Source organism: Asterias rubens, chromosome 11, assembly GCF_902459465.1.
Source record: "Asterias rubens chromosome 11, eAstRub1.3, whole genome shotgun sequence".
In the NCBI taxonomy this organism is placed as follows: Eukaryota; Metazoa; Echinodermata; class Asteroidea; order Forcipulatida; family Asteriidae; genus Asterias; species Asterias rubens.
The window spans coordinates 4,266,823-4,555,180 of NC_047072.1; the positions used below are offsets into that span (position 1 = coordinate 4,266,823).

Here is a 288,358-nt window from a genome sequence, read left to right on the forward strand (position 1 = left end):
AACCATTTGCACTTGTTACTTGTACTTGATTGTGCACTTCTGCGGTGATCAGCCTTGGGCCTATCTCAATCTTAATGCAAAAACACTGTTAACAATAATTTCAATGAGACGGATGGGGCTCTGTAATCACATCAAAAGACGGAAAATGTGACAAAGCTATGCACGATGTGCTTTTACTTAGGTAAACTCCATTAACAACCGAAGAAATAACAGCAATACTGTTTCCTGTTTGGGAGTGAGGTTCCGTTTCCAGCATTTCTTATAATTATTACTGAGGTTCCGATATACGGATGTATGAGGTTTCTCTGATACGACGTTTCTAGAATTAATTTCTTTAATTTATATTAAAGGCACTGGGCATTGTTTGGTCATCACTCAAACTTATTTTTAGCATGATAAACTTACTTGGTACCAAGCAATGTGGAGCTGTTGATAGTATAAAACATTGTGCGAAACAGCTCCCTCCGAAGTAACGAAGTTTTTGAGAAAGAAGTAGTTCCTCACTCCAACAGTAATGTTTGTTATATGTAGGGAGAAACCAAGTGAGATTACTAGTATTCATATAATTATTGTGTTCTTGTTGGGGGTTCTGTGGATTCCATGGTTTCCGCTTTTAGAACTCTTATTTCGGGGTTTGGTTTGCTAAACATTTTCTGGGTTTGAACTGCATTGTGTAGTTCTGGATTTTGTTTCTAGTTAAGAAAATGTCTGATGTTTCGTTCTTTTATGTTTCTGAGGATTCCGAGAGGTGTCTAATTAGGTTTGAAGAATCCCCAGTTTCTGCCAATCCGAAATTTGTATATTTCGATTGAGTCTTGACTTTTATGAGTTTCTCTTTTCTTTGGTTCGTGAATGTTTGCAAGGTTTATTGTATTCATTTTTCCCCTAAATTTCTGGGTTTGAGGGTTCGATGTTTATCTAAAATATATGAATCTGTAATAAGGTTTCTGTGTGTGTATCTGTGGCTATAGTAAGAGGTTTCCGAGTTTGTGCTTTCACTGCTTGCCGAAACTCCTGGGGTTTTCGTAACAGTTTTTATTTATTAGACGGGTTCTTATGTGGCTCTCGAGCTAATAGTTCAAAAGTTATCTTAATTTTAGGTGGTTATAGTTACAGCGATCGTTACGACAAGGTCACTCGTTGTCCAAGGAGTTTGTTGTATTGATGGTTTGTGAATTTTTTTTTTTATAAAAAAATGATTACATTTATTACCCTCGTACGGCATCAAATTCATTATTTACGTTTCGGTGAAATTTGCTCTTTGTTTAAAGATGTTCTTCGGTACCAGTTTTATGTGGGCTCCGCTGGGATCATTTGGGACCTTGTGTTGTGTTTTTGTGTGTGTCCAGGAGTTTATTTGGTGTCTACCAGGGGTAGAGTTATAGTATGGCTAGTCCTAAGCTAGAGTGAGCAACTCGTCCTAACTTGAGATAAGACTAGTCTTAACTCTTTGTAAAAACCCACCCCAGGTCCCTCTTACTTTTATGTTGCTTTATGGGTGTTTATTGAAGGTTTTGTATTTGTTTTAATGTTTACTGTTGTGTTATTTCAATACATTATAAGTGCAATCTCCTTTTTATAATGATATAATTATGTTTATCGTTGGTACGGGTCTGGTTGTACACATCTCAAGATTTATATTATCACAAAACCATTACTTCGAAGTGAAATGATTCTCAAAATGCTTTATACTATCGAAAACTGTGCTTCTACACCAAAGGTTTTTATTTCTAATCATTTTCAGAGTAATTACAAAACTTATACTTTCCCTTTAAGACTGCTAGTTCAGTTGGAGACAAATATAGCCTAGTTTAGTTTGAAACAGTTTAGTCGAGTTATACCACACACCGACAGCACCAGACATCATGTAAATCGAGCATTAAGACATTACCGCCTGACTAAGATGAATCGTTACCTATGAAGAGCTATGGTTCTCCCTCCCTACCACGTTAGGAAAATATGCAGATTTCTTAGGCAAGAATATTATTGTACCATTGTCCTTAATTAGTTGTACTTAGACTGAGGTACCGCGCCGACGCGGCTAGCACCAAGGACCCGTAACAGTGACTGGCTCAGCGGCCCGTAGCTCTCCCATGCACATGCGCAACAAGTAGGCGCTCGTTTTCAATAAAACCAGTCGTCGCCCGGTAAAACGCTGCAAAACTGGTCTTTGTTGACTCCACTGGCTCACAGCTGTTTCTCGATCAATTTTTCTCATCGGTCTCTTTCCCACTTTTTTGTTGTTGAAGTGAAAAATATTTTCCATCTGTGTGTAGATAAGCCTTGCTTTTTTTTTGTACGGGATGAATTGCGTTCGTGATTGCGAACTGTTTGCCATTAGTGTCTCGTCAGTTGCTTGGATGGTGCACCCATGATCAACACCCAAGCTCCTAGTGTCGTTGTCACCACCCATCTCTAAGGAATGTTCCCGGCCGTAGACTCGCCCCATGTTCCCCCACTGGTCGGACGATCTGGGTCCGCTAAAAGCTCGGACATTGAGACCAGTGTATGGACATCGACTGAGATCCCAGCGGATGTTAGCTTGGGTCCGTTTGATGGAGGGTTTCGCCTGGGTGTCAACATGAAAGACAGTAGGGACAGCCCGTATATGCTGGAGGTGAGTTCAACACATAAATCAAATCTAGTTATTTTATAAACGAACTTAAAGAAAGGCACCGAATAAAGAAAGACAACAACAATACAATAGCCATTTTGCAGAGGGTTACACGTGTAATTAAACAACATGAACAAGTGACAACCAGTAATATAAAAACAAAATATCAATTTTAGATATTTCAAAAGAGGTTTTGGTACAGCACAGGAACGAGAAAGAATAATTTATAACTAGCTACATGAATTTAATCTTTAAGAGACAGTGTAAAAACTCAATGCTTAGATCATTATTTGAAGCCTAAGAAATTAACTTGCACTGTCTTTAAACTTTGTGTTGGTTACTACAATATAGAAACGCATCACTGTCTCAGCCTAACTCCGAGATGACGTCTGATTACGTAGTCCCGTGAGTTTTCATTAAGCAAAGCCAAGTTTACACTGAAGACAAACCAATTTATTTTGTTCAAACGTCCGTCAAAATGACGGTGTGTTCTGGGTTGCCTCATTTCGTAAATGATTTTTAAAACAATAACAGGACACCTAAATATTTGTTATTATATATCATTATAAAATAATATCAATCATCGATGTGATTTATATACATTTGAAACAAAAATTTGCGAATGCTTCGCGGCGACTCACTCTTCAGTATTAAGGAAGGAGTTCTTCATCACGCGATTGTCTTTTAACTGATTGTCCTTTTTTCCAGTGTCGTAATTGGAAATCACAATCTTGTGGGCCTATACGCCGAGAATGAGCTGAGCCTCCAGTGAGATAGGCTGGGGTTCGTTTTGAGAAGGTAGTCAAACTCTTACTGCATCAATTCAGGGGGGTTGATACTTAGAGGGATAAAGCTAACTATTTATGTCAGTCTTGAGGTAACGCCAATTTAGTTGTGATTTTTGACAAGCGCCTGACAAGCGTCTGATTAGATCACAGTGAAGCTTTGGAAAAAGTTTAATTCTGGTTTCCTCCCAGAAATTGGACTTCAAGTTATTTATACGATTATCTCTCTCAATGCAAAAGAGTGGAGAAATCACTTTTTGAAGAGCCATAATATGAGGGACAACTCTTTTTTCGAGTGGTCTTCTGAGATTGAAGTTTGCATCTGATTTGAGTGGTTTTTCACTCTGTCCTGGAGTGAAACCCCTCTAAAAGAGTGAAATAACCCCCACTTGGTTTAAAGAGCCATATGAGGGACAACTCGAAATGTAAAGAATTTAGTTTTTGACTCTTTTACATCTAGAGAGATAGGCTTTAAGTTATAGTGAAATAAGTAGGCCTATACGAACCGAATGAGGTTTTCAAGTCCAATTGGTATATAGTTGGTTGTAATGTGTTCCAATGGCTGATGTGGCATCTGATTTATTTTATGGTGCCACGGTTTACTCCTAAAACAAATTAATAGCAAGGACTTGTCGCAAACAACTTGTATTTTAAGCATTTGTGTATTTTTGTCCATTTTGGAAAAAGAGCTGTTGACTATACTCTAATTAAAATAAGCCTCATTTTAAAAGGAACACGTTGCCTCGAATCGGACGAGTTGGTCTATAAACAGCGTTTGAAACCGTTTGTTATGAAATTCATATGGTTAGAAAGATGTTTAAAAGTAGAATATAATGATCCACACAGGCATCGCTCAAAATGCACGGTTTTCTTTGACGTCGCGAACTAACATGGTCGGCCATTTTTGGGGGCAAAATTTGACCCCATAAACGGCCGACCGTGTTAGTCGACGAGGTAAAAGGAAAACCGTGCAGTTTCGAAGCATGATTGTGTGGATCATTGTACTATACTTTTACAACATCTTTCTACCCTCCAAGACAACGTGTTCCTTTTAAGGCCCTGGACACTTTTGGTTATTACTTGAAATTATTGTTAGCATAACAAGTTACTTGGTAATGAGCAGTGGACAGCTTTTGGTTGTACGTTGTAAGAAACGGCTCCCTCTGAAGTAACGTAGTTTTTTGGAATATAGATAATTTCTCAATCCAATTTTAAATTATTTGAGACCTGAAACCCTTTTTGAGGCATTTCAAAGCACAAACATTTTGTAGAACAAGGATGTTTTTCCTTCGTTGTTCTCTGGCAACTTCGACGACCAATATTGAGTTCAAATTTTCACAGATTTGTAATTATATGCATATGCTGGGATACATCAAGTGAGACTACTGGTCTTTGACAATTACTAAAGGGGTCCAGTGCCTTTAATTAAGAAGTAATGATCCGTGAAATTATGTCCCTTTTAACACAACATGCACATTTTCCAACTTCCATTCTGAATAAATACATTGCCGAATAAAATATAAAACATGTTTAATTTTGATTTGAAAGAAATTTATATGTCCCGCTCCCATGATCTTTTAGATGCAATAAATTTAATGGCCACCCCTCCCCCTTTCTCCCACGCTGCCTTGAAGAGTAATTGGATTGACTTATCACAATAAAACAACTTGAATTATTATGATTGGGTGTAAGAGGAGGTACCCTTAACTTTGTGGGCACACATTGTTTTGGATAACAACCCTTGTTGTCTGCCCAACGCGTTGCCCCCACATTGTCATCAAATCACAAATAGCTTTTGTTGACCAAACCGTGGGACTGAGAAAGTGGTACATTTCTCGTTTTTTGTTTTTGTTTGTACAACCCGTATCTCTGAACAGCCATAGGCCCTTTTTCGCATCATTTTTATTTAATTATCGTTTTTAAACCAAATTTGTTTTATACCGTCCCCTTTTTGTTAAAAAATTCAAAATTAATGTTTATTTTTTTTAATGGCGATAATGTTCACGAAAATGAATCACTTCCCGGGCTCTACAATGGCTAACGGTGGCAGCAGACTTATAAAAGTAAATGTCCATTGTTTGGCGTGGTTCTGAGCATAAACACATTTGAAGAACAATGGATTTATACCCAGTCGGCTTCAATCTTTACCCCCCCCTACCACCAAGAGTCCCGTTATGCCCGTATTATTAACACACCTTCTTACCATCCACGGGCTACTTTTAGGTTAAGCCCAATGTTTTGGAACCAAGTCCTTTTGGGGCGGGGGCGACGCGGGCGGGGGTGGCACAGTCGATGAACCCGGTGTTTGGATTCAATACCACCGTTCAACCTGGGGCCAATTTCATAGAGCTGTTAGTGTTAAGCAGAAAATACTGATTGACAAATTTCTTTGCTAAGCAAAAGATTAGTGGGGCATCTGTAGTGATGAAGTATCTATTAGTTACAATGCGTTCTTTGCCTTCCCAGGATTATTTCACTCAAGTCCAGCTAAGTGCAGTGTAGTTCCCAGATAAATCAACACGAGCAGTCAATTTTGTTTATCAAAAAAAAAAACCGAATGTGGCCTGATTAGTTACCGACCCTCACATGTGTTGAAAAGGCATCACCATCATCATGATTCCAACTTCCCAAAACAGACCAATGACACAACAATGACATAGTATACTAACGACAAAACACAAAGCCACGACGGCGAATCTTTGTAGGGTGATGGTTGATTAGAGTGTACTTTTCAGAGGTATTTTAAGACATTGCCTTTTTACAAGTAGAATGTAGTTTATCATCCATACCGGACGTCTCTTGAAGACAACCTAGATAAAGTGATCGAAAAGTCAAGATGCGTTCATTAGTCAATACACGGACACCAGTTCAATGTCAAACGTTGACCTAAACAGAGACATGACCCAAGAAGTCCTCCAACCTTTAACTTTACTCCATCTCAAATCTGTTAGTAAAAACTCGTCAACTCATTTCACTTATTGGACAATAATTCCCTCACATTATTTGATCACCAATTCGGTAGTAATTCCTTTCAGTACCAATGCGTAGCCTTGGGCACAGTCGTTATAAAAACAAAGCATGTCCTTGAGCAAGTAATGAACGTCTGCATGTATTGCTTTAACAACATGCAAGCTATAGTCACTTACCCGAATAACTTACCATTAATTTAACAGCAAATTAAACGCGTATTATACAAGCATAAGTCAACTTGTAGATTGTTTGGGCAATGCCAGTCTCTTCCTTTGTGAATAAAGCTCTTAATTCGCAAATTAGGAAGTATGGTTGTTAATTAAGCAAATGTGAACATACATCGCACCGCGAACGAGAGGTTGTCAAACATGGACCGTTTGAGTCCCGGATAGGCTATACCCATGAATTGATGCAAAAGGGTTACGGCACCAAAACCCCATCAGTTTTTTTAAGGAATCCCCTTTTTTAATCGATAGAAGGATAAAGCACAACGACACTGGCAGTTTTTATATACACAAAAATAATAAATTGCGGCCTGGGCCCGGTTTTGCAAAAATTAAATTTTTGTTCTCGAGTGGGGTGTTTGTCCGGAACCGTGTTTTTTGTATACTATTCCATTCCCAATTCACATTCGGTTTCCGTGTGGACCTATTTCAACTCGTCACTGACCACTGCTAGAGCGTCTAATTAAACAGCTGCATTATATCCAAACCAAAGTTGCTGGTAACAAACCCCTGGTACTTTCCATGGCTTCAAAAACATTCTTATTGCGAAGAAAAAGAATTCGCGGGCAATCAATTACAACCAAGTTTTATGATGCGTGAAGTCCGCTTGTCACTGAAGATGCATGGCATGAGGGAATTCAAGTCGTGCAGGCGGGAACGTGGATCCAGTGATCCACCTCATCAACGAGTCAGTGAAAAGTTGTCAGCTATTAATTAATTGATATAGTTTCAAGGATTTTTAACGGCAGTGAAATCAATCACTATATTAGTATTGTGCCGTCAGTGACTGGTGATTCTCGCTCTAGCTGAGTGTACGTGGAGATGGAAAGCAATAGATAAAACGCCAAAGCACTAACACATTCACATCAACTTCAGAACCATAATACTTGTAATAAGTTGGACACCTTGCGGTCTCAGCTGATTATAAAGTGAGTCAAGTCTGACAGGGTCAATGTATGGCAACCTACTTGATCAAAGTGGATCAACTTGGACACCTTGTGGTCTCACCCGATTATATGGTGGGTAAAGTTTGACGCCGTGCAGTCTCAGCCGAGTTTAAAGTGAGTCAAGTCTGATAGGGTCGATATTTGGCACTATACTTGATCAAGATGGGTCAAATTAGACGCATTGGGTCTCAGCAAAGTATAACGTAAGTCAAGTCAAACAGGAACGATGCATGGTACCCTACCTGACCAAGGTGAACCAAAGTCGACGCCGTGCGGTCTCAGCCGAGTATAAAGTGAGTCAATACTGATAGGGTCCATGTAAGGCACCCTACTTTAACAAGGTGTGACGAGTTAAAGTCAAGTTAAACAGGGTCAAAGTTGGGCACCCTTCTTGATCAAAGTGGGTCAAATTGGACACTTTGGGGTCTCAGCCGATTATAAAGTGGGTCAAGTCTAACAGGGTCGACGTTAGGCACCCTACTTTACCAAGGTGGGTCAACTACATTGCAGTTTTGGCCGATTATAGTGAGTTAAGTCTGACATCTTGCTGGATCCGATGTGAGTCAAGTCAAGATACGTGTGCTGATCGGAGTAAATATTTCATGGTAACATGAAATTATTGATGTTAATGTTTAATACTGCTCCAAATCATTGTTTTTCAACTCTTTAGGTCAAGTTTTCTGAAGGCCGGTTAGTCAGTGGCCCTGACTCCCATCCTACCCGTTGGATGCGGTTTGTAGCCGCGGCACACGACGACCACGAGCAGAATCTGTCTGCCGTTCGTTCTCCGGAGGGGCGAGTGATGTTCCGTACAACTCGAAGCATCTTGCGTGGAGAGGAGCTCCTAGTGTGGTACTCCAGTGGCTTTGCTGAATACCTGGGGATGCCTACCACTATCAATCGATATAGAGGTATGTAACTTGAGCAGTATACAACATTAACAAATGGTGGACCATAGCCTAAAATACACTTTCTCGGAAACAAACGACGTTATTGGTCATAATTTGTTGGCAACTCTTGTTCTTTCTATCCATATGAGCCAATAATGTTTATTTTATGTTCATTTTATTTGGAATTGCCAATTGATATAATACATAATAGTTAGACTCGCAAAAAGGTTTTCCCTATAAGAGTTTATTGCAGTTTGATTCTTGTTTCTTAATTTGGTTGAAAAATGTTGGTGTGCATTTAATTGTTTTTACAGTACATTCTGCTTTCTTTTTTATTGTTGCTGTATAATTTTTACAATTTTTTACTCTTTATTGTAAAGTGCGTTGAGGCGTCTGAATATTCTAATAACAATAGCTTAAGACAAAGCCACTCATTTCACATAATGTACAGACCGGTTGCATAGTCGTCAAGTTCCCTGTGTGCAATCAATGCTGAATATTGATATCTTCAAACTAAAAAGAGGACCAGACTTTTATTTCTTCCAGCGCCATTTCGGTTAACCTTCGGTTAGACAGTTAAGTGGTGTTAATAACCACACCAAGTGTTGTGTACATATCAATGTGTTGTTTAACCAAAGACATATTTTCACACGTTACCATGTGGAATGACATTACTTACCGGTCCAGGAAATGCAGTCAGCTGGTGAGTCCAAATGTTTCAATAATTATTCACACGAGAATATCGATGCTTTCAAAAACTGTAATGAGTCATTAGTGTTCACGCAGACACAATGTATGACATAGTAAACGCTTGGCCAAAGTAGCAAAACGTAAAATAATTTTCACAAGGATGCTGAGCGTAAAATACTGATGACGTATCACTATTAACAATAAACCAGACCTGGTCATGTCCAATTTTAAGTACACAACTTTCAGCTTGAGTTGTTGGACAATTAGTATGTTTGGTTGTAGTTTTAGGGTAAAAGAACATCGGGTGTTGAAAATTTATTGAAGTTTCCCCTCTTTTTTCATATTGTTACATTGCTGATAAATAACCGGCGCTTACATGAAGGCGTATGAAATAGTGAGTGAGATGTCTCGGCTTTCTGCCTGCCTTCAGTCTTACTGTGTCGGCCTTCTCCGTCTAGCATGGAGCTTGCTTTTCCATCTAGCTAGGCCTTGAGCTGGCTTACCCCTCTAGCTAGGCCTTGAGCTTGCTTACCCCTCTAGCTAGGCCTTGAGCTTGCTTACCCCTATAGCTAGGCCTTGAGCTGGCTTACCCCTCTAGCTAGGCCTCGAGCTTGCTTACCCCTCTAGCTAGGCCTTGAGCTTGCTTACCCCTCTAGCTAGGCCTTGAGCTTGCTTACCTCTCTAGGCTAGGCCTTGAGCTTGCTTACCTCTCTAGGCTAGGCCTTGAGCTTGCTTACCTCTCTAGGCTAGGCCTTGAGCTTGCCTCACATTGTCCTAGCTAGGCCTGGAGTTCGTCTACGCATTGTGATAGCTAAGCCTGTGGCTTGCTTTACCATCTAACTAGGCATGGAGCTTCCTTACCCTCTAGCTAACCTGGAGCTTGCTTACCCCTCTAGTATGCCTGGTGCTTGCCTCACATTGTGCTAGCTAGGCTTGGAGCTTGCTTAACCCTCTAGTATGCCTGATGCTTGCCTCACATTGTGCTAGCTATGCCTGGAGCTTGCTTAACCCTCTAGTATGCCTGGTGCTTGCCTCACATTGTGCTAGCTAGGCCTGGAGCTTGCCTCACATTGTGATATGCCTGGAGCTTGCCACTAATCGACAACAGTTTGTTACTGTATTTGTCTGGATTTGGGTAAACTGTGGGTCAAATGTAGCGAGTTCGCGGCCTCCATCCCCACACCAACCAGAAGGTTAGCCTACCGAGTCAGCTCAATCGGTCTGTAGATATTAGCTCAGGTCGACGAGTGTGAAATGACACCATAGTGTCTTCAATAATATGTCACTCAATTACAGAGAGTCTCTTTACACGGTGCTACTTTTTTCAATCTTCAGTATTGCCAATAATGAGTATAGTTTAACAATCGTTTTGTTTCCACCTCGGAGTCTCATTTGTAAGATAACTAGTTCGACCACTGTACGCGTTTTGTCGTCTCGAGTGCGACGTAAGAGCTCTTTTGGCTGAGTTCTTATTCTGTCATTCTCTTTAGTGGTGTAGCTATTTTCCAGTGGTTTGCTTGTCGGCGGGTTTGTTAACTAGTGCCCTTATTAGGAGCACACGTTCCAGGCGGTATGAATGGGGTGCAATGGTATTGTCCAACCCTCCATGCACTAACAATACACAGGAGGTCATTCAGAGAACCCCCCTGAAAAAGAATCAATGAATTCCTTTTCGGAACTTACGACCAAGGAATTACAGTATTAGTGGGGATTTAGACGGCTTGGTTGAGCTAAGAGGAAGAAACCAACCTGTCCACTGAACGCCCTGGAGCAATATTAGCCCTATACTGTCACGGTATTACAACAAGAAAAAAGAAAGTATGTACAGCTCGGTTCAATTAACCCACGGTAGCACCTATAGGATCGTCAGCCACTAATCGGATTTGCCTATTCATCTATGTATAAACTGAAGCCGTACCAAAGAAAAAAATGCTCGTATTTAATCATCAAAAGTTTGTCTATCTTGGAGATAAGCTAAAAAGAGGGACTTTTGTTAGGATGGAGGTACCTGTATACACGAGGTGATTGTCCCTGTGGTGAAGTGTTGTACTTGCAGTCAGGTATCAGCTTGGTAACATTTGGGCTCTTGAATTCAAGCGCGAATGTAAGACGTAATTGACGGTACCTGACCGGGTTATCCAGGTTTGATCTGGCGGTAAATTGGAAGCTCTCGCCATCATCATCATCATCACGGTATGTTACTGTAGATGTTTAGCCCACATTTGAACACAATGACGTTGCAAAATGATTTTTTTTTGAAAAAGATTAATTCTTCTTGGAAAACTTTCCATGTCCTGCCACCACCTTTTTTTTTACGAAAAGGTATGTGTCGTTTAGGTGAATTATAATACTATTTTATTTCATTGCGAATGAAACAGTGGTGGCAGGATACGGAAGCTTTTTTCTGTTCTTGACACAATGATAAAATATGTTTATAGTATTTTACTAAATCTGCTCTTTGTGTTTGCTTGACAACATTGTTTGTAAATAATGGATGATTAACGACATTTATACGCAGTTATTGTCAACAAATTCAACTTGACCTTTTTCATTTGAGCTTGACTTAAAAAAAAGCAGTGAAATTGGGTTGGATGTTTGCGATTTGAAAGTTGCAATGTCATAAAACATGTTTCAGCAAATGTAAAAACCATCCACACTATGTGACCCCTCAAACTTGAAGAACATACCTGTGTAAAAATAAGGCTCAATCGGTCATTCACGAGATCACTAGAAAATATTGGAACCCTTTCATGTGCTCATAGTCACAGAACATTGAGTTTAGTCCCTTTAAGTTACTTAAATTCAGTGTTGAGTTTCTCTCAAAACTATTAAGCATTGCAGGCAACAATATTTCAATGAGAGTTTTCCCACAATATTCATTTGTATTCCAGTGTGTGCAAACTGTTATCGTTTTGATAGTTGTTTAGCCTTCGAGAAAGACCCTGCTAAGGTCGAAACGTCAGGCGATGTTGTTACAGTTTATATACGTAATTTGGGTTGGTAAGCAGCTTGCAACAGCTAATTTTATTTGTTTTTTAAATTTTATTAGGGGAGGGGGAATTAGTGAAGATGGGTTCGGGATATGAATAACGTTTTAGACGTTGGCAATCTAAATAAACACTGTTCTTTTGGGTATTTGTATTTTCTCGGTTTGACAATGGAAAACGAAAAAAGGGAATCTTGAGGATTTCAGAGGACTTTTTGTGGATTGTTAGCCATTTTGCTGCTTTTCGCCAACTTTCAATCCGCGTTTTGTTTTAACGCGCTGTTAAACACGTTGTCACACGTTTGGTAATTACTCAAAACAAATATTAACTCAAAAACTGACTTGATAACAAGCAATGGAGAGCTGCCAATAGTATAAAACATTGTTGGAAACGACTCCCTCTGAAGTAACATAGTTTTTGAGAAAGAGATAATTTCTCACTAAAATATTAAAAGACTTCTAGCTAGAAGTCTGTCATTCCTATGTGAAAGCACACGAATTCGTCCAAAAAGGGTGCCCCCCCCATCATTTTCTCGCAACTTCGATGACCAATTGAGCCCAAATTTTCACAGGCTTGTTATTTTATGCTTATGATGGGATACACCAATTGAGAAAACTGGTCTTTGACAATTACCAAACGTGTACAGCGCCTTTAAGCAATAATTGTTTAAAAAAAAAAACAATTGGACGACTTATGACGTGGTTGCGCATGTCTGTTCGTTTCATGAAGATCACCTTATAGTTCCGACTGATTCAGACGGGGTGAATAACATATGATTGCAACAGTAATAGTCTACAGTTCCTTAGGCCACTGCCACGGCACAAAACATCGTCAGTTTCAATCTAATTCGTTTGGACATTAAATAATTTTTGCCCGTTTTGAAGTGAAAGGGTTTTCTGAAGGGAAACGACAAACCCGATTGACTCCAGTGCTGGTGGCGATAAGCAAAATGCAAGCCGATCAAGAATGGCGTGGAAGCTTTAAAGGCACTGGACACTTTCGGTAATTGCCAAAGACTAGTTTTCTCACTTGGTGTAAACACACTATGCAAAAAATAACAAATCTGTGGAAATTTTGACTCAATTGGTTATCGTATTTGCAAGAAAATAATGATACAAAAACACACCTTGTTCAGCATTCAGCTGAAGTCATTTATTATTTGAGTGAGGTTACTTCTTCCTCACAAATTGTTACTTCAGAGGGAGCCGTTTCTCACAAAGATTTATATATTACCAACAGCTCTTCATTGCTCGTTACCAAGTATTTTTTTATAACAATTGTTTTTAGTAGTTACCAATAGTGTCCAGTGCCTTTAAACCATTAATCCACCACGTGAGTTCAACTTACCTCTCGACCCTCGGTTCTGGCTCAGTCTGAACATTGCATTGTCAGTAACAATAAAATACCAAAATGATATTTTTGTGTGAACGTTTCCATCAAAATGACTCAAAATACGACGGTGTGATAATGATCCAGTTGTATTTTTTCGGTTTATCAAAATTATAAAGTAATCATGCACATGTTTAATATAATATTGTAAGATAGTCCTAACAATTTCTCCAGAATTGCTGACTTGATTATTAGTGCTTAATTAACGTTTAATCATTCATCACAAGTATTGAAACTTCTATTTAATGATTTTGTTTAAAGAACAGTTCAAATCCAAGACAAGGACCAGCTTCCTAATCCCCGTTAGAAGTTAGACCTCATACCTCCTTTAGTAAATGGTTTGCATTCAATAGGTGGCGATCGAAGTTGGGATAATACGAACACCAGGTGTGAGGGTTCTCTTGCCCATGTGATTAAGCGGGTAACAGTGGAGTAGAGCCCTGCTATAAATCCCCCGTATCGATCGCCATGCTGCGTTGCGTATACAGCTAGTGTTCGATTGTCCCACATTGGGTGTTCTTTAGCTTCGGCGAAATAGAAGGATTTAGATAAACTGATTCTGCCGCTAAAGAGTTTACGCATTTTACTGTGAGATCTATAGCTTGGGAATTACGTGGTTTCCATAGTGAGTTATAACCAAATTGTGGTATGAATACAGTTTGACCGCAAGGCCGTTACGATAAGTCTCTTAATCACAATGGCTTATTAGCGTTCTGGAATCCAACTGGGTTGCCATACAAATAGTGTTTGCAAACATTGAGTTTAAAATGTATCCTGCTACCACTGCTAGTCAGTGCTTAGCGAGTTAAAGTAAGGCTTTACTTAACTGATGGATAACGTCAAATTTCTCTGTGATGTTTTGCCGATTTTGGTGCAACCGCTGGCAAAATAAACGGGAACTCGTGAGACAAAACAACTTATACCAATACAAATTTATGTGGTTGACATGCGAGACTTAATCATAATTTAGAACAACATTCTTGATCGAACTATATTATTAACTAAACTACTTAAGTTCGTTAGATTAACTTTGAATAAAATAAAAATTGAAAACTTTGACCATGTATTTTAAATTGAAAATGCATACATTCTGGCATCGTGAAAGAATCTATGCCGCCGGATCCCATGTTTCGTTCATGTCCCTTTATAAACCTTTGCAGAAGAATGTATTAAATCAGCACGCCACACCATATCTACAATCAGTAATTATAACAATTGGTTCTTCAACTTCTGTCATAAATTTGCTATCAAACTCCAGAAAGAATGAATCTGCTTTGTTTTTATCTGTTCCGGGCACTCCCATTCGAATATCTTAAAGCGATCTGATGACACGTTTTGTAATAACCTAAAACACTCTTGTAAGGGAATTGTCATCAAATACTTTACTTGCCCGATATGTAACTGTAATTACTTTGTCACTAGACACCAGTGAGTGTAAATCTTTTGTGTTTTTATCTGGTCTTGGGCCAACCCTTATATACTCTCAGACATTATCTTAAAGCTTCTTACACAATTTGGTAACAAACTGAAATACTTTGGAGGAATTATCATCAAAAACTTGACTTGCCGGACATTAAAAAAAACATTTTTTAGAAGCTGTTGACCTGACACGATGTTACGGAAGACGATAGATGAGGAGTTCTTTGTATGCGCACACCAGCTTGAATTATGAGTGGGCTATTTTTCATAACTTCAAACGCATTTTTCCCGAACGTGCCTCCTTAAGTAATTTGTTTTGGAATAAAACATTCCTGTCCGTGGAAGATCAGATAACTTGATGTTAGTGTCTAATGATCATTCAAGAAAAGTCTCAGTCCTCTCTCGAAGTATCTCATAATGTCTTCAAGTTGTCTGTGGGTAAGTCGTGTTTATGGAAGATACAGTATGAAGATTGAACCTAACACACTATGATTTTTTAACCACAATAGTATTTTGTCTAAGTTGATATAGGCAAGAATGAGTATAGGCGTATCACCACATGCAGTCGTGCGAAATCGAATCCTAAATTGCATGATATGCAATAAAAGTAAAGACCCTCAGGCCAGCGATCTAACAACCAACTTGTAGGCCTTTTGTATAAACAACAGATGTATGGATAGACAGTGATGTAAATTAGCATTATGAATGCCTTATATGCATTATTAGTGCTGGATCTGTGTGGTATAACACGCAGGTATTTTGTGTAGACTAGCCAACAAGCGCGCCACACACCACCTGTGGAGTTCACACACAGTTGCAAGTAGCACAGGCCGCTTACTTTGTCTTTACAACGTCCGTCACTGGACCTGAAAATTGCACTTATCAAATTGAACTGGTATTGTGGCTTATATTTGATTGTTCTATATCTGGGTGGTGTGTATACTTTCTGGATGTGGCATTGGCTATTGTTGAGTCAAATTACTGAATGGATGCGTGCGACCTGAAGCCAGAGTAAGGGGTATAGGGAAGGGAACAATGTCAGAAATTCAAACGTGTGAGGACACTTTCTTATAAGTTCATTTACAACTTGCCATTATTTTAGGAATATATCTACATTTTCCCCGGGCGTGCACTGGGTTTTGGTGACCGGCAATTTTAATATTCTTGCAAAATTGATATGTGAATTCTCAGCACTGTTCTTACTGTTCCCAATGACTTTCATAGGGGCCTACATAGTTAAAGTTCAACACTGCTTATTAGTTGTGCTTTGATAAGTTGTGTCACAATATTTGTTAGTAACTGGCCGGTCCGGTTACTTCATGAGGGTCTGCGTTTTAGATTATGTTTTAATTTTGTGTACGGTCGTTTGCTACCCTCTTTACTTTGTTCTTTTTTTGTATCTATGCATTGTCTTTTTGTAGGGAGCATTTGATAAGTTTTGATGTAGGAAAAGTTCAGTATAATCCACAATCATGGCTTACGCTTGTTGTTATAAAGATACCAATGCACAGCAGATAGCAAGTAATTCTTTGCAGATTTTGTTTTCAAAAACACTTCTTTGTCATGAATACAGCGGTTGATTACGGACATTGAGATAATTGCTGCAGTAAGTGGTCTTAAAAATGCTGTTTCAAATGGACGCTTATAAAGCATATGGAATTCAATATTGTACAATATTGCATTTTTGCCTATTACTGATACGTCCCCCCTAATGATCTAAAAATAAAAAATACAACAAAGAAGCACAGCGTCTCCTCATTAGCAAATCAATTGTCACAATTAAATCCTAGAAAACTTAATAACTTTGAAGAGCTGTAGATCTCGCTAGAGGCAAGGTAAACGATTTGACGTCAGTTCCCGCGCCAATCCATAAAGACTTGTTGAATAATATTGCATAGGATCATTTTGATTCACTATGCATAAAGTTCTCTCCAAACTCGTCCAATTTGCCCGCAAAGCAAAATCATTCAGTTTGCCTGAGATCGATGGGCAATACAAAGAGACACCTGAGAGAAAAACAAGTCTCTGCTTCAGGCTCAGATTGAGATCTCGAAAAATCGTTGAAGAATGCAACAAATTTGAAGCAAAACGAGTGGTTGAACCAGTGGATCGAATTGGATCAATAGCCATACCAGGCAGGCATTACATGTAATGTATTCTACGGCTAGACTGCCACCATGTTATAATGACATTGTGCCGTGGCTGTCCGCGCCACACGGACCACTTCTAGCGTGAAAAACCTGGCCGCACCGGCCGTTGATTCTCATGATTTGCCCGTACGTGTTTGCCACATCGACCGTTAGATCTGGTCAGGGTGCAAGGGTTATCTGACGGAGGTTAATCGATCGAAGCGAACTTCACGCAAGATATAAAGGCAATTTACTTTTGTGCCTCAAACTCTGGGTATGGGGATAAGAGAGAAGACATTATTGTATACGACGGCTAGAACAGGAAACTGTCTTATTAAAAAAGGTAATGTATTGTTGCTTATTAAAAAGTATTTAGTATAATTAAATATTGGGTAATTAGGTAATTAGGCTACTCCACAAATAATTAATGACCGTAAAAACTATAGGTTTGGGAGTTTTTAGTGTTTTAAAGCATTGTTAGAAAGCAGTGAAGTTTTAGAGAAGGGGTAAAAAAAAGAATCTTGGACATAAAGCCTTTCTCATCAGAAGTTCTGAAAGCACAGTGCAACAAGCTTTTTTTCAGCTCATTTTTTTAAGTGGCTTCTTATCTCATATCGCTCGTGTTCGTAGTGACTCTCGGGCGCTTTAACATTCGGTATGTGGGACTACACTATTTTTTTGCAACTTCGATGACCTACAGAGTTCAAACTTTTACATTTGTTATGCTATGTTGGGATACACAAAAGCGCGAACACTGGTCTTAGACAATTATTACCAAAAGTCTACCGGCCTTTAAACTGAATTCAACGAAATTGTTTGCATGCTGTGATGGCGAAAACGTATTGTGATAACCACATTTCTATAAAAAAGTGACACTTTTTCCAGTGTGTCAGCCTAATCAAAAATCAATTATAATCAACTGTATAACACTCCAAAGTAATTTGCATCATAAGAGATTTAATGTGTAAAGGTTGCAGAATGTGTGTTTCTATGTGAAAGCGGATTATGGGCCAGATGTTGGGTTATCGAATCGATAGTCGATAACACATCGACAATGTTCACATTGAATCCGTACAAACCGTGAATTGGTTAAATCAACGAAGTATAAATACAGTTTAAAGTTTCATAGTGTAAAATATTGTTAACGTCAGCATAATTTGTTATTCTGTAATTTTTTATTAACTGCACTGCTATGAGTTTGTTCAACAAAGCAAATTTCCATATTAGCCTATTATGGACAACAGGCGATTTGAATTGATTTGAACTGAATTTGGCAGATTATTACAGACATCTTTTAGAAATTACCCTTTAGACTATTTGCAGCTCACCCTTCGATTATCACTCAAACTAAAATACCTCAAAGAGAGAGTTTGTTCATCGACAACTTTAAGCAATGGTAGATGGAACTCAACTCAATAAAGTTAAACCTTTTCTTAAAATAAAATAAAAATGTTTCAGTTTTGAAACATTGTCAAGCGGTATACAACTGTGTCGAACTGTTTCTAGTTATACACTCGACAAACCTTGCATGATTTTGCGACAACGGGACCATTTTATTTGATGCATTTTTTCAGAGTATGGTTGTAAAAAGTTGAAAAAGATAAATATTAATATTCCTGTTTATTTCCATGTACTCTTGCTAAGCAGGAACAGTCAATTTCCATATATTGCTTAGCAGCAACAGTTGTTTCTGCAACAGTTGTTTCAAAGGAATTAGCTGTAAACCACAAACATTTGATCCTTGCAACCCGCAAAGTTTATATAACAAATAAAAATAAATTTACAGTTTTTCAAGCCCAATCAGCGTTAGAAAAGAGCTTTATGCAGAAACATGTTTTGCCAATTTATAAAATAATGAAGGAGAACAAAGGATTGAAATTAATGTAGACTTCCATAATGCAAAAAACTGACTCTTGGTTGGTCTTCTGGCCATGATGGCAGACATCTGCCAAACACCGGCTGGCGAATTACACTTGCGGCTATTTGTGTGTTTGTTTAGCACAAGGGGGTCTCTAATGCAGAGATCTGTATTCACGTTGTATGTCATTTAAACTATTATCAATATAATGTGTGGAGTATGTGGACCAGACCAGAACCAAACATGCAAATCACAATTTTATATAAAATCGATTGCAACTATTGCATATTAAATAGTCATTATTGGATTTTGAAAAGGCTGAAATGCGTCCAGTGCTTTGGATAATAGTATTTTGGTTTGAAATTGTGTTTATTTATTGGTAATGATAATAAAAACTGCTTATCAGTCAAGCCAAAAACGGATTTGGAAATATCATGCTTCTTTCTGCATGGTAACCCCAGCTATTGTCGTTAGGGCACGAGGATTGTGACAAAAGATTACGACAGTGCATGGTTCAATCCAACAGATTTACAATTCCTTCTAGAAAGAGAGATAAGAAACTGTCCTCAGTCTTAGATTTTGGGACAAAGAAGTCAAGCTATTAGGAGTTTGTGCCAAGCTTTGGATCAAGCAATGGTTAGGCCTATCGTTTGCAGCTGTACCCAGTAATCGGTGGATTAATCCGATTCGAACGGACTGGTGTAATACGGGTACAAACTTTGAGCCTCTTTTGACAAGACTCTGAATTCGTTAACAGAGCAGCCTTGGGTGTCACATCATTTGAATCTAGAAATCCCATCAGAAAGTAAGAATTGAAATCAAAAACCAGCGCTTTAATCCGCTTTCTTCGTCGCAAAACCAGTGACAATATAACCCGTTGGGTATCAGGCTAAATGTGGCATTGGAGGGGTTTTATCTGGAGGCGGTGAGTGCTCATTATCTACAGGACACGAAGATGAAGAAAAGAAGACATTCACAGAGTGACACAAAAGGAATTAGGATGAAATGTTGGCCGACATGATGATTGAGGCTTTGTCGGTACAAGAGACTGGCGTACAATAGCCACACCATCTTACCTGACAATGCAAGCCTTGCTTGCCTCTTCAATCTAACAGACGGAGACTTTAAGATGCCTGGATTGGCCGCTGGATCAAACCTACACAGAAAGAAAACGGTTTAAGCAGACATTCTTTCTTGTCCATAGAGTCAATATTTTGCCTGATACGTTACAGAGGAGTGTCACAACTTGTGTATTTGGATACAAGTATGCCTATTGTCTATGTAAGGGCCTTCTTGAAGGGTCGTCTTGAAGCAAGGATCATTAACATGTTGTACTGATATAGTCCTAAAAACAAACAATGTGTGTGAATGATTCCAAGACTCAGCATATACACACATAAAGATACATAGCCTGATTATGTCAAGACTCGCATTAATTGGTGCTGTTTATCACCGGCCTTATGTTCTTTCTCTAAAATATATATATATATTTGGCAGTCTGATGGCCTGTCTGTGTGAATTATTTTTATCTCGGCCTTAAAGGGATTTTCACTGCCACAATACACACCCTTCCATCCCCCACCTAGGAACAAAACGAAATTTAAACGACAAAACCGTTTATGTTGCCAATAATAACCCATTCCAAATCTCAACTTCATGTAATTGATTGTGGGGTGCCCTGGGCCCTTCCCTTATTTTTGTTTACCGGAGGTTTGGAGCGAAGTCGAACAATGGCAAAGGGCCAAACTTTAAAAAGTGTAACATGTGACTAATTTGTTCTTTGTGTGTATTTGATTTGCAGGTAAGGACGGCTACAGATGCCCAAGGTGTCCCAAGACGTTTAGGTATCCCAACACTCTAAAATCCCATCTTCGCTTCAGATGTACAATCACAGCTCGTGGTGAGACGAGCGCCCTCACATGTCGACCGACTGTCAGTAAGACGGATCGCAACATTTGCTCCGGCAGTGCATTTCACCGAATCGCTTCAACTTCATCTGGGGACAGTAAATCAATTGCCGCTTCTCCACAGATTACCTGCGCAAACGGGCATCACCATAACCAGCACGGGGTACCAGGGGATGGTAACTGTGATATGATGGATATTTATAGTTTAGCCCGGAGTGCTCTAACCGGGGCCGGAACCGGACGCATAAGTCAATCCGTTAGTATTATTGGTGACGGTACCGGATCAGCGTTCCGGCCGCATAACTCTAGACTGCGCTCGGTGGAGGTAGATAATTCACCTCGGAAGGAGAAAGAAGGGTTCCGTGTTGTCCGCAGTAAAGACTCTATAAACATTGGTGGGAATTCATTACTTCCCTCTGCGTCCCCGTCTACGTCATCCGCTTCTAGGGTTGGTCAAGACGAACGTAAAGTTCCATTCACTGTGGAGAAAATGTTCGGTTTGCCACGCCCAGCTAGTCCACAGCTTGCCCACCACAACTCTGTCATTGGCGAGTCACTTCTCCAACAGCGACAAAAAGCACTGGAACGAAACTGTCTTCCTGCAGGGTACCAGCCATGTCCCGTCTCAGCGCATCACCATCACCATGCTGAGACACCAGTTGCTATTGGTTCCCTCCACCGACCCCTTGATCCGTATGCTGGTTTCCCGTACAGATTCTACCATCATCAACACACCCAACCTGGTTTACATCCTGGGCTATCCCGCTATGGAACTGTTGTCCCAGTCCATACGAATGGTGACCTGTATGGTTCCAGTGGACCCTGTTTCTCTTACAAATTCCCGTTCCCTGCTGGTCTCCTACGTTACCCGGATGCAACTGCACCCCTGGTCGCCTCGGCAGCAAGTGACGTCATGGATTTGAATAAATATGCTAATTTAGAACGCAGTTTGACCGGTCAGGGAATGACAGGCTTCCACGACCCTCAACTTTTCACCAATCATCACCAAGCTCCCAACGGTAAGGCCAAGAGGGGCCACTTGTGTATTTACTGCGGTAAGCTGTACTCGCGCAAGTATGGTCTCAAGATTCATCTACGGACACATACTGGCTACAAACCTCTGAAATGTAAGGTTTGCCTTCGTCCATTTGGTGATCCTAGCAATCTCAACAAACACATTCGTCTCCATGCTGAGGGTGATACTCCGTACCGGTGTCAATACTGCGGCAAGGTGCTGGTAAGACGCCGTGATCTCGACCGGCACATCCGATCACGTCACCCCAATGAAAGCGAGAAACGAGAGCAAGAAGCAGCCAGCTCCGGCCTCGTGGTGGTATCGCCGCCAATAGCCAAGGAGATAGACGGGGTGAAGACGCCGGAATACGGCGAGGAGAATGTCGTGTCATCGCCGGACGACGTGGATGAAGACGATGACGATGAAGGAGATGGTGATGATGAAGATGAAGATGAACTTGACGATGACATGCAATCTGAACTGGTAGTGTGACATCAAACAGACTCACTCAGTAGTTACACTTCATCCCATTGTAGTTAGTGCAAAGTCAAGTTTTGAGACGCAATACAATTCACACAGATGAATTTGCTTATTGGGGAAATTTGAGACGCTGGTGGCAGCAGACATTTCAAGTAAAGTCCCATTGTTGATCTACACACGTCACCAATTTTCAAAAACCTAAGTATACTGCCACCAAACATCACCGGTACCAATGTGCTCAACGGTGTGTTGCAAAGTATGTCTGTTTCTGGAAAAATTGAATCGACCTTAACAGACACGACACTGTCTTTTTAAAGTATATGTCCCGCGGTACACTTTGTGTGTAGGCTACCCAGTCAAGACAGTTTGAGCAATTTTGTTGCACGCTATAACCGTGTGCTCACATAGTGGCAATACGTCTTGTACGTGTCGTTGGCTCTTATCCATTGCCCATTTTCATAGAGCTGCTTAAAGGCACTTGACCCTTTTGGTATTTAACTCAAAATATTGTTAGCATAAAAACTTACTTGGTTACGAGCACTCTGGAGAGCTGTTGATAGTATAAAACGAGAAACGGCTCCATCTGAAGTAACGGAGTTTTTGAGAAAGAAGTAAATTTCTAATTTCTCACTAAAAGACCTCAGATGTCAAATCCAATGCGTCTGAAAGCATACAATTTGTGTGACAAAGGTGTTTTTTCTTCCACTTTTTTCTCGCAAGTTCGAAGACCATTTTAGTCAAAATTTTCACATGTTTGTTATTTGACGCATGCTTGTTGAGATACACCAAGTGAGAAGACCGATCTTTGACAACCAACAAAATATTGCTCAATAATTTCATGCTTAGCTGAAATGAGCTGGGTACCAGTCACAACTTGTACATGTGAAATAGTACAGGTAGCCTAATTCTGTAAAGCTCAATTCTTTAATGCTTAGCTACTTGTTGTGCTTTATCAGCTCGATGAAATTGGGCCCCCAGATCTCGTTATATCTTGACGCTTGCTCTGCCTCAACCTCTCGTATCATTTGTATGAGTTATATTGGAACACATTATAAGAAATTGTTTTGCATTCATTTCTGCAATGCTTGAAGTTATCCTACAAACCCGCCCAATATACACACAATAAACTCAAAAAGGAGTTCGAGTATAAAGACACTAGACACTATTGGTAATTGTCAAAGACTAGCCTTTACAGTTGTTGTATCTCAACATTATGCATAAAATAACAAACCTGTAAAAAATTGATCTTAATCGGTCTTCGAAGTTGCGAGATAATAATGAAAGAAAACTACTTCTTTCTCGAAAACTATGGCACTTCAGAGGGAGCCGTTTCTAACAGTGTTTTATACCATCAACCTCTACCTATTACTCGTCACCAAGAAAGGTTTTATGCTAATAATTATTTTGAGTAATTACCAATAGTGTCCACTGCCCTTTAAACGGGATCAGACGTAAAAGATAATTAGTTATAAGCATAATTGTTTCTTGGTTTAGTTTTATTTGAGGTTTAAAGTAGCCAAACCCACCAACCAGCGCAGTTGATAAAAATTCCATTGAACATACTGCGGGTAGGGGGCCTAATTGTATTGAGACCATCCGATGCATGATGAGGCAAGACCATGTGAAAGAAACGAGCCAATGGCTACCCGTAACTTTTCAACTTCTCCATTTCTCCCGTGTGGTAGACACCATTGCTGACAGCACTATATGGGTTAATTACCATCGTAATCAATCTTAATTGACTGAAACACATTTGTAATAGTGTTAGTACACCACCACTCTGAGAATCGGCCCAGACTAGGTCAATCTAAACTAGGTCATCAACCTGACCCTGACAGGCAGGGCGTTTAGGTCTAACCCCAGATAGAGGACCACAGTGCACACATCTTCATAAAGCCAGTAAGCACAAAAACTTGCTAAGCTCAGAAAAGAATTGCTTAATGTAAAAAGGTAATTAGCCAAAATTAATTTAAGTTGAATGGTGCCCCACTTAATGTTTGCTTAGCAAAGATATTTTGTTTGAAACTTGGTACAGCTAACCTAATCCGGTTCAGAATCATGAAGTTTCTGCTGACGCCCTCTATGTTTATATAAATCCAATCCATCCTGCCCTTCTTCTCATTCAAACCAGTGTTACGAAACCGAGGCTGAAAAGACAATGATCGGATGTCTTGATTGTAATTACAGCCACAGTGTGTTTGGTCGACTTTGTAAATAATCTTCGAGGCCAAACAAAACAAGTTGTTATGTACAGGCACCCTTTAATGAAATTTTGCGCAGTGGATAACAAATGTTTCTGAGCAAACCTTATTTTAATCAACAATCATTCTTAAAGAGAGTGGACACTATTGGTAATTACTCAAAATAATTGTTAGCATGAAACCTTACTTGCAAACGAGTAATGGGGAGAGGCTGATAGTATAAAACATTGTGAGAAACGGCTCCCTCTGAAGTAACATAGTTTTCGAGAAAGAAGTAATTTTCCACGAATTTGATTTCGAGACCTCAGATTTAGAATTTGAGGTCTCGAAATCAAGCATCTGAAAGCACACAACTTCGTTTGACAAGGGTGTTCTTTTCTTTCATTATTTTCTCGCAACTTCGACGACCAACTGAGTTCAAATTTTCACTGGTTTGTTATTTTGTGCATATTATGTGGAGATACACCAAGTGAGAACACTGGTCTTTGACAGTTACCAGTAGTGTCAAGTGTCTTTAAGGATCGTAATAAAACATGGAAACATTAACTTATTGTAAGTAATTATAACTTTAAAAAAATGTGCAATAACGAATTGTTTATAATAATTTTCACGACAGTGTAATTACCTTATCGGTATAAAGAATTATAATAAGTCTTCTAATTATTTATACATAATCGTCGTCCAAAATACTTTGTTTATTATTCTTCGTGCATGAATATAGCTTTTCTTTATAAGTTGCTGTTATAAATTATTGGCTTTATATTATACAGTGCACTAAGAAACTCGTCAAAGTCAAACACAAAACAGTCGAGATTTACACAAACTCTCTGGAGGGGCGTTGTGTTGGAGTTCATTCAACAATAAGTTGTACAAGGTCCACCAAGAACGGTGCTTTTGTTGTTAGCTGTTATCATTTAGTGCGACCCTATTTCCATGGCTCTGTTTTGTTTAATACTTTGGTAATTGGATACTATAAGTTTGGTTAACATCGATCCCCAATGATTTCATTGGACTAGCTGTAATTCAACCAGCAATAATTATAGTTTTTCTGTATAGTAAACTTTGTATTCTACCTGTTTTACTTAAATTTATAATTAAAAGGCTCACCGAATAAAACAAAGGGAATTACAGTTTTGGTTGTTCATTTATATTTTTGTTCTGTCGTTCAAACTAGTTGTCTTTTCTACACCTAACCTAATAGCAACAAGGCCGTCTAAAGTTATCAACTGTTTCAGTCAATTAACTTCAGTCATTTACACAAAGTTTAATACAAACACTGCAAACCACATTAAGATGCCAAGTTGTTCAGTGGGTAGCATCAATACTCCTCAAAATTGCGCTCTCTCAGCAACCTTGAAAAGTGTAAACTTTGCAAACAATCGTCTTCTCTGAGCGTTGTGTAGACTTGTCCAAGGCTCTTTACGCAAGCACCGGCCCGCTCTGACTTCACGAAATGCATAGATACTATACCGCGCGGCACATAACAGTACTTGATACCTCGGGGTCGAAGCATGGCTTTCGAGGTATCAACGAGGTTACAAAACGAGGCCGGATCGAATGACCCTACAACTTTGAGAAGACAATGACCACAGGGGACCCCCATATTGGATTATTTTGACCCCCCAATTCACCAATCTAAAAACAAACAACCAAACATGTCATTGACACCTTTGATTTGCAGAAAAGGGTCGTTTACATGTTATCATTGATGAGACTCCATGCATGAGTTTCTCTATATCCGGTGTAGTGTGGTGCACACATTAGTCAGAAAAGAATATCAAAAAAGAATACATGTACATGTATCAGCATTTTTAGCAGGCGCCCGTTTCCTAAGGGTTACATATCGCATACAGAAGATGCGAAAAAAAAACTCAAGATGTTCCAATGTTAGTCAAATAAAACAGTCAAATTAATCTCAACATGTAATTGTTTCTCAAAACAAATGAATACTTTATTTATTTACAATCACAATACATTGTACATACATTCTAGTATGTGTCAAAGATGGAATACACCTTTGTTCTTTCTGATATTTACAACCAAAAATATATAACAGTTTATTTGCAAAATTCATGCACAGGTGTAGTATCATGTGAACTGACCGTAAACAACTGCATCATAGGAAGGTTACATTCTGCATGGAAATGCTATCCCATGTATTTGGGATAATCTTAGCAAAATTTTTATGTTCAAGGCATTTGGTCAATGGAAAAAGTAATCTGTGTATCTTGAAGAAGGGTGTAGAGCCTATAGGCCCAGTCACACAGGCCCCGATAACGAGAACGAAAACGGTAACGATAAAAATGCACGCCCTCGATTGGTTGAATGAGCGTGGGCGTATTCTGCGTGGAGCAATTCAACCCATCGCGATCGTTCTCGTTATCGGGGCCTTTGTGACCGGGCCTTAACGCCCTTCTTCCACACATGGCAAAGGTTATGATATAACTTAAACCCATTGTAAGTTTGCTTCAAGAAACATTTGCTCAATATGAGGCAAGTTACTCACACTTTTTGTACTTGTCACAAACCTTGCAAACATTTTGCACTAGTTGGATGTGGGTATTATCATTCACCAGATTGCCAAAGACCTGACCGTTTAAATGGAAACCTTTTAAATGCAAATGCTTCTGGGGTCAATCTCACAAAGAGTTAGGACTAGTCCTAGGAGATATTAGAAAACGTATGGCTAGTCGAGATAAGACTAGTCTTAACTCTTTGTGAAATCCACCCCTGGTGATTCTCTCTTTGTACAACCTTCATATGATCAACATTAAATGAGCGTAATGGAGTTCGCCTTTCAATGATGAAACCTTTCTTGGGAAGTGGGATTCAGACCCTCAGTCTGTTCTTAACACATTCAATTAGATTGTTACCAATGATGTGTACCATCTAAAATTTTAAAACTGAGTGAATTGCTTGTATTTTGTACATACCGGTAAACTTGCTACAACCCAACATTGTTATGAGTGGACGGAATACTCAACTGATTCTATACAGAAATAATATACATATTTTTTTTTAATTTAAAGCCATTGGACCCTTTCGGTAAACAGTGTTGCCCAAGGCCCACACTTTGTGTACCACAACTTCTATATCAAATAACAAACCTGTGAAAATTTAGGCTCAATCGGTCATCGGAGTCAGGAGAAAATAACGGAAAATCACACCCTTGTTTCCGCGCGTTTCGCCGTGTCATGACATGTGTTTAAAATAAATCCGTAATTCTCGTTAACGAGAATTGATACTGTTTTAATGTTTTCTCAAAAAGTAAAGCATTTCATGGAATAATATTTCAAGAGAAGTCTTTCACCATTACCTTCTGTAAACCCTGTAAGTTATTTGTAAATCTGTGAACTATTTTTTTTTTTTCTGAACCGAAAGGGTCCAATGGCTTTAACAGAGTAAGTTGGAATTCTGGAAGCTGCTAGAGCATTTGGGTTTGAATACAATACATCAAATAAAATCATTTGGAAGTTAAACAATTTATATATATTTTAATACCAAAATAAATATATTTCAATAGGAAGAACTTCTATACTTTTTTCATTTTTTTCAGAATCAATGATACATTTTTCACATCAACTAAAATTGGAAATCTTGCAGAGAATTGAGTGGACACTATTAATGGGTTAACATCAACTTGACTCAAATACTCCTAAATAATGCTTGAATGTATGCACACTTTACAAAACACCATATCCAGTGAGAATGTGAAATTTGAACTGGTAATATAAGAACAAGTTTTGAAGGCAGATTTAAGGCACTGGACACTAATGGTAACTACTCAAAATAATTGTTATCATACTGACTTGGTAACGAGCAATGGAGAGCTGCTGATAGTATAAAACATTGTGAGAAACGGCTCCCTATGAAGTAACATAGTTTTTGAGAAAGCGATGTTTTTTCTTTCATTATTCTCTTGCAACTTTGATGACCATATGAGTTCAAATTTTCCCAGATTTGTTATACACAAAGTGAGAGTACTGGTCTTCGACATTTACCAAATGTGTCCAGTGCCTTTAAAGACAATCATGTCATCAAATGCAAAGTTGAGAGATGAAATTTAAGGAAAGTGAAATGGCATGAAAACTATAAGGCATATTAACATTACCAAATATTACCGCAGCATCTTGCATAAGAAAACTATTCCCAGCTCAACATTTGCCAGGAAATGTTCTACTAAGCAGAATACAGTTACCAGCTAAAACATTGAGTGTCTGGTTCCCTGCTTATTTCTACTTAGCAAAAGGAATGATGCAACGCTGTTTGGATGGTAACATTAATGTGTCTCATTGTTAACCAGTCCTTAGTGTTAATAAGTGAAACCTTTCATGCGGAGTGTATTTATTTATTCATCACCATCTTCTTCAGGGTCTTCATCAGCAGTTGCTCCATCTGCTGGAGCTGTTTCAGGTCGACTCTCCTCTCCGTCACCAACATCTTCCTGTGCAGCCTGCAAAAACAAGAAAACATATAAACTCATTAACTCACTGTTTGAATGTGTAGGGCATTGAATTTGTACCATAAACTGCCACCATACATGGACCTTCCAGGGCCCAATTTCAAAGAGCTGCTAAGCACAAAAATTTGCTTAGCAGGATATTTCTTCATTACCAACCACTTGTTTTTCAGGAAAAGCAAACAGCAGCTGAATACCAATAACAAGCAATATGAAACACATGGAAATTTGGTTGGTTAAATCCTGTTTTTATCAGGGAAGAAATTTTTGTGCTAAGCAGCTCTATGATATTGATGGATCAACCTACCTCTGGTCCCCCTTCAGTAGGTACAGCGCCCTCTGTTGGTGCCACAGCACCTTCCTCTTTAAGCTGTTCATTAAGTAACACTTGTGCAGCAGCAGCAATCCTCTCTGCATCACGCTGGGATTCTTCCAACTTAAAGTACTCCGCTGCACGAGCTTTGACGACATCACGGATAATTGCTGTCAAATTGAATCAAGAACAAATATTAAGTACTGTCAAAGATCCCAAAAAGGTGGACACCCGAAATCCAAGCTTACACTTATAATAACATGCTTTCAGCTGTTCTAAAAATATTGTTTCACTCCGAGAGATACTTTTAAATCAAAATTTTTGAGTCAAATCCGAAAAACTCCCAACTGAAAAAGACTGTACCGCCTGGCCCCAAATGTGGACTGGTAAGAAAAATAAACACAATTCTCCTGAAGACGAGCAGAGTATACTGTTGATAAGGTCAAGACCAAACTGGCCTATTTCAGAGCCAACACTCCCTTAAAAGAGAATTATTACATGGTTGTACCCGCAAGTTTACTACATCTATAGTTTAATCTTATTTTATGGAAGGCTTGAGACTTACCATCCAGCATAGTCCTTCCGAGTACTGACTTTCCGATAACTTTCTCTACCTCTTCCATAATCCAGGGTAAGAAACCATTCTCTACATCTCTCTCTACTGGATCATAGAAGTAGCCATTATCGCTCAATGTACCAAACACTGATGGGATGAGATCAGCAAGGTAACTCTGGGCAAACGCTCTGGCACCAATCTTCTCTGTTGTCTCTTTCTCTTTCTTTAGTACCTCACGCTGTTGTTTCATTCGTCTTTCCTGTTTCCATGGATAAAATGATCACAACATTAGATTTAACATGCAAAAGAAATGACATAAAAGACTATACCTTCCAGGCTACAATCCCGGCCATATCTCGTTGGCCCCCCTCCCTTGCCCCTTTAACTGTTGGTTCTCATTGTTGCACGAGTCGTCTTCTGTGATCCAGTCAACATTGAGTGGGGGGACGGGGGAGAGAATGTTTAAAGTCGGGGGAAGTGGACAGGGGGTGGCCCAAGCAGTTTGGCCGGGATTGTAGCACTGAGTGCCTATGGAATGTTGTGGTAATGGCTAGTTGGGCAGGAGAGTGTACTAATAGTAATAGGATTAATAATCCCAATATTCAGTGTAGGCATTCTAAATGTTAAGCGTTTCAACACTGATGATTAAAATAAATACAACATGACTTTTACTATTGATAATGATAGTTACAGCCCAACCTAAGTGTGTAGCATTAAAAATTACTGAACGGTGCAATTTTAACTTCACAACACAGTGTGTCCAAAAAACCTTTACAGGCATCTTTGGAGAAACATAAATACATTTGTTGATCTTTGCAATGTTTACCTTTTCCTCTCGGTGCCGTCTCTCTTGCTCCTCAAGCCTCTGTGTTTCAACCAACTCAGCATTCCTAAGCTCTTCAAACGCTCTCTGTTGAGCATTGAGATTGGCTAGTTCTTCTTCTTCCATAACCTCAAGAAGAGCTTGTTCTACTGTCTTGCCAACTAGAACCTCTAAGATTGGCTTCACTTCAATGTCAAAGTCAAATAGCTGCAGGGAAAATTACAAGATTAATTAATTTGCAGAACTTGAGACCTTGCAAATACGGCACCATAAAGGAGAAGTTTGGGGTAGCTGTATGTAATGTTGTCAATGATGCAGCTTAAAGGGGCTGTTTTGTCGTGATCAATGGAGAGCGAGCGCGCATGTAGTGACTGGGTGAGAGTTTATAAATGTACAGCCACTGGCATGCTTTGATCATGACGACACAGTCCCTTTAATTGTTTTAAACACTATGCTTTGACTGTCTTAACTAAAATGAGCTTGCTAGTCACCATGACAACACATAATACAAGTTAAGTGCTCACTAAAATTGTTTCAAAACAATTTTAAACTTAAATTTGAATGCTGATATTACAAAGAATGTGTTGAACTACAAAAGGTATACAAAACCATACTCTATACAACTAATGGTATATTTGGAAACTTCATTCTTGAAACTATGATAACAAATTGACATGCACTGGCAAGCTGTTAGTTGATAAAACACTTCTGTTATTGAAATTCCAAGCTTACAAAAAAAAAGAATCAAAGTAGCATACTTACATCTCCTTCATAAATTTGTGTAGCTACATCCATTCCTGTTTTAGCTGGAACAAAGAGTGGGGTTGGTGGTCTGTCCAAGAAGGCATCGGTTTGACATTCAATATCTGCCTCCTCGACCCTGTCACTAAGCTCTTCCAAGTAAAGCTCTGTCTGAACATCAATGTGTTTCCGACCCTCCACTGGGTCTGGGGACCTTGGGCGCAGTTGGTCTTTGGCTCGTTTGGCTGCAATCTTACGCCTTCTGACCTCTTGCTGTCTTTGGATTTCAATAGGATCTGGTTGAGCTGTCTATGTAAGAAGCAATGGAAAAAAATATACTCAGGAATGATGGTTGCTATAAATTCCAATTGCAACCATGCAATGATTATATGTAGTGGTTGAAGTTTGCTATGTATGGAGAAAAAGTATCCTGGGCATTTGGTTAAAAACCAAAGTTAATACTCTCTATCTCGATGCAAATTTAACATCGTTTTTATAGAAAAGAAAGTAACCAAACATTCTTATTTCTGTGTCAGCTTTCTTTTCTTTGAATATATTTAGATTAGAGTTGCGCCGACTTTATAGTAAAAAAGGCTACTTTTTCCATGGTACTTTATAGTGGTAGACTGGTACTTACTGCTGGGAGTGTATGTTGTGCGTATGTGTTGCCGCGCACAATGCGCCTGTCATACATGATATTGCCATATGGAACTGCTCCAGTTCTGAAAAAAAGAACAAAGAAAAACATTCAATCTTCTTACCAAAAACTGTGGAAAACAAAAAAAGAGAAAAAACTGTATTTGTTATTAAGCCCGGTTTATACTTCTAGTTCCTGCGTATGCGAATTTTGCTGTCACTGCTGTTTTCGCAGTGCAAGTTTCACAGTGAATGTTTTGCAGGAGTTGAACACATTTCATTCAAGTTTTCAACTGACGCAAATTTTTGATGTCAACATTTGTAATTGTATAGCATTTGCAGGAAGTATGAACCAACAAATCTTAGCAATAAATCTTATCATACACATGACATGTCTCCACCATTCATGTCAACATTATTGAGACTCATGCATTTTAATTTAAACAAATAGGACTAAAATTTAAAACGAGCAAATCAATCTTCTGGCTCTTTTAGTTTTGAGTTTGGTTGGCATCAGGGCATAAAGTGGGTTTATCGTGAATAGCAAAATATCAAGAGAGGTGCTGATGAACCCACACAAAGGTATAGGCGTTGCGTGTGCAAGTCGTAGAAACTGCATAGAAACCGCCCCATATTCCTTCCCACGATGCCTTGTGTTTCTGAATCGCGATAAACCTTATGGTTAGGGAACCAACACAAATGACCGACTTCTAGTTTTCTTCATTTCTGATTTCAACACCTGTATTCTGTAAAGTAAGTCAGTCAGTGTAAATGTAATATACTAGAATAATAATAGTAATAGTATATTTTTTTGTATAGGCTAATAATAGTAAAAACGAGCGGTACCCAAAACGAGTATACTAATAAAAAATAAGTTAATAATTTGTTATATTTAATATTAGGCCATAGGCGTAAGGCGGTATTAATTAATATTATTTTTTTGTTAAATTAAACAAGAAATGGTTATTATAATATTAAAAATTAATAGAGGCTATATAGCAGTATGCATAATCAATCATGAACATATCATTATCAGAAATAAATCCATAAATAAACGCAATTATAAACTAAAAGGTGTTTTTTCAAATGGTCAAACCAAAAAAATAATTTAAACTTACTGTTGTTGTTGCTGCACTTGCAATGGATCCCTGTATTTCTTGCGCTGTGGAACTGCTCTCGGCTGACTGGCGAACGTGTACGTTCCGCTCTTTTGTGGTAAAACTGTTGCCATTTTGGCCAAGTTTGTATTAAGTAGTGTTAATAAAAATAGTAAGCGAATAAACTTTCGGAAACAGATTAAATGTCAATTCCTTGTCGACGAGTTATTGCAGGTTTTGTGTTTATTTGTTGCTGAACTGCTGAGTGTATCTTGCACTTTCGTGAACGCAAAAATGATTACACATGCGCTGAGGACCTTTTCACACCTTTAAGATTAACATAACAAGAAGCTCAATATTACTACGCCTCCTACATTTTCATAGATTTTGTGGGATTGCAAAAGTTTTATTTCTTCAAATTGATAACACAGTTTTGAAAACATACTAATAATGTTCTAGTTGTTGGATATTCTTTAGATAAAGCTTTCAAATTGTTATTTTGGTGGCATATTTTGGGCTAAATTACTGCGTAGGGATACATAAAGGGCTGACATGCGCTGTAAATAATGGCGCCATGACAACAAGACCGTCAGTAACATTGAATGGCACGTTCTTGTCGTTGATGGCAGCATCATGAATTCCCTGAATGTGACCTCGCCGGAATTCAGAGCAGTTACCGAAACGTGACACACACAAAAATAAGTGTGGTCAAAAGAAGTCGGTCGCGGCGGCGGTACGGTCGTTGATGAATTGAATGTTATTTAAATTTGTTGGAAATGTACCGTCTTTTATTCATAATGATTAATGGTTGTAAGGCGGCGTGAGTTGTAAGTTTTGTTGCCCAGGTCAGCTCTCTCCACGCCCGCCCCAAGGATAGAAGTCAAGCCGGTGACCGTCAAAAATATCACGTACTTCTTAACTTGCAACTTCGCTTGCAATTTGCATTTCCATTTTTTTTTCTTTCACAAATATCAGTGTCATTCCCCCCTCGTGAGTTGTGTGTTCTGAAGCAATTATGGCTTCTGTTTTTATGAAAACTTTCCCATCTGCTTTCCGTTCCTTGGTGTCATCTTCTGTTACCTCGAGACTCCAACTGTTAAACAACACTTACAGAACGTTTGAAGAACGGTTGGGCTCGCCGTCACTTTCGCCATGTTCACCCGTGTCCACAGGGATGCTTTCACGGTACAGCTCTTCTTGCAACACCTGCAGCAGTTTGAAATGGCATTGTTTATCTTCTTCTAATGACAACAGGTTACCAGTCGGCATCAAAGGCAAACATACATTCGCCCACATTGGACCATGTAGGTCGTTTTCACTTGGTGTTCCTGCTTCTAAAAAGAGAGAATTGTAAGTTTTTACAGTTGGGAATGGAACATGCTTTATTTATATAATTTTAATATTAAAAAAAAGAATGATTGAAATTGATCAAACCTAAATCAAAACAAATGTTTGTTGATTTAATATTTATCTATTTTAATTATTTTGTTACAACCGATTTTAATAAGTATAAATATCTGCGCAGGTAGGCACGGTCTCATAATTAGTCGGGTTCCATTAACTACTTATCATGAACGGTACGGAATTTAAGAAATCAGACTGATTATGAGACTGTGCGCAATTTGAAAACATGCAAGTTGTCAAGATCGTTGAGAAAGTTCACACTCAAAATTCATTTGATTTTTACTCAAAACCTGTAATACATATTTGAACAATTCCAAGTGTAGGGCTATCTGCAACTTCTGAAGCATTAGAATTAGATCGGTAAGTTTCATGATGCAGATCATTGCAGATGGTTTTTCAAAAAAGCAAAAGGCTTCGATACCAGACGTGCTGGGGCCAAGGATACGGAGTGCACTAAACCGATTTATGGGGGCTTGTACCTGCCCACCCAGATATCTTTTTATACTTCAACAAATGATTGAATGTTGATCATTGATTCACTTGTGCTTGGTAATCCTAAAAAATACTAATAATATAACAGATTAGCTGTAATTCCAACAATTGGTACATTGAGAGGATCAAGGTTTGTAATTTCATGCAAGTTTAATTAACCAAGTCTCCTTTTTAATCTTCCCTGTGTGTCTTCTCTGTACATCATGGCCAGAAGTAAATAAGGGGGAAAAGGAGGCCGGAATCTGTTATTTTTCTCTCTCTCCCCCCCAAACAAAAACCCCCCACAAAAAACAAGCTGCAGTGCCCCAGACACTAGGTCTAGCCTAAATCCAATGCCCTGCCCTAGATTGTACCACTGGTCTGAAAGTAACTTCATTCTTTATTAATCCTGTCATTCGATTTGAATTTGTTCTATTTCTAGAGTGACTATTCACTTTATCAATAGGGATGGAGAGAAGTTGACAGTAAAGACAAGCACTGGACAAAACCTACTGGATGTTGTCATTGATAATGACTTGGACATAGACGGCTATGGTAAAACCCGACTCATATCCCCAATCAAAGACCTTATATTTATTATCAAAAATAGCAAACACGTACTACCCTAATGTTATTTTGGTTTTACCCATATACAACGATGTGTGTAATTACTGTATACTCAGCACTTTCCTGAGTGCTGTAAAAATCACTAGGCATACTCGGGTGGGATTCAATTCCACGACCTGCCTTAAGCTACTGGGCAATTTCTGTGGTCTAGTTTATATGACACTGCTCTAGAATTGCAACGGTGTGGGTTCAAACCCTACCCAAGATATGACTAATTTTATTAAACAGAGTTTGGGAAAGTTAAGTATACACATGTACAGTGCTAACACACATCAGTGTATAATGGTTAAAAACTGAATTAATGTTTTGTATCCAAGATGCAAAGTTCAATCTAAAGGTACGGCCATATATAAAGACTTGGTTCCTGTGAGGGCAATGCAGACTCTTCTGAATAAGGGGCACCCCAATCACTCGACATAACTTTGTACTAGGGCAATTATAGGATAGGGGTGTAGGTTGTTTCTAAGTTACAAATTCAAAACCAAAAACTTGTGTGAAGTGTACGGATCAGTGAACACTGAACAAGTCAGGGATGAGAAATTATTTAAATAATTTTTCTGAGTTCAGACTTTGTGTTCCTGTCTGCTGAAAAAACCCCAGTTTTCTTCAGCTATAATAACCCTACTCTTTGATACTTCTCTATTGCACTATGGATGATATTCCCAAAAGTTCCTTGAATTCTATAACTCCAAGGGTGAATATTTCGAAATGTAATGATTTCAATATAAAAAGCTTCTTAAATTTGGATTCAATTTTGAGACCTTTTTGTCTGCAATGACTCAAAACCTGAAAAGCTTTTTGGATATAGGAAGGAAAAGTTAACTGCTGCTGGTTAAAGGCAGTGGACACTATTGGTAATTTTCAGAAGACTAGCCTTCACAGTTAGTGTATCTCAACATATGCATAAAATAACAAACCTGTGAAAATTTGAGCTCAATCGGTCATCAAAGTTGCGAGATAATTATGAAAGAAAAATAACCCTATGTAACACGAAGTTGTGTGCGTTTAGATGGTTGATTTCGAGACCTCGAGTTCCAAACCTGAGGTCTCGAAATCAAATTCGTTGAAAATTACTTCTTTCTCAAAAACTTTGGCACTTCAGAGGGAGCTGTTTCTCACAATGTTTTATACCACCAACCTCTCCCCATTACTCGTCACCAAGAAAGGTTTTATGCCAATAATTATTTTGAGTAATTGCCAATAGTGTCCACTGGCTTTAATGGGTAAATTATTACAATTTGTATGCCTTCAGTAAACACAATGCCGGATGCCTTGATTTTGAAAGGGCAAGGACACGTACAAATTATCTCCTAGAAAGAGCAAGGGCACCAAGGCATTTTCTCCTTGGTAAAGGGCACGCTATGAGAAAGTTGAAGTTTTGTTTCTGGAGCATTTAAAGGGCACCAAGGCAATGACCACCATGGGGCATGGAGGCAAGCATCTTTGTTGCCTCTATGAAGCACGAGGGGAAGTATACAGGGTTGCACATCAGTGTAAGGGTTAAAACAAAATCATTTTCTTTTTCCTGGTGCAATTACCACAACATATAAAAGTTGTAAATTAATTGTTATTGAATAATTTTAACCATTTCGATTTATTATTGGTGTTACAGGTGCTTGTGAAGGAACTCTTTCCTGCTCCACTTGTCACCTATTCTTCTCAGAGGAACTCTTCAAGAATTTACCAAAACCCTCTGATGAAGAGCTGGATATGCTTGATTTAGCATACGGACAAACAGACACGTATGTCATACTTAACATTTCCATCTGTGTTATCTGTGTTTTTTTAAATACTTATCATACAGCACATTATGCAATAGTGTTTAACTCTTCTGACCATTCAATCATCTACTTAACTTTGAATGATAAATGTACTGTGAAGCCAGCACTATGTGGTGAATGTGTTTACACAGTACACAGTCAAACCTCCTACTGGCTGTCCGCTGACCATTTAAAAGCATACCACATAACTTTGAGTTGTAGATGCACTGTGAAGCCTGCACTATCATGTGGTGAATGTGTCTACACAGTACACAGTCAACCCTCCTACTGTCTGACCATTCATTATCATCCACAAAGCTTTAAATGAAAGACGCACCATCTCAGCCTGCGATATGATATAATGTGGTGAATGTATCTACACAGTTGTCAATCAACCATCCCACTGTCTGACCATTCAATAGTATCTACATAATAAACTATGTCAGAGATCCGTGTGTTCGTGGGTAGCTTTTAATGATATGAAAGTGTAACTCTGGTTGTGAAGCCAATGACTCTCAGACAAGTGAACTTAGTCAACAAAAAACATAGCCAAGAACCCCATGTAAAAAAAAAAAAAGTTTTAGATGTAGGAGGACAACCCCTGAGAAATATTTGAGGGAAAACCATGCAGTCAGGTAGGGAGTTGTGGGATTTGAACATGGGTCCTAGAGGTGGAAGGCGACGAAAGATACTAAGACGCCAATGTGACAGCTCATAACAGTATTTATTTGGTATTAGTATAAAAACGCTGTTGGTTTGTTTGTTTACTTACAGGTCTCGCCTTGGATGCCAAGTTGTCCTTACAAAAGACATGGATGGCATGACGTTTGTTGTCCCTGATGGGGTATCTGATGCCAGAGACGTATAATCATTGAATTGTAATCATCTAGTGTTGTCAAAATTAGACTTGTGGACAAGTCCTTTATGGTCTGCCGTTGTGAGATAGTTGATTCATGGTGGTTTGGGTAATGAATCATGTTTCCGCGATGGAATACTGCTCTTGCAAGATCACTGCTCTGGCACAAAGCCGGCTCTTGACTACTACTCTCCCATGTAATGAGACTGAACAGCGACAGAGGCTGAGTCTTGCAGCCAGCAGTCTCGCGAGAACATTGCCAGTGTCACGGGAATTGCGGAGAGAGTCGAAACACTACAAACAGGACAGACATTTTTTTAACGACTTGTCCACAAGTCTACCCCAAAATAGGCTTCACACACTGTGCATTTGAATATCTTATTTTGCTGAAACTATTCCACATGCAGGGTTTGAATTTGACACTGGATAACTGGCCCAAGGCCAGTAGTTTTACTGTCTGGCCAGTCAACTTTTGACTGCACAAGTCCAGCAGTTTTGTGATTTTTTAGATAATAAAAAATTAATATTATTGAGGAAAAAAAATAACTCACTGTGTCACGTATTGAACACAAAATAAAATGTTCAATATTGACTTATTATAATAAAGGCCAAAATGAATGTTAAAATATAATAAGGTACAGATGTTTAATTGCTAGAAAATATAATAACTTTCAATTCTACTGAGTTATGACAGATGAAGTCAAATCAATCTTAAAAGTTTGTTCAAATAAAAACAATCAACTGAGGAATTTTGTTCCCTTACTTTGATTCTGGTCTTGTAAATGGAATTGAGGTTCATTAAATGTTTTGAGCCACAAGCCCTGTGGTCTTGTGGATTTCCCTCCAAAAATTCAAGCCCTGACTGGTACACAGAAACCTAGTCTTTTATTATTTGGGCGAGAAATCACCTCTTTTAGTTACTCAAAAACTATGTTACTTCAGAGGGAGCTGTTTCTCACATTGTTTTATACATCACCAGCTCTTCATTGCTCCTGCCCAAGTATGTTTTTATGCTAACAGTTATTTTGAGTAGTATTGCCAATAGTGTCAAGTGCCTTTAAGGCGGGACTCTTGGAAGATCAATGAACACTGCGATCTAAAACTAGCACTAACACCAATGTATACATGTAATCCACTCACCCTAGTAGAAAGTATTTTTGTATTCTCATTGTACAGAAACAGAGAACATCTTAACATATATTAAATTGAAACAAAATAATGAGCTTAGTTTTCAATTTGAGGGGTGTTAGAGATGTTTATTGAGTAAAATAATTTGACTTGTAGTTTGGTTTAGCATTTACTGTAGTCAGAGAAAGTAAATAGAACAAATTCATTATTAAGTGTTGATGGGTAAAGTATAAATAAAGGCCAAAATTAATGAGAAAATATAATCGGGTACAGATATTTTAATTGCTAGAGAATAAAATTAACTTTTAACAGCAATGTTTCTATATGAATTTGACTCTGCTTTCCTTTATGCACATAGAAATAATAACTTTATGCAACCGTCTTTATGTGTGCCCTGTGCGAAACCATGGGGGGGCAGGTAAACCCCGGGTGAAAATTCGGTTCCGAAAAAGGGGGGAGAGAGAAGAAAGAATTTAAGTTCGTTTAAAAAAAACCAATAGACAACAGAACGCTGATTGCCTTCAAACGAAAATGTTCACCCAGATGTTGAACAGATCGTACCTATTGGTTTGAGGATTTAAATTGTTGAAGATTTCTAATCAATGGGTAATCTTCAGACGAAATAACTTTTGTAAGATGTTTTCAGCACCATTAGAGGAAGAAATAGTTTGCACCGTCTCTTTAAAAGTAAATTTTAAAAACTGATATCACCGTGCAGATTATTTTTCTATTGGTTTGCCATTTTCAGTGCATATTTAATGCTTAAAATGACTTCAAAATCTAACCGGATAACAATATTATGTGAGTGACTCAAATCGCATGTCTAGTTGAAATAAAAACAATTCAACAAATCGATGGACTAAAGAAAAGGCAAACAATTGTATTTATACAACTTGACAAACCGGATAGAGGGCGCTATCCAACTCAAATAGACCTTTTCGCAAATACCATTGCGCAAGCGTAGACTGTTGAATGAGGTGCATTGTGGGATAGATATGGATCAAATTTGGATACCAGCTAGACCACAATGCACATAATTCCAAGCTTTACGCGCGCGCCCCAGTATTTTGCGAAAAGGTCTATGGAGGCCGCCCGCCCCCAACTTTCTTCTGCACATCCATGGGAATTGCCATCCTCAAACCATAACAAATTCGGATTTGTATCGATTTAGGAAAAACAAATTCCCTTTTGAAAAGCACTTCGATGGTGGTAATTTTGTAGTGCAGAAAGAAAACAAAAATATATGGTCGAGAGCTGCCTCGCGCTACCTACGACTGTTGCATGTGTAACATCGCACTGTGACTGTTGCATGAAAGGCAGACAAATAGGCAGCGCCTAACGACTTGTCATCAAGTCTATCGTGCACCCAGCAATAAAATAATCTTTGTCTTTTTCGAATTGTGATATTACCAATCAAAGTCTGCCCTCTGCAGTAAGGACTGAGGGTATTATGATAGATTTTAGTAAAAAAATCTTAGTGCTCGCTCCATGATTGGAACCTGGAGATGGGGGTAAGCAAATTGCTTTTAGGGTACCCACGATTGGTCGCCCTTGATTGACAGCCCATGGCATCAGCTCAAAAAACGCTGGCTCCAAAACTGTGACGTCACCGTTACGCCCGTTTCGTGTGGACGGCCATTTTTGAATCTCCACACAGTAGTTTCGTCGAAGTTTCCAGTAAAGAGACCGGTAAGTGTAGATTTCAACGGAATTCAAGCTTTTAAATTTAGTGTTTAAGGGAGCACAATTTTATTTATTAGAAAATGTGTGTTTGTTGAGGTGACACTTTTGGAAAGGTGTATTTGAAGTCATTTGAAGTGGTTGATTTCCACGGACGAAGTTGGGGCTACGGAGCGTGCACTGTGTCCTTGTTACACCGCCATGTCAGTGGCATGACACACCGCTAGAACACGCTACTTCAACGAGGGTGGACCCGTCCATAGGGCGTTCTCGTTTATTGGACGCCCGCAGTGTCAATAGTACTGATAGTTAACTAGATTAGTCACTCATTGTTGGTTATTCTGAGTGAACATTCTCCGGAAGACTTTACAGTTGAGGGATTTAAAATTATGTGTGTCATCAAAATACAAAAGAAAGGGAAATAGCCTACTGTAGTACTGTTTGTGTACTGTTCACACATCCAGAGCTGAGATGTCACAAATTTGTTAAGCAAAGTAAAGTTAGGAAGATCATAAAGTTGTCTATGCTGTTGAGTGTGATTAACCTTTTGATTGTGGTCACTGTAAAATAATTCTTTTGTAAAACTAGTCTGGATTCATACCCATCATTTATTAGCCTATTATAAAAAAGTAATATTATTAATGAAAGGTCGGTCGAAGGAGGAAGGTGGGTACTTGATTCTTGTATTTGTAAATGTGAAATTTGGAAAGACAGAAAATTGTCTCTTTCAATTCATTCTCGGGACGGTTTTGACATGTCTTGAGTTGTCTACTTAAAATGCCTCTTTTTTTGTGGTTGCACTAATTGTTTTAACAATGCCAGTGTACGTGTCATCAGCATTTTTAAGTTTGTTGTAATATTTTTTTTCTTTCAATTATTAATTTTGTTTAATGTTTGGTTCACAGGAGCAAAATATATCTGACGCAAAGGCTTTCTACGGGAGAATTGTGACGATTTCAGGAGAGATAACCTGCCAAGCTGCTACAGGCAGAAATTCATTCTCATTTATTGGGACAACAACAAAACACACAAGATGCCTAAAACAGTAAGTAAACAAGAATAGTCAGTCCCGAGTCCTTTTATATCAAATTGACAAAGTGAAGGATTAAAAAGGACTAGGGTCTGTAAGCCACGTTGTATGTGTACAAGTGAGAAGAGGAAACAACAGAATTGAGGCTACAGCACAGGCTAGCAAAACTGCTGAGCCAAACGGTTGTAATACATGTCGTTCTATCAACACAAAGCATGTAGAACAAAGTTGAAGAAGGAAGGTGCAGTATGCAAAAATAATATGTACATACTGTACAGTAAATGTCCGTGTTACATTAATGTGAGTGTAGATTTTTAAACATGACAGCTCAATCTTTACGCGAGACATTTATTTTTAACTTGTAGTACAAATTATATTTCCCTTCAGTGTGATATCACTTTTCTATGGCTATAATATTTAAAAAATATTTATCGAGTGCACGTGTCATAGTTTGGTATATTTTTATGAAGAAACAATCAGTTATTCGTATGGTTGTTCACTTTTTATACTACAAAAAAACTGAGCAGATTTAAACATTTTCATCCATGATATTGAATTTTCTACGATTATTTGCCCATATTGTGTCGTTTGTACATGTACCAATGGTGCAAGTTTCCACTTAACCTGCATTCTATCATGAGGTCTTGATAGTGATACACATGTAGGCTACCCATACGCCTACATAGTATCAAAGATGATATTTGATGTGGATCAAACACCAGACTCCCCAGAGTGTAGCGACACATGTTCAATGTATAGGGAGACACTCTTCTTGAAGTGTAGACAGGCACAAAAGTGTGGGTGTAGTTTCTGCACCTGACATTTTTGTGTTTCTTTAGAAAGAATCACACACACGTATGCAAAAATAACTTGCATTCGTTTTTGGACTTGCAGTTTTTCTATAGTTGTATGGCGAATGCAACTCATGCTGGTTGTCTTCATATCAATACAGGGTTTGCCATCCAAGATTTACAACACACACAAAATATTAAATAATTTGTTAAAAGAGGAATTGTGTTGATGAATAATGGCAGTGTATTTCCTGTGGATATATGAGAGACGTGCCCATTTACAGGCGTGCAACTTTTGAGCCGATCAGCTGTCCCAATGAAATTTGAAAAACACATTACAAAGTTTTGCTGGGGCTGGCACTTTCCTCTTTAATTGAAAACAAAAACTGCAGTCGGGTGCCGACAATTTAGGAGGGGTGGGAGGCTTGTAAAAATTTCAAAAACCAATTAGTTCATTATTAAACATCTTTTTTAAACATAGGCCTAATAAATGCAATAAGTGGCAGTGTTTATAATGATAAAAGGTTATGTGGAGCAGGCTGTTTTGTTTGGATAGATGAACAGCTTGTTTTTATATCCGACAATAAATAGGAGTGAGTTGCTTTCTTAAGAAGGCCTTGATGTTATTTCCAATTCACAATGTACTGCATTGCTTCTCCAGCTCATTCAAAAGGGGCTTACTACTTACAGTAACTTGTTTGAGACTTGGTTTCAAGGTTTATGAAGTCTGAGGAATTAATTATTTTAATTAAATGTGTCCATTTGAACTAAAATAGCATAAATAGTGCATGCAGTTGGTTTTTGATGGCAAATGCTGTATTCCCTCGGAATTGAAAAGCTCAGAATGCTGAAAAAATTGTTGGTCAAATCACTCTCATTGACTTTATGCATAATGTATACATTATTGTATGCAATGTGCTTTAAATAAGTAAAGCAATGTGTGGTGAAGAGGTTTTCAACTAGTGGTTTAATCCCAACGAGGGCTGGTTCTTGATAATTTTACCAAGACGAAGTTGAGGTAAATTATCAAGAACCAGGCCTCGACGTATTTAAACCACTAAATGAAAACTGATTCAACACACTTTGATTCCCATTCATAAATTCCTTTTCGGTAAAAAAACATCAACACTTTTGGGTCAAAAAGTCAAATAAATGCAAAAATTATAATTGTACAATGATTTCTTTCAACACAACACCCCTCCAGCTATGAAATGGTAAGGCCCTCGGGTAAACAACTCCTTATAAGGGAATGCTGTGCGCGTGATGTGGCACAACTGTTTCAGCTGTTGCTTTCGACCAATAGGAATGAAAAAACTGTCTTATAAGCACAGGTGCAAGCTCGCATGTTACGCCCATGTTTCAACACTTTTTACTGGTCATAAACAAAGGTTTATACTAAGCTTGGGCGATATCATGATATTATCGAATATCGCGATATTAATTTGGAAACGATTTCGATATTGGATGGATTTGGTTTTAATCGATATATCGCGATATATCGCGATAATCGCGATATATCGCAATATCGATTAAATATCGCGATGTATTTGCTAGCTGAGACATCTTGCACCCCATAGGTTTGGAGTAAAACCAGAAGAATAGGTCATTAGAACACCTCTCTTAAGATATGACTGTCTCTTCTACAACTTTCACTTGGAGTTTGAAGACTGATGATGTCAAATTTCATTAATCGCGATTATATCGAATATCGCGATATATTGGCGGCGATATATCGTGAATAAAATAAATCGATATCGCCCAAGCTTAGTTTATACACACCCGCGTGACGCGCTCTCCACCAATAGGAATAGCAAAACTGTCTGAAGTATTTATGAATAACAATTTGTTGTCCTGTCAGTTTTTTTGCCTGTGGAGCTGGTGCCTGTAAAGTACAGAAGAAACTCACTAATATGTAAACCAACAAAATGCAGATTTACCCTGTAGAAATTTATTCCAACAACATATAACAACATATTACATTATATAGTTTGCACAAAGTTCAACTATTTTATGGTTCACATTACTTCCTGAACTGAACAATACATTCATACCTTTGCGTGTATTATGAGTATTGTCCTGTTGATATGTACTGAGGGCAGATTGGGTGGTTCAAATTATTTCTTTGCGTTTTGGGGATAAAGAAATTTTGGTTTGCATGAAGACTGACAAAATATAGTATCAGTACCAGGTTATAGCACCAAGCTTTTTGTAGTAGCTTGCATGAAAGCAAAACAGATTAATATCTCACTTGAATTGACAATGTGATTATAAGAACTGCTCAACGAAAGTGGAATGAAATGTAGAAATATTGTATAAAACCAACAGAACAAACATGGTTCAATGAGGTGGCACATTGACCAAACTTTTACCTAGTTGCGAACAAGATTGTGTCTCTGCACATTGTTTGCTGTCTGAATCTGATAAACGGAATTTACCATTTACTATAAAAGGTAATCATCTATAAATAATACAATCGTTATCAATCGCCTTCAAATGGATTAATATTTTTATGCTAAACTCCAAGGTATGCCAACCTTCTTCATACCTGTGTTACGAAGGAGGGCTTTCCACACAGAGCTAACTGTAATGTACATTGTACATGTGCTCCAAGGGAGTACGTACATAGTACCTTAGAGCAAGGACATGATTATGTGCTTTGAATGTTGTATTCTGTACAAATGATTGTCACACCCATATAGTATCTTTGATCTTTGAACCCTGTAGCTAACCTTTATCTGCCTCAGCCACAGGTAAGCCCTCACCCCTACTAAACATGTATGTTTATGGCCCATGTGGTGAGGTAAACGGCACATGTAGTTATGTCACCCTAATAAACATTGACCTGTGGAACTGAACAGTGTGCAGTGTTTTAGTGCCCATAGCATTGTACAAAAGCACTAAACAGAATGTCTACAGTGGACAAGTTGGTCAGAAGTTACAAAGATCCTATTATATTTACCTTTCCTTAATGTATACCAAATCCCTATATTATCATGGAAATTGACAAGGCCTAGATCAGGTCTATGGCCTTTCTGGAAATTGTGTCTAACAATGTATGCCTACATGTTACAACTTGTTGATTTGTCAGTCCAATCCGATTAGAAAGTTTTCTTCTTTAAAAAGGTGAACTTGGCGTTACAAAACAAAAAGGTAGTCAGTTGATGTACGTATGTAGAGTGAGAGGGGATTGATTGAATATGATTATGTTCTTGGTATAATGTCATATGAGATGCAGACCATGGGCAAATGCCTACTGTATGTCTGGTTCAGACATTCCATACGTGTGTATGGGATGACCAATACATCTTGCAGCAAACTGAGCATTCTATATATGTAATGTGTATCTAGTCCAATATATTTTGTCTTTGTACAATTCTATGACACTTTGGCAATTGGAAATTTTACAAAAATGCACTTGCCTAAAATATTAAACCAACCTGAACAGTTTTATGACAGCTGTGGTTTGGTTAATGATGAACTTTTTTTGAGATGCTTGAAGTCATCAAGTTTGATAATGTTCATTAAGTCTAGCTTGAGATACATGTGCGGCTGTTGACCCAATTCACCTGACATCATCATCAGAATAATCTTGTATGCGCCATCTTGGTGGGGCGAGGTCACTGTGCCTTGTTCAGTGAAGTGCACATTTTAGGCGACGCGGCATTTACACGTAAACCCATTGACCACCAAAATGGTAAGCGTGGCACAGTTGCCGCGAGTGACCTGCATGCAAGGGGTCAATGATTGGAATAATGTTGCAATTATGTCCATATAATATTAATCAAAGAGTATGACTCTGAATAAGGAAACAATTATTTTATTAAAAATGTACCATACATTAGAAACTAAATGCACTATAGTTCATCTGTAAATGACACCTCGGTGCACATATCAAAGAACAAAAGCTTATTTAAACATTGTGTTTACATAAGGTTTTGTACTATTGTAGACACACCCATCTGATGATTGGATCAAATGGCTTCCACTGACCTTCTGCTATACAAATTGGATGCATATTAGATACCACTCAACCCTACCGGATGGTTTTATACAGCATGGATTACTGGATAAGGTTTTCAAAATTTAAGCAATTTATAAATCGTAGTGCAGTCATCTGGGTATTTTCCATGTCTTAATTATTCCATGTACAAATACTCCTGAACATTATCTCCAGCATCTTGTTTGGTTTCTGTACATTACACCCTGTACATTTACACAGAAACCAAACGGAGACTGAAGTAGGACAACTATGGTTGTTCCCCTTTTTGTTTGTTCTAAATCAATCATAAGAACACGAGTTACACTCGAGGAAATGTGACTATGGTCATTGAAAGCAACAGTTTTGTTTTAAAAGCGTTAGTACTTCACATGCTCATACTGTTCACATTTTCTTGTTTGCAACATAAAAAAATAGTTTAAAGATACCTTTTAATAAAAATATGTCACATTATTAAAAATGCAGCCCTTGACTTTCTTAATCTGAATGAAATGATTTTACGCCAAACCAAGCAAATGTGCATATTATTTAATTTTCTACTGTTTGTTTGTTTTCCCCAGACTAATGTTCGGGTGACGACGATGGATGCTGAGCTGGAGTTTGCCATCCAGTACAACACAACCGGCAAACAACTCTTCGATCAGGTAATGGACCCTTCCCATGAAATATGCTAATTACATTCACGCATGCGTACATACCCTATTGGTTGGCAAACGCCATAGAGTTGTGCACTAATCAGACGCGCAATCGTGTCTGCGTCAAGCACCCATTAGCCTTGTGAAAAAAAGCATGATATTCCCTCATTTTGCCTCAAGTGTGCTATGTGTAATTTACATATTTCATGGGAAGGGTCTATTGTACACATTCAACATCAGGCCTATATCATTCAAATGCTATTTTAGAGACTACACATAGCCCATTCTAAACACCAATTAAATAGTGCACATAAATGAACTTAACAAATATTAACAGAAACAAAGAAATTAGCAAATGGGGGATGCCCTGTTGATGAAAATTCTAAAACAAAATGTCAACAGAAGCCTGTGCCTTTGTTTGTAATTTTTTTCATAACGTTTAATCTATCCTTCCCAAGGGGGAATAATAATAATAATTTGTGCCTTGTTCCAGCTGCTGCAATGAACACAGGGAAGTGTGAAATATAATAGCAAATTGTCCTTGCAGACATCACAGTTTCAGAGTTGGCTCATGACACTAGTGTTATCATGCTAGTATTGTTCACTGTTAGACGTTATGAAGGACAGCTTCTTAATAATCCATTTCTGAATTATATGAATGACAGCTTCTTAATAATCCATTTCATTTCATGTTTGTTTAACCACTATCACACTTTAAAAAACCCATACAAATAGAAAAATTAATGTGCCGCATATTAAATGGAAGGTATACATTTAGTTATCACTCTTAAAATTAATGTCAATAACACTTTACCTGGTAAAAGGTACAACAGCTGTTGACAAAGCATTTTGAGAATCATATAACTTCAAAACAGTGTGATAAATGGGAAAATGTTTAGTTTAATCCCCAGAGTATGAATCTGAGATACGTGTCTGTTGGTCAGATACGTTTTTTTCAGATTGTGTATTCCAACTACAGATTATTCTTCCTGTGTGAACAAAACCACTCTGAGTTAAAGGAACACATTGGCTTGGATCGGTCGAGTTGGTCTTTGAAAGCGTTTGTAACCATTTGTTATAAAATGCATGATAAGAAAGATATTTTAAAGTCACCTGCCGTCGATTTCACAAAACTCTTCCTAACTTAAGACTAATCTTAGGACTTAGGAAGGGTCCCAAGCCTGCACTGTAGCATGCGGACTTTAAGATTAATCCTAAGTAAAGACGAGTTACTCGTCCTAACTCGAGATAAGACGAGTCCTAACTCTTTGTGAAATCGACCCCTGGAAGTGGTATTTTGTCAAAATAAAGCTTTTGTCACTATTTTATTTGTTTGTTTTGATAAGTGGAACGTGAATAAACAGTTAACTATGGTTCTAAAAAAAATAGTTATTATCTTATTTACAAATTTAAGAGTAGGCCCCGACCCGAGAGGGCGCTGTTCGTGACTTCAATCAAGGCGCGATATTTGAAGAGAAAATGATACACAGCGCTGAAAAAGACATCGGACCGGACCACTAGGCACTATTGCTCTTGTGAGTCTGACCAGCCGTGCAGACTGACCCCTTCTTTAGTTGTTTTTCTTTAGTTGTTTTGCTGCATCCAGCAGCAATACACTTGGTCGGCATTGCCGGAAAATGCAAGAAAAAAACTTGTTTTCAAAACGAACAAACTCACGACTTGGACTTGCATGTACTTTGCACGTGTGTTTACTCTTCCAATCAAGGGGTAGGCGGAGTCAACCCCCAAACAACTTTATCTATTTTTTAAACATATAAATCGTTACAAACAATTACTATAAAAAATTGTTTTAATGTTAGGCCGAGTAAAAAAAACACCCATGTTTCACGCCCGGGTTTTTAAAAAAAAGGAGGAATAGGAGTTTTTTTTTTTTTTTTTTTCAAGATGGCCGCCATTCTTTGTTAAAATGTCAAGTATCCATTGTTTTTTCTACTGCTGAAATACACAAAACCAGCTGCACAAAACATAAATGAAACAATTTAGACGAGGCATTCAGACAAGACATTCAGATTGTTTTGCTGAGATCATTTAAAATAACCCTATTTAAAAATAAAAAAAAATAAAATGTGCATAAAAAAAAAAGGCAAATGTAGGGGTGTGGATAATTGTTTCCTACTTTAAAACATCTTTCTAACCATGCATTTTATAACAAACAATTACAAACGCTTTTCAAAGACCAATTCGACCGATCCAAGGCAACGTGTTCCTTTAATTGGCGATAACTCTAAGACACTACCACCTTTTAACACTTAATTTTCACGGGTTAGTTTTATTGTATATGCCTGTGTTCCATGCCAAGATTAAAATAATCCAATGGTTAAAAAAACAGGTAATTTCCTTTAAAGATGGCAAGAAAAGGCAATTACTGTGGGTGTGCCTTGCTTTTGCTGTGGTGTTATTTTTAGTGTAGTCTCAATGAGTGACAATACATGTTAGCCGTTTTCAGGGAAAAACATTGTATCCTTTCCTTGGTGTTGCTTACTGGGCACATCTGCTGTGTACACATCACACACTTTCAATGTATGATTATGAGAGGAAACAAAAGGAAGGAAATGGTCTAGATCACTTGGCCTCATTTAACCCTCCGTTTGCAACTCAATCAATAGCCCCACTTGTACACTGGAACCATGTGTAGAAAGTATGTACAGCATGCACCTTTTCCTATTGTAAGGTTTGTTGAAGGCTGGCCAGAGGACATTGGAAAAGTTGGTCATTGCCAAATGGGTGCTTTTCAATGTACACCATAATTTGTGTAGAATGTGTGTGGGTGTTTGAATGTAGTATATGGCTGAGTGACTTTCACTGGAACAATGTCAAGTATCTTGTGTACAAAACATGTTACCTAGTGGCAGTAGAAGTACGTATATTGACAGATTGTGTAAATCTTAAGTCAGTAATGTTAGTTTGATTGTTCACTTGATTACGCGAACAATACATGTTTGATGAAAGAGTCAAACTGACCTGATTTTTTAGATTTACAACTGCCAAGCTGTTGGACTTTAGGCTTCCTGTTTAGCACGGTAGGCAGTTCAGTAAACAATTAACCATGTACTAAAATATCTTAATATTTCAATAAGAAAATATGCTCATAAATTTCGCGTTGATTTTTTTGCATGGCACATGCATGCAGAGCTGCCAACTCTTCCGGATTTTGCGGAAGACTCCCGTATTTGACGGCAATCTTCCGTCATCCCGCAAGCAGTCAAAATCTCCCGGATCCCCAACCTGTTAATGAAAAAATAATAAAATTGACGAATTTCCTAGCCCTCCGCTGTGGCCCGTGTGTGTATAACGTTTGCGCGCGTGCATATTTAATTGCATAGATGCGCAGAAAAAGTTGTTCTAACCGTAGTTTCGTCTTCTGCGCATCCATACATGTGCATGCACTGATCAACCTCGCCACCATGGGTAGCGCGCTATATCGATACCTCTCGTTACTAACCCCTGGAATAGATGATTGCACTTACAGTGGCGTATACTCATGTGGGATCGTTATGACGCACTGCCCACGATCGAGCAAATGACGCTGCTACATCGTACACCACTGGGAACGTGGTTGGGAATTTAAAGCAAAATGGCGCCGCCCAGCAGAGCAACTGGTAAGTCGGTGAAGAAAATTAAATACGCTCAAAAATACAAAGAAGACTACCACAAAGAATGGCCTTGTATAAAGAAATCATCAAAGGATGAAAACCATGCCTTTTGCACTACGTGCAATTCAGAGGTATCTGTGAAATACGGCGGACGAAACGACATATTGAGACACATGGATTCCGACAAACATTGCAGTAGTGCAACAGCACGATCCAACACGCTAGGCATTGCAGATTTTTTTAGAAAATCGGGCTCTGATGACAGCAGTATAATAAAGGCGGAAACTTTATTCACAGGGTTTATAATTGAACATAATAAATTAAACGTTGCATCTTCTGACCATGCTGGTCCTCTTTTTAGACGAATGTTACCCGACAGTGCTTCAAAACTAGAAACATGTGCAAAACATTTAAAACATAAACAGCAATATTCTTTAGTAATATTTCAAATGTATATGTCTGTACATGAATATTGGTTTTTATGTCCGCAAAAATCGTCGTGACCCGTGCTGAGATTGAGTCTTTCTGACTTAAAAATAAAATCTTCCTGATTTTCAAAAACCAATGTTGGCAGCTCTGATGCATGATCTACTTGTTTATAAATGGCTTTTGTGAGTCACATGTAGAGACATGGGGGTCTTTCACCACCTTGAATCATGCAGTAGTGTCATATGGTAATCAGCATGGAACAGCTGGCTGCTTTAGTCTTATCCTACTCAGGCATGCTGGCCCAACAAGCACTATTGCTATGTTGTTGTCATAGTAACAGACTAGGTGTCTGTTTGAGTTGGCACAGCAATAATAAACAGCAGTGGCCTTTTAAGGTTACAGGTACAACTTTTAAAGGGGCTCTACAAGAGTAGTTTCGTTGTTGGTTTTGTTGAAGGTAGTAAGCCTGTACCGGCTACATGGTTAAAGACACTGGAAACTATTTGTAATTGTCAAAGACTACATGTAGTCACCTCACCATTTGCATAAAATAACCTCACCATTTGCATAAAATAACAATCCTGTGAAAATTCGAGCTCAATTGGTCGTCGAAGTTCTGAGATAATAATGAAAGGAGAAACGCCCTTGTCACAGGAAGTTATGTGCATTCAGATGCTTGATTTCGTGACCTCAAATTCTAAATCTGAGGTCTCGAGACCAAATTCGTGGAAAATTACTCGTTTCTCGAAAACTCTGTCACTTCAGAGGGAGCCGTTTCTCACAATGTTTGATACTATCAATCTCTTCCCATTACTCGAGAGTCCCCCATTTTTTTCAAATATTGGAATTTTTTGTCATGAAACACGTTAAACCCAGAAGTTACAGACCTGATAAGGCTGTCGGCCTAGTGGCCTTCGCATGCGGGTTAGTGGTACGAGCGCGGATGACGTGTGCACAGTAGTTGTACGGTGTGCGTTGAGCGATGTGACGGTGATGGTTGGGTCGTGCGGTGTGAATACACACAGCAAGCACAGTGTATACAGTTGGGTTTACAGCTGCGTCTTTTAGTAATGAATAATGCGACTGCCTTGAGCAAGGCTAATAAGTTTACCGATAGTCCATTTTCAATGTAGAGAAGGTCAGTTACTTAAAACTTTCTACAACACAGAAATGTAGAGAGTGATGCAATTGGAGGTGTTGGGTTTGATTTGTAACGATAGCTTTAACAGCTAAACACCCTGAAAAAAGGACATCAGTAGTCATACATGTATTGTATGCACCAGCACTTTTATGTTTTGTTATGTTGAAACTTGCCTTTATATTATGCTCATAAATGTTGGCATAACATTAATTTAATTTGTTTGTTTCAGTCATTTTACTGTCAACAAAGATGTGAGCACTTCCTAGGTATTTGATACTGTTAATCAGTTTGTAGACTCAATATTTAAGCCTTTTTTCCAATTCTCAAACAGCTTGTCTCTTGGTGAAGACAAATTGTTTGACATTTTGGAACAAAGTGGTTTCGTACACATTGTGTATAACTAAAAAGAAATCTTGGCTAAGTTTGTCCAGGGCTGCAAAATTTTCACTGAGTGTTTATAGTACACACATGTATGCCCCAAACTGCCAAAGACCAACATGATTGCATGCGAATTAAAACCAAAACCTTTGTTTTAATTTGTTGAATACGACAAGAAGTTTTGATTTAGGTCAAATTTACATCCCCTTTCTTTTAGGCTGAGTTTACACTCTGTAAGATAAATCCAAAGATTTAACTGTTTTTATTTTGGTTTTCTTTTTGTTTAATGCTGCAGGTTGTGAAGACAATAGGCCTTCGGGAAATTTGGTATTTTGGTCTAAGATTTACAGACACTGATAACTACTCCACATGGCTTAAATTAAACAAAAAGGTAAGTGTAGTTTCCTTAAAATGACAAATGATGTACCTTTAATTAATGTTGATTGGGCCACTGGTGAGCATCAAACCATCTCAATTTGCAATTTTGCGATCCAGGGTCAAACAGAAATGAAAGGTTGTTATTAAGTACTTCGTAACAATTATTTGAAATGAAGAGTGAACAGTATAAATTCTTAGCAATAATATCCGTTAAATTGTATTCACTTCCTTTCACTGAGTTCAAAAATCATACAAATGATTGCATTTACAGTGTACTGTATAATCATTGAGCAGCCAGCTGTACTTGACATACACTGAACAGTGGTTGTGAAATCAACAAGGAAGTGGTTGTCGACTTCAACTGGCAATGATGGGCCTTTCTTCGCCAGGGTTGTTCATGATTTTATGATTTTTCAAAGATCCATCTTACCTTAATTATTTCCTATGCAAAATTGCTGGATAAAATTGTTCCCTGCAATGTACATAAGAGCCTCACACAACTGGTCTCAGATGTGTTTTTACATTTATGTAAGACTCATTTACATAATGTCAAAGTGGTTCTGGGAAGATCCCTTTTGTAATCCTGTCTTAAGATCAAAGTCCACATTAATGTTACACCCATTAATCATGTTGCATTCTTGGTGTAGATGTATGTGGCATTATATTGTTTGTGATAGCGTGTATTATATTTGCACATCTAACCATTGATAGTGATACGGGTACAGACTAGTGTATTACATAACGGCTGCCCTGGGCATGGGAGTTTCTTGGGTATCATTTTTGAAATTGTATTTTTAATATGATTATTCGATTACGTTGTGAGTGTGAGGCCACCTCAACATATGAATTGAAAGAAGAAGAAAAAAATAGCTAGGAATATTTTTTTTAAATAAAAACCAGTTATAACTCTGCTCAGTGCCTAAGTACCATTTTCCCTCGAACTACTAGTTTCTATAATGTATGATGTTTTATATTAGACAGTTGTAATTTGGGGGTTAAATTACACATACAAATGCCAGCTTTGGAGCTGTAAGGAGGGAAAACTTTTGGCTGCAGCAAATGCGCACACTTGTGATGTATTAACTTAGCGATAACATTAGACTTTGCACATAGTGAAGTATAGTACTGCATTATTTAGAAATTGGTTGATACTTGCGCATTTAAATCAGACAGTTGTGATCCTATCATATATGATTGGTCTGTGGAAAACAAATTCTGAAAGTTGTACAATACGTGGTTAGACTGCTGGGACTTGAAATCAAAAGGTTGTAGGTTCAAATCTTACCAAGCTAACCGCTGATTTCACAAACACTAGAATCAGTATAAATCTTTTCCCTTCTGAGTCTCAGTTTCTTGATTTGTGCGATTTATAATCCTAGATGTTAAACCAATGTTATAAAGTTAGGTGTGAGTTTGAGTTCCCTTGAGTGACCAGGGTTGAAAGAGCGATCATCCAAACAAGCAACATGACTTGAAACACTCAACCCATGTAGCAGTACATGTACCTGGTACCTGGTACATGTAGTTGTGGTGGATTTGTAGGGTGTGTTTCTGTTTTAAACTAGGCCTAATTGTTTAGTAAACCTTGACATATTTCATCAGTGCTGTAGATTGATAGGAATTCCAAAGCTTGCCAATTAAACACAAGCCATCTCCATGGTATAAGCAGGGGGGCTCTTTTTACCCATGAGCTACTAAAAAGAGCATTGGGCGAAATCCTAGCAGTGACCCTCAAACTGGACCAAGCAAACAACCATGGTAGGATACCACAAGTGTTAAGTCAACTGCTAGGCTTGTTATATACTGAGACCACACCTTGCTATCATTGCACTATACACTGGAATCTGGTGAACATACTCAGCTTTCAAGTGTAGACTACAACTGGAAATACAAAGTCCACCTCTTATCCATTATACACCCACTTTGTTAATAACAAAATGTTTTGTTGGGTTCAACCAATAGTTGTATCACAAATTATGGATGACTAAATTTTTCCAAGTTGTCAAAAAAGTTATCAAGCGGGATTGTGTTTAACACTTCAGTCCCAGTATAGATGGGTTTAATTAATTCATTGCAACTCACACATTTTCTAACATTGTCTCAAAACTAATGTGCCTAATTTACAAGAACTATGAAAGAGCTATCCTGTTAAACTACAAGTACATAATATGTAGTAGAAGATAGTTTGTATCAATAATGTGTCAGTGTCTTTGAATTGAAAATAAATCGTAACTCAAGTCAAGTTTTCTTGCGAAAGTATCAACAAGTGTGCATTTTAGAACTGGTTCCTATTGAAAAGTATTGCAATTTGTGATTTGCAATACTTTCAAATATGAATCGGTTCTAAAATGCAAACTTTATGATACTTTTGCAAGAAAACTTGATTTGAATTTTGATTTGTGATTCCAAATCGCACTTCTAAACATTGTGAAATAGCCTTAGAACTTTAGAACAACCGCCCAATCTTTTCCTAATATAAAAGGGTCACCAGTTATTCAAATAGTTTTTAGGATTGACTTATGGATTGGTTTACAAAGTTTACTTATTTATGAACCGTTTATTCATGGCAACCAGTCTCACACCCACTGTGTTGGTTCTGTTAGCCATCTCAGCCCCCTTTGAGTCCATGTTGTTTAGAAACTAAATACCACAGGAACAATAAGGTAATTCCTTGTATGCATTATAAAGAGTATTGTACTGTATGGCGTATGGTTGCAGCATTACAATAGCATGTGGCATTCAGTGAGTCACACTGGTTGGTTCTGATTAGGGCCTTAGCTATGTATGGTCTCTTAACAAAAGATGGCTGCTCAGTGACCTCAAAATTATGAAAGGGTGTTGGTTGTTGACCTTATATGGGCATACCACTGTTCACTGGTACAATGGATGGCAAATGGAGAGGTTGTCTGTAGTCAATGATTTCTCTGGTCAAGTTTTGATAACACTTGTTTTATTATTATGATTTGATTTATTCTCTAGTTTTCTATAAACACACTACACAACATTATGTGAAGCAGGAGAAGGTTACCAGCCAAAATACCATGCCACATGCACATTTTGTGACTGGTTTCCTGTTATTTTTGCTAAGCAGAACATGTTTTAGCAATAGTTTCTGCTTTTAAAAGCAGAATTGGGCTCGATCTTGCAGATTCAGTCCTTATTTCACATACAGGGGATTACAGTGTGCATTGTGGAGGTCAGATGCATTACAGCATGAATGTTGTGTTGTACAATGTACTGTAGTCCCTATTGGAATGCTTTATTTGATTATATGGTGGAGGTAACAAATACTCCATGGTTATAATTGAGTGGTAAGTATGCATGAATAGATCCATCAGAGAGCATTCCATCCAAATCAAAGGTATTTCTATTACTTAGTGGTTGAACAAAGCCTTTCCATACAAAGGGAAAGTAATACATCAATATTGACAAATACATGTAGCTGAGACAGTTTCCTTGTTCGGCAGTGCATCTACTTTGTGCTAACAGCTTCTCTAATCTCATAGAAATAAATCATAGAGTGTATGATTGTCTAAAGGAATAGTTTGTGTATGAAAGTTGATCTTGCTCCTGACAAGTGTTCCAACACTTTAGATATGATCATAAGGATCATGAAAATATAAAACACTCATTAGTAATAAGTTGTCACATGTATAAATTTATTGACATGTTTGTCTAGCGTGTTAGTTTTCCACTCTTTCTTCTTCTATTAAGACTATCGTTAAAATGTTTCCTTTTTTTTGTTAAAAAGAAGAAGGAAAAAAGGGAGGCTGCCTGTAAAAAGGAAGCGGTAGACGCTAAACATGTTTTTTTTTCTTGCCCTAATTGTTAGCCTGCATGGTTTTGCAGTGAGAAATTACTTCATTTAAAGGAAACGTGAACATCTTTTCACCTCCATTTCGTTTGGAAAATAAGTCAATTTAGTTTGATTTTATAGGCTAATGTATGCATTACATGGATCTAGAACGTGCCCGAAAATGCAGTTATTACCTGCCAAAACTGTTCAGAGGGAGTAATCTGATCTTAACAAATGAACTTTCAGACATGAGAGTACAGTTTACAGTTACCCAAGGTAAATACTGTCAAAGATCAAACAGACTGCTTTGTCATGGGCTGATGGAGAATTTATTACAGCAATAAAGAGGTGTATTAACATAACAGTGTAAAGTACACCTCTAGCAGTTGGCTCAGCCCCTTATAATATTTTGAAGTGCAGTTTATGGTGAATTCAGCACCATTATCCTATTGCTTTTTGATAAAGATGTGCCATGTTATCAGATAAGTCTAATACTTTGCATATCAACTGGTGTATTCCAGGCAATTAAGTTTAACACAGTACGTATACATATATTTTTGGTTTTTATTTCCCATACACCGCTGTGTGTTCTCAGTACTTTCCCAAGTCCTGTGAAAAAATATCACAGGCATATTACTCGAGTGGGATTCAAACCCACAACCCTTGCAATTCTAGAGCAGTGGCAGTAAACATTTATTAACATAAAAGTTTCAAGGTGTCTCGTTATGTAAAGTAGCCTGGATGCGATTTCAAACTTGTAAAGCCTTACATACACTGGACTGTTCTTGGCCTTGGTGCCCCGTCAAAAATATCCTAGTAAAATTAACATTTTACAAAGGAAGTACCCTAAGTAATAAAATGGCCTTACCCTCTCACAGATGAAATGCCATGCCTGCATGTTCACTGTATTTCACTTGGGCACTAAACTCAAGAGTTGAATTGAGTTCTCTACCATGGGTACAACTGTTCCTGTGAGTGCCATTATGTAATACTCTTTGTCCATCGAGTACAATAAATGTTCATCACGCTGTCACCATCTTGGTCATGTTCGTTTCCCTGTTTCCAATAACAGTATGAACGCTTTGCGCATGGCACCAGACTATTATTTTGTCCAGCAATGTTTACTGCAAGAAATAGAACAAACACAGACAAAAAAAATTCTCAGTTCAAGTCAGGGTACGTTAGTACAAGTTGGGGAAAAAACCTTTATTTTGTGCATGCGAATTGGCTTCCTTTATGAGTACAAGTTGAACTTGGTTTGAGTAGGACTACAACTCTGGTACACTCAGAACAAAACATCAGAACAGGGGTTTGTATCCTGGCCAGTCAGGGACGTACATGTACCTATCCTTGAGCAAAACACTTAACTATAATGGCTCCTGATTACCCAGGAGTAAATGTTAGCTGTTACCCAGTATTGGGGTTAGCTTAGTTGTTGGTTCTGCATATTGCTAAGGAGTTGAGATGGCTTGAGGAATGGCGAACATGGGGGTGGGGATGGGAAGGGGGTGATAGACTAGAGCTGAGAGTGCCTACCCAGGACTGGCTGACATTTACATGCTATGTGTTCTGTATGGATGCCATGATATTTACCTGATTTTGTTCTCATTTGTTTCCCCTCAGGTTGCATCTCAGGATGTCATGAAGCAGGAGCCACTCCAGTTCCAATTTAGAGCCAAATTTTTCCCTGAAGATGTTGGAGAAGAGCTCATCCAAGAAGTAACAAGGGTAAGGAAGAATGTGGCTTGAATAATGGCTACTGAACACAAGAACATTACCAGTAAAAGAGCAATGCCGCAGGACACTGGGGATGTAGTGCAATGTGCATGTCATGACACATGCCCATTTCTTTGCTAAAATGGGTATTTGAATGTCTGATCACAGTGTGTGCTAAGAGACACTTCAGCCAAGGTTGAGACAGCCAAGGGTTCCATATTGTTAAATTTGTGTGGAAGGAAGAGTAGTTTTTTCCAAACATTTCTAGTCTGAGTTTACAAGGGAGTCGGTCACTGCATTCACAAACTATTAGCAGTCAGGTCTAGGTACATTTTCTGTAAAAGCAGTCCAATGTGGGTTTGTTTTGACGCAATCTTCTTCCAAAAATTGAACCATATTTTACACAGTCATCCCAAACTGCATACAGTTTAAAGGAACACGATGCTTTGGATCGGTCGAGTTGGTCTTTGAAAAGCGTTTGTAACCATTTGATTAGAAAGATATTTTAAAAGTAGAATGTAATGATACACACAAGTATCACTCGAAATTGTGTGGTTTTCCTTTTACCTCGTCAACAAACACGGTTGGCCATTTATAGGTGTCAAGTTTTTGACTCTCATAAATGGCCGACCGTGTTAGTTCGCCAAGTAAAAAGGAAAACAACGCAACTTCAAGGCAAATGTTTGTGGATCATTGTGTTCAATTTTTAAAACATCTTTCTGACCATATGCATTTTATAACAAACGGTTACAAACGCTTTTCAAAGACCAACTCGATCAATCCAAGGCAACGTGTTCCTTTAAGATATGTCACAAAATCAAAGAAGAATGAGAGGGGCCCAGCTGCTCTATGACTGGATGCCTCTTTGGATTGCACTTTCTGAGTATGTCTCTATCACAGAATAGATCAACCACAGGACTATTTAAAATATTCAATATATTGGGATATTTCAAAGTAACACTTCCAGGGGTTACGATCGAGGCATTCTAGGGAAAACAATTGGGAAGCGAGATCAATCACCACTGGGAAAAAGTTGATGTGTTGTGGACTAGATTTGACCACTTTTGATGGATTTACAAACTTTGCATTCCAGCCGTCGATTTCACCAAACTCTTTCTTACTTTGGATATCTTACCGTATCCATAGACGTTAGGACACATTAAACCCAAAGTTAAGATGATTTACTCGCCCTAACACGATATAAGATTAATCCTAGCATTTTGTGAAATCAGCTTCAGTCTTTCCGCAGGGTTTAAAATAGAAATGCTGCGACCATTCCATCGAGCTTTGATAAGTAACTTGGCATGTTTTATTTTCTTCCTATACAGCGTTTGTTCTTCTTGCAAGTGAAGGAAGCCATCTTGAATGATGATATTTATTGCCCACCAGAGACTTCAGTTCTCCTTGCCTCATATGCTGTCCAGGCCAAGTATGGGTCCTATGATGGTAAAAAACACAAGGCTGGTTTCCTGTCCAATGACCGCATTCTCCCATCAAGGTAAAAGCAATTTGTATAGTACATTCTATTAATAATAATTAACCATTATTATATAGCGCATAACATGTAGTGATATAACAAGTCCTTACGCGCTGTAGCACATCCAAATAACATAAAGAAGGGCTCTTAGGCACTCATTTTCGAATAGGTAGGGTCCTTATGACAATGGGGAAAAAGGAACAAGTCTCCACCCTCGCGTTAAAATGATGTAAAAGTCTCCATTTTTGTTATACTCTTTAGAGCGAAATTTAAAACTTGACCTCATTGGACATCACAAAGAAAAGAGTTGGTTCATTCCAAGAGGAGTGTCTGTGCTAATCATAAGCCCACGTTTTATGTCGTTTTGATTGAATATCATCAGAATTCAGGAATGAATTGAAAATTCTCTTTAGAAAAATATACAGACCATTTAGAAATGAGACATCATTGAACGTTTCTGGATTTGTTGACTCTTGTTTACTTAGGGTGATGGATCAACACAAGATGGACAAGGTTCAATGGGAGGAGAGAATTGTCAACTGGTACAAGGAACACAAAACAATGATGAGGTAAGATTGTCAATCAAGAAATTCACTTTGTTCTCTCATTGCAAGGAATCGCATATGTTTCAGTATTCTTTTTGTATACAAAATGAACTTGAGGAAGCCCTTTGATTGTCAAATCGCTTGACTACATGTACCTTGGGTAGTCGTAACCACTCACCAACTTATCACACACAGTGCTCAGGGAACATAGAGGGCCTTGGTTGTGTTACTTAAGGTTTTTCAAATTGATTATTGCCGGGTTTCAAGCTATTGTGATTGCATTCAGACTATGTGAGCAACTTCAGTCCTAAAACAGGAACCGTTTTCCCATTGGACTTTTTTGTAGAATGGCAAAATTTAATCCAGTGGAGACGCACAGTAAACTGACTTCCCTGTCAACTTACCTCGACCTTGAGTAAAACTAACTGGCCGAAAGAGGTTACGGAAGGCAGCTACGGTAACTTACAGAAACAGCTCTCCGCTGTTTACTTACCGCGACCACGCTGTAGCAAGAAACATCGTAGAATATAAAGTTCAGGTGGGAATGCAAGGTAGAATTTCACCACAGCCAGTCACGGTAACTTTGCGCGTGGCCATGGAAGGAAACAAACAAAGTCTAAGCTCTGCATTGTGATGATCTGTTGATTTCTATTTTATATTCAGTGCAGTTAGTGAAGGTTTTTCCCTACCCATCTGAAACTACCTTTGAAATGACCCATCAAGTGATAATGACCCAATTTCTGCTTAATCAATCTTTCAGGGAGGACGCTATGATGGAATACCTTAAGATTGCTCAAGATCTGGAGATGTACGGAGTCAATTACTTTGATATCAAGAACAAGAAAGGCACGGGTGTATTTCTTGGTGTCGATGCCCTTGGCCTTAACATTTATGAGAAGAGTGATAAGTAAGTATTGTAGATGTCCCTGTTCGCATCACTATGACTTTGGAAGTCTTTAAATGCTAGTTTCTTAACTTTGCAGTCTTTCTGACACCAATACTTTTCTGAATGATTGCTACTGATCAGTGATTTCTTAAGATTTTATTTGTTTTACAATCCAAGACTTAAATTGTACCTTTAAAGCAAGAGTATGGCTTTAAAGTGAAGGTATACCATTAATCACTCCAAAAATGAATGACCCAACAAACTTATACGAAGCACTACAGCTGTTGAAAATGTATAACATTTTGAGAAATGATTTCCTTCTAAGGAATGTGGTTTTAGAGAGAGTGATTCAAAAACAGTTCAATCAAAGAAATGTTTCTACTCGAAATAATTCTCAGATTGTGTATTACAATTATGGATTATTCTTCCTGCGCGTACATTACCCCTGCAGAATTTCGGCAATATCTTAAAAACACTGACAACTTTTGAATTTTCAAAGTTAAATGTATCTGTTTATTTATGAAGGATTGAAAGAACCAAACAGTTCTAAAAACCAAAGGTATGCATTGCCTTTTAAGTACTTTACTTTATGAAATAAAAACATGTTGTATTAGCCAATCAGATAATGTACCTGTTTTATTCACTTTTGATTAACAGTGTTTTCACGCAGGATTGTACAGAAAGTGTGACATTGAATCCAATTTAGTGCCACTTGGTCAATAACCTGCTAGATTATATTGATACAGGCTTAAGACAGTGACCAATCTGTCAGTGTGGTTGTGTCACTGAGTCAGCTTGCATACATTCTATGGCATTGTATAGTACTATTGTCTAAAAGAAAGACAATACATCCTCACTGCAGTTGTATTTCCTACATAACACAAAAACTCAACACATTTGAATAATAGAAAACATCCATAATTTCAACTCTTTTCTTTTGTAGGCTCTCACCAAAGGTTGGCTTCCCATGGAGTGAAATCCGTAACATCTCATTCAATGACAAGAAGTTTGTTATTAAACCAATTGACAAGAAAGCACCTGTAAGTATACATTGATAATGCCATTAATCAGTCAGGATTTTAAAGCTTATTTCACAAAGTGTCTTTGTTCTGTAGTTATACAGTTATGACCTTTTAGTTGGGTTTTGATTTGCAGCCTTTATGCTGTTGGGAAGAATGCTTAGTGATGCAGATTGGCTGGCACATTGACTTGATGCTTGTATGAGGACTGGGTATGGATACAGCAAACCCTGAGACCCACTGTCCCTGGTCTTGGCCTTCGTGCCCCTTCAAACATGCCCCATAGACTTGCAGATTTTCCAATGGAAGTGCCCTTTGCAAAATGCAAATGGCCTTGCCACCTCAAAGATGAAATTCCAGGCCAGATTGTATAACAGTTGGCAGACTAAACAATCACTGTGTTATTAATGCAGGATTGTACAGAAAGTGTGACATTGATTCCAATTTGGTGTCACTCAGTCAATAACCTGCTAGATTATATTGATACAGGCTTAAGACAGTGACCAATCTGTCAGTGTGGTTGTGTCACTGAGTCAGCTTGCATACATTCTATGGCATTGTATAGTACTATTGTCCAAGTGTGTACTTATTGTTGCATTAACAAAATAAGCTTTTGGGTGAATTGTGAAGCGAGCTTTAGTATGGTGTGCAGTTTCCTCTGTACCACTTGCTATATGTGAAGGTGACCATGATACTCCTACATTAATAGCTGAAGGATATGTAACGGATATGTATCATGGATTGTCTTTTCCAAGCAGCAACATTTGCACATCAAATTTAAATGTTGATAGGTCATGTATCATGGAAGACAAATTACCAAAGTATTTAGCTATGAAAGCAAATGGTTTGGCAATGAGGATTGGTTAACAAGTAGACCCTGAATAAGATAGATTGATTTAAACAAAGATAACTAACTTCGCTTTACTGAATTCACTCAAGTTTAGCAACCCCTGTTTCTTTGTTTCTCTCTGATAGGACTTTGTCTTCTATGCCCCACGGCTACGCATCAACAAGCGAATCTTGGCGCTATGTATGGGCAACCATGAGCTGTACATGCGCAGACGTAAACCAGACACGATTGAGGTACAGCAAATGAAAGCACAGGCTCGGGAGGATAAACTCAACAAACAGACAGAGCGGTAAGTTCACTCCGAATAACTTACCAAGCAGAAATAATAAAGTCTATATTTGGTGGAAACTGCAAAACGAGAACCAAGTATTTTGGTTGTAACATTTTCTCTGGAATAAGAATGTCAAAGGCCAATACTACCCTTGCATGAAGCTTTTGGGGTTTCCTTTGTGACCAATATACAACCTCTAACCAGGAATCTAATTTATATCTAAGACTGCAGCAGACTGCAGGGCTTGAAGTCAAACAAATTTATCTGAACTAGAATGTATTTTAAAAAGAATTTAACAAGCACTGAGAAAACATTTCAATTGTAAAATGTGTAAGTGGTCTTTGATACTCAACAGAAAGGTATTTGTCAGATTCATAGTCAACAGTTTTTACAGAGAAATTACACAATGAGGTATTTTTATTCTAGTGAAAAACACAAGACCACTGGGACTGAATTCAGGGGCCTTTCAGAGTCAAGTTTGACCCTTGAACAGCACGCCTCATGGTTATTTCTTTTAATACTTAATTTTACAGAGCCCAGCTTCAGAAAGAGGCAGAATTACGCCAGAAAGCCGAGAAGGAGAAGGAAGAATTAGAGAAGAGATTTGAGATGTTTGAGAGACAGCATCAAGAGGCATTAGAAGGTAAAACATCATTTTTGTATCTTCATCTAGCTAAATAATTTAACTGGAAACTGGTTAGCTCGGTTGAGGTATTTAGCATGGACAAGGCCCAACTTCACAGGGCTTCTTAAGCAGACAGTATTTGCTCACTGATTTCCTGCTCAGCAAATTGAAGCTTGAAACCAGTCACAAACATTACATATAACATAGTTTATTGTCACAAATTTATTTATTTGCTTTAAGTTTATGTGCATTATGGATGCTTATTGGTAAGCTAGAATGAAATAGGCAGGATATACACACATGTAAGAACAGTCATGCGCAGCAGACACTTTAAAAGACACTTTATGTGTGTGTAACTCAGAGCTATAACACCATGGGTAGACAGTACACCTCACAGATCCATACCTCACAGATCCATACCTCGATTTGTTTACATTTTATATAAGTATTAAAATTGGGCATAGTAAAATGGCAGAATCTTAGACTTCAAATATAAATCGCAATTTAATCGATACTTTTTGGACGATATGTCGCGGGATTATAAAAGCAATATCGCCCAAGCTTACCAAAGGTATACTTTTTCCGTTTACCTACTTTACTTGATTTAGTGTATAGCCAATCAAAATATCTAGGCAATGTTTTATCCACTTTGTATTGACAGTGTTCTCACTGTGTATTAAATGCAGGATTGTACAGAAAGAGTGACATTGAATCCAATTTGGTGTCACTCAGTCAATAACCTGCGAGATTATATTGATACAGGCTTAAGACAGTGACCAATCTGTCAATGTGGTTGTTTCACTGAGTCAGCCTGCATACATTCTATGGCATTATGCATGTATAGTACTATTGTCTAAAAGAAAGACAATACATTCTCAATGCAGTTGTATAAGCAATAAACATCTGTATGTCCCGGCATGGGCCTCCTGTCACAAGCCTTGCATGGAGGCAATATTCTCTAGAGTGCAGGGGTTATGGGTTTGAGTCCCACTTGAGTCTTACTGTGCTTTTCACCATATTGGTGTATGATTTCAAAATGATATTCCTTATCATTGATGCAGTCATTACATCGTTTAGACATGTTTTCCTTTTTAAAGGCACTGTACACGTTTGGTAATTGTCAAAGACCAGTGTTCTAACTTGGTGTATCCCATTACAGGCATAAAATAACAAGCATACATATGAAAATTTGGGCTCAATTGGTCATCGAAGCTGTGAGAAAAGGATGAAAGAAAAAATACCCTTGCAGGGTTGTATGTATGCTTCGTTTTTGAAAGGGCAAGGCCACTAAGACATTCTCTCTTTGGCAAAGGGCACCCTATGAGGAAATTGTAAATTTCTACTGGAGCATTTCAAGGGCACCAAGGCAATGGCAAGGGGCAACGGAGGCAATCGCCTTCGTTGCCTCCGTGAAGTATCAGGCCGGCCCTTGTGGGATGAATTTGTGTGCTTTCAGATAGGAATAAAAGACTTCTAGGTCTTTTAATATTTTAGTGAGAAATTACTTCTTTAAAAAAAAAATTTGTTACCTCAGAGTGAGTCGTTTCCCACAATGGTTTATACTTTCAACAGCTCTCCAATGCTCGTTACCAAGTCCGTTTTTAAGTTAATATTTGTTTGAGTAATTACCAAACGTGTACCTTCCATTTAAATTAACAAAATTTTACTTGAAGGGATGTTAGCATCAAATTAGTTGGTGAAGTATGAGTGAAACTTGGAGAGAAGGAGGCATGTTTTGTCAGGCATTGATATTAAGCCTGTCCTATCTGAATGTGCTTACTCTGAATGGCTGCAGTTGCAATGAGCTTGACTTTAACCTGTGATTTAATTTGATTTACTCCAGCTGTCCAGAAAGCCAACCTGACTGCTCAAGAGCTGTCTGAGCAGAAAGCCCAAGCAGAGAGAGAAGCTTTTGAGATCGAGCAACGCCGTCTTGAACTTGAGAAACAGAACCTGCAGGAAGAGAAGGAGTTGATCCGTCTACAGCATGAGAAAGAAGAAGAAGCAATGGCTAGACATGAGACGGAAGAACGATTAAGGCAACAGGAAGAGGCACATCGACAAATCCTGGAGGAAAGTGAACGCAAGAAGATGGAAGCTGAGGAGTTAACTCAGAGGGTGAGTTGACTAGTGGTTAAATGAGTCCTGACTTATTTAGATGAGTCTTGGTGGGTATGTGGGTCATGAATGGTTAAGGTAAATAGATGAGTCCCGATTGATATGAGTCTTGCATGGTTTAGAGGAGTAATGAGTTCTGAGTGATATAGATGAGTAGGGAGTCGTGAAAGCTGTAGACGAGTCATAAACAGGGATGTGATTTCTCTGTTTTTAACTTGAATTCCGTTTTCTATATCTATACTCTAGATAAAACCATATGGATAATGGGACACCCCAAACTAGAGATCAATGTATATAAGCAGGTTTTCAGCACTCTGAAGCTTTTGCACTTGCAAGCTTCCACGCTTTGGGCTTGCAAGCTGTCACGCTTTGTGCACATAGTTCATTTTTTTTCCCCCCAATAACTATCACTTCCCTGCATAAGTGATATAGATGTCTGGTTGTGGTTGATTTTTCAGTTGGCCGCCGCTGAGGAGGAGAAACGTTTACAGTCGCTGGCTTATGAGGAAGCTCTGGCATCTGCCCACAAGACCATGCCTAAAGAAGAGGAAGTAGAAGAAGCTGATATGCTGATTGATCATGAGATGCGTTTAGATCAATCTGAGCTGGAACGAGTGACTAATGCTGAGAAGAACAAGAGACTCCAAGAGCAGCTCGATGTAAGTCACCATTTACATATCTCAACATTTTTCCCTTTTCTTTGTTTACCTCAATTCAAGTCAACATTTATTTCATAGTACTCTTATGGAAAGGTTTGCGGTAACACCATGTAATGACAATCTCTAAATGAGTTGGGGTGGTTCTGAAAAGAACCTTTGGTTTCAACTCGACGTTTTGATCAGTATGCTCTGATCGTCTTCTGGCGAAAGCTGCAGAGAAAGCTTCCGGAGAAAGCTTTCTCCAGAAGATGATCAGAGTATACTGATCGAAACGTTGAGTTGAGACCAAAGGTTCTTTTCAGAACCACCCCAACTCATTTAGAGATAGTCATTACATGGTGTTACCGCAAACCTTTCCATATCGTATTTCCACCATGCACAGTTTCAAATCCTTCTCATACTACTCTTCTCAAGATACAACGTATAACAAATATTACAAAGATAAGCAAAATAATGAGCGCAGAGGATGGAGGGAAAATAGTTAATCTATCTTCCGTTTACCAAACTGATCTATGTGCATTTTGTTAATTGCTGTTCCCGTGGGCATTTGAGATCTCAGCTGAGTTCATGTAGCTGAGTTTGATTTCAGTTCAATTTAAAACACATTTGATGATAACAATAACAACAACACTGAGTTCTTATATTGCTTTGTCACACATGATGGGCATTTCAAAGGACTCAGGACGTATGTTTTCCTGTAGGGTATGCAGAGCTACGTTTTGAAGTATGAAACTAGTCCTTTACAGCACCATGTAATGGGTTACAAGATTCTGTGGCGCAATATTACGGTTGCTTTCTATTTCTAGGAAAACTTTGTTTTCTTTATCCACTCCCTTAAACATTTAAAAGTTATCATTTGAAGATCAATCATTTATTTATGTGAAGATTTCTAATGGTGCTTCTTTGTGTGTCCCATTCATAGATGCTGAAGATTGAATTAAAAGAGACTCAGGATTCCAAATTTCAGACAGACAATGATAAACTCCACCAGGAGAACGTCAAAGCAGGAAGAGATAAGTACAAGACCCTTAAGCAGATCCGCCTGGGAAATACCAAGCAGAGAGTAGATGAATTTGAGAACATGTAAATGCTAAACAAACAAACTCAGAAGAAAACCTTGTTGTACATGACACATTGTATTAAGAGATCCTCAGCTTTTCCACCCAGTGCCAATGATTTCAACTACCACTTTGCCATTTTCAATATCATTGGTTTGGATTTATTTGAAACCATCATTGCACTTCTGGTGTGTATTTTGCCAATGTAGGTTGCACTTTGGAAGGGACTAGGAGGCCATTATCACACGGCAGCCATCTTTGATATGGTCTTTTTAGAATCTTGGGCCGTAATCAAATTGGCGTTTACAGCTATAGCTGTTGTTAAGGGTGTTGCTATGGTTGGTGTATACTTGTACGCATGATGACGCAGATATCTAGCAGTAGCCTTAGCTTTACATGTTAGCTGCCCATGTTAGCTTTACATGTTAGCTGCCCATGTTAGCTGCCCATGTTAGCTGCCCATGTTAGCTTTACATGTTAGCTGCCAATTCGGACACGGCATTACATCCATGCTGAGGATAGAAGCAAAACCATCTGGTTCCTGTGCATGAATGAATAAGAATCATGGTGTGTATTTATTGATGCGTACAGACGAACGAGGAACCAGACCAATATGGCTGCAGTGTGGTAATGGTCTATTTGTGTTGTGTGAACAATAAGCACTGTGGTGGAATCTGTTGGCTTGTACACACAATTACAGTTAGACTCAACTTGAATTCTATGCCTGTTATCGGTGCTTATTAATCAACCACCCGTGTGAAGTCCATTGTGAGCCTTGTCTGTTAACAAAAACATGCATGGATTTTTTTAATAGAAAGAATTTAATTACAATGCTTGACTGTTTTTAAAACAATTTGTCATCAGTCAAGGCTTGTCGTGGACTGGTCATGAGGAACTTTGTGTTGTTACTTTTTATTAATTCATTTTAGTTGATTTCATGATAATGTTAACCCAGAAATTATAAATCAAGTCGTTAGTTATTTTGTTGTGTTTATACTGGGTCCCCCACGCAAATTACTTCCAAATATATATTTAAAATATTAAATAAATATCAGAGTTATGATAGAAGGTACTTAGACTGGAAAGTCATTTTGTTTGTTTATGTTTTTAGAGGCATTTTTGTTTTGTTTAAAAAAAACCTGTGTATAAACTTATCTACCACTATTACTGCAGTAGCAACATCTGTGCACATACCGCGCTTTTATTTTATGGCATTTTGTGAAGTATCAGTAGCACCAATTGGGTTGGGATTCAGTGCCCATGTAGGAATTCTTGTTGACTAAGAAATGGGTTAACGTTGTCATTTGTAGATCTGTTTTATGAGTACTCTGAAGCTTGAAGCATATATTATTCTTATCTACATGTAGCTTGGGCAAATTGTATCCAATAAGAAATCTTTGTCCTTTGTAATCCAACAAACCCATCCCAATCCACACCTCCAAGGGCAAACTAATCCTGATCTTGTTGCCAATTCCATTCTTAGTAAATGCCCAAACCACTGCAATCCTGATAACATGACTTTTGCATTACTGAAGCAATTAAAAATGGAGAGAAAAAAAGTGAAAGAGTTTATGGAGGTTTAGTTAGCCGTATCAGTGATAATCAAGCACTTTATTACTCAATATATAGGCCTACAAGATACAATGGAATTGTGGTTCAGTTTGTTGTCGTGTCGTGGGGGAGAAGTTTACGTTGCCTCAAAAAGTTTGTTATAAGCACATGCCAAAAATCTTGATTGCCTTATTACTGTCATTTGTTAGGTTGCTGTACATAATGCGATGTGAAATGACATTTCTGGCAATGAATGCAAAGAAATGTATTGAGATATTTTACATGAATGAAGTGCCTTGACTTGTTAGCTTTATCTCAAAGGCTTCTTAATAACTGCTTTGAAACACATGCATCTTTTGCCAAGCAATGGTTTAATACACATAAAACTGGAGTTGTTGGGCCTCTATGTGGCAGCAGACTAACAGTAAGGTTTTTGAAAATGCACTAGTTCGCAAATGCATTTTACACGCGCCCCGCGTGTTAGCCATAAAATGAGGTGCATGCTGGTCTAGATATACCAAATAGTCATAATCTGGACCAACATGCACCTCATTTTACGACTAGAAGTCCTTACGGGTTTGTGTGCTGCCACCTATCTTCAAAAAAGTCTCCAGCAAAAGTTGAACCTAAGATTGTAGTGAGTTACCTGTCTAATGTTAAAGTGCCACACGTTGTCTATTAGGGTGAGTTTGCTTTTGTGTTTTTACATTTCCTTTTTGAATTGATAAATGTGTAGAAAAAAGTATCACTTTAATAAAATAAAATAAAACTTGTTTTCTTTTTTTATTTGTTATCACGTTTAGCCTATTATTCCCTATATAAAATATTTTCTAAGAAATTTATACCTGTTTGGGCATAATCAAAATAATTATAGGTTTAAATATTCTGTTTTAATTTTGCTTCGAAATATGGATTGGAAAAAGTAAAAAAAAGTGTAGCAATATAGGCAGGCGGTTTGTATATTTTAGAGATCAGAGAGATAAAATCCAAGGGAAATATCAGTAATGGAGTGTTCCTTTCTGTTGTTGAGTTTGGATTCGGGTATTAAAACCAATCAATTAAAGCCGTAAGAGCCAATTATTTATTATTCTTGGATTAAACAATCAAAGTGGGAAATATTCATCCTGCATGGAAATTTGCGAGTGTGTGGCGTAGGTTTGGGATCAAGCATAATTAACAGCAGACGTATGTTTAGAAATACAAGCAAGGAGTTTTTGTTCTTCTAGTTTATGATTCATGTACCCTCATGGCTGTTTCAGTACTCAACAATTTTAAAAAATGCCATCTGCTGCTTTATTGTAACTAGATTATTATAAAAAAAACAAAGAAAGACAAAAAAAAAAGAATCAAGAAAACCGGTGAAATCGATATTTAATATGCAAGCTGTAGTTGTAGACGTAGAGTAGCTGGGAATTTATAGATGGACAAATATTTTGAAGGCTTCTGCAAGCAAGGATAAATTTAAGTTTATTTACATAAATGTATATGTATACTTGCACATAGTGGGATCTTGTATTCCTAAACATTTGATATAAATGTGTGATTGCGATGGAAAACATGAAATTTGATGATTATTTTTGCAGGTCTTTGTTTATATAGAATAATGTTGACATTCCGTTATTTGGGCGAGATTTCAGCTTGTAGTATTAGGTTGAAATTAGGGCCAAGTTCATGGTCCACAAGTTTGCTAAGAGAATGTTTGCGTAGCAGAAGCAGTCCTTTGCTAGACACTGTAATCTGACCCGGGCTTTAGTTTCAGCTTAATCTATCATGTTCTGTAATCTGACCCGGGCTTTAGTTTCAGCTTAATCTATCATGTTCTGTAATCTGACCCGGGCTCTAGTTTCAGCTTCTACCATGTTCTGTCATGTACAATGCTTCCAAACTATATATATTTGCATAGGGTTTGCTCCCAGGCTTTGCTTTCTGCTTCAAACAATATAGACCTTACCCCAAATACTCGGTACGCGCACAATTGACGTGGAATGAGGTGCATGCTGGTCTAGCTAGCTATCAAATCTGATCACTAGCTAGACCAGCATGCACCTCATTCAACAGTTTGCGCTTAAGCAATGGTATTTGCGAAAAGGTCTATGGAGTTGTGTCCTGATTTGATAGGGCTCCCTCTCTAGTTTTATCAGGTTCAACCATGATCTCATTTCTAGAGTGACCCATTCATAACCTGCTTTATAACACATGCATCATATTTTATGAATATTGCAAAGATTGTGTGTTATTAACAACAGTTTGGTGCTCAACTTAAACAAAAGTATGCCCTCATTTAAAAAAATAACTGAATTCTTACAATTTTGTCTATTTCCAATCACATGCATCTATAGGTGTTCCTGTATTACAGAGTTTATAATAAACATTGACAGTTGTGTTCAGTTTTAAATGTATGTATTGGACTGTGGATGCAGTTCATTCACAATGATATGGGATTAAAGTGTCCAGTTATAGGGCATAGACTAAACGAAAAGGTGTCGTATTCCAAAGAAGTGTAATTTACTGAAACATTTCCCATAAAAGACATTTCCCATGCTACATGGGCCCAATTTCATGGCTCTGCTAACTGCTGAAGTCTGCGCTTACGTTTACCATTCTCCATTCTCATGCAAGCACTCAATTTTTGCGCTACATGTAGCTGTGTGAGCGAAAAATGTTTAGTAACTTGTAGTGCGCACAAGCCAAACTCCCTTCTAACTTGTGAAATGCGCTTGATGTATGCACCGAATTCCCTGCTTCTGCAAGCCCCGATTATTTGCTTATGGTAAGCTGAGCCCTAGTCATGTCATCACATTCCACTAGTTACTATTGAGCTCATCGAGTACAAATGTCGCCTTGGAACATTGTAGAAGAAGACACTACCTAGTCCCTTACAATGTCCAGTTGTATTACTGTAATAGACTGAGCCAAATGTGAACAATTTTCCCCAAGTACAAAGAACAGGGGGAGACCTGTTTGCTCAATCGGGGAGACTGTGTACAGGAAGCGACTGACCCAGTTCAATACCTGGTCTTGTACACCTACACAGAGGTTTGTGCTTGGGAAAAACTAGAAAAATATCAAGCTAGTTTTGCTAAAATTATATTTGTTAAAGGCAGTGGACACTATTGGTAATTACTCAAAATAATTATTAGCATAAAACGTATCTTGGTGACGAGTAATGGGGAGAGGTTGATGGTACATGTATAAAACATTGTGAGAAACGGCTCCCTCTGAAGTGCCATAGTTTTCGAGAAAGAAGTAATTTTCCATGAATTTGATTTCGAGACCTCAGATTTAGAACTTGAGGTCTCAAAATCAACCATCTAAACGCACACAACTTCGTGTGACAAGGGTGTTTTCTTCTTTCATTATTATCTCACAACTTTGATGATCGAATGAGCTCAAATTTTCACAGGATAGTTATTTTATGCATATGTTGAGATACACCAACTGTGAAGGATAGTCTTTGACAATTACCAATAGTGTCGACTGCCTTTAACTCAAAAGTTGTGACTACATGTACTCGGACAACTTGATTCTCCCTGGGCACCTGCTGATCTTGGTCAAGTTCCTGTGTTGGTAATATCTATCCCAAAAGCTTATATTCATACAGCAAATAAGGTGTTCAGACCATTTGCTTTCATCACAGCCATTTGCTTTCATAACAGACCATTTGCTTTCATCACAGCCCATATTCATACAACAAATGAGGTAACAGACCATTTGCTTTCATCACAGCCTCAGTTGGGTTCTATTGTCTCTAATTGAAGAAATAAAAGTTGGTTTACACTGTAATGGTATGATTACAGCATACCATGTCTATGTATACGGCAAGAAAAAATTTAAATGCATGGAAACTCAAACTTTTAGTAAAGTTATCATTTATTGAAATTGCAACAAGTATAACCGATAACATAGCAATTAAGTTCATTGAATAAGTACAAGACTAGCTTCTGCAATTAACGCATTGTTCTGCCATGGCTTTAAAAAAATACCATTACAAATATCACTTGTAAAATGTTCAAACTACATTGGGATGGATTCAATACCAATATTGTTACAGTCCATTATTACATTTCAATTAAGCAAACACTAAGATTCAAAATTTTAGAAACGATTTAAATTATAACTTGTTAACCTGGAGGCTGTCAATTTCGCGAATCATTTAATTTATTATTTTTTGACAAAAGGCAAATTAGATTTAAGAGTAATGCCCAGTGACTGGGTATGATATATTGATTATATTGATTACACCAAATGAAATATCCATCATGAATTCTGAGAAATCTTTAAATGATATTTTCTCAAATTTAAAACTGGTTATTAAACAGCTAGCAAATCTGTTTTATTACATAAATAAAGAAAACTTACTGTGTAGATTAAAAATAATTGAGTGTAGAACAAAGACAATACTAGAGCAAAACTTGAACAGTTCACCTCTAGCACGTTAATCCGGAGGTCAGGTTCAACTCCAGATCTAGTCAATGTTTCTTTGTTCAACCATAAACCTGCATTATTATTAATCCAACTACCACCAACTTGTTTAAGACATTTGTTTAAACTGAGGAATAGGCCAGTTACAAATGAGCCTACATGTACTTGGCATAATTGATTATGTAAGCATTTTTCTGTTATGGATTGCGTGGTAATATAAACCCATAAACCAAACGTACATGTAGTTCTCTCTTGTTGGACTAATGCCTCATCCAATGAAGTTCACTCACTCAGTCACTCACTCCGTCGACCCAAGTGGTGATTCAAACGCTCAGTCACTCACTCCGTCGACCCAAGTGGTGATTCAAACGCCCAGTCACTCACTCCGTCGACCCAAGTGGTGATTCAAACGCCCAGTCACTCACTCCGTCGACCCAAGTGGTGATTCAAACGCCCAGTCACTCACTCCGTCGACCCAAGTGGTGATTCAAACGCCCAGTCACTCACTCCGTCGACCCAAGTGGTGATTCAAACGCCACCCATCACTTGTTTAATGCACAATAATATAAACATTGGTTATATTTATTCAAACAAGTAAAAATTTACAAATAATGTTATGGCTCTTAAATTCTGTATATTAGGCAAAAACAATGCTGGAACTTCCTTAAGGCCTTTATCATGACATCTTGTGTTCAGTAAATATTACAGCTTTCATTCATTTTTACAGAGGGAGACCAGACTTTGTTTCCATTTAGCCTCACTTTGGCTGCATTAGATTGAATAGAAAAAAAAAGTAAAATGGCTTCTTGATAAATGATATTTCTATTTCATTACACTTTAAGTAATAAATCACAAAGATATTGCTAAAATATAGTGCCAACATAGAGCCAGATAACTCCATGTATGTGTAAGCGCCTCACAGGCTGCCTTGCTAGCACAGCTCTACAAAACGAACATATTATAGCAAGATTGAGATTGGCTTTGACCTTCTACCATTGACTGCTGCTCAAGTTCAACTCATAGACCAAACTGGTCTGCTCAGTGGTGCCTTATGAGGAGAAGACTGCTTTTAGTAGGATCTTGTCCCGTCTCTTCTATATCGGCACTACCCAGTACATCTACACAGCAGCCATTTGTAATTCCAGTACAGAGGAATTGATCTACACTATCAATGACAATCAGTGAATGATCACAAAGAACTCAAAAGACACCGCAACAATGAAGCTTAAGTGCCTGCTCCTCCTTGTGCTGGTAAGCCAATTGTTCACCTATATTCTTCTCCACCAACAACACTGGGCTGAAGTAGTTAACAATCCTGTTAACAATGGTGCGGCTAAACGTCGCATTGTGCATGCTGGCTTCTGTAAGGCTTGCATCCTCTACTACAATAACTCCACTGCTACCTTCAATGTGACATTAGTAGCGTGTGGGGACATTGAGCGTAACCCTGGTCCAAATACAGAGCAGATTCATCAAAGAGACTATCATTCACAGCAATCTAAAATATCATATACTTCAGCTCACTTTTTGGCTATTAGAACTACCTGCCCAAAACTACCTGTCTCTCAGCACACTTGGTTCACCATTAAAAACCTGCAGATTAACTCAAAACCACCTACGCACAGGGGTATCCGAGCTGGTACTCGCAAGGCCAAACATCGTCTGAATCACGAATCAACTGACTCGGACCACACATCCACTGACTCAACTCCAGTTACTCCTCCTGCCGATCATCCAATAAACGAAACAACTCAGCTTGGTTTAGTAAATTGCCAATCTGCTTGCAACAAGACTGAGCTCATCAAAGACCATATAAATGATTATAAGCTTGATATAATGGCTTTAACGGAAACTTGGTTTCGTTCGGACGAAGATACACACACCCATGACGTCACTCCAAGAGGGTTTCAACTAGTGCACACCCTTAGAATAGGGCGAAGAGGAGGTGGTGTTGCAATTCTCTATAAATCAACACTCTCAGCGTCCGTTGCCATGCCAGCCACTCAGCCTACTTCCTTTGAATCCATTCAAGCAGATTTCATCCACCACGGTAACGCCAAACACTTCCGTATCATTGTTCTATATCGTCCACCACCTTCCAAAAAAGCTAACTTTCCATTCAGCACGTTTATTGATGAGTTTACTGATCTGCTGGACAGCCAGGCACTGTTCCTCGGGAATCTCATCATTCTCGGCGATTTTAACGTGAACTGGGGTGATAACTCCACTGCCCACAGTCGACTCAGTGATCTCCTAATGCAGCACGACATGCAACAACTAGTCAACACCGGAACTCACACGTCTGGTCACGTAATAGATCTTGTGATCACCCGACATCCTCATTCCCTCATACTATCCACCACAACAGCAAACTTCATTTCGGACCACTGCGCTATCCACTGCCAGCTTGACTTGGAGAAACCCAAATACATAAGGCGTCAGGTTACCTATCGCAAAATAAAGACAATAGACCAGGTCAAATTTAAACAGGACATCATCGCATCTTCCCTCTTCAGCAACCCAGTCGACCCCCTCATCGATCAGTACAACAACATTCTCAGAGTACTGCTCGACACCCACGCTCCAACCAAGACCTGTTCCATCATTGTTAAACCTATGGTTCCTTGGTACAACGAGGACATTGCTTCAGCTAAACGCAGGCGTCGACAACTCGAACGACGTTGGCGCTTAACGAGTCTCCAGGTTGACCGTGACATCTACAAAGCTCAGCGAGAACTGGTTAAAGTTAAATTCAAGAACCACAAGGCCAACTACTACTCCGACAAAATACGTGACTGTGGAGGCGACCAAAAAGCCCTTTTCCCAAGTAATCAACAATCTCATGCACAGGCAAACCACTCCTGTTTTCCCATCATTCCCAAACGCCACAGCAATGGTTGACAGCTTCTCTGATTTTTTCAGAGAAAAGATCATCAAAATCAGAGACAACATTTCCCTACACACTGAACCCTATGCTGACCCCCACGTTGAAGATTGTGAGTTCCACCAAGTTCCCCTCACAGCATTTACTATCGCCTCGAATCAAGAAGTCACTAAGATAATCAAGAGCTCCCCCATGAAGACTTGTGCTCTAGATCCAATTCCATCAGCCATGGTGAAAGAACACATCGACGTGTTGGTTAAGCCCATAGCGGCAATAATCAACAGATCTCTTACCTCAGGTCACTTCCCAGATTGCTTGAAGAGGGCTCTCATTACTCCAGTTTTGAAGAAACAGTCTCTCGACAAAAATGATTTAAATAATTATCGTCCAATTTCTAACTTATCATTTGTGTCGAAGGTTGCTGAAAAGGTAGTAGTCGCCAGATTGAATGCCCACCTCACGGAGTATGGCTTGCGTGATGACTTCCAATCCGCTTACACTAGTTTCCATAGTGTAGAAACAGCTTTGTTGAAAGTCCATAATGACATCATGATTGCCATTGACAACAAACGGGCGGTTCTACTGGTGCTACTCGACCTTTCAGCAGCCTTCGACACAATGGACCACAACATCCTTCTGCATAGATTACATTTTCAATTTGGGGTTCAGGAAACTGCCATCAACTGGTTCAAGTCATATTTGCATAATCGTACTCAGTCTGTTCACATTTCAGGGAATCTATCAAAAAACTCTGATCTAATATACGGTGTGCCACAAGGATCTGTTTTGGGACCTCTACTTTTCACCTTGTACATTTCACCCCTTGGCCGCATTGCCCGACACCATGGTCTCCACCCCCATTTCTACGCAGACGACACACAACTTTACGCAACATTTTCTCACAATTCACCCAACGATGATATTCACACACTGCACATCTTTGAAACATGCCTGGACAGTATTAGCAGGTGGATGACAGCCAATTTACTCAAGCTCAACGCTCATAAAACTCAGTTTCTCATCATACGCTCACCACACCTCAGACAGGAAGTCAACATCTCTCACATACGCATTGGTAATGCCCTGGTTGCTGCTTGCTTTGATGCGCGTAACCTTGGTGTTACTTTTGACAGGTTTATGAACCTTGACCGACATATTACATCAGTCTGCCAATCTTCTTACGCGCATCTACGACGCATAGCTGCAATCAGGGCATCACTTTCACTGCATACAGCTGAACAACTCATTCATGCATTTATCTCATCAAGACTGGACTTTTGCAACAGTCTACTTACAGGACTACCTCAGCAATCACTAAACCGTCTTCAAAAAGTCCAAAACGCTTCTGCCCGCTTACTCACCAGAACCAAATCTTCCGATCACATAACACCCATTTTATATAATCTCCACTGGCTTCCTGTTAAACATAGAATACAATTCAAAATCTTGCTTCTCACATTCAAGGCCCTCCATGGGTTAGCACCTTGCTACATTACACATCTTTTACAACAACGTAACATCAGACCAGGCCTTAGATCATCATCATCATCACACATACTCTACGTTCCAAAACTCGTCTGGCAAGTTACGGAGACCGTGCTTTTTCCAGCTGCGCACCGCGTCTCTGGAATTCCTTGCCAGACGAGCTGAGGGAAACACCTGATCTTTCTACTTTCAAACACAACCTCAAGTCTCATCTGTTTAATTTGTCAGCTGACTAGCTTCCGGCGCCTTTGAATGGATCTATTCCAGATACTGCGCGCGTTATAAATTTTATTTTATTATTATTATTATTAAGTAGAGCACTCACTCCCAGAGGTAGAAGGTTCAAATCCTCATTCAAGTAAATTAGTATGTGTTCGCACCAAACATTACATGGCTTATATCACTTTAACATAACTGTCTTTAGATTATGTACAGTCTTTTAAAGTACAACATCGACAAAATAAACAACTTATCCATCAAAAAAGAAAACAATTAGTGAACGCTTTGGTTACATTTCATTCTCTCCTGTGAATAATTTCAAAGAGCTACAAAGCACAAAAATAATAGCTTGAAACAATCTGGCTTATCAAGCAAAAAGGTTAACAGCTAAAATATCATGCCAATGTGTGCTGCTCGTAACTGGTTCCTAGTTTATTTGTCCTTAGCAGAAGCAACGATGTTGCTTAATAGCTCTATGAAATTTGGCACAAGTTAAAACAAAATGTTGGAGAAAAAACAAATTGTCATGACTTATTTTATTTCAGAAAGAAGAAAAAAACGACCCAGACAAACCGATAAATTCCTTGTAGATAACATTACACTTCAATATAGAACTGAGTTAAAACACAAAGTTGCTAGATGTAGACTATAAAAATAACATAGTATACATATATTTCACATGCAAAGATTAAGCAGGGGTGGCCATGAGTTATACTAAATCAGATATTTAAAGTTTTTGTAAGACTTGTGCTGTGCAGGTTGTAACGTTGATCACAACCCTTCACCAAAAGATAAGTGACAGGCAGAAGCTCCGTCTAAATGTGACAACAGTACTTCATTAGGGGATGTTCATGTATAGTTATCTTATTCAGGTACATGTAGAGAATAGCATCAGGAGGTAAGAACTACCGAGCTTGAAATAGTTAACCAATTCGCATGGAAGCACTGTTTCCAATGCCCGAGATATACCTCTACCAACTAGGCACATCATTGTGATTTTCATTAAAAATACAAGTTGGTAAACTGTATGACATAAGTTCAGAATGGCTGACATAACTTAAGAAAAGCCTTTTAAGGCCCGGTCACACAGGCCCTGATTATGAGAATGAAAACGAGAACGATAAAAAAGCATGCCCTCTCAATTGGTTGAATTGCTCCCACACCGATCGAGGGCATGTATTTTGATCATTCTCATTCTCATTTTTGCTCTTGTTAAAGACAGTGGACACTATTGGTAATTACTCAAAATAAATATTAGCATAGAACCCGAACTTGGTAACGAGTAATGGGGAGAGGTTGATGTATAAAACATCGTGAGAAACGGCTCCCTCTGAAGAAACTTAGTGTTCGAGAAAGAAGTAATTTTCCACGAATTTGATTTAGAGACCTCAGATTTAGAACTTGAGGTCTCGAAATCAAGCATCTGAAAGCACACAACTTCGAGTGGCATAGGTTTTTTTTTCTTTCTATGTTAACTCGCAACTTCGATGACCGATTGAGCTCAAATTTTCACAGGTTTGTTATTTTATGCATTTGTTGAGATACAGCAAGCGAGAAGACTGGTCTTAGACAACTACCAATAGTGTCCAGTGTCTTTAATAACGGGCCCGTGTGACACAGCCTTTAGCCATGATTGGCAATTCAGGTATATCTCATTTTTGTGTGAAATCGAGTGTTAACTATGTAGCACATATCTTAATTTGATACTGATTATGCATACAAGAATGAAAGTTTAAAATAAACATCAAAATACAACATTTTATTGTTACTAAAAGGAAGACAACACAAAATACAATCCACCATCAACCAGAACCTTTTATAAGCATAGAGAGCAGTTCCTAAGCTTCAACAAAACTAATATAAATGTACTTGGTGGGTGAAACAATACTCTAAAATGAAGAAGATCAAAAGGAAGAACCGATAGTTGAGATTGTCGAATGCCAGTTTGGTAATCAGTTTCTCTTGGTTGCACGGTAGTTTGACAAAGGCGCTGGTTTGTGATTGTATGAAGCCACACTGGTTTCAAAAGACTAAAATTTGCTGCCTTATAATTTGATGGGGCAGGCTAAATTTGAATAACATTGATTCCAATAAGTTATGTTACTTCATCCAGAGGGAGCGTTTTTCACAATGTTTTATACTATCAACAGCTCCCCATTACTTGTTACCAAGGTTTTATGCTAATATTTATTTTGAGTAATTACCAATAGTGGCAATGGTATTTGGCGACATTTCAACAGCTACCACAGCTAGATCAGCTCTGCCAGTGTTGAAGAATTATAGGCAGACATTCGCGATCTAGCCGTAGCTGTAGCCGAAGTCGCCGTTTGCTGAACGGCTCGAGTATAAATCATCTTAGGTATAGTGCATAGTGCAAAATTTTCAACAACTTTGGTCTCAATGTCATGTCTCTGCTGACTGCAGAATTATGGGCTACTTTAGGAGTGCAATAAAATCAGTACTTTTTATCAGTAATAAACAACAACAAGGGGATCTGACCGAATTGTTTTTAAACAAGAACTGCAAGTCATGCATAGGGTCAAGGTCTACTACTGGCAATTCTTGGGCATTAAAAAAAATCTCAGAAAACCCCCAGCTTCCCAACAAAATAAGATCAAATAAATAAAACAAACATGTGAAAAATATTACACAGATATAAATTTCCATTGTATAAATGAAGTGAGTTGTATAAATTCAAATAATTTGAAGGCTCCTTCTACCCTGAATGGATGTCCATTCCCTCTCCCCCATCCCATTTGGAATCTGACCTTTGAGATTAAAACGTTTTACTGCAGCAAAAAGACAGAGGTGAAAAGATTATACTAGTACATGTATGTAATGAATACTTGATCTTATTATATAAACAAGTTTTTGTGACTACCATGTGCTTGTACTATGAGACACACAACTGGAGCATCTTGGAAGACTAGGGTACCAGTGAGAAACACAGCCTCACTTAAAGGCAGTGGACACTATTGGTAAATACTAAAATTAATTATTAGCATTAAACCTTACTTGGTAATAAGTAATGGGGAGCTGTTGAAAGTAATAAAAAAAAATTGTGAGAAACGGCTCCCCCTGAAGTAACATAGTTTTCGAGAAAGAAGTAACTTTTAAGGAATTTGATTTTGAGTCCTCAGAATTAGTTTTTGAGGTCTCGAAATCAAGCATCTGAAAGCACACAACTTCGTGTGACAAGGGTGTTTTTTCTTTCATTTTATCTTAGCAACTTCGACGACCAGTTGAGCTCAAATTTTTACAGTTTTTTGTGTGTGCATATGTTGAGATACACCAACTGAGAAGACTATAGTCAGTACCAATAGTGTCCAGTGTCTTTAAGAGCAACCATTAAACAAGGCAACTTGCAAGTATGCTTCAGGACCACTGGTGTTGACTTTGGTATGAAAGGCAACAGTACATCACAACAAGTACAAATAAAGTTAGTTTAAACTATTGAACAAAAATCTTAAACATTTAACATACTTTGAATATTGCTCTAATACATGTACATGAATATAACTACATGTACATGTGCGTGTACATGTATCGTTAAACGTAAACTACTTAATTTTAACTGAATATGCGTTAAAAAAAATCCCTCTTAACTGGAAAATGTAATTCTGTTTAAAAATACTTGTTCTGAGTATAACTATTTCATGTAAATGCCTAAGTACAAATTCTATTGATATTTATTTCAAAATTAAATCCCATCTAAAAAAATTGCCGTACAAAGGAGACTTAAATTTACAAAAATTAAAAATATTAAGTACACAAAAAGTACATCGTTTTATTGAAGCATTTGTATAACTGTCAAGTTGAATTTGTAAAATGTATTGCATATGTTCACAATAAAGTTTAACGCCACGGTAAAGTGATTAATAAGCAACATGACAAACAAATTTCTTAATCTTTTTTTATAAAACAGTACAGGATTTTTTTGTATAAGGGGCAAGGCCATAAGTTTTGTTAAAAAAGCACAAAATGTATGTACAATGTCTTTGGGCACATTTCAAAGGCCAAAAGCTGGACAATAAAAAAGTGTTTTCTGACTGGAGACTGGGCAAACTGTTGCACTAGGCCAATTTCAGGCACACCAATAATTGGTTGACACACAAAATGTGTAGAAAAAGGTTACCGGCCATCCTATGGTGAAAATGTTAATAGCTGGTTCCCACATCTCCAGCTTTGAAAGATACCTGTAAAAAATGAAGAACATCTGCACAACAAAGCAGTGCTCAAAAACAATTGTTAACAGTTGTAGGCATTTCTAGTTCTAAAAATGTGGGCTCTGAAAGTCTAAAAAGGCATGCAAATTACTAAGCAATTTGCGCAGCAGAGCAAAGAAATCATACTAACTTATATTAGAATGGTAAGTACAAAAACGTCAGTATCCTACTATTGCTTAAGCATCAATAGCAAAGACTATAGAGCGCCGAAGTCTTGGAGCGTGAAACAAGAATGTTGCATGGGCACCAATTCAGCTCACAATTGTTTTATTATACAATTGATATTGATGGTCATCTGCACTGATCAACTGTTTCATCAAAAGGGTAGCTTGCTAAATTGGCGTCCAGTGAACTTTCCCATTTCAGCCCAAGTCCTCTATCTTGTCATCAAGCAGTCAAAGCATTTTGTCACGTTTTTTTTAGGGCACCAGAGTAAAGATTGGGGTATAAAAGCAATTGTTGCAAATAAGCAATTTGCAAGCTAGATTGGAATAATGTCTGGTACAATGACTTGCTTAGTTACAAGTAACTACTGACATTTGAATTCCTCAGACTTTAGTAATAGTTGGTATGTTAAAATGGTCAGGGGCAAGCTATTTCATTGCAACCTCCAGATGAGCAAACCCTGGTACCATTGTGACATACACATTCATTCAGAATGTAATACGCAAAAGCTTACCCGAATCATGTGACATAGCCTCTGCCACTATCAGAGGAATTCAAAGCAGTAACTTGTGATCCAGCATATAATTGTACCAAACAAAATTAAAATCTAAAATTTAAACGGCTAATTGACTCTGCCTCCTGCATGACGCTCAAAGCTGTGTCAAGATTTACAATCAAACAATTTGTTTAATTTCACTCAATATTTTCATTTAACAACACAAGCTTGTCATCATGGTGCAAACCATCTTGGTTATGTTCCCTGTATGGACACGACACCATAGCAGTGAGTGTCATTACTCAAAACGCAGCCAGACTATCTTCCCTCCCTGCTTTGGATAGGCTGTGTCTGAAACGGCGCCTTCGGCTACAGCTACGGCTAGATCAGCGCGTCTGCCAGTGTTGAAGAATAGGCAGACATGAGAGATCTAGCCGCAACTGTAGCTAAAGTCGTCGTTTCAAAAACAGCCTTACACTGATTTTAAAGGGAGGTGGAATCAAACAAGATAGCTAATTCATGACAATAAGGCTATCTTGGGAACCCCTTTCAAACTACTGTACATTTTTAAGAGCAAATGTTGTGTCAGCCTGAACAGTGAGTTACAAGTGAATATCCGAGTCATCTTTGACTGTTGGAGACTTACGTACATCTTTCTTTATCACCTCCATTTTCTGTTGTGTCACCTCCTTCCGTTGTCTCTTCTGCTGCTTCATCCTCAGCGACACTATTTTCTTTTCCGTTTTCAACAATCATGGGTTCAGTGTTGTCGGGTGAACTTTCCTTGGCCTCAGGGCTTTCTGGGGTTGTGTCTTGGGTTGCATCTTGGGCAGATGGCTCATCTTGATCAACCATCTCTGCTGATTCATTCTTCTCATCACTAGATTCCCAAATCTTCTCTTCTTCAGCTTGAGCCTCTTCAGCAAGCCGAAGAGCCTCCTCTTTAGCCTTTCTGGCTTGCTCCTCCTCCTTCAACCTATCTTCTTCTTTCTGTCTGTCCTCTTCATCTTTCTGTTCTTGTTCTTCTTCATCTTGTCTTCTCTGCTCAGCTTCCTTCTGTCGCTGTTCTTCTTCTTCCTGCCTCAATAGAGCCTCTTGTTTCTCCTTCTTTTTCCTGGCAATCTCCTCTTTCATCAACCTTTCACTCTCTTCATTTTCCTTCACCTTCAGTTGTAAGTTTTCAGCAAAGCTGAGGTGCTCCAGGGCGGATGTCATTCCTTCAAGTCCCTTTTCTACTTCACCAGCTGGCTTGCCAAGACCCGCTGAATCTGCCGCAGAGCCTTGAAACAAAACTCGCAAGGCTGCTGCTTTGTTGATGATTGTCCCAGACGTGGTCTCTATATTTTGTAAAGTACGCAGTAGAGCACTTAGTGACATTCTCTCTTCCGGTGGGATGTCTAGAAGAGGTGCTTCTTCCTTAGCCCCTGGCTCTGGAGATTGTGGTGTTTTGGCACCTGTGGATTTCTGACGTCCAAGAGCTGTACTGACTTTAAGACCTATTCCACGGAAGAAAGCTTTGGCACCACCAGCTTTAGACTCATCTGGTGTTGTAACTGGTGGGGTGGTTAGGGCAAGATCTGAGCGTGCTTTCTTAGCAGGAGTGTCCGAGTCTGTCGTTGTAACACCCTGAAATTAAAATAGAAACACGTTTTAGAGCTCAACAAAAAGACACTGATAAAAGTAACTACTATAAAATAATATCAACACAATTCCTGCTACTCTGTGGAAAGAATTTTATGCTCGAATAAAGGGGTTGTCTAAAGTTGTCATTATCGTTAAAGTTAGAAGTTTGGATTTACAACACAAACTCTCCCAAACCCCTTCCTCTCTGTGTACAAGTTACTTCTGTTTTGTTTCTCTCTTCTTCATTTCATGTCAACAATTTGTCAACAATATCGGTACAACGCTTCTAGCCCTCATCTCTACACTGTAGTATAAAAGCTTACATTTATGGACAAAAAAGCTCAATGTAAATATGAGAATACGGCTCAGGGACGCGCAGCCGTGGCGCTCCTTTTCAAACACAATATAAACCTCTACTCTCACCCCTGGGTGAAGAGAAGCAATTATGCATTATGATTATAGGGAAGCGTCTTGCTGAAGGACAAAACTGTCTCCTAACCAGGATTTGAACCCACACCCCAATGACTAAACCATCAGGACTTAAATTTGATGCTCCAAACCACTTGGCGATGATACCCTAATTTACAACAGGTAAATAGGCTACTTTTGTGACACAACATTCTGGCAAGGACACATCAATACACAAGTCATATGCAAACTTACTTAATGTAGGAATGATTAATAACCCACAGGGTACCATACACATATATCAGTTATTTTCACATTTGATCCATGCAACAGGCTACTATGCATGCAACAGGCTACTATGCATGCAACAGGCTACTATATGCATGCAACCCTATGCATGACTGTTAAGCATGCGACAATCTACTTTCACATACATAACATTATTGTATAACAATTAAATCTTAAAAGGCGCTATTCCATCAAGATCATTGCGCACATGGAAGCAATTACCATGGAAAAAGATGAGTCTTTAGAACTTCACAAAATGCAGATAGAGAAACAGATTCCCTTATGACAGTAGAGAGATTGTTTCAAATCATTGGCCCAGCTACACTGACAGCTTTTTGACCTAGAACTCTGTTTGCTCGGGGAACAATCAAGTGAGTTGTGGACCAAAAAAAAATTGCGGAAGAGTGTAATGTTATCCTAAAGTGGAAATACATATATGAGGTGTAGTTTTGTTCAAGCATTTAAAACAAGAAGAGTAATCTTAAAAAGGATTCGTTCTCTAATTGGTAGCCAATGAAATTCCCCAATACGCAAATTTAGGTAAAAACCCAAAAGTGCATCTGTCATGTGATAGTGATTGGACCAGCAAGAATTCAACTCACGATCATGAATATGTATAAGGTATGAATTTTATTATGAGTGAGAATTCAAATTGAAACTAATCAATGTTTGTTTTAATAACAGATAATTTTTCCTTGGTCTTGACATGGATGGCTCGGTTTCTGTATAGTGTTCAAGCAAATGCACATTTTAAAATTGTGAAAACACAAACAGTACCAATCACCCTGAGAAAAAAAAAACTTTAAAATGCTTTCCTTTTTGAACTAGTAGAAACACAAATTACCTCCCACAATATACCATTAAAAACAAGTCATGGTTTAACACCATTATTTTGACAATTCAACTAATTAATAGCCTGGTCAACAATCCCTTGAGATAGACTTTTTAACAATGGAAATATTTACCAAGTCATATCCAAAGCTCTTTTTGTTTTACAATTTGTTGAACAAAGTCAATTACCTCATACTCGTTAACAGAAGTAAACAAAAAAGTATTAGGATTAGGGTTGGAAGAGAAATCAGATAAATTAAGGGTTGGGTGAGTAGGTACGTTTGTAATTAAATTACAACAAATTGTTATTCTATGTCTCAATGCAAATGCATTTCTTTAGGGACCGTTGCCTCACAAGCTCTTCTTCTAAAATGGATCCCTCTCGCAGTGTCATATACTTATTTTCAACTTCATAAATCTTTACTTTTCTGTACTGTACTCTTTAAAGGCAGTGGACACTATTGGTAATTACTCAAAATAATTATTAGCATAAAACCTTACTTGGTAACGAGTAATGGGGAGAGGTTAATAGCATAAAACATTGTGAGAAACGGCTCCCTCTGAAGTGACTTAGTTTTTGAGAAAGAAGATATTTTCAACAACTTTTCTTTCGAAACCTCAGAATTAGATTTTGAGGTCTCAAAATCAAGCATATGAAAGCACATAACTTCGGTGGACCAAGGGTGTTTTTACTTTCATTATTATCTCGCAACTCTGACGACCAATTGACCTCAAACTTTCACAGGTTTTTTTTTATGCATATGTTGAGATACACCAAGTGAGAAGACTGGTCTTTGACAATTACCAATAGTGTCCAGTGTCTTTATTTAAAAAATAATAACAATAAAGACTAGTAATGCGCACATATCCACCCTGCTGAGTGTTCGAGGCGCAGTAAAACCGAAAAAGGAAACAAAAGAAAACAAACACAACAAAATTAGTCCTTGAAAACCTGTGACATCAGAAGACAAATTTTGAGAAGAGATTTGAATGTTGTGGTACAAAGACAAGATCTACGATTTAGTGGTACAGAGTGATGAGCTGAAGAAAAAGACCTGTCACCCAGGAGTGTTGAGACTTGGATTCAAACTGATTGCTCTTGAGTGATAGGCCGTGTCCGAAACGACGACTTCGGCTACAGCTACGTCTAGATCAGTGCGTCTACCAGTGTTGAAGAATAGGCAGACGCGCGCGATCTAGCCGTAGCTGTAGCCGAAGACGCCGTTTCGGACACGGCCATAATGTCTTTTTTTTTTTTTTGAATCCCGGTCGTGACACTTGTGTCCCTGAGCAAGACACTTTACTATTGCTTCTCTCCACCCAGGGGTAAATGGGTACCTGTGAGGGCAGATATGGTTCTTGTGATTGGTTTAGCCGAGTAGCGCATATATTGCGCACAGGCTGTATACTCCCCAGGGAGCTGAGATGGTTTAAGGAAATGATTTAAGGCCAGGTGACCAGGGGTAATAATGTCGGAAGCGCTTTGAGACACCCTCGGGCGCGAAAAGCGCGTTATAGAAATGGGTTATTTTTATTATAATTATTATGAAGTGGAATAACAACAGATGATGAAAATGAAACTGAAAGTTTGAGATGAGTGTAACAGGATGATATCATGATTGGGGTTTACCTCCATTTCATCACTTGAACATTCGCCATTCTGATAGGAATCATACATGTCCTGAATGCATGCGTGTTGAGGGAAAAATGAACACGGTTAATCAACTTCAATCAAATCCAATGCATTACTCACTAGATTGCTCACAATGTCTAAAATTTCAAAATTTGATCACAACACGAATTAATATATAATGGATGAAGCCGAGCAACTTAATAAAAGCAGACTCAAATTCTAGTGGCTAAGACATCAGGCTGTGGGTTCGAATCCCGGTCATCACACTTGAAAAGTGAACTGTCTAAAATTGCCCAAGCTTTTGAGCACTGTGTAGAATCTACCATTGCAATGTATAGGGTTAAAAACATGCCTTAGATTTCATTCCGATGGGTCATGCTTTTATCAAACCATCCTCATGTATAATTTGAGACTGAACTAGTGAACTAGTTTTGTCTCTGTGTATTTTGTTTATATAGGTATTCAGTTTAATTTGGCATTAGTCATTCACACAGCAAACAAGATTAACAAACAGCATTGTATAACCCCGGTGGGCGGGTTGGCCTGCCCAGAACTCTATGCAAAATACAATGTGCTGCCCAGCAAAGATTTCCCCCAGATTGCACTTCAGCAATGATCTTTGGTGGATTTAGAGCCCACCACTAAAATTGGTTAAGCTACACCAGTGTTAACAATTTAATTGGATATAATCAAATGGAGGAATATGAAATGTTGATTGTACCCAGCTGCAGTTGATCAGTTATGCAATTTTGGGTTTCTTAGCTGTCCCAATGGAAATCAGGAAAAACTGTTTGACGTGAAAGACACTGTCCTCTTTATCTAAAAAAATTCAGGATTATCTCCACATACATGTACAAGTAGTCTAGAAATATTGTACGCACTAGGAACTTGTTAATGACCCATCCTTCGCTACATCTGCAAACTACACAAAAATATTGAAACCTGTGGCACAAATTGTGACTTCTTCCGTTTTCCTTTTTCCTAATATCAGTTTGTAAAAAAAAAATTGCCCGTTCAAAATGCCACAGTAATGGCATTTTGTTGTATGAGTTGGGATGAGTTTACATTGGTTGTAGGATGGAACTGGCATAAAACCAGTGCACTGAAGTGGACCACAAGTCACCACAGATAATAATATCGTAGTCTTATATAGCGCACGTATCTACCAAACAAGGTACTCAAGGCACTGAGTATATACAAACTTTCAGAAAGATAGGTAATGGCAGTGATGAATTCTGGACCCTATTAATTAGCACCTTATAAGGGTTTACAAGGTGCTACGGCGCCTACAGCAGCCACAGCCAGGAACACTGGGGCGAACCCCTTCTCTTTGCGATAAGTGCACTGGGTTCTTTTACATGCCTTACACAACACATGGGACCAACGGCTTTCATCCCATCCAAAGGACGAAGCCATGGTTATGTGTCTTGCTTAAGGACACAAGTGTCACAGCTTGGGATTCGAACCCACACTCTGCTGATCAGAAACACCAAAGTTTGAATTCGGTGCTCTTAACAGCTCGGCTACGACACTTCCACTGAACATCAATGTACATTACAATGGGCTTACTGAAGTGCCCTTGTGATGTCTTTTACACAATGAAACAATGGACCCCACACAGGAATTATTGGGTCAATCTGAAACCTACAAGGTAACTATTATGAAAAGAGAATAACAGAACAATAAAAGGACCCCACAAACCAGACCTCTAAGGTTGTGTGTGTGTGTGTGAGTAGATACACATCACACTCAATAAACCGAGGACCTTTAAAAAAAGAGGACAATAGAGTCCACAGTTTGGGAAAGATCCACAGTTGGAAAACGTGTACAAAACCAATGGGAGCTGTTGCAAAAAAGTATAAACAAAAGAGGGACAATAGGAGGTCCACGGTTGTAGGCGGTTGCTTGGGTGTATGTGTGTACAATATAGCTGTGCGTCTTACCATTCTAGGTCTCTTACTGGGAGCTCTTCTTCCTTTACATTTAGGTCTGGATTTACCCAAGTGTTTCAAAGCTGGCGTCTCAACGGTTACTTCATCCAACTGTAAAACAATCATAAATAGGGTTGTGAATCTACATTTCATTTTCCTTAATGGTAACCTGTTAACCATTTCTATTGATTCAATTCTAAATTGAGAAATGGAAACATGGTGTAGGGTGCCTGTGATCGTCGGTGCTGGCTCTCTAGTTACTGTGTGTCTTTTGAGCCAACCTGTGACAGGTTACAGAGGTCTCTCTCTTTAATTTGACACATGACAAACACCAATGTTTGACCCTACCTTTACAGACGCTGGACACTGGATTTTGAGACCTAAATTTTAAGGCAGTGGACACTATTGGTAATTGTCAAAGACTAGCCTTCACAGTTGGTGTATCTCAACATATATATAAAATAACTAACCTGTGAACATTTGAGCTCAATCGGTCATTGAAGTTGCAAGATAATAATGAAAGAAAAAAACACCCTTGTCACACCAAGTTGTGTGCGTTTAGATGGTTGATTTCGAGACCTCAAGTTCTAAATCTGAGGTCTCGAAATCAAATTCGTGGAAAATTACTTCTTTCTCAAAAACTATGGCACTTCAGAGGGAGCCGTTTATCACAATATTTTATACCATCAACCTCTCCCCATTACTCGTCACCAAGAAAATTTTTATGCAAATAATTACTTTGAGTAATTACCAATAGTGTCCACTGCCTTTAACCATTTAGAAAATTATTAATTTTTTTTAAAGGTTACACGATTTAACATCTCAACCCTAGACACAATCAGGAAATAAATGAGCGACATTATAAATCCATCAGAATACAGCACAATTTTTTCTAAAAACCAATATTAACTTAAACAATAAATGCTAGTTCAGTATTAAGTGAATATTTGTTTCATCCTGCCTTCATTCCGTTAGCAAATCCAACATTTTAAGTCCTCCATAATTCTGTTTTGTTTTGATAGCATTTCCTCTTTCAGTTCAGTCCCTGTTAAGTATTTGTTTGCAGATCAGTTAAATGTTCTTGACTATTTTAATTTAGTTTTGTATGAGGTTTGTCTAGGTTTAATAAATAATAATATCAATAACAGATATAATCAGGTGAGGTTTGTGATAGCACCACGTGTAAATCTCTTTTGAGTAGTGTGGGTTCTGAAAACCAAGTTGATAACTTAAAGGAACGTTACAGAATTGGTAAGAAACAAAAATCGTGAATATCACAGATTTACATAAAACTTACATGATCTAATGATGATGATAGTAGAAAACATCCCTTGAAATATTTCTGTCTGAAATGTCATATTTGATGAGAAATAAATAATCTAACTTCGCGTAATTGGAGTTTATTGCTCAGTGAGCGCTTTATTCATTTTTATTTTGACATCAATGCAATGCAAAATTTGTGATCGGTTTTTCACCATTTTCTCATGACCCAGATGGCCGATCGATCTCAAACTACTACAGGTTTGTCAGTTTATGTATCTGGTGGATTACATAAAGTGCTTCCACTGCCAGCAACTGTTTTGTTAGCAAAAACCAATTCTGTAATGTTCCTTTAACAGTTCCTTCTGTGATTATATTCCCACCATATATAAAGTGTCAAATCAAACTTTTAAAAAAATGATGAGAAAATTATCATGTAGCTGTTACAAGCTGCTTACCAATCGAAAGGACCTATGGTACAGTATATAAGCACAACAAAAGTGAATAGGCCGACATTTCGACCCTAGCAGAGTCTTTCTTAAATCAAAATATGATGTACACTATTTAACATTTGTTTTAACAGAAAAGCCTTTGCAAAAGACTCTTCTTTTTGCTGTTAATTAAGGCTAGTTCAGATTGTTATCACTAGTTTCCTAAATGTCCAGGCATATAATAATAATGTGAACCAGCAAAGTCATGTTAAATGATGTTAAAGTAACTATGCTAGTGTTATTGGGGGGGGGGGGATAAGGGAAAGGGGGGGGGGGCAACTCACATTGATGTTAATGATAGTGATGACATCACCGGATATTGCTTGATTGAGTTGATTAATCCATTTCTCTTGCTCGTTAGTGTCATCACATGAAAGCACCCACTGTAATCAATATCAACAAACAAAATATCCACAATCATCAACTAACAATCAACACATTCTCAGAAATGACTGGGGACTTTTTCAAAATCTCAGCTATGGCTCTGGGATTCGGCACCAGACTCTGGCCTCCAGCTGCGGGCTACGTTTGATATTGAAACACCACGCACCTTGCACACTACTCCAAATATGGTGGCAGAGCCCAAGCCAGAGCCTAAAGCCAAGGTTTTAAAAATGTCCCTGGTCTCCATTTTATGAAGCTGTTTAAAGAAAATAGTTAACAAATTTATCTGTTTAGGAAAGCTACAGCGAACCAGCCATAAGCTATTGTACATTACTCTAAAAGGTTGACTGGGTCAAAACTTCAGTCCGAGATCATTTTATACTCTAGGTTGTACGGTTACAGTTGTGACACATTCATGCATCAACTATGTGTACATTTGTGCATACATGTACAGCACTACTGATGTTTAAACAATTCTAGATCATTGGGAAAACCCATGTGATCATCACACAAACTTGCAATTCCATAAAACAGTGGTCTGTTGGCCATTAGGGTTTGTACAACATTTTTCTTGGGGACTTGCCAGCGTTTTTCACTGTCCATGTACAGCATATAATCTAATGGCTTCCTTAACATTGTTGTTTATAATGGAAAGGAATTTGAAGTCAAGGCCCTCAGTTGTTTCAAGTGGAAATTGGCAAGCTGACCACATTCATTTGTACTGGATCGGATTTAAAGTCTGATTGATTGAACACTCCGAGTATTGCTCCAGTTAATGCTACCTTGTACATAGCTGACGATTGGCAAGACCTACAATGTATCTGATTGGTCCAACTTTCTTGCTGTAGGTAGTCTGCCCTCAGGCCCTTTTTCTAGATTTTGTCATTTACAGAATTTTTAGTTTTTTTAAGTATTGTCTTTGACAAGTTTTGTTATTCATTGTTGTGCTTTGAAATTCAGGTTGTATTTGTCAAGGTTTTAGACCTACACGGTGATGTCGTACAGCTGCAGACCATTCCATGAACTGGGGCAAACCTCCTTCTTAAGAAAAAGTGTACTGGGTTCTTTAACCCTTTAACGAGTAGAGACCATAGCAGCACAAGTACCAAAATGCACATAGCAGCTGCAAGTGGGCGCAAGATTTGACCTACTTTCTTCGCATAAAGAGGTCAAAGTAAAGTTCATGTCCGGATATGAAACTTCACACGAAACAATATTCTATTTTTAAACACAAACCTGTCTGTTTTCATGTCATTTCTGATTATATTTTTACATGATACCAAATTGAAAAATAAAAGGAATGAACAATATTACAGTAATATCCGAGTATTGTGATTATTGTACAGAAATGAATGGTCTTTATAAACGGGTTATAATGGCAAATACACAGCACATGGGACATACTGCTGACAAACCAAGCATTATACGTCTTGCTCAACCATGTCAAGGATACAAATGTTAAGACCACTGAACCAGACTGTTCCACTTCCAGATCTCCATCCCCAAAACATTGGACCGATAGACCTCTGATTATTGTCAAAACCCTGGAATATAATAAAACACATTACCTGTTCGTAAGTGGAATCAGCTGGCACCAGAGCAAATCCTCCTTTCTTTTTTCCCTTCTTATCCACAACGTAAATGCATTCTTTGTATTTAGTTAGATATACTGTGTGACTCTCATCTTCACCACGACCATTATCATCCTGAAACATTTACAAAAGGAAAACAGTATTTACAACATGAAAGTCTGCTCAAGCACAGAAAACTGCTAGAACTTTACTTACACCAGGGTAAAGGTTAGTTAGTAAATAATACCATGCCACAGACACCAACTGTGACTGGTTTCCTGATTATTTCTGTGATTTTATTTAAAAAATAAAGTAATAAACCAAAAGGGAACTGACTTGGCTAATTTTAAATAATTTGTGGTTGAACAAAGAAAAATTGACAAGAGTAGGAGTTGAACTTACAACCATTTGAAAGTGGCATCCCCTATGAAAGGTCACCGTCACCTTAAAAAGGTGATTCTTCTACTGCTGCTTCCCGGGTTGTACAGAAACTTGGATATCGCTAGCCTTTGGTCAAGGCGCATGCGGCACACCAGATAGCACGCACAGCCCCAAAAATGTAACGCACGAAATCACCGCGGGCGAAGCGCCTTTACCAACTCGTTTTGGGGGCCTTATGTTTTTCTTTACATTTGCCAACGATTTTGGTGGGAGAAAATGTAACGAATTTGCATCGAACACTCTAGTGACGTCATGCAAGTAATTGTGGCTTCTTATTGGCCAGCAACTCACCACGCTGATATTATGCATTACATTTTCTCCCACCAAAATCGTTGGCAAATGTAAAGAAAAACATAAGGCCCCAAAACGAGTTTGTAAAGGCGCTTCGCCGCTCGTGGTGATAGTCCGTTTCGTGCGTTACATTTTTGGGGTTGTGCGTGCCATCCGGTGTGCTGCGTGCGCCTTGACTAAAGGCTAGGATATCCCTGCCTAATTACACGGCAGTTACAGGCTGAATGGCTTCTGACTGGCACCCCAAAACAAATACATTGCCACAATAAGGAGACAATCAACATTAGGGCCGAGTTAGAAGAGTGCCATCACGTTAGTCTGGAGGGCACAGGTTCAAGTCCTGCTTGAATCAATTTGTCTTTGTTCAACCCAAAATTATTTACAGTTTACGCAGCTAGTTTCCCCTGTTTAACACGTCAAGAAACGCTTTTTTTATGTTGCATCATTTTGTATATAAGCTTGAAAAGTTCACATTCCAGGGAATGTTAGAAATGAGAGATGCCCTTTAACATGGAAAGAGTACTTTGGCCTTATCATGGCCTTACCATGCATGGAGGAAGGAATTCCATTGCTTTACATTGGGAACTATCCAAACTATCACACTTGAATCTTTGTGCAACACAAGGAAAAGGTTTGTGTAAAAACAAACATTTACAAGCTTCGTTGTTAAAATGAGGAAATGCTCTCAAATTTGTGACTACCGCGAGAATTTTGGCTAATTTCAATAAGAAATGGAGTTAATGTACACAGTACATCAGTGGTTTGCACACCTTCAATTAAACCTTACTCTATTAAAAGACCATGGAGGTATAAGCTACCTAGCCTCCATGATGATTAGACTTGACAGAGAAAGCACACTGCGTAGTTGTTAATGTAAACAGATTATGAGGAAAGGACTTGGTCAAATCTACATGTGTTTACATAATGAATCTCCAAGATAATTTCTGACATTCCTTGGTATTTTAATCAGTACTGGTTTGGCAGACTTTAATGGCAAACTATTGCATGAGTGCATTAGATGATCTTTCATCCTTCCTCTGTGCATTCTTTGTGTGAGGCCAAGCTGTACTGGAAAACTAGGTTTGTATTTTAGGTTCTGAAAGGAACAATGTCCATTCCATCCTTCACAACCAAGCAATGATGAGTGATGACTATAAATATATTTTCATTTTGTTGAATGGTTTAAAAGGTAGCGTCATAGATTGGCTTTCATCAAAGTAATGCTAAAATATAGGCCAAATATCAATAAATAAGGGAATCAATGTGTGGTGAAGAGGTTTTCAACTTGTGGTTAAATCCCAACGAGGCCTGGTTCTTCATAATTTTACCGAGACGAAGTCGAGGTAAATTATCAAAAACCAGGCCTCGGCTGGTTTTAACAACTAGTTGAAAACCGATTCAACACACTTTGATTCTCATTCATAATATACCTTTCGGTCAAAAGACATCAACACAAAAGTAAAATAACTCCTTATAAGGGAATGTTGTGCGTGTCGCGTGATGTGGCACAACTGTCCCGGCTGTTGCTCTCGACCAATAGGAATGAAGAAACTGTCTTATAAGCTCGCGTGTCACGCCCATGTTGTTAACACTTTTTACTGGTCATAAACAAATGTTGATACACACCCACGTGACGCGCTGTCCACCAATAGGAATAGCCAAACTGTCTGAGGTATTTATGAATTACAATAAATGTCACATGCAGCTGATTAGTGTCTACTTGTTGACAGTAAAACACTGTCACAGTATTTTTCTTCAAGAACATTAATGAATCCATCCACATTTAGCAAGGTGACAGCGAGTATTAACCAGCATCCCAGGTCATATCATTTACAAATGTGCACCATGGAAATTTTAATCTCTGAAAGTTGCCTGCAAGCGATCTTTGGAGATTCAAATTATCAAGTCATCATACTTTTATTGATTTCTAGTCAATGGGGGCACTTTAGAGGACCATTACATTTTGGTAATTGTAGCAGTCCAGTAAACATTCAGAGCCGCGGTCTTGTGGATTTTTCTCCCAGATTTGAGCCCAGCTATATATTCACTATCCTGCTCATGATATTACAATTGATAAAAACAAACTGCAAATGGAAAATTGGATTGTGGATTTGTTTAAAAGCCAATTTCAGATCCTTCCTCCATGGTAGGAGGAAGCTGTGGACTATTTTCCTAAAACGTAAACAGACAAGCAAAATGCTACACATCATTACATGTGCCCTGCTGCTCAAATTGATGCACGCTGTGTCTAACTCCATGGTGTTTTGAGATGTAACTCATCCCATAATGAAGACTTACTCCTTTGCTGTTTGACCATAACATTTACTGTAGAAAGTTGTCTGCGTCAGTAGGGATTGGCAAGTGGAACAAAGAGGATGAGCAGGAATATATTTATGGAGAAGATCTGATAATACATCAGGAGAAAGGCCATGAAGAGCTTTAAAAAGTAAGGAGATTTAACAAATGCGCTACGCAATGTTATTGGGAGCCAGTGGAGTTCTTATAGAGGTGTATTTTGAGTACGAGGTGTATTTTGAGTACGAGGTGTATTTTGAGTACGAGGTGTATTTTGAGTACGAGGTGTACGTGAGCGAGCAGCCGTGATTTAAACTTATTGAACTTTAGGAAGATCTCTATCTGAAAGTCCAGTAAGAAGAACACAGTCTATTTGTTTACAGAACACACTCAACAATCTGTGTTAAATCTATAGTGTTGATTGACAGCTTCTTGGTCATCAGAGCCCACAAAGTGAATGGTTTCTATGTACATCATCAACACTACTTTTTACAACCACACCATGGAATTCAAATAGATCAGAAGGGAGTGGTTTATCAATTACCTAAATACAATAGCACATGGAGTGGGTAAACAATGTGTTAGCTTGTATCTGGGAAGAAAGGGTCTGAAATTTCATGAAAATTAAAGGGAGAGTTATACCTGTGATGTGTAATTACTCAGTTATGACCATAAAAAGATGTTGATCTAGATAACACTTTGAGAAACAATTCCCTTCAATATTCTTAGTGTGGATTTATAGAGGATTTCAAAAACATTTCAATCTGAGAAATATTTCTGCATGAACATTTGTTTATAAATGTCTAAGTATTACTCCGTACCATAGGTAATTTTCAAAGCAGTTTGCAACAGCTAATTATATTTTCTTATTCTGACTCTGATAAAAATATGAATGTAGGACTGGACAGGACTGGACAGGCCATTGAATTGAAAATGATCTACTGTTATATTTTTTTATTACATACATTGTAAACCCTAGCAGAGTCTTCCTCTAAGGTTATAAATGAAAACACAACACAAAAGAAAACAAAACACAAACAACTACAAGTGAAAAAGAAACAGCCACATTAGAAGAAATGAAGAGAGATAGAAATGCCAGAAAATGTTCTTTTTTAAAACACCATACATGTTGATGCACAGTTCACCCCTATAGCTCCACGCTTCACCAAGGGTAAGATTGAAATAATTCATTAAATTCACCAGAGGGTGACCTGACAGATCATTGATTGGCTTTGATGAATACTTGACAGCTGTTAAGTTATTGGTGATGAGATGTTATCATTTACGCTCCCTCCCTCTGTGCCATTTAGGTCAGTACTATTTATAGCCAATGTGTTTGAGTTCATACCATGACTTCATTTGCTGTCAGTGTCAGAACCCATAGAGTACAAGGATGTTTTGTGGAACACATGGTATACATGTACAGTGTACATTGTATCGAGAACATTGCACTGGGTAAAGGCCAAGTATACCTTGTATAGGCTAAACTTTGTATTTTTTTACCGTTTCGACTTTTAACCCCACATTCATTTACCTCAGACAGTTTCACTATTCCTATTGGTGGGGGCTGTTTAAACCTTTGAAAATGACCAGTGTTTATAACTTGACAGCTTGAAGCAAGACGTTTCTTGTTACGGGCGATGCAGGTGCTGTCATTGAGTTGGCCGCGCTGTGTTGCAGAACGTGTTGCACCAAGAATATACGCGCTTGTGCATGAACGGAGCCGGAAACTGTCGGAAATAGATGGCAACACACGGACATACATGGATGTAGAAACATACAGAGCTCAAGCATTTAAGTTACAGAGTTTCTTACTTTATTACACCTTTTAACCAAAAAGGTATATGAATGGGAATAAAATGGTAGCTAACCTAGTTCTTTCACGTCCGTTTAAAACCTTGCAGGGTCGAATTGCCGTTTGATAAAGGCCCTCGCCTTCGGCTCGGGCCTTCATCACACGGCAATTCGACCCTGCCGTTTCTAAACAGCCGTGAAAGAACTAGTCGCTACGCTTTACATTGTAATTCCCTTATGTACATGTACAATAAGGGAATCAATGCGGTCTAAAGAGGTTTTCAACTAGTGGTTTAAACCAGCCGAGGCCTGGTTCTTGATAATTTTACCTATTGATTGGTCAAAAAACATCAAAACTTTTTGGTCAAACAAAAGTAAAATAAATGCAAAAATGATAATTGTTCAATGATTTCTTTCAACACAACACCCCTCTAGCTATGAAATGGTAAGGCCCTCTGGTAAACGACTCCTTTTATGGAGATTGCTGTGTATCGTGATGTGTGGCACAACTGGTCCAGCCTTTGCTATTGACCAATAGGAATGAAGAAAATGGCTTATAAGCACAACTGCAAGCTTGCGTGTCACGCCCATGTTTCAACACTTTTTACTGGTGTTGTATCATCAGTTCAAACACCCCACGTGATGCCCTCTCGACCAATCAGAATGGATAAACTGTCTTATGTATTTATGAAAATTACAATCAAACTATATAAGACCAGTGAAAATTTAATTTCAAAAAATGATTCAGATATGGCCGAAGTCTGGAGTTGTTTTGTTTGTGCAGGAAGAATAGTTCGTCAATTGGGAAACACAATCTGAGAAACGTTTCATGCAGTAACACTTTTAAGATTAAAATGTTTTTGTACTGCTATCTCTCATACCACCATCACTATAAAACGCTATGCAATGACGCGGAATATAAGTCAAGTGGTAACGCAGATCACCAAAGACAGTCATGGTCACTTTCTGCGTGGTAACGAGACAAAATCCAATGAGAACAAGGCTTATGATATGCCCAGCACTGAAGTGTATACACGTACACATGTACAGGGCCCACTTTCAACGCTGCTTAAAGTGATGCTGAGCAAATTGTTGTGCTTACTGTAGCAGAAGAATTTGGTACGGTGCAAACGTATTTCACAGGTTAGCAGAACAAAATTGGGCAGCCATTTTGCGCGTTTACCAAGGATTTGCATTGTGACGTCGTTTATTTTCATGCAGTAAGCACCGGATCGCTAGCACGTCTTTTTGTGTGCTTACGGTTAGCAGCGCTTTGAAATGGAAATCGCACAGGAAGCGCAAAATCGGCCGCAAAGCATCGCTATAAAATTGGGCCCTGTAGGTCCCAGTACTGATTACCAAACTTAAAGAACCTCCAAGACCCTACCTGTCCCTCATACAGATGGAGTGCGTCTTGCCTCATAACAGCATATTTCTTCTTCCATTTTGCCACACCCCTCCGCCCCGCCTTTCCGACCTTCAAGTTGAGCACCCCACTGATGCCCTCACTGGTCAAAATCTTCTGTGGTGGCATGTCTCAGCCTGGTAGGGACGAGTAGAATGGATATTGTAGCTCTGTTTATTAATGCTCAACCTGCAGAAGCTTCAAGTCAATGATGCCAGATGCTTGTGGAATTCGATGGGCGTGATTTACTGGACATATCTGTGAGATAAAAAAAGTGGATTGGATACATTTTCAGAAAATATATATCAGTTGAGAACCATCTTTGTATGTGCTGCATGTATGCCTACTGTACATGAAACTATTTTTGTTTTGACACTGAGAAAAACCGTGCAGGTTAGCCAGCTAGAATTTGAGAGCAAAAACCACAAGACTGCAGGGCTTGTATGTAGCTCAACATTTTCACTAGACAAGAAATTTGAGTACAAGACTAGAATCAAAATGAGAAAAAAATCTTTCTGAGACCCGATACAGTTCAATTGACATGTAAGTTACTGTGTACATCTGCTTTTATTTGAATGGTTTAAGGAGAGTGATCTCATCTGTCTTTGGGATATTAAATGTAAGTATACTTCTGGAAAGGTATTTTCCAGACTCAAGGTCAGCATTTACACAGTGGGGTATTATTATTCAATTGCAAGACCCAAAATTGCTGGACTTGTCTGGTCATAAGTTTACTGGACTGAAACTGTGATAGGCCTATGTGATGACCGTCATATCAAACATTTTTGGATTGACAAAAAATGCACTTGAACGATATAAAACAATGCATTTTACACCATTTTTCCCATTTTCATAAGGGAATTAAAAAATCAGCGGATCACAAAACTGAATTTGTCCTGGGAGCCCCCTCGACTTTTATGTTTGGTTTGTTTGCTCTATCTATTGTTGGAATGTGAAGTACGCATGGGCGCCATAGCATGCAGATGCAGCGCTAAAGAATATGCAATGCCATGCTGAGCTCATAGAGCTGAGACCAAGTACAATATATAAGCCATGAGCAAGGTACATTATCAACACCTTCACTTGTCTGCCACAAAAAATGTTTGGTTACCAAGAATACCAATCAAACTTGTCACTCGGCTTGGATCACTAAAACAGACTTCAACAACACAAAGATGTTCCTTCTTTAGGCAGTCAAGTAACTTTTAACACAAAGCAACCCCTTGGGGAATGTTAGAGAGGACACATCAAAGGTACCGATGATCGATGGCTGTGTTGGGGACCTGCTTCTGAATACACAAGATTTTGCGGAGGAAACCTGGAGTGTCATGAATATTTGATGGAATCTGTGGCATTAGCAGCTTGAGAAAAGTGTCAACAAAAAGAGAAATGTTGTCAGTGGGGGAACCATTGCCAGATTTATAATGGGTCTCCCTGGCTTGACTGGTTTGTGTACCTTGGGATGTAGATTGTCACTACTAGAGGATTGCAAAAGAGCAGCGTGTCATGGCCGAGTGGTTTAAAAGATCATCGAATTCAAGTTCTGGTGGTTATTAAGTCAATGGAGTGTGGGTTCGAACCCCGATCGTGACAATTGTGTCCTCGAGCAAATACTTTACATTTGCTTCTCTTCTACCAGGGGTGTAAATGGGTACCTGCGAGGGTAGGGGTTGATTTTGTGAAATAAAATACAGATAAATTTGTCTTGCTCTTTGTAAAAAAAAAAACTTGAAGTGATTTGGAATGTGCGTAGGAAACAAGCTTGACAAAACCCTTGGGTTTTTTTTGCCACCCATACATACAAAAATGTCAACAAATGGTCCCATTAGTGTGGATAGACCCAAATCCATGGTCTATAGATGATCTCACCACCATGACCACAAAGGTAGAATTCACAATCTCACAAACTTCCCTGAAAGCAGGAAGCTGTTCATTTAGGAATATCAGTATAATAGTCAATTACACATGGCCTGTAATGATCTTGCAGTGCAATTACTGTTTCCTTAATTGGTTTAACAGATACATGTACTGTAAGTTACTTCAGATGTAACCACTCATTGCAGATACTGTAACCACTCACGAAAAAAAATACAAATTCGTAAAAAAATAACAGTTCTAACAACAAAACTAAAAGTTGCAGACCAAGCATGTGACAGAAAGCCCTTCTACATCGTGGGGTGTCGTGGCCGAGTGGATAAGAGCACCGAACTCAAGATCTGATGCTTCTGTTCAGCAGAGTGTGGGTTCGAATCCAGGTCGTGACACTTGTGTCCCTGAGCAAGACACTTAACTATAATTGCTTCTCTCCACCCAGGGGTAAATGGGTACCTGTGAGGGCAGAGATGGTTCTTGTGATTGGTTTAGCCATGTAGCACATATAATTGTCGCACAGGCTGTATACTCCCCAGGGAGCTGAGATGGTTTAAGAAATGATTTAAGGCCCAGTGACCATGGGTAATAATGTCGGAAGCGCTATGAGACACCCCGTGAAAAAGCGCTATATAAAAACCGTGTATTATTATTATTATCAGATACAATCTGTGGGATAGTGTAAATGACAGATTCTAAAATATTATTTACATGTATTTCGGGGTACATGTGAACAATGACTGTGAATGAGGGTTACTTATAAAAAACTTCACAGCTGAAAACAAGTGCAGTATTAAGGCTGGGTACACATTTAAAGCATTTTTAGCTCCTAGTTGGCACTTAAAGTTTGCCACTAAAGCCACTGACAAAAAAGTTGTATAATAATATACATGTACACACCTTTACAATTTTGGAAGGTTGAGAAGGAATCCCACCCCCCAATAGCCAATACACCAGCAACTCCCCTTGCCTGCACTCACCATTCCTACATGTGTACCCGTTAAAAGGCTGGCACTGTACAATCCACTAGGAAAACATGGCCTGAGTGTCCAATAAAGCCCAGTGCAGACTAACTGGCAGCACACGTGTCTGTACAGTGCATTCTGAAACAATCTATCCGCCCCTAACTTGACAATCGCACCAACTTGTAGCCAAACCCTAATTAATTAACAAATTCAAGTGGGGAGCTCCCAGTCTATCTAGTCCAAAAGATCAATCACAGATTCAGAGTTCTGGCTATCCTCTACAACTGCGGTCAATCCCTAAAATACCTACAGCTGGGACGCCCCAACTTGAACACTACCTACAGCTGGGACGCCCCAACTTGAACACTTAAGTTTGGGTCCTTGCTCTATGTCCCAACTTAGTCGAGACGATTGTCAAGTTGTAACGGAAATACAGTGTACACTGTCAGTCTTGGCTCAAAGATTCTACAATAATGGTCAGGTTCTGTTCTGTTTATCATTGCAACAACTGGGGGCGATGACATCAACTTAGTCAACAGATAACGTAGATGGAAATGGTTAATTTACACTCTCATTATAGTGCCAATTGCTTTGAGTTTCTACATGTACAATAACTTTTATGGGGAAAAGGATACAATGGGTGGATTTCATAGAGAGTTACGACTAGTAATATCTCGAGTTAGGACGAATTAAGTACTCTTCCTAATTTATCATCCTTATTTACTAGCCTTAAGTTTTTAATAACTCCTAGGACTAATTGTCCTACAAAAGGACTACTATACTGTATCTGTGTGAAATCGACCCCTGGGAATTTTTGTTGGTTAGGCAGGGATGCCATTGAACTACCTTTTGTTAACATTCCAGGCCCAACTTCAACAATCACCATAGAGAAAATCCCTTTCTATTTCCTTATCCACAATATGGAACATGGACAATTATTATGAAACGAGTGAATGCACAACGAAGCAGGGACACAATGTGCATGTCTAGGAATGTGTACACATTCTGTGTTGCAGCTAAAAAGGCATAACCATGCAACATAAAAAAATACCGTATTTTTTTATGTTGCAGCAGTTTTTATGCAGGGTTGAATAGTACGGTACCCTTAAGTTTATTCAAACAAATATGGCTTATACAAATTACAGTGCACTGTTTAGAAAAATAAATTTATCACTCTGATGGATGATGTTTTACAGTCAAAATAATTAGAACGTCTTATTTTTTAAATTCTTTTTTAATGTATCTACTTATCATTGAGGTTGTCCAACATGTCCAAGTTCTTGGTCTGTGTCACCTTGAACACATGTGTGTACACTGTACACAGTGGCATTCTGTACACATGTTGGCATTTCAGATCAAAGTTCAAAGATTGAATTTAATACATTAATAGCCTTTACTGTATTTAACCATCATTGGAAAGATATAGGCCAGTTTAATGCGCAGAAGCCAAAAATCTCTGATAACCCGTGAAGATGACAAACAAGCGCGGCAATCCCTGCTTCTGTATAGAAGCACTTATTCTTTGCTTACGGTAATCTTGGCCATGAAATTGGGCTTTGATCTTTCATCCACAACCATAGTAACTTTAGGTGTGGAAGATGAACATGGACTTTATTAAAGCTTTATAACAAAATGCCCTTTGTACACAGGCTTGATTGTGTATACATGTACCTGGTCATCTGAGGTCGATGGGGAGTGAGTGCAATGGAAAAAGTCACCCATGAGGAAAGGGTAAACTGCAACTTTAATCCAGCACGAACTTTGAGATAACCACTCACACTTCTGACTACCCCAGAAGGCAGGATGGTACAATGTGTCTACTCAGCTCTGCATGTGTTTATCGGAATGAAATACTTTCTGTTTACATGAACAATGTTTCCTTCCTCTTAGTGTTGCTTACAATTGCTTTTATAATATACAGCTCAGTATGTAGTAACTGATACTTGACATAGGCCTATAACACAAAGAGAAACTTCAATTACAGAAAAGAGTTCAGTATTACAAACCAGTGCCTCACATTGAACCATAGTGGGGATTGGGGTACTTTGTGTAACACAAAACATAATGTCCACAGATTTACATTAACTAGTCTGATGATAAATCTAAGGCTTCCCCTAAAGGCAGTGGACACTATTGGTAAATAGGGCCTACTCAAAACAATTATTTAGTATAAACCTTACTTGGTAATGCGTAATGGGGTGAGGTTGTGAGTTTAAAACATTGTGAGAAACAGCTCCCTCTGAAGTAACATAGTTCTCGAGAAAGAATTTTTTTTCCATGAATTTGATTTTGAGACCTCAGAATTAGAATTTGAGGTCTCGAAATCAAGCATCTGAAAGCACACAACTTTGTGTGACAAGGGCGATTTGTTCTATCTTTATTATCTCACTTGACCACAAATTGAGCTCAAATTTTCACAGATTTGTTATTTTAAATGCATACGTTGTACACCAAGTGAGAGGACTGGTCCGTGACAATTACCAGTAGTGTCCAATGTTTTAAAATATTGCTTGCCGCGATGATGTAGTTTTTTTTAGCAATGTGTCAGACAATGTCATGAAAATACGTTTACATGCTAAAATATTTCATCTCACTGAGCGTAAATTATTTTCATGACTTGTTTCACTTATTTCTCAAAAACTACAGCACCTAAGTTATATTTTAAAGGAACTTTTCTACCATCATCTTCAAACTGTGTAATATAAATCTGTACCCAGACCCTCTAAAAAATACCTCTTCAAAAAAGTTTTCACTTTTATAAAGAAAATGTTAGTATTCATGTTCAACGGCAAGATCTTGACAATTTGCTCATTTTCAAAGCGTGCACTCATAATCAAGCTCGTTTAAAACATGCTTAACAATAATGAAAATAATCAATTGCTACAATTGAAGGAACCTGACTACCTATGAACAGAGGAAGAAAATGGACCCTTCCCATTAAATATGCTAATTACACTCACGCATGCGTACAGACCCTGTTGGTTGGCAAACGCCATAGAGTTGTGCACTAAGCAGGCGCGCAATCGCGTCTGCGTCACGCACCCATTACTGAGTGTACAAAACAGCAGGATGTTCCCTCATTTTGCCAGCCCCAAGTGACCCTATCCAAAAGCGGGTCACTTGAGGCTGGTCTGAGGTGCTCTGACGTCACCACAAAAAGGGTCACGTGATGATGCGGTTTTTTTTTTCCAGGTGGAACGTGGGTAAATATCTGCACACGTTCGTCCTGAAAAAAATAGGCGACTTTTCCAGGACGAATGGAGGTCAATATCAGTGCCTACGAACGTTCGTCCTGGAAAAAAAAAAAAACGCCACTTGGATAAAAAATAAACGGAGCCCCAGAAGAACAGGTGAATAAGAATTTTGTATAAAAGGTTAATAAAAGCATAATTTTGTCCAAAAAATATTATTTTTCAATTCTGTGAATGAAGTGTTATTTTTTAGATTGTTGAGGTATTATTTGGTTACGTTCCAAGCTACGCAGCTACTCAGCTACGCTTACGTTCCTTCAAGTTACGCTATAATATCAAAAGGTATGTTTTCAAGCCCGAGTCAAGCTACGCTTACGTTCCTTATGCAGCTACGTTTACGTTCCTAGATACCCAGCTACGCTTACCTTCCAAGATGTGCTTACGTTCCAAGCTACGCTTACATTCCAAGTTTTGCTTACGTTCCTTCTCAAGTTACGCTTTAATTACAAAAGGTACGCTTTCAATCCTGAGCCAAGTTACGCTTACGTTCCATACGCAGCTATGTTTACGTTCCAAGATACCTAGCTACGCTTACGTTCCAAGATATGCTTATGTTTCAAAAGATAAGGTTACGTCTAAGCTACACAGCTTCACAGCTTAGCTATGCTTACATTACAAGATACTCTTACGTTTCTTCAAGTTACGCTATAATAACAAAAGGTACGCTTTCAATCCTAAGTCAAGTTACGCTCACGTTCCATACGCAGCTACGTTTACGTTCCAAGTTAGCAGCTACCTTACGTTCCAAGATATGCTTACGTTCCAAAAGACATGGTTACGTTCCAAGCTACGCAGCTACTCAGCTATGCTTATACAATCCATACATCTTTTAGGTTCCAGTTCTGCTATAATAAAAAAATAAGCTTTCAATTCCCAGTCAAGCTAGGCTTATGTTTCAAGATTTGCAGCTACGCTACGCATTCAATATTTGTTTTATAACACCCCAAACATTTCTAAATACTGTACTATATTGTTATTAAGTTACAGACCTGAATGCTACAATCAATGGACGACGCGAATACAGATTGCAAAAACTTTTATTGTGCTCTGCATGTAGTGTCGTGCAATCCGAAATGGTTACAGACTATTAATTTATCATCCTCATACACGCAACAGACGTCTGGGTACTGCACGCCGTGTGCTAGTCTTCGGACTAGCGCACGGCAAACCGACGCACTATCACACGGCCGTCGTCTAGCAAAACTAAGACATGTCATGTGACGCGCTCTAAACCAATGAGCAGGCAGAATACTTGTAAGGGGTGTTATAATGGAGGCTGGTCATCTCGCCACCTAGCAAGCTCGCCACCAACAAAGTTGCCCCCTGCAAAGTCGCCCCCTAACCGGCTCGCCCGGAGTTGTTACAAAGTCGCCCCCTGACAATGTCGCCCCCAAACATTGCGCCCCCTAGCAAAGTCACCCATAATAAGGAAAGGGTAAACTGCGACCCAGGGAAGCTAATCGAACGCACCCAATATTATTATATAATACTATGGGTATTTTTCCGTATGGCGCCACCACTTTTAAACTAATTTTTACAAAAAGGGGTTCTCAATCTCACTCACTAATGACCCCCCTGAGCCTCAGTCAGAGGGGGGAGGTAAAATTCGATATCGAATGAAAAAGTGGTGACGCCATGCGGAAACTTTTCCAATATTTTAACTGTTGTTTTTTACCATTATTTTCAAGTTGTGCAATTGGAAACAAACCAGGAAACCAAACAAACAAACATCACAAATATTACAAACATTCAGTTAGTGAAGGTAGGCCTAACAACAGTCTGACCATGGAGGTAGAATTCTACCTCCATGGTCTGACTGAGTGACAGCATGGTCACGGTGACAGCACTCAGCAGTACACATCTGACATCATCCATCATGTCTTGTTATACCTCGGTAACAAAATGTGAAGTTTGATTGGTCGAGAACCAACCAATCATGTGACGTGCAACAAAAACGCATGTTACATGGCTCGCGACAAGCCGGGTAACATGAAAAGTGATGTACACCGGTGTACATCACCTTGATCGTTCCCAGCGTTGGTAGATTTCGCGCTGTGTACGAAACAACCGCGGGTTCGAGGGAATTGTTTCTCGTTCGACTGCCCATCGTAATAATGTTTGAAGATGACCACAGAACTTCTAGAAGAGGAATAACAATTATACAAAGGTAAAACAAAACAATTGTTGCACGCTGTGACTGGGGTCCATGGGTTTTGTACACCCTCGAGGGGAAATGGCACCCTCGGCTTCGCCTCGGGTTCCATTTTCCCCCTCGAGTGTACAACACGCCATGGAACCCGTCACAGCGTGCAAAAATTGTATACTAATAATAATGTTTAAATCATTAATGTCATCATTTTTTTCTCTAAAATTAAAAAGTAAAAATATCATATTCTTTTCGTTGGGTGTGCAACTTACCAGAGCTAACTAAGAGTAGAGTGCTATAGTTCAGGAAGAGTAAGTCATCAACCTGCTATTCATAACATAAAGATTCTTTCCAGCTGGGTAGAAAATGACAGACGGAGAAACGGCAGCTCTTCTTTGCATGGTAGCACTATATAGCAGACAGCAGGGCACACACGTACTACCCGCGATAAAGAACAAGTATTTACAATTACTACCCTTGTTCCGGGCCGGGCAATTCGCTTGGTATTAAAAAAGAGTGGTCCAGAACGTAAGCTGGAAACCAATACGGTTGTATTCCTCAAGAGTGAGAAAAGCGCCCTCTACTTGTTTATAACTTAAGGGTGTGGCTGTCGCTCCTTATTACACCCCATTCTTGGATTGGTATAAGAGGTCAACCAATCCGATTTGCACACTAAAAATATTGCATTTTATTTATTTCTTCAGTCTTCCCCTTGTATAGTTTGACAAGTGTGCACCAGTTTTGGGGTGACCTGTTGGATGTGGAGGCCGAGGAAGAATTCCTCTTCCTTTTTCATGGATGAGCAATAGTTGGAAGTTTATAAGCTTATAAATAAAGACAAATGAACATGGAACTGTAGCGAATACGAGTACAATTATTATTTGCAAGCACCATTGGATGAAACCAGAGTGAAACTTTAATAACAGTTCCAAAAACAAAGACCCCCCCCCCCCCCGCCAACAAAAAGAAAACAACCCATCGCCATTCAATCATCAAAAGAGGGCGGTATACAACTTCAACGGTCTAAATGAAAAAAAGGTAGCTCATTCAATTTATGGCTCAATCAATCAAGTGAACAATTCTCATCAAAATCTTATACTAATTTTATGAACTTACATTCAATATTAATTTCATCAACACTTCCAACACATTTGTGGGGGGGGGGGGGTTACTAATCTCCCTAATAATAATTATTACCCGGTACATAATTTTTTCCTGTTTTCACACCCCCTGTTGTGCTTTTAATTTTGTTTCCCATACAAACTAAAGCTGAACCACTAACAGTTTTTAAATAATAATGTTATCAAGTTGTAACCCAAATGAGAAACTGATTTGGGCGTGCATTTGAAATAATTTGGGGTTGAACAAAGGAAAATTGACTAGAGCAGGATTTGAACCAATGACCTCCTGCTTAAAGGCAGTGGACACTATTGGTAATTGTCAAAGACTAGCCTTTACAGTTGGTGTATCTCAACATATGCATAAAATAACAAACCTGTGAAAATTTGAGCTCAATCGGTCATTGAACTTGCGAGATAATAATGAAAGAAAAAAACACCCTTGTCACACGAAGTTGTGTGCGTTTAGATGGTTGATTTCGAGACCTCAAATTCTAAATCTGAGGTCTCGAAATCAAATTTTGTGGAAAATTACTTTTTTCTCAAAAACTATGGCACTTCAGAGGGAGCCGATTCTCACAATGTTTTATACCATCAACCTCACCCCATTTCTGGTCACTAAGAAAGGTTTTATGCTAAACATTATTTTGAGTAATTACCAATAGTGTCCACTGCCTTTAACATGCCGGTGCTTTACCACATGAGCTATTTAGCCTTATTATGTATGTTGGCTGTCTCCCTATTTTGTAAATGTTTTTGTTCAGGGTGCCACTTGGAAGTGAAGCCATACAACTATTACCCGCCATTTAGCCAGGGATCACACCCTAAGTTTATGATAAAACCTGTCTTTGTTCAATCTCAAATTATTAAATAAATAATGAACCAGCTAAAAATATACCCTTTCCATATACTTCGCTAATTTTAAATTTCATTTAAATTAATGCTCTGGAAACACGGACAACAAACACTGCTTCAAAATAAAGAATAGTATTATTTTAATGAACACCAAACCTTTATTATCAAAGTTCAAACATCCAAATCATAATGCTTACTGTCTTGTTTCTTATGATGCAATATAAGCATTAGAGTGACTTCCGTTAAACTGAAAAGGGGCCAGTCTATTTTCGGCCTTAATTTAAAATAGTTGCAGCTAACACAATAATTTGTACTTCAGCTATTTCTTATAATTCTATACTGCCCCTTCAGCCTGTAGAGCCAGCAAGTACAGCCTCAGCCAAAGATAGCCAGCTAGTAAGCCAAATAGCCATGTCTGAATTGGCGACTTTAGCTGTTGCTAAAAGTGTTGCTAAGGGCAGCCTATGCTGCATAGCGTCTTTACAGTCATCCAGTTGCAGCCACAGCTTTCAATTCTTATAATAATGCAATATTTTGAATGAATGCACACAAAGATGGCCGCACCCACATAAAGTCTAAATGATAGTACAGCAAAATCACAATTCTGTGAATCACACTACAGAGTTTTCCTTAGAGAGCTGTTTATAAAGATTGCAGTAGATTGATTGACAGGCCTGTATGCTTCGTTTTGGAAACTGCAAGGGCACCAAGGCGTTTCTCCTTGTAAAGGGCACCCTATGAGGAAATTGTAAGTTTACACTGGAGCATTTTAAGGGCACCATAGAAATGACCAATGAGCAGAGGCAATCACCTTTGTTGCCTCCATGAACTTGAAGTATCAGGTTTGGATTAAAGGCAGTCGGCCAATCCATGTGGAATTATAGTATCACATTATACCCACTCACCATACGTAGATTATGCAGCGGTGTTGCGAAGTGTAGTGAGGGATGTGAGTCCTACCGATAGATTTTTGGACTGCATTTTGAACTTCTCAATCAAAAAACAAATCACTGAATTAAATAGAACAAGGGCAGCCGGATTTAAAATATTATTTCAATAAGATTCTCTGTTTTTCGTTTAACTTTGTATCTTAATATTCAACATTAAATGATAGATTTTTGAATTATGCAAGATGTGTGTGATTTTTTCAAAGAATATAGATTATCCATAATGCACTGCAAATTCTCTCCAGTTGGGCACTATAGACCATTATCACGCTGCCGCCATCTTGGTCATGTTCCTGGTATCGAATAACAATAAAGAATGCTAAAAATCATTTTGCAAATAGGAACCAGACTATCTTGTTCTTTCAGCCTTGGTTTGGTAACATTGATATCAATGGAAGATATTCAAAATGGCTGCACCATGATAAAGGTCTATATAGACCTTATCGCAAATACCAATGCGCAAGCGCAGACTGTTGAATGAGGTGCATTGTGGGATATATATGGATCAAATTTGGATACCAGCAAGACCACAATGCACCTAATTCCAAGCTTTACGCGCGCGCCCCGGTATTTGCGATAAGGTCTATGCTGAATATCTTATTTCTGCAGAGCGCCCTCTCTCAGGAGTTGATCAATGCATTGTGATATCTCTCATCTATGTTCTGCCAGTTTGCCACGTTGAAGATGGCCTTAACATAGTCGGGTCTCACATTCTTGTATTGCAGATAGTAAGCATGCTCCCAAACATCAATACCAAACAAGGGAACCAGACCTGTAAAATTCAAATCCAACAATAAAAGGTATGATATAATTATAGTTTTTTAGAATACTACATTTTACACAACTCACTTGTAATTCAATAGAAATACCACAAAACTACTTTCAGACAATTTTTTTATTTTTTAGGTGTTCAAAGCAGAGCACAGCTCCGGACACCTTTTGTTATTGTTCGTTTTGTTTTTGTTTTTTTAACTTCTTCAGTTTCTCTCCGTCCCTTGTCCTCTAACAAAAGCACTCTTTCCAAACTCGTATGAACTTGAAACTTCACACATAGTTAGATATTCATTAGGAGAGGAAACCGTTTGTGTTTACGTCATTGTGACGTCATCAGGTGTTGAATGACAAGGGTTTTATGTTAAAAAAGTGACCATTTGCTAATCGCTGTAAGTCTTTGAATTGTAAAGCTTTTATATTCATAATTGGGCATCTGATAGATCAAGACTAGGACTACATTTGAAAAGTTAACGTCAAAATCGTATGACCCCTCCTTCCGTTCGTACCGGAAGGTCAAAGTTTGCAATTGTATATTTTTCTTCAAAAATACATCTCCGTCCCTTGTCCTCTAACAAAAGCACACTTCCCAAACCTGTATGAACTTCTAACTTCACACATAGTTAGATATTTATTAGGAGAAGAAACCGTTTGAGTTACGTCACAATGACGTCATCAATTCTTGAGTTATGAATTTTCAAAGTTTATTATTTCAAAAAATCATAACTTTTGATCTACATGATGGGTTGTTACAATCGACACATCATCGGAAAGTTCGTTAAAAACTCCGTAAATGCCTCGCAGACGTGATGGATTCTTACAATCGATACATAATCGAAAAGGTCGTTAAAAACTCTGTAAACGCCTAGCTCACATGACCCCGTTTTTACCTTGTATTCTGGTTCAAATCAGATTTTTTGTGTATTTTCGTCAAAAATACATTTTTTGTTTTGGCTACTACCGTACTGCGTTAATTACACCGGTTCTCGACCGATCAGTGAAGTTAAGCAACATCAGGCCCGGTCAGTACTTGGATGGGAAACCCGCTAAACCAGTTGTTGGTGTTGTTGTTTGTTTTTTGTTTTTTTTAACTTCTTTTTTAAAATGTTATATCAGCTTCGTTTATAACCTGTTTTCAAGGCGTTTTCAATAAAAATTTCCCTTTCGTTTAGTTAGTCTCTTCTCCAGTCGTCATTATTCATAAGTTCCTATGTCCTCAACCACAAAAGCTATTTTGACAATCTATACATCATATGAAAGGGCTTTACGTACAGAGTCTATTTTCAAGGCGTTTTTAACAAACATTTCCGTTCCGGTTAGTTAGTCTCTTCTCTAGTCGTGATTATTCATCAGTTCACATTTCCTCAATCACAAAAGCTATTTTAACAATCTACACATCATATGAAAGGGCTTTACGTACTTCACAAAAATGGATATGTTGGTGACCTTCTCTTGACCTTTTGACCTTTCTAAGCCGGAAGTGCATGTAAATGCTTTGAAAAGGCCTATTTTCATGGGTTTTTCTTTGATAATTGTCCACCAGGGTGTATTTTTGTACTCCCGGAAGCCGAACACCTTGTTTTTGTTATGACAAAAACTTAAGTCTAGTTTATTTTTTATTTATTTATGCAAGTCGCCAGACACACAAGGCCTGAAGGCAACTTCAAGGTGTGGGCTACAACTATTTTGTCCAGAGGCTGTTGCCACCTGCTCCTAGGGCTGAAACAGGGTTACCCCCTTTTTTTATGCCCGTTTTTATTATTGTTATGCAAGTCGCCAGACACACAAGGCCTGAAGGCCACTTCAAGGTGTGGGCTACAATTATTTTGTCCAGAGGCCGTTGCCACCTACTCCTAGGGCTGAAACAGGGTTACTCCTTTTACAGTTCATACGGATGTAGGCTTGGGTATCATCAGTCCGAAGCCTTGCAGAGCAGAAAGAGCAGAAAGCACTACCTCCCCAATTTTATGTAGCAAGTGTCACGGCCGGGACTGGAACCCACACCCTGCTGATCAAACACCAGAGCTTGAATCCGGTGCTCTTAACCGCTCGGCCATGACACTGCTCTAGAATTGCAATGGTCGTGTGTTACACAGTGCTAACACACATTGGTGTATGGGTAAAAACTAAAATTAATATTCTTTATCCCCGTTGCAAATTTAACATCTATTATATACTTTCAGACTTGTTTTTTCAACAGGTGTACACATTTTAGCCAGTTAAGTTCTCTTCCATTTGTTTTACTTCAACCCTAGATATTTTCTGGGAAAGGCTGGGGGAAAAAATGTCATTGAGAGTTACTGCTGGCACAAAGAAACCATGATCAAACACACCACAGAGACCAAAGATTCTGTTTGAAGCACCGGTGCTCTTCAATGTGAACTACTAACCCCATTAGCTCAATGCATTTCCTTTGGGACTGGATTACTATTGGGGCCATACTGGGTAACATTTGGACGTAGTTTACAGTGGATTTAATGGTGGCCTAATTTGATGGAGCTGCTTATGCAGACGATAAATTGCATAAAAAATGTCTACAAAGCAAAAATGCCCGGTGTACCAGTCATGAATGATACACAAGTGCACTGGTTGGTGGTTCTATTCTGGGCCCAATTTCATGGCTCTGCTTACCGTAAGTAAGCGCAGAATTGGCGCTTATGGAAGCAGGGAATTCTGTGCTTACGGCAAGCGTATTTCACGGGTTAGCGGCGAATTTGGGCTTCTGCGCTTGCGTACACGTTACTAGGCATTCTATGCTTACAAGGGTAGCGCAGAAATTCGGCGCTTGCACGTAAGCGGGGAATCGCGATCGTAAGCGCAGAGCCATGAAATTGGGCCCTGGTGAGCATAATATTTCTGTGCTTAGTTGCTTTGTGTGCAAGCAGCTCTAATCTGGGCCCAATTTCATTGAGCTGCTTAAGCTTTTGTGTAAAACAATTGCAATGTACATAACAATTGTGATTACTGAAAAAGGTTACCAGCCAAATACAATACATGTCTAACGTGACTGGTATTCTTCTTATTTTTGCTTAGCAGAATTTTGTTAGGCAATATTTTCTGATAAATCTTACCTGTTGTGGCCTCCAGTGGATCTTGATTAGCACATGTTGTGATTGCAAGGGTTCGTGTCGTCTTATTGTAGCCCAACCAACCCCAGCCGGATCCCTGGATACCAATAGATGCTGCTGATAACTTCTCTCTCATGTTGTCATAGGAACCAAAATCACGATTAATTGCAGATAATAGATCTCCTGTAATGACAGAAATGATGTTCAGTAAGCAGTGGCCGTATGTTGTATACAGTGCCTTATTCATAAGTCGCATCACTAGACCACCATGCTTGCCCAGCAGTTCTAGGAGATTTAAATCCTATATTTCTAGCAGTGTAATAAAAATGTTTTTCAAAGACATCCCTCTAATCTTATCAGTGTCTCGTAGAGTTTGCCGACACACTATGGAGATAATCTGAATAGATTAAACCCATGTTTCAAATCCTACTTAAGAAAATACACTCTCGTTAGTTTAAAACCCTAGAGTCTGTTGAGTTACCATAGAGTGGAGAAGTAAGGGTTACGTTTAGCTTTGAACTAGGGACTTGGGATATTGTGCCAGACCTTGCTCTTATCTTAATAATTTTGTAGCCAACTGGCCTAATAAACTCTGGGTTTAACTCGCCACGAGAAGTTTTAGTAGCCCTGATTTCAACCATATATTGTCATAAATGTATCTTTCAGTATGCATTTATGGTAGCAATCACAACCAGTATAAAAATAGGCAAAAATAGTTACACTCAAACTCTCAAAAAATAAAAAATAAAACATAAACAAAAAATGTATTATTCACATCTGAATGGAAGAAATATGAGCATTTTAAAGCACAGTTTTTTAGTAGCCTACAAGGCAAGTTGAGAGCTGGAATTTACTAGAAGTTTTTATTAGACATTGATATACCTGTTGGTTCACCACCTCCATTTGGTGACATGACAGTCCAGAAGATTGAGTGATTGATGTGACCTCCTCCATTAAACTTCAGTGCTGGCTGCAGGGCAATCACCTTCCCAATATCACCTGCAAAAGAAACATGCTAAAGGGTTATTTAAAGCCAATGGACACTATTGATTGGTCTTTTCTCGACAAAACTTACCATGTACTGAGCAGCGGAGAGCTGTTGATAGTATAAAACATTGTGAGGAACGGCTCCCTCTGAAGTAATGTAGTTTTTGAGGTGCTTTTTTTCTTTCATTATTCTCTTGCAACTGCGATGACTATTTGATTCCAAATTTTCAGAGCTTTGTTATTTTATGCATACATTGTACATGTACGTTGGGATATACCAAGAGGGAATACTGGTCTCTGACAATTACCAAACATGTCCAGTGCCTTTAAAGATAAAGTTCAGAAGTGGTATACCAACAAGAAACTTGATTAAAAATAGTTTATCAATTTCAAAGATGTGCCATATGCTTCTTAGCAGATGAAGACTACAATGGTGAAACAATGATGTAGTTTTTCGTCAGGCATGGAATTTCATCTTTGAGATAGCAAGGCCATTTTCATTTCGCAAAGGGCATTTCCATTGGAAAATCTTAACATATATTATGGCAGGCCTGAGTTAATGGGAGGCCACGGAGGCCACGGCTTGTGTTGCCCTGGCCTTTGCCTTGGTGCCAATAAAAGTTTCTCATAGACTTTTATATTTTCCAATGAAAGCGCCCTTTAAAAATGAAAATGGCCCTGAGAGCACTCTCTCACAGATGAAATTCCAAGCCATGCCCTCTGTACAATTAATTTACTTAATTAAAACACATTTCAGACTTGTTTAGGTATTGGTAGCTTGTTCTTGTGAGATTAGTGGCAAAAGAACCAGTGCTCTTGGTTTAAATTTAGAGAGCAACCGTGCACACTATCAACCCTTAATAAATAAGCCATTTCGGAATTCCAGGTGCGCATGTCTGTTACTGCTGACAACGCATTTTGTCTATCTCCTGAACCTTTTGACAATACCCGCTGGTATTGTCAAAAGGTAACGGGAGATAGACAAGATGCGTTGTCAGCAGTAAAAGACATGCGAAGCTGGAATTCCGAAGTGGCTTATTGATGCATTGTATGCATGTTGGTGTTGCCCTGACTTCCAATGAAACCCAAATAATAAGCAAACGAAAGGAAGTTTGAATACCAGCATCCGTTGCCTCTTTCAGCTGTTTCTCTGCATTGTTGAGGTTGTTGACATACGTCGCATGATGTTTCTTATGGTGAAGTTCCATAATATCTGCATTAACGACTGGAGCTAATGCATTGTACTCATACGGCAGGGCTGGCAGTGTATGCTCCTGACGAGCAGCGATGGTGCATGTGGCACCACGGCAGGACATCAGCCTGTGGGGTGTAATACAGGCTCATGTGAGAAAAAAATGTAAACAAAAATAACATCATGGATAGACACAAAGCCCTGTGTATCAAATTAAGTACAAGTGCCAGGTTGAATAGAAATTTTGTTTGTGGAGAGACTAATTTTTCTTTTGCAAAATAAAAAAACCCAACCAAAAAACAGTAATATAGGCATGTGTAAACATGGTAAACATGAAGGCCAAACAGTTTTGAATAGGATTTTGTACATTTATGTCACTACTCTTTACTCTTACTAACTTTAAGCCAGGTTCATACTATAGGCCTACTTCCTGTGAATGTGAAGCGAATTTGATGTGGATTTGACATCACAACTCTGTTTTTTTACTCAGATACTAGGAAGAGTTGAAAACAGCTCAACTACTGCGAATTATTTGTTGCGAATTTGTGATATTCACTTCACATTCGCATTTGCAGGAAGTATGAACTGGGCTTCAGAATGAGGTTCGTGAATTCATTCACAAGATTGACAGACAGTGACACACAGCCACAGGTAGTTAGCACATGCAGTCCTACTACTGCTTGCCCTCAACTCACTTTCAACACGCTTGATACGGCCAACTCACTGTCAACACAAAATATTTCAAATCCACGAAAAAAGGCATAGATCTGTAAAGAAAGTTTGGCTATTAATTTAAAAGGAGAATTTTCAAACGTTTGAGGCTACAAATTGGTTATAAAAATGGAGTTTTCTCACAGCTGCAAAGCCGTTTGCCGACATCTTGCCTTTTCAGCTTGTGATCGATTTACAAGGAAAAGCACAGTGCATGCATAAATTACACTATCCGTATCCGAACACGATTTTAAGCCAAAATGGCGTCCGACCGTTTTCCGTGAACGTTCAGTTTTTTTTCTGGTTAAAAATTCACACTTTTCGTGAAGTTTTTCCATTAAATTTATGTTTATATTACAGAACACATATAGTTCTAATACATCTATGGTATATTGGCAATTTTCGAGGTAATTAAAACTTGTTGGCGGCGAGTTGTCGGCGCTCTGGACTTGTTGTCGGCGTTGTCGGCGAGTTGTCGGCTTTTAGTAGGACCCTCCGCTACTGATCACTGACTTCTCGGGTCAAGAGACAAGACTAATCCATATCCAGGCAGCTGCAGGAAGGCTAGTTACGATAACGTAACCCTCCTCCCCCTTACATTATCGCAACTACAGGAAGGCGTCCTCTGTGAAAAGGCAAGATGCCTGCCAACACTAACAAAAGTAACATGATTTAGCCTAATAAAAAAACTTAAAAAAACTTAAATTAAAAGGTAACAAAGTTCGTGAGAAAAAATCTCAGTTTTTAAGTTCATAAATATTTAAAACTGTAAACAGTGTAAACTCATAGTCAATTAATCATGAACTATTAAGTTTTACACGTCCCAATCTTACCTGCTACCTAATATCACTCGTGAAAGCATAATATTATCACTCGAAAACTTTGTGAATAAAAAGTAAAAATAAATACTCCAACTCTAAGCCTCGCAGATCTCAACACATGCCTCTTGGTGGCGCTGTGTTATTTCTGGCGCCCTCTGTCGGTAGGCTTGGTCAACGTGTGTTTTTAGAAACGTCAGGAAAGCGAATCTTGCGTGCATTTTTTTCATTTATCTTGTAAATTCAGACACCATGGAGACGATTTTGGAGCAACAGAGACGTTTACATGAAGAAAAAGAACGGATAATTGAAGCCATGGTTAAAGAAACTCTACACAAGAAAAGTTCGGTGAGAACAGGTTTCGTCAAAATGTACGGTATTTTTGTATTGACTTTGTTGTGTACGACGACGATGCACAGGGGAAATTCGACGATGCTGGTCCCGTGGGTTGGTTGAGGACGCTTTCTGATGCACACAGTCTAACTAAAAACTGAAAACTAAAAAAACCCACATTTTTAAAGGCAGTGGACACTATTGGTAATTACTCAAAAAGTTTATTAGCTTAAAACCTTACTTGGTATGGTTGGTAACGAGTAATACTAATGAATGGGGAGAGGTTGACGGTATAAAACATTGTGAGAAACGGCTCCCTCTGAACTTATGAAGTGGAGTAGTTTTCGAGAAAGAAGTATTTTTCCACGAATTTGATTTCGAGACCTCAAGTTTAGAATTTGAGGTCTCGAAATCAACCATCCAAAAGCACACAACTTAGTGTGACAAGGGTGTTTTTTTCTTTCATTATTAAATATTATCTCGCAACTTCGACGACCGATAGAGCTCAAATTTTCACAGGTTTGTTATTTTATGTATATGTTGAGATACACCAAGTGAGAAGACTGGTCTTTGACAGTTACCAATAGTGTCCAGTGTCTTTAAAGGAAATTTATACGAGGTGGTTAATAATGTTACTGTTTGTTAATAAAAAATACAGGAGTTAGGTCTTTCATTTCATTTCAATACAAAAAACAACAGGTTACAGTCCACGGGTACCACGGTCAACTTGGTCCAAAGCAAGCCAACTCAATGGGTACCGGACACTTCGGCACCTCGCAAACTCGGCCCCAGTAAACCCGGCACTTAGCAAACTCGGCACCTCGCAAACTCTGCACCCACTCGGCACCAAGAATGTCGGCACCAAACAAACTCGGCACCGGCCTATTTTGGTCCATCAACCATATCAAACCAAACACCATAAAAACTGGTTTGAATTTAGTTAAAATAATTAGTAGTTATGCTAGCTTATATGACCATAACCGCTTCCGATCTTTCGAAAAATTTGCATCGGAGATTTTTTTCCCCCAGAAACTTTATGTCAGCACGGTCATTTTTTTTAATTTTTTTTTTTTTCAATCATGTTGGTGAAAGTACATCGTTATTTGTTGATGTATTGGGCTTTGAAAATTCATGGACAATGTTAGCGTTTGGTTGACAATGACTTTTTGATTTTGAAGAGAGTGTGATTTGGGAGCGTGTTTTGCCTACATGGCGGCCGTCGCCCGTGGGTGACTTTTGCCTCACCACGGCGCGCGGCGGCAGCGACAGTTCAGTGTGCTCACCCGGTTTATTAGTGAAATCTTGCAACTCAGCATAAAGTGGGCTACGATCATCTTGTAATAGAACACAGTGCACGACAGTCTGTATTAGAAATTATTTACACGTACTCTTTATTTTGAATTTAATGTTTTATTGGATCAAAGTTTCGTGTAAATTTTCCCAAAAAATACTTGGACATCGAAATTACGTATTTTCTACTCAAAAACGTCTTGAAAAGTTTACTAAAAATAAGTATTAATTATTTTGATACAGATCTTTGGAAAATACATATTATTTATTAGGTATGTATCGTCAAAAGGACGTCGAATCCGTCGTTACACACGACGAGGATCGGGATTTATTTCAATTTCCAACTGGAAATGACTAATTTTGTTGTTTCTGTTTTTCTTTGTGTTGTGTTTTGTTTTGTTTTGGTTTTACTGCGCCTTGAACACCCAGCATTACAAGTATTATTATTATTATTATTATTTGGGTGCCGAGTTTGCAACCGTAGCAGATTGAGCGTTTTCAACCAGGTGCTGAGTTTGTAATTGTGCATGTGCCGAGTTTGTGGGTGCCGAGTTTGCAAGGTGCCGAGGTTGTGGGTGCCGAGTTTGCAAGGTGCCAAGGTTGTGGGTGCCGAGTTTGCAAGGTGCCGAGGTTGTGGGTGCCGAGTTTGCAAGGTGCCGAGGTTGTGGGTGCCGAGTTTGCAAGGTGCCGAGGTTGTGGGTGCCGAGTTTGCAAGGTGCCGAGTTTGCAAGGTGCCGAGGTTGTGGGTGCCTAGTTTGCAAGGTGCCGAGGTTGTGGGTGCCGAGTTTGAGAGGTGCCGAGTTTGCTGGTGCCGAGTTTGAGAGGTGCCGAGTTTGCTGGTGCCGAGTTTGAGAGGTTCCGAAGTGTCTGGTATTCAACTCATTCCCCCCAGCCCAGCAGTCAACTCGGTCCCACCAACACCAAGTCAACTCGGTACCAAGTCAACTCAGTCCCAAGTTTCAATCGGTCCCAAGTTTCTTTTCGCTATCGTCTCTCGTAACAAACAGGTTGACATCTCTCACAAGTCTCCAGTCACGACAATAGTGAGAGTATGCTTTTTTTCTGGTTCTTTTAACTTTGTTTGTGCAAATCTTTTTCCTTTTTTTTCACTCGCCAAAATTTGGCTCTATGAGTCCTTTGAACTCTCATAGGCCCGGGGAGTGACAGAAAATCCACTCTGCAATCTCAATTTTAAATTCTTATCGTAATTCAGTCCTCAAGTACTCCGTTTTACCACTACACAACAAAACGCGTGACGACCGTGCACGTATTTTCTTCCCCAGGACAAATGCGGAGAATTATCTGCACACATTCGTCCTGGAAAGAAAAAATAACCCTATCCGTGCTTTATGTATAAAACATGTCGGGGCGTCTGGGAACACCCTCTTCGTGGTTCCCAGGCACGTGGACATTGTTTTGTACACAAAGCACGGATCAGGTATTTTTCCTACGGCTGTTTGCTGCGTTTGCAAAAACGTAAGTCGCAGAGCTAACTGGTACCCTGTGTGCGCAGCTGAGCTGGTCCTGGACCTGTGGGCTTGTTTTGTACACAAATCACTTTTTGCAAATACAGCAACAGCTGTGTGTGTAGTGTCAAATATTTGTGTACGACTGTTTTCCATTACAAGGGAATCTACACAAAGATTTTGATGGATTAAACCAATCATGTTTAAACTTGATCTACTGATCTAGAAAAAGCTTGAACACTAAAATGGTGGTGAAGATGTCTAAAATTTCCTTCAGATAAATGATGTTTTTCTTCCTTTTTTCTGTTTGCAGAACCGTGAGCAAATCAACTCTGATCACAGAACAAAGAAACTCCTGGATGTGAGTAGAATTTAGAAAATAGTTTGAATAGGAAAGTTATGCTGTACATCTCGATCGATCAGCTCCTTACTAGGAACAACACTCAATGATGTGTACAATGATGTGTAATGAAGAAGTACTATCTAATCTTGTTTTTTAGTCAAGTTAATAGTTCTGTATGGCAAGGTTTAGATTACGCAGATGCCAGTTTTCCTGAATTCCGACTTTGTGGGTTGTTCCTTTGATTGTCTTTTAAGAGCACGTCAACAAGATTCAAAATTACAACCAAACTCGTGCAGTTTTGCATTTTACGGAAGCAATTGGAAATTTGTTTTTATACTGGTATAAATACTTGACTTTAGTGAGATTGTGTACTTGAAAATGTCTTGCATGGTTATACAATTGTTACTTTTGTGAGCACCTGGTGTTATGGTAGTATGCAAAAATTTAAATACGTTTGTCAGCGAATTCTGTGTAGTATACTCGTATCGGCACTTTTTGATTGTGGCAGTCAAAATAAACAATAGTTACTTCCAGGGTTTTCAAATGCTATTTTCTTGACTTTGACACTGTTTTAAATCAGAATTTGCTCTTAGGGTTTGGTACCAGTACAAGCTTTAAAATCAGTGAGCTTGCCGGTTGAAATTAATCCAAATATTTTCTTTTTTTAAAGTATGGCTTGACCTGTTTTATTTTATAGAAACACATGGAAAACACTGCAAAGCTGAGAGACATCTATGAAGATAAAGATGGGTATGTTGCAACAATTACCTCATCACTTAAATTTTTCTAAAACAACACACCTTGGTTACTTCAGTTGTGTCAGATTGTGCATGCATTGTACTGCATTATGCCCTACCAAACTTATAATGGGTATTAACATGGAACCAGGTATACCAACATAATCCAGGATAATCCAACAGTGTGGCAGTCGGTTACCACAAAAGGTTTTTGGATTTTGTTAGAATGAGGACGGATCTGTGAATAAACGTAAAGGAACTGAGGGTCATTTATAATCCAAGTCTAGTTATTTTCTCATATTGCTAACTTTTGAAACATACTTTGCATTTGCAGTAAAGTTATTTTATAGCTACCAAGATTTTAAGAAGTTTTGTACATTCATATTCCAGAAGGGCAAAGTTCACCAGTTAGAAAACTCAATGACAGACCATATTGACTTACATAAAAGTGTTCATAATTTTGACATCATTTCAAGTCCTACCAGGCCTAGAATAACAAGCAGGCCACAGAGCTTGGCCTTGGTGCCCCTTTAAAAGTTTCCCTTAGATTTTCAGATTTTCAAATGGAAGTGCCCTTTGCAAAGTGGCATTGCCCTTTTAAATATGAAATTTCAGGCCTGTCATACAAAATAGTACAACAAAACAAAACATAGCTAGACCTGTTTTGAGGTTTGCACTCTTTTCTTATAACAAACTTTGATTAAAATCGTACTCGGTTATTAAGATAATATTTTAGCAGTTATCCTTGAACTGTAAGCAAATTGTGTCTCCAGGAACTCAAGGCTTACATATACCTGTGTCCTTTTGTGAACATACATGTATGGTATTGTGAGTTGCAAAGTTCTTTCTCTAATAATCTCCTATTTTATACTTTTTCTTGATCCTACAGTTTGCGCAAGGAAGAGGTGATGGCCTTGTCAGGACCCAATGAGTTCCAAGAATTCTATGCCAGACTCAAGACAATCAAAGATTTCCACAGAAAACACCCCAATGAGGTACAGAGTTTCTTACGCTCCAGCCATTTCTTTCATCTTGCTTTGCCCTCAAATCAATTTGGCTAAATAAAGGTCAGAAGGGGGAAACAGTTTGGTAATACTAATAACAACTAGTTCTTATATAGCGCATTTCACAAAAACGTATCAATGCCCTTTACATTAGTGCCCTGGTTGTTTGGCCAATAACATTCCATTTTTAATCTTTCCTCAGCTCCCTGGGGAGTGTACAGCCCTGAGCTGCCTTTAAGGCGCTCTAGTGGCTTTTTCATACACAATATCAACCTCTACCCTCCCAGGTATCTATTTATACCCCTGGGTGAAGAGAGGCAATTATAGTAAAGCACCTTGCTCAAAAACCATGACCAGGATTCGAACCCACACTCTGATGACTTAACCCCCAGAAATTTAATTAAATGCTCTTATTCACTCAGCCATGACACCTCACCATGTTATGATATGGGAAGAACACGTATATTGATATAAAGGTACACAAGGTACCAGACACAAGTATAGCAGGGTCTATTTGAGTTCACTAATTGTCTTCAAAAAGTCCATAATGCATCTGCCCGCTTACTCACCAGGACAAAATCATCCGAGCACATAACACCCATATTATATAATCTCCACTGGCTTCCTGTTAAACTCTCAAAATCTTGCTTCTCACATTCAAGGCCCTCCAGAGACGCACCGCGTCTCTGGAATTCCTTGCCAGAGGAGTTGAGGGACACACCTGATGTGTCAACATTCAAACGCATCCTTGAGACATTATTATTTGAGTTCTGTATAGTGATGGATCTTGATGTACTTTCAGATCGCTGTTCCTTTATCCCATGAATATGAGAGAATGGATGAGGAGAGATCTAAGAGTGGTGAGGATTCTCAGACGCTGGTTGAGTTCACTGATGAAGAAGGATATGGCAAATATCTGGACCTTCATGAATGCTTTGATAAATACGTCAATCTCAAGAATGTAGAGGTAAGAATCAGTTGGACTAATCCATTGACTCTAGTCCCAATCGGGTTTTTTCTAGGCACCCTGCTGCTTTCAAATCCAACACATATGAAGGAAACACTCTGTTAACTGCAGCAGAATGCAACACAGTTGAAATGACAACCCTGCTAACTGCAGCAGAAAGCAACACAGTTGAAATGACGACCCTGCTAACTGCAGCAGAATGCAACACAGTTGAAATGACAACCCTGCTAACTGCAGCAGAATGCAACACAGTTGAAATGAAAACCCTGTTAACTGCAGCAGAATACAACACAGTAGAAATGAAAACCCTGTTAACTGCAACAGAATGCAAAGTGAAAACCCTGCTAACTGCAGCAGAATGCAACACAGTTGAAATGACAACCCTTCTAACTGCAGCAGAAAGCAAGACAGTTGAAATGACAACCCTGCTAACTGCAGCAGAATGCAACACAGTTGAAATGAAAACCCTGCTAACTGCAGCAGAATGCAACACAGTTGAAATGACAACCCTGCTAACTGCAGCAGAATGCAACACAGTTGAAATGAAAACCCTGCTAACTGCAGCAGAATGCAACACAGTTGAAATGAAAACCCTGTTAACTGCAGCAGAATACAACACAGTAGAAATGAAAACCCTGTTAACTGCAACAGAATGCAAAGTGAAAACCCTGCTAACTGCAGCAGAATGCAACACAGTTGAAATGACAACCCTTCTAACTGCAGCAGAAAGCAAGACAGTTGAAATGACAACCCTGCTAACTGCAGCAGAATGCAACACAGTTGAAATGAAAACCCTGCTAACTGCAGCAGAATGCAACACAGTTGAAATGACAACCCTGCTAACTGCAGCAGAATGCAACACAGTTGAAATGAAAACCCTGCTAACTGCAGCAGAATGCAACACAGTTGAAATGAAAACCCCGTTAACTGCAGCAGAATGCAAAATGAAAACCCTGCTAACTGTATCAAAATATTTTTTTATTTTTATCAAAATATTTTGATATTTTGATATATAATTTTCTTCCCAAGGCCGGGCAGCCTCTTGAAAGGGGTACCGGTCACTTCGGCACCTTGCAAACTGGGCACCTACAAACTCGGCACCTTGCACACTCGGCACCCACAACCTCGGCACCCACAAACTCGGCACATGTACAAATACAAACTCGGCACCCAGTTGAAAAAGTTCGATTTTCACACTGTGTGGTAGGCCTCGTTTTTATTTTATCAGTCCCACCATCATAGTCCCATAAAAAGCTTGATTCTGTTATAAAGTTATTTGTAAAAACATTGCAAATATTATTGGAATAATTTATGAATATCGTAAAAAAAAAAGAAAATTGGCACTGGAAGGAGTGTGCACACTAAACGATATAGTGGTGTGTGCCTGCCGTCCATATAACGCACAAACGGAGCCCTCAGGAAATTATCCGGCCAGTGCCTTTAAATCATGCTCTGTTAAGAGGCAATAATCCATTGAAAATTATTAACCTAACTAAAACAAACCCTTATTAAAATTGTTCAGAGCCAAAATCATAAGAAAATGGCACCACACTGTCACCGACATGCATTCTACTTGTTGACTAAACACGGCACATGCGGGCCGAACGGTTAACTTCCGGGGGCCCAAATGCCCTCGAAAGTATGGAATTTTCATCACCCATAGAATTAGTGATTTAACTATAGTTTACAAAGCTACTATTAAAACTACCAAACCTTTGTTATTGTGTAAGTACACGCACGTTACTTTATTTGTAACCACTTGACTCTTCGAGGTGATATTAATTTTTTGCTTGGTGCCGAGTTTGTTAGTCAAAAAAAGGCCGGTGCCGAGTTTGTATGGTGCCGATATTCTTGGTGCCGAGTTTGCAAGGTGCCGACTTTGCAGGTGCCGACTTTGCGAGGTGCCGAAGTGTCCGGTATTCCTTGAAAGTGAGGGCTGTACTTAACTGATTTGGGCTGTTGACCCAAATTTACTTTCACCAGGGGCCATGCCAGGGGCATGTTGCCACCTACTCCTAGGGCTGAAACAGGGTTACCCCCTTCACAGTCCCTAAGGATGTAAGCATGGGTATCATCCACTTGGAGCCTGGCTGGTAGAGCAGAATGCACGCTGCCCAGCCACCTACTCCTGGGGCTGATACAGGGTTACCCCCTTTACAGTCCATACAGATGTAGGCATGGGTATCATCCACTAGGAGCCTGGCTGGTAGAGCAGAATGTCACTACCTTCCCAGCCACCTACTCCTAGGGCTGATACAGGGTTACCCCCTTCACAGTCTGTAAGGATGTAGGCATGGGTGTCATCCACTAGGAGCCTGGCTGGTAGAGTAGAATGCACTACCTTCCCAGCCACCTACTCCTGGGGCTGATACAGGGTTACCCCTTTCACAGTATGTGAGGATGTAGGCGTGGGTATCATACACTAGGAGCCTGGCTGGCAGAGCAGAATGCACTACCTTCCCAGCCACCTACTCCTAGGGCTGAAACAGACTTACCCCCTTCACAGTCTGTAAGGATGTAGGCATGGGTATCATCCACTAGGAGCCACCTACTCCTAGGGCTGAAACAGGGTTACGCCCTTCACAGTCCCTAAGGATGTAGGCATGGGTATCATCCACTAGGAGCCTGGCTGGTAGAGCAGAATGTCACTACCTTCCCAGCCACCTACTCCTGGGGCTGAAACAGGGTTACCCCCTTTACAGTCCAGAAGGATGTAGGGCATGGGTATCATCCACTAGGAGCCTGGCTGGTAGAGCAGAATGTCACTACCTTCCCAATTATATTGTCAGTTTTACAAATTGTGCAAACACACCACAGGTATGTGGGGTTTCACACTTATGACACATCTCTTTCTTCCTCCTTTGTTTTCTTCTTACTCAGAAAATTGACTACCTGACGTATCTTGCAAACTTTGACCAGTTATTTTCCATCCAGAAAGATCGGAAGAATGCTGAGTATAGAAGGTTGGTATCGTGATATATCAGTACAAGGCGTCCTCAATAAAGCAGTACAGCACGTCACAGTTTAGTCAAGGTGATCGTGTTGTCAGAATCAGGGTTTAGATTATAATTATATTGGCAACAAGTATTCTATTTACCATTGTTTATCTGCATCCAGGTGCACATTTGTGTTGTCAGAATCTGAGTGTAAATTGTAATTATATTTGCAAAAATTCTCATGAAAGCCATTCCCATGAAAGCAATTAGTGATTCTCTGCACCCAAGTGTACAAATTTGCTGTCAGAATCTGAGTCTAAATTACATTAAAGTAAAGTACACGTTGTATAACACATGCTTTACAAAGCAATCATATAACTGTATGGGAATTTACCCTGGGCTTCAATTCTCTCACGAGCTTGATATTTGCTGCTCAGCAAATATAGCATTTGAATCATAATGGCGAATGGACCAGTTATAGTTGTTATGAAATTAGCAGGGCTCAAATTTTTGGGAGAAACCGTTGTTCTTGTCTTTTTTAACCGGCCTGATGCTAAAATCACTGGCCTTGTGCCCGCAGTCTTGTTTAAAATTCAAGCCATGCATTGTAATAAGGAAATAAAAGAGTAGGCGACGAGTTCTTAACGGCCGTTTAAAACCGGCAGGGTCGTTTATCGCACGGCCACGACTCTGCAAGGTTTTAAACGGCCGTTTAAGAACGAGTCACTACTCTTTTATTCCCGTTCATAAATGCCCCGATGTTGAAAGCGACATAATTTAACAGGTATAGACAGTGTGACACTGTTTCATTTGCAATTTTTTTCGAAGTTTGCAAATTTTCAAAAGCTTTAATAAAATTCTTTTGTGCGCGTCGGTTTGTGTATATACGCACGTGTACTACATTTTATGCGCTGTTTGTAATAGCTATGCTAATTGCGTAATTTAAATTGGCGTTCATTAGCTTGCGCGCCCAACACACGAAGCTTTTCAAACTTTTAAAATCTTTGGTCAAAATGTTTTGTGTGCGTCGGGTGGTGGTGTGAATACGCCCGTGTGCACAAACTAATATTACTAATAGCTACACACACATTACGCGATAATACTAATAGCTACACACACATAACGCGATGTTACTAATAGCTACACACACATAACGCGATGTTACTAATAGCTACACACACATAACGCGATGTTACTAGAGCTACACACACATAACGCGATGTTACTAATAGCTACACACACATAACGCGATGTTACTAATAGCTACACACACATAACGCGATGTTACTAATGGCTACACACACATAATGCGATGTTACTAATAGCTACACACACATAACGCGATGTTACTAATAGCTACACACACATTACGCGATGTTACTAATAGCTACACACACATAACGTGATGTTACTAATAGCTACACACACATGCTTAACACGCGAAGCCAACGGGTCTTAAACAGCTCTAGCTGTGTCTTTATCAGCCGTTTAAACACCACCACGTGACGCGCTCTCAACCAATAGGAGTAGTGAAACTGTCTGGGGTATTTATGAATATTGAATAGCACCTTGATATACAATGTAAGAGTCTACCTGATTCAGTTATCTCCATGAGTAGGATAATAAGAAGTAAAGACTCTATGATCTGTCAGTTAATCTGTTTGGATTCCATATCTGTTTACTCCTGATTTCTGCCAGATACCTTGAGCTGCTCTTAGACTATCTTCATAGTTACACCCGACGCCTGAAGCCTCTCCTTGAAATGTCTGAGGAGTTGGAGAAGGTTCGGATCACCTATGAGAGCCAATGGGAAAGCGGCTCATTCCCTGGATGGGGGGTAAGTAAGGATTTAATAGGTGGAAATTTGCAGCAGGGATAAAGAATATAATGTGTGTTAGCTCTGTTTACTCTGTACTTTCCTGAGCTTAGTGAAACAAAAACCACTGTCAGATTACTTGGGTGGGATTTGAACCCACGACCTTTGCAAATCTAGAGCAGCGTTGAAAAAGTTTTGTGTGTGTACACATCTTTTGATGTTGACTTGTTTTAAAAAATAGGTAAACATCTTTTGAAACTGTACTCATTTCTCTATTAGCTGTTGTGGTAAACCATCAGAACTCCCAGGGAAGTGCTGCAAACCTTTCTAGATTACATCAAGTTTAAAATCCTAGTTAGTTTTTGAAGCAGCTCAGTATTAATGATGAGGTAAGGGCATCATGTTCTTTGCTCTGCACAAGATTCATGTGCGCACCAACTACCTTAAATTGAAACACTGTTTGCGCTAAACGCGGTATGGGCGTGCATACCTGAACATGAATCTCTTTATAACATTTTAGAAACAAATATGCACAAAGAAAACAGTTGATTTAATAGGTGCACCCATAACAAGCACTTGTAAGGCCTTTTTCAAGTACTTGTTTAGGGGTCATTTATTCGCTAGTTCACAGAGTCTTAATATCACATGCTAATACACCCCAACATGACCTGTCTGTGACCATTTAGAGTGCATAAACTCTCTGACAAGTATTTATTAGTGATTTTTTTGATTGAGGTAGTTAATGCTTTATTCTTGATACTTTCTGATTTAGAAAGAAGCGGCAAGTGCACTGGCACATGCAGGAGCTCATTTGGATCTGTCTGCCTTCTCATCTCCAGAGGTATGTCATTAAAAAAATAATTATAGTTTCAAATATATTTGTATGAGATATCGCCTAACATCACCGGGCCGGACGGCCACATCAAGGTTAGGGCTACACTTAACTGATTTTGGCTGTTGACAAAATCAACTGCTACCAGATAAGAAAGTTGTTTTGACATGTTGAAATGTTTGTTGTATCTTGTGTTAGGAATTGGCATCATTAGGTCTGGATCGTCTTAAGTCAGCTTTGATGGCTCTGGGGCTGAAATGTGGCGGAACCTTAGAAGAGAGAGCTCAGCGTCTGTTCAGTACTAAGGGAGTACCCCTAGATCAGCTGGATGCCAGTCTGTTTGCCAAGAGTAAGACGGGCAAAGGAGGCAAAAAGTAAGAGTTCTTATAAAATATTCATTAATACCTGGGATAGGTATACAGCCATACTACGCTGAAAACACCGGTTCTCTTTGATCACCGAAGTTAAGCAGCGTCGGGCCCAGTCAGTGCTTGGATGGGATACCTCCTGGGAATACTGGGTGCCGTAGACTTTCCTATTTTTCTGCGCCTTGAACACCCAGCAGGGTGGATATGTGCGCATTACAAGTCTTATTATTATTATTATTATTATTAGGTAGTTTATTCTGATTGACCGAGAGGAGATCACACATTTTTTAAACAGGCCATATAATCACTAAACAGATTTAACATGACCTATCCTTAGTGAAGTCAATAGAGGGCTCCATCAGATGATTGCGTGGATTGCACAAATATCACTGCCCAATTTAAGGTCGCAAAATTGGCTAGTTTGAATTTTAAGCGTGCATGTTTAAACTTGTGGAGGAGGCACTCATTGCTCAACACATGCGTAGAGTTTTAAAACAGAGTTGAGGTGAGCTGAGACTAAACTGTAAGAATTTTTCTTAGCTTTTACAGGGTTTTTGGATATTGTTATCAGAAAGGTACTTCTCAACTGTGTCTAAGTAAATTATCAAGAAACCAGGGCTCAGCATGTTAAAACCAGTGTAAAACCTCTTCATTGCACTTTGATTTCCATTTTATGTATTGGACTTATGAAAGTGAAGGGCAAACGATTCCCCATTATTTTAGGCTTAACACAGACCTTGCCTTCACAAAATGACCGACTGGCGTCAGACCCAAAACACTCCGTTTATAGGTTTTAGTGTACCAGTAAACAAAATGACTACCTCTTTCACATACATAGGCCTGTTTAAAAACCACAGCTTTGATGCTGGCTAAAGGCCTCATCAGTAATTTTGACAACATACATGGCAGATGATAACTGCAGACAGAGTCTAAGACAAAGCTATACTTTCAAAAAGGTCATGGCAGTGGCCTGATCCAAGATGACCTCACGAAGCCGCAACATCTTTCCACCAATCCAATCCTCTGTTATATGAGAGCTTTTGAGTGAATAATGTAATGCAGATGTTGATTTGCTTATTTTTGTTAAACAGAGACAACGTTGGTAAGCAGAAAGACATGGCATACTTAGAGGCACAGGTTTACTTCTTTGCTGAGCTTCTTGGGGTAAGTATATCAAATTAAAACTAGTTATAGGCTGTCAATTGAGGGCACTATTCACAGTGATAGGTCATTATTCTTGAAGGAAGGAATATTTTTCACATGCATCATGGGAGATTGTGTATGAAAATTGCCATGGCGTCTGAAAACTGTCGCAAGATGTGACCTACCTCCGCTCAACAACAAAAATGAAAATACCCTATGTTTCCAAATATGAAAACTTTCCATGTTTCAAAATAATTGTACAACAATGTCTAAAACCAACTACATGTAATTGCAGTACCCACTGCTACTTATTTGAAGGTTCAAATCCCAGGGGTCATAATAAATAAGCCGTTTTTGACTCTTGGCTGAAAAAGCCGCGCGGAGAGGTGCATTTTTGACTTGAATTATTTATTAACAAATGCAAATTTTAAGCATAAAATAGGTATAAATCGGTATCTACGATGTCTGTTTGGTCAAAAAAGGGTAATAGTTAAAATATTGAGATTATCCTGTAGCCGCTGTTTAAATATCTAAACATCGTCGTCAAACTTTGCATTTTTAGGAGCAGAGACTTGCAACCCGTGAGAACATTCAGCGCAAGCAGGCTCGGACCGATGCTGAACGTGAAGATGATGAAGAGGAACAGTACAGCGATAGTGACAGTGATGATGATGATAATGAAGTCATCTATAACCCTAAGAATCTACCCCTAGGATGGGATGGAAAGGTACCAGTTATAGGATTTGAAATGACTCTAGTTACCGGACAACCTCGGTGGTCTAATAAAACACTGCTCCAGAATTGCAAAGGTCATGGGTTTGCATCCCACCCAAGTAATATGCCTGTGATTTTTTCACAAAGCTCAGGAAAGTACTGAGTATACAGTGCTAACACACATCGGTGTATATTGGTAAAATCTAAATTAATACTCTTTATCCCTGAAGAAATTGTCCATCTATTAAAGGTACTATTGTCATGTACGTCAAGTTCCTCATGTGTAATCATAACAGCATAATGATGGATACTGGTTCTAAGTTTACCTTACAGAGACCAGACTATGTCCCCTTCCAGCCTCATTATGGTTACATTGGTTTGAATGCAATAGAACCAAGATGGCTGCCATAATGAAAACCTGACTTTATAGTTTGATACTTTTATAGGGTTCCCTTTTCCTGAGGTGAAGCCAAGGGAAAATGAACAGTCCGTACATTTTATTCAAGTGTAGTTTTCCTCAATGATTTACACACTTTCCCTGACAGGACAGTATGACATCATTATGTAGAAAATACTTATTAAGTAATTTAAAACTAAACCGAAAGTAAAAACTGAAATTCTGTTAAAACAACCTAGCCAATGTAATACACTTTAGAGACCTTACCATGCAGTTTCTGCATCTATCGCACCTATTGTCTGCTCAGTTTTCAGGATTTAATTTCCGTTTACTAGTAAATATTCATGGTCAGTGTTCTTTACATCGTTATGTCTTGCTGTCCTGTCACGGAGGTTGTGTAAGTCGTTGAGAAAGACGATTAAGAGTCACGTACAGAGTAAACTAGACAGCAATTTGTCCATGTCTTCATGTACAAAATATTGTGCTTTGTACGTTACTTCAGAGGGAGCCGTTACACACAATGTTTTATATTGTATAACTGACATACAGATCCTTCTCATTTGATTTGTAGAACTTACTTCACATGACATTCACTATTATTCCCATTCGCACCGGCGATCAAAAAGACCTATTCGCCCATGGGGAATGGCATTTCCCATTCAACAGTTAGGATCATCCTTGTTCCCAATGTTTTTGAGCAGGAGTACCTGTACAAAAATTTTGTGATCCGATTTGTGCATTGTTGCCGCTACGCGGCGCTATTTGATTTTTGGTTGTCAGTAATTTGTGTGATTTTTCATAATGTTATACTTTTAAAATACATCAAATGACAAGGATCTATATAAATATGTCAGTTATATAAAACAAATATTGAGTAGCTTTAATTCGTGGAATGGGAAGGAATATTATCGCACGATAAAATTTTGGACTGTTCCGTTCCACTCTGAGCCACTCAATATTTGTATACTATCAACAGCTCTCCATTGCTCGTTACCGAGTATGTTTTTATGCTATTAATTATTTTGAGTAATTACCAATTGTCTTTGCAGCCGATACCGTACTGGTTATACAAGCTACATGGTTTGAACATCACCTACTCCTGTGAGATTTGTGGAAACCAAACCTACAGAGGTCCTAAAGCTTTCCAGAGACACTTTGCTGTAAGTAGAAAAACAACATTGGAATCTACATACACAGGCCTGGAATTTCATCTTTAAGAGGGCAAGACCATTTTCATTGGATGATCTTTAAGTCTTTTGGGATACTGAAGGGGCATCAACGCCAAGACCAGGACAACAACGGTCATAGCTTTTTGTGTTATTCTTGGCCACAACATTCATGGCTGATTTCGGGCGGTGTGTTCTTGGCCAGAGTGCGCTGTTCGCACACGCTAATGATGAGAAGAAAAATGATGACCCAAGAAAAATGCTCTTGGAACAAGATCACACACTACCTTTCAGCAGGGATCAGTCGAGAACAACACTGTACTAAATGACTACCATCATCATGTTCGTGTTGAAGATACATGAAGAGCAATCCTTGAGAATCCAAGAACACCTCGCCCAAACTCGATCAGTATGTACTGTACCCCAACTGAACCCAACATCAATCTGTAATGCCTAATTGTTGATGTTGTTGTTTACAGGAATGGCGTCATGCTCATGGAATGAGGTGTTTAGGTATTCCCAACACGGCTCACCAAATGTTCAGTATGTTATATACCTCAACAGAACCCAACATCAATCTGTAATGCCTAATTGTTGATATTGTTGTTTACAGGAATGGCGTCATGCTCATGGAATGAGGTGTTTAGGTATTCCCAACACGGCTCACTTCGCTAACGTTACACTCATTGAAGATGCTCTCTCATGTAAGTCTATTATAGCAAACTATCTATTTACCTCCTTTCAACTTACTTTAAAGGGTTTGCGTACTTTTTATACGACACAAAATACAAATGTCCACAGATTTACATTCAACTTACTAATGTTTAAATGTAATTATGGTAGAAAGCTTCCCTTAAAATAGTACTACGCATGATGCACAGAATGGGCCCATAGTTTTGTGTAAGTGGTAAATAAACAATGAATGCATCAGAAGAACAGCTGTACCTCATGGCAAATATTTGTAATCAATGATTTGACAATGAATCAATGTTTTGTATATTTATAGTGTGGGATAAACTGAAAGATGCAAAGTCTGCTGAGAGGTGGAGACCAGATACTGAGGTAAGTCACTCATGACAATCTCTAAAAGATTGCTCAGAATATTGCCGGCGATTTCACCAAACTCTTCCTTACTTAGGATTAATCTTAGGACTAGGACAGGGGTAAACTCCATATCCATAGACGTTAGGACGCATTGAACCCATACTAAGTTAGGATTAGTTACTCGTCCTAACTCGAGACAGGATTAATCCTAGCGTTTTGTGAAATCGGCTGCTGGACACGTTTGGTAATTGTCCAAGACCAGCATTCTCACATGGTGATGTATCCCAATGTACAGATACAATTACAAACCTTAGAAAGTTTGGGCTCAATTGGTCATAGAATTTGCACGAGAATAATGAAAGAAAAAAACGCCCTTGTTGCATTACTTTGTGTGCTTTCAGTTGCATAATAAAAAGCATCAGCTTATTATTATTTTAGTGAGAAATTACCTCTTTCTCATAAAACTATGTTACTTCAGAGAGACCCGTTTCTCACAATGTTTTATACTATCAACAGCTCTCCATTGCTCGTTTCCAAGTTACTTTTTTATGCTAACAACAATTTTGAGTAATTCCCAAAACTGTCCAGTGCCTTTAAGGCTTCAGTGCTCTATGAATTGCATGGCAGTGTAACGACGACTCCGATCATATTACTGAAGCTTGTCGAAAGTAGGCCACTTTGTATTTAAAATGAATTGTGTTTGGTTTGTTTTTCAGGAGGAGTTTGAGGATTCTAGTGGTAACGTTGTCAACAAGAAGGTCTTCGAAGATCTCAAGAGGCAGGGACTTCTCTAGTCAGGAATAGTATTTTACTGCTTTGGTTTTTTACAATAGATAGCTCTGAATATTTTAAATAAAATATTAAAAAGCTTTATTTCCTGGTTTTACTACAGAAATACAAGTGCTGAGCAGTCTTACATTCCAAGAAATTAAGTGGAAATCAGTCAAAGACAATATTCATTGAATTGTTTTTGGGTTGGTAATCTGTTGCAGCAGAGGGTGCGTTCAATGAGCTTCCCTGGGTCGACCCCAGTCTGCCCCCAGTCTGTCCCCGGTACGTTCGTATAGCTCTGGCGTCATTCCAGGGGCTCACCCTGGTCAGCCCCAAGTACCCTCCTTGTGGAGTGGGTCACTTGAGGGCTGGCCCCAGGTACATGACGTCACCACAAGAGGGTGAGTGATTGTTCGATTAGCTCTTGTCAGGGGCTCACCCGAGTGAGCACCGCAGGGTCGACACAGGGAAGCTTATCGAACGCACCCATATAAACTCCAAGGGAAAAAAAATCAAGGGGACCAACCATTATGTTTTGCATAGCTTGCATAACCATTTTCATTAATTCACAATTACTCCTCATTCTTAGTGGGACCATGCATAATTGCAAAGGTGGAGTTTTCTCTGGAGTTTTTTAGAATTTTACAACTAAGTTCTCTGATGGTGTTTCTTGCTTGTCAAAGCCTGGAGTGTCAAAGGTCAAGGTCAAAGGTTAATGTGACTAGAGGAAGCACTGCCAAGGTCATCACAGGTTACTGTGCTGTCCCACTTTGGGCAGGAATCCCTCTAAGGGTAAATTCCAGCCAATAAGCCTTTTGCGTGTTAGATTTGAATAATTTCTGGTACAACGACTTGCTTAGTCACAATGCACCGCCTACATTGGAATGTCAAATGTTTCGGGGCAAGCCTTTGCATAGCAATCTCCAGATGAGCAAACCCAGGTATACATCAATTCAGAGTTTTGTATGGGTGTTCACTGTCTCTTGCCCAACTTCGCAAAAGCTTTACACACTCATAACTGTGCTGGCCCAACATGGGTTCGAATCCCTAATGGGTTCGAATCCCTAATGGGTAAATTTACAAACAGATTTCTCTTTACAAAATATTGGTTGTGTTAACTAGTGCATGACCTGTGTTATACGCTGGGTCAGCACCAGTTTTGTACGCCCTCAATTTCTATTATATAACTATATGGTATTGAGCTAAAAGACTAGTTACTTATTCATATGACTAGTTATCTATTCAAAGCAACTTACTAGTCAAAAGAGATTTCCATTTGTCAATGCACAACTACTTTAAATGATTGTTAATTTCTACCCATTCAACCTGTTTAGCATTGTTTACTTTATAGAAGTCTAAAAATGTTGAATTAATAAACCACTCTTTTCTTCTACATTGATCTCATATCCAATTTTTAGTAGCTTAAAAACCCAGTCCCCTTCCCTCAGCTCTTTAGAGAAATGCTCCCCCTGTGCCCCCACCACCACCAGAAAGTCTTGGCTATGCAGCCTACCCCCCAGTACTGTCCAATATCTGGAATAATATTGTCAAAGTAATTAGTCCTTGACAACCTCACAAAATACCTGGATTTTGATCTCGGCAAGAAAAGCGTAGCTACACACATTATCCAGCAGAATTGACTTTGTTCAAACAAATCAACAAAATAGAAGCTGGAAATGTAACTTTTCAGAGGTTTATTTACCATAAAGATGGCCGCTAAATAATCCTTCATTTAAAGTATTACAATTACTCATTTGTTAAATCTAATTGAAATTCAGTATACGTTTATATTGCACTGATTACTCACAACGTTTCAGTGTATTTACAAATGCACAGGGTCTAGCAGAGAACACTAGCTCTAATTCAAAACCAGAAAGTGGTTTTTACTAAGGGAATCAATGTGTGGTGAAGAGGTTTTCAACAAGTGGTTTAATCCCAACGAGGTCTGGTTCTTGATAATTTTACCGAGATGAAGTCGAGGTAAATTATCAAGAACCAGGCCTCGGCGAGTTTAAACCACTAGTTGAAAACCGACTCAACACACTTTGATTCGGGTTGTTCTAAAACCCCCTCGACCCACGACTCCCTCGACCCTCGACTTTTGTGCGATCTTTTTTTCTGTACACCGAAATTGCCACAGTTCACAACCTCAATCAATCACACACACAATTTGTATATGCTGACATCGACTACCATGCCTCGCACATCACAACAACACAGCGTACGAGACAAACCATACACACGTGGTATGCACGAAGCAAACTTCGCGTGATTGGCTGCTAAAAGCGGGCCTGTGGCAATTGTGATGTACAGATAAAAAACCGCGGCATTTCCTTGTGTATCTCTTGGCCGATCCGAGATTATTATCCCAACTGGGAACCTGCGTGTACCGCCCGAATACGATTACGGCCAACTCATTACGTGATGATTTCCAGCCGATCGCTCCCGTCCTGTGTACTATTCCTCAATGGTACTACTAGTTGCTCTAAGCGGAGCTCAAGGTTGTAGACCCGACCGACCAAATGGCCACACGGACGTGTATGTGGTCCCCAATGAGTGTGTACATGACGTGCAGAAGTGGAGAGTAAATACTCCCAATTCTGTGTGGCTGATGCAGATAAATATAACCGCAGTCTCAGACTTGAAATCAAGTCTAGTCATGGAAGGAAGTTGCGTCGCGGATCACACACTGTAAATTCTAAATCAGGGACTTAATTCTTACTCGGCCGTAAAGCGACATTTTATGAATTTCGGAATTGGGACATTCTTCGAACACGGGGCGGACGTCGAGGGGTCGTGGGGGTCGAGGGGGTTTTAGAACAACCCCTTTGAATCCCATTCATAAATACCTTTTCGGTCAAATCAAAAGACATCAACACTTTTGGTCAAAAAGTAAAATAAATGAAAAATTATAATTGTTCAATGATTTCTTTCACCACAACACCCCTCCAGCTATGAAATGGTAAGGCCCTCCGCCGACCTCGGGTAAACAACTCCTTATAAGGGAATGCTGTGCGCGTCACGCGTGATGTGGCACAACTGTCCCGGCCGTTACTCTTGACCAATAGTATGAAGAAACAGGTGCAAGCTCGCATGTCACGCCCATGTTTCAACACTTTTTACTGGTTATAAACAAAGGTTTATACACACCCACGTGACGCGCTCTCCACCAATAGGAATAGCGAAACTGTCTGAGGTATTGATGAATAAAGAATGAAGACTGCTGATAAAATGGGTTTATTGGCACAAAGTATATGAAAATGACTGACACAGCAATGCAAATCCATGGTGAACACACATGCTGGATGCAAAATGTTCATGCTAATCTGTGAAATACAATTACGCATCAGCAAAGTTCTATGCAACAGTATTAAGCACACTAAGCAGTGCTATGAAATTAGCCCTAGACTTTAGCACCAGTCTACTCGGAACCTTTTGAAAACTATGGCCTGGGTTGGCTGTGTAGGTTATTTTGAAACCAATTTTCATACTCTTCTTCAAAGAGGTGAGGAGCTTGAAGCCAAGGTTTTGAAAAAAGATCAACCATTAATCATTCACTGTAAATGTGAAAGTAGAACAGTTGTACACAGCAGTTTGGAGCATGTACAACCGTACCTGCAATGACCAATGGTTAACTTGTGGTTGGTCAGTGACATAAATACGGTATGCACACTGAAGTTGTTGTGCGGACCATAAAAATGGCAGTGTATGGCCAGTTCATTTTTGGACAAGCTCATGAAAGTGACACGGAACAAACAAGATATTTGCTCAGGACATGCATATACTTCAATGATCAATTGAGCATTGGTTCACACAAAAGTGCTTACATTGGTTTTGAACAATCATAATGCAAGCTCTAAAGGTAAACAGTATAAATGGTAATAAATTATAAATATTTCTATGGGGACACCAATTCTTAAAGGAAGGTTTATGCGTTTGGTAATCACCCTTAAAATGATTGGCAATCAAACTGACTAAGTTAGAAGTACAGCAGCTATCAATAGTATAGAGCAGCAGCTATCAATAGTATAGAGCAGCAGCTATCAATAGTATAGAGCAGCAGCTATCAATAGTATAGAGCAGCAGCTATCAATAGTATAGAGCAGCAGCTATCAATAGTATAGAGCAGCAGCTATCAATAGTATAGAGCAGCAGCTATCAATAGTATAGAGCAGCAGCTATCAATAGTATAGAGCAGCAGCTATCACTAGTATAGAGCAGCAGCTATCAATAGTATAGAGCAGCAGCTATCAATAGTATAGAGCAGCAGCTATCAATAGTATAGAGCAGCAGCTATCAATAGTATAGAGCATTTTCAGAATCAGTTTACTTGAAGTAATGTGGTTATGATCAAATATAAGTTTTGATCCCCAAAAAAATTTGAATCTGAGAAGAATTACCGACAGGATTGTTTTCCAGATTGTATATTCCAATTCTGGATTGTCCCTTACAGATTTCTTGGCCCTTCCCCCCCCCCCCCCAAGTCAAAAAGTAAATTTCTTTTATGAATTCTTGTAATTGGCAAAATTGTATAACATTTATACAAACGGTGACTGCATGTGAGTGCATAGTTGTAGAATATAATCACAAGGTGAACCCTGGATTGTTCCATTTTCACTGAGTGAGTATATTCTGCGACTAAACGCACAAACAAAAGGCATCTAATATTTGTTTTATTAACTCGCACATATTATTTGAAGAGATTTGAACTTTGTGGTACAAAGACAAGATCTAAGACTAAGTGGTAGAGAGTTCTAGATATACGGTGCAGCTGAAGAAAAAGTCCTGTCACCCCATGAGTGTCGAGACTTGGGTTCATTGAGGAGAGAATCATGGAACTGGATCAAAGATTCCTTGAATGAGAGTAAACTTATTGTTCTGAGATAAAATCGGGAGCATATCATGGATGACACATGACCCGTGTTTCACCAATCAAATTACTAGGTAATACAAGTTGTATTTTTGCAGGGATCCATCAGAAACCGCATGAATTCCAGGACATCTCGGCTGGTAGCCTAATTTTGCTAAGCATGATTAAGTTAACGTGTATAGTAGCTATATATAATGGGCAAGATCATATGAGCAGTAGGTTTAGTGATAATCGACTGGTAGTCTGCGCTTCACTGTTCCCTCACTGAACAGCCACATCTAATATACTAATATCAGACTCAGGCAGAACATGGACCTGTGTAGCTAAACTCCGATAGTAGACTTGGCCGGCAGCAAAGTGAAGAAGTGATGCACAACTTGTCTTATCATTGGTCACGTTATGATGCGCATCCAACGGACTAACACTTGGGACGACTGACGGACTGTCAGTTTCATTCATGCTGGAAGCATCTGGTATACTGCCCCCTCTTGGTGGACTAACGACAACTTGCGTGACAGGCTGGGGTCCTGAATTCAGAAGAAATAAAAAACCAAACCCTGCTGTCAGTCAGTGAATATACAAGAATAACATTTAAAATAAACACATACAACTGTCTTAATACTTTAGTAACCTCATGCTATGAAATTTCCAGAAATTCAACATTTCGGGGCAACCATAGGAAAGACATGTTTAGACTGAGGAAAAATTCTAAATGAACATAATTTACCAGCGAGTACATGCAACTTATTTAATGCATGTGTTACAAGTGAGGCACATACGTATGGGTGGCTTAATTGTGTTATGTGTACAGTCAAATTGCCACAAAAACTCCACTCTCAATGCAAATCCTACATTTATGGGATTCTGGCATCCTAAGAACAAAGCCATTAAGATAAAGTATCTTGCTCAAGAATGCAAGTGCCAGGACAAGGACTCAAACGCACACTCTGCTGATCAGCTCAAGTCCGGTGCCTTAACCGCTTAGCCACAACACGCCATTAGAAACTGACAAGTCTGCTGAGTACCCCCGGACAAAATTATTGACAAAATGGGGACACCGCAAACCAAGGGCTAGATAGCTCAGTTGGTAGAGCACCGGCATGTTATTCTGGAGGTTGTTGGTCCGAGTCCTAATCTAGTAAATTTTTCTTTGTTCGACTGCAAATCATTGTTACCTGTTGTTTCGTCTGATGAGTTGGTGATGTATTTGCTCAACTTGACCTTTGGCACTGGCAGGAAGCCAGCCAACAAGGGCATGACTTCAAGTGAAACATCCACAACCTCTTGACCTGTTGGCATGGTAACGACCCCTGTGCTCCTTCCACATACAGCCCACATATGTTTATCAGCAACCACCTGGTACATGAGTGACAGATCAGTCTGGTCTGTGATTGGTCGATGGTTGTCGAGGATGGATTGGATTTGAAGTTGGAGATTGCAGAGGGTTCCTGCTCGGCAACGCTCCTCACTAGAGGACGGTACAACATTTGAGCTCACTGTGAACTTAGTCTGTAACAAAAAGTTCACATTGTTAGAATTTAACAAAGATGGGTTTATTGTATATGTTAATTTTGAAAGTATGATTGTTGAAGCATCTGGCGCGTCACCGATTGACGGATATGGGCGCTATTATTTGTTTACCCCCACAGAAGGAAAAAGGGAACAGAGGGATGGTAAAGATTTTTTAACTGTCGGGAAGTAATAGATGTTAAGATTGCATCGTGGATAAAGCATATCAATTTTGGTTTTACCCATACACTGATGTGTGTTAAAACTGTATACTCAGTCCTTTCCCGAGTTCTGTGAAAAAAATCTCAGGCGTATTACTTGGATGGGATTCAAACCCATGACCTTTGCAATTCTAGAGCAGTGTCTTAATACCAACTAGACTACTCAATATGCCTGATAGCTACAAAATGTAGCATGGCTAGAGGCAGGAAGTAGTGAAACATGTCTTAAAAAGAACCCAACTTGTATCCTTACCAGATAATCAGTGAGACTGAAGCAATGACTGAGCTGTTGTGGTTCCCCATCCTGGTTCGCCACTGTATCCCCCTCACCGTTTATCACCCCCTCTGTCTCTCCCAGCGCAGTGTACATCAAGTTGAAGCGAAAGACAATTTCATCGGTCTCCCCTTGCTTATTGATTAGGAACCACACATACGACATTGTTTGTCCTGCACACAGTGTCTATAAAACACAACATAGCAACATTTTAGTGTTGTATTGGTTTTAGTACTCATGATAATACTAATAATAAACAAGGCGCACAGTATCTGGAACAGTAGCATTCAAGGCGCCAGATAATAGCTAGCTGACAAATTAAACAGATGAGACTTGAGGTTGTGTTTGAATGTAGATAGATCAGGTTTGTCCCTCAGCTCTTCTGGCAAGAAATTCCAGAGACGCGGTGCGCAGCTGGAAAAGGCACGGTCTCCGTAACTTGCCAGACGAGTTTTGGGAACATAGAGTATGTGTGATGACGATGACGATTTAAGGCCTGGTCTAATGTTACGTAGTTGTAGAAGTCGGTATTGTAGTACTCACACGTGTACAGGTACTCATACTCATTTCCATACCTCAACTCATACTTATACTCATATATAAGTACTTTCTTTCTATTCTCACACACCAAAACTCATACTCAGATACTCGTGTTCATACTCATTCTCCTATTCTAGTCTAATTTTGTTGCGGTTTGCTACTTTTTGTGCTAAAAGGCAATGGACACTATTGGTAATTGTCAAAGACCAGTATTCTCACTTAGTGTATCTCAACATATGCATAAAATAACAAACCTGTGAAAATTTGGACTCAATTGGTCGTCGAAGTTGCGAGAGAATAATGTAAGAAAAAACACCCTTGTCGCACAAGTTGTGTGCTTTCAGAAGCTTGAAGTCGGGGTATCAGCTGAGGTCTCGAATTCAATTCACATATTTTAGTGAGAAATTACTTCTTTCTCAAAAACTACGTTACTTCAGAGGGAGCAGTTTCTCACAATGTTTTATACTATCAACAGCTATCCATTGCTTGTTACAAAGTAAGTTTTTATGCTAACAATTGTTTTGAGTAATTACCAATAGTCTCCAGTGCCTACAAGCAGCTCTATGAAATCGGGCCAAGAATCCTTCAGTTTCCTGGAGAACGGATATTGTTTCCGGTGATACTCACAGAGTTTGCGTTTTTGTTGTTGACGCATGTTAGTTGCACCTGGCCACCTGATGTCACAATCAACTCTGGTGATGTTAATATGAACTGCATGCTACAAATGTTCTCTACAGACAGTTGTATAAGTTTCCTGCATCAGAGGAGAAACAGTTCGTAAGTTACTCCCATAATAGAAGTAAAATTTGCATAGGGGATAGAATATTAATTTTGATTTTACCAATATACACCGACGTATGTTAGCACTGTATACTTTCCATGAAAAAACATGCGCTATTCAAGTGCTCAAAGGTTTTTCATGCTCGCATATCAGTATACTATTGTTGCACGTTGTGACGGGGTCTATGCCGCTTTGTACACTCCAGGGGGAAAATGGAAGCCGAGGCGAAGCCGAGGGTGCCATTTCTCCTCAAGGGTTTACAAAACTCATGGACCCCAATCACAGGGTGCAACAATTGTTTTGTGATACCTTTGTATAATTGTTATTCCTCTTCTCGAAGTTCTGTTGTCATCTTCAAACATTATTACAACGGACTATTCATTGTTTTATGAGCAGACGATCAAGAAACAATTCCTTCGAACCTGTTTCGTACACAGTGCTAGAAATCGACCAACGCTGGGAACGATCAAGGTGATGTACACCCGTGTACATCACTTTTCATGTTACCTGGCCCGTCGAGCCATGTAACATGCGTTTTTGTTGCGCGTCACATGATTGGTTCTCGACCAATCAAACTTCATAGTTTTTTACCGAGGTATAACATTCACTTTTGGGAGCCAATCAGCATTGCTTTTCAGCACATCCCTACCAGGGGTTAATGAAGAAAGGTATCGATACAGTGAGCTGCCCATGGTAGCTATTGGATGTTACTGCTTAATGTCCTGTTCAAAGGACACAGCAATTATTCTTTTAAGAAGTTATGGTGAATTTATTTTGAGGATTGCGTGAGTTTACCTCTGCCCTGCTGTGTGAAGCTGATGTTTGATATGAAATGGTTGCTGGAACGTCAGGGTTGCTATAACAGTCTCTGACCATGGGCACCACACAGTCATCTGTAAGTAAAGAAAATTATTGACTCAAATTGACTGATAATTACTGCCTTTGCCCATGGACCTAGTGAACATAATTGACTGAAATTGACTGGACATTACTGTCTCTGCCCAGGGAAGCCATAAAGTCTGCCTGAGCTCTGTCTAATTGATCATAGTAAGACCAAGCTAGTCGACTACAAATGGATTTTCAACCAGCTTACAGGGCACGGTCGCATTGCTGGTTATTAATAGCCATTTTCAAAGCATGGTGGACCAGTTACTACTGTACATGTATATCAGAAACATACATTGAGCCCCGTTGACATGACATAAATTGAGTCATTCGCACTTCCAACTTCTTTGCGTATGCCCTACGTGTATGTACGTATGTCACTAAACAACCACCAGATAACTTGTATGGTATTTGCACGACTTGACTATAGACTCAAGTTGACTCAAGTTGACCGTCTCTGACCATTTTAGGTGATAATAATAACAATATGCAGTTCCAATAGTGCTTTATCGTGGCCCGCAAGAAGTGTTACTTCTACAATGTCTTTTGGACACTAGATTGGAAAACAACTCTGACACTCAAACTCTGACCCTCTGACCTTCCGCTACCAGCTTTGTAGCAAGAAGTGTTACTTCTAGTGGACTCTACATTGGTAACCAACTCTGAACGTCCAACTCTGACCCTCTGACCTTCTTTGGAGCAAGCTAAGAAGTGTTACTTCTAATGGACCCTAGATTGGTAACAAACTCTGACCTTTCAACTCTGACCCTCTGACCTTCTTTGGAGCAAGCTTAGAAGTGTTACTTCTAATGGACCCTAGATTGGTAACCAACTCTGAACTTCCAGCTCTGACCCTCTGACCTTCTTTGGAGCAAGCTAAGAAGTGTTACTTCTAGTGGACTCTACATTGGAAACCAACTCTGAACTTCCAACTCTGACCCTCTGACCTTCTTTGGAGCAAGCTAAGAAGTGTTACTTCTAATGGACTCTACATTGGAAACCAACTCTGAACTTCCAACTCTGACCCTCTGACCTTCTTTGGAGCAAGCTAAGAAGTGTTACTTCTAGTGGACTCTACATTGGAAACCAACTCTGAACTTCCAACTCTGACCCTCTGACCTTCTTTGGAGCAAGCTAAGAAGTGTTACTTCTAGTGGACCCTAGATTGGTAACCAACTCTGAACTTCCAACTCTGACCCTCTGACCTTCTTTGGAGCAAGCTAAGAAGTGTTGCTTCTAGTGGACTCTACATTGGAAACCAACTCTGAACTTCCAACTCTGACCCTCTGACCTTCTTTGGAGCAAGCTAAGAAGTGTTACTTCTAGTGGACTCTACATTTGAAACCAACTCTGAACTTCCAACTCTGACCCTCTGACCTTCTTTGGAGCAAGCTTAGAAGTGTTACTTCTAGTGGACTCTACATTGGAAACCAACTCTGAACTTCCCAACTCTGACCCTCTGACCTTCTTTGGAGCAAGCTAAGAAGTGTTACTTCTAGTGGACTCTACATTGGAAATTAACTCTGAACTTCCAACTCTGACCCTCTGACTTTCTTTGGAGCAAGCTTAGAAGTGTTACTTCTAGTGGACTCTACATTGGAAACCAACTCTGAACTTCCAACTCTGACCCTCTGACCTTCTTTGGAGCAAGCTAAGAAGTGTTACTTCTAATGGACCCTAGATTGGTAACCAACTCTGAACTTCCAACTCAGACCATCTGACCTTCTTTGGAGCAAGCTAAGAAGTGTTACTTCTAATGGACCCTAGATTGGTAACCAACTCTGAACTTCCAACTCTGACCCTCTGACCTTCTTTGGAGCAAGCTTAGAAGTGTTACTTCTAATGGACCCTAGATTGGTAACCAACTCTGAACTTCCAACTCTGACCCTCTGACCTTCTTTGGAGCAAGCTAAGAAGTGTTACTTCTAATGGACCCTAGATTGGTAACCAACTCTGAACTTCCAACTCTGACCCTCTGACCTTCTTTGGAGCAAGCTAAGAAGTGTTACTTCTAGTGGACCCTAGATTGGTAACCAACTCTGAACTTCCAACTCTGACCCTCTGACCTTCTTTGGAGCAAGCTAAGAAGTGTTGCTTCTAGTGGACTCTACATTGGAAATTAACTCTGAACTTCCAACTCTGACCCTCTGACCTTCTTTGGAGCAAGCTAAGAAGTGTTACTTCTAGTGGACTCTACATTTGAAACCAACTCTGAACTTCCAACTCTGACCCTCTGACCTTCTTTGGAGCAAGCTTAGAAGTGTTACTTCTAGTGGACTCTACATTGGAAACCAACTCTGAACTTCCCAACTCTGACCCTCTGACCTTCTTTGGAGCAAGCTAAGAAGTGTTACTTCTAGTGGACTCTACATTGGAAATTAACTCTGAACTTCCAACTCTGACCCTCTGACTTTCTTTGGAGCAAGCTTAGAAGTGTTACTTCTAGTGGACTCTACATTGGAAACCAACTCTGAACTTCCAACTCTGACCCTCTGACCTTCTTTGGAGCAAGCTTAGAAGTGTTACTTCTAGTGGACTCTACATTGGAAACCAACTCTGAACTTCCCAACTCTGACCCTCTGACCTTCTTTGGAGCAAGCTAAGAAGTGTTACTTCTAGTGGACTCTACATTGGAAATTAACTCTGAACTTCCAACTCTGACCCTCTGACTTTCTTTGGAGCAAGCTTTGAAGTGTTACTTCTAGTGGACTCTACATTGGAAACCAACTCTGAACTTCCAACTCTGACCCTCTGACCTTCTTTGGAGCAAGCTAAGAAGTGTTACTTCTAATGGACCCTAGATTGGTAACCAACTCTGAACTTCCAACTCAGACCCTCTGACCTTCTTTGGAGCAAGCTAAGAAGTGTTACTTCTAATGGACCCTAGATTGGTAACCAACTCTGAACTTCCAACTCTGACCCTCTGACCTTCTTTGGAGCAAGCTTAGAAGTGTTACTTCTAATGGACCCTAGATTGGTAACCAACTCTGAACTTCCAACTCTGACCCTCTGACCTTCTTTGGAGCAAGCTAAGAAGTGTTACTTCTAATGGACCCTAGATTGGTAACCAACTCTGAACTTCCAACTCTGACCCTCTGACCTTCTTTGGAGCAAGCTAAGAAGTGTTACTTCTAATGGACCCTAGATTGGTAACCAACTCTGAACTTCCAACTCTGACCCTCTGACCTTCTTTGGAGCAAGCTAAGAAGTGTTACTTCTAATGGACCCTAGATTGGTAACCAACTCTGACCTTTTGTTCTGTCAGTTCTTCTTCCTCTTCCTGCTCATTGGTCGTCCCGGCATCAAGCAGTGATGTCATCACCCTCAATATAAACTCCTTACTCTGGAATGCAAGGATCTCAGGAAGGGTGACCGTAGCACCACCATCTACATTCACAACGCTGTATCCATCTGCCTCGTCAGAATGTAGGGCATGGAGTCGTCCCAGTGTCTGGATAGATAACGTATCCTGTGAATTGACGGTGAAGTGGCCGGTGAAAATACTCAGGTAGATTTCTTGTGGAATACCTGCTAGGAGGACTGTGCCTGCATGAAAAGGGAATATCATTTTTTGTTGTTTACTCTTCAGTAATAAATGGGCAATTAAAAATGAAAACATATCAATACAAAGACATACAGGTCAAAGATCAGTTTTATCACTTGGTGTATCCTGACACGATTACGCATAAATATGTAAAAGGGTTGGCTCTATTGGTCATTAAAGTTGCACAAAACTAATGGAAAACAAAAACTCCCCTTGTTGCATAGAACTGTTTGCTTTCAGACGCCATAGACCTAGAGCCTTTCCTAGAATCAAAATTTGGGGTTAAAAATAACATCTTACTCTAAATCTTCAATGCTTTAGGTATTGATAGCTTTCCATTGCTCTTTACCAAGAAAGTTTTTACGGTAAATAATTTTCTCAAACATATTTGTATCACTTCCGGGGAAGATCTGTGCGCTATATAAGACTTCAATATGTAAAGACTGGAACACATTGCCACCACACACATCATATCGATGATGGACAATAAGACTTTTAAAGGAGCCGTTATAATCCAACTTAAAAACTACAGCACAACAAAGTGACAGAGTACCGATTAAAACTCAGCAGGTAGATCACATATACTCTCGGAAGTGAAAAAAAAATTCTATTGAGAGCGCCCTTACACGCCGTCAAAAATACGGTGCAAAATTGAAACTGGAAACAGCAGTATCAAACATACCAGTCTTTTTCTTGACCTACATTTGCACACATCTACATTGTCTAAGACTTTGCGGTATTGACTCCAACACCAACTGTAATTAGTCCCAATGTTAAACAAAAAAGGTTTCATGATGGATAATAAAGAATGAAGTACCATTTTTGGGTGTGACAGTGAGCTGTGGATCAGGGCTAGATACTTCTATTGTGACTGGTACCTGCATGGTGGGTAATAAAAACTCCACTTCTCCAAGCTTTATAATTAACTGCCTGCAGGAATACACTCCATTATCAGATGCCTGTCATAAGAACAAATGCATACAAATCAATTGTGTTTTTGGGTTAAATAAAGACAAATTGACTGGAGTGGGACTTGAACGGGCAACCTCCAGCATAATGTGCTGCTGTTTTACTTACATGCGCTTGACCACATTGCAGAGTGGATATGTGCACATTACAAGTCTTTATTATTATTATTATTATTATTATTACTATTGACTAGTTGTACCTCAGTTATCTAGTTAACTCCTTTTTTTGTCTTTGTTCAGTTGTGTCTCTCAGAAGCTGGCACCGTTCAACCTGTAACTTCCATGTAGCCAGGAATCACACTTATTAAAATCATGGAGGTAAAATTAAAAGTCAATTTCCCTTGTGGTTTACTACTTGAAAACCAATAATGCAGCTTATCTTCAAGTACGCGCTAATCCTCCAATCAGATATGCAGAATGGAGTGGTGATAAAAACTTAAATAATTGAACAGCTAATATCACTACCTGCGTCCTGTGTATTCTATGCCACGAGCTAAGTTTGCTTGAAGATAAATAATGTTATCACACTCACGCTCCTGGAAATACGGAAAATATAGCGCGTCTGCGTCCCATATCCAACTGGGCCTTCGGCCTCGTTGGATATGGGATGCAGAAGCGCTACATTGTATATTTTTCCGTATTCCACTCGCGCTTGTGTGATAACTTATAGTTTCAATATTGAGGTCCTCTATTACAGGCATCTCCAAGCAGGGATAGATATACAGAGCTACACGTATGATTGAATTATCTATCTACAACTTTCTTCTTAAAGTGCTTAGAGGCTGGCCTGCAGTAGGTGCTATACAAATACATTATATTATTATTATTATTACATTGTGCCTTGTAAGGGTTCACAAAGTAATGCAGGGCAATCTACAGCAAGCTATATGCCACAAAGACCAGGGATTCATTGCTTAGTAAAATCAGATTACCGGCCAAGACTCCACTCAATTGTTATGCTAAGTAAACAACAGCTAAATACTAGTCATAAGCAATGTATATGGCATGAAATTTTGGCCAGTAACATGTGTAAAATAAGCGAGCTATTTTCGTGCTTAAGCAAATTTTTTGCTTAAGCAGCTCTATGAAATTGGCCCCAGGGCAAACCCCTTCTCTTGGCGACCATGTATTGGGTTCTTCAGTGTGCATTACACAACTCACAGAACGCATATCTTTACATACAATTCAAAGTACAGAGCAGTATTGGTGATCCCATATTCAATCAACACAACATGTTTTAATGTTCTGTGCGGCCCACAGAAACAAGGATTGTAAAGAAACAAATACCCGGGGAGGGGTGTTTTGGTACATACCTTAAACGTAAATGAGAAAGTATTGTTTCCCGGTTTAAGCTCGACGCTTTGTAAATGAAGAGGATGGCTGCACTCTTCTTTCTGTAAGATCTCAAGAGCCTTCCCAAGAGACGATGAACTGTCTTCACGTCTCAAGACAACCTGAGCATTTTTGCAGACAATTGCTGTAGTTTCAATCACACGTTTGTTACTGTTGGCTTGGTAACGGATATCCCCCACTAGCTCCGGAATCATGGTCTGCTGGTTGTTAAGGAAGACAGCTTTTAAGTAGCTGTCTGTCAGCATTCCCCATTGGTCAAACGTTGGTGAGAGACTTTTGAAGCTGCTCTGTGATTGGCTCTTTGGGAGTGCGAGTTGATTTGATTGGTCATCGTTGTCTTGACTCTCACGATTGAAACTCAGCGTGATGTTGTCCAAGGCGATTGTTTGCGGTAGGTTACTGTGAATACACAGAGTGACTTCGGCCTCTTCGTTCTTCCCAAGTTTTCCCTCTTCTGGCTTGATGTCAATATTGATCAAATATGCCACGGAATGTAATGGAAGCAAATCTCCTTTCACTTTATTTGAAGGATGAAAAGAAAACACAAACATAAACTTATAAGTGATTTTAGTTGTCAGCAAAGAACTGTGGTGGTTGGGTTGGCAGAGTGGTATTTTTCCTCTTTTGTAAACAATAGGGACTTGTCTCACACGTAAATTTTAATAGACAGCTTTGAGGCAACTAACTCTCCTACTAATAAGTTCAACAAGAAGTATTTCTGTATCACGTCTTCCATCCGCAAGAAATAGAAACAAGATTGCTACTTGATATTTGAAATAATTAAGTTGTAACCCCTTATGATGATCTCTCTTCTGCCGCTTCCTATGTTGTATCGTAAACTTGGGTGTTAACAATTGAATGGCTTCTTACTGGCAACACAAACAAAGGTATTGACAAATCACGGAGCACGCCAATATAATACTAGCTCTAGTCAAATTTACTTTGTTCAACCCTAATTTGAAGAAAATTTAATAATGAATGTTCTTTCTTCTTTGAGAATGCATGGAACTGGTTGCCTGTGAGAAATGGCCTCGTGTGGCATGGCTTTACAGGGACTGGACACCTTTGGGAATTGTGAAAGACCAGTCTTCTCACTCGGTGTATCTCAACATAATATGCATAAAATATCAAAATTTGAACTTGATTGGTCATCAAAGTTGCGAGATAATAATGGAAGAAAAATCACCTGTGTCACACAAATTGTGTGTTTTCAGATGCTTGATTTTGAGACCTCAAAATCTAATTCTGAGGTCTCAAAATCCAATTCAAACATTTTAGAGGAAAATTACTTTTTTCTCGAAAACTATGTAACATTGGTGGGAGTCGTTTCTCACAATGTTTTATACTATCAACAGCTGTCCATTGATCGTTAACAAGTAAGTTTTTATGCAAACAATTATTTTGAGTAATTACCAATAGTGTCCAGTGCCTTTAAATGGTTTCTACTTGAATTGCTTACATGGTTGGTCATCTGGGCTTGCCTCCTCGACAAGTTCACTGGCAATCTTCAACATCTCCTTGCAGTATTCTACTCGTTCATCTTCAAGTACAGCGCAGTCTCCAGCTAACAGACAACATGTCTTCAGATACGTACAAACACTCAATTAAGGATCACTTTAATTCAGCTTCCTTAGTTTCCAAGATGAGGTATTGAAGAAAACCTTGGTTTGGATCCATTCAATAATTTAAAGAGGATAGTGAAAGAGGATTGAAAGACTGCTGCAGCCAATTTCATGAAACGCTAGGATTAATCCTATCTCGAGTTAGGACGAGTTAACCGTCCTAACTTAGGATGGGTTCAATGCGTCCTTCGCCTTCAGACACAGAACTTACCTCGTCCTAAGTCCTGAGATTAATCCTAAGTTAGGAAGAGTTTGGTGAAATCGACGGCTGGTGGACTACCGGTATGAAGTGGTTACATTCCGCGTAACTTAGCACAATGTGTCAGCTTGCGAGTCACAGTACCTCTCACATGATCACCTCAATCAGGGGCCAGTTTCATACAGCTGCTTAAGCACAAAATTTGCTTTAGCACGAAAAAAGCTTGCTTATTTTATACCATGTTGCTGGCCAATATTCCATGCCACATATGATGCTTGTGGCTGGTATTAAGCTGTTGTTTCCTTAGCATAATAATTGAGTGGAGTCTTGGCCAGTAATAAGGTTTGTTTTTAGCTAAAGCAAATTTTCTGCTTAAGCAGCTCTATGAAATTGGGCCCATTATGTATTTATAAATATTCCTGTAAAAATAAAAGGTCATGAAAATCAACAAATTTCCGTTTTTGCTGAACTCGAAGAATAAGTTAATATTATTTGAAGGAGTTTCAAAGGATATTTGTGTTTGTTGCCGAGTTCTTTCTGGCACTTTGCAATCTCTTTACGAGTGTTTCCAGCGGGTAGATGCCAACCTTCTTTCTCATATATACGAACTGCATCAATAAGGAATGTCTCTGCTTTGGTCAACTCACCCTTCTTCCTGTAAAGATTACCAAATCAATGAAAATCAAATCAGTTTAATCAGTGCATGTCGTGAGTCATGGCTGAGCGAATAAGAGCACTGGATTCAAACTCTGGTGTTTCTGATCAGCAGAGTGTGGGTTCGAATCCCAATTGTGACACCTGTGTCCTTAAAGGTTTCCTGTTATACGAAATAGTGATGCTTTTAAACTAAACCTTGTCATCTTTGTACAATATTTCAATTGGACGTTCCTGAAGACTATAATTTTACAGAAAATAAATCATAAAAAAAAATATTTTTCCAATTGAATTATTGTATAACAATTACAAGGTTTAACTTAAAAGCATCATTACTTTGTGTATCAGCAAACCTTTAAGCAAGACGCTTTGTGAATTGTGTAACACGCATAAAAGAACCCAGTGCACTCTTCAAAATGAGTGAGAGGGGGGATTCGCTCTGATGTTCCTGGCTTGATTGGCAGCATAGTGCTATGTAAAAGGAGTAGGTCTCATAATTCAAACGTAGTCCCCACATAACTTGTAGGAAATAAAGCGCCTTGAGCGTCACTGAGTGACGGATATGTGCGCTATACAATTGTAATCTTTGGATTCAGAGCTCTTTCTACTTCTTGTCGTTTTCTGAGTTCCCTTCTTCATTAGTATTTCTTAGGTTGCTGTTTGCCATTTGCTTTGATGTAACTTATTTAATTTTCTCTGCCTCATTAAAGGCAGTGGACACTATTGGTAATTGTCAAAGACTAGCCTTTACAGTTGTTGTATCTCAACATATGCATAAAATAACAAACCAGTAAAAAATTGAGCTCAATCGGTCATCAAAGTGACATTGAGATGAACAACATTGTTGCAATTGTTAAAAAAAATTCAACACATACTTTTACAGTTTAAATCTTAAAAACTTATTTGGTAAAGTCACTAGGAAAACAATGATAACTACAAAAACCTAGGCTTAATACTTACATGTAGAATGTGGCCAAGTCTTTGCCAATAAGCCGAGCAGATCGCATTCGTTTGATGTGTTTAAAGGTACCCATGGCTAACTCTGATAGCTCCTGTCATGAACAAAAGGAAGCAACGGTACTGGAATGCATGCTCAAAATCTCCCCTTTTCCTGGGATTATTGTGTTATCCCCAATTCAAAACTTTTATTCTTTTCATGGACAAACAAGAATTACAGGCTGACATAATTTGTTACAATTGTAGTCATGTGCTCTGAATTGCCCCTTAGGGTATGCTAAAGCACTATAAGAACCTAGTGTGATTAATTATTATGGAAGGCAAGTTTGAGTTTTCAGAACAGCATGGGCTCTTATCAGTCATGGTCTTCCCTAAAACAAATCCTGGTGCATTTTATGAGTCAGATCGTTTACTAAACCAAATGGTTTAGTCATGGTTTCATTGTGCCAACAATATTCTCAGCAACAAACATTCTGTGGTAAGCAGTGCACTCAAATCAGACCCTGCTCTTCAAAGGGTCTTGGGTGTAACCCAAATCACAATTCTTTAAGATTTTCGGCTGCAACTTAAAAAAACACTTGCACACAGAACAAGTACAAGAGTTTGTACCTGTACCTAATCCCAACCCTAACCCCAACCCCAACCCCAAACCTAACCCCAACACCAGCCCGAACCTAACCCCAACACCAGCCCGAACCCAAACCCCAATCCCAATCCTAAACCTACATGTAACACCAACCCAGACGCTAACCCCAACCCCTAACCATAACAATAAACCCAACCCTTATGATAAACCCTAACCCAACACTACAACAACCCTAATCCTAAACCCGGACCCTTACCCCAACCCCAGCCCAAAATCTAACCCCAACCCCAAATCTAACCCAACCCCAATCCTAATCCCTACCCTAATCCTAACCCAAGCCTAGATCTAATAACAAGACGTCAGATATTAACTTACCAAGTAATGTTTCTGGAATGATTCTGATGAGCTAAGAGCTTCTCTGAGTTTCTGATTTGGACTGTTCTCTCGAATACTCGCCTCTTGAGTCTGCCCCATCCCACCGAGTAACCCGACGACAAGATGAAGCTGGTCTGAGTCTGGCTGAGCATCAGGCATTAATCCGCATAACTCACCCAACTCTCGTAACTACACAAATAAACAACAGTAGATACTTTACACATGATAAAACTTGACAGTTTGAGTCTGGCTGAGTTTGGCTGAGCATCAGGCATTTATCCGCATAACTCACCCAACTCTCGTAACTACACAAATAAACAACAGTAGATACTTCACACATGATCAAACTTGTCAGGAAAATATTCAAACAAAATTAGTAAAGATTACATGTATTATATATTTCACTTTATAGATTCTTGATTAGTAGAACAAGCATCACGTCATACTTTAGTTTGCCATGTATAAACTGACTTCTGGTACTCTAATATTTAATATAGAAGTCCTATACTGATAAATATATGACACTTGGGACGTTTCACAGCTAACCTATTAGATATTACCTTCAGTATTGGTTGTGATACCTGTTATTAGCGCACAAGTCTGCATGACAATGACCACATTATGGCTTACCAGACAAATGTGTTTTAGCCAACAGCTAAAAAATAGCTTGAGGTTCTTCTTATCAGCCATTTAATATCTTACAGTTGAAATAAATTATAAATTGTTCATAAATTTGTGTTAATTATTGATTTATGAAAATCCCACATTTCACGTGACAAACCAGGCAAACCAGGATTAGGTGAGATTGATACACACAAGGTGCCGACATTGTTACAATTGTTAAAAAAATAAGTTCCAGTCACCGCAACCTAAATACCATGGTGCTTTGCCTGGTTGCCGATTTCTATTAGCAAGTTATTTCTATATTAAGCACATTTTGATGGAATCCAGTTCTGGGCACAATTTCAAAAAGCTGTTTTATAAATTTTCTGAGCAGTATTTTCTACTTAAAAGTAGAAAATACTGCTCAGAAAATTTGTTCACAAATCAAAAAATGAGTGAGTACCAGTTGCAACAATGTAGACTTTATTGAATTTCGGCTGGTAACCAGTTTCTGCTAAGCAAGTTTTTTCTGTGCTTAGCAAGTTTTTATGCTTACAGACTTTCCCTGATGTGTGTTGATGAAAGTGTCGTAGCCTAGCGTTTAAGAGCACCGAGTTTAAGCTCTGGTTTTTCTGTTCAGCAGAGTGTGGGTTTGAGTCCTAGTCGTGACATTTGTGTCTTTAAGCGAGACACTAAAACTATTGCTTGTTGTGTAAACGCATGTAAAAGAACCTAGTGCACTTACCGAAAAGAGAAGGGATTCACCCCGATGTTCCTGGATGTGGCAGCTGACTGCGCCGTAGCACCTTATAAGGTGCTACATAATTTGGTCTCAGAATTCATAACTTCAATAACCTCTCTTTCTGTATAAATGTATATTCTAAGTGCCTTGGGTACCTTGTTGGTAGATACATGCGCTACATAAGACTTCAAGATTATTATTATTATTATTATTATTATTATTATGATAGTACTATACCTTGGTTTGAGCGTACACCCATAGACTCGCTGTGTAGTGTGAGTAGTTCTCTACGTTAGATGAGTCAGTATACTTCTCACAAGACTGTAACACTTCCAGACAACTCAGAAATACCCAGCATGCAATACTGCCTGTTGGCATGGATACCTGAGAAGTAGAACAAAAATATTTTTGTTAAAAGACTGCATCCAAAGCAAGTGTTTTCTTCTACGGCTTCAGTGACAATAATATACAATATGCCCAATTTCATAGAGCTGCTTAAGCACAAAATGTAGCTAAGCATAATAAACGTGCTCATTTCTCCAAAATTTAATATTGGAATCCATATTGGATAACTATTGGATGCTTCATACCGTCATCTCAAAATGATTGCTCCCTGCCTGTATTTCCAAATGAGGCAAGGTCGTTTCATAGCGATCAAGGTTGGTGTCTACATTGACTCTCCACCTTTTTTTAGAAGAGCTTTTTAGATTTTCAGAGTGATGGGTGGATGAGTTTCTGTGTCTATTTTGTGTTTATTGTGAAACAATTTCAAATGACAAGGATCTATGTGCAGATTATATAAAACAAATGTTAAATGCATTTTGTTTGTGCATGTTCGCAAAATATCATAATAATAATAATAATAATAATAATAAACAGTTCTTATATAGCGCATAATACAAAATAAAGTCTCTAAGCGCTTCTGTGATTGAAGAGATGGGTTTTAAGTCGTGATTTAAATTGTTCTAGTGTGGCACAGTCTTTGAGATTGTTGGGAAGAGAGTTCCATAGTTTAGGTGAAGCATATTGGAAGGAACGTTGACCGTAGAACTTCGTGTGAACTGGAGCTGCTATGAGAAGACCTTTTGAACTGGAACGAAGTGTTCGCGGAGGGTGGTAGTGCTGAATTAAATCCTGGAGATAGTCTGGTGCTGATCCGTTTTTGCATTTGTAGGTGAGTGTTAGGAGTTTGAAAACTATCCGTGATTTAACTGGTAGCCAGTGGAGATTGCGAAGGATCGGAGTGATGGGTTCAAGTGATCGGGTTCTAGTGATGAGTCTGGCTGCAGAATTTTGAACGCGTTGGAGTTTATGAAGTTGACATTCTGGTAATCCGTATAAGAGGCTGTTAACCTGGTAAAACATGGCTTATCAATTTCATTCAGGTACGCCTCATGAAATGAAATTCCCAGATTTCACCTCATGGTTACGTGTATATTCAATGACAATGCACCCACGTGCGTACGACAATAGTTACTAGATTGTGTGTTTTTGTTGGTAAAGGCCCCCTCCCCAGTAGCTTTGCCAACCTGGGCCCAATTTCATGAAGGAAGCTGCGAGAGAATACAAATTTTCTTAGCACAGAAACATCTTTTCGTAGCTGAAAAATGTTACCAACCAAAACACCATGTAATAAATTCTTCTTGTGACTGGTACCCTAAATTCTTTATGGTCAACAAATTAGTTTATTAAGCAAATTTGTCTGCTAAGGAAATCGGGCCAAAGGCTACTCTGCCAGGTGTGTTGTTGCAAAGAAAGGATCCTACCTCCAATATTTTCAACTCCTGAACACAGTTGTGCAAGAATGTCTGAGCTCGAAGGGCAACTTCCCATGGTCTCTTCAAGGTGAAGAGTAGAACACACTGACGAGCGAACAGGTAGTTACGCAAATCCAACAGGGCTGCGCGCCCATTTTCCATCAAGACACGCTTATTCTTTACAACACTGGGGAGGAGGTTGAGACCATCCCAGCAGGTACATGGAGCGATAAATGTGGAGAGCCATGTGGGACTGTCTGTGGGATAGAGGTTACATGTTGACACAAATCTCAGTTTTGTCACTTTTAATTTGCAATTTTTTACTCTTTGAGTTTTTGAATCATTCAGGAGCATCGGTTTTGTGTGGACACATAACTATGCATTGAATGTGCTCTGTATTCACCACATGATACCACATGAAAGGCTGGCATACATGTATAACCCTATATGATCCCTTCAATCTTCTAATACTTGCTTGTTAAATGTTTCGATCTTCTAATACTTGCTTGTTATATGTTCCTAAGAGTAGGAAATCATGGGGCGATAGGTCATTTTCGCCTGCTGGACCAACTCTCTGGTAAATCTTACCACTTCAAATGCGTAATATTTCTAGTGCTGATTCTTTTAAACCAAGTTTGAAAACTAGCTTGTTTAATATTAAAGGCTTATCTTTGTTCTTTGTTTGTTTTTCTTGTTCTTTATTGTGTGATGATTCACTCTTGGGCGCCTTGAGCACCTTAATTTGTTGGGCATTATTGCCTTACAAATAATCTTTATAAAACATAATTCAAACACCACAATACATGTAGGTGATACTGAATGGTCAGACAGTAGGACGTTTGACTAACAACAGTGTGAATGCATTGACCACATACTATTTGTCTTTACCCCTTGACTCAGTGGTCTAGTGGTACTAAGACATGTGCTCTAGCAATGCAAAGGTTGTGGGTTAGAATGCCACCGTGATTTGCCTCAAAGTTATTTTCACAGAACTCAGGAATGTACTGAGGATACAGTGCTGAAAAAAACACATTGGTGTAAGGGTCAAAACAAATTGTATTCTTTATCCCCGATTCAAAATTAGCATCTTTTAACACATACATGTATCATCAATAATTAATTTTAAGTTTCACCATACACTGTACTTTCATGAGTTCTGCAATTCTGTGAAATAAACGTATTCTCTTATCTCACCCGATTCATGCCTGTGATATGCCTGTGATTTTCTTGCACAGAGGTCTGGAAAGTACTGAGTATACAGTGCTAACACACATCGGTGTATGGGTACAGGACTCGGGGAAAGTACTGAGTATACAGTGCTAACACACATCGGTGTATGGGTACAGGACTCGGGGAAAGTACTGAGTATACAGTGCTAACACACATCGGTGTAAGGGGAAAGTACTGAGTATACAGTGCTAACACACATCGGTGTATGGGTACAGGACTCGGGGAAAGTACTGAGTATACAGTGCTAACACACATCGGTGTAAGGGGAAAGTACTGAGTATACAGTGCTAACACACATCGGTGTAAGGGGAAAGTACTGAGTATACAGTGCTAACACACATCGGTGTAAGGGGAAAGTACTGAGTATACAGTGCTAACACACATCGGTGTAAGGGGAAAGTACTGAGTATACAGTGCTAACACACATCGGTGTAAGGGGAAAGTACTGAGTATACAGTGCTAACACACATCGGTGTAAGGGGAAAGTACTGAGTATACAGTGCTAACACACATCGGTGTGTATGGGTACAGGACTCGGGGAAAGTACTGAGTATACAGTGCTAACACACATCGGTGTGTATGGGTACAGGACTCGGGGAAAGTACTGAGTATACAGTGCTAACACACATCGGTGTGTATGGGTACAGGACTCGGGGAAAGTACTGAGTATACAGTGCTAACACACATCGGTGTATGGGTACAGGACTCGGGGAAAGTACTGAGTATACAGTGCTAACACACATCGGTGTGTATGGGTTCAAACCAAAATGAATTAGTCTTTGTCCCAGATGCAAATTTAACAACTATAGTAAACAAATCATCTAATTGTAAACTAGCATAGCTGAAACACGTTTTGGGAAAACACAGCGAATAATATTAAATGGTAAGAGAGTAGGAGGGTTATATTGTTTTTACCTCCAGCATGAGAGTTGATGATAAACTGGGAGAACAGAGCATCCAGCTCATCATATTGTACCAGTGCCTCCTCATGTTGATGGAGTAACTCAAAGGTAAACGCCAACTCTTCCTAAATAATAAACCATAATCACAGCTTCACTCATACATCATCAACATCGGAAATTAAAAGAACTACATTGTAGGGTAGTGGGTCTTAGTCTCCCCTGGTCTAGAGGATGAAGCCCCCTGAACCTCCAGGGTTATTACATGGAAGTGTCCTGGTCGAGCGGTTAGACACCAAATTCAAACTCGGGTGTTTCTGACCAGTAGAGTGTGGGTTCGAGTCCCAGTCGTGACACTTGTGTCTTTAAATTTGTCCTTTGGATTGGACGTAAAGCCGTTGGCCCCGTGTGTTGTGTAGCACACATAAAAGAACCCAGTGCACTTATCAAAAAGAGAATAGGTCCACCCCAATGTTCTTGTTTTGATTGGCAGCATTACATGGTGCTATGTACAAGGAGTACATGTAGATCTCACAATCAAACAAAGTCCCACATACCTTGCAGGAAAACACTGTGTGTTAAAGCACCTTGTGCTTGTTTAAGCATAACAAGATATTTCCATTTCCATTTATCTGTATTGTATGTATACATGTAATCCCTTCAAGTAGGCCTGGCTGACTAGTGAAATTTACTACTCAACTAGTCGCGACTAATTTTTGATTCTCAAAATGCATTGTGGCATTGTTTGCCGCAGGCACCCAAAAAGTAGTAAAATTCAAGATAAAAGGATTGAAGGATTGTGTCACTGATGTCTGATTGTGTTTTTTAAGTAAATTATGTTGTCGTGAATGGTCGTGAGTGACACAATTGGTTCATCAAACAGGTACATGTAGTAACAAGTAGTTGACGTGACGCGACTTATCAGTCAATAGTCGCACTAGTCGCCCAGGCCTACCTTCAAGTGAACACACTATGGATCAATGAATTACACTCCGTTTAGACAGGCGATCCAGAGTCGCGCCGAAACAAACAGATTAGGAGCGACTCTGGGTCGACCCAAATAAACTTTTGTTTTATACAGGGAAACTTAACATAACATTGACATTAGATTGGGCTCATGACAAGATCAATGTCTGAAACCAAGGTGCTTCAGAGTCATTCCGACCGACTGTAACAGTCGATCTTGCGACTTCTAGCGCATCCAGTCACTCCTAACTGTTTCACACGTCAAACTTACTCAATTCAGAATTTGGTTCGGCGCAACACTGAAGCGCATGTATGACACGGGTGTAAGATGACAGATCAAGCACAGGGCTGACACTAACTAAATTACCTGCAGAACAAAGTAGTTGCAAAATTCCCAGCCTTTATCATTACGGCGTTCTCTCTCTGCACGAACCAACTCCTCAAAGCGATTCAATAGACGACTGTACGCAGAGAGTAAAAGCTGTCTCAACCGATGAATAAACAACTGCCAGGACTCCAAAGAGCGATTGGTTGGTACTGGATTATTTGGCTCATTCAGAACAATCACTCTGTAGAACATGTAGAATAATAATAAAATCAAGTTTTTATATTAGCACTTTTTCAAACTCGAAGGGTGTCCCAAAGCCCTTCAAGTTATTACCCCTGAAATCCTTCCTTAAACCATCTCAGCTCCCTGGGGAGTATACGGCCTTGTGCGACAATTATGCACTACTTGGCTAAATCAATCACAAGAACCATCTCTGCTCTCTCAGGTACCCATTCACCCCTGGGTGGAGAGAAGCAATTAGGGACACAAGTGTCACAGCCAGGATTCAAACCCATACTCTGCTGAACAGAATCAACCGAGTTTGAATTGGGTGGTCTTAGCCACAACATCCCACAAACATGTAGAATAAGATCCTATAAAATAATAAAATAAATATTTAAACCACGCTTCATACTAAAGCGTTATGGTGCTTGTGTCCATGAAGACTATAGTAAAACCAGGGGGAACAGCACCAAAATACAGAACATACAAATTAAAAATATTACGCAATAACAAAAACAGAAATAATCATGAGAGAGGTAAACATGATGACAGAAATTTGACAAGCTGCAGAATGGGGTTACTACGTGTACATAGATTTGAATAAGTTAGTCTTCAACATAGTTTTAAATGTTCGTAAGGAAGAAGCATTTTGAATTTTGGGAGAGGGATCGTGTTCCATAATTTTGGAGCTGCAACAGAGAAAGCTCTGTCACCGTAGCGTGTTTTCACACGAGGCCCAGGCATCAGTTGAAGGTGAGAGGCCATTTTTTGATAAGATAAGATTACATAAGATTACATCCATCAGAATCCAACAGTCTATAGATGTGTAACAGTATTGTCATTGTGTAACAGCAATTGTATTTAATGGGTGCGTTCAATTAGCTTCCCAGGTCAACCCAGGGCCCCCCTCGGTATGTTCAAATAGCTTTGACCTAACTTTCCCAAGTAACCGGCTCATGAAGAGGGTCACTTTGGAGTTGGCCGAGGTTCATGACGTCACAACAAAAACTTTATCAATGGTCACCATTTTGTGATTCAACTGGATACTTTCAGGAAGTTTGACACACATTTTCACCCTTAAAACAGCGACTTTGTGAGCATTAAGTATTTTTTTATTCGAAGACGAGTACTTTTGTATCAACTTGGGATTGTACAAATATTTAACAATGCTACTTTTACACCTGTCAGAGAATAATTATTTGATTGTTATTTGAGGCGTGTAGTGGTCGATGGGGATAAGAATACTAAACTGGAACACTAATTCTCCTGAACAGAAACACAAGGGCCCAATTTCATAAAGCTGCTAAGCACAAAAATTTGCTTAGCTTGAGATTTCAACCTTGATAAAAAAAGGATTACCAACCAAATTTTCATCTGTTGCATATTGCTTATTACTGGTATTCAACTGTTCTACGCTTATCCTAAAAATCACTTGGAAAATTGGTTGGTAATCCTGTTTTTATCAAGGAAGAAATTTCATGCTAAGCAAATTATTTTTATTAGCAGCTCTAAAAAATTGGTCACAGAGCTTTTATTCGCTCACCCATTACACCCCATGTAATGATGGTACACTTACCTATCTGTTTGTTTACTACAAAAATCACTTCGAATCTTATCAAGAACTGAAGTCCTCGGTAGTAGCTTGGTTTTATTTCCTCTCTTCAGATTGGCTGTCTCCACTAGGACAATCAACCAATCAGTAATATTGCGTTCCTTCAAGCTCTGTTGCCATGCAGCAATGCCGTCCTTAACAACCAACTTATATGCATCTGCGTCCTACAATACAAGTTGGGATATTTGTCAGTCGGTGTTTTACATTGAATGTGGAAGTCAAAAGCTTCAAGGAAAATAATAGGATTTATTGTCATTATCGCAATCGTAAAAGCCAGGGAAAACCTAAAGATGAACCACAAGTTAATTTCTTTCGTTTTACTGGCCTACAAAGCTATTTTCTCCTTCATTGCAACTTCAACGACCAACTGATTAAAACGTTTCACAGGTTTGTTATTTTATGCATGTTGGGATACACCATCGAAAGTTACCAAAGGTGTCCACTGCCTTTAAAGCCGCGTTCGTACTGGACTTAATTTTGGCAAATTTACCCATTTCAAGTCCAGTGCGAACAGCCCGGGTGACTTTCCTGAAGATAAACCAGCAGTTAATTTATTTTGTTTGACTTGCCTAATAAAAGACTTCAGGCCTGAAGCCTTTTGTGAGGCATCCAAAAACACACAAATTTGTGCAACAAGGATGTCTGTTTCTTCATTATTCTCTTGCAACTTCGATGACCAATTGATTTAAAATTTTCACAGGTTTGTTCACCAAGTGAGAATATTGGCCTTACATAATTACCAAGGTGACCAGTGCCTTTTAGAGTCATTGGTCCACTTGTGAAATGCTAGACAAAATACAGAGGACTAGTCAAGTTTCTCTCTGTGGTTTGGCTGGCTAGTTCAGTCCTTAAAGGCAGTGGAAATTATTGGTAATTACTCAAAATAATTATTAGCATAAAACCTTTCTTGGTAATGAGTAATGGGGAACGGTTGGTAGTATAAAACATTGTGAGAAACTGCTTCCTCTGAAGTAATGTAGTTTCGAGAAATAAGTAATTTTCCACGAATTTGATTTCGAGACCTCGGATTTAGAATTTGAGGTCTCGAAATCAATATCTGAAAGCACACAACTTCGTGTGACAAGGGTGTTTATTCTTATATTATTATTATCTCGCAACTTCGACAACTGATTGAGTTCAAATTTTCACAGGTTTGGAATTTTATGCATGTGTTGAAGTGTGAAGACTAGTCTTTGACAATTACCAATAGTGTCCAGTGTCTTTAAAGTTGATATGGAAGCAGACTGTCAATGGTTTGTACTTACTGCACAGTCAGTGAAGTAGATATGAAAGCATGGCTTTCTGAAGAGAGTTCTCTCATTTTCTTTGGCTAGATCCTCTGTGTTGAAGGGAACAAAAGCTACATCAACGTACACCAACTTCGGAGCCCTCCCATATGATCTGCAAATGTAAAAACAATAAAACACCCAATTTTGATTTAATGAACCAATTTAATCAATGATCCTGTATAATACCTTCTTCAGTAAAGACCGATTCATACTTCATACGAACGCCAAATGCAAATTTTGATACCAAAAGGCTGTTTTTGCAGGGAATGTTATGCAGAGGTTGAGCACATTTCAACTGAATGCGAATTATTGATTGTGTGATATCTCACATCATAAAGGGTCTTGGCGTCATCACTTCATGTACTTCACCATTTATGCACTTCATTAATCATGCATGTACATTGTTGTTGTGTACACTTTGATCCAATGGAAAAGCTACAGAGTGTGTACAAAGCTATGGGGCAAGTGTTAGGAATGGATGATTGGATGGTTTCATAGAGTCAATCAGCAGGATGGTATAGAGAGTGGATGCCCCATTATTCTTAAATAACAACGAGTTCCCAGTTTAAAAAATATTGGCAATAATATATACTTTCCAGATACTGTAGCACTTAACAATATTCCCACCATCTGATGATAAATATATAGTTGACACTCCTAGGGCCGACCTTGGCTCGAGACGATGTGACCACAGGCTTCAGGTTTTTTCAATGTTAGAACTTTGTCTGTGCCATCCAGGTCAATCCTGGGCAGAACTAAAGGCCGAGTCACACTGCAGCGATAACGAAAAATGATAATGATCACGACACAAAGAGAACGCATTTTATTGGTTAAATTGCTCCATGCAGAATACACTGTACGCACACACTCATTCAACCAATGTACGTTCTCTTTGTGCCGTGATCGTTATCGCTGCAGTGTGACTCGGCCTTAACAGCCTGATCATTTTGTAGGCCGATGGGGTTGAGGTCGTATATAACCTGTGATATAACATGTAGGTGCAGCGGAGGCTTCCACCCTATTGAAAGGGTTCAGATGGTTGGTTTTGTGAATTTGTCTTTACCTTCGCCATTCTACGGGATCTCTGGGTAAAGTGTTGAACAACTCAACTCGAATGGAAGAAAAGAGCTCCTGATCCCCATGATCTGTAAGAGAACAACACAAAAACTAAATAATAACATCATCATCCGTGGCTGCCTCATCGTCAAATTGTACTGGGGGCGCAAAATATCAGACCTCCTCAAACACAACAAACACACACACGCAAACCTCATTCACCTTGTACACAACAGTCAGTCATGTTATCATAGTAGTTGATTGTATAGTTCTGTACATGTGCATGGATCTGTATAGTTGAGCCGGCAAAAAAATGTTGAATGACACATCACACCAGCTTAAGTTGTTGAGGAAGCCGATAAAAGTGTTTTTTTTTTCAACAAATTCCAGCAGAAAGAACTATAGAACTTAGTGAGTACTGAGCAGAAAACTGCGTATGGCGCCACCACTTTTTCACTCAATTTTACAAAAAAGGATACATGTATCTCATTGAGGTGAACTAGATATTACATTATTTCAAATCGATGAAAAAGTGGTGGCGCCATGCGGAAACTTTTCCATTGCATTTTTTAAAGATGTTTTTAATAATTTCACTCATCAAAAAGGCAATGCAAGCATTTATGACTGTATGTTGGTTGAGTGTGTGGGGAAAGTTTTGGTTGTGTAGTACAAAGGAAACTTTAGATATTGGTGGCTAACGGTTGTTAAACTTTCATCTATCAATGCCGATTTTAAAAACGTATTGATAGTATAACCAATAGGCTAGCGTTTAGGAGGCCCAAAATATTTTAGACCGCTTTCTCATACACGTAGTAATATAAAAAGGCTCACGGTAGGGAGTCCGGCAAAATTTGCCTTTTTGCACAAAACCTCAACAAGTTTTATACCATTGGAGAGAGGATGGCAAGAGCAAACCAATGGTGTTTATTCTATTTCAATAGCTTATATAATGGGGAAGCTATGCTCATTTTAAACATGGCAGAGGGCGTTTTGAGTCTGTAAATATCTCATTGATTAAAAGAGTGTGGAAATTGCTCCTGATTTATTCACAAGAGCATATCAGACATAATAAATTTGACAAAGTTGATCTCGGTATTCACACCAATGGGAAAATAGGTGATAATTGTGTCTTATTTACATCTTTTAAAGCCTAATTATATAGGGCCTAATTAAAAAAAGGTAAACAAATTAAAATACATGTATCGTGAATCCCTTTTTTTCCATTTCGGGTACCTCAAGTCTTGTAGATTCAAGCAAGTCATTTTCAAAGACAGAAGCTACACAATTAACCGCTACCATGGGAACTGAAAACGTGCATTTTATGTCAATAAACAAATGCTAATAAAGAAATATATGGGAATTTGTGTGGTAATTTAAACATACATGTAGTTACCAAGTATTTTATTAGAGTAATTTTGTTTACTTCTCTGTTTATTATGACGCAAATTTTAAGCCCATTTTTCATTTTGGAAAGTTAACATAAGCATTGCCAAATATTGTAAAATTCCGCACGAAAAACTGTTTTTTTTTTAGTTTTTAAAAAAAATAATTTGTTTGTCTATCTTATTAAACAAATGTTGATAAAAGTTAGGTTTAAAACATGTATGTAACCTCGAACAATGGAAAAAAGCTAAAAAAGGCCATCAGAACGTAATTTATTTTAACCCTCTCTGATTCTGAATTAAACCCAATAAACTCCCGGGCGGACGTCGCCGCCAGGTGTTTCTTATTCGGTCTATTTTTTGTGTATCAGCAAATTGCGCAATCTTTCACAGACTGCTGTCCACACTCATGCAGCAATGCTCACTGATACTCTATTTTTAAGTCAGGGGACACGACCGTTGAAATGGCAATTAGCGCAGACATGGTGTGTCATATAGTCTTGGTGGGATCAGGAAATCAGAGAAACAGAGCGCCTGCTACGTTCATTCATTACAATCGTGTACAGTTTTTGCCATGTGTGCATAGACTGTTGATTGTGTGTGACCATGCAACACCTATGGTCTTGGAACTAAGACTATATGTTTGATTGCGCAGTGCCGCGCTGTGTTTAACATGTTAAAACCATCGACCCCATTTTGATGGTTTTTCTTGAAGAACCTTCTCTACAAATTTGCTTTGCGCTTGTTTGCGATAGTTTATAATACAACAAAAAGTGCATAGACACCCAGCTCAGAGTTTAATCTTTCAAATAGATTTCTGTTAAAGAACTGTAATGACCTAATAATAAATATGTCATTTTGAAGCATTTTCAGGAGAAAAATCAACATAATATATGCCATACTTCATGTGTTCGAAAAACTGGGCAGAAGTTACATTTTTATTTACGTGAATTATTTCAAAATAGTAAGCTTACTATTGAAAAGCTGACAAAATTCTACGTTATGTACTTTGGTTTCTTACATTATCTCGAAAGAAACCTTGAGCACCCTCCAGTGTTCTTGAAAATATACTTCTTGTGGCAGTCGACAAAATGGACGTTCAGAAATTTAGATGCATCAATATCTGGTCCCGAAAACGCAAAGGTAAACTAAATTTTTCACAATTTTACTGCACAGCTTTTTTTCTATGGATTTTTATATCTTTATTTTTCTGGAAAACTAAATCCTTGTTCAATTTGGACAAGGTTAACGTTATCAAATGGTGAGTTATTAACAGCTACTTTTCACACACACAAACAGATACGTTTTACAAAACTGCCATTTTGACAGACTCGCTACTCACGAGACGGGGGAGCCTAATACTTATTATATCCTGGTGTCATGTGTTTTCAGTAGGATAACAGGAAAATTGTTCACAATCAAAAAATGAGTTTAGTTTTTTTTCAAAACATCTATCAAATTTTTTAACACTAACACTTACACTTCATGGTGTGTTGAAATTTTTAAAGTTTTGGTTTTACGTTGCAAGAGACAGTCCGCCATTAACAGTGCTTACGGCATGCACGACATTGGAGCAACGTCATATGTTTTCACACCTTTCATTGGTTGGTATTTTATTGAATATTCAAAAGAGTATGGCATGCAAAATAAATAAAAAATATTATTCAATTACTACTCAACAAATTTGATTACATTTTTGTCCTTTTGAGTTACGGCATTATGGCTATTTTTATTAGAACCCAGAGATATCATAAGGCATGAATGTAAAACACCCCAACCCCCTTGAAGCACACACACTTCATAACAATCCGTTTTTCCCCATTTCAGACCAGTAATATTTGGTTTCAGGAGATAAGAAATCAATCTATAGTATGATATTTTCTCTTTAATGTAGACTTAATATTTATTACCCTTATCGGAATTTATTACAGTATGCAGTTAATCAAACTTTTTTGTTGTTGTCATTTTCACTTAAAATGTTTTAATTTTTTCCTCATATTTGCACACCATAGAATCCCAAATAGTAACCACCTCACATGATCCATCTAGTGACTAAAGCAGAATGAAACTCAATTTAGCAGATAGTAATTTTGTTTTGAACTTTCGAGGTTGGATGATGTTTCTTTGACTCATTTGATGGTTGGCATAATAATGCACTTAGTGATTTGTACCAAAAAACAATCATTTTATAAATGTTTGGGAAAAGTTTCTGTATGGCGCCACCACTTTTTCATTCGAAATGAAATAATATAGTATCTAATTTACCTGATTGATTGATATATCCCTTTTTGTATAAATGAGTGAAAAAGTGGTGGCGCCATACGGAAAGTTATCCATCCAATGTTTGACAGTTTGAGCATAACCAACGACAGGAAACTTTATTCTCAGCATTATTAAGCCTGATGAAAATACAGACCGTGAGTAAACTGCATAGCTTCTGTCACTGATGCAGCTTGCACAATCTCGCGGTAAATGGGAATCAAAGTCGGGGCTCGAAAACATATGTCTATATTATATGAGGGTCGATAAAGTATGACGCTACGAAGTAGCGGATAACAAAGAAAATAGGATTGCAACGATGATGCTTGGGCCAAGGATACAAAGTGGATTGGTCCAATTTATGGAAAAGTTTCCGCATGGCGCCACCACTTTTTCATTCGATATGAAATAATATAGTATCTAATTTACCTCATTGATATATCCCTTTTTGTAAAAATGAGTGAAAAAGTGGTGGCGCCATACGGAAAGTTACCCCAATTTATCTGTTGATCATCATGTGGGATTGATTTTAGTATAAGATGATGGGTGGGTGACAGGCAGGGCAATGAAATTTCCCGAAACTGGTGCAGTGTCACTGTGACTATGTCACTGTGACTGTGTTGTTAAAGGGTAAGACAAAAAGTCACTAGGCCTACTACTAAGCGATTTATACTCACGCGTAACAATCGGTTTCCTTTCCAAATCCTTTTCCATGACAAGCAACAGCTCAAGCACTTTCGCTGGGGTGGACTTTGTTGCTGACAGTGATTATTTTGTTAATCTTTATCAAATCTTGCCTGCTCCTGTGACTGTTTTCAATATCCGATCCCTTGATTTGTCTTTCTTCAACGAATTGGTAGCACGCCCTCTCGTGTTTGAACGAATGCTGGTCATCTCGCCACCTGACAAGCTCGCCACCAACAAAGTCGCCCCCTGCAAAGTCGCCCCCTACCCGGCTCGCCCCGGGTTGAAACAAAGTCGGTGTTCTTTTACTAAGTTTTACTGGGTTCGAATCGTGTGTGTTCTTTTAATTTAAAATTTTTGATACGAAGGATTAAAATTACCTCGAATACATGATTAGTAAGAAGGAGCAGTGGCCCAGTTGAAGGGTTCCCGACTCCATACCCAATAGTACTGGGTTCGAATCATGGGTGTTCTTTTACTTAGTTTTAATTTAAAATTGTTGATACGAAGGTTTAAAGTTAAACTCGAACTCATGATTTGTAAGAAGGAACAGTGGCCCAGTGGAAGGGCTCCGGGACCCATAACCAAAGGAACTAGGTTCGAATCATGGGTGTTCTTTTACTAAGTTTTAATTTAAAATTGTTGATACGAATGTTTAAAATAAACTCGGACACATGATTAGTAAATAGGAGCAGTGGCCCTGTGGAAGGGCTCCGGGCCCCATAACCAAAGGTAATGGGTTCGAATCATGGGTGTTCTTTTACTAAGTTTTAATTTAAAATGGTTGATACGAAGGTTTAAAATTAAACTCGATAAAATGATTAGTAAGAAGCAGCAGTAGCCCAGTGGAAGGGCTCCCGACTCCATACCCAAGGGTACTGGGTTCGAATCATGGGTGTTCTTTTACTAAGTTTTACTTTAAAATTGTTGAAACGAAGGTTTAAAATTAAACTCGAACACATGAATAGTAAGAAGGAGCAGTGGCCCAGTGGAAGGGCTCCCGACTCCATGACCAAAAGTACTGGGTTCGAATCATGGGTGGTATTTTACTAAGTTTTAATTTAAAATTGTTGAAACGAAGGTACTGAGTTCGAATCTTGGGTGTTCTTTTACTAAGTTTTAATTTAAAATTGTTGATACGAATGTTTAAAATAAACTCGAACACATGATTAGTAAATTGAGCAGTGGCCCTGTGGAAGGGCTCCGGGCCCAATAACCAAAGGTACTGGGTTCGAATCATGGTTGTTCTTTTACTAAGTTTTAGTTTAAAATTGTTGATACGAAGGTTTAAAATTAAACTCGATAAAGTGATTAGTAAGAAGTAGCAGTGGCCCAGTGGAAGGTCTCCCGACTCCATGACCAAAAGTACTGGGTTCGAATCATGGGTGGTATTTTACTATGTTTTAGTTTAACATTGTTGATACAAATGTTTTTGAGAATCAAACTAAGACTGTTAGCTCAGAAATAATAGTTACACAGTGCATTAACAATTTTAGTAGTTAACTTGATATGTTACAAAAGTTAGCTTTTAAATTATTAAACTTGTATTAATCCCAAGTGTGAGTGGATCGGGCTTAGTGGCAGTCAGTGTCACACCTACAACCACGGCTTGGGCACAAGGGGCTTCAAGCAGGGCCCGATTTCATAAAGCCTGATGCAAGCACAAATTCATGCACAAACTATGTTCTAAGCACAGATAAATATTGCTTAGCAGAAACTCTGTGCCGGCCAAAAGTCCTTAGAGTTTACAATGTAACGATTGGTTTCCCACAAGTATATTTGTGCTTAGCAAAGAAATTTGCCAAGCAATAATTTCTGCTGAACCCCAAACTAATTCCTCATCATATATGACAATCGTGCATATTCGTTCGGGAAGGCAGTAGATAAAAAAAGTTAAGCATTTAAAAGAATAAATGTCAATGTGTGTGTCCCCCCACCCCAAACTTTTGAAGGGCGAGGGCACTATATCAAATGTCCCCCTAGAAATTGGCCTAAGATTGCACTGCACCACAGAGCATCTGAAATGCAAAATTTGCCCGGGTCCTCAAGCGAGCCCGGACCCAACGCCGTAAAGGCTTCTTACCCGAATACTTCAATGTTGACAATGTTGACATGTCCCCTCCCCCTCCTATCTTTCAAAACAGATTGGCACCCATAACAGAACTTAAATGGTTTCCTCTTCTAATGAATATTATGTGAAGTTTAAGTTCATACAACCTTGTGAAAGTGCTTTTGATAGCGGACAAGGGACGTTGTGAAATATGTTAAACTAGTACGCCATTTTGTGGGGGTTACAAATATACTTCAACAAAATAGCAGGTTGTTTAGAGGGTAAAAAGGACTACACAATACTTACAGGTATAATTGTGTTGATCATTTGTTTTTATTTTGAAACATCTTTCAAACTATAATTCGTAATAACAAGAACATTTTGAAGCAAAACATGCCCAGTCACTAGATGTAATTCAACAAAAGTCAGGGCTCAGTACTCGTTATAAAACCTTACTGATGAAAATTCATCACATCTCAAAATTCAACAATTTCAATCACAATCAAAGAGTTCATAAACCTTCTTTAAGAGACACTGTGCTTTTAGATTTGGCACTTTGGGGACTATGAAAGCGTTTGATAAGACATCAATCTTTAAAAGTAGCATGTATAACTATTTCTATTAATGTGCCTCAAAACTGTGTGTTTTGTGTTTTTCATTTAACTTAGTGAACTGAAATGGTCTGCTATTTTGTGGGATCCAAAATTTGTTTCAACAAAATGGCAGATCGTGTTAGTTCAATAGGGTAAAAGGAAAACCAAACAATTTCCAGGTGTATAATTATTTTTCAAATTTTGAAACATCTTTTCAACCATATCCATTTCAAAGCAAGCATTTTTTAAGTCAAACATATCCAATGCAATATTAACTTATCCCTTTCGGCATGTGGGATAATTCAACATGAACAAGTCAGGCTCAGTACTCATTATCAAACCTTGTTGAAAATTCATCACATCTCACATTTCAATCACAATCACAATCATTGATTCCATGGAAAACCTTCTTAAGAAACACATAATGCTTTTAGATGTGGCGCTTTGGACTATGGAAGCTTTTGTTATGACATGAACCTAGGGTCGTCGATTTCACAAAGCAATAAAATCCGTTGTTAGAAAATTGTTCACTATCACCATAGTTATTTACATTGTTACATCACACTTTTAACTTACTAGTATTGATTTGCAAAATTTGTGAAATCGGCTCAAGTTAATGAACACATGCAGTTGTTTTTATAGTTTTTTTAAAAGTCACAGTAGAAAAGTAGTGTATAATTATTTACAATGATGTGCCTCAAAACTGTGTTTCCTTTTACTTTGTGAACTAAAATGGTCTGACATTTTGTAGAGTAAAAACAAATCTGCTTCAACAAAATGACAGTTAGTGTTAGTTCAAGAGGGTAATAAGGAAACCAAACAATTTTCAGGAACATTTGTGCGGTTCGTTATTTTTCTAATTTTGAAACATCTTTCCAACCCCATCCATTTCATAGCAAAAGCACTTTCTAAAACAACAACAAAACGCAACTCAAAGCAACATGTCCCTTTAGGCATGTGAGGTAATTCAGCATTATAATGACAGGCTTGGTAGGCCTACTCGCTATCAAACCTTGTTATTGAAAATTCATCTCATCTAAAATTTACAACAATTTCAATCACAATCAACGATTTCATCAAAACCTTTTTTAGGGTTGAAAAGTGGTGTTTAATTATTTACACTAATGTGCCTCAAAACTGTGAGGTTTTCTATTTACTTTGTGAACTAAAATGGTCCGCCATTTTGAGGAGTCAAGAGTTTGCTTCATCAAAACGGCAGACTGTGTTAGTTCAAGAAGATAAAAGTAGAACCAAACCATTTCCAGGTACATTTGTGTGGATCATTATTTTCTAAACTGGAAACATCTTTCCAACCATGTAGTATTCTTTTCTTAGCATTCAAGCACCTTTTAAACACCATCTAAAGCACAAAATACCCAATCCACAAGCAATCTGTCATATACACATTAGAGGCACTGGACACTATTGGTAATTTTACTCAAAATAATTATGAGCATAAAAAATCACTTGGTAAAGAGCAATGGAGAGCTGTTGATAGTGTAAAACAGTGTGAGAAGTTAGGTTTTGTGGTCACGATATGAAGCATCTGAAAGTACACATTTTTGTGTGACAAGGGTGTTTTATCTCGCAACTTCAACGACCAATTGAGTGCACAAATTTTCACAGGTTTGTTGTTTTGTGCATATGCTGAGATTTACCAAGTTAGAAGCCTGCCATCGATTTCACAAAACTCTTCCTAACTTAAGACTAATCTTAGGACTTAGGACGAGTCCCAACTGTAATATGCGGACCTTAAGATTAATCCTAAGTACTCATCCTAACTCGAGATAAGATGAGGCCTAACTCTTTGTGAAATCGCCTCCTGGTCTTTGGCAATTGCCAAAGGTGTCCAGTGCCTTTAAGCATGCGAGGCAATTCAAGATTGGGCACTTTGGGCTATGAAAGTGTTCGCTTGAGTGAAGTGTCCCGAATCTGACATTGCCATTGCCAGCTTTGTCGTGAATTTGTGAGCCATCTTGAAGATGTTCTCAAAGTACTGCAAGAGTAATAATTTCAACAACAAAAAATTAATAGCGAAGAGAAATATAAAACAAAAAGGTAAGGGCAAAAGGTCTGGAATCCTGAGCTACATGTACACAATAACCCCCCGCGAAAAGGGAGATTTCTAACCTGAATTCCAGTACATTTGGTTCTTATTTGTATAAGGGGATCGAAACATAGAGGGTTAGGTGCCTGCCTGTGTATACATCACAACAGATTTTCTTGATCAAAGTAGACCACATCAATCGGTCAACTGACCACACACAAAAAGTATACTCTGAAGTTATTCTAGGCGTTTGTAAGCTTTCACCATAAGCCAGTTTGAATAGATTTAGACCTTGCATACGTCATCCAACATGTGGTTAAAATAATGGGGATGAAGTGTCTACCTATTATTTGACTACCCTTGACAAACATTTTAAAACACTAGATTCAGAAAAATTTCTCTCGCAAAAGGTCAATGGTTTACTTTGAGTCTTGTATGAGCCTTCTCATTGAACTATCTTTACTTATATCAAAGAACTCTTCACTGAATGCTAGGATCAATTTCATTGCCCTTGCCCAACTCTAGCATGTCTAGGGCCAATTTGGTGCCAAGTTGGTGTAGTTTAAGTGTAGTCAGTTGCAGAGATTGGTGTACGCTAAAACTACACCAGAGCTCCTTTGAACAACATAGGAGTACTGCTAGTTTTGGGTGTACCTTGACTTATGTTGATTTAAACCATCAACTTAAAGGCATTGGACGCTATTGGTAATTACTGAAAATAATTGTTACTATACTGGGTCGCAATTTCAAAAACCACCTGAGTTCAAATTTTCACAAGTGGCCTCATCCTCAAGTTGTAGCAGTGGGGCACATTCCTGGAGTTGCACACCCTCGCCTTTTCTCTTTCAGTCTCTTCCGTAGTGGAGCTGTCCATTGCCAGCTTTGTCGTGAATTTGTGAGCCATCTTGAAGATGTTCTCAAAGTACTGCAAGAGTAATAATTAAAAAAAAAAAAAAAAATTAACAGCGAAGAGAAACATAAAACAAAAAGGTAACAAAAGGGCAAAAGGTCTGGAATCCTGAGCTACATGTACACAATAACCCCCGCGAAAAGGGAGATTTCTAACCTGAATTCCAGTACATTTGGTTCCTATTTGTATAAGGGGATCGAAGCAAAACCCCTACAATAAAAGTATAGATGTATAATTATACGGAGATCGTACGCAAAAGGCTTTTAAAGATTTATCTTGTTGCTTTGTGTAAATAATCATTTGGTCATAGGTACAACTTAAGAGGGAGAATTGAATTTTGCTTATTGTCGCAATGTTTGTTGTTTGTAAATTACTGTGAGTGTGCTGTGCTTCTATGGGTGCGTTCGGTTAGAATCCCTGGGTCGACCCCGGTCCTTCCCCCGGTACGTTCGAATAGCTTTGACGCCACTCCAGGGGCTCACCCGGGTCAGCCCCCAGGTGCCCTGCTTGTGGAGTGGGTCACTTTGGGGCTGGCCTAATGCGCATGACGTCACCTCGAGAGGGTGATTGATTGTTCAATTAGCTCTTTTCGGGGGCTCACCCGAGTGAGCACCGCGTGGTAGACACATGAAAGCTAAATCGAATGCACCCTTATATTTTGTAGAGCCTACTGCTGCCTTTTTGTAAAGATTAAATTAGTTGCGAGTATCTGCTATTGAGATGTCATGATGTGTGTTTTGTACCTCCAGTGAGAACTCGGCATCTTTCAGTTGAATACCACCCCCACCCCAAGTACAGATCAGAGAGCATGACAAAATAGTTGATCAGCTCAAAGTACCTTAAATTGAAATGGAATTGAAATCTGGAATGAAGTCACACTCTCTTTATTTTTAACTCTGGTCTTTACTGCACAAAGCGGATTTGATTTTTGATTTCTTGTTTTATTCCAAAAGGAATATACTGTACATATACCTTACCCTAAGGAAGGGTTACACAATTTTTATAACAATACAAATTAGGTTTACATCTTGAGGACAAGTGAGAACATTTAATACAGGCACACATTACAATTGATCCTGTATACTTAATTTCCCTTTTGCCGACAGATCGCTCCATCGCATTATTATACCTTGCAGGGCAAAACATAAGCTTAAGATACGTCCGTAGGGTGCGATCAAGCGACGAATCTAGTATAATTCAATGTTCCCATTAAGTATTTAATTAGCAAATTGAAATAACGTCATAATCACGTCACCTTGCATCACGTAACATTTAACAAAAAACAAAGGTTCATTTTGGGAGTCGAATATCTAGTGTTTGTATTTGTCTTGTTTTGTTGTCTATAAGACGATGTGACCTCTGACGTCACACGAAAACCATAACATGATTCGCGCGCATACCGCCGGGCAAAACCTGTGTGTGTTTTGGCAGCCACCTAGAAAGTGTACGCAATCTTACTAACTCTTTGCCCGGCGAAACATGACGTATTATAGTGTTTTGTCAACAGAGGGCGGTTTGAATGTAAACATAGGTCACATATTATAAGCCTGCTTTCCTGATAATTAGACATTAGAAGACCCATTGTGTTTTGTGCACTAAAGAGAACCAATTTCAATTTTTGTTTTATTCTCTAGAGTCTAAGTACAATAACATCCCAATTGCAGAAAGTATACGCTTGCGGTGGCCTAATTGATGTCCTTGAGGAAGATACTTTACTATATTTGCTTCTCTTCACCAAGGGATATACATGGGTACCTGCGAGGGCGGAGGTTGATATTGTGAATGATAAAGCCTTCCGAGCGCCACGGCAGCTCGGGGCTGTATCCTCCCTAATGGGAGCTGAGAAAGATTAAAGGGATGTTTATTGGCCCAATGACCAGGGCACTAATGTGCATTGATACGGTTTATTGTGAAATGCGCTATATAAGAATTTGTTGTTATTATTATTATTATTTCACTAAACGGAGTAGGGGAAAGTAAATTAGTGTATGCTTATTTAGAGTGGGATGCAATCTGCATGGTTATTACTTTTTTGATGACCAGAAAGAATGGTGTTTTTTATTACCATGGCAACATATTCCTCTGCAGTTAAATTTGAATCACGATTCGAGGAATTTACTGAGGGGAAGTAGATGTGTGGGAACGGCAGCTCACCATTTCAAGCCAGAGTGAGAAAATGGCGGCCTTGAGTAGTTTGATTTTCCTCTTGCTTGAGATGTTTTTTGAGGTGTCAGCGTCTTATAGTGTGAGTGGTCTTTACCGAGGGGTCTGGTACCAGCCGGTAGAGCACCACGCCCTTTTAGGTCAGTCGTTCATGAATATCTCGGGCATCTCTGCCGTCAGATGTTCAGTTCGGTGTCTCAGCCATCATGGATGTTTCTCATTCAACTACGATCACACCAATCAAGTCTGTCAGATGAACAACGCCAGTGCTGAGCACGTCTGTGTCAACTTTCAAGGAATGCTGAATGTGTCGTATTACGACGCAACTGCAAAACCAACTTGCCAGGTACTTGTAAATTGAATTCGTTCATGTGTGTTTTCACATTGTTTTCTTTTTGTCGTTTTCTATCAATTTATTTCATGACGGACATGTTGAAAGGATAAGCTAGTTTTCACCTGGAACTTTTTTGGCAGCGAAAAAGGTTACTTAGACCATTATTTTCTTCTCCTTTGAAGCAAGCGGTGGAATTGAGAGGTAGGCCTATTTTAAATAATTATCCGTTTCATAACTAAAATGTGATTATTATACACCCACAATTTCAATCCTGTATTTTGATTTTGAATTTTTTTAATGGCTTACACTTGTATTTTCTTCCTCCATGCACTTGTCACAATAAGGCCAAGTAAAAAAAGAAACATGTTTAGCGTCCGGGTTTCTAAAAAAAAGGCAGGAGGAGGGGCTTTTTATTTTTTATTTCAAGATGGCCGCCATTCTTTGTTAAAATGTAAAATATCCTTTGTTTCTTCTACTGCTGAAATACACAAAACATTAATGAAACATTTTGGTCGAGGCATTCAGATAAGACATTCAGATTGTTTTTGCTGAGATCATCTTTTGTTACATACTGACTATGTAGACTGTTTTAGAACTGCATTGGTGTGTATCAACTATCAGTTAACATATTAATTAATAATAATCTTGCACTTTTTTGGTCCCCCAAACTTAATCTTTGCCCCCGCTTGTAATCACTGGTTAAAATACATATTTTTTGATATTTTGTTTATTTTCTCTACTGGCTTTCAAGAAGGATTTTCCCATCACTTCATGATGATTGTGTGAATACACCATTTCCATGATCTGTGTTCTCATCACAGCATCCTCAACAAATTCAAATACCTTAAATGTGTCAGAATTTCAAAATCTCTGATCGATGAATACATACAGCCCAGACAAGCATAACATAATGTAAATGTTTACAATTTTTTACAAAAAATACAGTAATATTGCGTGCAACAAAACTGATGTCTGGAATTTACTGTGGATTAATTGTATAAATTTCAAAATGTGTTCGTTCCTACCTTGTTTTACAGAGTATTATTTCTGGCAATGAAAAGTGCGCTCCTGCGAAGGTCTCTGTGGGTTTTGGTGAGTAATCAGTTAATTATTTGTTTTAATTCCGTTGGAGCGTTTTAAGACACTGGACATAACCAAAATGTGTCCCATCAGTGCCTTTAAGAACATGCAAGAATCTGTTGAAGATTAAGACATCATGACCCAGTTCAAGTAACAAAAATTGTATCAAAGCCACCTTTAAAGGCAGTATACACTGTTGGTCATTGTCAAAGACGAGCCTTCACAGTTGGTGTATCTCAACATATGCATAAAATAAAAGACTTGTGAAAATTTGAGCTCAATCGGTCATCAAACTTGCAAGATAATAATGAAAGAAAAAACACCCCTGTCACACGAAGTTGTGTGTGTTTAGATGGTTGATTTCGAGACCTCAAGTTCTAAATCTGTGGTCCCGAAATCAAATTCGTTGAAAATTACTTCTTTCTCGAAAACTGTGGCATTTCAGAGGGAGGGTTTTATGCTAATAATTATTTTGAGTGATTACCAATAGTGTCCACTGCCTTTAATGAAACTCAAAACCACTATATGGGCATTATGTGTACATAAATCTGGTATCTTTCTATTCCCGATCCAGAGAAACTCGGTCTTGAGGATGGTTCGATCCCCGATGAGAGCCTCTCCGCTTCAAGCAACTGGGAACCCTATGACACTTATACACGTACGAGCACGCCGGCTGGTGGCCGTCTCAACAAGCTACCGCCTGACGCTGATACCATAGGGGCATGGCACCCTAGGGTAGCGGATACCAACCAGTGGATACAGGTGGATTTTGGCAACCCGACCTACGTCACTGGGGTACTCACACAGGGGCGTAACGGTGGAGCTGCTCAGTGGGTGACAAAGTACAAGGTGCAGTTCGAACCGCCCTCACCGGCAGGCCTTGTTGATGTGAAGGACCAACTTGGTCAAACTCAGGTATGTTTATATATTAAAGAGCCTCCTTTGATTTCACCCTTTTTAGAATGAAAACCCCTGATAAACAACTAATAATAAGATGTTATTTATCCTCCTTCTAGATATTCAATGGCAACACCGACAGAAACAGCATCGTCGAGAGGCGCTTCTTTAAGCCCGTCTGGGCGGTCAAGATTCGCATCGTGCCCGTTGAGTGGGAATATTACCTCGCTCTGCGTTTTGAGCTGCTTGGCTGTAGAAAAGCGGTTTAATATTTATTCAAATTGGTTAATTGTAAAATAAATATCCACGAAAATCATAACATCAAAATTTAGGTTTATTCCTAACAGACCACAACCTTGATCCCTATAGTTAAAAAAAAATCAGTTTATTCTTCAATGTGCAATCGTACCGGTGTCCAAGGGAATTCTGTCCGCCGGACATTCTTTCCCCAATACATTATATGGGGACAGAATATATCTATATGATAAATTATTGTGGGCTAAAGGAGGATGTTTCAAAAGAGGGCGCCATCAATCAGAAGTAGCTATAGTAAATATTTTACTCAGCGCTGTTAAAAAAAGAAAAAGAAAAAAAAGTTACAACCAATTTGCAAACGACTGAATGTGTCCTTTAAAAGAAGTTCTTAATATTATTGCATTTGCCTGTACAAATTAATTATAAAGATGGTAACTAATTTGTTTGTTAGTAGAGCTACAAATCTATGAATGCCCATCCTCGTTAAATTGTGTTTTAGGTTTTTTTAATTTTAGAATCAGTCCTTTAAAATTGTAGATCGAAGCGACAACTAATGTTGCAATTTATTTATACAAAAACATGTTTTACAACTTAAAAGAACATTACAGAATTGGGGGGAAAATGGTCTTAGATCACAGATTAACATAAAACTTACACGGTCTTTTGAAGGTAGTGGAAAACATATTACATCTTACACGTCTTAAACTTGATGAGAAATAAATAAACTCATTTCCCGTTTGTAGTTTATGGCTCAGTGAGCATTTCTTTTGATTTGTTAATCGATGTCATGCAAAATGTAAAATCTGTCACTATTCTCTCGCGGCCCAGATGGCCGATCAATCTTAACCTTCAACAGGTTTGTCAGTTTATGTATTATGGCGGATTACATAAAGTGTTTACACTGCCAGCAACTTTAGGTACAAACAACCCATTTTAAAGGCAGTGGACACTATTGGTAAATACTCTAAATAATTACTAGCATGAAACCTTTCTTACTGACGAGTAATGGGGAGAGGTTGATGGAATAAAACATTGTGAGAAACGGTTCCCTCTGAAGTGCCATAGTTTTTGAGAAAGAAGTAATTTTCCACGAATTTGATTTCGAGACCTCAGATTTAGAACTTGAGGTTTCGAAATCAACCATCTAAACGTACACAACTTCGTGTTTTTTTTCCTTCATTATTATCTCGCAAGTTCGGTGACAGATTGAGCTCAAATTTTCACACGTTTGCTATTTTATGCATATGTTGATATACACCAACAGTGAAGGCTAGTCTTTGACAACAACCAATAGTGTCCACTGTCTTTAATACTCTCAGTAGTTAAGTTGTAGCATGTGGTGCTTTCTGGAAACTGGGAAGGATTTGGAAGTCTTTATCCGTGAATCAAGAGCTAAAACTCAACATCTTCAAGACAGCCTGCCTTCCTATACTCCTATAATTTTTATGGCTGTGAGACATGGATCCTGACCAAGCAGCTCACTACATATCTCAATAGCTATCACACAAACTGCCTCCGAATCGTACTGAGAATAAAACGTCTCGACAGGGTTACTAACACCACGTTGTACAACCTCAGCCACCAAAGTGCATTAACTCAGACCATCCAAAAACGACAACTCGGATGGGTCGGACACATCCTGCGGAAACCCACCAACGAGCCACTCAACATCTACGCTCTTTACTCGCCATCGCATGGCCGGCGCAAACAAGGTCGTCAGCGCCTGCTGTACCCTGAGTACATTGGAAGATTAGTCTCCCCGGAGATCGCGGTTCTTCCTCTGCATTAGGCCATATGCCACAAAAACGACCCCACAATAATATTTGCTATCACGAGCCCCAATTCGATGGTAGGCTATTGATGGAGGTTAATCTACAAGAGGGCTTTTGTTGTCATTGGGCAGGTGCCCTTGCAGACTTTTTGCGATGTTTGTTTCTAAAAAGATTTAGGCCCGAAGTAGATGCATAATTACATTTGAGTGCGAGGCGACTATACCAAATTCCTCGCATTTTGTAGCATCTTGGCCAAATTATAATACTTCAGTTGTGTCTCTGCCCAACCGTTGAGTAATTTAATTATGTGGTTCTCGCATAGTATTATGAAACGTTTGCGCATTTCACACCATCAAGGTTATGCAATTATACTGAAAACTAGTTCTCGTAAGGTTGCCTTATTTTTAAGTAAGGATCGTAGAAAAACGATTATAGTGTGTATTAAAGGCACTGGACACTGTTGGTAATTACTAACAACAGTTGTTAGCGTGACAACTTATTGGTAACGAGCAATGAAGACCTGTTGAAAGTATAAAACAATGTGAGAATTGGCTCTCTTTGAAGTAACTTAGTTTTGAGAAAGAGTTAAATTCTCACTCAAATAATGAAAGACTTCAGCGAGTCCTTTTATTATGCATCTGAAAGCAAACAGAGTAATGGAACAAGGTTGTTTTGTTTTTCTTGCAAAATCGATAAAAATTTGAGCCAAATTTTTCACATTTTTTTTAATGCATATGTTGGGATACACTAAGTGGGAATAATGGTCTTTGACAAATCAAACGTGTCCAGGGCCCTTAAATTCAGATCTTGCAAGGCAGCTTTGTTTTTGATTATGGATAAAAGAAAAAAAAATGTGTCTTAAGTTATAATGCAATTTAGATCTTTTTTTGTTTTCTTTCTTTTTTGCCAGCTAGAGCGTTTATCAATCTGCATGGTTATTGATTTTTTTATGTAAAGTGACTGGATTGAAGGATTTTTTGCCGTTGTCATGGCAACGGGCTTCCGAATGCCTTGCAGTTTAATTAAAGCAACGATTTTCCACTGGCCTAGTAATTAGGAGTAGATTATTGTTTCGGGGTTCGGTAGCTCACCATTTTAAGCCATAGTATTAGAAAATGGCCGCCTTGAGTAGTTTGATTTTCTTCTTGCTTGAGATGTTTCTTGAGGTATCGGCGTCTTATAGAGTGAGTGGTCTTTACCGAGGGGTCTGGTACCAGCCGGTAGAGCACTACGCCCTGCTAGGCCGGTCCTTCATGAATATCTCGGGCATCTCTGCCGTCAGATGTTCAGTTCGGTGTCTCAGTCATCATGAATGTTTTTCTTTCAACTACGATCACACCAATCAAGTCTGTCAGATGAACAACGCCAGTGCTGAGCACGTCTGTGAAAACCTTCAAGGAATGCTGAATGTGTCGCACTACGATGCAACTGCAAAACCAATGTCTTGTCAGGTACTTGTAAAATTCATTCATTTGGTGTTTTTGTCACTTTATTTCATGACCGACATGATGTTCAAATCATTTTTCTTTGTTAAAAGACACTGGACACTATTGATATAAATTTTCAAAGACCAATCTTCTCACTTGGTGTATCTCAACATTATGCATAAATCAACAAACTTATGAAAGCTTAATTGGTCGTCGAAGTTGGGAGATAATAATGAAAGAAAAAACACCCTAGCGTTCCAAAGTTTCCCATTGTGTTTGTGTCTACCTTTTTCTCTCTACAGAATAATGCGTCTAGCAATGTAAAGAGCGCCCCTTTGAAGGCATGTTGGGGTTTTGGTGAGTAATCAAAAATTAATAATAATATCGAAGTCTTATAATTATAGCACACGTATCTACCAAACAAGGTACTCAAGGCGCTATATATACAAACTGTCAGAAAGATGGGTTATTGAAGTGATGAATTCTGAGACCCAATTATGTAGCACCTTAAAAAGGTTTACAAGCAGGTGCTAGGGCGCATACAGCAGCCACAGCCAGGAACACCGGGGCAAACCCCTTCTCTTTTTGATAAGTGCACTGGGTTCTTTTAACAAAATGGGACCAACGGATTTACGTCCCATCCGAAGGACGAAGCAACGGTTAAGTGTCTTGCTTAAGGACACAAGTGTCACGAATGGGGATTCGAACCCACACGCTGCTGATCAGAATAGCTTTCGTTTTAATTCCATTTTGATTTACTAATTTTAAATGACAGCGCTTATCACATAAAATATGATGATGAATAAAAATGAACTCACTTATTTTCTTGTTTGGTTTGAAGAAGAATATATGAATATAAAAAACTAAAGAAATTGTGTTTGATTTTGTAAAACATCTAACACTATTAAAAGGAACATTACAGAATCGTGTTTTGCTAACAACACAGTTGTTGGCAGTGTATCTGCCAAATACATATACTGAAAACTTGTTGAAGTTTAGGGTCGATCGGCCAAATGAAAAACTGCTTACACATTTTGCATGACATCGATGCAACAAAATAAAAATAAAACGCCCATTGATCGACAAATTTCAAATGGGATATTAGTTCTATTTATTTCTTGTCAAAAGACGTTTCAGACAGAAATATTTTAAGGGACATTTTCTATTATCCTCATCTTTACATCGTGTAAATTTTATGTAAATCTGTGATCTTCACGATGATGTTTTTATCGTGATAATTAATATTTTAAATTTGGAATTATGGTGACAATATTGTTTGGAAGTTTCTGTAAGGTAAATTTTGCGGCAAGGAAGGATCTATTTTATTATTAAATCTTGTATCTTTATTTACTCCCTTATCCAGAGAAACTCGGTCTTGAAGATGGTTCAATCCCTGATGAGAGCCTCTCCGCATCAAGTAACTGGGAGCTAAATTTCTTCAGCATAGCGGCGGGTGGCCGTCTCAACAAGATACCGACTGGTAGTTACATAGGAGCATGGTGCCCCAGTGTAGCGGATACCAACCAGTGGATACAGGTGGATTTAGGCAACCCGACCTACGTCACTGGGGTACTCACACAGGGGCGTTATGGTAAATTTGCCCAGTGGGTGACAACGTACAAAGTGCAGTTCGAACCGCCCTCACCGGCAGGTCTTGTTGACGTGAAAGACAAACTTTGTCAAACTCAGGTATAGTATGCTGATATTATTAATAGCCTCCTCTGATTTCACACAAAAAAATCAGATGGAATAAAAATTCGTTTTTACGCCTTCAATTTACAAAATTCTATTTTATTCCCTTTCAAGATATTCAATGGCAACACCGATAAAAACAGCATCGTGGAGGGGCGCTTCTTCAAGCCCGTCTTGGCGGTCAAGATTCGCATCGTGCCCGTTAAGTGGTATGACTTCAACTGTCTGCGTTTTGAGTTGCTTGGCTGTAAATAAGTTACATGTAGTAAACGAAATATCCTCACTTTTAAAAATTTGGAGAAAAATTTCAACTTAATCCAATTCAATTACGTTCATTATTTAGGTTCACTTATTTTGTAATTTATGAAGTTTTGATACTGATTGTGTATGCTTGTATTTGGCCAGTGGATGTCAAGTTTCTATGTTTTTTAACATGGACAATAAATAAATCTAATCTTATCTAATCTAATTACCAACAAAAATCATCAAATCGAAATTCCGGAGTAAATGGCCATTCTGTGACGTATTACAACAACCTCGATCTCAGTGCCCAATTTTCATCAGTACAGTAGTTTAATAAGTCACTTCGGAGTTCCAGCTGCGCATGTCTGTTACTGCTGACAACGCAATGTTGTCTATCTCCAATAACCTTTTGACAATACCAGCGGGTATTGTCAAAAGGTTACGGGAGATAGACAAACCCCGTTGTCAGCAGTAACAAACGTGCGCCGCTGACATTCCGAAGTGGCTTATACCATTAAACATATCTTTGGAACGCTAGGTGGCAGCAGACTTACCAGGTAAATTTAAATTTTTTACGTATTTCTGAGCCTGTGCACATTACCGAGAACAATGGATTTTACCTGGTATGTCTGCTGCCACCAAGCGTCCCAAAAGTCTCATATTGGCTAAAAGTTTGTTTTGTTTCTTAGTGTACTTTAATCAACATCACGATTAACTATTGAATTATGGTGTGATTTCAATTGGGGCAACCAATCTGTTGCAACATGGAAATCTTTCTGAGAGGATTTTCTTAGCTTTTTGACGAAATGCCTTATTGAAGAGACAGTAGATGATGACATTGAACATACTATTGCTGATTAGTAGCCACACTGTAAGAAACTGCAGCCAACCTGGAATAGACTTTCCCGGTAAAGACTTCACCATTTTCACTGTTAAAAATGGTGTGTAACAGACAGCGTATGTAAAAGTAACATCAATGAATGTCTTGAGAGCTTTGTTGTCATGATTATTGTTTGCCTCATTGTTGCCATTTTGATTCAGTCGCTGTTCATGTTGGCGCCTAATTTTAATCAATCGATAGTAAATACATGACATCAATATTGTTAGAAATATATCTCCAAAAAGTAGAGTTAACACCTGGGGATATGTTGGGGCGTTCATATATTCGCATACTTGCAGTACATGATTAAACTCTGCATACCTTCCAGATGCAATTTTAGTAGATAAACTGAAACATAAACTGAGTAACGCCAAAACAAGCACGACCAGTTTTACCCGATATGTGGTACACCACACAGGAAACTTGTAGGGTCGGGTTACAGCTAGAAACCGTTCAATGTTAAGACAAGTAATCGAAAGTACGGACATTCCAAAACATGTTAGAGTATAAATGACGAACACTTCGCAGCCAATATCACCACCAGGCCAGCTGTCCAGAGCAGATGCTACAACAATGAGTGATGTGAAAATACCTATCATGAGGTCGGATACAGCCAGTGACGTCATCAGAACCTTGGTGCTGTCAGCTAAGTTGGTTACACGGCGTGTCACCGTAATTGAAATAATATTCCCAGATATAATCAGCAGTGCAATGATGGCGATGAAACAAGTACGGAGTGCGATGAGGACTGGGGACAGACCAACAGAGTCTGTGAATGTAGAGTTCATATTCACAGTTGACATTGTCGTTGTTGTTGACCAAATCCAACAAAATCAGCAATTCTAAAGACCTCCAGCAACAGTATAATCAAGTAAGAACTCTCGTTTCTCAGTCATGCATCTCTCACAGTGAAATATTTAAACGTTAACTCGAGAGCTGTAAACTCATGATGCTCTTGTAAAGTGTCCCTGTTTTGTGCACAAAAACGTATAGTAGGGCGTAATCTATGCTTTGAATACCGTTACTGTTAAAATTGAGCTCAATATGATGCGTAAGAGTAATGTGCTTGTGATTTTGTTAACAGAACTCAGGAAAGTTATACAATGCTAACACACATCGTTATAAGAGGAAAACCAAAATGAATACTCAGTGTGATTGTAAAAGATGTGGATTAATAGTTTTTCAATTAGGCTGATATTTTGCAGTTCTCTAAGAAAAACATTTTCAGCTATTAATCAGGAGTAAAGACAATCGGTGCTCCATAAATATTGAGAGCATGTATTTGTTTTTATTTTTGAATCAACTGGTGGCTTATACTAGCCTATCTTACATCAATGATTGGCAGCTGTACTTAATAGAATAAACAAGTCCCTGTTTCGGCACACACATGGTGGCGCAGTATATTGTTGATCACTCTCTAACAGGAACTTCTTAGGTTTTTCACGAAATACCTTATTAAAAAGACAATTGATGATAACAGTGAACATACTGTTGTTCATTACCAACCAAATTGTTGGGATATTGAAGTCAATCTGTAAGAGACACCCCTGATAATGACTATCGGTATATTGTCAAAGACCAGTCTTCTCACTTGGTGTATCTCAACATCAGCATACAATAATAAACCTGTGGAAAGTTGAGCTCAATCGGTCATCGAAGTTGAGATAATAATGGAAGGAAAAACACACTTTTCACACGAAGTTGTGTGCTTTGAGATGCTTGATTTCAAGACCTCAAATTCTAAATCTGAGGTCTCGAAATCAAATTCACGGAAAATTAATTCTTTCACGAAAACTACGTCACTTCAGAGGGAGCCGTTTCTCAAAGAAGATTATACTATCAACCTCTCCCCATTACTCGTTTTATACCAAGTAAGGTTTTATGCTAATGATTATTTTGAGTAATTACCAATAGTGTCCACTGCCTTTAAAGGCATACTATAGTTCCACCCATTGCGTAGAATCTGAACCGAATTACACACTTCGATAGTTTCTCTTGCGAACCGAGCTGCAATAATTAATTAATTCTCGCCTGGAGTTTATAAAATGGTACTGGAACTATTGCTCGTTTCAAGTGAACCAAGCCTAATTTCAATTTAAACACCTCAATATTTTCTCTGTCGAACCGTGCCGCAATTTAATTTAGTGGGCAACAACCTTACCTTTTCTATGTGGTGTCGATTTGGAGTCTGCAGTAAAATCTGAGGCTCCTTTTTCGATGTCAAAACAGGGTAAAACATCTTTGTACCAATGGGTACAAACAATTTAAGTTTTGTTTAATAATCTAACAGGTTGTGGTGCAAGCCTTTAGGGTAAAGGATGATGGGCAAGGTCTGACCAAGTTCAGTGTTAGACATTCAAGAGCCTGGTTAAAACCAGACTGTGCTTTATGGTTGTTGTTTTCAAGTTAGAATAGTAATTGTGGATCTATGTAATAATTACGGTATTATATCTGCTGCCTCAAATCAGGGTCAGGCTAGGATTTTGTAATAATAAAATGTGTCTGTCCAAACTAATGCTTAGTTGGTGTCCTTGTTAATGCTATCATGCCCTTGTCATGGCTACAAGGAAAATATCACAAATTCGCCGCTACCTGGATGAAGCAACTACTCTTCGTCTTGTTCATGCCTTCGTCACTACTAGACTTGATTCCTGCAATTCACTTCTGTATGGACTCACCGATAAAGATCTTGCTAAAATTCAACGTGTACAGAACACTGCTGCTCGCCTCGTTTCTTGTCTGCCTCGTTCTCACCATATTACACCTGTACTAATGCAATTGCATTGGCTCCCAGTTAAGTTTCGAACAGTTTACAAAATTCTTCTGTTAACTTTCAAGGCTCAAACGTGTCAATCTCCTGCTTATTTATCTGAACTTGTTCATCATTATTCCCCTACTCGGACTTTACGATCATCTCAACAGTCATTGCTTTCTGCTACTAGAGCTTCTTCCATTTTTTATGGCCACAGATCTTTTTCTTACGCCGCACCATTTCTTTGGAATAGTCTTCCTGTGCATATTCGCCAAGCTAATACTTTACAATGTTTACAAAACTCATTTGTTTAAAGCTTCTTTTTTTGTAATTTGCCTATCTTTCTCTAATTGTTTATTTTATTGTTTCTTTAATGCGCTTAGAGGCTTTTGCATTAGGCGCTTTACAAATGTCTTATTATTATTGTACTCAATTGCTTTTTGTAAAGCAAGGCGACAAACGTGAATGGTGTATACCATTACCATGGCAACGGGTAACCTTGCAGTCAATTTATGCATACTTCCCCCCGAACTCACTGAGTGAAAGTGACTATTGTTTAAGTGTGTGCGCACAAACTCACCGTTTCACCAGAGTGAGAAAATGGCCGTCTTGAGTGGTTTGATTTTCCTCTTGCTTGAGATGTTTCTTGAGGTTTCGGCGTCTTATAGTGTGAGTGGTCTTTACCGAGGTGTCTGGTACCAGCCGGTAGAGCACAACGCCCTGCTAGGCCGGTCCTTCATGAATATCTCGGGTATTTCTGCCGTCAGATGTTCAGTTCGGTGTCTCAGCCATCACGGATGTTTCTCTTTCAACTACGATCACATCGATCAAGTCTGTCAGATGAACAACGCCAGTGCTGAGCACGTCAGCTGTGACAACTTTCAAGGAATGCCGTATTTTTCGTACTACGACGCAACTGCAAAACCAAAGACTTGTCAGGTACATTTACGTTTAACAGTTTTGTTTGCGTTTTTTAACCACTCGTTTTCTGTCTAGTTTATTTCATGACCGAGATAATCAAAGCATTTTCCTTTGTTAGAACGAAAATTTACTGTTCTTACTTTAATGAAACGATGAAATATATCATATCAATTACACTCGTGTTCGTTATCACTTTACTCTACAGATTAATTCTGTTTCTGGCAATGGAAAGTGCGCTCCCTTGCAGGCCGGTTTTGTTTCTGGTGAGTAATCACTTAATCGCTGAATTTATTTCTCTGGAGCATTTAATTATAGACAGGGGTGATTGCACAACAACGATGAAGTTGGCTATAGAAACGAAATAGGCATAACAAAATATTCTTGTCTTGTGTAATAACAATCTAATTCTTACTGAAAATAATAAAAGAAAAAGAATATGTATTTGATTTTCGTTGAACATATATTTCACCGTAGATATCAATAACAAAAATCCGTTGAGGTTGTAAAAGAAGTCGAGTATTTGTGTAAATTTATCGATAGAAAACTTAAATTTGAACAAAAGTACTAATCAATTCAGACCAAATCCTTCACTTTTTAAGAAAGTTGTATTCTTCAATCATTTTTCAAGTGCAATTTAATAACAACTATTTTAAGAGTATGGCCATTTTCTGTATATTGCATTTCAATGTGTACTTCATGGTCTGTATAATAACTATGACCGCAAACTTTAAGACTTCTGAACATTTTTATTTTTATTTGTATTCTTCTTGTTTATTGTTTCAGGCTTTACTTGTTTTGTCTACAACTCGCCGTATACAGATGAAAGCAAATTTCCAACATTTTTATGATGACAAGAAATTTTGAATATTTTTTGAGTATTCCCTGTTGAGTCCTTTCTGCAATCTTAGGCATTATGTGTACAATAAATATATCTCGTTCTTTTTTTTTTAACGGTTCAGAGAAACTCGGTCTTGAAGATGGTTCGATTCCCGATGAGAGCCTCTCCGCATCAAGTAACTGGAATGACGGGTATTATGTCAGCACGCCGGCTGCTGGCCGTCTTAATAAGATACCGCCTGACGATAAAACCATAGGGGCGTGGCATGCTAGGGTAAAAGATACCAACCAGTGGATACAGGTGGATTTAGGCAACCCGACCTACGTCACTGGGGTACTCACACAGGGGCGTTATGGTGGATATCCGACTTTGGTGACAGAGTACAAAGTGCAGTTTGAACCGCCCTCACCGGCTTGTCTTGTTTACGTGAAAGACCAATTTGGTCAAACTCAGGTATGCTAATAAGTATCCTCCTTTGATTTCACATCTTTTTCAGATGGTACATACACCCTCCTGATGCAATTGATAATAATATGTTTTTTTTATCCCCATATAGATATTCAATGGCAACACCGATCAGAACAGCATCGTGGAGAGGCGCTTCTTCGAGCCCGTCTTGGCGGTCAAGATTCGCATCGTGCCCGTTGCATGGAATAATGCCATCGCTCTGCGTTTTGAGCTGATTGGCTGTAATTAAATTATGCACTACGTCTAGTAAATAACCAACCTACACTATTGTGGCAAGGGGGGAAAGGCGCAGGACATTAATGACCATTCTGTGACGTATTACAACAATTTCGATCCTTGACCTCAATATCAAACTACTTGTCTTGATAAATTTAACAAACACATTTTTACAAACAGAGTTTTATTATCATGGGGTTCTTACACCCACAACATTTAATAAGCTTTGTGATAGACCAGACATAAATTAACTCGAGTTTTCGAACGTAGAAGCTTTTTATTGAAGCGACCAAACTCCGTACGGGAGCATTGTACGTCGCACACCGTTCACTACGAATTATGGACTCCCCTCAGAACACTCTTGGTGGCGCACTTTATTGTGGCTCACATGAGTTCGAGGAAATCGTACCTTCTGTTCGTGCTTGGAAAAATAATTGTCAAAGTTCTTAAATACTGTAAATAAAGAGACGAGTTATGCGTGGTAAATCGGACTAAATAAGATAAACAGTGATGATTAAGGTAAATCGGGCAAGATTATGTATCAACCCTCTGTTATAATTTTTAAAAGACACAGGTTACTTTCTTAACGTAGGCGTTATACCTAAAATAGATAAATTCGAGGTTTCACGTCGAAGAAAGGTTTTAAACATGGACTATAACGGATTATTGATATAGCCAATATTACTATTTTTGTACAAGAAATGTAAAATAAGGACTGATATTTTAGTAGTATTCAATAAAACCTTTTCCTTTATGCAAAAAAAACACAAATTCGCGCGGCGTACTCCGACCCAGAAAACTCAGTTTCGGCAAAAGCCGGTGACCCACGAACCATTCATACACAGTGTGTGACGTCACACCACGTACCGAAGCTCTGTACACAGTGTGTCAGGTCGATCGTGTGCGTGCATTTTACATGTACATTGAATGTGGAATAACATCGGACACTATAGGCTGCATTTTTTGGACACAAAAAATAGCGAAAATGTCCGATGGCAGCGGGTCTTGGGAAAACCACAGTATAGATGAGGAAAAGGCATTTCAGGGAGGCACTTCAGAGGAAAGTGAGGGCTCTAGCGATAAGGGGATCTCACCGGACGAGAGAGAAGCCGAAGACGTGTTATGAGTACATGTAGTTAACCAGCCCGGAGACGATGATCGTCAGGCCGAAGACAATGAGCCAAACCCTGATGATCGACGGCTAAAGACAGACTGGTAAGGCCACAAAACGTTTCATGAATTATACTGAATGATGCTTCGTTTGATCAGTTTATTTCTGCTCCCAAAAATAGTTAAAGGCTATCCTTGACTAAATTAAAACATGAACGAACATGATGGACAAGGTTTATTGTTTACCTCCATTCACGTTATAATACATGTACGTGAGCAACACATGCAATGACTTAGGCAGTAGAAATGTGAGGGGAGGGGTAATTTTTGTCTTGCGTTTTATACTTTGTTGACAAAATTCATACATTATCAATTTAAACTGATATTGTAGATTACCTATGTTGTTGTTTTTCTCCACCAAGTAACTGCGTGGTGGTTGACATATTATGTGCATCTACACAAATATCTCATAGTCATGTACATGTATGTAACTGTTACTTTGGATTATGATTGCCTTTTGGCTTGGGTATAGGTTTAAAGCAATTCAGGTACACACATGCAATATTAACACTTCACCATGCAAACCACAAATCTGTTGTTAATAATTTTGTATGAATTCTTTTGTTAATAATTTTGTATGAATTCTTTTGTTAATAATTTTGTATGAATTCTTGTTTTGTTTTACAGAAAACACTGCAATGTTGAATATCAGCAAGTGGTGAGCTTAGGACTATCTTGGCCGTTCAACTGCTGCCACTGACATCATGTTTGGTGGCAGCAACACGAAGGACATTTCCAAACCCTAGTGTACAGTACAGTGGAAGGATTTTCGTATCCACCAACGGATTAGGCAGCTTTGCTTTGGTTTATTTGTCTTCAGTCGTAACAATTTTCCAAGTTATAATGATCCGGAGGGAGTGAGAAATAATTTTATAAGCCATAATAATTTACGTATAAATGTACATGTATATTATTTCATTTTGTTTCTTTCAGAGGGGTGGGTGGTTCAAATTTATCAATTTAATTTGAACCACCCACTCCTCTGAGACACAAAATGTAAATTACTCTGGCTTATAAAATTAGGTGTGTGGTTCAAATTGATTAATTTAGCACTTATGTTCAATAAACTTGTCCCCTGTTGTCAACAATACACTATGATTAACATGGTAACAACATTCAACTTGGTTAGCAGAAATATAAAAACAAAACAAAAAAAGAGAAGCCTACATGTACACCTCCATAATAACGACAACACTAAAACTGTATGTATTTGCAAACGACAATAGTTTATTTTTCAGTTTTAATTATCAAAATTGAAAAAAGGTTGCCTAGTGATAGCGAAATCATCTGAACATTCCGTCATCAAATAAAGTTAACTATACAACCTGTCAACGCCCCTCCCCCTAAAAAAGAAAACCTAAGCCATGTTATGTACCTAGTTAGCTGTGGTTCTCTTTGTAAATTGTAAATTAAGTTGTACATTAAAAGAATATAATAAAATCATTGTGTACAGACCATGTTATTCTGTTTTTAAACAAAGTTGATTGTACTACCCTGGTTACCCCCCCCCCCCCAAAAAAAATATATATAAAAAATAAAATAAAAACCCACATCAATGTGTACAAGCTAGGGCCCAATTTCATGGATCTGCTTACTGTAAACAAAGAATCGACACTTGCGGAAGCAGGAAATTCTGTGCTTACGTCAAGCGTGTTTCGCAAATTTTGGCTTTTGCGGGTCATGGGTGCATACTTGGAGAACGGTGATCATAGCACACAATTTGGTGGTGAACAGATCCATGAAATTGGGCACAGGTCATTCTTTCTTCAAAGTTGATTCTACTACCATGGAACCCCCCCCCCCTACCAAAAGAAACACCAAAAAATCAATGTGTACAGGCTAGGGCCCAATGTCATGGATCTGCATACTGTAAAGAAAGAATCGACACTTGCGGAAGCAGGAAATTCTGTGCTTACATCAAGCGCGTTTCACAGGTTACCAGCGAATTTTGGCTTTTGCGGGTCATAGGTGCATACTTGGTTTATACCAGGCATTCTACGCTTACAAAGTAAGCGCAGAAATTTAGCGTTTGGACGTAAGCAGAGAACGGTGATCATAAGCGCAGAATTTGGTGGTGAACAGATCCATGAAACTGGGCACAGGTCATTCTTTCTTCAAACAAAGTTGAACCCACTACCTTTGAACCCCCACCCCCCCCCCCCCCCCTCAAAAAAAAAAGCTGCTGCATCCTTTTCCGGCTGGTGAAGGTTGATGTCAATGACACGGGGGTAACACATCAGCTGCGGATGGAGTTGTTTTCATGTCTTGTCACCCTGCTGACAATGAACAAGTGCATCTGTTTAATGAAAAATAAAAAACAAAACCAAATAATCGTTATGTGGGATTTCTTGAAAATTTACAAGGCAGATATACAATCTCGGAAGGTTTGACGTAACACCACAGACTGACAATCTCTCTTTGAGTTGGCGTAGTTTTGAAAAGAACCTTACAGAAGTTAACGCAAAACCAGAACAAAAGGAGTCCACATGCAACAAAACCAAGGTGGCAGGTTTTCTTTATGTCTGATAGAAAACATGACCTCCAACCACCCCCTCCCCCAGATCTACACCTAGTACAAAACTGTTCAGGTACAGATCGGGGTGGGGGGGGGGGGGTTCTTGCGATTCAACACCCCATCCCCTCCCCCCTCCACCGTGAACAGTTTTCAAAGGGGCAGCTGAAAAACTAAAAATGAAGAAATCATCTGATCCTCTGAAAATTTGCATGCATAGGCCTACTACTTACCTAAAGTGCTATTGAGAATCTTAGGTCTCCATTTCTAGTTCTGGCTAGCATGTCTCCGTCCTGCATTGTCTTCGTCCTGCATTCTCATTGTAGTGTAGAGCTGCGAGCTATTTCTGTACAAAAAAATATAAAAACAAAAAATAAATAAATAAATTAAAAAACTAGTGCTGAAAAAGAACTGGCCTTATTTTACAAATGCAAATATAGTAAACACTCCATGTAATTAACCGTGCCAAGCCAATAAACACAGCTATAGGAAAACTTCACACTAAACTTCTCTGGAATTGGTAATTCCTGAATTAGGAGAGAAACAAATCTGAATGACCATGGATGGGCAATTATATGGATGGGAGTTTGACATATTTTTGAGCTGTGTCTTAAAAAAAAAAGCGAACAATTCTTAGGCAGCTTTGGCAAAAACAGTGTCCAGCAATCCAGTATAGACCAATATAAATACATGTCGGCGAGGCCAATAAACTGTTAACTGTAACAATCAACTTTTTAAATGGATTAATATAGTGTTCACACATGGTTGAGCATGAACATGCCAGAAAGTGTAAACCAGGGCATAAACATGCCAAAAGCACTTGGGTGGCTACATGGATTCATCACTCAACAGAGTCAATACACTATGTAGCTATTTTATGGTAGTCGGGTCAGATTCAGAGCATGCACATCGTGTCATTTGACAACAAGATGATTGTTCCTTGCATGAAAAGGGTAGAGATTGTTTACTATTTTTCTTATTACAAATACATGTGCATGTATTGGGCCTGAATTAATAATGGAGATAGTTTCACAGTAGTAGATTTTTAAAAATTATTAACAAGTACTTACCAGGCTTTTCTCCCTCTCTTTTCTGTAATGCCACTTCATTCTTTTGCTGTTCCACGGCCACTTGCGACCAGGGCCACGGCAGAGGGACCCCGTCGACGTCGTACTCGTAGCATGCACAAGCAGCACTGGCTGGGGCCTGGTGGTAGAAGATCCCCCTGAATTCTCTCGATGTTTAGAGGTTTAAATTTCGGAATCGATCCAGGCTTCTTACACAAACTGTGAAACTTCTAGTGCATCCACAAACAACCAAATAGTCGGCAGTATTTATAGCTGATACACTAGAAACAAACAGCTTCGTAGCACACACGCACGCCTGTAGTGTGGATGAAAACGCATACACAACACACGGAGTAACATGGCGTAATCTTTGTTTACTCTCGTTGCTTCATGGGTGTGACGTCGCCATTTTTTGACCGCGTTCATGACGTCCGCTGGTTTACAAATCCGCTTGGATTTCAGTGTTGGTTTAATAGCCGGGAACCAGTACAGGGCGGGAAATTTCAAAATCGAAGAATCGAGGTAAAATTTTTTCGGTCAAATTGTAGCAAAATTATTTGGAGAAAAACATGACCACAACAATGAATTGATAGCTGAACACAACATAAACAAGTTCTGATAGTGATTTTAATGTAGGAGTACCGTTATAGTCCATGTTTAAACACTTTTATAAGTTCTCAAAATTAATTAAAAGTCGCCTTTAAACTGTTTGAAAACGTGCTGTTTAAAACATCTTAAACAATCAATTTATTAGAAATAGTTATTTACAAGAGAATCCAGTTATATTTTGAAAACTTGTTTATTTTTTTAACTTAAGGGTCCGTTTGTCCAACAACCGATGGCCCCTTCCTGGTTACTGTCGTCAAGTACGTTGTGTATAATTTAATCTACTCCAAGGCTGGATGTATTCTCTATCGAACCCTGGCGCAATTTAATTACGTGGCCAACAACGTGCCCCTTTCTGGTTATTGTTAATTGTGTTGTGTATATTTTTATCTACTCCAAGACCCCTGTTTAAATTTCAAGACTGAATACCCTTGCAGTCTATTCAATACCACGACCCCCCTCCCCCGAACTCACTGAGTGGTAGTGGCCTGTTGTTTGTGTTCGCTGCAACTTAGCATTTCAAGCCAGAGTGAGAAAATGGCCGTCTTGAGTGGTTTGATATTCCTCTTGCTTGAGATGTTTCTTGAGGTTTCAGCGTCTTATAGTGTGAGTGGTCTTTACCAAGGGGTGTGTTACCCGCCGGTAGAACACCACGCCCTAAAATATATATGCAATAGCATTAGGCAAAACCAAATAATATGTGTGTTTCCTATTACACTGGCCAAAAAATTAGGGTCGGTAGGGACGAAAACACATTTTATTTTGTTGAATTATTTTATTGCTTCAAAACTTAGGGTAGGAACGAATGTTAAAAATATTTTTGCCCTTGCGTGTAAATTTCCTGTAATTTCAACGATGTCCAAGTTCGACTCGAAAACCTCTTAAAATGACACAGAAAATAAGCCCCAAAAGGCAACCGTTCCGAGGTCTGTAAATTTCACGTAACACAAAAGCAGATTTCACGCCTGTAGTCGTTGTTAATTTGCGTGCGACAATAAAATACAAGAAATATTGAACGCTAGAGGTCGTTTTGGAACAATGCAATAGCGTGAGATAAAATGCCCTCTTTTGGTAAAATCTACGGAGTGAGACAAGACTTGACGTGTCACGTGGGAATTTTAGCGCATTTCCAGGCGGCGCAAATGCGAGGGCATAGCGCAGCCCGTCGGCGTACAACGCTCAATCCACATCTGTTGTGCAATCTCAAGATTGAGCAGCGCAATTAACAGATTGCTAGCATTACGAACTCGCACGTGTACATGTACAATGCATAATATGCATGCAGCGACCTCCCAACACACGCTACACGTCCGTCCGTCGTTGCAAAACTAGTACTTGATCAACCATGGATCAATGACGTCTTGTGATGTGTACTGTCCAGTGTCTGAAGTGATAGCATTATCGCAGATAGTTAGCATTATCGCAGTAGTTATATGCAGGAATGGCCTTTCTTTCCCTTTTTTCATTACTTTGTTATTGCAGCCATGCATTCCTACATGAGTAGGCCTCACTTGTTTTGATTAAATTTTTACCACAAAACCTCTACTCACAAAATCATGTCCTAACGTAATGTTGCTTTGGTGTAATAAATGAATGAACATCCTGTTTTTAATGATTTTTTTTTCAGGAGAGTTATGGTAGACTGACATTGAAAGAGAAAGTCATAGAAAGTCCTATCTTAGCCATCGTGACCTGTCCAATTATCTGAAAAATTATCTATGTGACAACTATCCAGGAGTCTATTGGATGGTTTCAGTCTACGATCCTGTTTCAGGTTTTCCTGTACACAATGTCAAAGGACATGTAGGAAAGGTTTATTCACGTTTTCGTGTTAACGGACAACATAATATTGTGGTAGGACAAAGCCTACCCAACATTGGATATCTCACAATGACTTGAGTGATTTGTTTAGGCAAGCATATTCTCCCAAGTATGATCAAACAGGATGGTTTGGATGGGGTGGTTTAGTTTGAAATGCTCAGCGTACAGTTAATGCAACGTGGGGCAAGCTTGTCAATCTCGGAGTGAGACCAATCATGCTTCTTATTTACAGGAGCGAAGTTAGGAGTGGATGGGCTGCATATCAGAAAGGGTGTGGTATTGCTGATAGAATGACGTATACGCGATGTCAAGCTTAACATACCAGTTATAATTATAAATACTTATTAATTGTACAAGTTATAATTATCAAGATTTATTAATTGATACTATTCACAATTATTATGCACACACCAAAGTGGAAAAAGCCCACTTTGTGTCAGAGGGTTGGAATAATACAGGAATAAGTTGGAATAGTCCAATTGCTTTACATGCAAATTGGTATGGGAATTACAATATGCAAGCTTTTTACACATTGCCAAAAAATCCAGGAAACGTCCGATAATAATACAGTTCCTATTATTATTGGTCTCTTTGTTCCGCTACAAGATTTATTTGTAACTCCTGTAAGTGGTTTACCTGCAGCCATTAAGAATTGATGCTTGATACTTAATTAAACAATGTGTTGACCAGTGTTGTAATCAGGATTTTTTTTCTGGGTGGGTCGTGGTTATACGATTTTTGACCTTTTTATAATGAAATAACTGTACAGCAAGATATTAAAATTGTAATACACTGTTGAAACCAAAAACAGAGACTGCTGGAATTCAGATAGATTAACCTCACACAATTGGCAAGGACTTTGGACTGAATGCTTAATTTACATTACAAAAAGGCCATCGAATAAAGTGTATTAACAAAATGTGGACCTTTTGGAGAAAAAAAATTGTTGGGGGGGGTGTTGTACGCCCCCCTCGGCATAGGGTCATGTTTTATGTATGATCTTCCCTTTTTACACAATAACAATCTTTTTGAATTACCAACAAGATCATTATTTCAATTGTAAATAGATCAACTTTGACCATTTTTGTGTTAGCATTCCTTACATTTGTAACTTTCTTTGTTGTGTGTACTACATTTTAGCATTAGTGTTATTAGAATTTAATGTAAACATTTTAACAACTTATTGAAATCTTTTAAGAACTTTGTTGACTTTGAAATAGAGCTGCTACAGGAGAGCCTTAGTTTGAATTATTAAAATTTTAAAATATCCACTTGTTTCTTGATTTAAATCACCTTGATCAAGTCATTTTCGGCAAACGAGCAGCCAATTTAACCACCAAGCTATTCTATTTCGTGCAAAATCGATGCTATGGTGAAAAGGGTCATTCAATTTCGTTTTACGATTCGTCAAACGGCAATCAAATTCTTAAGGCTTGTGTGTCACGAAAAAGAATGACGATATGCTAAATTGAACAGAGTGCTAAAAGAATTTGACTTGACTCAAAACAAAATTGAATGGCCGAATTCTGAATTTGAAATGCAGTAACAACTGGAGAGGCAAAACAGCTTTAATTCAAGCGCATGAAAATGAATTTGACTGCTCATTTGCCGAATTTGACCGGTAAAACCTATAGTATCTTTAAATTGTTTATTTTCTGTTTAGTCATGTTTATACATGATAATTATACATGGTATTTGTTTATTTATAAATAAATGTATGTGATGTTATAGAGGGCCTAGATATGATATGTTCTAATATGTTTAACAAGCACCCCAACTTAATATTTTCATAATTTTCAATAACATGTAATAACCATTAGCACTACATGTATATACTTTGTAGCTTTCTGTATTATTAAATCATTGAGTTTTCAACAGTATAACCATAAATGTTTTATCATATCAAGAACATCTAGGGAGTGTAAAATGTCTACAATCTTGCTTACATTATCATGACAAATTACTCAAGTATCTTATGCGCCTTTACAACATTTTCTGGTCTTCCAGCATGAATGTGATAGACAGGCAGTGTTTCTTTAGAAGAATCCATCACCCCACCCATGTGGACTAAGTGGACCACGCCCTCTTCTTGACCAAGATAAGCCCAAGACTTTGCCTCCAATACACAAGTAGTCTTAATTCAAGACGTTAGTTTTTATGCAAATTGGACTACCCCTTCATCAGTGATGTCAACTGATGCTCCAATGCATTTACTGATTGTACACAATTATTAGCAACTGCGGTTAAAACTAATGACACAAATACTGGTGGGTTTAGTATCACTAAAAAAGGTGTCCTTTTTGCTCAGATAGCACAGTTAAAGATTTATTATTGTACTTTGCAATGAAAGCAGCAGCTACACTTTAACCAACCACTGGTTGGCCAAACATTCAGGACTTTGCAAAAGGACGCCCCGATTGGTTAACAACAAATTATGTTTTATGTATTAAGAGAAGACATAGTCAAATGATCTTTTCTTCGAGGGTACACTAAAGACAAAACTAGAGATCTACAAATAAAGGTCACGGAAAAAGTATTCAAAGACCCCACAAACAAAAAATAAAAACTCCAATCATTCAGATAAGCAACCATTGCAGCAGGGGGAGGGGCATTGATGCAGACCAAAGTTACTGACCCCCACTATGAACATTCTATGAAATTTCAGACATCCGCTCATCATTTTCATCAGTCCCTTACAATGTGCCGCAGACATTGCCACATCTTCAACCAGAGTGTAGACTATCTGTGTTTGAGCCTGCTACTGTTGCTGAAATTCAAAGGGTTATTATGAAATCTAGATTTTTATTAAAGACACTGGACACTATTGGTAATTGTCAAAGACCAGTCTTCTCACTTGTCTACCAACATATGCATAAAATAACAAACCTGTGAAAATTTGAGCTCAATTGGTCATCGAAGTTGCGAGAAAATAATACAAGAAAAAACACCATTGTAACACGAAGTTGTGTGCTTTCAGATGCTCGATTTCGAGACCTCAAATTCTAAACTTAGGTCTCGAAATCAAACCCGTGGAAAACTACTTCTTTCTCAAAAACTACATCACTTCAGAGGAAGCCGTTTCTCCCAATGTTTTATGTTATCAACCTCTCCCCATTAATCGTTACCAAGTAAGGTTTTATGCTTATAATTATTTTGAGTAATTACCAATAGTGTCCACTGCCTTTAAGTATTGACAAATCTATTTTTATATAAAATTGGGTTGAAATCATTATACCTTCATCAATAAACTTGACTACATGTATAATCCATTTAAAACCCTGGACCACTTTGGACAATGAAGTTTTCAACAAAGACAAATGAACAAAATATAAATATAAAAAATTTTTTGAAAAGAGTTCATCTGAAATTTTCTTCTTGAATATTGTATTTCTTGTTATTTCTCAGGGCACTTGGAACTACACTTGTAGCCTCAAGATAAAAGTAAAACCAAACATTTACATTTAGTTTTGTCCAATCAATTCCAAAATATAGGTCTGTATTTTCGTGTTTTTTCTTTTCTTTTTAGAAACTCATACGACTGGATTTGAAATTTGTTTTTTACTCAACACTAGTTTCACAATAACAATGATGGACATTTCTATGGCGATGGTGTCCACAAATGTTGATGCTCACTAAGCATTAGTATTTATTGACTTTATCACTGCTGTTTTTTAATTCCTTTTTACTCCATAGGGAGTATACTATCAGCCTATACTAACAATTATGTAAAGCATCATGCCACGTCAACTACAAGAATCAAACCCATTTACTCCTGGATGGAGAGAAGCAATTATGGGCCAAAAGTGTCGTGCTCAAATATTCACTGGAATTCCTTTTTTCTTTTCTTTTTAGAAAAGGTCTGGTCTTATATTGACCCAAGTTACAACAGTCTTTACATTACATCATACAGAACGTGTGTGTTATGTACGTTCAATATTTGGGGGAAAATTCCAGCCAAGACAAGTCTCGATACTCTGAGCTGTCATTCCTTAACAAAAGAAGCTGATTACACTTCATTGAATCTTACATGGTGGTACGTACACATATATAACCATTAATACACAAACTACTTGTGGGCATAATATCAGAATCACCTGCCTATAATACAGTGACAAATTACTTGAGTCAGACCTCCTCTACACAAGTTGTCTTAGTTGATTCAAGACTTTGGATTTTGTGTGAAACAGGCTAGTCCAGTATCAGTGATGTCCACTGATGCCTCTAATTCATCACTACTGATTGTGCCCAAATAACAACCATGATTGTTTTTATATATTGTATATTTATTGACCAAACCGACAGCGGACGAGCCGCCAATTACAGGAAAGGATAAAAAAAAAAAAAAAAAAAATTAGAAATATTATTATAGCCTATATAAAAACAATCTGATATGTACAAAGTTAACAATTAAAATAGAATCATCTTAGGAAAGAAAATCAAAGCAAACATTGAAGATTAAGTAAAATAAAATAGGGAACAGAAACAGACCACCATGAACGACTGTGAAAATATATTTAAAATAAATGTTAAAAGCAAAAGCCTACATTAAATTATAAACAGAATAAACGATAAAAAGACAAGGGAAGTAAATTAGAAATATATATATTTATATACCTAAACTACCTAAACTTTCTTCAATCCTCAATAATAACATGACTATCCTTCACACCTCCAACAGGTTACACTCAGCAATCCCTGAGGTTCCCATGGTTGTATTTCGTCGCCCTATAAGAACCTCGGCGACATCCTAGTCAGAGCTAAACTTTCCCAAAGTACAGTCCGAACAGAACCCTCAACAAATAAACTGGGCTGTAACAAATGTACCCGTTCCAAATGAAGGTGAAGAGTCACACCACTGACTCTTCATACATTAAGACAGACTCTAACTCGCAATGTAGCACACCTAATGTAGTCTATGTTATATCATGTAAGAGATGTATTCTTGCGGTGTCTGTCATCACCGTTGCCAGCTTCAATCACCAGAAGTTCAACAACCTTTACACTAAGATTGGGGCTGTTGAAGTGGATACGAGACTTGGTACGGTTTCTTGGTCTTTATGGAAGAGAAATGATTCGCACAGCGAAGACTGAGTTTGGTCTAAGTCTTTCCCACATATTGTAGCAGGTAAAAAACAAAAAGTTGTAGTCGCGCAGTAATAATAATAATAATTACATTTTGCGATAAGGTCTAATGTCAGTATAAAGGAGATCGATGATTGTACATCTGACATGCGGACAATTTATTTCGATGATTGGTACTGTTTGTCTGTCATTCGTGAGTGGCAACATAGTGAGTGGTATGGTGTTATTGTTGTGGAGTGGGTCGTATTTTCATCTCGGAGGTTCTGAGTGAGTAACGATAGCCCCTCCAGGTCCTCCAAACAGCTCCCCGAGCATAAACAGTCGTGGTCCCACGGAGATACTCCCCGTTAAGATTAGAAAAGTGGCAGTCCCTGTACCACCAGGCACCGTGGTATGTCTGGGCACAACTCCTGTACCATGCATCGTTGTCTCGGTCTTTAGTTGAAAACGGCTGGTTATTTTGGACGCTCAGCGAATCACCTGAAACAAAAAACGATGTTATAATTTTAGTACACACAACTAAAAAGACTAAGGAAGTTCTCCGTTTTGTTTTTGGTGACGTTTATTTTTGTCTTGGTTGTACTTTCGTTCAAGTTATTTCCAATGTTCAACATAGAAAATTTTATAAGCAACAACTTTGAAACCTTTATGGATTTTGATGAGTTGTTCTTTCCGTTAAAGGGCACGTAAACATTTGGTTTGTAACATGTTTAATGTCCAAGTTGTATTATATACTATGGCGAAAGTGTCGAATGGGGGCGCATTTGCTGACCTAGTTCCATAGAGATTATAGTTCTCGCCATGATTTTGTGTGCACGATGAGTGATCCCCGCTTAGGGAGCACGCGCCGTGCACACACCTATCATGGTTTGTTTGATGTGAGGACACATCCCCTTGTTAATGTCGCGAAACAGTCGCATGGGGGCGCAATTACTGACAGCTCTCGCCAGCGGCGCCGGGCACATGATCGGCGTGTGCCATATAAATAGAACCCGGTCAACGCAGAGCTCGGCCACCCTTTGTCATCCTCGCTACCACGGGCAGCGCGCCGTATCGATACCTCTCGTCTTTAACCCCTGGGAGGGATGTACTAGGAAACAACGCTGAATGGCTCAGGAAATTGGTTATGTATTAGGTCAAGTGCGGCGCGCGTAATTTTAAGATTATTTGCGTATTGATTACGCCTGCGTTTTTTATGACACGAACACGTTTTTTTTAAAAGCAAAAACAAGAACATTCTTTAAGACGAAATACATGCTTGCGTGCGTAGAACATATTGAATAATGAATACGGACGCTCATCAATGGCTCATTTAATTGTGCTAGCATATAGCACATTTAAATTGGCCAATTCCAGGAGTGCGTTTTGGCAACCGTAGGCCTCCGTTAGTTCCCCCTTGGTGATCCCGTGCATTGTTCTTTGCTTCCACACTCAAAGCGCCACATCACAAAAGGCGCGTGACGGGTATATGAAACAACGCATACGTACCCCCTGACAACCCAAGGGTAGCCCTAACCCCGAAGTTACCACACGCTCGCGCTTTGACTGTGACGCCACAAACAACACATTCCCCTAACCCACGGGAACCCCGAAATTGACCCAGGACGCATAAATTCAGCAGGGTGCGGGTTAGGGTTAGGGTTAGGGCACCACTTCACGTGAAATAACATGTCGGCGCCCGTGCGATCAGCCCAGCGCAACCTCGTCCTCGAGGGGGCGAGGTAAACGAGCGCAAGCGGATAGTCGGATATAGCAACGCCGCGGGTAGGAAGTTGGTCTCTTCTTTAATAGATCCTTCCCATGAAATATGTAAATTGCACATAGCGCGTGCGCACTAAACGTTTTTGGTTGGCAAAATGAGGGAACATCGCGCTGTTTTGTACACGGCTAATGGGTGATTAATGTTAATAAAAGGAAATAATCACAGACAGAATCATAAAAACGAGTTGAATCGACGAGAGAGAGAAGGGATCAGAATAAACCATTATCTTTATCAAGGACACATTGCTTCAGAACAGTTATTTTCTTTATCGTGTCAGTTCCTAACTTAGTTAATAGCTGCAGCGAAAACGGCCGCTCGAGTCGACGTCACAATAAAATAAACTTAGCTTTGTAATTTTCAACAGGTTGTAACATAAATCAGATAAAAAAAACCACAGGATTTGATTACGTCCACGCAGAAAAAAATAGTTCGTAATTGTAATACCATATTACGTTCAGAAATAGATTCCTTTCTCAATAAATGAGAAATGTTACTGATTGTTTTGACCCTTTTGAACACACGTCACACGCAGCGACTGTGCCACGCTCACCATTTTGGTTGGCATTTAGTAAACGCCGCGTCGCCTAAAAAAAAATGTGCACTTCACCGAATAACGCACAGTGGCATTGGCCACAAGAGTATGGCGGTTCCAAGATTTTGCTGATGATGACTTCATGTGAGTTGGGTCAATACCTGCGGTTCCGGAGTAGCTTCCAACAGCCAGCTTGTAGATGCCACTAACATCAGCGATGCTAAATGAGTCATACTTTGCAAACCTGGATTCACTCTCGAAGTCTGAGAGATCTACGCGGAGTTCATACTCGCCCTGAGCGGTCAGACGGTGCAAGTTGTCGTTACCGAGCCAAAACTCTCCCTCTAGATTCCCAAAGCCCCGGCTGTAGCTGGCAAAGTCCAAATAGAAATCAACACTGCCGTCCTCCCGCCGCTGGAAAACCTTTCAACAAAAAAATGGATTTTAATAACTTAGTCTACCTCACTTTGATAAAATTCCCTCGATACAAATCATAAATCCGGTCATTAGTTAGCGTGTTAACTTACCGTCCATCCACCACCGTCTGTCTCCATATCACAGTATACCTGGAAAGCCTCACCGGAGCTTAGAGGTTGAACCGTGTACACGCCACTGATCGATACACCACTCGCAAGAATGTCAGAACAATCCTTCGGAGGGGCATCTGTACAAGTGTAAACACCAAAAACGTCGACTCTTAATATTATTCGCGTATCTGCCTTAAAATCCTGTAACAAAATGGTACCGCACGGTGGCGCACCAGGCAAGGCGCGAAAGAAGGCGCCCTTAGCGCGCGAATAGGCGCCTTGGCGGGACGCTAACTGCCGCGGGGGGCATTATGGGGAGCACGCTGCTTGCTTCGTGCGTAGAGAGTGCATAGTGCTCAGTTTTCAAACGTGTTTTTGAGTAGCGGTGTGTAACAATTGGCGGGAAGGCGTAAGGAGGCGACGTGGTTAGTGTTTTTTGTGTTCGGAGTAGCAGGGCTAGCGTTCGGAGCATTGGGAGTTGCTGTGCGTGGTGGTGACAGTTGTGTAACCGAGGGGTAGGTTTTATTGGATTCTTTTCTGTGTTATTTGTGGCAAGTTGGACCGTATAGAGACGTGCTATAATCAACTCCCGAAAGGAGGTCATATTCTATTGTACAATGTATTGTTTGCTCTGGAGTCCGGGATTTTATCAGGCCCTTAGGCAGCTGATGTTATACAGTTTCAATTACCTTAAGGGATCTCCAATTACTTCAGGGATTTCCATGTATACTTGAGGGATTTAAGTGATCTTAAGTATTTTAATTTGCCTTAAGTGACCATATCTGGCCTTAAGGAAAGGAGGATTACGTATTTGGAATCAGTAAGTACTGTGCTTTGATAGAGATAATTAATAAAACGGATCAATCGTAAACGAGGAACTTGTGTCTGCCCTCACTCCTTGGAAGTCAGTAGTTTATTACAGTTTCTAGACCCCCTCCCACACATTCTTTTAACATGCGGCGACATACGGTCGCCTAACGACCTCACCCCTAGTGCCATCAGGACTGCCGCTCGTCCTGTGCTGGTGACCAACAAAAGGAATCGCTACATTGGTGGCAGAAGTGGGATTTGCTGTAATTTTTGTGGGAGACAGGGTTATTCTAGAGGTGTTCAACTGACCCAAAAATGGATCAAGGGCAATGGTCGATGAATAAGAGTTGCTTCGGATGGAGGTTCATACAGCCAAAAACAAAGTCGAGGACGCCGTCGAGGCCAGGCGGATAATGGAGGAGGAGTTGCGCAATGATGCGTATGCAGCACGCAGAGATGGAAGAAAGACATAAGTCGGGCAGATTCCTTGGAGCCCTTACGCCGGACATGTTTTTCATCATGTCAATATGGATTTAGGAAGTAAAACAGACACCTGTATTGCATTCGATAAAGCCCCTTACCTGTTTCCGTTGTTGTGGTTCTTTCCGTTGCATCAGTTGTACTAGCCTGGTTCATGGTGGAGGAACCTATAATGTAAATCAGGAAAGAGGACACCATGTCAATATTGATTTAGGAAGTAAAACAGACACCTGTATTGCATTCGATAAAGCCCCTTACCTGTTTCCTTTGTCGTGATTCTCTCCGTTGCATCAGTTGTACTAGCCTGGTTCATGGTGGAGGAATCTATAATGTAAATCAGGAAAGAGGACACCATGTCAATATGGATTTAAGAAGTAAAACAGACACCTGTATTGCATTCGATAAAGCCCCTTACCTGTTTCCGTTGTTGTGGTTCTCTCCGTTGCATCAGTTGTACTAGCCTGGTTCATGGTGGAGGAATCTATAATGTAAATCAGGAAAGAGGACACCATGTCAATATTGATTTAGGAAGTAAAACAGACACCTGTATTGCATTAGATAAAGCCCCTTACCTGTTTCCGTTGTTGTGATTCTCTCCGTTGCATCAGTTGTACTACTCTGGTTCATGGTGGAGGAATCTATAATGTAAATCAGGAAAGAGGACACCATGTCAATATTGATTTAGGAAGTAAAACAGACACCTGTATTGCATTCGATAAAGTCCCTTACCTGTTTCCGTTGTTGTGGTTCTCTCCGTTGCATCAGTTGTACTAGCCTGGTTCTTGGTGGAGGAATCTTTAATTGAAATCAGGAAAGAGGACACCATGTCAATATTGATTTAGGAAGTAAAACAGACACCTGTATTGCATTCGATAAAGCCCCTTACCTGTTTCCGTTGTTGTGATTCTCTCCGTTGCATCAGTTGTACTAGCCTCGTTCATGGTGGAGGAATCTATAATGTAAATCAGGAAAGAGGACATCATGTCAATATGGATCTAGGAAGTAAAACAGACACCTGTATTGCATTCGATAAAGCCCCTTACCTGTTTCCGTTGATGTGGTTCTCTCCGTTGCATCAGTTGTACTACTCTGGTTCACGGTGGAGGAGTCTTTAATGTAAATCAGGAAAGAAGACACCATGTCAATATTGATTTAGGAAGTTAAACAGACACTTGTTTTGGTGATGATAAATAATTTGAAAACGTTCAAATCAAAATTAATGTCAAACAACTAAATCTTTCTTTGGAACTAAAGAAAATCCTTTTTAATCATGAACATTGAACCATTGGTAATATATTTAATCCTTATTATGTTCATTAACCACAATCAATAAATTAATGTAGGCCTTCAGGTTGTAGCGCACCCAATCTGCTTCGTAGCAAATTTTCAAAACATTTTGTATGGACAAATCTTGATGGTGTATTTTAATCATGGAAAACAATTGCTCGGTACTTTTTTCGAGGAGAAAAGGAGTCTTCAACTTAATTAGGCCCTGTCACACCTTGACGTTTAAAGTCAGCGTATGCCCACGTAAGGAAATTTTGGCGAACACCCTGACGTACGTCGAATAAGTTATAGGTAAGTTTTGTGTAAGTTAAGAGCATGCTGAAACACGCTGATATTAGTCGTTGTAAGGCGAGGTCGTCGAGAAATTGTGTGCACGCACACAAATTCTCGACGTATGCCAGCGTGTGGACCATAAGTCCACATAAGTTGTAGGTAAGTTATACGATCGTTAACACACGTTTACATACGTTACTTGTAAGTTTATCATAAGTCGATATACGGCGAGATAATAGAGTCGTTCGCAGTCTACAGATACACATACAGATACCGATACGTATCTTTGTGTGTTCACGTGACGCGTATCCGCGACTATCGTATTTTGCGCACACACGTTTGCTACGGATACAGGAGCTCATAGACGTCGTAGAAAAATGAATACTGTTTTGCAGCCTTTTTGGCTGTCTTTTTGGCTGTAGATAGACAATTGTTAGTCATTTGCAAGCGAAACGATGTATAAAACACGGGGTCTTTATAGGTCATGCTTTTCGGGAAAAACACTCGTGATGAGTGCGAGCGCACTCAAGTGACATACCTATATTTTGCGAAACAAAAACCAACACGCGGCTGACGTGAACGGATACGGATATCCGTATCTGTATCCGTACGCTTGCGATACCTCTCTAATGTCTAGCGTACCCATGACTTATTTCTAACCTATGAGTAACGTGCTTTGAGTGAACGTGTTTAACGTGTTCCGGACGACCACATAACTTACTGAACGTGTTTCTAACTTACAGCTACCATAGAATGGCGTATTGGCAGCGTTTATGGGAGTCGGTATATACAAATTGGGTTCGCAGGAGGATTATTACAATGTCAAGTGTAGTTGTTATTTCAATCGTCGAGAGGCACCCTCTTTATAGGCTACTACATGTAATCGTCGGCAATACGATGTTGCGCGCTATGCAGTAATTAGATTACTGTACGTTGTGAACGCTGGCAAAACGCTATTGTTATGGAAACGTTCTATGCAAGTTATTTTAAATACGGTATGCATACGTCCAATTCGTTATGAACACGCTTTGTACACGCTCAAAATTGAAAAATTTACGATAGTTCAGCGTATGCCATTGTTTTAGAGAAATTTGCATACGTCGGTATATGCTGACTAAGACATCAAGGTGTGACATGGCCTTTAGAGAGAGAAAGTCTCTAGTTGTAGCTGATCTTGTTGTTTGGTAGTCGATCGCTATACCAACAAAACAAACTGCAAGGATTGCTGGGAAAGCTGTTGTCCTTTCACATAAAAAAGCACATTATGTGATATTTTGCAATTATTTAGAAAAAAATCACCGGGAAAGTTGGTCACCCCACGTAACACTAGTAAGGTCTTACGCACTCGATTGAAGTTACGAGTGCTTCGTGAATATGACGCAACTCACTAAGGCCTAAGAAGGCTTCATGAATAAGGCCCCCGACTTCTGAAATCGTACTGCGCTTTGTTTGTTGTTTCGGGCCGTTCAAAATAATATACAGTGGCCTGCAGTACGCTTTGGTTGTCTAAATTCGAACTATAAAAACATAGCTCCATCGGGCTAGTGAAACTGTGTACGTTTTGTACGCTTGTCGAAGATGGGAGTAGACCCCTAAGACTGGTATTTATCAACATTTATTCCGAAAATTGTACATACTTTAACAATTTTAGATCTTCACGGCAAAATAACGATGGTTTCATTTAACCAAAGGATAACCTTACCATGAAGGAATTCCTTAAACGCAGATACCAGGACTTGCAGCTGCTCCAGCTGTCGTCTTATACCCAGTACCTCAGAAGTAACATTTTCTTGAAAACCAGACAATGATACTAGCAACTCTTGCACTTGAAGTGTTGTGTCTTTAAACTGGTGTGTTGCGTTTCTTAGAGCCGAAGTTATCATTTTTTGGTTGGTCGATACTGCGATCTGCAGTTCCTCAAGCTGTCGCCTTGTTACCATTTGTTCAGTTTCAACCATATGTTGAATGGTGGAAGAATTGCAGCCTATCTCTGAGTTCAATGGAGGAGAGCTTTGTGAATATACTAGTGGGTTGATGGTGATCACTTGTTGCTGGCACACACTGTTTTCACTGAACGTAGGTGATGGGTCATCGCTCTCTACAGACTCTGCAGACTTCACAGTCATAACAAGCACGAGAAAGACAAACGGTCCCATGCTGCTCAAGAGTTAACAGATAATTAGTACTGCTGTTTCCTCTAGGATCAAAAACAATAGAGGAACACACAATTATATAATATATAGCTTCCCGGGCGGTGAATGGTAATAATTGAGGTATCATATTGTTACAAACTTCCCGTTTGTATGTAAATAAATAAACTGTCAAAGATACCGTGGCGGAATTGCAATTATTAAATTGTGGCGGAATCGCCAAATTCCTATGGCTCAGTTATCATAGAGAGATCTTAAGTTTATGGGACAAGCTACGTGTTAGAGTATATTAAAATACACCGTTACTCTAAAACACAGACACTTAAAGGCAGTGGACACTATTGGTAATTACAAAAACAATATTTTTTAGCATGAAACCTTACTTGGTTACGAGTAATGGGAAAAGGTTGATAGTATGAAACATTGTGAGAAATGGCTCTCTCTAAAGTGACGCAGTTTTCGAGAAAGAAGTATTTTTCCATGAATTTGATTTCGAGACCTCAGATTTAGAATTTCAGCAGCCGATTTCACGAAAGTGTGCGTAACTTGCGCTATGTTGTAAAGTTACGCCACATAAATGTTGCGTAGCTGTGCCAGTCCTTTTAAAAGTTGCATTTCACGAAACTAGTTTTAGCTGCGCAACGTTTTATTTATTATCAACACCGCGGACGAGGCTAATATCATTTTCAACGACTGTTGCCTGAAACAGCTATAAAAAAACAACGCAGCGGCCATTTTAAATCGCGACACCAAAATATTATTGCTTAAAGACTTAATTAATTAGCTAGTAAAATTAAACTAAGGGCCCCTAGTATGGGCTACTTTTCAATAATGAATTGGAAGCTTATTAGTTACAAATAAATTTGCTAGACAACTCTAAGTTAGAAATACAAATTAAAAAAATAAAGTTTTATCTCAAACAAGTTGGTCAATTTCTCGTGGATCTTAACCCTTACTGTTACTATAACAAAATTCTTTAACTTCAAATCCTTTCAACTAAATTAATCAACATGAGACCACTGTTACTCATATTATTTCATATTCTGAAATTTAAATTTAGCTAATAATCTTCTTGTAGTTTCGAAAAAATTCTTCATAATTTTATAAATTAAAGTTTGTGATTATAGTGGGTGGGGCCTTGAACGTTCTTTTTACAGTGGTCACTGGACGACTTAAAAATCAATCAACTGTTATATTTTGCCGCAGAAAATAAACGAAGGATTATAGATTAAACTAAATTTAGTTATAGAATGCATTTAAATTAATTGATTTGGACCCGTCTGTTTCATATGAAAGTATTTATTTTGTTTTGTTTTATAGGAGGTTTAATAAAGTTTATAAAGGAAATGCGAACAATTCGGGGTTGATTTGTGGATGGGGGTGTTGATCGGAACCGTTGGTTTCATGATTGACACACACATAAATAATGAAAGACGAAAGATTAGTGTTTACTGAAATTGTACTTATGGTGGAAACAACCAACGATCACTGGTCTTTTTAATTAGGTCTACCCTCTTAATTTTAATGTGGCCGATATTAAACAAACGTGTGGTTAAAGTAACGAACTTTGGCTGATGATTTTACATTTGTTTTGTTTCGCTAAACGAAGTAAGGAAATAATATTTCGGCACTGACACAACCGTCGTCGCTGCCCAAGGAATAACGTAGGCTAACCCGCACAAAACCCGTGCCGGATTTCACGAAAGCAGTGCTTAACTAGAGCTACTGTCATAAAATCTCTGTCCTTTTTAATCTGTCGATAGGCCTATAACGCTACGTAAATGTTGCGCAGCTGCGCCACTTCTTTAATTTGCATTTCACGAAACTTGTTTTAGCTGCGCAACGTTTTAATTACTGACAAACACCGCGAACGAGGCTTATGGCTGAAACCGCTTGAAAAAACTAGTCTGGTTCCCAGACCCCAAAATCTTCGACTAGGCTCTGTCCAAAAAGGAGGAATTCCTCCTTTTTCGAAGTTATCCGAAATGTTCCGAACGTGTTGTCGTCAACATTCGGACAGTATCGTTGATGTTCGGTATGGAATCATAATGCCAGTCCTGTCGGCCGTAGACTCAGGAGTTTTTATGCCAGCTATTGTTATTTAAAGCCAATGCAGGTGTTGTGCCTAAATAAAGCGTTTGCAAAGCGATGCGACAAGTTCAAAATATATAAACCTGGGAAATCGGTCCGGGATCTGGTAAGTTTTGTCCTTTTTCAAAGGTGTTTTGACTTGAGTGTTTATTAGACATTGATTGAGAATTAGGTTTCATGATTTTTGAAAGTGGTAAAAATTGGGCAAATCTGGTGACTAGCTGTCGAAATTATACGTTTTGAACCAGATTGTCATTAATTGCCGATCAAAATTATATCGGCCGTCGGGAGGAGGGTTACGTTATCGCAAGTGCAGACATGGTTTCCCTGGAAATGACCCCCGACCCGGACAAGTTGCGTCATGCTCTATTTTTAACCTTGTGTGATACCTGACCTAAGATTTTTAACGAGACGTCAAGGAATCTTCAGTCAGGGGACCAGACTAGAAAAAAACTTCACAGCGGCCATTTTTAAACACCATCTCTTTTACACGGAAAACAACATATGCAATGTTACACACAGAAAAGTTTCAACGGACGAAGGAATTGTCGGGATAAAATGGCTAAACTTTAACCACTAATCTCCGATTTTGAAAAGGTAAGTTTGTGATTAACAGTATCAGACACTCACTTTTCAGGTTATTTTGAACAGAAAAGGGTATAAAGATGTACAAACACTGACGACGTGTGGATGCGATCGTGTGGTGATACGTCGTGTGTGAACACATGGCGGACAGAACAGTTTTAAAAACCTCGTTTTACTGTGACCTTCGCTGGATGTAACGTGCATAAACACACATATTTATGGGATAACTGAGTAGAAGAAAAATAGTAACCATGGAGGTAGATGAATTACAGGATTCCGAACTACGGTCGTAGTGTCGGTGATCCACACAATTGATAGATATATCTAAAAATTATTAGCTAGCTCAAAATGGTACGTTTTTAAAACTTCGGCAGCTTCTTTAACTATCCATGGTGATGGTACATTGCGTATAATTTCCAACTATGGTAGAGGTTTTTTTAAATAGCTTAACTGAATGCTGCTGTCACAATTTGATTGTTTTCCCCCTTTCTACAATTTTCTTGAAACGTGGTCTATAAATCTTATATTTTTCATTTTTTGTGTGTAGATGCTATATGTTATTGAAAATTCGGCTTTATGAAAAAAAAGAAAAAAAAAAACGCTCTTTAAATCCCAAGCTTTATTTGTCGACGATTGTTTACGTACATCATAACCTTTTTAAAAACATGCCTATTACTTCTTGTTCTTCTCATTATAGAATCATCAACGAAAGGGAGTGACTCCAAGAAACTTATTACATGTCAACAACAACACCCAAACGTGAAGAGTGATCATGTCGTGTCTACTGTTCCTCTGATGTTTTAACTTTAACAACAGCAAATCCTTTCAACTAAATTAAATTAAATGAAAACCATTCTCTACAAATATTTTGTGAAATTCTTTTGAAATGTTTTGAAGACAAACTGTGTGACTACCATTATTTGTCATCTTCTGACAGCTCAGCTTAGTTAATATCATCATGTAGTTAAAAAACAGTCTCGATCCGTTTTATAATACAAATTGTTTTCGTATTGTTTGGTGCGTGTGGTATGGGTCTTGAATTATGTTACAGTGGTTACTGAGAATAAAACAAAAAAAGCCATGTAGTATTTTGCTGCAATAAATAAAACTATGTTTATAAATAAAAATAAACTTAATTGAAAAATGCGTATGAACTAATTTGTTTCGACTTGTCTGTCTTGTATGAAAGTATTTAATTTGTTTTGATATGGGAGGATAAAGTTTTAAATGGAAAGAAAATCGATTGATTTGTGGATATGAGACTGTTGATCGTTCATAATTGACAAATAAAATTATGAGTGTTTACTGAAATTGTATTTATGGTGGCAATTCCAACCAACAGTCACTGGTTTCAAGGACTCCGAATATCGTGGCCGCTTTAACCGTATTTATTTCCTTAAAAAACGTTTTTTTTTTTTTTTTTTTTTTTTTTTTTTTTTTTTTTTTTGGAGGGGGGGGGGGGGGGTTTCAAAGCAAAACGTACTTGAAACCATTGACTGATTAATGTGTTTTTGTCTTGTTTCCGATTAAAGAAAGCCTAATGAAATATATTTCGGAAAACACTGAACCGTCGTCGCTGCCCCAGGAGGAGAGAGGTTTCGCAGAGTCGCGGATACGAATACGCATACAGATATTGAACGGAACGCGTTCTCGTCAATTGAGCGGTGTAGTTTTGTTTTGCAAAATTCTAACGAATACCCTCAACTTGAGGCTCAAGAGGGCGCTATTAACCAAATGGCTGCACCCATGGACAACTGCCATTTCTCTTTTTCTGAAGCATGGTGCCTAACAAATGTCCAACTACATCCATGTAAAACCTGGTACATTACAAAATAACAATCCGCTACAAAAAATATGAACAAAATTTATACTCGTTGTTTACTTACGTATACATGGCGACAGATTCCCGTTTTGCGCGACTATTCTCAAACTATACAACGTATCCGTTCACATACGAGTATCGGTGACTCTGCGAAACCTCTCTAATAGCGTAAGCTAACCCACGCAAAATATGGTGAATGGCAGTTTTTTAACTTGCCCAATAAAATACTGACTTATTTATTCGGCCCAATGACCCTGACCATTTTTCTTAAAGTTTGAACTTCTGTTTGAACCAGAAGGAAGGGTCAAAATTGGGTCATGTTTTATGAAGTGTTGTCAGCCACAAAATGGCACAAATGGTTCAGGAGATATTATTTTATTGTTTATTATTATACAGTTTTGAGCTTACTGCTTATACCAGAGGGAGAGGTTAACGGTAACCCATAGGAAATTTTCCATTTCAAAAAAGTCTTGAACTAAAACTCGGGTGTGTAGTTATTTAGCTAAGGTGCAATTTCCGGTTGATCAACAGTGTTTTTTTTGTAAACAAAGGCTAATTAGTGTTTATGTACCTGAAACGGGTTATAAAACTAGTGTTTGGTTTCTGAGATACATCCAAACTCCCGGTTGACCCGGAAATAAAGTCGAAGGTGTCAACATGGGGTCACGATAACAACAGACCAATCTTCAATGCTCAAATAGCCTTGCTCAAGGCAGTCGCATTATTTACTCCCAAAAGACTCCGTTGTAAACCCACCCGTATACTACGGAAGCCCATTAGCGCCAGTAAAATATAAATTTCAAATCCGTTATTACGGATTCGCAATCAGTTATTACGGATTCGCAATCCGTTATTACGGATTAGCAATCCGTTATTACGAATTAGCAATCCGTTATTACGGATTAGCAATCCGTTGTTACGGATTTGAAATCCGTTATTACGGATCAACGCAATCCGTTATTGCGGATTAGTAATCCGTTTAATACGGATTCGTTATAATTCTTTATTACGGATTCGCAATTTGGACAGGGAACTGTCCGCCGTCTTTTTAGGAATCTTAGATCCCGACGGAGTTTAGTGTAAGGAAGATGCTTCAGAGAAGGTCTTCGTTTATATAACTGTCATAAGAATAATGATTAGAAGACAGTTGTAGTTCCATTAATTCTGGGTGACCCAATGACTTACTAAGTCCCCAGAGTGAAATAATTAAAAGGATAAAACTCAAAATTAACATCACTTGGTTGGCAAAATTGACATTGATTATATCTGAGTAGTTTTAATGAAATACATCAAGTCGAGTCTCCACCGTGAAGCATTTTTTGTCATGATATGTCTACATGTATCCATGCATATCATTCAGATTTCCGAAAACGCTCGTTATTTGCTTAACAGAAAAACCTATGATTTCAAGTTCAATAAATCATGATGAAAACATGAACAGTTGTTTTATTATTATTTTTTGTTGAACATTTAACATTTAACATGTAACGTTGCAGAAATCGGTCCCTAAAAATAGTACACATTGCCCTGGATTCGGTGAATGTTATGAAGATAATTTAAATGGTTGGAAAGATGTTTTTAAAGTTTTTAAAGTATAATGTAATGACACAATGCCATTTGTGTGATTTTCTCTATACTACGTGAAGTAAAACTGTTCGTCATTTTGGTGGTGTCAAATCTTTGACTCCACAAAATGGCGGACACCAGTCGATAGCTCTCGTCAATCAAACCACTGCACTCTAGGCTGAGTAACCAGCACATAGCGCCCTCGGGGGATCCTCGAGGGAATCCGTAATTTCGGATTACAAATCCGTAATAAAGCATTGCTAATCCGTAATAACGGATTACTAATCCGTAATAACGGATTGGAAATCCATAATAACGGATTGTAAATCCATAATAACGGATTACTAATCCGTAATAACGGATTAGTAATCCGTAATAACGGATTACTAATCCGTTATTACGGATTTACGGATTGCAAATCCGTTATAACGGATTACTAATCCGTAATAACGGATTGCGAATCCGTAATAACGGATTTGAATTTTATTTTTTGCTGGCACTAATGGGCCTTCGTAGTATACCGTATGTCTACTGTGCGTTTTCACACCGCAAGACCCAACCGTATACACCGTCACATCGCTCAACGCACACCGTGCGACTACTGTGCACAAGTCATCCGCACTCGTACCACTAACCCGCATGCGGAGGCTGTAGGCTGACAGCATTGTCGGGTCTGTAACTTCCGGGTTGAATGTGTTTCATGAACAAAAAAATCCAATATTGGTAAAAATTGGGGGGGGGGGGCTCTGGGGCTCGGATATGCTAGTATACATGCAGCTCATGAATAATGTGTATCTTTCGTCAGACCTATCAGACAACACAGGATGTGAAGCAAATGAATTATTCATTTTGATGTCCATTCACGCACTTCTCTTATCACGACTTTTGGACCCTACCGTGCTCGCTGAGCGTCCGTGGTGGTGGTATGATGTAAAAATGTCTCGTCTTTCGCGGGCATTATGGTAATGAGTTGACCGTGGGAACTCTCCTTTCGCGCTCATTATACTAGTGAGGTCAGTGGCTCAAACACAGATCATACAAGGCTGTCGGCCTGACGGCCGACGCATGCGGATAGTGTACGGTGGCATCGTGTCGTGCGATGTGGTTACACACATTTTACGCACAGTGTATACGGGTGGGTTTTTATACAGCGGAGGTCTTTTTCGGAGTGAATAATTCGACTGCCTTTAACAAGGCTAATGCTCAAAGGGTTTATAGCTGAAACGAAAATAATATTCGTATTAATAGTTCTTGAGATGGTCCCACTTCCGGTTGACCCGGAAACAAATGTCAACATAGGGTCAAGGTAACATTTGTATAAAACCCTTTGTATATACCCTTTGAAATGCTCAAAGGGTTTATAAATAATGTGGGAAGTAGAACTTGATGGTCCCACTTCCGGTTGACTCTAGAGTAAAGGTCAACATTGATTCACGGTATTAATCAAAGTTCAATATGAAATGTCCAAAGGGTCTATAACAGACAAGAATTTTAAAAACAGGTTAATATTCAAAATTAATATTCTTTATCCCCGATGCAAATTTAACATCTATTAAAATCGTTTGCAGTACCCGCTGCTAAAAATAGATTTCGAACTGTCTCTAGCCACCGGATAATATCTGTAGTCTAGTTGGTAAGACACTGCTCTATAATTGCAAGGGTCGTGGGTTCGAATCCCACCCGAGTAATATGCCTGAGATTTTGTTCACAGAACTCGGGTAAGTACTGAGTATACATTGCTGCCACACATCGGTGTATAATATGGGTAAAAACCCAAATTAATGTTTTGCTCACATTGTTTTGTTTTTTTATAGCTGAAAGACAATTGGAAACCGGATATAGTAATTAAGATATGGTTCCACTACCGGTTGACCCGGTAAAGCCCGACATGAGGTCACGGTTACGTTAAAGACACTGGACACTGGACACCGTTGGTAATTGTCAAAGACCAGTCCTCTCACTTGGTATATCTCAATATATGCATAAAATAACCAACCTGTGAAAATTTGAACTAGTTGGTCGTCGAAGTTGCGAGATGGGTAATGGAAAAAACACACCTTTGTCACACGAAGTTGTGTGCTTTCAGATGCCTTTAGTGGAAAATTACTTCTTTCTCGAAAACTACGTTACTTCCTCACAATGTGTTATACTACCAACAGCTCTTCATTGCTTGCTACAACATAAGTTTGTATGCTAACAATTATTTTGAGTAATTACCAATAGTGCCCACTGCCTTTAAAGCTAACCTTCAACGCTCAAAGGGTTTATGACTGAAAAGGCAATGATAATCTAGGCCCAATTTCATGGCTCTGCTTACCGCCGAATTCTGCGCTTCAACCACGATTCCCCGCTTACGTGCTAGTGCCGAATTTCTGCGCTAGGTTTGTAAGCGTAGTATGCCTAGGAGTACGCACGCGCAGAAGCCAGGATTTGCCACTAACCCGTGAAACACGCTTGCCGTCGGCACAAAATTCCCTGCTTGCGTAAGCGCCGATTACGGTAAGCGGAGCCATGGATTTGGGCCCTGGTGTCTAGCTTTGAGATAATGGTCCCACTTCCGGTCGAACCGGAAGTAAAGGTCGACATTTTGTCAAGGAAACCAAAGTTAATCTTAAATGTCCAACTGAAAACAAATTGATAGTCGGCTGTGTACATCTTGAGATATGGTCCCACTTCGGTTGACCCGGAAATAAAGGTCGAATTGGGGTCATGGTAACCCAAAGTTAATTTCAAATGCTCAAATAGTCTATAACTCAAAAGAATTTTAAAATCAAGTACGACGTTTCTGAGATACAGTCCAACTTCTAGTTGACCCCGAGATAAAGTCCAAAATTGCATGCCTAACCTGTACGCGCAAAGCGTTTATAACTAAACAATATAACCGGGTGTGTAGTGAATTGGTTCCACTACGGGTTGACCCAGAAGTAAAGGTCAACAATGCTCATATTCAATGCTCAAAAGGTTTTTAAATGAAATTAAATTGATAATGTTGTGTAGTTTTTGAGTATGATCCCATCCCACTTTGAACCGGAAGTAAAGGTCAACTTTGAGTCACGGTAACCAAAGTTTAATTATAAGTGCCATTTTGAATTAAGTATAGGCCTTTAGGCCTAGATTTTAAATTCAATGTTGTGGTTCAGAAGTCATGTTCTTTTGGAAACAATAAACTTCACCTTCCGGTATGTTCCGGAAGTCAAGGTTCAAAAGACGACGTCATTCCAAAACAAGTAAGTTGTTAACTTATATGCACTAAGGTCTATATGCCTACAAGACGAAATTCAAGCCGTTCTTCAACAACACGTTTATACGACTAGGCAAACATACCACTTTGCATTGCCCGAGATATAGTTGGCCTTAAATTCTCTCGACGCGGTCTTCGCACCGACAGTGTGTTACTTTTAGTACGGAGATCACGTAATGGTCTAGGTGAACGTTTTTAAGGGGAATGACACAAACAAAACTGCCACAGGCATAAACTTTACATGGAAAAAGAGAAATAAACGAGCAATTGCTGTTGATAGTATAAAACCTTATGGGAAACGACTCCTTTGGAAGTAACTTAGTTTTTGAGAAAGAGGTATAGTTTCTCACTCAAATTCTTTTATAAAAAAGACTTTAGGCCTGAAGATTTTTATCTAAGGCACACATGTTTGCTGCAAGTGTGTTTTTCTTTAAATGTTTTCTAAACTGTTGTGACCAAGTGAGTCCAAATTTTCACAGGTTTGTTATTGTATTCATGTTGTGAGAATGCTGGTCTTTGAAAATGACCAAAGGTGTCCAGGGCCTTTAAAGAAGAAAAATTGTAAATTATTGTTGTTCCCTTTAAATAATTTGTTGTTCCGGATTCGATCAACGATGCGTCTGTACCGACTGACAAACCCGCAATAACAAACATGTACTTGATGGTCTGGCTCCCCGTCCCCCCCACAAGCTCTCAAGCTCACGGCTATACTGGTGAGCTGAGGAGCCCATGCCCCGGTGTGAGTCCCCCTGACCCTATACTAGACACGGCACCGGCTGTTCGTGTTAAGCCCGGTTCATACTTCATGCGAATGCGAATGCGAAGCGAATTTGACGTCACAACCCTCTTTTCGCAGTGATATTTGCAAGTGAGTTGAACTGAGCTGAACTGCTGCGAATTTTTCGTTGGGAATTTGTGACGTCAACATTCGTATTGCATTCGCATTCGCAGGAAGTATGAACCGGGCTTTCGATCTTGGCTGTATGTGGCTGGCATATTTATTATTATTATTATTATTATTATTATTATTATTATTATTATTATGTAGTTGTCACTAGTTTCAACCGATTAAAGAGTGATTTCCCAACTAAAACTTTAAAAGAGCAGAGCTCGCACACGCAGTAAGTATAAAATGGAACGCACACGAACTTTCTCAAAGCGAATCTTACGCCAGGGCCGATTTCACAAATAATTTCTAATTGCGTGACCGATCTAGGTGTGACATTCAATAGGTGTGCCTTTGCCGCGAATTTTTCCACTATCCAGTTGGTTTTCTCGCCCTTGTCGCAAGCCAACGCTTTTGCAACCGGCGACTCACTGATTGGATTGTGTGACACTGTTAGTATCTACAGTGTCACACAATCCAATCACGTTAAAAACTGTACACTTTTTGTATTAGGTATATTCCTGAATTCATGCAAAGGGGAATGTCGTAAAGACCTAGCCCACCACAAGCAAGAATAATCAAAGTAATAGACAACATGCTCAGTAATCTTCAACTTACAACTTTAACTTCAACTCCAACTTCTGTCCTGCTCCACGAACTTACAGCACTTTCTACCGTATGTGATTGACTCTGTGTAACCGATCCCTCCGGGCTCTGCAAAAATCGCCCTAAACGCGCTCTCCTTATAAATGAATCAATCACATGTATCTAACATGCATTTCCGCCACAGTGCCAGATGGTTATCTCTAAAGTGCACGTTGTTGGTGAAATGCACAATAACAATCGTAAACTTGGCAAACATGCGTGTATTGATTTGGCTTTTAGCTTGACTCTGCGCTTTTTGACCACCTTTATCATGAAACCCAAGTATTGCACTGTGTAAGACCAAACCCTGTGTCCTGCCTCAAAATTGGCCCAAGATTGCACCACAGAGCATCTAAAATGCACAATTTCCCCGGGCCTTTAGGCGGGCCCGGACCGCACGCCATAAAAGCTTCTCACACAAATGCTCCATCGTTGACAGATTTGCACCTCCCTCTTGAAAGGTGGAAGGGGCGTGTGTCCCCCCCCATTTTGGAAGGGTGGGGGACACAATATAAAATGTCCCCCGTGTCTTTGACCACCTTTACCATGAAACTCAAGTATTGCACTGTGTAAGACCAAACCCTGAGTCCCAAACCCCGTGTCCCGTATTACGTGCGTGTCATCTCCACATTTTCTAGTTCTCTTGTAGTTATTGCTTGTTTACTGTACAGTGACGCGCTGTCTCTGTCTGCCATTGCTGTTCTGCAGCCTCTATGGCTAATTCGAGCGATATTGGTCATGTTTTACCCAGGTAACTCCGCACCCAATTAACTCTGTTCCATTTGACACCATATTCAATTGAGACGTTTTTTACCCCGAAAACCTTGCGTACAAACATTGCAAATAATCAACTTCACATCCCCATTTAAAAAAATTGTTTTAATCAAAGTTCATGTTTTTCCAAAATCCAAAAAGGCCCAAATTCTACTGCTCAAATTTTGAAGGCTTGTTGTTCTGTTTCGTTTGCCATTGGGTCTCTAAATGGCCTAAGATTGCACCACAGTGCATCTAAAATGCAATTTTTTTTCCCGGCCTTGAAGCGGGCCCGAACCCATGCCGTAAAGGTTTCACACCTGCCCGCTCACTTTTTCACAGATTTGCCTCCTGAAACTCGGGTCATAGATCAACGCCTGAATTAAGCTATGAACCCAAACGTTTCTACTGCTGCACACTTTTCAAAGGCTTTATATTCTTTATGCCTATTACTTGCCGAAGATTGCACCACACAAAGCATATAAAGAAGATTGCACCACACAAAGCATATAAAGAAGATTGCACCACACAAAGCATATAAAGAAGATTGCACCACACAAAGCATATAAAGAAGATTGCACCACACAAAGCATATAAAGAAGATTGCACCACACAAAGCATATAAAGAAGATTGCACCACACAAAGCATATAAAGAAGATTGCACCACACAAAGCATATAAAATGCAATGCGGGTCCGGACCCACGCCGAAAACGCTTCGCACCTCGCATGCTCAGTTTGGGACAGATTTCCCACCTAAAATTTGCCCCCTAAATTAATATAGATAAATACGGACCTATATTGAGTTAATTTTTAGATACAAATACCAATATAGCAAAAAATTTGTGCACCAAAACTTGTAAAGGGCCTGTCCACCAACATCTGAGAGGGGGGGGGGGGGCACATTACCCACTCAGACTCTCTATAGATTACACCAGAGAGCATCTATGGCCTAAACTTTTCCCGGGGCCCTAAAGCGGGCCCCGGACCCTACGCCGTAAATTTTATGACTTACAATGCCCCCCTCTCCCCGACCATATTTCAAGAAAGATGGACGCCCTGAATACGACGTCAACATCGGGACGACTGACGATTTGTTAGTGCGCACGATTATCTCGTGCGCACGACATTTTATCTCGTGCGCACGACAAAATTATCTCGTGCGCATGGACATAATTATCTCGTGCGCACGACATAAATCTGGATTCATGAAACAGCCTGTCTCACCGCAACGCCGCCATTATCACACACGTGAAACACCGACTATGTGACTCACCGCTACCGGCCAACGTGGTTTGATGTCAATTGACCAGTAACTTGGCATTCATCCTAAGACTACCTAATTCTTATTTGACATTCGAAATTCAAATATCGAACGTCAAATAAGGACCACTTACGTTACTCGTTTGACATCAGACCCTAACTGGGTCCAATTGGCCCATGAGGTTTCACCTTTTAAAGATTGATTAAAAAATCAATAAAATTATCGAAGAAATTCCATACTTTGCAACGCACACATAATATACGGACAGTTTTACTCATTATGTTTACCAAATTGTGAAGCGTCTAATTCACAAATTCAGACCACATGGGCCGGGCACAACTACGCGGGATTTAAAGAGGATGGTTTAAGGAACACGCCCATGTAGCCTTGATCCGGCCCATGGGGTTTTAGTATTTTTGTTTTAGACTTTTGAAATTGTTAATACGTACGCTAACCCACCGTACATTGTTATGCACTTCTTGAAACCTTTGCTTCTCAGTTGGTGTATCCAAAAGATATACGCATAAAATAACAAAACTGTGAAAATTTGAGCTGTAAAAGCCTCAATTGGTCGTCAAAGTTGGGAGAGAATAATGGAAGATAAAACACCCTTGTCGCACAAATTGTGTGCTTTCAGATGCTTGAATAAGATACCTTAGCTGAGCTTGAATTAAATTCAAATATTTTAGTGAGAATCTACCTCTTTGTCAAAAACAACGTTATTTCAGAGCACGCCGTTTCTCACAATAGTATACTATCAACAGCTCTTTATTGCGCGTTACCAAGTAAGTGTTTATGCCAACAATTTTTGGGTGTATTACAAACAGTGTCCAGTGCCTTTAATCGATGCATTAACTCAACATTTCAAACAGTCTATTCCATCACGGCGTGTGATTATAATGGCACCGCTGCAATGAGAAGGGCTGCTTCTAAGAATCCCGAAATATCTCGTGCGCACGAGATATGTCGTGCGCACGAGATAATTGTGTCGTGCGCACGAGATAGTTATGTCGTGCGCACGAGATAGTATGTCGTGCGCACAACCGCACGAGTAGTCTGGTCCCCTGACCAAAGATTCCTTGACGTCTCTTGTTAAAAATCTTAGGTCAGGTATCACCCACGATTAAAAATAGAGCATGACGCAACTTGTCAGGGTCGGGGGTCATCTCCAGGGAAACCATGTCTGCACTAGTTGCGATAACGTAACCCTCTCTTCCCCCGACGGCCGCCAGGCCGGAGGGTTACGAGATTATTTTGATCGGCAATTAATGACAATCTGGTTCAACACGTATAATTTCGACAGCTAGTCACTAGAATTGCCCCATTTTTACCACTTTCAAAAATCATGACACTTAATCCTCAATCAATGTCTAATGAACACTCAAGTCAAAACACCTGTCGCATCGCTTTGCAAACGCTTTACTTGGGCACAACGCCTGCATTGGCAATAACTGGCATAACAACTCCTGGATCTACGACCGACAGGACTGACATTACGAGTCCGTACCGAACCTCAACGATACTGTCCGGATGTTGACGACAACACGTCCGGAATATTTCGGATAACTCGAAACAGGAGGAAATCCTCCTTTATGGTCACGTGATTTTGGGCGATACCGGACCCTAAATTCGACAGAGCCTAGTCGGAGATTTTTGAGTCTGGAAACCAGACTACCACACGAGATAATATCTCGTGCGCACGAGATAATATCTCGTGCGCACGAGATACACGAGATAATTCAGGTTGTGTTTTCTTCAAAATGTCCCTTAAGGGGCTTCGTAGGGATTACCCCCAAAAGGTGAAACAAACTACTTCAGGCATAAAGCTATACAGCTCAGCTGCCTCTGATTGCGCTTTACTCATCAGCTGCCTTTATAATAATATGGCATCCTACTTTACCTTCTGAAACATGGCATAGCTTCTGTTAGGGGAAAACTTTTGGATAAATTGTCCCTCAAGGGTCAATTATTGGCCCTAGATTTTGTACTAAATAGTTTCAACATTAAGTTTCGTGCTTCTACTTAATGGGTTAATCTTTCACTTTGTTTGCAGATGATGTGCAGATTTACATTTGTTTAAATCCCAAGGATCAAGTTGACATGGCATGTGCTATCTATAGGCCGTCGTCTTGTGTGGAGATCCGGGTTCATTAGTTCTTGTTCGTGCAAATTGACGATAACAACCAAAGGAAGCACAAGCAGACAGTGCCGAAAAACATGTACATTTAAGTATAGGCAAATGGCTCTGCAATATCCCAACCAGGAAGATACACCATGTGTTCCTACATTATGTTTATGCGATCACGTATCCTGAGATGGGTATAGAAATAAAACACAGCTTCACAGTAAAGACAAGAGAAAACTCTTATCGATATTCCATAATCGGCTGTATTTCCGATACATAACACTTTTAACTCAAAACGAAGCCCGTTTAATAAAGTTGAATGTTGTGACATTGATTTAAATCACACTTATCCAGTATTCATTCTACTACAAAATACTTCGTAAATTACCGAGGTTTGAGCGAGCTCGCGCGCCGTAGATTTTGCGTTGTGCATGGCGTGAAGTCGGGCTGTGCAAAGAGAGACCAAGTGTTGTAGTCAAGACCGGTACACCCGAGACCAAAACCAAGACCAAGCAGGTCGAGTACAAGGGGAGACCAGTGGGGACACCTACAACATAAGGGTGGCGCAAAGTTGTTCGACTGTAGCTGACAGCTGCCCCTTCTTATCAAATAATTTGAGGGTGATAATAAAGGAACTTGCAGCTTCTTCCTGAGATTTTTATTGAAAATAATTGCCAATAAAATCATTACAATGAGGGCAATGTGAAACCACACTCTCCGTGCACAAACACAAGACATCGCGTGAACATTATCGTAGAGTTTCCTATTTGGTGGAACTGTGTTAACCCATTACTGGCATTGGTCAGCCACCGGTAAGGTCTCATGGTACAAACTCTAGAATATTCTTCATTGATTTCGAGAAAGAAAAGCATCGATTTAACAGAAAAATGCAACAATAATCATGTCTTTTGCAGTACGCCGTGTTTGTGGATGTGTAATACCCCAACTCAGGTCACGTGACGTTGGTAGCGCGATCTGTGTTATATAGAAAACTTTCTAAGGATTATTCATCGACAACCACCGTCACCGTCACTGTCGTCAGAACTTAGTCCCAGTTTGAGCATTTTGTCCGTAAGCCATGAATTGAGCTTCTCCAAAACGGCACAAGTCCATCATTGTTCGTAAGCACAATTAAAAAAAATTAATAAAAAATGTGGATTTATAAAGAATTAGCGTATATAGGAAAGGAAAAAAAAGCACATGCATATAACTCGGCTGGGATTCGAACCCACGACCCTTGCAATTCCAGAGCAGTGTCTCACCAACACGGTACGGAGGTTGCCCGGTAGCTTCTAGAGGCAGTTAGAATCATATGTTTTGGCAAACCCGCTGTTTCAGTATTCTTTCTTTGCAAGAAAAACCAGGTTGAGTTCGCAAAGTTTGCACAATGGGAAAACAGCACTGTTAATGTTCGAAGGGAAGAATTCTTCTTTTTGTTTCTACTGCTGTTGTCAGATTGGGCAAAATCGACCTTGCAGTAGTTTTTTTGATAAAACCATTAATTACCTAGGCCTTATAACATCATGGACATTATTATGCAATCCTTCCAAAATGCCATGTAGAAAATTACTGGGCCTTACCCCGGTGTTGAATCCCTTAACCCGGGAAATTCCCGGGTTTTCTGTTGTGGTGTGAAAACATCGACCAAAAGTTCCCGGGAATTTCCTGGAAAATAACTATAGTGTGAACAGGCTAAACATTGAGATGAATGCAGACGCAAAACCTCAGGGTAAAACACGGACATAAACATCAATTACGGTTCTCAAAAGAACGAAAACAAAACTGTCGCAAAGTACAGAGCTCCCTTGTGCGTGTTCTATTGATCCCACCAGTGGCCGCTCTTCTTGGTAGACCAGATTCCATCCGATTATTATACTGTCTTTAAAACACTGCCACGGCAATCGTCTTCTCCTTACGAGTCGTCGGCGACGTCTTCCCCGAACTGCAAGATTTCTTCTCCGCCGTACAAACAATTATTGGTATGACGTGGAGGAATAAACCCTCCATGGGTAACAACACGCAAATACACGAATGTGCAGCCATTTGGGGTCGCATGTGGAAAGGAACATCCTCGTTTCCAGGGTGATCGCTCTCGCTGCGCCATTTTCCCCCAGTATGCCTTGCATAACCAATATCATGAGCCAATCAGCGTTATTTATCAGTCTATTTCTTTCAGGGGTAAGTGACTAGAGGTATCAATACGGCGCGCTGCCCATGGTAGAGAGGCTGGCAAAGAAGTACCTTTGCAGCAGGCCGGCGCGGCGTAAACAGCATGCGTGAGTGGCATTGGGTGCGTTCGTTTAGCTTCCCTGGGTCGACCCCGGTGTGTGGCGTGTTTTTTTTTCCAGGACAAACGTGTGCAGATAATTACCCACGTTCGTCCTGGAAAAAAAAACCGCCACACACTGGGGTCGACCCAGGGAAGCTAAACGAACGCACCCATAGTTGGAACGAGCTTCCGCCCACAAACATTGTTAACTTTCGCATGGGCTGGGGTTTGATCATAAGTGTGAAACGACCGTGCACATTCCTGGGAAATAGTACTCCCGGGAGTTACCAAATTGGGATAGTGAGAACAGTTGCTGGGGTGGCGGTGGGGTTTCCTAACTCTGTTGTGTGAAAAGGGCTCAACTCTCAGTCGCTCTATTCATGTATTTCCACTTCATTGCTTATGTTACACTCATTGTAATACCTGTTCATGTTTGTTGTTTTGTCATTTTAGCCTTCGAGAAAGACTCTGCTAGGGTCGAAACGTCGAGCTATTAAAGGCAGTGGACACTATTGGTAATTTCTGAAAATAGTTATTATCATAAAACCTTTCTTGATTATAATTGGGAGAGGTTGATAGTATAAAACATTGTGAGAAACGGCTCCCTCTGAAGTGCCATAGTTTTCGAGAAAGATGTAATTTTCAACGAATTTGATTTCGAGACCTCAAGTTTAGAATTTGAGGTCTCGAAATCAACCATCTAAACGCACACAACTTCGTGTGAGAAGGGTTATTTTGCTTTCATTATTATCTCGCAACTTCGATGACCGACTGAGCTCAAATTTTCACAGGTTTGTTATTTTATGCATATGTTGAGATACACAAACTGTGAAGGCTAGTCTTTGACAACAACCAATAGTGTCCATTGCCTTTAACTATTTTGTGCATTTATTTATACCATTAGTTCATAATATTGCTGACAAGCATTTTGCTCTATTATGATATCAACACAAAATACCAGATGGGGTTAACATGATCCTGCTACTGTCATACGAAAATGTGCCAGATCCGGGTTCATAAGTTCTTGTTTGTGCGAATTGACAATAACAACCACAGGACCACAGGAAATGCCTGCAGACAGTGCCGAAAAATACTAGCACAATAAGTATAGGTTATTGGCTCTGCAATATACATACCAAGACAACACACTTAATAGTCCTTGAATGGGTAGCCTACTCAATTGGTTACTGTCCTAATTATCCAGAAAACTCAAAAGGAGTTGTTCACCGACAATTGCCGTCGCCGTTGCCGTCGTCAAACTTAGTCTCAGTTTGAGCATGTTGTCTGAAGCCATGAACAGAGCTCCTCCACACACGACGACAGCCTAAAGATAGCACATGCACTGATTAGACTGTTGAGTCTTAACTCTTTGTGAAAAAAAATTAAAAAAAATGTAAACCTGCACATCATCTGCAATCAATTTGAAAGATTAACCCAAGAGGTAGAACTACACCCGCAACATGTTGAACTTATTTAGTGCAAATCTAGGGCCAATGATTGACCCTTGCGGAACCCAATAATTTATCAACAAGTTTACCCCTCAAAGAAACTTTCAAACATTAATCTATGATTTTGTGAACGGCCCAATTATTTATATATCAATGATTATGGCTCCACTAGGTCATTACACTTGGGAGACTTGTGGCTTCAAGGCAGTGGCCACTATTGGTAATTACTCAAAATAATAGTTAGCATAAAAACTTACTTGGTAACAAAAATGGAAAGCTGTTGGTAGTATAAAACATTGTGAGAAACGGCTACCTCTGAGGTAACGTAGTTTTCGAGAACAAAAGTAACTTTCACGAATTTGTGTCGAGACCTCAAAATTGAGTCAGTTCAGGTAAATAATTGACATAGTTGCTCACGGTCAAACAATGATTTTTTTATACTTTGCGGGTGAAGGGGTCTTAGGATGCAAGTAAACAAAATTGCATTTTCAATTCTAAATATAGCTCGTTGCCATGGTTACGGCTCATTTTGTTTTTTGGCCATTTTAGGCCGAATATTGGGTCTGAAAAACTGTTTTTTAGCTCATATTTACAACTCCACCCCACCAAAATGCAAAATTATTTTATACCTTTTATATCACTACAAAGTATCATCCTTGGCCTTCCTTGAGAAAAACAAAATATTGCTTTAAATATCACCCTTATGCTATTTTTGCATCATGCATTACAGTATGTTTTTAGAATTTGCAAAATCGAAATTTTTACCCTATTTTTGAACCCCAAAATATCAACTTGCTATAGGGGTCTCAGAAAATTGTCCTTTCGGTTGTGATTAGGGCCAACATTGGTCATTTCATATCTGGTGAGAAAAACTCGGGCAATTGTATCCTGTTGTGACAGTACTGCCTCAAAACTAGACGTTTTTCCTCAAAACGTGAAAAATGCCCTTTTAAGTTTTTTTTTCATATAGTATTGACATGTCCACGGTAAAAAAAAAATAAAAAAAAATCTAATACTTTATGGATGGTGGGGACAAACATTACATTTCAAATCATAATATAACACGTTGCCATGGTAACAGCTCATTTGTGTTAAGGCCACTTTAGGCTGATTTTGAAATCTAGTCTGAAAAACTGTTGTTTTAGTTAACATTTACAACTCCACCCCACCAAAAAACAAACATATTTCAAAAAACCTTTTCCATTTTTTTTCAGGGGTCTCAGAATATTTTCCTTTCGGTTTTGATAAGGGCCAAAATTTGTCTTTTTATTTTTGGTAAGAAAAACTTGGGCAATTGTATCCTGATGTAACAGTATTGTCTCAAAAATAGACCCTTTCCCCCCAAAACATAGAGAAATGCATTTTGAAATTACAACATTAAGAAGTAATAATTCCATCAATCTGGCAGCTTTTCGTAAGCACTCTGTAGGCTTAGTGCATTATACCCAACAGTGATCAGGACTTGTTGATGACCTAAATCTTAAAAAAAGTGAGCAAATACTGTATCCAAAGTATCTAAATTGCCATTCAACTGCTTTGGCCTTCTTTAGGCAGTTCCCCCATCCATTATTTACCTGGACTGACTCTTAAAACATAATAACAAACTTAACTAAGGTAAGTCCACTTTAAAGGCCCTGTCACACCCTGACGTTTTAGTCAGCGTATACCGACGTACGCAAATTTTGGCGAATACGCTGGCGTACCTCAAATAAGTTATGGGTACGTTTTTTGTAAGTTAAGAGCACGCTGTAACACGCTGATATACGTTGTGTCAGGCAAGGTCGTCGATGAATTTTGTGCATGCACAAAAATTCTCGACGTATGCCAGCGTGTGGCTCATAAATTCTGCATAAGTTGTAGGTAAGTAATACGTTCGTTGACACACGTTCACACACGTTACTTGTGAGTTAATCATAGGTCGACATACGTCGAGAAAATGTCAAGCGTACCCAAAACTTACTTCAAACTTATGGGTAACGTGCTTTGAACCTATGTCGAACGTATTTGACGTGTTTCGGACGAACACGGAACTTACTGAACGTATTGAAGGCGTTTATGGGAATCAGTATTTAAAATTTGGGTTCGCAGGAGGATTACTACAATGTCAAGTGTAGTTATTATTTCAATCGTCGAGAGGCACCCTCTTTATATGCTACTACATGTGATCGTCGGCAATACGCTGCCGCGCGCTATGCAGTAGTTAGACTATAATCGTTGGACATACGTTGTGAACGCCGTCAACATGCTAAGCATTCGTTATGGAAACGTTCTATGAAAGTTACTAAAACGGTATGCAAACGTCCAACTCGTTATGAATACACTTTTTATATGGCCAACATTGAAAAATCGATCGGTAGTTCAGCGTATGCCAACGTTTTAGAGAAATTTGCATACGTCGGCAAACGCTGACTAAAACGTCAAGTCGTTCAATCTAAATACTCTGGTTGTCGCAAAAAGTTGAGCTCAGAGCCAAAGTAATAGAAACATGTTTGCCAAGTTTACGGTTGTTTTCTGGGCCTATGACACCGTGCACTTTAGAGATAACCATCTGACAATATGGCGGAAATGCATGTTACATACATGTGATTGATTCATTATAGTGTGTGGTATATAAGAAGAGCGCGTTAGGGCGATTTTTGCAGAGCTCGGAGGGATCGGTTAAACAGAGTCAATCACATACGGTTTTTCAATTAGAAAGTGCTGTAAGTTCGTGGAGCAGGACAGAAGTTGGAGTTGAAGTTAAAGTCGTAAGTTGAAGATTACTGAGCATGTTGTCTAATATTTTGATTGTTAATTCTTGCTCGTGATTGGCTTTACGACATTTCACTTTGCATGAATTCAGGACTAGATCTAATGTACAATTTTTAAAGTGATGGATTGTGTTTGAAATCTCGTTTTTTTTGCAAAGTTCAGAGAATTGCTATGGCTATATACGGCGTTCGTTCGCGTACGTGGTGTAGGCTACACATTGTGGTTTACTATTAGGCCATTGTAGCATATAAGTGCAGCCCTAATTAATACGTGTACAATGTACTACCACAGAGCAATATACAGTGCATACATGCTCTATGGTACACACACACTTCGTGGTTTTGTATAAGGCAATAGCTGAATTCCCACTGATGAATAATTCAGCGTTAAGTGCGTGGCAGCCAATTGGAGCGTGTATGCAAATCTATTGGCCTTTACCATCCTGGATTTTTTTTCGAGTACGGTCCCACTTCGGTTGACCCGGAAAGGTCAACTTGAGTTCGCGGTAAGCTAAGGCTTATCTGAATCATATCGCTCTTGTAGTTTATAACAGAAAATAATTTTGAAATCTGGTTTGTTGACCAGGAAATAATGTCCAAAATAGCGTCACGGCAACCCTTGCTTGACATGTACGGTCAAAGCGTTTCAAAATTAAAAGAAAATGCAAATCGAGTGTTTACTTATTGAGATATAATTCTACTACCGCTTGACACGGAAGTAAAGGTCGACAAGGGGTCATGGTAACTATACGCTAATATACAATGCTCAAAGGTTTTCCGAAAAGAAATTGATAATGGTAAACAGGCCTATTTGTTGAGAATTATCCCACTTCGAACCGGAAGTAAAGGTCAACTTTGAGTCACGGTAACCAAAGTTTAATCTTAAATGCCATTTTGAATTAAATGGGCCTTTAGGTCTAGATTTTAAAATTCAAATTTATTTTGTGGGTCAGAAGTTATGTCTTTTTGGAAATGTGACGGGGTCATCAAATCGAGAATTTGGAACTGTAATCTGAAGGTTTATTCTGAAAATAACGAAGACACAGAAAGACAGGGTATATAATAAGATATTAATGAAGAAAACAATTATAAGAACTTTCAAAGTTAACTATTAACAACTACTGGCAAACCAATTCAAATTAAAAGAGACCGACACGTTTTAGTCTAGTCCCGGTATAGCCTTTAGTGAGTAACAGGCCGTGTCCGAAACGACGACTTCGGCTACAGCTACGTCTAGATCAGCGCGTCTACCAGTGCTGAAGCGCGCGATCTAGCCGTAGCTGTAGCCGAAGTCGCCGTTTCGGACACGGTCACACTTACTAATACTCCCAGATCTTACTCCCAGATCTGTTAGTATCTATGTGTGCGTTCCATTAATTCCCCGGGTCGACCCCGGTGTGTGGCGTTTTCTTTTTCCAGGACGAATGTGTGCAGATATTTACCCACGTTCGTCCTGGGAAAAAAAACCCGCCACACACCGGGGTCGGGGGGGGGGGGTATACGTGTACTCGTCACATTCTTCGCCTTTTTGAAAAACTAGTCGTTCTTGATCAAGCAATTTATCAATTAAGTAGTCAAAATGAAATAAGTTAATGTAAAATAGATAGACATGTGATCGTCATCTTGACATAATATACATTTATCGTAGGAGGTCCTGTTTTCGAGGTGTCCCTAAAATCGTGGCAAATCTTTTACCTCTCTGTGCGCGATGTAAACAGTCCCTAGATAAAAATTGTGTGGTTTTATTTGCCAAGCAAAGAGTCTCCTCTCCCTTAAACAAAACTTAGAAACACGTAAGGCTCCACTGGATATTTGCACTTGTAAACGCAAAAAGTTTGGTATTTTAGGCATTTCTACAAGGTACAAAAATATGTCATAATGTTGAGGCCATATACAAATATTTGCCCACGGAAAAAACACTATTTCAATTCACAAATCATGATGATCAAACCATTCCGTAACTATGGTCAAATGTGGTCGAATTGAAAAAAAAAAAACATGTTTAATTGAGACCCTACTACTTGATTGTATCTTCAAATACTTTTTTTTCACAAGCAGTTTTTCTTGGGTTCCTTATGGTTTAAGGTTCAAATATCTGTTGAGTTTCAAGGTTCAAATCTTTCTCAATCTTGAGTTATGCCGTAGATAAACTCAATTTTTTTTTTTAATGAACAAAACACGAAGGCGATTTTTGACCCAGGGTAACGACCCAGAAGTCAAGGTCGTGCGATTTTGGCGGTAACTCTTTAAATGTTGTTCAAGTCTTTATCTATCCGATGCCTAAGTATGAACATCATAGCTTTTATATTTGTTTAGATACAGCAACAAGCAAATGGTAATTTTTCAACATTAAAAACCTTGTCATGAGTCATCAATCAAAAAAAGTGGCGGTTTCATCTACTTACTATTGCCTATGTACATAAAAGTGTTAAGTTTGTACAAGCTTTACTTTTGTTTAAAAGCTCAAAAGTTGTTTTTTGATGAAAAAATGCGAAGGCGAACTTTGACGCATGGTAACGACCAGAAGTTAAGGTCATACGATTTTGGCGTTAACTTTTCAAATGTTGTCCAAGTCTTTATTTATCCGATGCCTAAGTATGAACATCATAGCTTTATAGAGCAGGAGCCAAGGGGGGTCAGCCTAGCTGGAAAGTTAACAAAATTTTCATGTATAATAATAGCAACGGTCCATGTACATGCCTAAGTAAGGAAATTGAGCACACTCTGGTGGGTGTGGTCAGGGGGGCCTTGGGAAAAGTTTTATATTGCAACTTATAAAACCGTTTTTAAAAGTTTAGCTCACCCTGCACGGGATGCTGTACACAGATTTAACAATCAACAGCGCCCTCTTTTGTGGGACAAAAGAGAGCGTTGGGATTCCCCACAAAAAGGTTCGCGCCATCTGATTTTTTACAAATTTTAACCTTTTTTTATTGTTATTTAATACCTGATTACGTCATTATGACGTAATTTGGCCTGTAGTGTCTTGATACTATCTGTTGAGTTTCAAGATTCAAATCGATCTCAATGTTGAGTTATGAAGTAGATAAGCTCAAAAATTGTTTTTTGATGAAAAAACACTAAGGCGAACTTTGATCCAGGTAACGACCCAGAAATTAGGGTCGTACGATTTTTGGCGTTTTCAAAAGTTGGCCAAGTCCTTATCTATCCGATGCCCAAATATGAACATTTTAGCTTTTATATTAGTTGAGATACGGCAACAAGCAAATGGTAAATTTTCAACATCTAAAACCTTGTCACGACGTCATCAAAATTAGTCCCTGAAAACCTGTGACATAAGATCAGTTTTGAGAAGAGTAAGAATTTGGTGGTACAAAGACAAGATCTAAGATTAAGTGGTAGAGAGTTCCAGATGCGTGGCGCAGCTGAAGAAAAAGACCTGTCACCCCATGAGTGTCGAGACTTGGGTTCAATGAGAAGAAACATGGAACTTGATCGACGATTCCTTGGTGGAGTGTAAATTTGAAGCAGTTCAGATAGACAGTGGAGCACCTTGCCATTAAGAGCTGTGTGGACAATGAGCATCAGCTTGAAGATGATTCTTTGAGAGATAGTGAGCCAGTGTAGTTGTTTCAAAATGGGGGTGATAGAACAGGACTTTCTAGACAGCAGTATTTTGGGCCGCTGAAGTCGGGAAATCTGGTTGTTAGGAAGACTGTAGAGAAGAGCATTGCCGTTGTCAAGACGAGAAGTAACAAATGCATGAATGACCTTTTCAGTGGCACTTTTGTCCAAGTACTTGCGAATCTTACCTTTATTCCTGATGTGATATGATGACAGACGAACAATGTTGTTGATGTGTAGCTGAAGTGTCATCCATGAATCAAAATAAACCCCAAGGTTTTGAGCTTTCAGCGAGGGAACTATCCGAGCATCACCGATGGAAATGCATGGCACTTGTGAAGGACTTGGGGAGCCGGGGCGCCCTCTACTCCAAACAGATAACCAATGTGTAGTGTACCACAAAACGGTAAAACTGAAAGTTTAATGCAGAAAGTACAACAACTATAAGTACAGAGCAATATATTTAAGTACAAACTGAATAAAGATTAATAGCAACATCCGGAATAACAAATAACTAAAAAAGATCACCAAAAAACCACTTAATTAAAGAAATAACAATTTCCCAAGCATGAAATTACTCTTACAGAATTGTTCTCTCTTCGGGCTCAAGATGTCCTCAACAATATAAACCTCTGCTCAAAACACTACTGTTCTCGTCATCTTCAACCTAAAAATAAACAACAATGCATAAACTATTTAATGCACTCAATACACACAGCGAGTGAAAGCCCTCCAGTCATAAGCAGGCAAGGCCCAAATAAGGAAACAAGCTCATGAATATTCATAGCGTCCAAAATAAAAATGGCGAGTGGAAGTGTTTAGGCAAGCCCTGCTATAAACAAAAACTAAGTCTTAAACTCACACAACTAGCGTAGTTATACAACCATAAAAAGGCCCTAGAACTTCCTGAAGAGTAAACATCCCTAAGCAAGGGAGCCTGGACAAGCTAGTTCACTAAACTACCCAACAGCTTAACAATGGCCTTGACACAAAAATGATAAATCAAGGGAACAAAAGGAACGAAAACTACGTAAATGAGAGAAAAACTAGAAGGCGGAAAATGATACGGCGGGAAAACATGACTGAAAAATACATGCTAATTAGACAACATTTTACTGAAAACTAATCTACAATAAAATCCAAGCTTACCACTAGATAGACTTCAAGGTAACTACAGGTCATAAACGGCCTTCAAGGTGAAAAACAGGCACTTTCTACTGAGTGGTTTGACGAAAACCGAATTCTACAGAAAACTTATTGGCGAAGAGCACTAGCGCTACACGAGAGGGCGCTATACCAAAAGACGTAACTTTGGGGGCAGAGATGAACATAACAGCACTGAAACCTTTGTTAACTGTTGACGGGACCCAAATAGGAGGAACTCTGTCTTATCATCATTTAACTTCAGGAAGTTTTGTTGTGTCCAACGTCCAATATGTTGGATGCATTTCTCAGGTCGTGCAATAGATGCATTGGCGTTTTCTTGAGAAGATTTAAACGTGATGTATAGCTGAGTGTCGTCTGCGTACACATGGTAATTCAAATTAAATTTCAGGATGATGTCACGAATCGGTAAAGTGTACAGCGTAAACCACTGCGGGCCGAGTACGGACCCCTGGGTCGGATTATGTTGCGTAAAGTTTTGCCGTAAAGGTGACATAGACGAGAGGATTGTTGTTAATGATTACTGTAAATTCTTTTTCGATGAGGTAATCTCTCACCTTGTCCGTGACTGCCCATTTCAGTGCCAACAATTCCAATTTATGAGCTGGGTAAATAAACTGGATTCCACAGGATTTAATTCTGACCTGGCTCAGAATTGCCCCTAAACCAAAACTCGAGGCGTCCGTCTGAAGGATGAATGGCAACTTATAGCCATCATAGCCTAGTATCGGAGATGTTGCTAGGTTTTCCTTCAAGACATCCATTGCCTACTGACATTCTTGCGTCCACACAAAGGGAGGAGGAGGGATGTGTGTTATCTTTTTGCTCTTCTTCTTGAGGCGAGGTTCACCGGTAGTCAGTCGATACAGGGGTGCCACGATGTTCGATTTACTCTTGATATAGCGTCTGTGTAAGCCAGTGAAACCAAGAAAACGTAGAAGTTCTTTGTGGCCTAAGTATTTTACTATTTTGTTTCAGTAGATGGCACTTGGATGGTTTTAGTTTCAGGCCGTGTTCTCGCAGACATGTAAACACATTTCCAAGCCGATCTATGTGTTCGTCAAAATCTCGGAATGTCGACATCCTAAAACCAGGATGTCGTCTTCCTGTGATAATTTATCTCGGGATGACGGCATCCTAAAACTACGATGTCGTTTTGCTGTGATAATTTATCTCGGGATGACGACATCCTAAAACTAGGATGTCGTCTCCCTCCCAACAACACGCCTGACATGATTACCTGATGCGATCCAATGTGTTGTAGAATTACCGAAAACCGAAAATGGCGTCACTCATTCAACTATATACAAAGGGTAAACGACATCAAAACTGATGATGTCGACATCCCGAGATAAATTATCACAGAAAGACGATGTTCTACTTTTAGGAAGTCGTCATCCAGAGATAAATTATCATAGGAACACGTCATCCTTTTTTGGGGGGATGTCGACATCCCGGCAAATTTATCTCGGTATGTCAACTTATTTACGTTTAGGATGTCGTCATCCGGAGATACTAGGGACTTTTCGTATTCGGCGACGGATGGTTCTGCGACGGTTGTTCAGCTAAACGTTGTCGTTTCCAGCACAACGAAGATTCATCCCAAGTACTGTCGTAGAAATTGATGGACGACCGTCCTCAAAGCCGACGCATGCGCAGATGACGCCAAATGTCATCTTTACCGTCGCAGAACCATCCGTTGTTGAAAACGAAAAGTCCCTAACTATGTCAGGATCACAACATGTCGGATGGCACGAATTCCAAAGTTCCGTACTAAGGTCTATATGGACGAATTTCAAGTCGTTCTCCAACAACACTATACTACTAGGCCTACATACTATACATACCTTTGCATTGCACGAAGTACATGTAGTTAATGTATCTCATACTTACTTCCTCCCGAAGGTCTGGACTTGTGTAATTACTCATCTAAAATTGTAAGCACATAACAACTTACTTGGTAACGAGTATTGGAGAGCTGTTGATAGATTAAATGTTGATAGTATAAAATTACAAACTTGTGTAAATTTTTCCTTGAAGGGGTAGCTTACAAAACTTCCACCGTGAAACTTACGGCACTTTACCTGGCACCCTAGCTGCCACGATATCTTTGACAGTTTATTTATTTACACACAAACGGGAAGTTTGTAACAGTAAGACGTGAATTTATATTACCGTACACCGGGAAGCTATATTATATAAGTGTCTGTTCCTCAATTGTTTTCAATCCAGAGGAAACATCAGAACTAATCTGTTAACTCTGGATCAGCATGGGGCCGTTTGTCTTTCTCGTGCTAGTTATGACTGTGAAGTCTGCAGAGTCTGTAGAGAGCAATGGCCCATCACCTACGTTCAGTGAAAACAGTGTGTGCCAGCAACAAGTGATCACCATCAACCCACTAGTATATTCACAAAGCTCTCCTCCATTGAACTCAGAGATAGGCTGCAATTCTTCCACCATTCAACACATCGTTGCAACTGAAAATATGGCGACAAGGCGACAGCTTGAAGAACTGGAGATCACAGTATCGACCAGCCAAGAAATGGTAACTTCGGAACTAAGAAACGCAACACACCAGTTTAAAGACACAACACTTCAAGTGCAAGAGTTGCTAGTATCATTGTCTGGTTTTCAAGAAAATGTCACTTCTGAGGTACTGGGTATAAGACGACAGCTGGAGCAGCTGCAAGTCCTGGTATCTGCGTTTAAGGAATTCCTTCATGGTAAAGTTATCCTTTGGTTAAAAGAAACCTTCCTTATTTTGCGGTGAAGATCCAAGTTTTCTAAAGTATTAACAACACTGGAATAAACGTTCAAAAATATCAGTCTATATAGGGGTCAACTCCCATCTTTCCACAAGCGTACAAACCGTCATATTTTCACTAGCCTGATGGAGCTATGTTTTTGTAGTTCGAATCTTGAGAAACCAAAGCTGCAGGCACCCCCCCAGCGTACGGTTTTATTTGCTTGTGGAAATTTATATTATTTTTAACGGCCCGAAACAACAAACAAAGCGCAGTACGATTTCAGAAGTCAGGCTTTACCTTCAACTCCTTGGCAGTTTGTTTTGTTGGTAAAGCGTTCGACTACCAAACAACAAGATCAGCTACAACTAGGTTCCTTTCACTCTCTATAAAGTTGACTTAATAGACACCTTTGAAGACTCCTTTTCTCCTTTGAAAAAAAAAAAGTACAGATGATTTAATTTTCACAATAAACCATGTAGGATTTGCTTTTGCACTAAAGAAATATTGGTATTTTTCCCTCGAAACACTTTTCTCATTTACCTTTTTTTGTTTACCTTTTCTCATTTTTAAAGTCAAAGAAGAAATGCAAACATTTGCCGTTTTACTTCCTTAATCCATAATGACATGATGTCCTCTTTCCTGATTTAAATTGCAGATTCGTCCACCATGAACCAGACTAGTACAACTGATGCAACGGAGAGAACCACAACAACGGAAACAGGTAAGGGGCTTTATCGAATGCAATACAGGTGTCTGTTTTACTTCCTAGATCCATATTGACATGATGTCCTGTTTCCTGATTTACATTAAAGATTCGTCCACCATGAACCAGGCTAGTACAACTGATGCAACGGAGAGAATCACAACAACGGAAACAGGTAAGGGGCTTTATCGAATGCAATACAGGTGTCTGTTTTACTTCCTAGATCCATATTGACATGATGTCCTCTTTCCTAATTTAAATTAAAGATTCGTTCACCATGAACCAGGCTAGTACAACTGATGCAACGGGGAGAATCACAACAACGGAAACAGGTAAGGGGCTTTATCGAATGCAATACAGGTGTCTGTTTTACTTCCTAGATCCATATTGACATGATGTCCTCTTTCCTGATTTACATTAAAGATTCGTCCACCATGAACCAGACTAGTACAACTGATGCAACGGAGAGAATCACAACAACGGAAACAGGTAAGGGGCTTTATCGAATGCAATACAGGTGTCTGTTTTACTTCCTAAATCCATATTGACATGATGTCCTCTTTCCTGATTTAAATTAAAGATTCCTCCACCAAGAACTAGGGTAGTACAACTGATGCAACGGAGAGAATCACAACAACGGAAACGGGTAAGGGGCTATATCGAATGCAATACAGGTGTCTGTTTTACTTCCTAAATCCATATTGACACGGTGTCCTCTGTTCTGATTTAAATTAAAGATTCATCAACAACGGAAACAGGTAAGGGGCTTTATCGAATGCAATACAGGTGTCTGTTTTACTTCCTAAATCCATATTGACACGATGTCCTCTTTCCTGATTTACATTAAAGATTCTTCCACCATGAACCAGGCTAGTACAACTGATGCAACGGAGAGAACCACAACAACGGAAACGGGTAAGGGACTATATCGAATGCAATACAGGTGTCTGTTTTACTTCCTAAATCCATATTGACACGATGTCCTCTTTCCTGATTTACATTAAAGATTCGTCCACCATGAACCAGGCTAGTACAACTGATGCAACGGAGAGAACCACAACAACGGAAACAGGTAAGGGGCTTTATCGAATGCAATACAGGTGTCTGTTTTACTTCCCAAATCCATATTGACATGATGTCCTCTTTCCTGATTTACATTAAAGATTCGTCCACCATAAACCAGGCTAGTACAACTGATGCAACGGAGAGAACCACAACAACGGAAACAGGTAAGGGGCTTTATCGAATGCAATACAGGTGTCTGTTTTACTTCCTAAATCAATATTGACATGATGTCCTCTTTCCTGATTTAAATTAAAGATTACTCCACCAAGAACCAGGCTAGTACAACTGATGCAACGGAGAGAATCACAACAACGGAAACAGGTAAGGGGCTTTATCGAATGCAATACAGGTGTCTGTTTTACTTCCTAAATCCATATTGACACGATGTCCTCTTCCCTGATTTACATTAAAGATTCCTCCACCAAGAACCAGGCTAGTACAACTGATGCAACGGAGAGAGCCACAACAACGGAAACAGGTAAGGGGCTTTATCGAATGCAATACAGGTGTCTGTTTTACTTCCTAAATCCATATTGACATGATGTCCTCTTCCCTGATTTACATTAAAGATTCCTCCATCATGAACCAGGCTAGTACAACTGATGCAACGGAGAGAATCACAACAACGGAAACAGGTAAGGGGCTTTATCGAATGCAATACAGGTGTCTGTTTTACTTCCTAGATCCATATTGACATGATGTCCTGTTTCCTGATTTACATTAAAGATTCTTCCACCATAAACCAGGCTTAGTATACAAATATTGACTGCTTCGAGTGCTATGGTTAAAACTATGACTCCCGGGGTGATCCCCGAAGCGTTCTATTTTCCCGAGGCGAAACCGAGGGAAAATAGAACGCTCCGGGGATCATCGAGGTAGTCATAGTTTTAACCATTGCACGAGTAAAAGCAGTAAATATTTTTTTTTATAACACCCCAAACAGTTCTAAATACTGTACTATTATACAGACCTGAATGCTACAATCCACGGACGACGCGAATACAGATTGCGAAAACTTTTACTGTGCTGTATGTAGTGTCATGTAATCCGAAATGGTTACAGACTATTAATTTATCATCCTCGTACACGCAACGGAAGTCTGGGTACTGCACGCCGTTTGATAGTCTTCGGACTAGCGCATGTCAAACCGATGCACTATCACACAGCAAACCGATGCACTATCACACGGCCGTCGTCTAGTTAAAACTTAGACATATCATGTGACGCGCTCTAAACCAATGAAAAGGCAGAATATTGGTAAGGGGTGTTATAATACAACTGATGCAACGGAGAGAACCACAACAACGGAAACAGGTAAGGGGCTTTATCGAATGCAATACAGGTGTCTGTTTTACTTCCTAAATCCATATTGACACGATGTCCTCTTTCCTGATTTACATTAAGGGACCATGGATAAATTAAGAACGCGGCCGCCCGCGGTCAGACTCGTTCTAGAACGAGTCCGTCCCAAAATTGTCACGCGCCCGTCCCAAGATGGATTAAGCGCTTCACTGATTTTTAAGGTCCCTCATTATCGAACTCTATTGTTGGTGCCTTTTGTTGTTCAGATTACATGGACAAGGCAGCTTGCAAGTAAGCCACGAAGGGGTGAAGGATTAGTGTTTGCGGTCTAGCTCAGGTATACACCAGACAATGGGTTGGAGACGTCCATGTACAGCCAACCCTCAAGTTTGCCAAAGCTAATACAATAATATGCTACTGCAATAACAAGTTGAAGTGGTGACTATTATTCTTAAATTTGAAATCATCGCCAACTTATTTAGATCTACATCTAATTGTTACATTAGGACCCGTGTTTACAGAGATGATTACACTTACAAGATTCGTTCAAAAAGGTACCGCAAAATCATGCTGACCGGCTCGCAATCACACAAAACACAACGCACAATTACATCGTAGTACACAAACACTCCATCTAGCTACACACTCACACACAGTGTTTTCAATATTCAGGCCTAGTAGTCTTGTTATTTTGCGTGCAACAAACTATAATGCAAGAAACATTGATCGCTAGAGGGCTTTCCTAAACAATGTGATAGCGGGAGAGCCGCCCTCCGTTGGAAAAATTGCGCAACAGCTTACGAAATTAGTTTCAACCGCCTTGAGATTAAGACTTTCGGGAGAATCTGGTGTCCGAAAATTGCAATACTAACCAGCGTTGGTGCCCGAGCTAAACTCATACAACATTGGTGCCGTCGCTGGTACCTTGGGCAACGTGGTGAATTTTCAGCAGTTCCTTGGGAAATATTAAGCGTGTTTAAGAAAAACTTCATAACGTGTTGGCTTCATTGTTCAAACATGAAACATTTTGGACACCTTGGATGTACAAAAAAGAGTATAGTTTTACTGTTTACTGTAAGATGTTTTTCCTATTGACTTTGTTTTACTTTGGGGGATTATTTTGCATGGCGGTCGTGCAAAGACGTAGTATTTTTTATTTTTTAATCTGCGGTTGTGTTTTGACTTATTGTGTGAAAAGGGCTACAACTTGGGTTTATCTACCCATATAAGCCGATTATAACTACACAGTGGTTTTCGGCCTACACCATTGTTCCTTTGTTATACAGTGGGTCTTCCTCGAGACCCGGTGGTTGAGGAGAACGCGTTCCACTCCGTAGTTTTTCTTTTGTTCGATTTGTCACGCAAAGGAACGCGTCGCGACGCGGTCGTTCCCGTGACATAATTTATCCATGGTCCCTAAAGATTCGTCCACCATGAACCAGGCTAGTACAACTGATGCAACGGAGAGAATCACAACAACGGAAACAGGTAAGGGGCTTTATCGAATGCAATACAGGTGTCTGTTTTACTTCCTAAATCCATATTGACATGATGTCCTCTTTCCTGATTTAAATTAAAGATTACTCCACCAAGAACCAGGCTAGTACAACTGATGCAACGGGGAGAACCACAACAACGGAAACAGGTAAGGGGCTTTATCGAATGCAATACAGGTGTCTGCTTTACTTCCTAAATCCATATTGACACGATGTCATCTTTCCTGATTAACATTAAAGATTCCTCCACCAAGAACCAGGCTAGTACAACTGATGCAACGGGGAGAATCACAACAACGGAACCAGGTAAGGGGCTTTATCGAATGCAATACAGGTGTCTGTTTTACTTCCTAAATCCATATTGACATGATGTCCTCTTTCCTGATTTACATTAAAGATTCGTCCACCATGAACCAGGCTAGTACAACTGATGCAACGGAGAGAACCACAACAACGGAAACAGGTAAGGGGCTTTATCGAATGCAATACAGGTGTCTGTTTTACTTCCTAAATCAATATTGACATGATGTCCTCTTTCCTGATTTCAATTAAAGATTCGTCCACCATGAACCAGGCTAGTACAACTGATGCAACGGAGACTAGGAGCGTTTTCGAATCGAAGGCTCAGGCTCAGGCTTGGGCTTCAGACTGATGCAGCCATTTTGAAGCCGCGTACGAATCGGAGGCTCCGGATCGGGCTTCGAATTTGAGGCTTCGATTTTGGCTGAAAACAGCGCCAGGCGAAGCCTCCTCAAGAGGTGGCTTCGCCAGGCTTCATGACGTCAGATTCGTGATGATAAATCTTTTTCTTGCGGCAGCCATTAAAATCCTCGGTTACCGTTCAATAAAATTGACAAATTTGGCTCTTTTGATTGTGTTTTACTATTAATAACAACAGTCTTCACCTGATATATCACCCATGAGAAGGCGAACAATTTGCATCAATGATATTAAGGTAAGTTTTGATATATAATGTAAATTTTTATGATAATTTACTTCGCGTTAAAAATGACGTGTGCCCATAAACTTAGTGCTGCATCTAATTCGTGAAAATTGTCTTTTGGTTTTATTCTCAACATTTACTGATGAAGATAAGCTACATTCGGGAATTATTTGACAGGATAATATTTGTGAAAGTAGGGCCTGTCTTCTTAACTTGGTTATGGTCTATTTTTCGTTGGCAGAAAATTAAAATTCCTTGTCTGCTGATTAAAAACGACACTTGTTTATTATTTTTTATAATCCCAAGGCCGAGAGCTGGATAGTGATATTATTAGTTATAAATCTTGCGGTTTCGTTTAAGCTGAACCGATTATTTTATATAAACATTACATTGAACACTCTTGTTACTTATGAATAATATTTCGCTTTGTTCCTTTTTTTCAAGAATGTTTTTGTTGTAGGCCTACTTTTTTAATAATAATATTTCATATTGTTTACTTCTGACTGATGTACCGGGTAGTAATTTATTTGAGTTTTCTGAAGGGAAATACATTTCTTGGCAACTAAAAAAAAAAGGTTACATGATTACATAAATTTAAATATTAGCCATGAATGAATGAATGATGATACATGTACACCTGCATCAACTTATTAAGCAGAGGCTATATAAGTATGGGTTGGGTGTTGAGATGGGGGGGGGGGGGGACTTTGCTAGAAAAACACCTTTTGCTTGTGGACTAAGGATTCCAACTTTTTTGTAGAAGAGGACTGGCATTCATCAACATTCTTACTTGTATTAACTTTCATTGTACAATGTAGATTTGGAAGAGTGACTTTGGTGTGAGGAAAACCACCCGGCCGAGGTTCAAGTCTAATAGGGGCAAAAGGATACTTGAACACTGCCCATATCTGTCAGGTATGGTTTGAATCACAAAATTGGTTTTTACCCATATACACCAATGTGTGTTATATAAGCACTGTATACTCAGTACTTACCTGAGTTTTGTGAAAACAAAAATCACAGGCAAATTACTCAGGTGGGATTCGAACCCACAACCTTTGCAATTCTAGAGCAGTTTCATGCTAAACTAGACCACCGAGTTTGCCCAGTAGCTGAGGCAGTTTGAATCCTAAATTTTAGCAGCCGGAACTGCAAATGATATTAAAATTGCACCAGGTTACGAGTATTCAGTTTGGTTTTTACTCCGGTAAGTATTGAGTATATAGTGCAATTACCACATATGGGTTAAAACCAAAATGAATACTATAAATATCAAGGCTGTGGTATTATTCACTCAGAAAAAGACGACGGTCTAAACCCACCCGTATACACTGTGCGTAGTAATCACACCGCACGACCCACCCGTATACACTGTCACATTGCTGAAGTAATCCGCACTCGTACCACTAACTGCATGCTGAGGCTGTGTACGGGGGCGTCGTGTCGTGCGATGTGCCGGATGTGGTTAATTTTACGCTCAGTGTACAATGTATACGGTAGTTGCGTTTGTTCGGAGTGACAATTTGACTGCCTTAGCAAGGCTTAGCAAGGCTAACCCGACATCCTTTTGAGATGTTTCCGATAATCAGTGGTGATCTGGAGTTCGAGAGACTTCCAAGTCAATCCCCTCTTGAATGTTGACCTTTGTTTTTTATATCTAAGGGGGGGGGGGGGGGGTAATAGAAAGTAAACTCTCTAAACCAACATTAAATCCCAAGAGCTAAAAATCAATTTTGTTTAGATACATTGTACAATGATCACCCAAATGGTATGATAATGCTATAATTTTGCAATTTATAATGTTGAGGGCTGCATTGATTATTTGATCATACATGTACTCAAGCATTGATTATTTTATTATACTCAAGCATTGATTATTTGATCCTACTCAAGCATTGACTATTTGATCATACTCATAAGATTGTATCTTCTTCTCATTTCAGTTACAAGGATCTGCAGAAAAGCATCAATGTGAGAAGCGTAACATGTGCTAGCCAGTTCCGCATCAAAGCGAAAGACCTGTTAGTTCATTTCAGAACAATATAAGATGTCACCAGTAGGCCTGGGCAACAAGTGAAGTTTACTACTCATCTAGTGTCAAAAACATTGTAGTCACGACTTTGACAATAGTTGTGACTATTTTAAACTCCTAAGATACATTGCGGCAAGTTGTTTGCCGCAGGCCCAATCAAGTAAAATTTGTGCTAAAAGGATTGAAGTTGTAGGGAATAGGCAAGAGCGACACAATGGGAGACTTTCCAACGCTAGGTGGCAGCAGACTTACCGGGTAAACTTCCATTGTTTACGTAGTTATGAGCTTGCACATAATTCTGCGAACATGGCTTTACCCGGTAAGTCTGCTGCCACCTATCGTCCTAGAAAGTTTCCTAGTCGTGACTGTTTTTTAGTAGTCATGGTAGCACGTCGAGTAATGTGAGTAGTTGAAAAATGGTATTTGTAACTCAACAAGGCAATCAATAGTCTCCACTTCGACACTTGTCTGTCACACTAGGTGCTCAGGCTTAGTCATCAGTAGAGGAAATATCACTGGTGATTAAGCAGAAGAAACTTCACCAGTGTCGATAAAGATAAAAAGCTCAATTCTAACTCTGTAAAGTAACATAAAGCAAACTGACCTGTCCTTATTTGCAATTTTTTGCTAGCAACTATTCTACAGCTGAAAAATACAATTAGAAAAAACTTGACAATTCCGAAATACTAACCTAACAGTTGACGAAATAATCATGTTTCTTGACTTTAAAGTGGAGATCATCATAATTGCAATGAACTTAAAAGTTGTTAAGTAACCTAACATTTTCCCAGCCTCATGGGAGAACACAAACAATCATTTATTAGCACCGTCTTTGTAATCTTAAAAAAAGTTATTTAAACAATCAATTGCTGTAAATTGATACTTCTTTTGTTTAAAAGTAACTCAATTTATGATAAAATAAAGTTTTCATTGTTGTGCAGTATAGCTTGTATGCAGTTTTTACTTGATAGTCGGAGTAATGTTATTTTTATTCTAAAAGAATACTATAGTTTTCAAATAACAGAACATACCTTTCGAAATTTCCCTGCTTTCCAGTTTCAATGCAAGGCATGTTGTTGACATATATTACAACAAAATAAAGCTATGTTTTCAGAACATTTTTGGTCCGTTTCGTTGTTGATGAAAACAACCATCATTTGTTGGCTTTCACTAAAATAAGTCATTTTACAATCAAGTGAAGCTAAAAAGTGGGCTGCTCTAAGTTATTGAGGTATTTTTACAATATTAAACCATCAGAAAGCAAATATGCGTTTGTTACAATACAAATGGTATGATTATGTGTTTTGTGGTGGTGTTATTTTTTGTTTTGTTATACAATCATTAAATAAATGCCTCGCACACAAAAAGCAGACGACGCACGTTTGTTCTCGTGCATTATTATTTCCCCCATGATCCACCACGAGGGCCACATGAAGCCTAATCCCGCCGTGAAGCCGAAGTGTTCGAAACAATTTCGTCGCCATGTTGTTTATTGTGAAGCCTGAGTCTCACTGAGCCGGAGCCTGAAAATCCCAAGCCTCAAGCCTCAAGCCTGAGCCTTCGATTCGAAAACGCTCTAGAATCACAACAACGGAAACAGGTAAGGGGCTTTATCGAATGCAATACAGGTGTCTAACGCAGCCATAAAGAACCTTATAGGCGGACAGTAGGGGGCGCCAAACTGTAATTTTGTACTTTCTCAAACCGCGGGCGGAAGTTAACGCGCGACCGCTGCTTTTAGTACAAGTTTTAGTATAACCTTGAGGCAGTGCCCGCACCGTCTTAGTTATATTTTATAAATTTGCATGAGATAATGACCCGATGCGGGATTGTAGCCTTAATATGTAAGACAACACTTCATAAATAATCCATATGACTGTTTGCAAATGTTGGGCGTTGAGGTTGAACTGTTCAAAAGTCATGTTTACAAGTTGTACAACTTTTTTTCCAGGAAATTCAGTCTAAACTCACTTTGAAACGCTAGTTCATATCATATAACACCCAAGCAGATCCTTGCCATTTGATTGGAGGATTTTCCGTCACGTGGTAACAAATAAAAGTACAATACACGCTGAGTCACTCACCGTGCTTTTTCGTTCCATCCGAAAAGTACCATTGTCGTCATCTCTTCACTCGCCCATTGCTTTACACGTGTTTTCGCTTGCGTTTTCACAGATTTTGCCCAAGGTTTGGGTATAGTCGGGTGCCGCCACAATTACGGTATCTGGACGTTGATTTCCATAGGTGCTGTCCGTCTATAGGTTCTTTATGTCTGTGGTGTCAAGTAGCTTGAGGTGAAGTATGATGGTTAATGTCAATCCTGAGGTCATGGGTTCATATCCTGCAATTGTTAGTTATTTAGGGGCAACGGTAGATGGAAATGTTGATAATTGTGAACAACCCCTAAGCTGAGTACAATTGTTTTGAGAATTCGGGTCATAGCTTCATCCCTGTGTATTTGATGGCGAAAATATTATTATTAAAGGCAGTGGACACTATTGGTAATTACTCAAAATAATTATTAGCATAAAACCTTTCTTGGTGACGAGTAAATGGGAAAGGTTGATAGTATACACATAATGAATGTTTATGAGTGCAATGGTGCGAATATGTTCATGAGTTGAAAGGTGGAATGTTCTATTCAACGAGGCGGAGCCGAGTTGAATGGAACATTCCAGCTTTCAACGAATGAACATATTCGCACCATTGCACGAATGAAAAACATTCATTATTTGTTTTATATAACATCCAAGTAGAACTTTGTCATTTTGATTGAAAGAAACAACTTTCAAAACAAACAATTTCAACTGTAGAAGCCGAATGCTAGTAATTTTACTATGCCTTCTTGCAGTAACACCTGCTGCGTTACCAAAGACACGCGCACGCAGTGATGTTTTTACTCAGCTTTTTCGTTCCATCCGAAAAGTACCATTGCACGCTGGCAGCGTGCCAGCGTGCAATGGTGCTTTTCGGATGGAACAAAAAAGCACGGCGAGTGACTCGGCGTGCAATGGTACTTTTATTTGCTATCACGTGACGGACAATCCTCCAATCAAATGGCAAGGATCTGCTTGGGTGTTATATAATATACAACATTGTGAGAACGGCTGTGAGAAATAGTTTTCGAGAAAGAAGTAGTTTTCCACGAATTTGACTTCGAGACCTCAGATTTAGAACTTGAGGTCTTGAAATCAACCATCTAAACGCACACAACTTCGTGTGACAAGGGTGTTTTTTTTTTTTTTTTTTTTTTTTTTTTTTTATCTCGCAAGTTCGATGACCGATTGAGCTCAAATTTTTTACAGGTTTTTTTATGTTATGCATATATTGAGATACACCAACTATGCAGGCTTGTCTTTGACAGTTACCAATAGTGTCCACTGTCTTTAACTCTGGAGAAATGCACGTGCAGTAGTCTATTGTAGCACAACTTATAATTTTCTTGGAAAGCATTGTAAGAAAATCAGTATTGGTAACTAAATATTGCGGATACTGAGTAGAAATCAACATTTTGGTTGTTGCACTTGTACAGATGCCCCTCCGAAGGATTGTTCTGACATTCTTGCGAGTGGTGTATCGATCAGTGGCGTGTACACGGTTCATCCTCTAGACTCCGGTGAGGCTTTCCAGGTATACTGTGATATGGAGACAGACGGTGGTGGATGGACGGTAAGTTAACACGCCAATGAATGACCCGATTTGTGATTTGTATCGAAGGAATTTTATCAAAGTGAGGAAGACTGCCGTATTAAAATTCATTTTTTGGTTTGAAGGTTTTCCAGCGGCGGAATGACGGCAGTGTTGATTTCTATTTGGACTTTGCCAGCTACAGCCGGGGCTTTGGGAATCTGGAGGGAGAGTTTTGGCTCGGTAACGACAACTTGCACCGTCTGACCGCTCAGGGCGAGTATGAACTCCGCGTAGATCTCTCAGACTTCGAGAGTGAATCCAGGTTTGCAAAGTATGACTCATTCAGCGTCGCTGATGTTAATGACAAATACAGGATGACTTTGGGAATTTACTCTGGAACAGCAGGTAATAAATCAGTAACATTCCTGCTAATTTATTAAGGAAATGAATGTATTTCTTAATGTTAATGCGTGTGGGTTACTTACGAACTATTCTTCCTGCATGGACATATTCAGCTCCTGGATTTTCGGTGATATCTGATAATAATGTACCACCTTTTGAAATGGAAATTTCAAATGTTAGTTTTATTGTATTTATATAATTTCAACAATTAAAAAAATGTGTAAAAAAAAGTATACGTTCCCTTAAATACACTGAACACTATTGGTAATTGTCAAAGACCAGTCTTCTCACTTGGTGTATCTCAACATATACATAAAATAACAAACCTGTGAAAATTTGAGCTCAATTTGTCGTCGCAGTTGCGAGATAATAATGAAACTTTAGAGGGAGCCGTTTCTGACAGTTTTATATTATCAACAGCTCCCCATTACTCGTTACCAAGTAAGGTTTTATGCTAATAATTATTTTGAGTAATAACCAATAGTGTCTACTGCCTTTAAACCGAAAGAGCAACTCATTAAAACCATAAAGATTAAAAATATGTTGCTTATATTATTTAATATTAAAATTGCATTTATTGAAATTTTTGACAAATTGAAATAAAGTACAACCAATTTTAAAAATAAGTGTTATGAATAACTAAAAAGAAAACGTAATTTTTCTCCTAAAATTACAACATCATCTTTCTTCAGGTGACTCGCTGATTTACCATAATAACCAGCAGTTCTCGACTCAAGACCAAGACAACGATGTAGACAACAGTAGGCATTGTGCCCAGAAATTTAACGGTGCCTGGTGGTACAGGGACTGCTACTATTCTAATCTTAACGGTGGGTATCTCAGTGGGACCACGACTGAATATGCTCGAGGAGCTGCTTGGTATCACTGGAAGGGGTGGTATTACTCACTTAAAACCTCCGAGATGAAAATACGACAAACACCAAAATAAGAACACTATACCACTCATAGTGATGCCGCTCACTAGTAAAATTCATATCAGTAGCAGAAGGGTCGAAGACAAATAAATAGCACGCGCTCAAGTACAGCTGCACAAGGGATAGTTTAATGGTCAAAATATAAAAACAAAAACAAATTTGAGTGGATTTGTGGAAACAAAAGGAAAATCACCCTGTTTAACCATTATAATAAATCATTTATTACTAATTTAAACAATAATAATAAGCTTGTATACACACAAACTGCTAACATCAGCCTTACAACCTGGGGCCTTATTCATGAAGCCTTCTTAGGCCTTAGTAAGCGTTCACGTGTTACTAGTTCGTTCTTAGCGAGTTGCGTCATATTCACGAAGCACTCGTAACTGCAATCGAGTTCGTAAGTCCTTACTAGTGCTACGTGGGGTGTTTTCGGCTTCGTGGCGCTTTCTTAAGCCCCTTTTCAACATTCCATGGCCAACATTTCCTTGCGATTTTTTCTTTCAAAGTTGCGAAATATTACAAAATGAGCTTGTAATAAATTTTACATTCCTACTCCAAATTTTCTCAAACATTACGAATTTTTGGAGTAGGCACCAACCTATGTTTTAAATATATATTTAAGTGTTACTTTATTTCATCACTTTTTTTATTCGTTTATTTACTTATTTATTTATTTATTCTTGTATTAATTTACTGTGACTATTTGTTGTTATGATTATTTGTTACTACTATTATTGTTTATTTAGTTGTGTATTGTGTATTATTATTTTGGTTTTAATTTCGTTCGTCTAGTTGGTGTTTCAGCTCTTATTTGGCTATGCGGGGTTTTTGTCTATACATTTTAACATTTGTTCTACTTGCCATAACTTGTGTTACTTTTCAACACAATTTTACTGGTGGTAGTGATTAATAAGAACAACAACTCGATAGTTCAGCGGTAACCAGCTATAAAGCTTGCTTTAGTCTGGCTCTCCATGTTTGCAGGGTGACAAATATCTCCAAAACGACGGTAGCCTGTCCAGTCACTTTATAAAATGCTCGTTTTGGACAATGAGGTCACGCTCCAGTCAATTACATAACAAATCCATAACTGTTCAGCTCGAGGGCGTTCCCGCTTAAGAAGGCGTTACGAGAGGTTTAGTAAGTATTGCGGTAGTAAAGCGATAAGAATGGTTCGTGAATAACACCGTAAGGGCTTACTAAGTGTCTTACTTAAAGTCACCTGGAAGTGGTATTTTTTCAAAATAAAGCTTTTGTCACTATATGTGTTTTGATGAGTGGAATATGAATAAACAGTTAACTAAAGTTTTAAAAAATCAGTTCTTATTTTATTTACAAATTTAAGAGTAGAGTAAACACAATTGCAAAGTACATGTACGGACCAAGTCGTGAGTTTGTTTTTTTCCGGCAATGCCGACCAGATGTATTGCTGCTGAATGCAGAAAACACTTTTGGAAATGTACCAACTCACGACTTGGACGTTCATGTACTTTGCACGTGTGTTTACTATACGCATTGCAGGCAAAGTCTGCCTCGATTGACGTCACATAAGGGGTAGGCGGAGTCAGCCCCAAACAACTTTATACATTTTTTAAACATATAAATCGTGACAAACAATTACTAAAAAATTGTTTTATTGTTCGTAAGCATATACTCTCATGTTTAAAAAAAAAAATCTATTTCCAGGTGACTTTAAGTCTTATTAAGAGCTTATTAAGTGAACGACTTACGAGAGCTTCTTAATGCGGTACATTTAAGGGGCTTTATATTTTACGGAATTAAAAAATTTTCCCGCTAATTTTGCTGCCGGAAAAAAATCCGTATTCCTGCAGCAAAATTACACTGACAACGTTTCTCATTTCGTAACATTTAAAGTGGGTTTGTACATGTGTACACGGTTGTGGCTGAAACAAAATATATACCTTATTATATGTAGGTGTTTGGGCAAACGTGGTTGATTGTAATTACGCTAGTTAGCATAATTAATATTTGCATTTACGGAAAGTCCGTAAAATAACGGCGAAATTTATGGAATAATTCATTACGGGATACTTTTTACGGTGTGTCTATACTAGAAATCGTAGGCCTTCAATTGTTAGTTTACCAGGTACAACAGGTTCTCTTAATAATTGGGTAATATTTGCATAATTAATTAATTGAAGAATTGTGTAGTTCTTACTTTCACAGGCACAAAAAGGTACCGGTATTTTTCGTTCTGTGTAAGTTCCTATATAGTATTTCACTTTAAAGATTTTGTGACTTTTAAAGGAATATTACAGAATTGGTTTTTGCTAACAAAACAGTTGTTGGCAGTGTAAGCACTTCATGTAATCCACCATGTACATAAACTGACAAACCTGTAGAAGTTTGAGATCGATCGGCCAACTGGGTCACGAGAGAATAGTGAAAAACCGATTACAAATTTTGCATTGCATCGATCCCAAAACAAAACTGAATAAAACGCTCACTGAGCGATAAACTCCAAACGCGAAGTTAGATTATTTATTTCTCATCAAATATGACATTTCATACAGAAATATTTTAAGGGATGTTTTCAACTATCATCGTCATTAGACCGTGTAAGTTTTATGTAAATCTGTGATCTTCACGATTTTTGTTTCTTACAAATTCTGTAACGTTCCTTTAACGTGATGTTTATATAAAGTTGAATTGAAATTGAGTTTAACTGATAAGAAAAGCCCTTTTGTTAAAACTTTCTATAAATATTAAAATAAAGAGTATTTCTGTAGCTGGTAAAAAAAAAGAAGGCCAGAATAAAAATATGAAGTTTGCAAAACAAAGACTTTGATTGTCCATGAGATGAAACGATGACAAATCTATCAAATTTAATAATGAAAAGCCACTACCAAATAGATAAAAGGCAGGAAGAGATAAACCCAAGGGCCTTCAATGTTTGATATTCAATCAACACGTTTAGATCAGAAAGATCTGCATTGATCCTTTTAAAAAAATAGTTAAAGAGATAAAATGATCACGACCATTTTATTTTTGACAATATCAATAATTAAGAATAATTACAACATTTGTAAACCTCAACATCTATCAAAGGTTTTTGTTCTCCTTTTTCATTTGAATTTCATTTAAAATATTTTTAATCAATAAGGAAATCGAGTCATATTATGACTACAAACATGTTTTAATTGTGTAAAAAGGACAATCATTTCAAATACCCTTATCCGGCGCTTTTCTTAAAGATTGTATTTTTTTTGCCATGCAGTTGTAAATGTTCAATTGCTATAATTCATGTTTTATGAGTATACAATAAATAAGGGAATCTACGAAGCTGTTAAATGGACATGGTGGATTTTATTTTAAATTTCCCAAACCCGTTCGTACGCCTTACTAACGCGTATGTACGCCTTATGTAACCCGTACGTACGCCTCATTAACGCGTACGTACGCCTTATGTAACCCGTACGTACGCCTTACTAACGCGTACGTACGCCTTATGCAACCCATACGTACTCCTTACTATGCGTACGTACGCCTTATGTAACCCGTACGTATGCCTTACTAACGCGTACGTACGCCTTACTAACGCGAACTTACGCTTTATGTAACCCGTATGTACGCATTACTAACACGTACGTACGCTTTATGTAATCCGTATGTATGTCTTACTAACCGCACGTTCGCTTTATGTAACCCGAGATACGAGTTTTTCAACGAACCAATTTCAGGCAAAATTTGTTAAAGGCAGTGGACACTATTGGTAATTACTCAAAATAATTATTGGCATAAAACCTTACTTGGTAACGAGTAATGGGGAGCGATTGATAGTATAAAATATTGTGAGAAACGACTCCCTTTGAAGTGATGTAGTTTTGGAGAAAGAAGTAATTTTCAACGAATTTGATTTCGAGACCTCAAAACTTGAGGTCTCGAAATCAAGCATCTGAAAGCACACAACTTCGTGTGACAAGGGTGTCTTTTTCTTTCATAGTTATCTCGCAACTCTGAAGACCGATCGCGCTCAAATTTTCACAGGTTTGTTATTTTATGCATATGTTGAGATACACCAAGTGAGAAGACTGGTCTTTGACAATTACCAATAGTTTCCAATGTCTTTAAAGTCCCAGCTGAACGAGAGAAAACGTTTGTAGTTAGTGCTTGTAATCTATTTACAAGTGTTTAATAAATATTGAAGTACCGGGTACATCCCCAACAAATGCTATTTACATTTAAAAAAAAAAAGATTCTGACCACGACTCGGCTGGGCCGCTCGGCTTGATTCGCGAACAGCACCGTGACGTCACCCAACTCGGCTAAATCCGTGTGACGTCATGTGTGGGAGTCCCGTGTTGTTAGTTGTCAGCGTACTACTCTGTGTATATGCACTGCTATAGTGAACACGCAACAAGTTTTCTATCGTCGACTCGAAAGTTCCACCGGTGAAAGTTCTCAAAATGTCAGAAAGTGACGAATCATGGGAAGATTTTAGCATTGATGAAGAAGATGTGTACTCTACAACCACTGCCGATAGTGACAGCGACTATGGAAGCTCTCCCGAGGAGAGAGAGAGGGCGGGAATTGACGACGAAGCGGAGGGAGAGGATCGTCGTGGCGCAGAACCGTATCAGTTGCAGTAGTAGTAGCCGACGTTGCACCAGACGAACCCGGCGACAACAACAACCAAGATCGACTCCTAAATACAGCATGGTAATGTGCCTTACTTATTTATTGAGTTATCAATGGAATCACTTCATGACTGTTTATTGGTGCTATTTGGTACAGTGCTCCCAATTTCTGCACGTATACACTGTCGTCGGGGGATTAAAAAGAGAATGTTTGAAACTGAGCTGAACCCTCTCTCAGTCTTAAAAATAAAACATCGTATAATTTATAGCAGGACGTGTCATTGGAGAATGGTCTTGTGAACACAAAACACAATGTCCACGGAATTACATTTGAGAAACGAGTAAAACAAAGTCACAAAAACAATTTTTGTCTCTCAGTTTTGTTAGAAGGTAAAAACGGATTTACCAGTTGTGGTATTTTAGTTTTTACAGTTTAGCTGGTTTGTACGTTTTTACATGCAAAAACAATTTTCGTCACTGGACACTGCATGCACTGCATGAGACCCTTGCTTTATGATAAGACGCACACTATTTTTGTATTGTTGACTAATTTCTCAAAAACTATACAGCACCCACCACGTAATATTTGTAAATGGGAAGCCTTTTACCTATCCCACAAAAATACAAGCAAATGTTGGTGCCTTGTTGATTTTCAGGGTGGGGGGGGGGGGAGCTAGGGTACCAGATTCCATTCCGAGCATTGAATGCAGTGGTTTCTTTGCATCTGACACCCACAAGCCTATATGCAGAGTCCACGCTCATTCATAAACTTGGCCATGTTTACAATCTTCTCCTCCATTTTTTTCAGGTGTTCTTGTGGTCACTGTGTCCAACAGCCATTAGCAGTGAACTCTGCATATGCTGCAAGGAAGTAGAGAAAACGAGAACAAAAATGACAACCCTGGAAATCGACTTTGAAGATGCAAACCAGTGCCAAGGTTCACATGACTGGTTTGAAGCTGTGTGCCTCCACCCTGGTGTGCTGGAGACAGCTTATCTGCAGTATCGGGCATACTACGGCAGAGATGCTGTTGAGGGCACAGTAGATCAGTAAGTACATTCTTTGTAAAATTACCATTTGGAAATTGGTCAATGTGTAATTCTTTCGCTCAGACCAACTAAATATGCTTAGGTTGTGCATTGCAGAGAATGACATGTACAATGCTCACTCTTTCTAAGCATGCTCTGCTCATCACCAAATAATCCTTCAGTCTTCCATGAAAAAGCAGATATGTACATCTCTTCCCGACCCCATTGGTGTTTTCAGCTGCATTGTTATTAAATTTTAATTGTTGCACCCCATGATAGGGTACAAGGCCCAGCCGAAGATTCTGTTTGACAAAGTATTGATGGTTTAATTCACTTAATTTACCGAAAATATCGTCATGTTGCTTATCGGCAAGTGGTGAGATGGTGCTGGGGATATCTAGGACGCTTCAATAGAGTACCTCTACCCTCCTGCATCATGTATGCCATCAGACGAACTTTCCCCCACCCAAATGGACTCTACAAGGGATTTCGGTATCCTCCACTGGATTAGTGTGAGATGGCCTAATGAACATGTACATCATTCAGTGGCGTAACCAGAGGAGCACTGCTAAAAATGGTATTCTTGAAATGAGACAAAACATCTTATTTTGAGAAAATATTTTGAGAAAATATTTTGAGAAAAAGAAATATTTTCTCAAAGTTAGATGTTTTTTCTTACTTAAAGAATACCATTTTTAGCAGTGAGGGCTGGAGGGGGGGGGGGGGGTACATATAGTATAAGTAAACAAAATTCTCAAACTATCCAATAACTTGCAAAAGATCTGTCAAAAACAAATTCAATGAAATAATGTCCACTGCAAAAAAAACTCTTCATCCATTATTTATTCGATTAACCAATAGAAATGCTATTATCAATACCAACTTTTAATTTCTACTTCACCAGGTGACATGATTATTTTGTTGTCCCCCCTTGCTTCATGTACTCATCCCCCGTCTTTTTTGCGACACTACCCAAATTTGGAATCTGATTAATGGAGAGTCTTGTTTTTGTGGGTGTAATATTGGTAATATTGGTAAAATTAGTTTGGTAATATTGGTAAAATAATTGTTAGCATAAAACCTTACTTGGCAATGGAGAACTCTTTACAGCATAAAACATTGTGAGCAACAGCTCTCTCCAAAGTCACATAGTTTTTGAGAAAGAATTAATTTCTCAGATAAATACTTGATGTCATCTGAAAGCACACAAGTTCGTGCGGCAATGGAGTTTTTCTTCAATTATTTTCTCACAACCTCAACAACCAATTTAGTTTAAATTTTCACCAGTTTGTCAATACATGTGTAGAGAGACACCGCAAAGTGAGAAGACTTGTCTTTGGCAATTACCAAAGGTGTCCAGTGTCTTTATTAAATACATGTACATTTCAATATTGTTTGAGATTTTAAGGATTTTAAGGCTTCTGTAAAAACATGCGAGGGTAATTTTCATGTTTTCAGTGTGATCAAATTAAATTTTATTCTTGAACCAAAGACCTTGTGCTGATTTGTAATAATTCATAATGGTGAACCCCTACAGTATTTTTCCCATATGCGGCAGATGACACCCAGCCCCGCAAATGTCCCCCATACTTAGTCTAGTACGTGGGTAAACCTCCACCTCAAGCCCCCCCCCCCCACCCCACCAAGTTTCGAAAAACCCTCAAGTAAGAATTTAGCACACCAACAGTGGTATAATTTTTATATTGTATTTGAAATTTGTTCAGTACACTCGAAAGTGATTCGCTGGCCAAATGGCAGTTACATCACCCAACAAAGACCATTTTGTTTTTGTTTTTAGGTCAGCTTTTTTTAAACTCAAATGTGCACTTCCAAATAATCTTGCTACATTTAAATAGGTTTTTCTTAACATATACATATTTATTTTGTTCTTAATATTTATTATATTTTCCAAAGTTTATCTTTACTGTTTTTAAATGTTTGTTAAAGATTCTATTCCTATTTTAAGATTGGATTGGTAGGCTTTCGAGTCACAGTGGCTAGGTTCACTTTTATTAATCCTGGCCATCTTAGAATGGGCTTGTCCTGTCTGTTTTTTATAATTGTCTTGCTTGATTGCCAGTGCTCTGTCTCACTCAATCATTGGTTTACAATTGTTCTAGATGTCATAAGTTTACATTCATTGTTTCTTATACTGTTATATTTCTTTATTTATATTTCAATATTGTATCTTGTACTGTTTGTTGAAATCTTGGCCGAATAAATAATAATAATAAATAATAATAATAGTCAAATTATGTCCCACAATCCCACTGATTGTCCAGCTGGCTTAGTTTATTGCTTGCCACTGCTACGTTTATTGCTTGCCACTGCTATGTAAATGTACAAACACCATACATGTGCTTTTACATGGTATGCATACATGTATCCTACAAAAACCCACTACATGTATTATGTAAAAAATACTGCGATACACAATTATGTATTGAGGAGAATACACACTGTGGAAGGTATTACATTCATCACCGTCAGTACAGTAGGCTATACATGTACATGTAAACTGCGCCAATAAAGTATCTAAACACTTACAAATGGTCAGATATATCGGAACCTGAAACAGTATGCCAAAAAATAATTATTCATTTCGAGTCACCGTTAATTTCTGCACATTTTGACACATCTTGTGTTGCGCTACGATGTTGTTTGGTGGATTTACGGGCACTTGAGTGGCTTAAGGTCGAATTTCAAAAGTTGCAAAAGCCCCTATTCAAGCTAAATCGTTGTATTGTGACGAGTAAGATCGGCGTTTCTTTTGCCCGCCTTTTATAAATGATTTTTTTGGTCGCGTTTTGGATAAATCGGTTGCGATGAACATCAGCAATAATTGTCAGTAACCAAGCAAAGGGGTCAAAGATGGGAGGCATACAACAATGGTAAACAAGGAAAGGTGTTTCAAGATAACAGGAAAGATGGCTCAAACGACCAAACAGGAAAGAGGACGGATCGTTGGTTTGATAGAAGCCGGTACGTCGATGCGAGCTGCAGCTCATCAGGTAAAAACGTCACCAGCGACGGTCAGTAAATGATAGAATCGCTACCAAGCTCAGGGAAATGTGGACGACCTGCCAAGGAGTGGCCGTCCGAGGGTGACTTCTGCAGCAGAAGAAGAAAGTGAACAAGTCCATAAAGCCTGACACCACTCTCGAGGGGTTTGCGACGCATCCTGATCAGGAAATGGCAGGGGATTGACCAGGGACAGATCAGAGGTCTCATTGAGAGTATGAGAAGACGACTCCTTGCCGTCTAGGACAATGATGGAGGACACACCAAGAATGGGGGACAGGATATCAGCAGTTTTAGAGTTAAAGATACGGCAATTAATTTCATGGTCATGTAAACAAAACGAGTTTGTGTCTTTTGTCTTGATTTAGTCTGAGTGTGATGCTTATGTGAGTTCCCTTTTGGAATTGGGGTGAATAGGGGCTTTTGCAACTTTTGAAATTCGACCTTAAAGCCATTGGACCCTTTCGGTTCAGAAAAAAAAAAAAAAGTTCACCGATTTACAAATAACTTACAGGGTTTACAGACGGCAATGGTGAAAGACTTCTCTTGAAATATTATTCCATGAAATGCTTTACTTTTTGAGAAAACAGCAAAACAATATAAATTCTCGTTAACGAGAATTACGGATTTATTTTAAACACATGTCATGACACGGCGAAACGCGCGGAAACAAGGGTGGTTTTTCCGTTGTTTTCTCCCGACTCCGATGACCGATTGAGCCTAAATTTTCACAGGTTTGTTATTTGATATAGAAGTTGTGGTACACAAAGTGTGGGCCTTGGACAACACTGTTTACCGAAAGGGTCCAATGGCTTTAAGCCACTCAAGTGTCCATAAAGCCACCAAACAACATCGTAGCGCAACACAAGATGTGTCAAAATGCGCAGAAATTAACGGTGAATAGAAACGAACAATTAAATTTTTGTATACTATTTTAGGTTCCGATAAATCTGACCATTTGTAAGTGTTTAGATACTTTATTGGCGCAGTTTACTTGCAGATAGGCCTATATTGTATGCACACAGCGTGATGGGTGCTGGAAGAAACAGTAACAATTATGTCCAAAGTTTTTCCGGGTTTTCTGTGTCCAAAAGTTGTTATTTTGGAGCTTGTTCAGTTGACCTGGTTTTCTTCGTTCTCTTCCCACGTGTTGTGCTTTGTGGCACATCAGTACCTTCCCGATTTCCTTTCTTTCTCTTCGTACTCTTCTTGACTTGTGTATCTGCTACCACTCCTGGTGTGGCTTGAAATGATGCAGTGGCTAATTCCTGCTGCATGGGGGCAGCTCTTGCAACTGGTTGTGTTATTTTGGTAAACCTCGAAACAAATGATTGTACCGCAGTGTCTTTATTGGGTCTGTTCAGTGTACTCGATTTTGGCCCAGGATTGCAGACAAGGGTACATCTGCCTGGAAGTCTTGTCTCTATGTTGACACAGAAGAACGGCCTTTTTAATAATTCTCTTGACGTAGTCTGAAATTAATGAATATTAAAATATGCACTCTATAAAATCCAACAATGAGACATGATTCTCCAAATGCGAACGCAAAGCAAAGTTTGACGCCACATGGTTGTTTTCGCAATGAATGTTTCACTGCAGTTGCCCACAAATCAACTTGGATACGAACCATTCCTTGCAAATTTGCGACGACAAAAATTGTATTCGCATGAAGTATGATACAAGTGGTGTTTTTTTTTAAGACCTCATATTGACCTCTTTTTTTTTTGGCTGTATAGAGCAATGACTATAGGTAGAAGAATTATGAAAACCAGTGACCCATTGAGCATGCTATGCTGGAAAAATAGTAAATTTCATAATGCAAGTGTTGAACTTACCAAATGTGTTGTCGACCAGGAGCTTCTGAACAGTATACCCCCCAGTGACCTGCTTTGATCGTGGAAACTTAATGTTGTACTGGAGGTTGCCCTCTGAAGTCTTTAATTGTCTGCGTCCTGAATTCTCGTTATAATGCAAGCAGCCATATAGATTCTGCATGATAAGAAAAAACAAAAAACAAGAAAAAAAAATATAATATATACATGTAATGCTGAATATACAACAGGATAAACACAAAAATGTTTAGGGTCATCAAACCAAAGAGTTATTAAAAATACAGAAGATGGACAAAGGATATATGTAAAGACAAACAGGCACATCAATGTGACGAGTCCATGTTATTTTCAGGTCATTTTCAGGTCAGGTCATCCATTGTCATCAATTATAATCATACTGTTGCTAAAGGTACATGTACAATGTCACTAACCTGGACAGCATTCCCTCATATGAAAAGACGTACATTTTAGGAGCGAAGTGGTTGATGACTGAATGAAAGCCCTCCACACTGGATGTTTGCATAGATGGGGACAGCATCTGGATGTCTTTCCGAATATGTATGGAACCAAGGACTTCCTGTGCTGGTTTGGTTCCTAAATCAGAAAAAATTACTTTAATGTTTTGCAAACTGATGACATTTGGGTTTAAATTTGTAATATTTGTTTATAACTGGTATCAAATGGACCCCAAAAAATTGTGGGGGGGGGGGGGTCATACAGCACAGTTTGATCAAGCTACACTATATGTTCTCTAGTTTTCAGTCACTTTTAGGGTGCCAAATTGCTGACAAGATAATTATTCTAACCTGGTTTTAGCCATTCACGGTCTGGCAAGGGTCCATGTGCACATCTTGGGAAAATGGCGTTATCATGAGTGTGTACGTTTAACAGATGGTTGTGAACACTGTCAAATTTTGCAAGCATTAGCTCCTTATCCCCATCTAGTGTGGAGGCAGCGACCCAGTAAATGTTTTGTCGTCCGTGTCACATCGGCGTCAACACTAACTCTTTCATGGCTATCGTCTGCAGCCGATAGCGGAGGTATGGTTGGGGCCTTCAGGCTTGGCACAGAGCCTGGCTTCAGCTTGAAGTTACGTGTGATCCCCATGCTGCTTTGTAGCTTCGTAGAGTCATCCAGGCAGTCTTCTGTAAAGTGTGCACTGCAAATCATTGACCATTTTGGTCTGTTTAAAATCCGACCGAGTGTTACGCACAAAATACACCCATTCAGTGCTGGTTGAAGGATTCTTTGGGAACCTGACAAAATGTATCTCTGGATTCTTCGAAATAGTTCTCGTACACCCACCGACGACACAAGATGAAGGCATTTTGCCTACAGTAGATACTTTTGTAAATCCAGAATTATTTAGCTGCGGCGAGACACGTTAAATACACAAATCATGGAGGTACGTTAGCAGCGTGTGGTGATTTGTTTACCTTGGCTAACTCCCACACATGACGTTACCATATCAAAATCATGGAGTGCGCCGCCAACGGCAGAAGTGTTTTAAGTTTTTTTAAATCGTCAGATTCGGGCCTAAATTTTTGATTGATTATTACGAAAAATTCAGAAGTGCAAAAATTTCAAAAAATAATTTAATGACAAACAAACACTTTATGAACAAGAATAAATACAATTCCCGGTGGTTTATTGCCTCGTTCAGCTGGGACTTTAAGTACCCAAGGCCTTAGAGAGTGAGAGTTCCGAATCCTGGGGTGCGTTTTGGCGGCTGTAACCAATAATATTGTTTCTGACGTCATAACCAAAACGGTAACATAGCTCACAACTCGGTTCTCGTTCAGTCTGAACAGCAGAACCAACGAACAACAACCGAAAAAGTTTTTTTTTTACGGCCGCCAAAACCCACCCCTGGCCTGGTCATAGGCCCGACAATATTGTGTTCCGTGTCTTCATTACAGTAGGGCATTATTATGGTCCACACACATTACAATGGGTAAATTAATTTAAATTTGATTACTCAATAAGCAATACTTTTTAAGCCAGTAGGCCTACGCATCGATTAAACCAATTACTGACAAGTTGCGGAGTTAAAATTTGAACGAACTTCCTTGAGGGAGGTGCCCACACAAGCGATTGCCAAAAATGTGCACTTCAAGATTGAAAATACTATAGGCCTGTAAAATTTGGCAATTGTTTTTTTGTAGGCCAACAAATTACGCGCAATTTGACGGTGCAGGAGTAGGGTCTAAGGTAGACTTGTGGACAAGTCGTTAAATCGGCCCCACGCGCTGAGGTAGTGGTCTCGCGAGATCACTGCTCTCGCGCGACCGACTATAACTCGGCCTTAAGGGGGCAATACTTAGCAATACTTTTTACCAAAATTGAATGTCATAATTTCTGCTGACACACATCAATACAAATAATGCCTAAATTGTGAACAAGACCAAAGCCTTGTTATGTGTACTTAGCAAATTTGGCCTAAAAGTGTGAACAATGCTATAGTGTTGTGTTATTGGGGAAAATTTGCCAAAAATTGGCACATAGGCTTTTTGTTCTTTGCTTAATAAGTCTTTTGTACATAGAAATTTTGTCTTTTGTACTTTGCAAATTTTGCCTTGTGTACTACAATTTTGACTACAAATGTTTACAAGGCATTGCCTACTTAGCAAATTTTTCCTAAAATGTGAACAAGGCTTGTACGTACTCAGCAAATTTTGCCTCGTGTACTTCGCAATTTTTTCCAACAAATATGTACAAGGCTGTAGTCAAGGCTAAATTTAATGCTTTCAGGCGAAATCTTTTAAATAATTTCAGGCAAAATTTGTCAGGTAGACAATTTCAGGCAATTCTTGTTAAGTTCACAAGGCTAAACAGTGTACAAGGTAAAAGCAATGCGTACTTAGCAAATGTTTGCTTAAAAAGTAAACAAGGCATACAATCTTGTGTACTTAACAACTTTGCCATGTGCACATTTTTCAGGCAAAATTTGTTAATTTCAATACTTTCAGTTGCTAATTATTAATTAAAAATTTGTAAAAAAAAACACAAAAAAAAACATTGCTGCAGATTCTATAGATATGTATCCTAGCCCAGCTGACATGCATACGTTGGGCCAACGTCGGTGAACGTCGGCAAAGTCGGCATCAAAAAACGAACGTTGAACAGACGTTGGGAAGGTCGGAGTCAGTTGTCACAACTTAGTTATGATAGGGGCAACTTAACGTCGGCTAATATAGGTTGTGCCAATGTCGGTAGTGCTGAACGTAAAAATAAACGAAACGCTATAAAAAGGGACTTAGAAAGTACCACTACTAGGTGGTACCCGCGCGCGAAACTGGAAAATATGGATGGGATCGACAAAATAATGAGAAATGGGAAATAGACGGGCAAGTGTATACGATTTCACACAGCCACAGTAATTTGTGTTGTTACACTGCCGTCTACCCTCACCCCACGTACATTTGCAGCATTGTATACGCAAAGCTTTCCTCCCAGCAGGGTTGCCGCGCAAAGCGCGGCATCCCGCTAGATATAACTCTATGGTTGTTTACGAACGGAAGCGACGCCATTTTATTTCTCAACCACCAGCTCGTCATTGGAGGTATGAAGAAAAACCAACAAGAACATTTGGCATACTTTTCTTACGTACGCATATGCAACATGAGTGAAAAAGCCGTGGGGACCGATCTTGGGGGGGGGGGGAGGGCACAGAATCTCCTGCCACAACGGAACAGGGTCCAATTTCATGGCTCTGCTTACCGCCGAATTCTGCGCTTACGAACACGATTCCCCGCTTACGTGCAAGCGCCGAATTTTTGCGCTAGCCTTGTAAGCGTCGAATGCCTAGTAACGTGGAGTACGCACGCGCAGAAGCCAGAATTCGCCGCTTACCCTTGAAATACGCTTGTCGTAAGCACAGAATTCCCTGCTTCCGTAAGCGCCGATTCTGTGCTTACGGTAAGCAGAGCCATGATATTGGGCCCAGGTTGTTGCGCATTGTTCGATAAACATTAATTATTTAAAAATGACATATCATATGTCACAGTGCCACGTTCGCGTATCTAGACCGACAAAATAATTATTATCACTGGCTCATAAAGAGTTAATTTGTGAGAAAAACGTCGATATTCCCCTTCAGGGGTTGTGTTACATGAAAAGTCTGTGTTGGCGCACAGTTCGAACAGTGACAGTCTAATTCAACAGACCGAATTCCCTGTACTGTAGACCTACCTACTTTGTCCTTAAAGAGCGGGTTTGAATACGTTGTTTTTCAGTAGGCCTACTACGTTTAAAACGTACTTCAGTATATTTTTGTAACACACTATAAAGGCCGATACACCCGCATAAAAGCACGAACAATGGTCAAGATGTTCACGGTATTTGCGTTAGTTGCATTTTTCTCAATCGAAACATCAGCGACGGGATGCTGGGGCATACGGGAGGAGCAGTTTGTGGCCCTCGTCGACCACGCCCTTATCGGCCACTCCTTCCTGAACAGTACAGGAGTGTCACAGTTCATGTGTTCAGTGTTGTGCTTGCGTCACAGTAGTTGTTTGTCGTTCAATCACGGTGATACCGATGGCATCTGTCAGCTCAACGACGCAAAGAGAGATGAATTCCCTGCAAGTTTCAAACAAGTTGATAATTTTTCATACTTCGCTAGTTCGGATGGGATTACAAATAAACCATGCAAGGTATGTTGGATTTATTGTTTAGAACCGAACAGTAATTATTGTTAAAGCATGCAGCGAAAGCTGTTGTTGTTGCATTGCGGTAGGATCATATAAGAACTAATCAAATAAAACTATCATTTTGTTGTGGTAAATTAATATTGGCCTGAATTTTGTGTCAACTGGATGCTCAATACTATGAGCCAGCATGCAGTTTTATTACAGGTGGAAGTGTAGTATCAAGTTATCAATTATAGTGTAGTATTAAACTTAAAATAAAGAAAAATGCATAAATTATCCTAATTAATCAGGTAAAAGTTAATGAGACATCCAAAATAACGTTGTTTTATTAAAGCTAAGCTACTGCCTTCAACAAAACTCAGTATTTATCAGTATTATCTTTTGATCGAAAGAGTAGGACGGCTCAGTCTAGCGAAGGCGCATGTAATGTTCAATGTGTTTTTGTATACATGAGCACATTCTAAGAACATTACTTTAAAGGCACTGGACATTAAATTGGTAATTACTCATAAAAACTTATTTTGTAACAAGCAATGGAGAGCTGTTGGTAGAATAAAACTTTGCGAGAAACGACTCCTTCTGAATTGAAGCAGCATAGTTTTCGAGAAAGAAGTAATTCCCCACGAGCGAGACCTCACAATTAAATGTTGAGGTCCCGAAACCAAGCATCTAGAAACACACAATTTCGGGTGACAACGGTATTTTCTTCTTTCATTATTACCTCAGTCGCAACGTCGATGACCAATCGAGCCCAAATTTTTACAGATTTGTTATTTTATGCATGGGCCTATGTTGAGACACACCAAGTGAGAAGACTGGTCTTTGACAATACCATAGTGTCCAGTGTCTTTAAGGAGTGACCACCTAGCGTCCGATGTACATAACCTGCCCTGTATAACTTCTTCATGACTTCGATATGTCACAAGATTCAGGGCGCATGCAACGACCTAAATAGGCCCGTATACGTTTGATAATCATTCTTAAAATGAAATCAATGTCAATCAAAGCCTTTGATTAGAGGCTACATCAGCGTTTGATAATATAAAGCATTTAGAGAAACTTTGAAGTAATGTGGATAATAATACTTCAGTAAAAGGATAACAGTTTTTATGCCCCAATATTTTAATCGTCGTGTATTCCTATAGGAACTATTCTCCCTGCGTGGACATAATTATTCACTCCGGGTCATTCGGTGATATCTCAAAAATGCAACCACCTTTGGAAATGTCCGAATGTTTGTGGGATTAAAACAATCAAACAGTTAACAAAATCAATTTCATTTTAAGGAACGTTACACAATTGGTAAGAAGAAAAAAAACCGCGGAGATCACAGAATGACATACAACTTACACAACACAAGGTAGCTTCAACTGACTTTAACACTGTCATTAATAACGATCCAGTTGAACGGGTTTCCTCTTACAAGTGTGTAGGTGTTATTATTGACGAATCACTCACATGGTCTCCTCATATTGATTACATTAAAAAGAAAGTTTCTTCTAAATTAGCCACGTTAAGTAGAATTCGCCACAACATCCCAAAAAGTAGTCTGCACACGTTGGTTAAAACTTTTGTCTTACCGAGTTTAGACTATTGTTGTACGGTTTGGGGAGGTCGATACAAGCACAGAGTAACATGTTGAACAGACTATTGAAAAGAGCCGCCAGATTAATCCTTGGTTGCCCCTACCGAACTTCCTCGACTGATATGTTTAATGAATTGAACTGGTTAGCTTTTACCGAGAGAATTTGTATGAATTTTTTTTTATCGTGTATAAATGCATTCATCATCTATGCCCAGAGTATGGCAAAACTATTGAGTCATTTCTTCAACAGCTGTTCCACTCGACAAAATGACAACCTTACTCTGAGAGTTCCCATGGCAAAGACAGAAAGCTTGTGCTCAAGCTTTGCCGTTTCTGGGGCATGTGGAACGATCGGTTGCCACCTTTGTCGCACAAGTTTTGAGCTTTCAGATGCCTTGAATTCGAGACCTCAGCTGAGGTCTCGAGTTAAAGTAAAATATTATTTCAGCGAAAAATTACACCTTTCTCAAAAAGTACGTTACTTCAGAGGGAGCCGTTTCTCACAATGTTTAATAATACCAGATCAACGGCTCTCTATTGCTCGTTACTAAGAAAGTTTGTATGCTAACAATTATTTTGAATAGGCTAATAACCAATAGTGTCTAGACCATTTAAAGGCAGTGGACACTATTGGTAATTGTCAAAGACTAGCCTTCATAGTTGGTGTATCTCAACATTATGCATAAAATAACAAACATGTGAAAATTTGAGCTCAATCGGTCATCGAACTTGCGAGATAATGACAGAAAAAATCACCCTTGTCACCACGAAGTTGTGTGCGTTTAGATGGTTGATTTTGAGACCTCAAGTTCTAAATCTGAGGTCTTGAAATCAAATTCGTGAAAATCACATCTTTCTCAAAAAATATGGCACTTCAGAGGGAGCCGTTTCTCACAATGTTTTATACCATTAACCTCTCCCCATTACTCGTCACCAAGAAAGGTTTTATGCAATTAATTATTTTGAGTAATTACCAATAGTGTCCACTGCCTTTAAGCAGGAAATAGTGCTTAACGGCTTAGCAGAAATGAGCAGGATACATTCACAATTAACTTTGTTGTGCGTTAGCGGTTTTATGAAACTGTGTCCTGGTGTGCAGCAACCGATCCCTGACAGTAATATTTTCTTCTTTTCAGGCACCAGGAACTGCTACCGAAATTTCAAAGAAAGAAGGTAGGATAATTTTTGCTAAGACTCATACTGTTATTATGTTGCCAGTGCATACCAATCAACAATGTTGGCATGTTGTTTTTAATTTTTGATTATTCAAAATGCTATATTGTTTTTTTTTTTCGATATCAGAAGTTGAACATACCGAAATTTGCCGATGTTGTGCATCGCTCGGTATGGGAAGCGGCGCTATACTCGATAGTCAAATCACTGCACTGAGCGTCTTGGACGACGACTACGAGAACAACGGCCCAGCAAATGCCAGATTCAACAGCAGCAGTAAGTGAATCGTTTCCAGAATCATAATTGGCCCTATGGGAGGACTTTTGGGACGCTAGGTGGCAGCAGACTAACTAGGTAATGCCAATGTTCTTGGTTAAGTGCGCATGCTCAGAACTACGTAAGTTATGTAAGTTAAACTGGTAAAGTCTGCTGCCACCTAGCGTTCAAAAGTCTCTCACTGGGACTGGGTCGAAGATCGATGAATTGTTCGTGATATCTCGAATCGACTCATCCCAGATATGGCAAACTCCCGTAATTCCCTACCGGTATAAATGTTGTGTCATTACCCGTCCAAGCGCCAATTACAAAATGGCGCGGAATAGAAAACGAGTAAAATAATGTTCAGTATTACATCATGGGAGGAAAACCCCAACAATGCAGTGTAAAATTAATGTTCAGTTTTAGATGTGGTAGAAAAACTCCGAACCATACAGTGTATGTAAGAAAACCTAATCCACAATGTTTCGGGAAGGTGTGGGCTTCGAACCGGGATCCGGTGAGAGGCAAGTAAAAAATACCACTGAGCCAACCTGATGCCGCTAGGCTTGGACAATAAATACTATCTCATGATTTAAATTATTATTACAATGCCACCAAGATGTCAATTTCCCAATTGGATAGTGTTGCCATTCTTAAAAATTTAGACCTACTGCCTATGTTTAGGATAACCTCTTATTTATAAAGTCAAGGTTTGCGGAAACACCGTGTAATGCTAATCTCTAGTTTTATGATTTGGGGTTGGCTCTGAAAAGAATGGTTGTTTTTTAAAATAATAATAATTTTGGGGGCTAATCATCCTTGCTCGCAACTAAGAGCTGAATTGCGAAGGACGCGGCTGCAACGTGTTCGAGAAGCAGGCATGCCACATCAACCCATTATGACCACGGAGCACAGCCAAGATCGAAAGTGTTTGATTTTTCCCGGATGTTTTGGAAAACCCTCGTGGCACAGCAGAGAACCATCGCACAACTCAACTCATATTGGCCCCTTCCGGGAATCGAACTGGGGTCACCTTGGTGAGAGGTGAGCGTTTTACGCACACGCCAATCATGCCACCAGCTCGCTCGACGTTTCGGTTAGTATGACCTTCAGGAGCAAGCAAACAAACAAACAAAACAAACAAGCTGGACTCTGTCATTACACGTGTCACTACACGGTGTTACCGAAACATCGAGTTGAAACCTATGGTTCTTATCAGAACCACCCTAATACGTTTAGAGATCATTACATGGTATTACCGCAGACCGCACTAAATCGTATTTCAACTATGCAAAGCTTCAAATCCTACTTAACTATTGATTTTGTTTGCTTGGTGGAAGGTTCATGGTGTGGCGTTGGAAACTCTGCCGCAATCATACAGGTTGACGTTGGTCAAGAAGTCGATCTTTATGCTATCGTTGTCCAGCGTCGATATAACACCAGAAGGAATGTGGTACATTTTAAACTCGGCTACAGCCACAACGGAACCTCATGGAGTTATCTTAAGAATAAAGACGGTACAACTCAGACGGTAAGAAGGCCTATATCATTCTTGAAGTTTATTAAAGACAGTGGACACTATTGGTTACTACTCAAAATAATTAACATGATACTTCAATTGGTTACGAGTAATGGGGAGGTGTGTTAGTATAAAATATTGTGAAAAACGGCTTCCTTTGAAATAATGTATTTCGAGAACGAAGTAATTGTCCGCGAATAAGTTGGTTTCGAGACCTCAAAATTAGATTTTGAGGTCAACCTCAAAATTGGATTTTGAAGTCAATCAGGCATCTGCAAGCACACATCGATTGACAAGGGTGTTTTTATGTCATTATCATCTCGCAACTTTGACGACCAACTCAAATTTGGACAGGTTTGAATATTTTATGCATGTTGAGATGCACCAAGTGAGAAGACTGGTCTTTGACAATTACCAATAGTGTCCAGTGTCTTTAAAACCCCATGGTTTGAGCATCCAATAAAGGATGTTACTATATTAACCCGTTGTCTTTGCATTCTCCTTTTCCACATATCCCCCTTTTGTTTTTAGCCCAACCCAAGTCCATAATCTCTCCCTAATCTATAGGCAAGAAGTCATCGGTTCGCTCAGCTCGGTGGAGTTAGTAAATACGATAAGTTTTGAAATCTCCATCAGGTCTTGGGCCCAATGTTGATCATGGAGATAAAAGTATAACAATCATTCAAGACAAACAGATCATGAGCAAGTTTTGCACATTATGATGATAGCTTTTCATTTACAATCAGCCTAAACCATCCATCCCTCTGTTAAGCACGTTTTACTTTTGGATACAGCAAGCGTTGCCTCGAATGAGACAACCGAAATAATATAATGTTTTGTTGCTGTTGTTTTTTGTGTGTTTTCTTACTAGTTTCACTCTACAAACTCAGCTACCGAGGATGTAACAGTACGAATTCAGACCGCAACACAGACTATGATCCATACAAGATTCATCCGCATACATGTTACAGGATGGCCAAACAATGAACGAGACGCCCCATGTATGCGCTTCGAGCTCATTGGCTGCACCAACTAAAATAACTCATTCACAAGGGCCGGTTTATATCCATGCAAATGCAAATGCGAAACGAATTTTGACATCACAAAATCGCAACGAATAATTCGCAACAGCAACTCCGGGAAAACGTTAAAATTCACTTCGCTTTCGCACTCGCAGGAAGTATGAACCGGGCTTTGCGGTTGGAAGAAGTTCTGCTAGTTTTGTACAGAGATTTGCAAAGTTTCACTGAACAATTACTGCTAAACAGTGCTGATTTAAGTGAAGTCATACGGCTACTCAATGAGATTATTTAGATCTTTAGAACATTAATCAAACACGCAATTTTGACGGTTTATTAGGAAAAAATTGATACGTTACAAGTGATTATTTATATTATGTTGGGTTCATTTATCATGGTATAAGACTGTGCAAGTCTCAAGCAAAATTCGAACATTCCCTTCTTCCAAGGCACTGGACACTTTTGGTTACTACTCAAAATATTCGTTAGCATAAAAACTTACTTGGTAACGAGCAATGGGGAGCTGTTGATAGTATAAATCATTGTGATAAACGGCTCCCTCTGGAGTTACGTGTAGTTTCAGGGGAAAGGGTAATTTCTCACTTATGTTATTATAAAAGACTTCAGCTGAAGCGTTTTATTATGCATCTGAGTTTGAAACCACACCAAGTAATGCAACAAGGGTGTTTTTTATTTCATCATTCTCTTGCAAAGTCAATGAATTTGTATTTTATGCATATTATTTTGGGATACACCAAGTAAGAATACTGGTCTTTGAAAATTATCACAAAACGTGTCCAGTGTCTTTAAAGTGTTCGAGTGTGTTTCCTTCACGCGGCAAGGGGCCAAAGTGGTCCCCCCAAAAAATTGTTCGAAGTACGCACGAACTTTGCATGGTCTATTGTGAGACCCTTTTATAAATTTTGTTTGAAGAGCAACGTCATTAAAATCAACATTGACCCTGTAAAAGAACCCGGGGCACCGAAATAAGAGGGTGTTCGCCCCGGTGTGGCAGTTTCAGTCTTCCGCCGTGTTCAGTTTTCCAGGTGACGTAGCCGGACATTTCAGCACGTTTTTTGAACGGTTTTAGCTTCCCGGCGTGTTCAGTTTTCCGGGTGACGTAACCAGACAAAAATACCGCCGCGAGTATCCTGGCGAGTACTGTAGTTCAGTGAAAAAAAAAACAAAAAAAAAACGGTAATAAATAAATTTTATAAACTATATAAACCAGAATAATAAGAAAACAATTCTGATTCTCTGACGCTCCTTGGTATATGTACCACTGGTTAAATACAGGATAATTTGCTTGGTCTGCACAACAAATTCTCTCATACGATCCACGCGTTCGCCGCTTATTGTACTCGCGGACGCCGCCATGACAGCTACCGGAGAGTAACACGGATGACTCAATACGGCACTAAAAATTTACTACCTTCGCTTGCTGTGCGCAGGCATCGCATGACGTAATCTTACCGTATTTGGTCATTCGGAAAACTGAACACGGCGGAGAGTTGAAACCGCCACACCTGTGTTCCTGGTTTGATTCGCTGCATATTGCGTCACATCACCTTGTAAACCATTACATGCTGCTTAGGATTAGGTCCCATAACTCAAACTTCGTCCCACTCACCTTGTAAAAAATACTTGGCGCTTTGTATCCTCATTGGACAAGGGTGCGTTATAAATACGGTTAGTATTATCATTGACACAAAACAGTTGGTCACCATAGTATGAATTATGCTGACATGTTTAATACATGGAACACGACCGTTATGGCCTCACTCTAATCATGATTTGGCTTTAATTGTTTATAACTCAATCCATTCATGATTTCTTTAAAACTTACCAACACAATAAAGCACACATTGCTTGCCGTTGAGACAGATAAATATTTAATACGCATACACTTAGAGTTAATTAAATTCAACTTGAGTGTAGAAATGTTATTGGAGTCCGAATGATGGCCCATGTGCTGTAAGCAGGCATAGACATAGTTAAGAACTGCGTTGGCTGTTGGTGAATGACATGAATAAGTAATTACGTCAGTCGATATTATCCTTGATACAAAATATATAACCCGTCTGGCAATGGTATAGTGAGTCTGTTTGTTTATTCATCTTGTCGCAATTATTATACAGAAAGCATAATATTATTCAAAATCAATCAATTGTAACTTATTTGTTTGTGTAGCACGTCTTTTTCAGATATAATCCCTACTTGTTGTATAATAGGTGAACCGTCGCTACTTAAAGAAGTTCAGACTCTAGTTTTTGTTCAGCAGTGTATAGGACTGCGACTAATAACTTAAAGCCATTATACACTTTCGATAAACAGTATTGTCCAAGTCCCACACTTCGTGTATCACAACTTATATATAAAATAACAAACCTGTGAAACTTAAGGCTAAATCGGTCATCGGAGTCGGGAGAAAATAACGGGAAAACCCACTCTTGTTTCCGCACGTTTCGCCGTGTCACGACATGTGTTTAAAATAAATCCGTAATTTTCGCCATCGAGAATTGATATAGTTTTAATGTTTTCTCAAAAAGTAAAGCATTTCATGGAATAATATTTCAAGAGAAGTCTTTCACCATTACCTTCTGTAAACCCTGTAAGTTATTTATTAAATCTGTAAACTTTTTTCTTTTCTGTACCGAAAGTGTATAATGGCTTTAAGAAGAAAAAAATTACACAATTCAATGGCATTTTGTTTTATGGTGGTGTACGCAGTTTCGCACGTATATTTGCCTTTGCCCGGACGAAGCTTGTCGATCGCCTCTTTATATTGTGTTTCTAACAAAATGTGCTGTTTGTTGAAAGGCACCAAACAATATTGGTAATTTCTCAGATAATTACGTATAACATTTATTTGGTTTGCGGTAACACCATATGTGTGTATCTACTTGCCAGGTATATTCTACTACCGCGGAGTAGATTTATCGGTTGTTTGGAATACTTCTCAGTTCTGAAAAGAACTGTCCTGCTTTTTACTCAAAAATAATTGTTAGCTTAAAAATGTTAATGACCAATGAAGAGTTGTTGATAGTATAAAACATTGTGAGAAATGACTCCCTCTGAAGTAACATAGTTTTGTGAAAGAGATAATTTCTCACTCAAAAAATATAAGACTTCAAACCTGACGCCTTTTATTATAAGCATCTGAAAGTACACAAATTGGTGTAAACAAGTTTTCTCTTTCATTATTCTTTTGCAACTTCATTGACCAATTGAGTCAAAATTTCACAGATTTGTTATTTTATGCAAATTGGGATACACCAAGTGGGAACAGAGATCTGTGTGACAATCAATAATAGTGTCCAGTGCCTTTAAGAATTACATTCACACGCAAGCAATTTTGAAATAGCCCAATAGTATGGTAAGTTGAGTTTATGAACTATACAACGGCTGGTAATTACGTATTCGATAACCTTGTACAGAATCAATGTCATTGATAACCTCTCCTGCCAATAGTGAGTTTATTTATTTATTTATTATTTCTCAATTTATTGTCTTATTACAGAAGGCATTTATAGTGTCTTTGTTAAAACAAATTAAAACAAATCTAACTTTTAAAATAATGCTTAGCAGCTCTGTGATCATACTGCGCACCGGGAAAGTGAAAGGGGTTGGGGGCGCTGTTGTATACAGGCACTAAAAATCATGTTTGCCACACTGTGCCAAGAAGAACACTTTTTCAAGAGTCAAGGCAGACACTGGCAATAATTTATTGATTTTTATTTATTTCAAATCTTCGGACATAATTCTTTATTGGCAGGGGCCGTCCAGGGTAAGGCAAAAGTTTTAAAAACTGTCATCAAAGCGATGTGTCCTCCCAGACCCCTCCAACAAAAAACATACATGTTTATACAAATACAGAAAATAAAAGCATGAATTTATAAAATATAGATAATAACATACAATGACGGATGTGGAAGGAGATTCTGAATATTACCCAAGGATAATTAAAGACATGTACTTGCTTGTCAGAACCAGTTACTTCATTGGGTAAACGTAAAGTGACGAAGCATTCTGTAAAATGTATTTTGATTGTCCGAGGTGACGCACTTACATATTAATCTAGGTGAAGGGTGAAGATGGGCGGGATTGACCTAAGCTTTAGACCACTCGATCCCTGGCGTTATTCACGAACCTCCTTGCCCTTGCAGATAAAGACACTGACCCAGTCTAATAACCGCCATGACAAAAAATGGTACCAAGCACGGAATAGATGCTGTCAAACCCTTGAGGGCGCTGTCGACCGAGACCGCTACAAAATAAAAATAAAAAGTCAAAGAAGTTAGGCTCCGACTTTAAAGGGGGTTTCTCAAAAGCCGCCAACCAGCCCAAGGGCGGATCCAGACTAAAATTGTCGAGAGTGTTTGATGAGATGGAGCATGCAAGCGCGGAGCACGAAGCCTTTGTTCGGGCCCGCTTAAGGGTCCTAGAAAAAATTGCATTCTAGATGCTCTGTGGTGCAATCTTAGGCCAATTGGGGGCGTGTTTGATGACGGAAGATATTAACAAGTCTTTTCAATTTTGAGCAGTACAATTTTGGCTCTTGGATTTGGGCAACACTTTTTTTTTGTATTGCTGGACATAGTGTAGTATCAGTTCAAGAAGGAATGCAACACAGCATTTGGCGTGGGGTTCGAGGCCCGCTTAAGGATCATGAAATTTTGTTGCAGTCTATACTGCTCTGTGTGGTGCAATTTTAGGCCAATTAGAGGAATAATTGACGAAGAAAAAACAACAACAATCAACAATTTGAGCTGTAGAATCGAGGTCTTTTGGATTTGGGATTTACTTTAATTTCTTTTGCAAAACACAGGGAAGTATCAGTTTAAGAAGTGTATGCAACACAGCAGTCAGCATTAATTATTTTAAAAAATATAAACAGGTTGAATTTCCAGTTCAGAACCAAAGCATTGAAGTGTTTCCCAGTGCGAAATCTACTGTGCATTTGAATGCAAGTATTGTGATTTGCATACATATAATTTCCGCTTAGTGAAATTGAGGAGGGAGGAAAAGAGTTGTGATTTGTGTCCCTTTACAAGGGGAATTGGCTATTTTGCTTTATAACGACATTAACAAATTTTAAATAAAAAGGTTTGTGATTAGAAGTTGATTGTTTTCAATGGATGTAGGCTACGCAATGTCGCAGTGAATTTGGCGTCAAAGGGAACACAACAAAAGCTGATTTTGCACTATACGGGACAAGGCTCAAACAATCAAAGGAAGTCGTTTAATGATGATTGCCAACCTCGATCTACCCCAAAATAATAAATAAGTTAAACATTAATCACTTGAAAAACAATTGTTTATACGGTGTGTCTGAACTTGTTGGTTTAAGAACTTGGTTCTGATGCATTTTACTGCACGCGTTAGTGAATAAGCCATTTTTTAGTGAATAGTTTTCTCTTTACATAAAGGCAAACAACTTCTGCTACAAATGTATTTTCTTTGAAGGTGAATTGAGGGCAGTCATAGCCCACGGCTAGATATTGAAATTGAGCGAAACATGTTTTCCTCATTAAGCTATCCCTACGGAGTCCCGTAACTGACATGAAATAATACCGGTCCCTCGGCAGAGTCACGGATAGGCGACCGCGCAGGACGGCCAGTGCGTCCCGGGCAATTCACGCTCAGTGCCCGGCGACGGTGGTTGGTGACAAGCGACGCGCTCGACAATTTCGTGGCGTAAAAGTTAACGACGGATATTAATTTAGTCGTAAACAATGAGTTAAATTGACGCAATGTGCGTTGTTTTGTGCAGTGGGCGACATTCGGAATTGACTTTGAAAGCTAAATGACCCACCAGCTGGTTGATACACGAGAGGTGTTTTGTTTAAAATGCGAACAATTGAATTATATGTGGTAAGCAGAAAACAATATTGTTTTTATATGGACAAACGCCTCTTAACTTTGCTGAAATAATATTGAGATAAATCCCACATTTTGTGTTTGTTTGTTCATTTTGGGGGTTCCGATTACAAAAAAATCACAGAAAAAGCAAACAACAGGAAAAAACACAAATGCCTAAAGGGCAGTAAACAAGAAAACCACGGTCAGAAGACAAACGAGAATGGACAACAAACAGACCAAGGACTGGACAGTACCAACTAGACATCTACACACCAAATAAACAAATAAACCGGGCAGAAAATCCTAATTAAAACATATAAACACATTTTTTGTTATGGTGATCGAGTGGTCCATTTCTCGTTGCTATGGATTTTTCCGTTTTAAAATAAGAATAAACAAACTCTTTAAACGCAGTGATTGAAAGAAGAGGCACTTCTTTTTACTTATTGTTAAAAATGAATTTCTTCGCCAAAATAATGATAAAGGAGATGAGCTCTTTCCCTGGTAATAAACCAAAACAAATATCATTACAGCTAAGAGACACTGGATTATAAGATGTTGAATTAAGCCAGATGATTATATTGTTCCAACAAAGTTTGACCTTGCTGCAATCCCAAACGAGGTGAAGCATATTTTCACGCTCTTAATTACAAAAGAAACAGATGTCAGAATTCTTCTTTTTAATTTTGTAAAGAAAGGAGTTTGTTGGAATGAGAAAATGAATGAATTCATATTGAAAATATTGCAACTTAGGGTCTTTAGTAATATTCAAAGGAACTTGGTGAACCTCATCCCCCCATTGTGGAGAATATTCAAGCAAAGTGGTCCATTTCTGTTGGCATTTAGTCGGCTCTTGGGCTACAGTTTGGAAAATTGAGTTGTAAACAAATTTATACGTTTTGTTTTGTTACAAAGTTTATGAATTAATAATGAATTTGACTTAATCTCATTTGTCAAGTCACAGCCAAACAGTTGTTTCCAAGCCCAAGGGAGTGCTTTAAGAAGACCACAGTAACAAAATGTTGGTTACCAGAATAAGGTTACCAGCCAAAATAGCATGTCACATGTCTAATATGAGACTGAGTGGTATCCTGCTTACTCAGTGCTTAGCAGAACATTTAAAAGTAGTATTTTTGTGCTTAAGCAGCTCTATGAAACTGTTCTAGCCGTGAGCCCCCTAGTTCTCTGGGAACCCATTGACGGAATCAGGAATAAGGGCAGGAGAAGAACTTCATTTGTAGACCAGCTGAAGAAGGACGCTACACAACAGGAAACATCCGAGCTTAGGATCACGCTGATGCTGGACCGGGATGCATGGAAGACGACCATCAGAGTTTCCCGAGAAGGCGTCGGCTGAAGACATCCTCTCGCTCAACTGATGAAACTGGACCCTTGTACTTCTACGTACACAAAATCAATAATTAATGAGCCAATAATAACAAATTGAACCAAATAATGTTTGACGTTCAGGAAAGAAGGCCCGTAATTTGTTTTTAAGAATACTAATGAGTTAAAGGCAGTGGACACTATTGGTAGTTACTCAAAATAATTATTAGCATAAAACCTTACTCCGTACCGAGTAATGGGCAGCTGTTGATAGTATAAAACATTGTGAGGAACTGCTCCCTCTGAAGTAAGTTAGTTATTGAGAAAGAAGTAGTTTCCCCCTAATTTGATTTTGAGACCTCAAGATTAGAATTTGAGGTCCTGAAATCAAGGATCTGAAAGCCCACAACTTCGTGTGACAAGGGTATTTTTTTCTTTCATTGTTGTCTCAAAACTTCGACGACCAATACAAGCTCAAATGTTCACAGGTTTGTTATTTTATGCATATGTTGAGATACAACCAAGTGAGAAGACTGGTGTTTGATAATTACCAATAGTCAGTGTCTTTAACAAAACACGAAAGAAAGATTATAGATAATTTATTTGTCATTGCTATACTCAGTCATGCCTCTCGTAGACAGCAATGGTTGCAGCAACAGTATAGTGGACAGGACCAGACTATTTCTCCCCTCCGAACTGCAATATTTTTTTTTTGCACATTATAATTGCAATTCTCAAGTTTTCCTAATGTTTTTGTTTTTTTAAGGATTCCCGTTTGTGAATCGATTTAGAAAAGAATCCCTATTGAAAAGCACTAAGACATTGGCGATCTGGATGGAAGAAAAAAAATGCCCTCCAGACTCAGTTTAGACTTGTGGACAAGTCGTTAAATCGGCCCCACGCGCTGAGATAGTGCTCTCGCGAGACCACTGCTCTCGCGCGAACTGATGGCTCCCCGATTTCGAATGAGGAGTCGAAATCGGGGAGCCATCAGTTCGCGCGAGAGCAGTGATCTCGCGAGAGCACTATCTCAGCGCGTGGGCCGATTTAACGACTTGTCCACAAGTCTAGACTCAGTTTGGTGTGTATACGCATTGCGTTGCAGAATGGTGACCTATGAACTCACAGCCACCAAACAGATTCACTAAAACAATGTGAATATAGCACATGAGTATAAACACACCAGGGAACTATTGCCTTCTCACTTTTCAAAAGTGGATTCTGTCTTTGTCTGAGAAATTTTAACGACAGCACCTCCCAGTGGATGGGGCCTATATCAAGTTTGTCTTTTTAAATCCTCAACAAATGTTCGTGAATCATAAAAAGTAAAAAGCCAGGTATAAATCTTTGCGAGTTTCGGAGTTTATATTTCTCTGTGTTGCGTGCAATGTTTTCTCATGAGAAATGTCACTAGTCTGGTTTTCAAAGAAGTCTAGGACTCAAGGTTGTAGGTTGCAAAGCAAATACAGCCTCATTGCTAGGAAAGTAAAATTAATTTAGCCATGAAGTTATTAATATAAACATTAAATAATAGGGTAATAGTTAAAGAAAGCAGGACATTTTTTTTTTTTTTTAGAATTGAGAAGTCTCCCGAACCCCCAAATATCTACTCCGCAATAGAATAAAGCAAGGCAGTTCTCTCAGAACAAAATATATACCTGCAAGTAGATACACACATGGTGTTACCGCAAACCATATAATTATATTAACTTTAATTAAGTTTAGCAAATCATTAAAGAAAACCAAAGAATAAGACTTGACCCCCATTTACGGTACTTTTTAAGAATTGTATTCTACGCCGAGTAGGTTTTAAGATTTCAGGAGAATTCTCAGTTCTGAGAAGAACTGTCCTGCTTTTTAACTACCAAGCTACCTGGGTGGAAACTACTTGTACATGTACTTTTTGCTTAAAGTGGATTGTTAATGACTTCACTACCGCGGAGTGAGTTCTTTATACTTGGTCTCAACGTTTCGACTAGCTTGCTCTAGAGAAAAAGTTTTACAAAATAGACGGGACGGAGTCATATATAGCGGCGGTCAGATGCACTTTTTTCTTCTGAGAAAAACTGAAGGGCAATGCAACAAAGAAACAATCTATGGTTTCACGTTCATCGGACGATGAAATGTTTCCTGAAGGATAAAATGCTTAGGCCCCCTAGTGATCTTAACTCAGCCGTTTAAAACGATACCGCATCCTAACTAAAATAGAACAGACAAAGAGAACAGAGGATGAACCAGTTTAAGTTGAACTTTGATTTAATTGGCAGATTTTCTTCATTTGTGAAACACACCGAGGTCAAATCATGGAATTAGTTCGTATATAATCCTTTATGTGGTTGCCTTCTTGCTAGATCTGGAGGATGTAATTAATACATTCTTGAAACAAAGGAAGTCAAAGTTTCACGTTCCCCCCCGACAGGTTCAAAATCTTCTTGGAAAATAAATAATGACATATTTTCGACGGAAACGGGAAAACACATAGATACTAACAGATACCTTTGATTAAACCATATGAATTCAAATTTTGTGGAAATTAATTGACACAACTTTAAAACCGGATGGCACATTCTCGGACGGAAAACATAATAATATAGATACTCTTTTAATACATACTTTTAAACAAATTATTGGTTTGCAAACACGTTGATGTCCCTTGGTCTGCATAACAGTACTATAACAAGTGGAGTTTGTCAATACTTTTTCAAACACCATAACACCACAGTGTGGCCAACAAAGAACACAAACAAAGTATTAATTTGATAATTAAAAACAAGATATGTGACGTCTATCTCCCCGCCAAAAACAAGTCCGATGGTAAAACACTGGTTCTTCTCCGAAACACAAATTATCAGAAGTAATTTCAATTGAAAACTCACAAGAAAGACATGTCACTATTTCGCCTTCTTGCTTCAAACATATTCGATAACACTTAGTGGTCTGTGTATGTACACTATGCAAGTCAAAATAACATTATCTCTATTGACAAGATAAAATTTCCCTAAAAAATGGGGGCATGTGGAACAAAACGTTTGAAACAATAAGTAAACTGTGAGTGTATTTCACTCAGGTGAACAAGGCAAACGCGAAACATTAATTTTCAAAAGACAATGGGATACAATGGGTGCTACGGAGCAGCCAATAACAGAATGTCTGATTCATAAACACTGATCACCGTACGCAAAGCAAATGCATGATAACTTGCCGAACTGTTATGGGCCCAATTTCATAGATCTGCTTAAGCACAAAAGCAACTTTAACCATAACAAATTTACGCTTTACGAGCCAAACTGACATGTTATAAGTACAAACTGTGTATGTTATCCTGCTTAGCAATAACGTTCTACTTAGCTCTATGAAATTGGTTCTTGTATGAGCAGATAAGAGATGCAAATCCACTTTGAACGCGCACAGGCGCTGTGCCCTTTTCGATTGTTTATGGATAAGAACAAGATTAAACATTACACAAATCCATAATTGAATAGTGTTAATTATAACAGGTTATTAACTTATTTTCTCCAAAATATCATTAAAATGAAGCCAAATTTTGCTGTCAAATAAAAGTATAGAATGTACAATTCTCTGACAAAAGTAGCCATTACAAGCACACAACAATTGTGGTCACAAGATCACAGCCAAAGCACCACTTCACATGCACCATCTATGATTTGTATTACCTCGGTAACAAACTGTGAAGTTTGATTGGTCGAGAACCAATCACGTGCCGTGCAACAAATACGCATGTACAATGGCTGAGTGATGTTCACCGGTGTACATTACCTTGATCGTTCCCACCGTTTGTCGATTTCCAGTGCTTTGTGCAAAACAACCGTGGGTTCGAGGAAATAGTGAAAAATTGTTTTAAACTATGTAATAATGTTTGAGGATGACAACAGAACTTCGAGAAGAGGAATAATAATGTTACCAATAAATAACAAAACAATTGTTGCACGCTGTGACTGGAGTCCATGGGTTTTGTCGAGGGAAAATGGCACCCTCGGCTTCGCCTCGGGTGCCCTTTTCTCCCCCTCGGGTGTACAAAACGGCATGGACCCCGTCACAGCGTGCAACGATTGTATAATGGCACCCTGTCCATTCATGCTCAACAGCTTACGTTATGCAAATATGAGCAGGATACCAATCTATAGGCCTTCATGTGGCATGGACAAATTGCTTAAAACCTTCAAACATAACAACTTGCTTTGTTTGCAAATAATAAATAGATTACATAATATTACATTTAGGGACATGTACACTTAATGTAAAAATGTTCTTGTATAACGGGTTTGATTTAAACACAGACTGATTTCCAGCCGAAATTTCTTACAGTTTACATTGTTTGCAACTGGTCCCCCGCTTAATTATGCTGAGCAAAGAAGTTTGCCGAGCAGTGTTTCTGCTAATGTTGTCATGGGTTGTTTGTCTTGTAACCTTCTTCAGGTAAGCATAATTTGTTGTGCTTAGCATCTTTTGGGGCTAAAGCAGCTTGATGAAAACTGGCTTAGCTCGTCCGTCACCAACGGTTGACGTGTAAAAGTTCCCGCTCAAATGAAACACAGTTTACTACATTTGAAGACATTGTCGCCATACGGCTACGCAGATCCAACACAAAGTTTCGTACCTTGTATAAGTAATATTGATCTCAATTCACCTATTATGTGATAAGGAGAAACTAGATTTGCTGTTGCAAACTGCTTACCAACCACCAACCAATATGTCTTATAATGGTTGGTCACAGGGGAAAGCATAAAAGCATTGCTTCACTTTGTTCCTACAAGTTGTCTATGTTTGTGAAATGCTGTATGTTAGAAGGGTAGGCCTACTTGATATTTTCGAAGATTTGTTTTTGTTGCTTTGTTTATTACACCTACATAATAAACTTTTCAATAACCTGTACCGGTCTTTATAACTGCCATCGTGAAATAAATGTTTATTGAATTGAATTAAATTGTAATAAATTAAAGCAAAATGGCCTGACGTTTCGACCCTAGCTAGCAGAGTCTGTCTTTGAGACTCTGCTTGGGTCGAACGTCAGACCATTAACTATTTCTTGCATGTGACAAAGATGACGATAATATAAGTTAAAAGAGAGTGCATTCTAGATATAATCTGATAGAAAACATTGACTTATTGTCAAACAATTCTTTCAAAAAAAGAAACAAACTAACGAGTTACGTTCATCAGTACGGGCAGACAGCAGTTCTATACAGTCCCACTTAATATATACACGAATACAAAAGCCCAACTCAAACATACCATACTGCCCCACAAATAAAATCCAAATTTTTACAAATAATGTATTCTCGGTCGTACTTGGAACAGATTAATCAAACTCGTTCATTCTTCAAACAATACCTCTGGATTAAGTCAAATAATATGATACTTTCATGCCTTTTTTAAAACCAGCGCCGGTTACAAAATGTTAATTGAAGGAACACGTTGCCTTGGATCGGCCGAGTTGGTCTATAAAAAGCGTTTGTATTTTAAAATTAGAATACAATGATCCACACAAGTTTGCCTCGAAATTGCGTGGATTTCCTTTTACTGTGCGAACTAACACGGGCGGCCATTTATGGGAGTCAAAAATTTGACTCCCATAAATGGCCGACCGTGTTAGTCGACGAAGTAAAAGGAAAACCGTGCAATTTCGAGGCATGTTTGTGTGGATCATTGTATTCTACTTTTACATCTTTCTACCCTTATGCATTCTATAAAAAACGGTTAAAAACGCTTTTCAAAGACCAACTCGACCGATCCAAGGCAACGTGTTCATTTAACAAGTTTTTGTTTTAAATAACACTTATTATTAATAATCTTAATAACTTCATAAATAAATAATTGAAAATTTGATAGGAGATTTAAATAAATACATTATATTTTTGGGAAAGAAACTAGTATTGTTCTTGTATGACTATAGTAGCCTAAATGTTTCTTAAATAAAGGTTGTGACAGTGGCACTCAGGTAAAATATGTAGCTGGTTGTCACGAACGGTTTATAAATTATTCAATTGGTTCTCGGTTGGTACATATTTATTTTTGTGCACTTTCCTTTTTATAACTTGTTGAATATAACCTTTTACTGAATTTGGTTGTTTCATGTCATGTGGTATGTTTCTTTTCAATTCAGCCATTTTTGGTTGAAATATTTTCTTTTAAGTAGAACAAATAAACATTTAACCTTTATCTCGAAATCCTCCTGAATTTTTTTACCATCTGGAGCCATCAAAAAAATACGTACAAGTCTTGTTTTAATGAGAAATGAATTTAGTAGAATTAGGAATGAGCCAAAATTAAGAAAACACTTTTTCGTTTAGTTTCTGACGGCCTTTCCTATTTTTGGAGAGGATCTTTATTATGTCTACATGGTTATCCAAAGTTTCGCAGGTGCTGTGGCTTGGAAGCGTGTTGTATTGACAGAACGGGTGGGGTGGGGTGGGGGGGGGGGTGATGGGGTGGGGGTGT

At 38.9% G+C, this 288,358-nt stretch overlaps 12 protein-coding genes, 3 long non-coding RNA genes and 1 pseudogene across 22 annotated transcripts; 11 read left to right on the forward strand and 5 right to left on the reverse strand.

Moving 5' to 3' along the window:
* The first annotated feature begins 2,568 nt into the window (after positions 1-2,568).
* LOC117296839 (PR domain zinc finger protein 13-like) lies at positions 2,569-22,796 on the forward strand. 2 transcript variants are annotated; one of them, XM_033779916.1, is made up of 3 exons: positions 2,569-2,617; positions 8,211-8,451; positions 20,704-22,796. In XM_033779916.1, the coding sequence occupies exons 1-3, from the start codon at positions 2,582-2,584 to the stop codon at positions 22,314-22,316; spliced, it is 1,890 nt and encodes a 629-aa protein (XP_033635807.1). In that variant the 5' UTR covers positions 2,569-2,581; the 3' UTR covers positions 22,317-22,796. The 2 variants fall into 2 exon arrangements, 1 of the variants encoding a protein (XP_033635807.1); XR_004519801.1 differs by lacking the exons at positions 2,569-2,617; positions 8,211-8,451 and adding an exon at positions 10,892-11,313 and having other exon boundaries at positions 20,704-20,769.
* A 5,663-nt stretch (positions 22,797-28,459) lies between these two features.
* On the reverse strand, positions 28,460-33,407 carry LOC117296592 (radial spoke head protein 3 homolog B-like). Its single transcript, XM_033779611.1, has 7 exons — positions 33,152-33,407; positions 32,035-32,119; positions 31,419-31,706; positions 30,660-30,863; positions 29,843-30,092; positions 29,272-29,447; positions 28,460-28,958 (listed from the first exon to the last, which is right to left on the reverse strand). The coding sequence occupies exons 1-7, from the start codon at positions 33,262-33,264 to the stop codon at positions 28,854-28,856; spliced, it is 1,221 nt and encodes a 406-aa protein (XP_033635502.1). The 5' UTR covers positions 33,265-33,407; the 3' UTR covers positions 28,460-28,853.
* Positions 33,408-33,823: 416 nt separating this feature from the next.
* On the forward strand, positions 33,824-38,862 carry LOC117297082 (adrenodoxin-like). Of its 4 annotated transcripts, none has more exons than XM_033780215.1 (5): positions 33,824-33,957; positions 34,217-34,480; positions 35,448-35,560; positions 37,245-37,374; positions 38,167-38,862. In XM_033780215.1, exons 1-5 carry the CDS (start codon positions 33,935-33,937, stop codon positions 38,258-38,260), a joined length of 624 nt encoding a protein of 207 aa, XP_033636106.1. In that variant the 5' UTR covers positions 33,824-33,934; the 3' UTR covers positions 38,261-38,862. The 4 variants fall into 4 exon arrangements, with proteins under 4 accessions (XP_033636106.1, XP_033636105.1, XP_033636104.1 ...); XM_033780216.1 differs by having other exon boundaries at positions 33,833-34,038; XM_033780214.1 differs by having other exon boundaries at positions 33,825-34,480; positions 35,472-35,560.
* Positions 38,863-40,965: 2,103 nt separating this feature from the next.
* On the forward strand, positions 40,966-71,363 carry LOC117297013 (radixin-like). The gene is made up of 14 exons (XM_033780135.1): positions 40,966-41,065; positions 41,962-42,101; positions 47,435-47,518; positions 53,367-53,462; positions 58,869-58,973; positions 60,290-60,459; positions 60,924-61,007; positions 61,744-61,890; positions 62,813-62,909; positions 63,864-64,027; positions 64,543-64,652; positions 66,478-66,752; positions 67,211-67,411; positions 68,334-71,363. The coding sequence occupies exons 2-14, from the start codon at positions 42,090-42,092 to the stop codon at positions 68,496-68,498; spliced, it is 1,710 nt and encodes a 569-aa protein (XP_033636026.1). The 5' UTR covers positions 40,966-41,065; positions 41,962-42,089; the 3' UTR covers positions 68,499-71,363.
* A 10,936-nt stretch (positions 71,364-82,299) lies between these two features.
* On the reverse strand, positions 82,300-109,274 carry LOC117296883 (vicilin-like seed storage protein At2g18540). 2 transcript variants are annotated; one of them, XM_033779981.1, is made up of 7 exons: positions 109,067-109,274; positions 100,546-100,821; positions 94,335-94,472; positions 92,667-92,765; positions 90,644-90,742; positions 88,698-88,748; positions 82,300-85,543 (listed from the first exon to the last, which is right to left on the reverse strand). In XM_033779981.1, exons 2-7 carry the CDS (start codon positions 100,690-100,692, stop codon positions 84,560-84,562), a joined length of 1,518 nt encoding a protein of 505 aa, XP_033635872.1. In that variant the 5' UTR covers positions 100,693-100,821; positions 109,067-109,274; the 3' UTR covers positions 82,300-84,559. The 2 variants fall into 2 exon arrangements, with proteins under 2 accessions (XP_033635872.1, XP_033635873.1); XM_033779982.1 differs by lacking the exon at positions 88,698-88,748.
* Positions 109,275-112,226: 2,952 nt separating this feature from the next.
* Positions 112,227-119,373, reverse strand: LOC117296487 (superoxide dismutase [Mn], mitochondrial-like). Its single transcript, XM_033779444.1, has 5 exons — positions 119,277-119,373; positions 117,661-117,860; positions 116,436-116,552; positions 115,557-115,736; positions 112,227-112,486 (listed from the first exon to the last, which is right to left on the reverse strand). Exons 1-5 carry the CDS (start codon positions 119,303-119,305, stop codon positions 112,335-112,337), a joined length of 678 nt encoding a protein of 225 aa, XP_033635335.1. The 5' UTR covers positions 119,306-119,373; the 3' UTR covers positions 112,227-112,334.
* A 50-nt stretch (positions 119,374-119,423) lies between these two features.
* Positions 119,424-136,964, forward strand: LOC117296488 (splicing factor 3A subunit 3-like). The gene is made up of 15 exons (XM_033779445.1): positions 119,424-119,609; positions 122,664-122,711; positions 123,391-123,443; positions 124,320-124,425; positions 125,237-125,401; positions 128,282-128,364; positions 130,036-130,174; positions 130,926-130,994; positions 131,184-131,359; positions 132,445-132,517; positions 133,059-133,223; positions 134,657-134,767; positions 135,387-135,477; positions 135,780-135,835; positions 136,534-136,964. The coding sequence occupies exons 1-15, from the start codon at positions 119,514-119,516 to the stop codon at positions 136,609-136,611; spliced, it is 1,509 nt and encodes a 502-aa protein (XP_033635336.1). The 5' UTR covers positions 119,424-119,513; the 3' UTR covers positions 136,612-136,964.
* Positions 131,400-131,517, forward strand: LOC117297115 (annotated as a pseudogene).
* A 2,600-nt stretch (positions 136,965-139,564) lies between the features above and the next one.
* Positions 139,565-171,097, reverse strand: LOC117296599 (trafficking protein particle complex subunit 10-like). Its single transcript, XM_033779618.1, has 20 exons — positions 170,949-171,097; positions 166,638-166,719; positions 165,551-165,686; positions 164,250-164,449; positions 162,491-162,692; positions 161,174-161,285; positions 159,038-159,285; positions 157,509-157,655; positions 155,927-156,115; positions 154,969-155,060; positions 153,869-154,009; positions 152,993-153,123; positions 151,494-152,050; positions 150,030-150,171; positions 148,919-149,214; positions 145,579-145,676; positions 144,630-144,756; positions 143,442-143,648; positions 142,634-142,967; positions 139,565-141,985 (listed from the first exon to the last, which is right to left on the reverse strand). The coding sequence occupies exons 1-20, from the start codon at positions 170,983-170,985 to the stop codon at positions 141,720-141,722; spliced, it is 3,744 nt and encodes a 1,247-aa protein (XP_033635509.1). The 5' UTR covers positions 170,986-171,097; the 3' UTR covers positions 139,565-141,719.
* A 7,634-nt stretch (positions 171,098-178,731) lies between these two features.
* LOC117296634 lies at positions 178,732-180,780 on the forward strand (the record flags this gene model as incomplete). Its single annotated transcript, XM_033779656.1, has 3 exons — positions 178,732-179,064; positions 180,090-180,144; positions 180,707-180,780. Coding segments are annotated over exons 1-3 (462 nt in total), but the record flags the coding sequence as incomplete, so codon positions are not given.
* A 3,430-nt stretch (positions 180,781-184,210) lies between these two features.
* LOC117296635 lies at positions 184,211-192,506 on the forward strand. Its single transcript, XM_033779657.1, has 8 exons — positions 184,211-184,507; positions 184,786-184,840; positions 185,847-186,172; positions 186,290-186,384; positions 190,719-190,989; positions 191,177-191,234; positions 191,931-192,262; positions 192,366-192,506. The coding sequence occupies exons 1-8, from the start codon at positions 184,211-184,213 to the stop codon at positions 192,504-192,506; spliced, it is 1,575 nt and encodes a 524-aa protein (XP_033635548.1).
* Positions 192,507-204,228: 11,722 nt separating this feature from the next.
* LOC117296577 (techylectin-5A-like) lies at positions 204,229-223,466 on the reverse strand. Of its 2 annotated transcripts, XM_033779592.1 has the most exons (12): positions 223,382-223,466; positions 212,125-212,619; positions 209,906-209,971; positions 209,749-209,814; positions 209,592-209,657; positions 209,435-209,500; positions 209,278-209,343; positions 209,121-209,186; positions 208,964-209,029; positions 207,573-207,709; positions 207,207-207,468; positions 204,229-205,231 (listed from the first exon to the last, which is right to left on the reverse strand). In XM_033779592.1, the coding sequence occupies exons 2-12, from the start codon at positions 212,576-212,578 to the stop codon at positions 204,975-204,977; spliced, it is 1,572 nt and encodes a 523-aa protein (XP_033635483.1). In that variant the 5' UTR covers positions 212,579-212,619; positions 223,382-223,466; the 3' UTR covers positions 204,229-204,974. The 2 variants fall into 2 exon arrangements, with proteins under 2 accessions (XP_033635483.1, XP_033635484.1); XM_033779593.1 differs by lacking the exons at positions 209,435-209,500; positions 209,592-209,657; positions 209,749-209,814; positions 209,906-209,971 and having other exon boundaries at positions 223,382-223,458.
* A 10,463-nt stretch (positions 223,467-233,929) lies between these two features.
* Positions 233,930-254,135, forward strand: LOC117296699 (ficolin-2-like). 2 transcript variants are annotated; one of them, XM_033779739.1, is made up of 5 exons: positions 233,930-234,013; positions 240,998-241,489; positions 252,587-252,723; positions 252,828-253,089; positions 253,779-254,135. In XM_033779739.1, exons 2-5 carry the CDS (start codon positions 241,036-241,038, stop codon positions 254,033-254,035), a joined length of 1,110 nt encoding a protein of 369 aa, XP_033635630.1. In that variant the 5' UTR covers positions 233,930-234,013; positions 240,998-241,035; the 3' UTR covers positions 254,036-254,135. The 2 variants fall into 2 exon arrangements, with proteins under 2 accessions (XP_033635630.1, XP_033635632.1); XM_033779741.1 differs by lacking the exons at positions 233,930-234,013; positions 240,998-241,489 and adding exons at positions 246,179-246,228; positions 246,477-246,542.
* On the forward strand, positions 242,165-242,701 carry LOC117296702. Its single transcript, XR_004519789.1, has 3 exons — positions 242,165-242,234; positions 242,326-242,391; positions 242,640-242,701. It is a non-coding gene; the product is annotated as an uncharacterized LOC117296702 (long non-coding RNA).
* On the forward strand, positions 243,081-246,055 carry LOC117296701. The gene is made up of 4 exons (XR_004519788.1): positions 243,081-243,131; positions 243,223-243,288; positions 243,380-243,445; positions 246,006-246,055. It is a non-coding gene; the product is annotated as an uncharacterized LOC117296701 (long non-coding RNA).
* On the forward strand, positions 246,808-250,341 carry LOC117296700. Its single transcript, XR_004519787.1, has 3 exons — positions 246,808-247,034; positions 247,841-247,937; positions 248,966-250,341. It is a non-coding gene; the product is annotated as an uncharacterized LOC117296700 (long non-coding RNA).
* Positions 254,136-288,358: the final 34,223 nt, after the last annotated feature.

Coding starts and splice junctions, on each gene's coding strand:
- LOC117296839 (XM_033779916.1), top strand. CDS start 2,582: ATGAAAGACAGTAGGGACAGCCCGTATATGCTGGAG. Junction 2,618..8,210: donor ACAGCCCGTATATGCTGGAG/GTGAGTTCAACA, acceptor TCAACTCTTTAG/GTCAAGTTTTCTGAAGGCCG. Junction 8,452..20,703: donor CACTATCAATCGATATAGAG/GTATGTAACTTG, acceptor TTTGATTTGCAG/GTAAGGACGGCTACAGATGC.
- LOC117296592 (XM_033779611.1), bottom strand. CDS start 33,264: ATGGCAACAGTTTTACCACAAAAGAGCGGAACGTACACGTTCGCCAGT. Junction 29,448..29,842: donor CGGAAGGACTATGCTGGATG/GTAAGTCTCAAG, acceptor TCAATTTGACAG/CAATTATCCGTGATGTCGTC. Junction 28,959..29,271: donor CTACTGAAGGGGGACCAGAG/GTAGGTTGATCC, acceptor TTGTTTTTGCAG/GCTGCACAGGAAGATGTTGG.
- LOC117297082 (XM_033780213.1), top strand. CDS start 34,146: ATGGCTTCTGTTTTTATGAAAACTTTCCCATCTGCTTTCCGTTCCTTG. Junction 35,561..37,244: donor CTTGGACATAGACGGCTATG/GTAAAACCCGAC, acceptor TTGGTGTTACAG/GTGCTTGTGAAGGAACTCTT. Junction 37,375..38,166: donor GCATACGGACAAACAGACAC/GTATGTCATACT, acceptor GTTTACTTACAG/GTCTCGCCTTGGATGCCAAG.
- LOC117297013 (XM_033780135.1), top strand. Junction 58,974..60,289: donor TCATCCAAGAAGTAACAAGG/GTAAGGAAGAAT, acceptor CTTCCTATACAG/CGTTTGTTCTTCTTGCAAGT. Junction 61,008..61,743: donor GAACACAAAACAATGATGAG/GTAAGATTGTCA, acceptor TCAATCTTTCAG/GGAGGACGCTATGATGGAAT.
- LOC117296883 (XM_033779981.1), bottom strand. CDS start 100,692: ATGCCACCACAGAAGATTTTGACCAGTGAGGGCATCAGTGGGGTGCTC. Junction 94,473..100,545: donor TCCATCTGTATGAGGGACAG/GTAGGGTCTTGG, acceptor TAAATGTTTCAG/GATGATAATGGTCGTGGTGA. Junction 90,743..92,666: donor TCACTATCATTAACATCAAT/GTGAGTTGCCCC, acceptor ATTGTTTTACAG/TTGGATGAAGTAACCGTTGA.
- LOC117296487 (XM_033779444.1), bottom strand. CDS start 119,305: ATGCTTTCACGAGTGATATTAGGTAGCAG. Junction 117,861..119,276: donor CGAGTGATATTAGGTAGCAG/GTAAGATTGGGA, acceptor TACACCCCACAG/GCTGATGTCCTGCCGTGGTG. Junction 116,553..117,660: donor GAAAGAGGCAACGGATGCTG/GTATTCAAACTT, acceptor TTTCTTTTGCAG/GTGATATTGGGAAGGTGATT.
- LOC117296488 (XM_033779445.1), top strand. CDS start 119,514: ATGGAGACGATTTTGGAGCAACAGAGACGTTTACATGAAGAAAAAGAA. Junction 125,402..128,281: donor TCAATCTCAAGAATGTAGAG/GTAAGAATCAGT, acceptor CTTCTTACTCAG/AAAATTGACTACCTGACGTA. Junction 134,768..135,386: donor CTTTCCAGAGACACTTTGCT/GTAAGTAGAAAA, acceptor TGTTGTTTACAG/GAATGGCGTCATGCTCATGG.
- LOC117296599 (XM_033779618.1), bottom strand. CDS start 170,985: ATGGAAAAGGATTTGGAAAGGAAACCGATTGTTACGC. Junction 166,720..170,948: donor AAGGAAACCGATTGTTACGC/GTGAGTATAAAT, acceptor GTTCTCTTACAG/ATCATGGGGATCAGGAGCTC. Junction 149,215..150,029: donor CACTGTCACACCCAAAAATG/GTACTTCATTCT, acceptor CTTTTCATGCAG/GCACAGTCCTCCTAGCAGGT.
- LOC117296635 (XM_033779657.1), top strand. CDS start 184,211: ATGTTTCTTGAGGTATCGGCGTCTTATAGAGTGAGTGGTCTTTACCGA. Junction 186,385..190,718: donor CGCATCGTGCCCGTTAAGTG/GTATGACTTCAA, acceptor GGCGTCTTATAG/TGTGAGTGGTCTTTACCGAG. Junction 192,263..192,365: donor ACCAATTTGGTCAAACTCAG/GTATGCTAATAA, acceptor ATCCCCATATAG/ATATTCAATGGCAACACCGA.
- LOC117296577 (XM_033779592.1), bottom strand. CDS start 212,578: ATGGGACCGTTTGTCTTTCTCGTGCTTGTTATGACTGTGAAGTCTGCA. Junction 209,972..212,124: donor GTTTAAGGAATTCCTTCATG/GTAAGGTTATCC, acceptor TTTACATTAAAG/ACTCCTCCACCGTGAACCAG. Junction 207,469..207,572: donor CAGACGGTGGTGGATGGACG/GTAAGTTAACAC, acceptor TTTTGTTGAAAG/GTTTTCCAGCGGCGGGAGGA.
- LOC117296699 (XM_033779739.1), top strand. CDS start 241,036: ATGGGGCCGTTTGTCTTTCTCGTGCTAGTTATGACTGTGAAGTCTGCA. Junction 241,490..252,586: donor GTTTAAGGAATTCCTTCATG/GTAAAGTTATCC, acceptor GCACTTGTACAG/ATGCCCCTCCGAAGGATTGT. Junction 252,724..252,827: donor CAGACGGTGGTGGATGGACG/GTAAGTTAACAC, acceptor TTTGGTTTGAAG/GTTTTCCAGCGGCGGAATGA.